The sequence below is a fragment of the Phascolarctos cinereus genome, unplaced genomic scaffold (assembly GCF_003287225.1).
Source record: "Phascolarctos cinereus isolate Bilbo 61053 unplaced genomic scaffold, phaCin_HiC Scaffold_4;HRSCAF=312, whole genome shotgun sequence".
Classification (NCBI taxonomy): Eukaryota; Metazoa; Chordata; class Mammalia; order Diprotodontia; family Phascolarctidae; genus Phascolarctos; species Phascolarctos cinereus.
In genome coordinates, this window is record NW_027555847.1 from 646,907,505 (window position 1) to 647,195,862 (window position 288,358).

The 288,358-nt window shown below is 41.3% G+C and overlaps 2 protein-coding genes, 1 long non-coding RNA gene and 1 pseudogene across 8 annotated transcripts; 3 read left to right on the forward strand and 1 right to left on the reverse strand.

Moving 5' to 3' along the window:
• Positions 1-719: 719 nt before the first annotated feature.
• Positions 720-125,498, reverse strand: LOC110214246 (maestro heat-like repeat family member 5). Its single transcript, XM_020995072.2, has 29 exons — positions 125,394-125,498; positions 101,899-102,089; positions 98,308-98,453; positions 95,207-95,335; positions 91,029-91,188; positions 86,724-86,776; positions 81,874-81,981; positions 78,246-78,362; positions 75,839-75,958; positions 74,435-74,581; positions 61,604-61,726; positions 59,953-60,032; positions 59,170-59,305; positions 58,574-58,669; positions 54,960-55,064; positions 51,450-51,585; positions 50,595-50,719; positions 40,713-40,867; positions 38,437-38,587; positions 37,164-37,348; positions 33,945-34,082; positions 29,723-29,837; positions 26,605-26,748; positions 25,541-25,717; positions 24,071-24,226; positions 19,033-19,155; positions 4,261-4,363; positions 3,250-3,324; positions 720-834 (listed from the first exon to the last, which is right to left on the reverse strand). The coding sequence occupies exons 2-29, from the start codon at positions 101,999-102,001 to the stop codon at positions 737-739; spliced, it is 3,504 nt and encodes a 1,167-aa protein (XP_020850731.1). The 5' UTR covers positions 102,002-102,089; positions 125,394-125,498; the 3' UTR covers positions 720-736.
• Positions 76,735-81,245, forward strand: LOC144457041 (uncharacterized). Its single transcript, XR_013486347.1, has 2 exons — positions 76,735-78,371; positions 80,961-81,245. It is a non-coding gene; the product is annotated as an uncharacterized LOC144457041 (long non-coding RNA).
• Positions 125,499-149,171: 23,673 nt separating the features above from the next.
• CUNH8orf90 (chromosome unknown C8orf90 homolog) lies at positions 149,172-158,627 on the forward strand. Of its 6 annotated transcripts, XR_013486349.1 has the most exons (4): positions 149,172-149,517; positions 149,842-149,969; positions 151,823-151,888; positions 154,663-154,716. XR_013486349.1 is itself a non-coding variant. In XM_020995076.2 (3 exons), exons 1-3 carry the CDS (start codon positions 149,464-149,466, stop codon positions 158,546-158,548), a joined length of 582 nt encoding a protein of 193 aa, XP_020850735.2. In that variant the 5' UTR covers positions 149,172-149,463; the 3' UTR covers positions 158,549-158,627. The 6 variants fall into 6 exon arrangements, 4 of the variants coding, with proteins under 4 accessions (XP_020850735.2, XP_078009905.1, XP_078009906.1 ...); XM_020995076.2 differs by lacking the exons at positions 149,842-149,969; positions 151,823-151,888 and adding an exon at positions 158,070-158,627 and having other exon boundaries at positions 154,663-154,711; XR_013486348.1 differs by lacking the exons at positions 149,172-149,517; positions 149,842-149,969; positions 151,823-151,888; positions 154,663-154,716 and adding exons at positions 156,363-156,860; positions 157,744-157,872; positions 158,070-158,151.
• A 51,798-nt stretch (positions 158,628-210,425) lies between these two features.
• On the forward strand, positions 210,426-210,818 carry LOC110214177 (protein FAM136A pseudogene; annotated as a pseudogene).
• The last annotated feature ends 77,540 nt before the right edge of the window (positions 210,819-288,358 follow it).

Consider the following 288,358-nt stretch of genomic DNA (forward strand, 5'->3'; position numbering starts at 1 on the left):
CTGTTTCATCTTTTGTTTTTGAATCTCTAGCATCTAGCCCTGGGTACCTGCTTATTAAGTATTTGTTGAGCAATTAAGTAATTGAGCCTGGAGTCTAGTGGAGAAAAGGGGAGGATGAGAGCAGCCATCTCACTAGCTGAAAGCTAAATTCAAGCCCATTGAGGGCAAGGGGGTACACTAGGGTATTCCAGCCCAAAGGGAGCCATGTTCTTGGCTGGGAAGCACTGGGACCAAGAGTTTGGAGGCAGGCACCCTTCCTACACCTACCTACAAAGGGGCTCTGGACTCTTAATTTGTAGGAGAACCATAAGGCACCAAGAGTGACTTCATGAATAGATATCTCTACAGCTCAGCTTAAGCATGGCCATTCACAGCCCCGTATAAGAGCATTTCAGAGTGGGCCCACGTCCATCCACGTGGACGAAGCAGAGCAGAATGAGCCAACTTGGGCTAGTCTGTTTTCCAGGACACCTTGCTTAGCTTAGTCCAGCAGGGTATCCACACCATGTCCTTCTTAGGAGGGAAAGGAGCATTGGGAAGGGAAGAGGAACAGAGTGGGGGACAAGCAAGAGGTCAGAGGCTCCTTTGAACCTAGTTTTTTCTTTTAAATCAAAAAAAAAAAAGCAGAGCAATTAAACAAAAACAATTTGGGAATAAGGAGAGTGCCCAAAAGGAATGGGAGACATCAGACATGGAGGAAGAAGGAGGGTGACGTGGGGATAGGCAAGGTATGAGGTCAGTGCATCATTTTGGATACTTCATCGAGGAAGACGATGTGCTTTGTGGCGAAGTCCCTGATGGCCTGTTCCGGGTCTTGCTTTAGTTCTTCCAAAGCTCAAAGAGAGGAAAGCCCAGTGAGAGTTTCCCTGCCTTTGCCTTTACCCAACCACCCAAGCCATTCCCACAATCTTGGGCCCTGGATCTGTTGCTCCATGGGGCTAAGGATGGGGTGGGGGTGGAATGCAATTGGCATTCAGAGAAAGAGCCGCTGTCCCCTCCCTCCCCACCCAAGTCTAGCCCATCTATATCTATATCTATATCTATATCTATATCTATATCTATATCTATATCTATATCTATATCTATATCTAATCTATATATCTATATCTATATATATATTCCCATATATATTTATATATGTATATATCCCCTCCACCCCCCTATTTTAGTCAAGGTAGTAGCTCCATCTCAGGGCCATTGATAGGCTGAAGCAGGGTCAAAGAGTAGAATGCAGAGGGAAAGGGAATAGTAGTCATACTTTAATAATTGGGGTAAGGCCATAATTTAATCACAGAATGTTAGAGCTGGAAGAGGTCACCAGTATAATTAGTATGACTTTAGGACCTTCCTTATATAGTATTTTTCGCACAAGGCAAGGAGGTTAGCCAGTTACAAGTGTGACTTTTCCCATTTTACCGGTTAGGCACACAGGCAGTGCTTAACAAATATGTGTTGAATTGAACAGAATTATAAAGTATAGCTCATATTTCTATGTTACTTTAAAGGTTTATAAAGTTTACAACTATCTCCTGAAGTAGTCAGTGCATAATTACTCCAATTTTATGGATGAGAAGACTGAGACTTGTAGAGGTAAAAAGACTAACCAACAGTCATACAGCTGAGCAGGTACTGGAGCCAAGATTTGAACCTAGGTGTCTAAACTCCAAATTCAGAACATTAAAAACTGAAAGGGACCTTAGAACATAGAATGTCAGAACACAGACTATTTGAGCTACTGGGGACCTTAGGACATAGGATGTTGGAACATAGAAAGAACACTAGAGATAGAAGAGAACTTAGAACTTAGAAAGTAAGAACACAGAATGTTTGAGCTGGCAGGGACTTTAGAAGATAGGATATTAGGATATAGAACAATAGAGATAGAAGTCTGAGAACTTACAATGTCAGAACCTAGAACAGTAGAGATGAAAGAGACCTTGGAACTTAGAACACAGAATGTTTTAGTTGTCAGGGACTTTAGAACATAGGATGTTAGAACATAGAATGCTAGAGATGGAAGAAGTCTTAGAACTTAGAATTTCAGAACATAGAAAAGTAGAGATGGAAGAGACCTTAGAACTTAGAACATATAATGTTCGAGTCAGCAGGGACCTTAGAACATAGACCACTAGAGATAGAAGAACACTTAGAACTTAGACAGTGAGAACACAGAATATTTGAGCTGGCAGGGACCTTAGAACATAGGATTCCAGAACACAGAACGCTATAGATAAAAGAAACCTTAGAACTTAGAAAGTGAGAACACAGAATGTTTGAGCGTGCAGGGACTTTAGAACATAGGGTGTTAGAACATAGAACACTAGAGATGGAAGACTGTTAGAATATAAAACGTTAGAACTTGAAGGAACTGTAGAACACAGAATGAAGAATGTTAAAGCTAGAGATTCCTTAGTAGTCATCTAGTTCGAATCCATCATTTTACAGAGAAAGAAATTAAGACTTAGAGAGGAGAAACATATTTTCCCAAGGTCATTTAGAGAGATTTAGTGCCAAAGTCATACCTGGAACTCAGGCTGAGTTGCTTTATATCTTTCAAAGCCTGTCTACTTCTCTTACCTTATCAGACCACACACCCCTATGAAGTAGCTAGGGTAGGGATTATAATCTGTATGAACAGATGAGTGAGGCCTTCAAGAGGGGCAAGGTGCCTCATCTGATGTTGCACAGCATACAAGTGGCAAAGCCCAGTGTAAAACTCAAGTTTTTTCTGATTCCCAGAGGTCTAGGCCCTGGCAGAAGAGCAAGAGCAAGGTGACAGGGAGGAGAGAATGGTCTCTATGAATGGCCTTGAGGTCCTGTGTAGGGATTGTTTTCTTAGGACTAGCTTCTTTTGGTTCTGCCTACCATTCCTGTCACCTTCCTCCCATCAGCCTTGGGATGTATATAGCTCTTCCTGCCTTTTTGTCCTTTGCTGGTGAGTTTGTCCTTTCCTGAAAGCTCAGTTTGTGATGAAGTGAAACCTGAGAGCCAGTGTGGATCAGGAGTCTAATGCTGGCCCGGTTTCTTTTTCTGGGTCTCAGTTTCCTCCTCCGTAAAATGAGGGAGGCTGCACTAGGTGACCACTAAGGCCCTTCCAGCTGTGGCATTCTGTGTTCTACAGGTTTAGATCCCCAGGACTAGTGGAAGCCCAGCTGCTAGAAGGAGAGAAGCAGGGAGGGAAGGTAGAATGGGATGGCGATTGAATGGGCAGTCAGAAAAGAAAGGAGTTGATCCCAGTCTGGGGCTTACTGGAATAGAACAAGGCCAAGTCAGAATCTCTTGCTTTCTGGAAGATAGCATCAGGGTAATAACAGATGATGTAGCCTGAAGAGACAAACAAACAAAAGGTTCATTGAGGCCTCGTTTCCCTGGAAGGGGATAGTGATAATGGGTGTGAGTGATAGCCATTGGCCATCTTTGGGACTCCGCTCAGGGTAGAGGTGAAATCAGGATATAGATGAGGCTAGGTGAGGGTGTGGTCGGGAGCTGGGTGAGGAGAGGGCTGCAGCAGGGTCTAGATTGGGAGTTTGGTCAGGGTTGGCATCATGGGCACTTTGGTGATTGGACGCTTGATGAGTGGCTGGGGTTTCAGAGACTAATTTTCTATTTCATTTATAGACCCTGGTGCTGAAAGGGAGAGGAAAGGAGAGTAGAGGAGCAGAGGAAAGGACAAAAGATGAATAGAAGAAAGGACTGAGACATAAAAAAGAAGAGAAGGGAGAGAGACAGGAGAGGAGGAGAGAAATGAGACAAGGAGGATTGGAGGAAAGGAAATCAAGAGAGAGTAGAACAGAAGAGAGGAAAGACACAGAAAGGGCAAGAGAAAGGAGAAGAAAGCTGAGGGAAGGAGAGGGGGAGGAGATAAGAAAGAGAAGTAAGGGAAAGAGAAGAGTAAAGCAGAAGAGGGGATAGAGACAAATAGGAGAGGAGGAAAACTGAAAGGGAGAGAGGAGAAAAGGGGAGAAAAGTTAGCTGAAGGAGGGAGGAGTAGAGAGGGAGGAGGGAGGAGAGAAAGAGAGAGAGAATAAATAATAAGGAGGAGGAGGGGAGGAGAGGAGAGAAGAGGAGAGAGGAGAGAGGAGAGGCAGAGATGGGGGAGAGAGAGAAATGAGAGAAAAACAGGAGAAAAGAGCTGGAAAAGGAGGGATAAGGGAGAAAATAAAGGAGAAGGAAGAGGGCAAAGAAGAGAAACAGGACAGGAGAAGAAAAGGTAGAAGGGAGGAGAGAAGGCTCAGCATATTCCAGCTTCCCCCTCCTTACCTATAAACAAGGCAGCTGAAATTTTGAGGTTTTGATGGTGACTGTGGAGATATCTGAGGGCCTGCGAGAGGTGGATCTGAAAGTCTTCATCGCTATTCTCCATCTGTGTCAGAGAGATGATGTTGGGGAGGCCTTCATTTTATAGGTTTGGCTGCCTTCTCCCCAAGGGTTATGGGTCTTATGTCCCAGGGGCACTGTGTGCTCTTTGCTGTTTGGGTCCCTCAGGTGGAAGAGGGATCAACTATGACCTGGGACCCTGGGCCTTTAGTCTATAACCTGGCCTCCCCAGGTATATTATTGTGTGCTTATTGTACATTGTCTCAATCATTTATTAATAATGCACATTTATAATAATAGCTCTCATTTTTGTAGGCTTTAAAAGTTTACAAAGCACTTTCCTTATAATAACCCATGAGATAGTGCAGGAATTATTAACTCCATTTTATAGATGTGTAAACTGAGGCTTAAGTGAGGTTAAAGGAGCTTGTTCATGGTCATCGCACAAATAGGGAGTCCCAGAAGTGGGACTCACACCTGTGCCTTCTGAAATTCAGTACTGCTTTCCATGGTCTTTACTGTGAACATCAGACATCAGACATTTACTCAACACCCACAGCATTCTCAATCCTGTAACATAGGCTCTTTGGGAGGGGAAGGAGAAGGTAAGAGACTGAATTGCCTGGCCTTCAAGGAACTTAATACAAGGTAGAGAGGGCCAGGGATCATCCCTTGTGATCTGGGGTTCTCTGAGGACAGGGACTGTGTCTTTCACCTACCCTTTCAATAATTCTGACTTTTTCTACCAATTTAGCTTACTTATAGCTCAAGAAAGGTGCACAGAATGAACCCAGCAACATGTTTTTAACATTAATAAAAAAATGACTGCCGATATTAAGAAAGCAAACTGAATAACCAAGGGCAGGAAGTAAAGAGAATGAAAGTTGGATCATAGACCCTTAGAACATCGAAGAAAAGAGACTGCTTGGATATGGAGCACTGAATGTTAGGATGACAACCAGGGGTTTGCTAGGGCCAGCTTGTAAGGACTCCTAAGAGCTGCCTGTTAATATTTCAGTGGGAGTACCGACACCTTGGAAATCAGCTACAAATCAGGGCTTGATTCATTGTTTTTTTTGGTTGTCTAGACTTTTAAAAGAGATAGGAGAAAATGTTAACGTAAAATAAACTTAAAAGCACGTCTGTACATTACCCCCCCCCCGCCCAGAGAACTGGTTGTTAAACACTTACTAGGATATCTTTTCTAGCTGGTCAGAGCTAGAAGCTGGAAGGGTCTGTAAAGCGCACCCCTTGGAAGCTGAGAGGTCAAGTGACTGGCCCAAGGTGACACAGTCAGCAAGTAGTAGTGATCTATCTGTCTGTCTGTCTGTCTGTCTATCTATCTGTATGTGTATACATATACACATATATGTATGTATGTGTGTGTGTGTGTGTGTATGTGTGTATATATATATATATATATATATATATATATATATATATATATATATATATATATATACGTGTGTGTATATCTATCACCACAGGCCACAGAATCATAAAATTGTAGAGTTGGAAGGGACCTCATCTAGGCTAATCCCTAGCTGATAAAGAATTCCTACTATGATATACCTGGTGTGTGTTCCTCCAGCCTCTTCTTGAAGGGGAACACATCACTTCCTGAGGAAGCCCAGTCAGCTTTCGGATGGTTATAATTGTTACTGATCTTTTTCCTGACATTTACATTAAATGAGTCTTTTCTGCCTCTTCTCCCTGCTCCTGGTTCTGCCCTCGGGGGCCAGAAGAAGCAAATTTGATCTCTCTTCCATATGACAGCCCTTTCAGTTATGTGATTACAGTTATCCTATCTCCCCTCCCCTACCCCCAGGTCTTCTTTTCTTCAGGATACCATTCCTAGTTTCTTCAACTATGGGCAGCTAGTTGGCACAGTGGGTAGAACGCTGGGCCTGGAGTCAGGAAGACCTGAGTTCAAATCCAATCTCAGATACTTTCTAGCCTATGTGACCCTGGGAAAGTCACTTACTGTTTGGCTCAGTTTCTCTAACTGCAAAATTGGGATAGTAACACCAACTACCTCACAAGGTTGTTGTGATGAGATAAATGTTTGCAAAATGTGTAGTATAGTGCCAGGCACATAGTAGGTGCTTCATAAATGCTTATTCCTAATTCCTCTTCCCATATAGCTTCAGCTGTATCATCCTGGTTTCTTTCCTCTGGATGCTCCCCAAGTGATAATTCTTTCCTAAAATGTGGTATGGAGAACTGAGCAAAAGACTCTGGAAGTCGTTTGGCCAGGGCAAAGGACAGAGGCAAGGTGACATCTCTGTCTCGAGAAGCCACATCTCTCTTAATCTAGCCCAAGTTCACATTACTTTCTTGATGGTCATATCATATTGCTGGCTCATTCCAAATTTGCTGCCCACTAAAACATCCATACCTTTTCCCTTTAAAAATGCTTTGCTGATGTCTTTTAGCATCAGTTATCTTTTTTGAACACCCCTACTCTCCAATGAATCTTTGCTTGTAACAAAGAAAATCAATAACCATCCCCACCACAACAAACCCTTAATACAGAAACAGCATCTGGCAATGTATACAACATTCTACCCTAGTAGTCCCCCACCCTTCTGCCATGTGGCCACACGTATGGTTACACTGTCTGTTCTCTGGGCCTTTCATTGACTTTTCAGCCACTCAAAGAACTAATGATGTTTTCATTCACCTTGTTGCTGTGCTGTGTATTTTATTCCTTTGATTATGTGCTCGATTCACCCAGTGCCAGTTTATATATGTTTCCCTACGAGATTTCCCTGAATTCTTGGTATTTTGTTACTTCTTAGTGCATGAAAATATCCATTATTTTTTTTTAATGGAAGGATGGGCCAATAAGGGGCTCAGTCCTTCAAGCCTGCCTTATGTTCATTTGGACGCTGGGTGAGCCTGCTTCCAGAAATGTGCCATGGAGGGGCCTTTGCTTCCTACTTCATAGTATGCCTAGGTATCCTCTGTTCCTGTTGGCTTAGTGTATGGTGATGAAAAAACCTTTTAACTGGCTGACAGGCCTGAACTGAGTACGCCTTTCTCCCACCCAGTCGCCGTCAGAGGCCTAATAATTGGAGATAGTAAAGGAACCTGCCAAGAGTAGCGATGGGGGGTCAGATAACAATCTCACCCTGAGGAGTGATTTGCTTGAGCCAGCCTAGTAGTGAGTTGACCTGGCAGCTAAGATACTGTGTCCTGAAAGCGAGGGAGTGACTGTTCATCACCTATGCCACACCTAGAAGTGAACTTGTTTGAGGGAGAGCATTTCGTAGCAATCATTTTGAGATCTGACTCACCCTCCCTAGGGCATACCTAGTAGAGGAGAGCGTGTTTCCAGTTTGAGATATTGTGCTTCAAACCTTGCTACCTTCTCAGTAAATATTCCTTTATAATATCTGATTGATGTTAATTGGTTAAATATTGGTAAGATATTAATTGATGATCAGTATTAGGGGGATGACAAACTAGGTGGGAGCTCATGAATAATAGTCCTAGAAATACCCTCTTCTCTCTCAGGGTGGCCCATAGAACCCTGCAGGGTGAGGTAGCCAGCCGTGCTCTGGAACTCATTCTGCTAGTCTGAGTATAGGTTGGAAGAGTGAGCCAAGGACTTAGGCAGTACACATTCACATACCATAATTTCTGAAGCCATTCCCCAGTTGATGGAACCCAGCTTTTTTTTCAGATCTTTTCTACTGTGATCAGTACTGCTCCAAATATGTTGGTATGTATTGGATCTTTGTGTCTGTCTTTGACTTACTTAGGGTATTCTGAGGGGTCACTGGGTCAAATGGTATTGACCAGGGGTGGGAACCTGTGGCCTCAAGGCTACATATGGCCCTCTAGGTCCTGAAGTGCGGCCCTTTGACTGATTCCAAACCAATCCATTTGTTCCCTAAAGTCTGGATTCAGTCAAAGGGCCTTACCTGAGGACCTAGAGGGCTGGGCCATGGCCCTTTCAAGACCACAGGTTCCCCACCCCTAATATTGACAATTGACAACTTGTCTTGCATAATTCCAAAATGACAACTCTACTTAGTCCATTGATTGTTCCAATTTGGAATAATTTGTGTGTGTGTGTGTGTGTTTGTGTGTGTGTGTGTGTGTGTTCGCGTGCATGCACGTGCGCCAATTTTCAGGGTGGGAGGTATTGTTTTCATTTGCATTTATTTTACTATTACTGATTTGAAGTATATTTTCAAAATACCATTTAAAGTTTCCAATTCTTCTTTTGGAAACTGTTTCTGTCCTTTGACTACCTATCTACTGGAGAATAGCTTCTCTTGGGATTCTATATTTGAATGAAGTCACTGTATCTTGGATGTCAGACTTTTGTTGTTGATATTTGATACATATGTTTTTCCTACTCTACTATTTCTCTTTTAATCCTGCCTTTGTTAATTTTATTTATGCAAAAGCCTTTTAATTTTATGTAGTTAAAAGCTGCTGTTATTTAGTCATTTCAATCATGTCTGACTCTTCCTGACCCCAGCTCATTTTCCAGATGAGGAAAACTGAGGCAAATGAGTTTAAGTGACTTACCCAGGGTCACACAACTAATTAAGTGTCTGAGGCCAAATTTGAACTCAGGTCTTCCTGACTCCAGGCCCGGGGACTCCATCCACTAACCCATGTAGCTGCCCTGTAGTTGAAAGTATTTATGATCATTTTCTCCCCCTCACTACTTTTTTTTTTTGATATAAATTTATTTTCAGTTTTTAATACTTCCACAAGATTTTGAGTTCCAAATTTTCACCCCATCTCACCCCTCCCCCATCCCAAGATGGCAGGCATTCTGAATATCCCTTCCCTTAGTCTGTCCTCTCTTCTATCTCTTCCCCCTTCTCTTATCCCCTTCCCCTTCTATTTTCCTGTAGGGCAGAACAGACTTCTGTACCCCATTTCCTGTATTTCTTATTTCCCAGTAGCATGTGAAATTTTTTTTTTAAACATATGTTTTTAAAACTTTAGGTTTCAATTTCTTCTCCCTTCTTCCCTCCCCACCACCCTCATTGAAAAGGCAAGCAACTCAATATAGGTTATACATGTGCAGTTATGCAAAACACTTCCATAGTAGACATGTTGTGAAAGACTAACTCTGTTTCCCTTAATCCTATCCTGCCCTCCCATTTACTCTGTTCTTTCTTTTGACTCTGTCTCTCCTCAGAAGTATTTGCTTCTGATTACCCCCTTTCCCAATCTGCCCTCCTTTCTATCATCCCCCTGCTCTCTTGTCCCCTTCTCCCTCTATTTTCCATAGGGTAAGACAGATTTCCTTACCCAACTGAATGTGTATGTTATTCCCTCCGTAAGCCAAATCCTATGAGAATAAGATTCACTCATTCCCTCTCACCTTCCCCCATTTCCCCTCCACTGTAAGAGCATTTTCCTTTCTGTTTTTTTTTGTGAGATAATTTACCCCATTCTACCTCTCCCTTTCTTCTTCTCTGAGTATAATCCTCTCTCATCCCTTAATTTTATTCTCCAGATATGCCCCTTAATCTTCAACTCACCCTGTACCCTCTATCTATCTATCTATCTATCTATCTATCTATCTATCTATCTATCTATCTATCTACCTACCTACCTATACATACATATAATTTCCTCCAACTACCCTAATACTGACAAAGGTCTCATGAGTTATAAATATCATCTTTCCATGCAGGAATGTAAACAGTTCAACCTTAATAAGTCTCTTATGATTTCTCTTTCCTGTTTACCTCTTCATGTTCCACTTGAGTCTTGTATTTGAAAGTCAAATTTTCTATTCAGCTCTGGTCTTTTCATCAAGAATGCTTGAAAGTCCTCTATTTCACTGAATGACCATTTTTCCCCCTGAAGTAATGCTGATTCTTGGTTGTAATCCTATCTCCTTTGCCCTCGGAATATTATATTCCATGCCCTGCAGTCCTTTAATGTAGAAGCTGCTAAATCTTGTGTTATCCTGATTGTGTTTCCACAGTACTTGAATTGTTTCTTTCTGGCAGCTTGTAATATTTTCTCCTTGACCTGGGAACTCTGGAATTTGGCTACAATATTCCTAGGAGTTTTCCTTTGGGGATCTCTTTCAGGAGAGGTGGATTCTTTCAATTTCTATTTTGCCCTCTGGTTCTACTATATCAGGGCAGTTTTCCTTGATAATTTCTTGAAAGATGATGTCTAGGCTCTTTTTGATCATGGCTTTCAGATAGTCCAATAATTTTTAAATTCTCTCTCCTGGATCTATTTTCCAGGTCAGTTGTTTTTCCAATGAGATATTTCACATTGTCTTCTATTTTTTCATTCTTTTGGATTTGTTTTACAGTGTCTTGATTTCTCATAAAGTCACTAGCTCTTAATTGCTCTATTCTAATTTTTAAGGAAGTATTTTCTTCAGTAATCTTTTGGACTTCCTTTTCCATTTGGCCAATTTTTCTTTTTAGGGCATTTTCTCCTCATTGGCTTTTTGGACCTCTTTTGCCATTTGGGTTAGGCTATTTTTTAAGGTGTTATTTTCTTCAGTATTTTTTTGGGTCTCCTTTAGCAAGCTGTTGACTTGTTTTTCATGATTTTCTTGCATCACTCTCATTTCTCTTCCCAGTTTTTCCTCTACTTCTACTTGCTTCTCAAAATCCCTTTTGAGCTCTTCCAAGGCCTGGGACTGATTTATTTTTCTTGGAGGCTTTGGATGTAGGAGCTCTGACTTTGTTGTCTTCTTCTGGTTGTATATTTTGATCTTCTTTTTCACCAAAGTAAGATAATATAGTCTGACTCTTTTTGTGCTTCTTGCTCATGATCCTGGCCAATTCCTTGAGTTTTAAACTCTTTGTTAAGGCAAGAGTCTGCTTCCAATGTGGAGAATGTACTGTCCCAAGCTTCAGGGGTATATATAGCTGTTTTCAGAGATACTTGTAGGGCCCTGTAAATTTTCAGTTCTTCCAAGGTGATATGATAAGGGATGAGGTGTTTACTCTTTTCCTGGCCTGTGCTGTGGTCTGTTAGTGACCACAACTACTGCTTTCTGTCCTGGAACTGTGAAGAAGGTTTCCTGTCCACAGCCACTAGAAGTTCCACCATGCCAGTGCTCCTCCTCACCCCAGGACCACCGTCCAGAATTGTGACCTAGAGCTAAGCGCGGGCAAAGCAAGAGATTCCTGCCTCAGCACCAGCAGAGAGATCCCTGAAATCCCCCTCTCATCAGCCACTCAATTCCCCCTCAGTCTGCGGGCTGAAGCTCAGGAAGCAGCTGCCCACCCCAGGGCTGCATTCTTGGGGAACTGGAGTTGAGACCCCGCCTTCCTCTCTCAGCACCGCAGAAACAGATTTTTCCCACTGACCTTCTAAGTTGTCTTTGGCGTTCCTGGATTGAGGAGTCTGGAAACCGCCATAGCTGCCTGAGATTCAGTCCTCTGAGGCCTGCTCCAGATTCCCCGCAGCCTGCGCGCCCACACTGCGCTGAGCTCCCAGCCCAGCACAATATACCTTTCTGATCAATCATCCAGCTTGTCTTGGGCTGGAAATTTGTTTCACTCTGTGTTTTTGTGGGTTCTGCTGCCTTAGAATTTGTTTAGAGCCATTTTTTATAGGTATTTGGAGGGGTTTGGGGGAGAGCTCAAGCAAGTTGTTGCTTTCACTCTGCCATCTTGGCTCTGCCCCCCTCACTACTTCTTAAAAAAAAGAATTCTCTCCTCAGCCATAGTTCTGAAAGGTACTACTTTCTCATTATTTTCTGTTTTTTTATTTTTATGATGTGACTTTTAAAATTCAAATTCATACAACCATGTTTAACTTATTGTGGTACGTGATGTAAGTCAATGGTATTGAACTCAAATGGAACCAGAGGCCACCAAACCTTTGATAAGGATCCCTGCCAACTGCACATTGACTTAGTTTTAAAATGTTTGATCTGGTTGGTCTGGTAGGACCTCTTCTTAATGAAGTCATATTCAACTCTTTGAAATCACTGTTTTCTTTTCTAGATGTCCACTAAATATCTCTTTAATGATTCATTCTAGAATTTTTCTAGGAATTGATGCCAAACCCGTTGGCTTGACAGTTTTCCAATTCTATTTTTCCTTACCACCTACCCCTTAAAAAATGGAGACATTTGCCATTCTCCAGGTCCGTGGTACCTCTCCTATTCTCTAGAATCTTTCAAGTATCACTGAGGGTAGCTCTGTAATTCCATTTACCAGTTTTTTCAGTACTCAGGTTTTTCTGTTTTTTTTTTTTCCCTAGTTCGGGAGGGTTGAATTTGTTAAGGGAAGTTGGGTGTTTTTTTGCCATCTCCTCCCCTATCTTTGTAACAACTCTCTATTAGCCACTTTTAGTTCATTTTCAATGCCAAAGTTTTCTGAGGAAATGGAAGCAAGAGAAGAATTGAGCAGCCCTGTCTTTTCTCATTGTGTTATCATTGTTCCATTCACCTTGAGAAGGGATGGTATTCCTTCTTCCCCTTTTGTACTTCCTTGGCTTTTCTTGCCGTCCTCCATTCAAAGTGAATTTTAGCCCTCCTGCCATTATTCTCACAGGACTATGCCATGCTCTTAGAATGATCCTTTGTGCTGCCTTTGCTTCCATTGTCCATACATATCTTTAAAAAAAATTAAGTTGATCATTGAGTTTGTGCCGTGTTCATATCAATCTCTCCAGCTTGTGTTTTTACCTTCTCGTTGGAATTGTTTCTCATTGTATCTTCAGTCTTTATTTCTCGAGCATCTTCCACCCCTCCTTTGTGGAATCTTAATTCATAGCATTCCATCCATCCTTCCCCTGAAATCTGTTTTCCCCTTTAAGTCTGCTTTTCCAAAATCTAAAGTGCATGTCAGACTATGCCTGGCTCTTCTCTACTGTATTATAAAATCTAGAATGGTGATGGTGATAATGATGATGGTGATGATGATAACTGGCATCCATATATTTATGTAGCACTTTGAGGTTAGCAAAACACTTTACAAATATTGTCCCATTGGACCCTCACAATCACCCCAGTGCTACTTTTATTCACATTTTACAGATGAGGAAACTGAGGCAGAAGGAGGTTAAGTGATTTGCCCAGAGTCACTTATCTAGTTTTTGAGGCTTGATTTGAACTCAGGTCTTCCTGACTCCAGGGCCAGTGTTCTAACCACTTTTGTCACCTAGTTGTTCCTCTTGGTATAGAGCAGTTGCTTCTCCTTAAAGTTCTCATAATTTCCACCCTGGAAAAACCACCTCCTTCTTATTAGTGAGACTCACATCCTCAGAGAGTATCTAGTTCAGGGGTTCTTAACATAGGGTCTTGTGAACTCTTTTTGGAAAAATATTTTGATAACTGTATTTCAATATAATTGGTTTTCTTTGTAACCCTATGTAATTTATTTTATTCATTTAAAAATATTATCCCAAGAAATAGTCCATAGTTCTTACCAGACTGCCAAAGGGCTGGGAGGATGTGTATGGAGAAGGGATCATGATATAAAAAAGGTTAAGAAGCTGTCCTAGTCCAATCCTCTCATTTTACAGATGAGAAAACTGAGGCCTGGAAAGGAGATAACTTATCCAACTAAGGTCACCCACCAGCTGATAGTAGAGCTGGTACTTCCACTCTAGTTTCCTAGTCCTGATTCAGTGCAAGACCTTTTTTCCTCTTTTACTCCAAGTTCACTTGCTATTCTAAAGATCTGAAGCTAAAATTCAAGTGAACTGACTTGGAGGCTTGGCTAGTGGAGCCCTCGTTATGAACATGAGGCCCTAAGGTTTTCCTGTGTACAGGCACAAGTCTTTGAAACACTGGAGCCTTGGCAGAGTTCACTGTTACCATTGCTTGAGTGATGGGAAACCTTCCTGTTTGCAATTAGAAACTCTCAGAGAAACAAAGATTCAGTGCATTCCGAGTTACCTTCATTTTAAATTGGTTCAGGATAAAAAGAAACCCCGAATTGCTGCTTCTTTTGAGTGGAAAATTTTGAGAAGGAACGTGGGTGTGAATTGAGAACATGGAAACATTTGCTCTACAACTTACTATTTTTTTAAAAAAGATGTTGAGAATGCAGGTGTGGGTGTGAAAGACAGGCTGGGTAAATAAAGACGGTGGTAGATTTACAGATTCAGAGACTGTCAAAGCTGGAAGGGAGCTTCCAGGAGATCACCCTCCTCCTAATTAACAGAGGATGGGACTGAGACTTGGAGAGGGGAAGGGACTCACCCAAGGTCATACTGTCAGTGATTGGCATTGACAGAATTTGAATTCAGATTTCTAAGTCCTGGTCAAATGCTCTTTCCATTGCTTTTCCAGTATTTAAGTACCTAAACTGAGACAGTACTAAACTACGTCATCTTGGAAATAGTCTCTTACAATATAGAGTGATGTGCCAGGGCTTAGCAAGTAGCTTTTGTTGAATTAAATGGAATCAAGAGTCTTTCTTTCTGTGATCTGGCCCCAGTCTGCCTTTTCTACTTAATAATAGTCATAGAATCCTAGACCAGAGGTATCAAATGTACAGCCTCATTCTGGTTACAGCACCCCCAAGAGTGGCTGAACAAGATTAAAATGTAATTGGGAAATATTAACAAAATAAATAAAATACAATAGAACATAGATGGTGTTAATGTTTGGTTTTTAAAGTCAGTATGCAGGCAGAGAGCCTTATGTATGGTTTAGAGACCATTTCTATTTGAAATAGACCCTGGGTCTAGATTATTACAGTTGGAAAGGACCTCAGATCATATCATATCGAATGGTAGAGTAGGAAGGAACCTTAGAACTGAAACTATCAAGAGGTGGAAGGAACCTGAGAAGCCATCTGTTCTAGTTCCATCAATCTGGTCTCAGTCTATCTTTTCCACTTAATAATACAGCCAGGCTGCTATTGGTGCAAATAATGAACTCTCCCCCAGTGGTGGCAGTGTTCAAATTCATATTGCATATTTCCATTGGGCTGGAATCAGTGACCATATTTTCTATAATTTCAAATAATGCAAATTCAGATAGATGTGACTACTTCAGGAGATTAATTATTTGTATTAATGGGGTCTAGGTATAAAGTCAGAGAATTCTAGACTATTATAGTTGGAAAGGACTTTAGAACATAAAATATGTTGACAGCATATGACAGCTAGACGGGATGGATTCCATCCATCCATCTATCTGTCCATCCATCCATCCATCCATCCATCCATCCATCCATCCATCCATCCATTTACAGAAACTAACTCTTTGTGGTGGCAAAAAAAGGAAACTAAAGGGATGTTTATCAATTGAGGAATGATTGAATAAGTTGTGTATGGTGTGTGAATGTGACGGAATGCATGAGGAAGTAGATGACTTCAGAGAGACATGGTAAGACTTAAATGAAGTGATGCAGACTGAAGAAAGTAGAACTGGAAGAATAATTTGTTACAACATCAGTATTATAAAAATGAACAATGTTGAAGACTTATAAACTAATGAAGAATGAAATGAGCAGAACCAGGAGAACAATATAGACAACAATAAAAGATCAATTAAAAATTGTAAGAACTGTGAGCAATACAATGATCCATGATCCATGATCCCAGAAGACTGCCGATGAAATATACTATCCACCTCCTGAGATAGAGTATAGGTAAAAGATTTAGGGTACAGAATTTGTGTGTATATATATATATATATACACACACACACACACACACATATATATATATATATATATATATACACATACACATACACACATATAGGTGTATGTGTATATATATACACATACCCACGTATATACATACATATACATACATAAACATCTCACGTATATAGGATACATGCATATATATATATATATATATATATGACATAGACATAAATATTTGTGTATAGTCAATGAGATAATTTGTTTTGAGTAACTATGCATACTTGTTACAAGGAAATTGTTTTTTCTTTTTTCTCCCCCCAATGGGGCAGGGGCAAGAAGGAGAGAAAATAGATTTGTTAATAAAAATATTAAAAATGAAGTGCTACAGCTATGGAACTTCACGTGCACTTTCAGATGAGGTCATTATAGCATTAGTTTTACTGATACACCTCTTGAGGAACGGAGGTGATCTAGAAATGAGATATAAAAACAAAACACATCAGTAAAACTTGTTTTTCAATGGAAAAACTGAGGCCCAGAGAGAAGGCACTTGTTCACAGTCAAAGTGAAAGTTAGTGGCAGAGATAGAAATGAAACCCAGGACTCCCGACTTCTTGCCATACAACGCTCTTTGTCCTATACAGTGTTCCTTTTGTTCCCCTCTACATATCTTACACTCTGGTCAGTCTGAGCTGTTAAACTCAGCTGTTCCATGCTTTCTAGCTTCTCACGTTACTCATGCTAGTCCCAACACTCTCCCTTAATATCTTTGTTGATGTTCTCCCCTTTCTAGAGTGGCCTGCTCAAATGGTGCCCCTCCCTGAAGCCTTCCGAGATCTCCAGGTCAAAAATCTTCTCTCCTTTCTGAACTGTTTCCTTCCTCCTGCTTCTCCATTCCCTTCCCCCCAGCATCTTTTGCCCATTTTATTATTCTTTCCTATTTCTCTTTGTCTTGATATTTGGGCGTCAGATGATCAATGTTTCTTTCTGCACCTCCTGTCAGGAGGTGAGGAACATATTTTATCTCTGGTCCTCTGGAGTTATGATTTTTGGCGTTCAGTCATTTCAGTCATTTCAGTCGTTTCAGACTCTTTGTGACCATTTGGGGTTTTCTTGGCAAAGATACCAGAGTGGTTTGCCATTTCCTTCTCCAGATCACTTTATAGATGAGGAAACTGAGGCAAAGAGGGTTCTGTGACTTGCCCAGGGTCACAAGCTAGTAAGTGTCTGAGGCCAGATTTGAACTCAGGTCTTCCTGACTCCAGGCCTTGTACTCTATCCACTGCACCACCTAGTAGCTCATAAGGGTTTCTAGACACTTAGGCATAAGATGTCTACACATAGACCCTATTGATTTATTATCACCTATATGTTATGACTCCATCTACCCATTTAGTTGTTCTCTTCCTTTTGATTAAGATGTCCTCTTCCCTAGCTATCTTCCAGTCACGAACACTGTCTTTCTCAGTCTCAGCGATACTGGTCAGGCTGAATTTTCCCACCTCAGGGTGACTGTTTTGGTTGCTATACAGTCATGCCCAATTCTTTGTGACCCCATGTGGGGTTTTCTTGGCAAAGATACCAGAGTGGTTTGCCATTTCCTTCTCCAGATCACTTTATAGATGGGGAAACTGAGGCAAACAGGGTTAAGTGACTTGCCTAGGGTCACATAGCTAGTAAGTATCTGAGACTAGATTTGAACTCAGGAAGATGAGTCTTCCTGACTCCAGGCCCAGCTCTCTATCTATTGAGTCACTTAGCTACCACCTGGGGGAATTGGTTACCACTTTAATTTTTTTTAATTGTTTTTCTTTACAATATTATCATATAAATTGTTCTCTAGGTTCTGCTCATCAGTTTATAAAAGTCTTTGCAGGTTTAGGAACTGTCCCTTTTGTCATTTCTTATGGTGCAATAATATTCCATTATATTCATATACCATAATTTGCTCAATTATTCCTCAGTTGATGAGCATATCTTTTGTTTCTAGTTAATGTACTACAACAAAAAAGAACTACTATAAATATTTTTGTTCATGTGAGTCTCTTTTTTCTTTTTCTTTGACTTCTTTTTGGTTATATGTATAGTAGCAGTATCACTGGGTAAAAGGGAATGTTTAGTGATTCTTTGCATGTAGTTCTAAATTGCTTTCCAGAATGGCTGGACCAATTTCACAACTTCACCAAAAATGTATTAATATGCCTGTTTTCCTACAGTCTCTCCAACAATGGTCTTTTTTTTTCTTTTTTAATTTTTTGTCATATTAGCCAATCTGAGGTGTCACTTCAGTTATTTTAAATTACTTTATTATTTCATTATTAGTGATTTTCTTACATTATTTTTTATGCTAATAGCTTAGATTTCCTCCCTTGAGGACTGCATGTTTTATTTCTTTTTATTGTATTTACCTCTCAGACAATGTCTCTTATTCTTATATAATTGAGTCGGTTCCTTATGTATCTTGGATATCAGACTTTTATTGAAGAAATGAGCTTCAAAGATCTCCTCCCCCTCCACCCAGTAAACTGCTTGTCTTCTAGTTTGAACTACATTACCTTTGTGTAAAACTTTTTTAGTTTTGTATAATCAAAATTATCTGTTTTATTTTCTGTGATCTTCTTCCCTTGTTTAGTTATATGCTCTTCCCCTATCCAAAGTTGTATTAGATGTTTCCTTTCTTCCTCCTCTATTTGGTTTGTGATATGACCTTTTATATCTAAGTCATGTATCCATTTGGAACTATACACACACACACACACACACATACCTCTCTCTCTCTCTATATATATATATGTATATATGTATATGTATACACACATATTACTACATATACATATATGTACATAAATATGTGTACACACATATATGAATAATATATATGTATATATGTAATGATTTCTTGATCTAATTTCTGCCAGACTGCTTTCCAGTTTTCCCAGATATTTTTGGTCAGATACTGAGTCTTTGCCCCAGTAACTGGGGTCTTTGGGTTTAACAAACATGATGCTACTGTATTTGATTTTGTCTGTTATATACCAGTTCTCTTTCACTGATTGACTCCTTTTTAGCCAGTACCAAATAGAAACTAAATCATTAAAAACATTTTTTTCTCTTCCTCCCACCTCAGCCCTGACTTACTCACCAGACAGGAAAAGAGAAAGTGGCGGGCACTGAGGCCTTCCTCCCAGGCCAGTGTACAGAACAGTGTGTGGCGGAGCTTCCAGTTCAAGAACACAGCACAACGGTAGAAAGTGAACTTGCTTTTCTGCAAGGTAGAGATAGAGCTGGTGGGTCTTCCTCCTCCTTAGCCCCCCAGGATCTCCCTCCTCCTCCCCTGCATGAAGAAAGCTGGCCTTCAAGAGCTGGAATGACCTTGAGGAAAGTCATCATGTCTAGTTGTGAATAGAGAGCCATTGACCCAGGGCCCATCAGATGAAATTATAATAATCATGATGTCTTCCAAGCTACAGATTTATGAAGTACTTTCCTTATAGCAGCCTCAAAGGCAAGAAATACTAGCATGAGTGATTGTAAGTCTTATATTGTTGTGTCCTCTTGACACAGTGGAGACTGAAGTTCTGAGAGATTAAGTAATTTGCTTAGGGTAACACAACTAGTAAATATTGAAGCCAGGATTTAAAGACAGGTCTCATTGTCCTGTACCACTCTGCCTCAGGCAGGGATCTGAATCAATCAACAAACATTTATTAAGAGCCTTATAGTACCATCCATTGTATAGCAGCTAAGCATATAAAGACAAAAATGAAACAGCTCTCAAAGTGCTTATATGCTATTGGGGGAAGCAAGGTGTAGATATAGGTATAAAATATATAAAAATTAATACAAGATAATTTTTTGTTGAAAGGTGGTACTAACATCTTCGTTGGGGGGTGGAGTATTAGGAATAGCCTCATGTAGAGAAGATGGTTGCACTTTAGCTAAGTTTTGAAGGAAATTAAGGATTCTATCAATCAATAAGCATTTATTAAGTGCCTGCTGTGTACTAGGTACTAAGCTAAGTAATAGAATACAAATATAAAGAATGAATCAGTCTCTTCTCATGAGAAGCTTACATTTGAATGGGGAAACGAGCAATGCATATGTAAGTGTACACAGAATAAATACCAACAGAATATAGATAAATATAAGGTAGTTGGAGAGAGAAAGGGAACTAGCAGGTGATGGGATCTGAGAAGACTTCATTTAGAGAAGGTGGTGATTGAGCTGGATCTTGGAGGAAGAGAGAGATTCTGGGAGGCAGAGGCGAGGAGAAAGTATATTCCAGGCTGAGGGATGGCCAATGCAAAGGCAGAGACAGAAGATGGAGTTGCCTGTGTGAGGATCAGAGAGAAGGCCAGGTTAGCAGAACTGTTGTTTGTCCTTTGTTTTCGAAGAAGGACCAGTAACATCACAGGGTGATGTCTTGACTCATGTGTGAATTGGATTTAAGTGATGCAGAGTTGTACAAAGTTGTCAGCCTCACTTTGTCTTCCAGGGTCACCAAAAGTCAAGAGAACTGGCAAAGGTCTGGGATGCAGTGGTTGACCTTGGAATCTTCGATGTCTGGCCAAGCTCGAAGGCTGCACAGCACCTGCTTCAGCCGCCTTCATGGATGTTGAAACAAATTGTTCTTATGTGCCTATTCTGCGGGGGGGGAAGTCTTCACATGCTCGGGGTAGACACCCCCCTAACTAACTGAGGGGTTTGAAGGCCGTTGGTTACCCTCAACTTGGTTTAGCTTGTCTGCCAAGATGGTTTACCAGGGTATGGCCACTGCACGTGCTACAGGAGCCACGAGTGAGAGTTAGGTGCCAGGTAGACACTCAGGGTGTGTGAGCATCCCTGAAAAGGGCTTGGCAAGCCCTCGTACCAGAGGCGCTAGTCCTTCCTGAGCACCCCAGAAACTCTTGAACGCCTTGTACACCCCAGAATTGTAGAGTGCAGAAGGATGAGCTGTTTGTAATGAAGATGGAAAGATAGGTTGATGCTAAGTTGTGAAGGGCTTTAAAAGCTAAAATCCTAGAGGAAATAGGGAGCCATTCAAGAGTAAAGGAGTGAAATGTTAAATCACCTCTTGAACATTCTGTTAGCTACTGTTTGTAGGATAGACTGGAGTGAAGAGAGAACCAAGGCTAGGAGACCAATTATAAAGCTGTTCCAATAATTTGAGGCCACCCTGTGAATGGAGGGATAATAAGGAGGGAGAAATGACAAGATTTGGCAAATGATTGGCTCTGTGGGGTGAGTACAACTGAGGAGTTGGGGATGACTTTAATGTTATTAATCTGAGGCACTAGAAAAATAGTAGTGCTTTCAAAAGAAATAGAAAAATTAGGAAGGCGGTGGGATTGGGGTTAAAGGGAAAGATAATGAGTTCTCTTTTGAATATGTTAAGTATAAGATATCTCCAGGACATGAAGTTTGAAATGGTTAAAAGATGATGATATGGGACTGAAGGGGAGAGACTAGGGCTGAATATATTGTATAGAATGGTGATTCATCAGTTTAGAGATGATAATTAAATCCATGGAGAGAAGAGGAGAAGAGGACCTAGAATAGAGTTTGGGGGAATGCTTATAGTTGGGAATGTGTAACTTATTGTTATAAAATATTACCAGTATTTTCTGAGTTACATATGGCTTATACTTTTAAAGCTTATAGTTATAAATTTGCAACTGAAATTTATTTTGCTGATTTTTTTTAATTAGCTAGATGGTGGATCTTATGAATGACAGGTGGGAGGAGAACCAGGTGAGAATAGTAGGTAGCATGAAGTCCCAGCAATGAGAGGCTTTGAGGAGGGGAGGGTAGTACTTAGTGTCAAATGCAGCAGAGAAGTCAAATAGGATAAAGACTGAGAGAAGATTTGTCAATTGAGATCATTGGTAGTTTGGAGAGAGCAGTTTCAGGTGAGTAAAGAGGTTAGAAGCCAGATTGCAAAAGGTTGCGAAACGAGTAAGAGGAGAGAGAACTAGATAATATATCTAGAGAGCTTTTTCAAGGAGTTTGGCTGAGAAAGGAAGAGTAATATAAGATGACAAATTTAAGGGGATAGGTCTAGTGAAGGTTTCTTAAGGGTAGGGGATGGATTGAGTATTTTTGAAGGCAGCAGGGAAGAACTAGAAAGGAGGCAGGGTTGAAATTTGGAGGAGCAGTAGATTGAGAGGACAATTTGCTGGAGAAGCTGGGAGAGGATGGATCATGAGCCCATGTAGAGGGGTTAGCCTTGGCCAAGATCCCCGGGGAAGCCTCATTATCAGAGACTATGGGAAAGGAGTAGAAAGTAGAAAATTATAACAAGGGATCCAACACTTTGCACAATACTTGGCACGGAGTAGGTACTTCGTGAATGCTTGTTAACTGTTGACAGAAGGTGAGAAGAGGGAATTTGAGATAAATAGTCTTAATTTTCCCATTAAAGTAAGAGGTGAGGTTCTCATCTGAGAGAATGGGAGAAAAGGAAATTATGGAAAGCTTGAGGAGACAAAAGGATTAGAATGGCTTTTGAGGGAGCAAGATAGGGAATTGATTAGGGAGGAATAAAGGACCTGCTTTGCTCCAGTGAGCACCCAGTTGAAGTTGGCTAACATGAATTTATAGTGTACTCAGTTTGCATGGCTGTGTGACTTCCTCTAGCTCTGAATGTACAGTTGAATGAGAGTAGAAACAGAAGAGATGAATGGTGACAGTAATCTGGGTTGAGATTTGACAAGGAATGAGCTGTGATAGGGGGTGAAGGAGTCAAGAGGGGATAAGAATGTGGAGCAAGGGTAATGGTCTGAAAGACAGAGGGCTAAAAGGATTGGAGGTCAAGATGAAGCCTTGAACCTGAATGGGTTCAGGAAGGGTGGGGCATGGGGTGAGATAGGATGATGGCAGGTTATGGTCAGGTAGAGGAATGTTAGAATTTTTGATTAAGGAAGTGGAGCACTTATAAGTAATGATGAGATCCAGAGTGTGACCATGCCTATATATAGCTGAGAGGAAGTAAAGGAGTATGTTGAGAGATTTAAGGAAATAGTATATTAGAGAGATTGAAGGAGCATCACTGTGGCTGTTGAAATCCTGTTTAAAAAAAAAAAAAGAGCTAGGGGAGGAAAGAAAGACAGTGAGCCAGGCAAATAAACTCTTTCAGATATGAGGGAGAAGGACCTGGGGGTTGGTAGGCAATAGTCACCATGATTTGAATAGGTTGAAACATTTTGATACCATGAATTCCAAAGTAGTTGAGGATACTGAGGACAGCAGAGACAGAATCTGGAAATGTCAGTGAGGAGCAAGGGGAGTATTCCAGTTTCTCCTCCTAAACCATTGAGCCTCTATAGTGGGATGTGAGTACAATGAAAGGGATAGAAAGGGATGCAGTGTTGTCTGGAGGAAGCCAGGTCTGAGCAAGGACAGAAGTGAGAAGAGAGTGTACTCCACGTGTGGACACAGCCTGTGCAAAGGCTTGGAGATAGGAGATGAGTTATCCTTGGGAGGAACAAGAAGGCCAGTTTGGCTGGATCGTAGTGTGTCTAAAGGGGAGTAATATATAATAATGATGAATTTCATAAAGCATCTATCCTAATGAAAACTGGGCACTAGGCCAAATGAAAATAATTGAGTTGGCTTCATGAAAATAGGGCATTGGATTGAATGAAAATGAAATAAGACTGTGGTTCTAAACAAAATCAGTCAGTGGATTTATAATGAAAATAAGACCAGTCTAATGTGGGGGAAGGGTGGTAGCCAGTGTGAATGTGCATTGCCTGGTTGTCTTTGTCCCCTGCCTAGCCAGAGTTAGAGGGAGAATTGTTTCTTCCTCTTTCCCTAGCTCCTCTGCTATACTCCCCATCTGCCTCTTTTTTCTCCCCCATCCTCCCACCTCCCCAGGGGCAAAGATTCAATGTCTTTTTACTAAGGGTAAAGGCAGAATCCCTTTCCCTAGAGATGGGCTTATTCCCACAGGGCAACACAGCTTTGAAGGATGGCTTGGCTGACTCCAGTGTTTGACTGACCCTTGACCGACTGGCCTTCTAACCCTTCTGTCTGTCTGAATGCTTATTGGATTGCCACTGGACCTGAGCAACTACCTGAGTGACTGCCTGTCTCTGTGACTACTTGTTATGATGACTGATGGGCTGGTTGTCTGATTATCTGACAGTCAGCCTCTCTGCTTGACCATTGGGTTGACTGACCGTTATAACTGCTGGGCACTCATCCTTCAGGTGCATGAGAAGGGGTATCAGGCTCTGGTGCACCTGGGGCTTCAGAGTGTAGTAATCCTTTCCCTCCATGGAAATCACTAGGTCTGCAAACAGGGAGATGGCTGATGCTCGGACCTTATCTCGATCCTGAGGATGACATGCCCAGAGAAGCCCCCACCCCCACCCCATCCCCAGCCATCATCAATGAATAAATCTAAAAGCACTTATTAAGTACCTACTGTATGCTAGGTGCTGTAACAGTCCCTGTCCTCAAGCAGCATTTTACCGCATTTTACCACTGTTTCTCAGCCTTGATATATGGCCCTAGGAATTCTTGGCAACAGTTGGCCCAATCTATGTCTTTACCTCAGACCAGGGTCTATTACTCTTCTTTTAGGCAAAAACTTTAGAAGGAGAGGATTTCTTTCTTTCTCAAATATGTTCTTGCTATGCACACATACATGCACACAAGTAGACACATAGGAAATCTCACATATACACAATCCTCCTTACACACAATGGCACACTTGTACCCACCTTGTCTCTCAACAAATTACCTCCAATATGTAATCCTGTTGTCAGGATCATGTGTTTTCTGAGCCAGGCACCCTGAGAAGGGGGCAAGGCTCAGAGGGTGCTGTGAGGATACAGCCGTGCCTGACATTGTGACCTGGGAATCATCCTATAGCTCTCAGGCCTCTGGTTCCCAAAGGATGCCAAGTTGGCATACAATACTTGCCCATTCACAACATACAACCTACAAGAACTGCCCTGCTCTTCCATGAAGGGCTCTCTTGCTTACCTTCCTGTCTATATACTCAGCTCCACAGCCAACATATAGGACATCAATTTTAGGGCCCATCACCTTGGGTTCTGGCTCTGACTGATCTTATCTATCACTTCTTGACAACTCCGGACAAAGAGAGAGGCAGTGGTGCCCTCTTTGGGGCTATTGGCAGCAAATAATATGATTCTCGATTGTAGGAACATGTATATACTTATAGGTCCCTAAGGAGGGACCTTAGAATCATATAATCCAAACAAATTTTACAGATGGGGAAACTGAGAGAAGTGACTTGCTTAAGGTCACACAGGGTATTGTCATAGACTCAAAATTCAAACCAATATATCCAGTGCTCTTTCCGTTCCTCCATACCAACTTGAGTGTTGAGATGGAAGAAGCTCTAGATTTGGGGTCAGAAACTCCTGACTCTGCCATTGGCTAGCTGTGTGACCATTGGTAGGTTTCTTTTTCTCCTCTCTGGGCCTCAGTTTTTCCTTCTGTAAAATGAGAAGGTCTGAGAAAGGACAGAAGTGAGAAAAGAGTACACTCCAGGCATAGACACAGCCTTAGAGCTCCCGACCCTCTAAGATCTCAGCTTGAACCCCTCCCAGGAATCTCATAGAAGGAGATGCACACATGGAGATATCCAGGGGCCATGCATTCACAGCCACACTCACATCATCAAAGAAATTGCGAAGATTGAGGGCAATCTCTTGGCACTGGTGGCCAGTCCCTTGCTGCCCCAGGCAGTATAGGACATCAGCCACTGTGCTCATTACCCTGATGACCACCTGCTCGTTTTCATGGTAGAAACCCTCCAGGAAGGCTGGCAGCTGGGCTCGGAGAAGGTTACCCTGGAGGACAGAAAAACAGTCTAGGCAGAGGGGTCAAATTGGAGGCCTGGCTCAACCCCACAAAACTACCAAGGGTCATCAGAACCAGATTAAAATGTAATTGGGAAATGTTGAATAAAATAAATAAAAATACAATACAAGACAGAACATATTAATGTGTGGTTTTCTAAGTCAATATGGGATCTCTTTCTATTTGAATTTGACACCTCTGGTAGTCACCAGCACTTTAGCCCCTTCCTATCCAGAATTACACACCCTCCAGGCTAGAAGAGACCTTGGAACAGGAATCCCCTCTGACAAATAATTACTCAGTTTTCCCAAGAGACCCTTCAGGAATGTGGAACCCACTTATGAGGTTGCCTGTTCCTCAGGGAATTTTGGAAAATTTTGTCCAGACTCATCTCACCAAATAGCACTTTCATCATGTCATTCCCCAGTGGGAGTTCATGGGAAAGGCTCTGGATTTGAAGTGTTCTTCCAGACTTGGTCAGGACACTTAGGTTAGAATCCTGGTTCTGTTATTGACTAACTTGTGGATTTGGACTAATAGGCTGTTCTCTGGTTTTCTTAGTTTCTCTGGACCTTAGTTTTCTCCTCTTTGAACCTTGAATACTGTGATCTTATGCTCAGAACAGAAGATGGCTCCCCATTTGTCTTCTTCAACAAGTCTAAATTCTGCCTAGCATTCAAAGCCATGAGGCTGTTATTCCTCCCCCCTTGCTCACTCCTATCTTCCCTTACCCCCTACCACATCTATAAATCCCCATCACACTCACTCCTCTCTGGTCAGGCTCTTCTTACCCACCCACGTACCCATTCAAGGATAAATATATGAGAATTGTAAATGGATAACTGAGTCAATGAATGGCCTCCTTGAGCCTTTTTACCTTCTCTGAGTCAAAGATGACATTCTTGAGGCCTTGCAGGCTTATCACTCGGATGGAAGGATTGGGGTCAGCCAGCCCTTGATGGAGGTGTGACAATATGGCCTGTTTAGGTAGTTCCTCCAGTATCACAGGGCTGTTGAGAAACTGAAGTGGGGGAGGGGGCACTGTCATCCCCAGTCCCCCTTTCTCCCCTCATGGGGATGTTTCTCTGATAATAAGGTGTGTGTAGATATGGTACTGCATACTTTGAATAAGGATGGCATAGGAGCGATCAGGGCTGATTTTTCTAGAGCTTTTATCTCAAGGCATGGTCTCTCTTGGGCTGATGAAGAACTAGAAATAATGATATGACAAGAGGGTAGTATGGACTCTACTCCTAGGGATTAGGGGATAGACAGGGCACAGAGACAGAAATGAAAACTATGGAATGTCAGGAATGGAAGGAACCTTAGAGGCAGCTGTAGAGCAAAGGATAAGCCCTGGACCTAGAATCAGGAAGACCTGAGTTCAAAATGTACCTCAGACATTTACTCACTGTGTGACCCTGGGCAAGTTGCTTAACCTCTATTTGCCTCACTTTCTTCAACCGTAAAATGGGGATAATAATAGCACCTACCTCACAAGGTTGGTTTGAGGATCAAGTGAATAAAGCAATTAGTGTAGTGCCTGGCACATAGTAGGAGCTATATAAATGTTTATTTCCTTCTTTTGCCTATCTAGTCTAGCCCTTAGGTAAATAAGAGACAGTGATGCGGCAGGGGATAGTATGGTCTCTACTTCTGGGGCTCAAGGGGATAGACGGGCATAGAGTCAGAAATTAAAATGAGTGTTTCAGAGGTGGAAGGAAGGTGGAAGAGAATAGCTAATTCAACCTTCTCATTCTATAGGGAAGGAAGCGGAAGGTCCATTGATGGGAAAGGGACTTGTCACTTGTCATGTAACAATTTGGCGACAGAATTATTGTTTTCCCATTTTGGAAAAAAAAAAGATTGGCTTTTCTGGCTTTGAAGATCTGAGACAGAGCATTCAGAGCAAGCAGGTTTAATGGGAGACTGCTGGGGTTAAGATGGAGAAGCTGACAGGAGTGCCTTCATCCTATAGGCAATGTGGAGCCATGGACACTTCTAGGACACTGATACGATGATCTTATTTCAGTTTTACCTCTGGGATTCTCAAGGGCCTCCTCCTCCCTTCTCAGGGCAGCCGTCACCTCTAAAATAAAAAAACTGAGACCCAGAGAAATGAAGTGATTTACCCATGGTCACACAGGTAGAGCTGTGATTGGAATCCAGATCTTATGAATTCAAATCAAGTGTTCTCTTTCCACCACACCACACTGCTTTCCCCCTACCCTCTATTTGTCTTCTCATTATTGTCTAACTCTTTCAGAAGGACTAGTTAAGCTTTTCATTGTTTTTTTCCTCATCTGACTTTAGGGTGCAGTTAACCCAAAATGACTATCCTTTCTTTCCTTGGGGTCTTTCTGCTTTCCTCCTTTGATTTTTGTATATTTAACCCAGTCCTGCCCAGCCCCAGGACTCTAGGCTTTAACAAAGTTTGAGAATCCAAGAACAACAAAACTTGAGGGGAAAGAGAATGCCCCCTGGATAAGGGACACAGGATGTCCTTACTGAAGGTCCTGATGTCACCTCCCTATTGTGCCCCTTCCCCTCACATTAGGCTGTTGCACGTGCTTGGAATATTCTCCTTCCTTATCTCTGCCTCTTGCCTCTCCTGGCTTCTTTCTGTTTTTAGCTAAAATCCTGCCTTCTTTTTCAGGAGTACTCATGTAATTTTGTATGTTGACTCCATGTGTCTCTAAAAGAATTACATTGTCCTGTGCCTTTAAAACTCATCCATGTAATCACGTTATACATACTTTATTTCTTATAATAGTTTTGTTACATGGGAGCTCTTGGTAAAAGCTTTCCCTATACCTCTTAATATTAAACTATCTCAGAGCATTACATAAATAATTTTGCCAGGTTTTCTCTATTTGTTAAATGTTAGAGATTTTTAGTCATTTAAAATGAGTTTAATACATTTTTTCCTTAACATTAAACTACATTTTGCAAAAAATAAAGGCTTTCCTGTTCCCTTTTAATTCTCCATTTTTATCCTGTATGTGGGCTGTTTGTACATAGTTGTTGTCATATTACCTCCCCCATTAAACTGCCTGGCGCATAACAGGTGCTTAATAAATGCTTGTTAACTGATTGACTGACTGTACTCATACAGCTACTGGTTCTGTAATTATATCGCCTCCCCTCCATCACTGAGCCTCCCCCTAGAGGTCCTGTCCTTGTTTTCTTCCCCCAGAGGAGCGCTGTCATTTGTCAGTGGCTCCTTATGGCCACTACCCCGGGGATAATTTCTCCACTCTGTGGCAGTGCCCTACTCAGATGAAGTCCTGGTGGTCTGCCTTAAGTTCTAGCTCTGCTTCTTGGGTCGGGGGAGGGAGTTTGAGGCGTAGCTACAGGCTGCTTTCTTCGGGTAGCAAAAGACTTTGTTCCTAGCCGATTGGGCCCTAGACTGGGCAGCGAAACAGGCTCTAGAAGAGATGGGGAAAGTAGAACTTGGAGAAGGGTTGTCTCAAGGGACAATGAGGGGTGCTCAAGGAGGATTAGGCTTTGCCTCTGTGCCGGAAGATTGGCTTATCCTTTCCCAAGCTTCTGGAGCTAGAGCATTTGGTTTATGCTCCGGGAATGTTTTAGATTTTTTTTTTTGGTCAAAAAGGGCATGAAAGATGCCTCCAAGTATTTCAAGGGCTGTCCTGTGGGGGATGGATTAGTGTTGTGTTGGAATCTAAAGGGCAAAACTAGAATGAATGAAGGTTGCAGAGAGGAAGACTTAGGCTCATTGTAAGGGAAAAAATGACTATTAAGGGTTGTCCTTAAATGGAATGAATGGGCTCCCCTCAGGCGGAGGTAGGGTGACTTATCAAGTCACTTGCCAAACATATTATTTACATGTGGATTGGACTAGATCTGGTCTTTGAGGTCTACTTTACCTCTGGGATTTTGGGATTCTCTCTCCTGGTTAATAATGGGATAGGAAAAGGAATATTCTTGAAGAAGATCCCCAGAGTTCTTCTCCCTGCCCTCAGCAAGTATCCTACCTCTGTGAAAAAGAGGCTGGCCACCTTCTTGTCACGTTCCAGTTTGGCCTCCACGTTGGAGATGGTCTGGTAAAGGAGTCCTTTGATTTGGCTGCAGGAATTATGCACCATAGCCCTGCAATGGGACAGGAGGGCATGAGACAGACTTACAACCAAGCTATCCTGTACCAACATTTGGTTTTGTGAGTGGGTGTTTGTTTCTCTGTGTATGGTATGTGTACAAGTAGTGCGTGCATTGCAGTTAGAAAAGCCTTGGGTTCTGGTCACTGTGGCACTAGGTATCCCAGGCAAGTTGCTTAAAAATTTCCCTCCCTGGCCATGAAACTTACTAATTATCCTGGGCAGGTCATTTAAACCCTCAAACCCTACCCATGGTACTTGGGCAGGTCACCCAAACCCTAGCAATGATATGTACTTGGGGAAGTCACTTTGACTCATTGGGTCTCAGTTTTCTCACCTGTAAAATGGGGTTAAATGTATTTGCTCTTTATATCTTATAGGGCTGTTGTGATGAAAGGGTTTTGGTAACCTTAAGGCACTACAAAAATGCAAGTATTTTTAGGACAAAGACTGAGACAAAGCCATTGGATGCAGAAGTTAAGAGATTATTATTGATACCCTTTGGAAGGAATAGCCCATCAGTTAAGTGATGGTATTCAAAGCCAGGTAGCCAGGAGTAAATGAGAGGCAGGGAGGCAAGTTGATGATTCCAGATGATATTTTCCAAGAGTCTAACTATGAAATGATATACTTCATAACACTCCATGCTTTGGTAGGTGATCTTGATGTATTTCTGTGGCCATAAAACAACAACAAAATCTGCATTCTCTGCTGATCAGTTCCTTAGCACTTCACGAGGCTTTTGTATGCACGTAGTCCATTGGAGGGCCTGCACTAAATCTCTTCCAGGTTAGTAGGGCCAGCCACAGCTTGGGCTACTGGCACTGCCTTGGAGAAGCCAGGATTGCTGACTCTTTTGGCATGATGAGGCATTGCAGGAGGATGTTGGCAGAGCTGTTTTTGTGATCATTATTATCATTCTGTTGTGAAGATGACACATGGTAGGTGTGAGTAGGCTGTGGCATAAATTGCCAAAAAAGAAATATGCAGAGGAAATGTCAGAAAACTATAGACTGGAAAGTAAGGTGGGTGGGTGAGGCAGGGAAAATAAGTGGTAACTAATAAGTGGCCTCTGTGCTCCATTGGCATCCATGCGATGTCAAGGTTTTCTAAAGAAAGGCCCTCCCTAGAGCGTTGGGTGAATTCCCTGGGCAGGATCTGTGAGGTAAAAATGGCTAGACTTGCAGTCAGGAGACCTGGGTTCAAATGTCACCTTAGATGCTCACTAGCTTTGTGGGCCTGTCACTTGAGTTTTTAGAGTTATCCATAGGATGGAGATCATCAGATGTGCATATACCTGTCTTATAGAGTCATTGCTATGAAAATTATGTATCAGATTTCTATATGAGTAAGAGTTATGCATGTGTATTCTATGTGTCTTCATGTATATACATATGTATGTGAGTGTCATATGCCTCCATGTGAATGTTTGCAAAGGATGAGGCTGGACAAGAAGAGTCCATGGAAGACTTAAACCACTTAGACTTTTAGAATCAGTCTATAAAGGGCTTTAGAGATAGGTTATTTAAAAAAAGAATCATTTGGAGGCCCAACATCAGGAGATCTAGAGGGAGACCCTAGCTTGTTGGGAGCTTACAAGGCAGGGCCTATGTGATAATGATTACAAGGACAAAAGGAGTTCAGGAGGGGAGATTTCTGGGAGCTGGAATACTCATGGAAGACTTCCTAGAGGGGGGGTAGAATTTGAAGGGATCCCCAAAGAAGTGCAGCATTCAAATAGGCTGAGAGGATGGAGAGGGCATTATAGGGGTATGTGTGTGAAAAGTACAAAACAAGGTCAAATCAGGTGTTAGATTGAGGCAGTTTTGTGGGGCAATGAATAAAACACTGGCCCTGAAGTCAGGAAGACCTGAGTGCATATCTGGGCTCAGACATTCTAGCTGTGTAACCCTGGGCAACCTCTAATGATAATGACAGTACCTACCTTCCTATGGTTGCTGTGAAGATAAAATGAGACATTATTTGCAAACCTTAAAATACTACCTAAATGCTAGCTTAATGTAATTGAGTGTCAAGGTGTCAAGTCATATCAGGAACCAAGAAGAGAGATTGGCATCAGTTAGAACAGTCAAAGAAATCTTCTTGATGGATATAGGTCTTAGAGGAGTGAGGCCCTGAAGGATGGAAGGATTTCTATAATAGATCAAAACATGAATGGTAATTGATCCTTCTCTGAGGTTCCTCTTTAACTTTTATAATGCCTGCCTCTATCTAGCCGTCTAATCCAGATGACTTGGTCTAGTGGAATGACCACTAGCTCTTGAGACAAAGGATCTGGGTTTGAATTCAGGCTCTTTCTTGTTATCTGACTGACCCTTGGGCAAAATGACACCACAGAATCTCCAAATTAGAAGGAACTTTTAAAAAAAGGCCGTTAAAAATATTTATAGCAACTTTTTTTTTTTGTGGTGGCTAAGAACTGGAAATCGAGGGAATGTCCATTAATTGGGGAATGGCTGAACAAGCTGTGGTATATGTTTGTGAGGGAGTATTACTGTGGTATAATAAATGACAAGCAGGATGATTTCTTTTTTTATTAATTTATTTTGACCTATAAACAATCACTTCCATAAGCTTTTGAGTTTTAAATTTTTCTCCCTCTCCCTCCCCACCTCCTTCCCCAAGACAGCACACAATCTGATATAGGCTATACATATACATTCCTATTAAACACATTTTCACATTAGTGATGTTGTAAGAAAGAATTAGAACCAATAGGAGGAACCACCAGAAAGAGGAAACAAAACACACCAGAAGAAAAAAAATAGCAAATGGTATGCTTCGATCTGCATTCAAACTCCATAGTTCTTTCTTTGGATGTGGATAGCATTTTCCATCGATGAGGCCTTTGGAGATGTCTTAGATCCTTGTATTGCTGGGAAGGGTTAAATTTATCAATATTAGTCATTACACAGTGTGGCTGTTACTGTGTACAACGTTCTCTTGGTTCTGCTCACTTCACTCAGCATCAGACCAAACAAGTCTTTCCAGGTTTTTCTGAAGTCAGCCTGTTCATCATTTCATATAGTGTAATAGTATTCAATTACATTCATATACCACAACTTGTTCAGCCATTCCCCAGTTGATAGACATCCTCTCAATTTCCAATTCTTTGCCACCACAAAAAGAGCTGCTATGAATATTTTTGTACACGTGGATCCTTTTCCCATTTGTGTGGTCTCTTTGGGTTACAGCCCTAGAAGTGCTATTGCTGGGTTAAAGGGTATGCACGTTTTTATAGCCTTTTGGGCATAGTTCCAAATAAGCAGGATGATTTTAAGAAACACCTGGAAAGACTTACATGAACTGACACAATGTGAAGTGAGCAGAACTAAGAGAGCATCATACACAGTAACAGCAACATTGTATGATAAAGAACTGTGAATGACTTAGCTATTCTCAGCAATACAATGATCCAAGACAATCCCAAAAAACTCATGATGAAACATGCTATCTGCCTCCAAAGAAAGAACCGATGTTGTCTGAATATACACTGAAACATACTATTTTTCACTTTCTTTTTCTTTTTTGTTTGAATCTTCTTGTACTAAATGAATAATATGGAAATATTTCATATGATTGCACATGTTTAAGCAATATCAGATTGCTTACCATCTCAGGGAGTGGGGAGAGGAGGGAAGGAAGGGAGAGAAGGATAGAAATTGAAACTCAAAACTTAAAAAAAAGAGTTAAAAAATTGTTTTAACATGTAATTGGGGAAAATAAAATATTATCTTTTTTAAAAAGGCCATTTTAGTCCAACCTGTACCTGACCAAAACATAGAATGTATAGAACATAGAATGTTAGAAATAAGTGACACTTCAAGAGATAGAATATAGAATGTCAGAACTGGGTGGGACCTTGGAAGATAGAACGTAGAATGCCAGAGTTGGAGAGGACCTTGGAACATTGAACCTGGAATGTCAGAGCTGTGGAACGTAGACCATCGGATGTCAGAAGCTGGAATGGGCTGCTGAGATGATATGGCTCAGATCTTTCATTCTACGTTGTTGAACTGAATAGTACTGTTCCCCTCTCCTCTCCCCTGCCCCACTTTCACAGCATTTCCCAGTCTAGTACCTGGCAATGAGGGTCACCCCCTGATTGTAGGTATCAAAGCTGGAGAAGAGATCCCAGGCTCCTTGTAGCTCTAACTGTGCAAAGTCCTTCCAGTGGCCACTGGTGTACAGAAGACTCTTCACAGAATCCAGAGAGGTTCTATGGCCAAGAGGAACCAGAGTCAGTTAAGCAATCCTAGGATTTTGGAGCTGGAATGGATCTTAGAGTCACCAAGGGTTAGAGCAGGCAGGGACTTTGGAGATTATTTGGTCCTCTTCTCATCTTAAATGGAGGCCCAGACACATTAAATTTCTTACTTAGGTTCCTAGTTGGTCAGTCAACAAACATCAATTAAGTGTCTACTGCTACATGCAGGCATTGTGCTAAGTGCAAGGGATACAGTGAAAGGCAAAAGATGGTCTAGGGATTGTCTTAAACAACCAAGTACAAGCAAGATGTATACACTGCAAATGGGAGATAATCAACAGAAGGGAAGCACTAACATTAAGGGGAATTGGGAAAGGCTTCTTGTAGAAGGTGGGATTTTAGCTGGGACCTGAAGGAAGACCAGGAGGTGGCGGTGAGGAAGGCAAGAATTCTAGGCATGTAGGACAGTCAGTGAAAATGCTTTGAGTCTGGAATTGGACTGTCTTGTTCAAAGAGCAGGATGGAGGTCAGTGTTGCTGGATAGAAGAGTTTGTGAGGTTGAATAAGGTGACTGGAAAGGTGAATGGGGGAAGGTTATGAAGAGTTTTGAACATCAAACAGAGGATTTAATATTTGACTCTGGAGGTGATAGGGAGCCATTGGGGTTTATTGAGTAGGGGGCGGGGAGTGACATGGTCACATGTGTGCTTTAGGTAGATCACTCTGACAGCTGAGTGGAGGGTGGGCTGGAGTGGCAGGAAGACCAACCAGCAGGCTGTTGCAATATTCCAGGCTTGAGATGATGAGGGCTAGTACCAGGGTGGTGGTGGTGTCAGATGAGAGAAGAGGTCATAAAATAGACACGGCCTTGGCAAAAGATTAGCTATGGGTAAGTGAGAGAGTGAGAAGTCAAGGATGCCACCTGGATTACCTGGAGCCTAGGAGACTCAGAGGATGGTGGTCCCCTCAAGTAGTAATACAGAAGCCTTACATATAGCAAGAGTTAGAGCTGAGATCTGAGTCCAGGGATTTCCACTTTAAGCCCCATGAAAGATCACTTGGTACAAACCGTTCATTTTACCATTGCAAGAATTGATGCAGAGAGTGGAAGAGACTTGGCCAAGATATATTACACAATGTGTCGCAGGATCATAGATTTAAATCTGGAGTTGACCTTAGAGCCATCTCATGCAGCCTCCTCATTTTTACAGGTCAGGTAACTACAGCCAAGAAAGGTAACGTAACTTGCCAAAGGTCACAAAAAGTCTGAATTTGAAACCAGGTCTTTTGACTCCTAATCCAGTATTCAATAAATCTACTGTGTATTTGCTGCCTCCGTAGGGTTTTCTGTCAATTCTGGGCTCTTAGTGCTTGGGTGGGGGGTGGGGTGGGGAGTTGAGGTATACAGACCATCTTTTTATACAGGACCTTCCCACCTCCAACCAATATTAGACTGATGAAAGTGATGCCATTTCACACTAAGGAGAGGGACATTTCTTCTACCTACCTCCACTTCAGTGCTGAACTAAAAGTTCTCCCTTATGTCTAATCCTAATCTTTCCCAATATAGTATAAGATTACTTCACTGGGATATTTCTTCAGAGTAGGGATGGTGACCACTTAACTTTGTTACAGATCTTTACTTGTATGATTTTACTATATTTGTAACTAACTATAAAGATTATGCCATACCCCCCTACCTCCAGATGGAGGAGCACCTCAATTGACCTAGCAATGTGGGGTCACCATATCTCAGCATTGGAAGGGATAAGGATCTCAGAGGTCATTCTAGTCTAACCCCTCCCTGGATAAGAATCCTTTGTTAAATCCCCAATGAGTGGTAATAAACATCCTCTATAAGATCTCCATGAAAGAAGAACTCACTATACCCTTATGGGCAAAGAGCCCCTTATATTTTTGTACAGTTCTCATTGTATCACAACATTTCAGAGTCAGAAGGACCCTAGGGACCATCTGGTTCAAATGCTACTTAAACAAAAATCCCCTCTATGATATGCCCTCACCTGGTTTGTTTTGTTTTTAATTTCAATGAACAAAAAAATCAATGATTTTCTCTGCTTCCACCTTGGACCCCTCCACTGGAAAAAACAAACTGTTGTGACAAATATGTATAGTCAAGTCAAACAAATTCCTCCCATTGTCCAAAAGTTATATTTTTCGATCTGCCAAAGACTGTGAAAAGTCTGGATTTATTCATCACCTCTTGGTTGTGATCTATGCTTGCTCTGCCATATATATATAGAGAGAGACAGAGAGAAAGAGACAGAGATAGAGAGACAGAGAGACAGAGACAGAGAGAGGGGAGGAGGGAAGGAAGATGTATGTATATGTGTGTGTGTGTGTGTTTGTGTGTATGTGTGTGTATGTGTGTGTGTGTATGTGTGTATATGCCTTGAATAAATTCCCACTGATTAGTTTACTCTTCAGGCTAACCAGCAGAGCTTTTGGGCCTGGGAAAGAGGGGAGCTAACAAGAAAACACAGGATCTACAGGTAGACAGTACTGTAGAGATCATCTAGTTTAACTCTCTCATTTAGCTGTTGAAGAAACTGAGGCCCACATGAAGAAGTGATTGGCCCAAATTCACACAAATGTAAGTATTATTTATAAATTTTTATTAATGAAATTTATTTATTTATAAAATTTTTATTAATAAAAATAAACTCCCATCTATCTTCAGCTTCTCTCCCTGCTCATCTCTCACGCTCATGTTTTCTCTTTACTCCCCACCAGCCTAAAATCCAATTCTAGAGGATCAATGACATCTGAGATCTGGAAGGCACCTTAGAACATAGCATATTCTGGTGAAAGAAGTCAATCAATCTATAGATCATAGAATACCAGAGCTCTGAGGAAATTTAGAACATAAAATCATAGACCTGGGAGGGGCTTTAGAACTTGGAAAATAGTGTCAGAATAGAGGTCATATAACCCATTGATGGTTTTATAAAAGAGGAAATTAAGTCTTGGAGGAAGGGACTTTCCCAAGGTTACCTTGAGAGTCGGTGGGAGAGCCAGGACATGACTCCTAGAGGTCATGGTTTCCACCAAACCACAAGCTGTGGCCCTTACCTCTGAGGGCTGGTCGTTGGTTCTGCCCCCTGTGACGTCTCATTCTTCTTTGGTGATTCAAGCAAGCCTAGCTCAAAGATGTAGTGCAGCTGAGTGAGGAGGCCCAGGAGGAGCTGTGGGTACCAGTTCTGCACAGCCTCTTTGTATTCACGGCAATACTGAATTTCATAGAGTGTATTCATAGCCTGCCAAGAAGAAGATGAGGGAGAATGGATCTTAGGGTGAAGATTTCCCAAGAAGAGAGGGCAGATCTTTCCTTCAGCTCTTCCAGTTTGTCCCTCCCTAGTCCTAGTCTTTGAGCTAAGACCCCACACTGGGCCACTGGGCACAGGATTAAGCTGGAGCCCATCAACTTATTTTTCTAATATTTTGATAACTCTATTTCAATTATAATTGATTTCCTTTGGATTTGATGCATTTCAAAGCATTATTCTGAGGAGGAGTTCATAGGCTTCCTTAGATATGGAGTCCATGACACAAAAAGGGTTAAGACCTCTTGCTAGAGAACTCTGATGGGACAATAATGAGTGTTCCTATGGTGCTTGTAAAGTTTCTGAAGCTCTTCTCTCAGAAAATTTTTCTAAGGTAGATAGCACGTGTATTATTATTCCCCTTTTACAGATGGAGAAACTGAGGCTTAGAGAAGTTAAGACATCTGCCCAATGATTCACCCAGAGCTAATAGAACCTCTGACTCTGAGGGCAGTGCTTTCCAATGCATCAGGCTGTTTTCCAACCATAAAGTTTGGAATGACTATGTTGGAAACACAGGGTGCTGGGTCATCACTAACTCCTAATCTGGCGATCTCCCTGATTCAGGAGGCCATCTAGTTCAATTCCCTCATTTTATAAGTGAGAAAACTGAGGCCCAAGAAAATTGCCAAGGCCATATAGGTAGTGTCAGAAGTGGGAGTTGAATGCAGGCCCTTTGGTTCTGACATTTTGTATGTATACCATACCTTCTCCCCCAAAGCCAGTTAATCCTGGATTGCCAAGCAAGGTGGTTACAAGCCTTGTCTTTCTTTGTGAAGATGATATGAGGGAGAGAAATTCCAAGTGGCTCCTTGCTTTGTATATATTTGTTTGCATGTATCTCCCCCATTAGATTGTAAAGTCTTTGAGGGCAGGGACTGTCTTTTGCCTCTCCAGTGCTTAGCACAGTGCCCGTCACATAGGAGGTGCTTAATGAATGTTTATTAATTGACTGATTGGTGTCTGTGAGAGAGAGAGAGAGAAGTTAAGGGCGTCGTGAAGATCCCTTGTTTACAACTTACAGCTAGTGAATCCAGGTAGAGTTCAGTCTCCTTGGTCTTGGTGACTTCCGCTGAACGTGGCCGCTCCTGTAGCTTGGTGAGCAGCACATGGAGCACCTTGGGGGCAGTCAGCTTCTCTAACCCCATGGCCCGCCAAATGTTGATGGTTTCACTGCCAAAAATTGCAAGAATTGGGAAGGTGGCAGTAAATTATTTGAGTTAGCTTGGTCCTTAACACATATTCCTAACCCCAGGTCCCTCACTGGGGCCTCAGGCAGGGACTTGTTCTAACTTTAAATTTATTCTGAACTCTGTACCCTTCCCTCCAGGTCAAGGGAAAGCTTTTGAAGTGTGGAACTTTTTCCTATATCCAATGCAAAGCTTTGAACTCAGATCTTTCTTATTCCAAGTCTAATCCTCTATACTCTGCTCCACTAAATCAATGGATCACAGTATTTCAAGCCAGAAGGGACATGGAAGGCATTTAATCCACTTCCTTCATTTGAGAGATAAGGAGCCCCAGAGCTCTGGGATGAGACCAGAACATTTCCTGAACTTGGCCAGTGTGGCCCTGGCTGTGGTCTGTTTCATGGCTCATAGATCAAAGACAGAAAACCGTAAGTGACCACGCAGATCCAGCCCCCTCATTTTATAGATAATAGAACTGAGGCTCAGAGAGGTCATGTGACTTATCCAAGGTCACACATCTTAAAAAATGGTATTTTGAACTCAGATCCTTTGATTTTAAATCCAGCATACTCTTTTCACTGCACTATGTTGCCTTCAAGGTATTTGACCTTAGCCTTGTAACCCTGCTCTGTTAAATTCTGGGTCTATAATAGGTCTATGACCTTAGGACTAATTGACCCTCCTTTCCTAAGAGATACTATAACTTTTAAAGATTTCCCAGTGCCTAGGGCAGGGGCCTCCCCAGCAATGGATTGAGGTCTGTTGTTCAAATGAAAAAGCTCAACATGGGACTCTGGGGGCTATCCCCTCAGTTATCCCCTCTGCCCACCATCCTCCACTGCCCAATGACAGCATGACTCCGAGATATAAATGGCAGCTTCTCACATTTATAGTCATAAATGTGTTTTATTTATTACACTTCCCCATTAAAGGACTGGAGAACTCTATCTTATAGGATAATGTCTGAACTCTTTAGCTTGGCATTCCAGGTTCTCCAGAACTGGTCACAATCTACCCTTCTGGCTTTAGTGGCTGCTACTTTCCAATACCAACCCATGGTGCCAGCTAGACCTGGTGTCCTTACCATCTCTTGAACATGTACAATTCAATTTAGGTCATTTAGGCCTAGACAGACCCTACCCCATAATGCCCGACTGAAATCAATGCTACATCCTCCAGGCAACTTTCCCTGACCCCTGAGTCCTTTATCTTCCCCTTCCTTTCACTCTTGTCCTGCCATGGTCTGATCTGTACATGCTACCTGGCTTTTGATCCTGAGTCTAACATTGGTGGTGTGATTTTGGGTAAGTCACTTATCCTCTTTGGGACTCAGTTTCCTCATCTGTAAATAAGGGTGATGGCCTAGATGAACTTTAAGATACCTTCCATATCTAGACCGATGACCCCTGGACCTATAGTATCAGTTTTCCCTGTCTTTCAAATGGGGGTAGTTATACCTACACTCCCTACTTCACAGAGCTCCTGAAAACCTGTGCTCTAAAAAATGGGAGGGATTATTAATATCAATATTATGACACTTAAAATAATAATTAATGTTATTATGGTACAACTGAAAAAATCCCATGTTACATTGCCTTAGACTATCCTGTTTTAAGTGAGTGAGTCTTGCTTTCCTCACTAGTCTGAAAGCTCTTTGAGAGTAGGAACTGTGTGTTATATTTCTCTGTGAATCCCCCTTAGCCTCTAGCAGAGGACTCTGGAAAGTGGGGTGGGAGGGAACATCACAGAACTAGGAAGGTGGGGTCTGGGAACACTAAAGAGAATGATACCTTACAACTGCTTTTCCATTCATTATATTAAAACCTCCTCTTCCTAGAGTTTTTAAGGTGTACAAAGCACTTTGCTTACAACAACAACAAACGGGATGGGGCTAGCACAAGGATTATTGCCCCCATTTTGCAGAAGGGGAAACTGAGGGATGAGAAGGGAAGTGCCTTGCCAGGTCATACAAGCATTCTGTTAGATAGCCAGGCATCTTGACAGGCTCTTGCTACAGATTTCTGAATACTGCTACCATGCAAACTTAGCTAGCTCCACAGCCCTGCTGAGGTCTGGCCAGGCTGGGATCCCTGACATGCCCCTTGTACCGGTCCAGTGGGAGAGAATACTTCAGGAAGGAGTTCACTAGTTCCTGGGTGTGGTATCTAGACAGCAAGGTGATGGCCTTCAGGATTTTTTTCTTGACATTCACTGAGTCAGTGGAGGTAAAGTGGCAATAGAGGATCTGGCTGATATCTGAAACCTGGGAGAAGGAAAAGAAAAGCAGAGGAAATGAGTAGGAGAGACATGGCAGAGACAGAATTGAAAAGACTTGGTGACTGGTTGGGTGGAGGGAGTTGAAGAGTCAAAAAGGAAGTTTTAAACATTGGTGGCTAGTGGCAATTGGAATGAACCAAATGAATGGTTGGGGAAGGGGAGTTGTTTCCAGTTGTGTCTGACTCTTTGTGACCCCATTTGGGATTTTCTTGGCAAAGACATTGGAATAGTTTGCTATTTCCTTCTCCAGCTCATTTTTTTTTCTTTTTGGTGAGGCAGTCAGGGTTAAGTGACTTGCCCAGGGTCACACAGCTAGGAAATATCCAGTGTCTGATGCTGGATTTGAACTCAGGTCCTTCTGACTCCAAGGCCAGGGCTCTGTCCACTGTGCCGCCTACCTGCCCCCTCCAGCTCATTTTTACAGAGGAGGAAAATGAGGCAAGCAGGGTTAAGTGACTTGCCCAGGGTCACATAGCTAGTAAGTGTCTGTGGCTGGTTTTAGAGAACTGGAGTCAGTTCTTCCTGACTCCAGGCCCAGTGTTCTATCCACTACACCACCTAGCTGCATTTATTAATAAGTGCTTACTGTGTGTCAGACACTATGCTCAGTGCTTTATAACTATTATCTCATTTGATGTTTACAACAACTCTGGGAGGTAGGTATTATTCTTTTTTTTTAAAAATTATTTTATTTTTAACTTAGGAAACAAAACAAGCATTTTTATAATGTAGTATAATAAAAAAAGATGATTGCACATGAAACTGCAAATCTGTTATGTACAATGGTGAAGGTAGGTAATACTCTTACCTTCATTTTACAGATGAGCAAACTAAGGGAGGCACAGATCAAGTGACTTGTATAGGGTCACACAGCTAACAATTATTTGAATATATTACCTAGCTGCCTCTGTGGTAGCCCCATTAGCAAAAGTAGGAAATTCAATTCAGCAAGTATTTCGCAAAATTACAGAATTTACGAGTTTGAAGGGATCTTAACTGCCATCTGGTCCAATCCAAATATTAAAGAAATTTGGACTGTAATGTACCAGTTGAGTGCTCATCTAGCGTTGCTTGAAAACCTCCTAAGAGGAAGAACCCAGCCACCCCTGGGGCAGCTCCTTCCACTTTTGGGCAGCTCTAATAATTACTAGGAAATGTTTCCTGACTTTGACCCTCAATTTGCCTCTCTGTAACCTCCACCATCACTCCTGGTTGTGCTCTTTGGGGTCAAACAGAACAAATCAAACCCCTCTTTCCCATAGCAGTCCTTCAGATGTTTAAAGGCAACTAACACATCCTCCCTAAGTATTCTCTTTCCAAAATAATCACCCCTAGTTCCTTTAGACAATCCTTACATGCCATGAACTGAAGGCCCTTCAGCATCCTGGTTTATCCAGAGCCTAGTGTTTGTCAGATTCTGTGCTAGCTAGGCTCTGGAGATGGAAACTAAAATGTAAGCAGTCTCTGCCCTCAGAGAACTTCCGTTCTATGTGGCATTAGGAATGAAGGGTGGGGAACTATTCATACATAGCTGTTGGCTAATAGAAAATACCTACAAAGTAAATGTGAAGTCATTTCCACGTTCTAAAAACACGAGATGGAGGTGTGAATCAGGAAAGGCCTCTTATGGGAGGTGGTACTCCGAGGAGCATTGAAAGAAGTTAAAGATTCCAAAAACATGGAGGTGAGAAGGAAAAATATTCCAGGAAAGGGAAAGAGTCCACTTGAAGGCATTATAGGACCACCATCTCTAGGGGCTAGAACATTGGATCTCCAACTTTTTCAACTATATGAGGGTCCCCTTTTTAATATAAAAAATTCGAGATAGGTCTCTCTCCCCACCCTTACCCCTAATCATTATCTTTGTACTCTTCTCATCTATTGATTGAGAAAACATGGAGCAGGAAACAAGGCAGTGATTGGTACTCAAGTTTGTGCTACGAGGGACTGATGAAAAGAACTGAGAATGGTTAGCAAAAGAGGAGAAGAGTTAGGGGAGACATGGGAGCTGACTTTAAATATTTCATGGGACCATAGGGTCATAGATTTAGAGTAGGAAGGGAACCTAAGAGATTTTGTCAGGTGGAAGAGGGTGGACATGTACTTCTTGGGCTCAGAGGACAGAATTAGGAGCAAAGACAGAAGTTACAAGGATGTGAATTTAGGTTTGATATAAAGGTAACCCTTCCCCTCAGGGGCATTGCTATGGAGATTGGGGGAGTGGGAATGTCTATGTGCAGGTACATCACGTTTCACTTAAGAGTTCCTCAGATTTCCAGGGGCCTTTGGCCTTGGGGATTGTCATTCTGCCAAGGAGCCACAGTGGGGTAGAAAGCAAGGAGAGAAGGGCTGTATTAAGAGACATAGTGTTTCTCTGTCCTTTGTCCCTGGATTGGAACACATCTGGAATATTGCCCACACATCTGGACTATTATGCCCAGATTTACGCACCACATCACATTGATAAGTTGGGGACAAGATAGAATGTAATGGGAGGTGGGCAAGCAGGCTGGCAATTGTGCCATCTCATGAGAGATCTGCAAGAACACTGGCAGGAACCAGTATAAGCTCCTTGAGAGTAGGGATATAATTTTTTAAAAATTCAATGCTTCTTAGCACCCAGTAGGCACTTAATAATTGCTTATTCCCCTTAATAGATCAGATGGGGACTGGGCCTGTGATCTTATTGATAATGGAAATTCCTGAGTGAGGAAACTCCCTCTACCAAAAACTTAAGTCAGCTGGCCAGAGCACTGAGAGATTTACTCAGTGAGACTCAAATCCAGATCTTCCTGACTTCCAGACCAGCTCTGTGTCCACTAAACCCTGCTGTCCTTTGACTTAATAGGTATTTGATGAATTGAATCGAATTGAAGGGCCTTGAAATCTGGCGTTGTGAGCTCAGGTAAAAGGAAATGGGGGTGTTTAGCATGGAGAAGACTTACAGAAGAGGCCTGCTCATTGTTTTCAGGCATTTGAAGGACTGTCATGTGGAAGAGGGATTCCACTCATTCTACTTGGCCCCAGAGAGAACTGGCACAGGAAGTACTTCCTAACGATTATCATGGTCCAAAAGGGAAGGGGCCTAGTCCTAGAAGGGCCGTGGGGTCCTCAGCAGAGGCTGAATGCCGCATGTCGGGGATGTTCCCAACTAAATAGGGGATTTTGAAAGTCCCTTCTAGCTTGGAGATTTCCTCTACATGATTCCCCTCCTGTTGCCTTATATCTGTGTCTGTATCTTGCTTCCTCTTGCATGTAGTGACCTCAACTTAGTAGGATCTTGGTAAATGTCTTTTCACTTAAGTTGAACTGAATTTATAAGGGATTTTTTTAGAGGACCTAAAGGGATACTGACTCATAGATTAAGAGTTAGAAAGGAAATTGGAAACTGAGGACCAGAGAATGAAAATGACTTATTCAGGGTTGTAACAGTAATTAGAAGTAAGCTTGGAGTGAAGCTGAGCTCCCTCTGGATTCAAATCTAGTGCTCCGTAGGCTCCACAGAGCTAATAAAGAGAGTTTTAAATTGAATTTCAGAACACAGGTATTTGCAAACCTTAAAGTGTTTTATAAATGCTAGCTATTATTATTATCATCTGGCTGGTGTCCTTCCTGCCAGGGGTCTGGTTTGCTCGAATCTGTAATCAGAGAAGTAATTATGCTCAACTGAAGTAATAAACATAGAGTATTACACTGAATTTCAGAGGATAAGTATTTTATCATAAAGTAATTTTAATTTAAAGAAAATGAAGAAAACCTGGGCACAGCTGGTGGAAGGGGGAGGGGGAGAAGGATTGAATCCAGGCAGGTAGGCAGCATAGTGAATAGCCCTCAGGACCTAGAGTTAGGAAGACCTGAATTCAAATTAGCTTCAGACACTTACAAGCTGTATGATCCTAGCCAAATCACTTAACCGCTCTATGCCTCGGTTTCCTCATCTGTAAAATAAAGGATAACCATAGCACCTACTGGGCAGGGTTGTTGTAAGATTAAATGAGTGGACATACATAAAGAGCTTTGCAAATCTGAAAGTACTGTATAAATGCTAGCTATTATTATGATCTGGGCTCATGTCCTTCCTGCCAGGGGTTCTAGTTTTCCCACATTTTCTCTGATTACTCCAGTCCATACTGATTTCTCTGTTCCTAGAGAGACCCTATAGCTCATAGTCTAACTCTTGAGCCTCTGTTGTTTTACATTGTTTCAACATTAGGCCTGTGCTTGGAATAGAGTGGCATGTAATAAATGCTAGTTAACTGTCTGTTCTCTCGTAGTTTTTTGATATTTGAGTGTGTTTTTTCCCTTGTTGGACTGGAACCCCCAAACTCTGCCAGACAGGACGTACTTTTCTGCCTCTTGTCTCCCTTTCACTGTAGCTGAGTGTGAGACTGAGCGCATGTAAGCTCCTTGAGGGAAGAGATTATTTAATTCTGGTCTTTGGAGTCTCCAATATCTAGCACATAGTAGGAACTCATAAAATTTTTACTAATTGATTGATACCAGGTCCAAAGTCAATGCTTAATTGGTTGGTAAATTATACTTTCTACTGGGGCAGCAGCAATTGACTTGAGCCTCTTGGAAAAACCAGTCTTGTGTCCTGGGACTTATTTTGGTGTATTCCTGTCCACTCCTGGAGATCCATCCAAAGGATGATAGCATTTATAATCAGATGGGACCTTAGAGACACAACTTCCTCATTTTGCAGAGGAAGCACAGAGGTGGAAAGTGATTCACCCAAGGTCACACAAGTAATAAGTAGCAGAGCTTGGAATTGAACCCAGGTCCTCGACTCTAAATCCAAATCCAGGGCTCTTTATGGTACCACCTCCTCCAATCCAACCCACCACGTTCATTTGAGTACTTTATTATTTAGGACATAGACTGTGCTCCCTTTCTTGGAGGAGGAAACTCTAGGCTCTGTGTCTCAGTCCTGCTCATCTCATTCAGTCCCTGCTCCTTTAAACATTCATACCTTCTCTACCCAAGGCCCAAAATCTTCTAGGATGACAATGAGCATATCTCCTGCAGTTTCCATTCGGAAATCCAGGTTACCCCTTAGACCATCCATCACTGTCTGGATGAGATCTTTCATCTGAGGCAAAGAGAAATGCCTCGAAAACTCCTACATCAGACAAAAAGAAACAAGTCACGCTGGCGTCAGTAACCCCCCGGCCCTTTGGGTGCTGATGCCCAGGCCCTCTAAAGTCTAACCTCTTTCCCTTTGGGTTTAACTCTGCCTCTTTTCACTAACTCCCTTATTTACCTAGCATCTGTAAATGGCCCCTGAAATCTCACCTTTTCCAGGATGGTTTTCTGGATTGATTAGAAAATGATCATGTTTTATATTTGCAGGGCATTTTAAAATCTAGAAGAGTTTTCATAGCCTTGTAGTTCTATAGCACTGTCTCATTTGATTCACAAGGAAAGTGGAATAGATAAGATTATTCTTATCTGAGGCCTAGAGAATTGAATGACTAACCTAAGGTAAAAAATCCTAGAAGACACTATTTAATAATAAAAGGGATAATACATTTATATTGTGCTATAAGGTTTGCAAAGTGATTTATAATTATTAACTTAGTATCCTCCCAACAGCTCTGGGAGGTAGATATTATTATTGTCCCCATTTTACAGATGAGGAACCTGAGGTTTAGAGAGGTTAAGTGATTTGCCCAGGGTCACTATCTGAGACTTGACTCAAACTAGTATATATTCACAGTGCCATGTAGCTGCCTTTGTCTACATCTGTATTTGATATTTCCAATTCTTCACCTCCTACTTGCTTCTCAATCTCTTGTATATCCAGCTTCTGACCCCACTGCTCAATTGGAAATGCTCTCTCAAAGTTCACCAATGACTTCTTAATGACCTCTTTTCAGTCCTGATCCTTCTTGGTCTTTGTGTAGTATTTGATACCAACAACTACCCCAAGATATTCTTCCTTCTCTGGGTTTTCATGACCCTGCCCTTTTTTGATTTTCCTACCTTTCTGACACAGCTTTCTCAGTCTTTTTGCTGAATTGACATTATTTTCTAGTACTTTCTACACACCTTCTTTAGGTGATCTTATCAGTACCCATGGGTTCAAGTATCATTTCTATGCAGGTAACACCCAAATCAACACATTCAGCCCTTTTTTCACTCCTGAGCTCAGGTCCGCCATCACCAAATGCCTGCCTGACATCTCCACTGGGTAGGTCTCATTGAAATCTTAAACTTCATTATCTTTGCCCTCAAACTCAACTTTCTCCTTAACTTTCTCCTATTTCTTTCAATGGTGCCATCATCCTTCCAGTCATCTAGATAGGAAACCTTGGAGCCATCCACAACCCTCCACTCTCCTTCCATATTCAACCAGTCGTCAAAGTCTTATTGAGTCTACTTTCATAGCATCTCTTCTATGTGTCCCCTTCTTTCTGTGTATACAGCCGCCACCATGGTTTAGTCCTTCTCATCATTTCTTAGCTGGACTATTAAAATGAATTCTTTGAAGGGAATCTTAATTGATCTCCTTGTGTCTGATAACTGAAGTATAGCCTCTCCTTTCAAATCCATTCTTCATGCAACTGCCAAATTGATATTTCTAAAGTGCACATCTGACCATGGTACTCCTCTATTTAATAGGTTTCAGGGGCTCCCTATTGCTTCTGAGAGAAAATACAAGCTCCTCTACGTGGAAATGAAAGGACTTTATAATCTGGCTCCAACTTCTGTTTTCAGGCTGATCTCACGTTATTCCCTTTCACAAAATGTGTCTTCCAGCCAAATTGGCTTGCTTGTTGCTTTCTGCACATAGTATTCCATTTCCTGTTTTTGTTCATTTGTACAGACTGTTCCCTGTGCTTGGATTGCTCCCTTTCTTCACCAGCATGCCATGGAATCCCCATCATCCTTCAAGGCTCAGCTCAAAGGCCACCTCTTACAAGAAGCCATTCCTGATGCTCCCAGTTGTTGCTTATTGCTCCCCAACAAATTACTGTGAATTTACTTTGAATAGATTTTCGTCTTTACTTATCTGGGTAGATTTTATTTCCCCCAGTAGAATGTAAATTCTCAGAGGGCCAGGGACTGTTTAATCTTTGCGTTTGCATCTCCAGTGGCCATCCAGAACAACCTAGTAGGTGCTCCTCAGAAACTTTTGGTGAATAGAGTCGAAGGTCTCATAGCAATTTGGTGTCAGAGCTGGAGTAAGGAACCAGTTCCCTTAACTCAGTGCAGGGATTGTTTTCCTGAGCTATGTCTTATGACTGGTTAACATTAAGGGCTTGTCTGGATGGTCAGATGGCAAGAGATTTGATGTCTGGACCCTCAGTGATTAGACACAGCAATTGTGTGTTCCAAAGCTAGGTTACATTATGGATAGAGCGCTGGGCCTGGAGTCAGGAAGATTTGAGTTCAGACTAGCTTCAGACAGTTCCTAGATGAGTAACCCTGGGGAGTCATTTAATTTCTTTCTTTTCAGTTTCCCCAACTGTAAAATGGGGATAATAATAGCATTCCTTTCAGGGTTGTTGTGAGGATGAAGTGAGATGTGCCTGGCACATTTTTGTTGAGTCATTTTTCAGTACTGTCAGACTGTTTGTAACCCCATTTGGGGTCAAAGGTACTGGAGTGGTTTACCATTTCTTGCACATAGTAGGTGCTTAATAAATGCTTGTTCCTTTCCCCTTTTCCCTAGTTCCTAGAACTGTTCATAGGGTCATAGAATCTAGAACTGTTAGGGACCTCAGGTATCATACTTCATTTGGACATATTTGGAAGTTTGGGGGCCCAGAGGGGTAGAACCACTTGCCCAGGGTCACATAGGTAGATAGCAGAGTTGAGATTTGAAGTCAGTTCTCTTGATTCCAAAAATTCAGTGCTTTTTCCACTATAAGATATAAAATAATAATGATGATAATACTACTATTAACAACAACTCTAAGCAGGCAACAGACCTTAAACTGAACCTGAGGCCTATCTAACCAGGCTTTTTCTCTACCCACTGATTGATCTGTACCCTAGATCTATCAAACCACTGGACCTGTTTGTTTTCTCTTAACTCAAGTGTTGGTCTTTACAATGATCCTTAATAAAAATGTACTTAATTGAGGGGCAGCTAGATGGCACAGTGAATAGAGCACCAGCCCTGAAGTCAGGAGGACCTGAGTTCAAATCCGGCCTCAGACCAAATGCTTGACACGTACTGGCTGTGTGACCCTGGGCAAGTCACTTAATTCCAATTGGCCTAAAAAAAATGTACCTAATTGGATTTGGCTCAGTGCTCAAGTTGGTGAAATCTTTTCGGATTCTGACTCTGGCATCCAATGTGTTATTGTAAGAAATATGCTGGTGTGGGGAGTTAGAGGGCCTGGATTCAAGTCCCCGCTCCATTACTTTTGACCTGTGTGACCCGGGGCACTTTGTTGTTCCTTTCTGGGTTTCAGTTTCTTAAACTGTAAAATGAGATCATTAGACTTGATGATAGTTTGAAATCTTCTCACTTCCTGCTCTAAATCCATGACACGAGGACCCCCTGAACTATTCTCCCCTTCCTCATTTTGTACTGTCTGCCAACTGGATAAGCATACACCTTATTGTTATGATTTTTTTTGTTTAGTCACTTTCAGTCATGTCTGACTCTTTGGGACCCCATTTGGGGTTTTCTTGGTGAAGATACCAGAGTGGTTTGCCATTTCCTTCTCCAGATCATTTTATAGATGAGGAAACGGAGGCAAACAAAATTAAGTGACTCGTCCAAGGTCACAGAGCCAGCGAAGTGTCTGAGGCTGTACTTGAGCTCAGGAAGATGAATCTTCCTGACTCCAGGCCTGGCTCTATCTACTGGGCCACCTAGCTGCTCTTGTACCTTATCCCTTAATCCAAATCATTGAGAAAGAGTTAAACAGATCTCAAGCTCTCCACTGAAACCTCCTGCCAAACTTGTCATCTCTCCATTAATGACTACTTTTTAGGTTCGGTCATAAACAGTTTCAAAGCGTACCTAGCTGTCAACCATCCAACCTACATCTTTACCCATTTTTGTTCTCAAGGATAATGTAGCTGTCAAATGCTTTGCTGAAATCTGGGCACACGATATTGTGTCTATAGAATTCCACTCTTTTACCAGGCTAGTAACCCCATCACCAAAGACCATGACTTGTAGGTTAACTTTAGAAAATGACTTTTTTTTTAATATAAAGCACAGTGTATCTGTGCCCATCAAAGAATTGATGGCATTTTACAGATGAGGAAACTGAAGCCCAGGGAAGTTAAGTGATTTCCCTAAGGTTACATAGGTAGTAAGTGATAAGAGTGAAGTGGCATTTGAACCCAAATCCTGTCAGGAAGACTCATCTTCCTGAGTTCAAATCTGACTTCAGACACTTACGTACTATGTGACCCTGGGCAGGTCACTTAACCCTGATTGCCTCAGTTTCCTCATCTGTAAAATGAGCTGGAGAAGGAAATAGCAAACCACTCCATTACCTTTGCCAAGAAAACCCCAAATGGGGTCACAAAGAGTTGGACATGACAGAAATGACTGAACAACAACAATAATGGCCACTTCTGATTTTAAATCCAATATTCTTTCTGTGTTACCCTTCACCATTGTCTCTTCAGTAAAGGCTGGGAGGCAAGGCCTCTAGCTGACCTAGAAGAGATATGAATATCCCAGAAGATCCAAGCCAACCCCTCCTATTTTGCCCTGCTGGTCCCTTGAGAGCTTTGACCTTAATAATGTGGGAGCTGGGGTTGAGAGGAATCTCCGGCATGGGTATTGGTTCCTGCTCTGACAGACTCAGACAGGTTTCTTCACTCTGCCCCATGTTTCTGAAAAGGTCAGGTGCATTCAAGCCTGGTGAAGAGAGATGATTATCAATGGCTGCTGTTTCTTTAAAAAACAACTCTAGTTGGCTCTATTTCTACTTCAGAGTTGGCAGTAGAGTTAAGTGTCAAGGTTGGGGCATAGCCAATGAGGGGCCAAGTCTGGGGATGCAGTTGGTATTAGGGTATGGCGGGAGATGGGTGTATATAGGGCTAGGTATGAGGTCAGAGTTGGAATCAGGTTTGGATCAGGTTAGGTCAGGATGGGGATATATGCAAAGGTGGGATGTGGTCAAGCTTGGGTGTTTGGTCAAGGTCAGTGGACATGATCATGAATGAATTAATGTTAGAGCTGGACTGTGGTCAGCTTATAGTGAGTTCAAGGTTGGTTATTTGGTAAGGGCCATGGTATGGTCAAAGTTGGGGATGAAGTCAGGGCTGAGATGGCATGGTCAGGAGTTAGTTTTATCAAGCCTGAGAGATATGGCTGGTATGGAGGATGAGGTCAGGGATACTGGAGGTGGGTCAGTGATAGAAATGTATTTAGACTGTGGGTGAGATTAGGGTAGGTAGGTATTCTAGGATGAGATCATGGTCACATAGTGTGTTGTCACAGAGATTACTACCATGGTTGGAGTAAGGTCATTGGTCAGGGCATGCTCAATGTTCGGAGGTGAGTTTAGGACTGATGGTAATTCTGTAGGAGGAGGCATAGAGATAGAAAGGTGAGTCAGTAAATGAGGGGTCCTGCCAGGTATCACCTTTCTGATGGAGGAGGATTTGGTAGAGATAGTTAATTGCTTCAAGCACCAGTTGTTGTATGTCTTTGTCTGGATCCTGACATAACATGCCCAGCATGCCCACAATGTGCCCAATTCTTCCAAATTCCTCTGTTGTCTGGCAAGGGAAAATAAAGAAGAGAAACATAACGGGGGACCTAAGAGCTCATCTAACTCATCCTTTTCATTTTATAGGTGAGGTTCAGAATTTGAATCCAGGCTTTCTGATTCCTAAATTATTGCTCTTTCCACAATTGACCTACTACTTTCTGGGTAGGGAACACCTAGAGATATTTATTTGTTCTAGTTTTCCACCCCTAAAATGCACCTAAGCACCCCCCCCAAGACAAATCTAAGTGTTTCCTGTGTGGCAGGCATTGTGCCAAAGGCTGGGAATCCAAGTACAAGCAAAAAGACAGTGTCTGTCCCCAGGAGCTTGTGTTCTAGTGGGGGGAGACAACACATGAAAGGGATTTGGAAAGCGCAGAATGAGGGAATGGAGGGAAGAACTATCTGAGCAAGGGCATGGAGGCAGAAGCAGACCTTGGAGAGGAAAGAAGGGTGGCTGGCCTGAGCCTCCCTCAAAATGGAGGTCGTGGGAGGAATTCATCCACGAGAGAAAGGGGCTACAGGGGTGGAGGGGTGTTCTTGGCTAAGAAGGCAGCTGAGGCATGGCAGAGAAGTCTAGAAAGCAAGCAGAGCCAGGAAAGGAATGAAGGTTGCCTGGCCTGTACCACTCCTTAAAATGGAGGTCCTCAGAAGAACTCACCAGTGGGAGATGGTGGCTGCGTGGAGAGAGGAGTATTCCAGAATCCTTGCAAGGTGAGTTCCTACGGAGACCTCTGTTTTTAATGTCACACAATTGACTGAAAGGTCATTACAAGTTTCTCCTACGTTTGATGATTACCAAAAATGGAAAGAAAGGAAGATATTTGCTTATGTAGAAAGAACAAAATGCAGCTTTCCCCCCGCCAAAGTTCTACTCTAACAAGGTGTCTTTCATATAGATATTAGAGTCAGACAAATATCGTTGAGAGAAGCAAACCCAGAAATGACTTTAATGATTTTGATTATGAATATTCAAGTCACTTTAATTCAATGAGCAATTATTAAGCATCTACATATATGGTAGATGCTGGGGGTATAGAAAGGTAAAAATAGATAATCTTTTTCCACAGGAGTTTACATTCTACTGTGGGGGTCAGGATGAGAACTTACATTTTATAGCATATAAATAGTTATATGTCTACATGCATAATATATAGCTATATGTCTATTTGTGTATATATATATGTGTGAATGTATGTAGTGAATACAAAGTAATTTCAGGGAGTGAAGTAACATACCAACAAGTGGGAAGATATCAATTGGGGTATAAAACAGGGAGATTTAAGGTGTTGGCTTTGCTGTAAAGTGCAAAAGGAAGAGGGAAGCCCTGTAGACAGATGGTAATATTCTTCTGAGGGCTTCTGCTTAAGGTTGATATTGTGCTGGTTACATTAATTCTTGATCTATTACAGAGCCTCCTGAATGAGGCTCATAACTACTCAAGAATTTGGCCTAATTCTTCCCATAAGAAAAACCAAGTGAATGAAGAATAATTGTCCAACATATGTTATAAAATGAGATGGACAAGTTATAAAGCTTCTGAGAAATGTGTTTATATGTACCCACATGTATGCATAAACACACACAAACATGTTTACATGCCACATACATTTACATACAAACATACATATATCTATATATGTGTATATATGTATACATGTATGCGTATAATGTACTTGGGCAGTTAACTGGAGAATTAAATAGGAAGCTGAGACTGGGATGAAATACCTATGGGGAAATTGCCATATTCTTTTAATGATTCCAAATTTCTCCTTGAAACAAAGACCTATCTCTTTAATACCAGTATTCTCCTGGTATTATCTTATAGTTATGAGTCATGGAATTTAACAATCTCCAAACAATTAAATGTGATTATCACTAAGAGAACAACAGAGAAGACCATGACTAGTGGAAGTAGTCTATGAAATAATACAAAGAAGGGATTAAGGAGAACAGAGTAAAAGATGTCATTTAAAAATGTTCAGTATTAAAAAGCCCATGTGGTAAGATCAAGAGCTCACATGGACAACCTGAATGCTCCATTGATATCCTTCTGATGTTATGGAAAAGTAAGAGAGGCTTTCAAGATTTTTTGTGAATTTATTAGGACTTGTTCAAGAATCATCCAAGTTGGGCAGGCATAGATAGATCAAAATCTGTAGAATTTTGATAAGATGATAAGATTAGAGAGCCATTGGAGTCATCTCTATGTTCAAATCTATCTTTGGGCTTAACCAAAGTATACTTATAACACTGATACTTATTTTCAGTGTTTCAAGAGGTAGTATTATGCACTCTTTCCTCCAAGATGGTATCCAAAGTCAGAGAAGGAAGTGGTTGTACCTCCCAAGACAGAAGCCAAGTCAAAAGTTCTCTAAGGCCAAGAAGGCAGTGATGAAGGATGCTCATAGCTCTGCTCCCAAAAGATGAAAATCCAAATGTCTTTCACATTCTGGCAATCCAAGACATTTTAGGTTTAAAAACAGTCCAAATACCCTCAGAAAAGTCCCCCTAGACAAGCTTGGTTACCATGCCAACATTAAGTTTCCCTTGACCACAGAGTCTCTTGTGAAGAAGTTCGAATGCCCCTTCCCCCTGGTGTTCTTTGCAAATGTTAAAGCCAAAAAACATCAGATCAAACTGGCTATAGAGAAGTGGTACAAAATCAGTTTGACCAAGGTCAACACAGCGATCTGGCCTGATGGAGAGGAGACCTAAGTCTGACGTGCCCCAAACTTTGGACATTACCAACAAAATTGGAATCATCCAAACTTTTCAACTAACCTGCTCCACATACAATAACAGTTTTCCATTATATATATGTATTTATGTATGTAAATATATATATATATATGTATATATATATATATATATGTATGTATATATACATAGATAGATATATGGAGAGGGAGAGAGAGAGAGAGGGGAAAGAGAGAGAGAGAGAGAGAGAAGAGAGAGAGAGAGAGAGAGAGAGAGAGAGAGAGAGAGAGAGAGAGAGAGAGAAGGGTCGAGAGTATGGCATAGTGGAAAGAACGATTAATTTGGTGTTAGAGGACCTGAGATTGGAAGCCTAGTTCTGCAATAGTAGTTCCCCCCATTTCTCCCCCCAGCATGGCATCATGTAATAGTGCTAATGAAAGTTATAATGCTTGTGCAGTGTAGGTATTAAATCTCCCTCCTTAGGTATAATTACGGGCTGACCTACCCCCTCCTTCAAATGTAGTCCTGACAGGAGATAGAAATTAGGATTGCCTTATTTTCTGGGGCTCCTTTTACACCTACAATCTGTAATGTGGAAGAACTCACTTATACATCACCATGAGCAATAGGGAGGGATGCAGTAAAGAAGGGTTGGGGAAGGGGTCAGGTGATGGTGGTACTCACATCCAGGAAGGCTTTCTGGGCCAGAAACTTGAGGAGAACCATGCAGCTCCTAACTGCCCGCTGACGCTCATGAACCTTCTCCGAGGCCAGCCAGCTGTACATGTGCTAGGGGAGAACAAAGGGGAAGATGGGACAGAGCCATTGGGACCAATGAAACATCTGTGAAGGTACACTAGCATCTACTCTCCTACTCCCATCACTCCCAGTGGGAGCTATCTCCCTTCTCTTTCTCCCTACTTATCCAAATTATATCCTCCATTAGACCCCAGATCAAACATTGTCTTCTTTAGGAAGCTCTCCTTGGCTCCTCTAAGTAATAGAGATGTCTTCTTTTCTCTGGATTGCTGTCACACTATACCATATAGCCTGCTTTGTATTTCTACTTGTTTTATGAGTCTCTTGTCTCCTGTAGAAAAATGTAGAACTATGTGAGAGGAGAGGGAATTTTCTTATTTTCTTCTATTCCTTATGTTACTTGGGGCACAGAATGGGGCAAATGATAGGTGCTATATATATGTATGTGTATGTATATATATATATACACACACTATACACACACACATATACACATACACACATATATATATATATATATATATACTTATATTCTGTGTTTTAAGGTTTCTGTTAGAGCTATCTTTTTATGTTCTACATTTTAAGTTCATTTTGGCTTTTACTAATATTTGGGTAGGTGCAACTGACACTTCGTTAGGGACCTTGACAAAAGGATTTCTGATGTTGAGGGAATATCATGTGGTGCTGTATGATTGAAATGCACTGACTGGGCATCAGAAGGCCTGGGATCACTTCCTATCTCTAATATTTACTTACTGTGAGACCCTGGGCAAGTCACTTAACTTATTTGAGCCTCAGTCTCCTCCTCTATGAAATAGGGGTAATAGCACCTATCTCATAGGGAGCACTTCGTAAACTTTTTTTTGTAAATTTTTAAAGAACATAGAGATATGAGGAAAATCTCTTTACTTCTCTGGGCCTCAGTATCCTCATCTGTAGTGTAGAGATGATAACCCCTTGCCTTACCTCTGAGAACACTCAAGTGAGAAAATGGTTAGAAAAGTAACATATCAGTTCAAATATAGGTGTCAACTCCTAAAATAAAAGCCACTTGAAGGGACCTTAGAGATCATCTAGTCTAGCCCCCTAGTTTTATTGATGAGAAATCTGAAGTTTAGAGAGAGGGAGTGACTTGCCCAAGGTCACATAAGTGGTAAGAAGCAGAACTGAGATTAGGAGTCAGATTTTTTTTTAGGGCTAACTCCAGAGTTCTTCCTACCATTATACTCTCATGCTTTTGGATCTATGTGAAAGAAAAAAAAGTTATAGATATGTGCTGTAACAGCACAAACTATGGGCTGCACTTGGGTTTTATACAAACAATAATTGGAGGAAAAAATGCAGCCTACATGGGGCTAATGTGGAAGAAACTGCTGTATATATAGACATAAAAGATGTTCTTATTCCCAATCCTGTTTTATCTGTGTTCTTAGTCCTAGGAATTGGAGTAGGCTTTATGACCCTAGAGATCAACACAAGACAGATTGTAATCAAGGGAAAGATCAGGTGATTTAGATTGTAAGAGTTCTGTCATATTTAGGGAAAGCAGTGATCCCTCCCAATTAGAGGAGTCAAGGAAAGCTTCCTGCCAGAAGTGAGATTAGTGCTAGACTTTGAAAGACGGGTGGTATCTAGGTAAATGGAGAAGAGGAGAGATCATTTGACATGTTTTATCACTGGGAATTGTTGGTGCACTGAAGATGCTGAACCCGAGGTTGGATTCTGAAGGTGTACCCTTGACTCTTGTGTGGTGTGAGCCTAGCCCTTAGGAGGACAGTGTTGGTAAAATTGTTAGAGATGGGCCATAAGGCCAGAGACCTTCAGGCTTAGTTCTTCTGGGCCATACCAACTTCCCTTCCAGTTTTATCTTATCATTCATTATAGCAACAAACTCAACACTATATTTAATTATGGGTTAATAAATATAGTCTTGTGTAAGTGATAATAGTAACTATGATGAATAAAATTGTGATTTTGATGATGGTGATGAGGATGATGAGAATGATAGTAATGGCGAATGAAGTCATGGGGATGGTGATAGTAATGATTGTGACAATGATGCTGATGAAGTTGATGGGAATACGATAGTGATCGTGATACTGGTGGTGATGGGATTACAATGGTAAAAGTAATGGCAACGGTGATGCTAATGATGGTGATGGAAATACAGTGATGGTGGTGATTGGAATATAATAGTAATGATGGTGATTATAATGATGGTGATGGGAATACAGTAATGGCAATGGAAATATTGATGGTGATGATGGGAATACAATGGTAATGATAGTGATTCTGTTGGAGGTGATGGGAATACAATGGCAATGACAATAATGCTGCTGATGGTGACAGTGATGATTCAGGTGACAATGGTGATGTTGATTAGAGGGTGATAGTAATGATGAGAAATACAATGATCATTGGTGGGTGTTTATTGATAGTGATGATGATGGTGGTGATAATTCAGAATTTCCAGTGTATCCTTGAAATGATAATTTCCTCATACTTATACCTCCCACATAATTTTCTTAGTCCCCACCATTTTGGTCTCTTCTGTAGCATTTGGCTCCCACTCCTGGATATTTTCATCTTGTACTGGAACTGTACCATGCCAGCTTCTCTTTCCATCTCCCTGACACCTCCTTCTTTTTTCCTCCTCCTAAAAAAAATAGACTTCCCACAGACTATAGATCTCAGCCCTCTTCTCTATCTCCATTGTTCTTTGGAACTCTTATCTACTAAAGGTGATAACTTCAATGATCACCTTTATGTATATGACTACCAAATACGTGTCTGCAACCATGACCTCAGTCCTAAATTCCACACCCGTATTTGACTGTGCGCTAGAAATTTATATCTGCATTTGCTAGTGGCACATCAAATTCACCAAGTATGACACAGAGTAAATCCCTTTACTACTTAAACCCGATCTTCTTCCTGACCTTAGGACCTGAGTCAATGTCCAGGTTTTACCATGTGACTGTAGTCATGCTCAGCCATTTTACCTAACTAGGCTTCAGGTTCCTTCTCTGAAAACAAGTGATTGAACTAGATGGAATGTAAGGGTCCTTCCAGCATGCACATTAGTGTTCTGTATTTCAGGATCTTTCTAGTTCTGACATTCCATGTTCTAAAGTCCTTTTGTACTCATATTCTGTTTTAAGGTTCCTATTAGAGCTATCTTTTTATGTTCTATATTTTAAGTTCATTTTGGCTTTTACTAAATATGTTCTGCATTCTATTTTTCCTTTCAGCTCTGACTTTTAAAAAGCTAAAACATCTATTTTTCTCTGACTTTACATCCTACCAAATCACAATGGTAATGGAACCTAGAATAAACTTTGTGTCCTGATCTTCAGTCACACTATCATCCCACAAATGAATGAAAAAATGTCTAATAAGCATTTAATATGTGCCAAGAACAGATGATACAATGTGTGGTAACTTAAAAGATCAGATATAGTCTCCTATCCTCCTGGGTTCAGTGGATGGTATCCCACATAAACCTGTTTCCCTCCACCCCCCACCAAAACCTGGGTTACCCCTAGCATGCAGTGAAGTTCTTCTGGTTTGGGATTCTCTGTGATTAAGCTCTGGAGAAGCTCATCTAAGGTGGTCATGGTGTCCATGTAGAGTTTCTAGAAGGGGAGAAACTAAAGTCAGAAGGGTGAGGGAGTCTTGGGTTGTACCAAAGGTAGCCTTGATCAGGGTCTCATTTGGACAAGGACTAAGAGGTCGGGGTTGACTTGAGCCAAATAAAGGCATTTCCGTTTGTTTTGCTACTTCGTGTTTTGGCCATATATTTATGGTCTAGTGTCTCCTATTTGTATATCACCCTTCCTGGCCTTCACTTAGGGGCCATTTTCAGGATATACAATGAGGACAGTTAGAAGAGATCATTGGTAATGTTTCTTTTAGGTCTGATATTGTATAACTTGTGTTTTATGTCACAAGGTCAGTGATAGCTTTGTTTTTGAGAGCACAAGCACAATCTTTCCCTCTTTCTTAGGGTGTTTTTGTTCTAAAAATGCTTGGAGCCTGATGATGGGAGGTGAAGATAAATCTTCTAATGCTAGATAGTTGGCCATCCACCTCTGCTGAACACCCCCCCCCAATGGAGAACAGCTGGTGCGATCACCTGTATGTCAGGAGGGTCTGCGAGGAGACAGGTGTGCTTCTCCAGAGCCTCCACCAAGGGGAGTTTAAACACACTTTGGAAGCAAGTGAAGAGAATCTTGGATTTCCTTTTAAAGTCCAACACTGGCCTCAGTTTGCTGTGAGGTTATCAGAAAAACAAAAGAATGTGAGTACAATTTGAGTTGCAGTAAAAAAAAAATCAAATTTGGACCAAATAGAGAAGAAAAAGACAATGGAATTAGTGCCAAGTCTGAGAGCTTTGTGCTCCAGCCCTGAGCACACCAAAAGATGTGTTTTACCATACCATTATACCAATAACCATCAAAAGAAGAGTTAGAAAGTGTTGGGGAAACATAAAGATTTTGAGAGGGAGAAAATCCAATTAAAAACTTGGAACATAAACCAAGCAATAGAAGTTCCTAATAGAAGAGAGAATGAAATATTGGCCAGGAGTGGAGAACCTGCGGCCTTGAGGCCACATGTGGCCTCTCACTTGCACCTCTGAAATGCATCACCCCCCCCCAACCCCGACATAGTGTGCTATTCTTATCCCTGCTGATATCTTATCACGATACTAGCCATTCGTGCTCCATGAGGCCAGGAACTGTGCCTTAGCTAAACTTCACACACAGTAGGTACTTCATAAATGTCTGCGGGATATGAATTGGAATTCTCCCCTCTCTCCCATCCGCCATCTAATTGAGACCTGGCTTTTTCAGTTTGGTGGTCCCTGGACATGTTGGTTTCACTGGGAATCACTCTGAGGAGGACAGGATGAACCTACCAAAGTCCTGAAATGGCGCACATGACCTGCTGTCGAGTTGTGGTACAGAGAGTGTCCTGGGGTTCTTTCTTCATCAGCACCTGTGAGTCCCCGAAATAAAGAATTAGAAATAGGGTCAAGACTTCTAGGTCCCTGTACAGAGAAACTGGTGTGTCCTGCAGTGAACCAAGCCCTCGCCTAGCCTCAACCACAGATTTCCTCTTCCACTCCTTCTTCCCAACCCCACCAAAGTGGAGACTGTCCTCCCTCCTAAAAACCTCCCAGGGGAGTTCTGGACATTCCCTGTCTTGGTCAGGTGGACACGTCTATTCCCTACTGCTGTTCTCCATCCTCAAAATCTGTTCCTCCAAGTGTTCCTCAGAGTGATCCTCTGTGAAACAAACATGCCCAGGGACCAACAAACTGAAGAAGCCAGAGCTCAGTTAGGTAGAGAATAGGAGAGAGGGGAGAATTCAAGTTTATATACTACAGACATTTATGAAGTACCTACTGTGTGCAAAGTTTAGCTAAGGCACAATTCCTAGCCTCATGATTGTCAGCAATTAGGATATAGGATCACAGATCCTGGAACAGACCTTCAAGGCTATCTGGTCCTATCTCCCATTTTACAGATGAGGAGACTGAGACATCCTAGGGAGAATTCTCGTTTAGGTACCCTCTCAAATGGACTTCACAGAGAGGCTCCAAAATTTCCCCTTAGCAGCCTAATTACTACTGGATCGTCACTAGGGGCAGGACATCATTTCAGAAAAGGAAAGTGGTCCTAGAAAAGGGGCTGCTGAATCCGAGATGAGTGATGGGGAAAATGTGTGTGTGTGTGTGTGTGTGTGTGTGTGTGTGTGTTAGGTCCCAGGCTATTTTGACTGTATCTAGTAGGGTATTAAAAATCAGAGAGTAAGAAACAACCTCAGAGGGCATCTAGTCAAACCTATACCTGGAAAGAAATCCTCTTTACAACATTCTTGTCAAGTGGTCATTAAGAAATGCTAGCTGACTGCTTGATTGATTGGGCACCTAGCCTCTGATGAAGGCTTCCAGTGATAGGGAACTTACTGTTAGATGGCTGTCATTGTTAGGATGTTTTCCTTAATATATTAGGACTTCTAGTACAAGGCATCCCGTGGGTTACCAAGGAATGCTTTTTGATTCCATTCATGCTTCCTTGTGTTATCTGGACTTTTGAGGTGAAAGTTGTAGGGCTGGATGAATTCTGAGTTTGGGAACTGTGGTTGTCTAGGTGGGATATGTAGTCATTAGTTGAAAAGTGAAAAACAAAATGGTGGGGGTGGCAGCATAGGTGAGGAATGCTGGTGCATATTTAGAAAAACCAGCTTTTCATAGTTCTCATTCTTATTGGAAGCTAGCCCCTGTGGAAGACACAAATACCATAGGTTAGTGGTAAGGGTGCTAGATTTGGAATCAGAGAAGTTAAGTTCACATTTCAGCTGTCCTGCTTAGGCCATGGCTTTGTCATTTGTAAAATGAAGGGGTTGGATGCAATGTGTTGTATGGTCTCTTCCAGCCCTAAATACTATGATCCTTTGACACTGCCCACATTTATACAGGTTCAGGGGCCATTCCAGGGACTTGTATCCTAGTTTTCCCTGTCCCACTGTTGATCTTCTCTCTTTCTCCATACCCGTTCACTTACCAGTAGGCTGTTGATGAGCTCAGGCACCTGGGTGAACTCATAACTGTGGGCCCCCTCGTTCCTGCTGATGGCCCCCACCAGCAACAGGACTGCCTCTAGGAAGCTCTGCTTGAGGGTATCATCCTGGTAACCCCATAGGGAAGGAGACATGGAAAATCAAGTCAGAGAGTGTGTGGATATGAACAGGTATCCACTTGTTCCCTTTCAGAGCCATTCTTAGTGTGTGTCAGGGCAAGGGGTGGTGTCTCTGGGAGGCTTGGAGTCCCAGGGACTGTTTGGGCCCCAGGCCATTTCTAGTTAGTAGGAGGGTGTCTCAAGAGAGACCAATCCAAGAGGGTGGTCTGGGCCCTTTATAATGTGTGTCTTAGTTTAGTTTTCTGGAGATGAGCTTGACTAGACCTTGGGAGGGGTCTTGTCCTCTATTCATCTCCATTATATTGTTGCATTATGTTCACACAGGAATTCAAACATAGGCCACCTTCCTCCCTTCTTTCTACCCCCAGATTCTTTTACTGACACGAATCCTAGGAATGCTTTTGGGCTATAGCATTATCCACAGTTTGCCAAAATTTGATCTCTCTATCCCTTCCCAGAAACCATCTTTCCCTCCAGACTGACTAGTCCACTCAATATCCCCTAATATATGCCATCTTTACCACCAGATTGTTCCACCCAAAATCTTCCAACATCTTTCTCTTCAGCCAAGACTGATTTAGTTACTCTGTCTTTCCCATGAACCCTCTTCTGTTGCTAGACTGATTCTGTCATTGTACCCCCAAACACACCCTCTTCTCCAGTCCAAGTGTACCACTTAATGGTCCCCACCAATCCTTCCTCTTTTCCAGTCAGATTGTTTTATTCTCTGTCCCTGAATGTGCACCTTCCTGTCCAACCACTCCTTATCCCTTCTATGGATCCCCACAGCCAGATAGGTCTATTTACTGTTTCTCAGCTTTCACCACACCCATCAGCCAGAATGATCCACTCACTGTTCCCTAACATGTAGCTTCATCACCAGTCAGATTGTTCCCCCAAGTTTTCCCCAACCATCATGTAACTCTTCAGCTTGACTTGTCTACTCATTGTCTCCCAAAATACACCCTACTTTGCAGCCAGTTGGGTACATTAATGATGTCCCCGAACCTCTTCTCTGACCAGAGAATTACACTCACTGTCCCCCAGCAGTATATCTTCCTGTCTAGTCAGACTTGTCTAGTCTCTGTACCGCAACCATGCATCCTTCTATCCACCCAATCAATCAAATACTATATATTCAGTGCTAAATCTGTGCCAAGACTAGGAATACAAAGAAAGGTAAAAACAAAACAATGCCTATCCTCCCTCTCCCTTGTAAAAATCTCACGTTCTAATTGAGAAGACACCATGAAAATAAGTGGGAACACATAAGATAAATACAGATTAGATGAAGGAATCTCTAAGGAGAAGGCACCAAAAGCTAGGGTGGGGGAGGAGGGACTAGGAAAGACCAAACTGATTCAGTTACTCATTAACCTCCTATATGCATTCTCTTCTATATCTAGACTTTCCCATTATTCTAGGGTCCTTTTTTAGAACCCTTAATTCCTAAATCATCTCATAGATGCAAAATACTCTAAATACGAAATATTAGACAAAAGCCCCAAGTGAGTGTTAATGTTTCCTCCACCTACTGTATATGGCACTAACATGCTTTAAAGTTTGGAGATCGGCTCCAGAAAATTGAAATTAAGTAAAAAAAAAAATTCAGGCCAATAATGCATTTAATGGTGCTATGGTTTATTTGCCATTTGCTAAGCTTGCATTATCTCCTGAGCCTTGAGAAGTTTTTTCCCCAAACTTCCAAGGAGCTGTAGTTGTATAGACTATGTCCATCTGTGCAAAACCTTGGGTTCTTGGACTCTGGGAAATTTATAGATAAGAAGTATCACAGACCCCAACCAATACCCCCCAAACAGGTCCAATATATTTACAAAGTTAGCCAAGGGGTGAATCAGACCTTCCCACTTTCCTTTTCTCCCTCTTTCCCTTTTTCAATTAATTCTAATTCTCAAACATCCCAAAGGATAGATTTGAGAGCAGAAGCAACAGATAATACCTTGTTTCCTCACCAATCATTGCCTTAGAATCCCTGGAAAGCAATAAAACTGGTGAAACATCACCAGCCGTCATCAGAGAAGAAACATTGCAAGGAAATATGGGAAGCCCTTTCTTGCTGCTGCTTCTTACCAACTGATCTGAGGATGCTGACACTATGTGACATGGATAGTTGATATGAGACTTGATTTACAGCCTCACAGTGAGATGCAAACTTCCTAGAAATGCCTAGGAAAATTGTAGTGCCTTGCATCAAAGGCTTCTGTGGTCTCAGCTGACTTTAAAAAATAGCCTTCAATAAATCTCATGAGGATATCTAAGTTTTGTTCCAGGGCAGTCTTTGTGTGCTGGCAAATGGATGATCTAGATAACCATCCATTTAGAAGGCATTTGCTATTAAGTGGTGAGGGAAAGGCAGGATAGACTGATTACCTCTCCAAAATCCAAACGTTAAGTCCTCTGGACCTACAACATCTAATCGTTTGTTGCTTTATATGAACCTTCCTCTCTAGGCAAATCGGCCCACTCACTAACTGTCCCCTACTGGCACCTCATCTCTGGCCACACTATTCTATTCACTTCCTCCTAAATATGCACTCTTCTTTGTATTCAACATGTTTCATTCACTGTCCCCCAATATCCAAAACCTCCTTATCCAAACAGACTGGTCCATGAATTGTGTCCCAACACGTAACTTTTGTTTAAGTCCAACTGGACTGTTCATTGTCCCCCAATAATGCACTGTCCTATCTAGACAGCACAATGCACGCACTGTCTCCCAACTCTCAATAGTCCTTTCTAGTCAGACTGGCTTATCCTCCAACAAATAGCCTCCTCTTTAGCCAAACTGGTCTCCTCACCCTCCCTAAATACGTACCCTCCTCTAGAGCTGAGCTGGTCCACTCAGTTTCTCCCCAAATTCATACTCTCCAATCAAACACATCCACTCATTGTCCCCCAGCTTTGATACCCTTCTCTTGCCACACAAGTCCACTTATTGTTTTCCAAGATGTACCCTTTTCTTCAGACAGTGTTTCTATTATTACCCCACATACCCTTTCTTCAGCCAAGTCAGTCTATTCACTGTCTTCCTGAAGTAAATGCTTCTCTTCAGTCAGACTGGTCCACTCATTGTTTCCTAACACATATCTTTCTTTCTCTTTCCCTTAACCATACAACATCTCCTGTTACAGTGGTCCATTTACTGTCCTAACAAGCACCCTCTTTTCAATAGACTAGTACACTCGCTCATTTTCCCTTGAATGAATCTTCCTTTGCAACCTGACTCACTATTTGTCCTGGACTTATTGTTCTGACAGGCTTGTCCACTTACTCTCCACTAAAGGGTACCCTCCTTAGGGTCCACTTTCTGGTCCACTTCTTACACAACGTGTATCTTTTTAATTTTTTTATTTTTTTTATTTTTTAGGCAATTGGGGTTAAGTGACTTTGCCCAGGGTCACACAGCTAGTACGTGTCAAGTGTTTGAATTGAGGTCAGAATTTGAACTCAGGTCCTCCTTACTTCAGGGCTGGTGCTCTATCCACTGCGCCACCTAGCTGCCCCTAACATGTATCTTTTTTCAGATGGATGACATCCCTCATGAACCATCCCATGAGTCCCTAAGCAGACTGGTTCATTTGCTGTCTTCTACAGACCCAACCCTCCAGCCAGAGGTGTCCCTTTTCACATTCCTCCAACATGGCACACTCTTCTCTCTAATCAAAGAAGAATCCCTCATCCTCTAGTCTGATTTTGCCATTCAGTCATGTTCCCCAAATTTACATTTTTTTCTCCTCTCAAACTGTGTAACTCATTCACCATCCTAGACATGCATCCTTATCACAGCCAGATATATAGTCACTCCCTTCTGATATGCACCCACCATTACAGAAAGACTTGCCCACTTCCTGTACCTAACATTTACCCTCTTCTTCAGCCACATTGGTCCAATTACTGTCCCCTGTATGCTCTTACATTACACCCAGATGAGACCTCTCTTTTTCCATTCTCTCACATGTGTATCAGCAACACTAAAGTATTCCACTCAATGTCCCCCCAAGGCAATCCCCGCTCTGGGCAGATTGGCTTATAACTCACTGTTCTTTCACATGAAATAATGTGTCAGAGCAATGGATCCACTCATTGTCCTCCAATATGCCTCCCTGTCCAGCCATACTAGTCCATCTATTGTACTCCAGCACAGACATCCTCCTCTCTAGCCATCCTGAACGGACCAATAACAATCCCCCAACATGCACCAACCTTCTCCATCTACACAATTCCATTTTAAAAATTAATTAATATGGCCCCTGAGGTTCCTTCCAACTCTAATCTGTGATCCTGTGACCCCATCTCTTGCCAGTCAAACTGACTCAATCATGGTTCCTTCATGTACATCTTCTCTCTAGACAAACTGTTCCACTCATTGTCTCCCAGAATGCACTTACCTTCCTCTCCAGCCCAATGGTTCACATACTTTCTCACAATTTGCACCCTTCTATTTAGACTGGTCCATTCATTTTCTTCTAAAGTAGACTTTCTTATTTAGCAAAAACAGTCCACTTTGTCCCCCATAAACATGTCTGTCTGTCTTGTCAGATTGTTCATTCACTGTCTACTTTTCCAGGAAAACTCATGCTCCACCATATGCACCCAACCTTCCTGGGTCAACTGGTCACGCTAAGTATTCCCTAATATGCAATTATCCCCCTTTTCAGGCAGCATAGTTCCCTCACTCTTCAGCAACATTCTCCCTCCTGTTCTTTACTGTTCACCCACACTCACTGTCTTCTGCCTCACGAGAGGCACTGGTGGTGCAGTAGATAGAATGCTGGTCCTGGGCCTGGAGTTGAGAAGACTAAAGCTCAAATCTGGCCTTAGAAACTTAATAGCTGTATGAACCCTGGGCAAGTTACTTAACCTCGGTTTGCCTCAGTTTCCTCAAATGTAAAGTTGTTCTTAGGATCAAACGAGATAATATTTGTAAAAAGCATTTAGTACAGTGTCTCGCAAATAGCAGGTACTACTTAAATGCTTATGTCCCCCACCCTTCCCCTACAGGTCTAATTGGTCTACTTTTAGAGCCAGACTGGCCCATTCATTCACTCTCATCAACCATGCATTTTCTTCTCCAGTCAGCTATTTCTACTCATTGTCTCTCAAAATACACCATCCTCTTCACCTATATTGGTTTATTTACTGTTACCCAGCATTCAACCTCCTGTCCAACCAGAAGGATCCACTCATTTTCTTCCAATATGCATTACTCCTTTCCTGTCAAATTGGTCCACTTACTCTATTCTCTAGCCCAATGTGTATCTTCCTCACCAGTAGGATTGGTTCACTCGGTTTTCCTCAGCATGTAGAGTGTCCCCCAGACTTCTTCCTCTCCAAGGAGTCTTGTCAATCTATTCTCCTCTAACACTGTACTCCTCTCTCTAGCCAAACTGGTCTCCTCATTGGATCTAATATGGGTCCACCTCTAGCAATCAGATTGGTCCATTCCTTGTGTTCCATAATGTAACTGCCTCTACAGCCAGACCAGTCCACTCATACTTCTTCATTATTTTCCCCTGCTCTGTAGACAGGCTCATCAACTCTTTTTACTGTCCCTGAATGCAGCCTCTTCAGTGGCAAGAATATACTATTCCATTACTATCCTGTACATGTGCCCTTACTTGAGGGTATACCCACAGGTACCCATTTTCTTCACAGCTAAACTGATGCAGTTACAATGCCTTTTTTTCTAGCCACACTGATCATCTCACTTATTTTCCCTTAATGCATCCTCTTCTCTACTGAGACTGAGACAATCACTCAGTGTCTCCCAACATGTACCCTCTATTCGTATTAGTTTATACATAGACTATCCACAGACAGGTTTGTCATCTTACTGTCCAGAAATATGAACCCTCTTTTTCAACTGAATTGGTGTCCTCATGGCTACCCAAACATACACCATCATTTCCAACCTGCCTTGTCAATCCAAACTCTCTCAAACATACCTCCTCCTTTCTGTCCAGATTAGACCATTCACTTTACCCAAGCTACACATCTTCCTCTTCAGTCAGACTGACCCCAACATGCATTTTCCTCTCTCCAGTTTGCTCATTATGCCTTATATGTGCTCAAGTCTCCAGCCAGATTCCTTTGCTTAGCATACCCCCAAATTCACCATCTGCCTTTCCAGCCAGATTGAATCGCTGACAGTCCTATAACATCACATTTTCCTCTACAGCTCCTTTCACATACCATCCCTGGCATGCTTCCTCCTCCTCTTAAAATGAAATGAAAATTCACTGTCCTTGCTCATTCCTCTTCAATTGTCAGGTTAGTCAACCCCATTGTCTTCTAGAATGATTCCCCAACACTACACCTCCTCTCAAGGTTACACTTCTCCATCTGGAGCCTAGAAGGCTTTGGTTCAAATCTCGCTCCTGATATTTACTGTTTGACCCTGGGAAATATCACTTAACTTCTCTCAGCCTCACTTTTGTCATCTGTAAAATGGGCATAATGATGTCTGTTCATGCCCACCTCTTAGACTTGTTGTGAGGCTTAAATAAGTTCATGTATGTAAAACAATTTGCAAATTTTATCTAGCACTGTATAAATGTCAGTTATTATCAGTGTTATTATTATTATTATTGTTGAAAAATATCATGGTGTAGTAGATAGAAGGTTGGCCTTAGAGTCCAGAAGAACTAAATGGTTCTAACCTTGCCTCAGACCTGGCAGTGTGACCCAGTGCCTCAATCTTCTAAGACAAGGAGTTGCAGACCTATCTGCATTGTTAATGAGAGTTTAAGAGTTGCAGACCTATCTGCATTGTTAGTGAGAGTTTACTTATAAGAATTCTCTAGAAATCACTGTTCTGGACCAAAAATATATTATTATTATTATTATTATTATTATTATTATTATTAGCCGGGTCATGCATTCTGCTTTTATCCACTGTTTCCCAGTACACAGCCTACTATCTAGCCATGCCAGTTCACTCACCATGTCCAGCAGACAGACTAATCCATCTCCTTGTCCATTCACTGTCCCACAAATCACAGCCCCTTCATTGTCCCTCAATAAGTATCTTCCTCTTCAGTCTTATTCCTCTACTCACTGTCCCATTAAGCACTCTTCCCTAGGCAGAATGTTTCATTCATTCAATAAGAACTTCTGAAGCACCTACTATGGGTTCTCTGTGTGCTAAGCATTGGGAATACAAGAAAAACGCAAAGGATAATCCCTGCTCTCCTCAGTCCAATGAGGAAGACAGAATGCAAGCAGCTATATACAAACAAGCTATATACAGTATACATCAGAGATAATCAATAGAGGAAAGGCATTATGGAGAGCCAAGAAAGGCTTCTTCTAGAAGATAGGACCATTTACTTTCTCTGACTTTAACTTTCTCCGATCAGAGACTGATGTACTCACATTCCCTGGCATGTATTCTCCTCTGTAGCTAGACAGTCCACCCCCAACCCCCAGAAACGCACTTTCCCCTCTAGCTAGACTGAGCCATTGTTCCTTCTCTCCCACCACGCATCCCCTTCTTAACCCAAATTGGTTTACTTCCTCTCTCCCGTTGCTGTCCAGACAGTCTGGCTCACTTTTTATTCATGAAAGCAGATTTATGGAACTAGAAAGGAGCTCAGAGAGTATCTTGTTTAATCTCTTGCTCAACTCATAAATGCACTTTGGACAGCCTTCCTAATAATGACAATAGTGTTAGAGCAAGAAGAGACCTTAGAGGTCCTGGAGTTCAACCCTCTCATTTTGCCAAGAGGTTAAGTGCCTTACCTAAATCATCTGATGCCTTTATTTTCCCAATGAGGAAGTTGAAGCCAAAAGAGACGAAGTGACTTATCCAAAGTCACACAGGTTGTAAAGGATTGAGATGAGATTTGAAACCTGGTCTTCTAAATCCAATGTTCTTTCTACTGTACCATGTTGCCTCTTCTAAGGGGTCATTCAGCCATTTCCTGAAGACCTCCAGGGATGGGAAATGCTCTTTCTTAAGGCAAGCCCATTTCCCTTTTGTCCAGATTTGATTATTACATCAAGCCTAAATCAGCTTCTCTCTCTGCAATTTCTACCCACTATTCCTAATTTTTCTGAGGCCAAACAGAATAAATTTAATCTCTCTTTCACATGTTAGCCCTTTAAGTACTTGAAGTCATGGTTATGCCATCCCCCAACTGGTTCTAAGCTCAAAAATTCAAATTTTCTTTAACTATGGACTTAATTTCAAATCCCTTCAACACCTGCATTACTTTCCTTCTATACCTTCCTGATATCATCTGTTGAGGTCTTTCTCAACATGTGCCCAGACCTGAAAATACCATTCTGGATGGTGGGAGTTCTGACCAGGGTAGGGGATAATAGAGTGTTCCCTTATTTTGGCATTAGGTTTCCAGTCACATAGTCTAAAACCACTGTGTGTGTGTGTGTGTGTGTGTGTGTGTGTGTGTGTGTGTAGCTTTCCATGTCATACAGTTGGTTCATATTGAGCTTTCAGTACACTAAATCTCTCCAGCCTCACCCGCCATTATTTGACTCACAATATTAGTTTTCACAACTCACATTGTTTTCTAGCTGTGTCTCTTCCTTCCTATATTTGTCCTGTTTGTTTATTTATTTTTGTACCTAAGTGATGGATTTTAAGATAATACCTATTAATTTGCACCTTTCTGAGTCCCTATTCTTGACATCCAGTGAGTTAGATATGTTCCCTCCCAAACTGTATATAATCTACTAATTTGATGAACATGCTAGAATGACTTCATCTAAGTAACTCATAAAAAAGGAAGGAAAGAAGGAAGAAAATAAGCATTTGTTAAGCATCTATTATGTGTTAGGCACAGTGCTAAGTGCTTTATAATTATTATCTCATTTAATCCTCATGACAACCCTGGGAGGTGGGTACCATGATTATTCCCATTTTATAGCTGAAGAAACTGAGGCAGACAGCAGTAACTTGCGCAGGGTCACACATTTAGTAAGTGTATGAGACTAGATTTGAACTTGGATCTTCCTGATTCCATGCTCAGTACTTTAACTATTATATCACCGAGCTGTGTAAAACAAACAAACAAATACATACATACATAGGCTAGATAAATACATAAATATTAAAATGTTGAACAGACTTAAGACTCCAGACAGAACCCATTTGGCATTTCATTAAAGATCTCCATGTAGGATGTCATTCACCCATTAATTAACAGTCTGGGTCTGCTCATTCCACCACTTCTGAATCCTCCAAACTCTACGATCATCTAGGCCATATTTCTCCATCTTGTTCATGAGAATTCTGAGGGAGGTTCTGCCAAAGCTTTGCTAATTTCCAGGTAGACTAATTTTAAATAGTCTGCTAATTCAATAACTCTTTCAAAAAGGAAATGAGGTTGATTTGGAAAAAAATTTATTCTTTGGGGATCTTTTCTAGTTTCAAGTGAAGATCACTTCCCCTTCAAAGTTCTCAAAATCCATCTGTTTTATAATCCTTTGAGAACTTAGAGACTAGGCATCAAATTCAATGGTGACTACTTTGCAGAGTCCATTTTCTTTCTCTTTTTGCAAAATGGGACCACCCTTATCTGTTTCTAGGTATATGGCACCTCTTCTGTTCTCCACAAGCCCTTGCAAGTTTACAATAGGGGCTCAGTAATCACACCCACAAATTCATGTAGGTCTTTTATTTTGAATATATTTAAGGACAGTAGCAAGGAACTGGAAAAAGTTTGTGAACTGGAGTCAGAAAACATCTGGGTCCAGCTCCGTGCTCTGTCATTGACTAGCTATGTGACACCAAGGAAATCACTCAACCTGAGTCTCAGTTTCCTTCTCTCTAAGATGGGGATGATGATGTGAGCACCACATTTGAGGAAGGACAAAGCTGGAGAAGGGTTGGAATAGGCTCACTAGGATGATGAGGGGACTGTAAAACACCATGTACAGAGTGTGCCAAAAGTGTTAGTGTATTTTAAAGCTGTTAAAACTTTGAAGAAAAGGGGGAATGGAGAAGAGAAGACAAGAGAGATATGCCAGCTCCATCATCAACTATTTGAATGGTTGTCACATCAAGGAAGGATTATATTTATTCTGTTTATTCTAGGAGCAGTGGGAAGGAAGTTGCAAACAAATTTTGGCTTGAAGGAAGGAAAAACTTCCTTGGAAATTAGAGCTGACCCAAAGTGTAATGGTATGTTTTAGAGGTAATGAATTTTCTTGTCACTTTAGGCCTTCAAGAAGGAGGATGGATACTCATGTGTAGGGATGCTAAAGAAGGGATTTCCTACTCAGTGAGAAGTCAGGCTGAGGGTCTTCCCAACTCTGAGAAACTGGGCGGCCAGTTAGGAGGATTTCACAGTAATACATACATATGAGAGATAAGAGCCTAAGTTAGGGTGTTGTGTTTATCCCCTTTTTGCTACTCACACAAACAAGAGATGTTTTGGGGTTAGACTCAACAAAAACAAAAAGATTTGTCAAATGATTGGATATAGGAGGGAAGGAGGAGGAAAGAGTCCAGGATGACTCCATGGTCTTGAACCTAACTTGCACCTGCAACAGAAATATGAAAGTTTGGAGGACTGGAGATTTTAGTTGAAGAATACAGCAATACAACCTTTTTAACAAGTTGAGTTTGAAATGCCTGTAGGGCATCCAGGAAGAGAAATTCAACAGTAGTTGATGATACTGATAATTCTAGCCTAGAATTTAAGAGATGGACTAGATCAGGGCTAGACATAGAGATATGGGTACTGTCCATGGGAGTTGAAATTTCCAAGAGAGAACAGTAGAGAAGAGAAGAGGGGCTAGAAGTGATGAAAAATATCATGTTAATAGGGAGCACAATGGATGATTATCCAGCCAAAGGGATTTGAAAAGGATACGGACAGGGAAGATGAGAAATGAGGCAACCATTCCATGGAAGAAGGAGAGTACTTTTTGAATATCAAAAGTTGCAGAGAGTCAAGGAGGTTGAAGACTGAGAGATTAAAAGATCTTTGGTAACCAGTCAAGTGGTGGAGTTCAAGGCCAGATTGAAAGAGGGTGAGAAGTGAGGGGGGTAATGAAGAAGTAGAGCAAACATGTGCAACTCATTCTAGTCATTTGACTGTGCAAGGGAGAAGACTTACACAATGATAGCGTGAGGGGATAGCAGAGTCAAGTGAGGGCTTTTTCAGGTTGAGGTAGACCAGAGTACATTTGTAGGCAGGAAAAGAGCCAATAGAAAGACAAGAGATTGATTATGAGAGAAAGAGGGGCAATATTCAATGAGGCAAGCTCCTAGAAGAGATAGGAGGGAAAGGGATTGAAGGATAAAGGTTGAGAGGTTGCCTCAAAAACAAAAAAGGAGTAATGGAGATACATCTGGGTAAAGATATAGACAGATTTTGAGGTGTGGAATAGGAGGCAATGAGGGAATTCATAAAGGATGGACTCTATTTTCTTGGAAAAGAAGATAATGACATCTGTGGGGAGTGGGGTTAAGAGAGAGCAGATGATGGTGTGAGAGGCCTGAGGAAAGAAGAGAAAGAGGGCCTAGCTGAGATTAAATAATATGAATTTGAAATAGATTCAATTGGAACAGTGGGGTTGTATCCTCCAGAAGTATTTGGGGTTATGGAAAAGGCAGATGGTAGAAGTGACACAGGGTTGAAGATTAGCAAGGATGAATTGTGGTTAAGACCACAGGCAAGAGAGGTCAAGGGTGGAGAACAATGTTCTTGGCAACTATATGGTCCATGATATGAATAGGGTAGAGAAGCAGGGATGATCTGGGGCAGGGTTGAGGAACCTGTGGCCTCGAGGTCACATGTGGCCCTCTAGATCCTCAAGTGCAGCCCTTTGACTGAATTGAAACTTCACAGAACAAATCCTCTTAATAAAAGGATTTGTTCTGTGAAGTTTGAATACAGTTAAAGGGCTGCACTTAAAAAGGGAGGCTTGAGGATGTAAAGGGCTGAGAGGTGGTAGGGTGGACTTGAATTAGACAAGAGTACCGAGAAAGGGCAGTATGGAAAGGGATATTTATATGACTATATAGTCATAGGAACCAGTTGTTTGGGGCTTTTACCTTTCTGGGTTTTATGATATTAAAGGATGGCTCAGGCACAATGTTGCCTCTCTGAATACTATGATGTTGGCGGAGGCGGTAGCAGAAAGTTCAGCCTGGATGTCCAAGCCCCCAGAGATCAGAAAGAACTCTCTCATGTCACCAACTCATTAGTAATATCCCAAGATGGAGGAGTATGAAGCCAACACAGAAAATATCTCCCACGACAATAATTTTACCCATATGGGTGCTGCCCTTCATTAACACATACCCCTCCACAACTTATAAATGGTTTCCTAAGCACCTGTGACAAAACAGGAAATGCGTGTTTCTCCATTTAGCTAAGCAGGCCTTCAGCAAACTGAAAGAAATTTATCACCAGGCCTACACTCAAAAGACTTTCCTTTCCATCTTTGTAGGGCCTACAAGAGCTGGTTCTGTTGGTTTAGCCTTTGAGAAGGCAGAGTTCCCCCTAGTCTTTTCATGCTTCAATGAGACAAGGGAGGTTTTATAATTTTAAGACTCCATGTCTCCATTGTCCTATGATTCTGATTGTAATATTTTGTATGTAATTCTAAGATTCTATGTCTCTGTGCTTTTGAATTGGAGATTCGAAGAGAGTCTGTGATCTTAATTTCTGGTTCTCTATGAGCAGGCAGCATTTTTCATACCCAGTAGCTACTTTGGAAGTAGAAGACCATTCTCGAGGAGATGTTGTCCACCCAAGGGAGGATATTCTCTTTGGCCTTGGCTGCCATCTGCCCATAGGAGAGAAGGATGGTACTTCTGGCCCACCTCCACTTTGGGTCTTCTTCCTCCTGGGGAGATGGCAGAAGGAATGAACAATCAAACAGAGCCTTCAACATTGGGTTTGTCGACAGGCATCACTGTTTTCGGACAGTGGTGTCCTGAGGACAGGTATCACAGGATCATAGATTTAGAACTAGGAGGTTAGACCTTTAGAAGTCAGTGAGTATAATCCCATCATTTTACAGAGTGGGAAAATGAGTCCAGGAGAGGTTAAATATATTGCCCAATATCATGGATAGTAAATGGCAGAGCTGGGATTTGAACCCAGGTCCTCTGACTCCAAATCCATCAATTTTCCCTGAACAATATGCCTCTCTGGTAAGGAGCTTGGGTTCAGTTCCCTAATTCTTCCTGGAGAGGGAAGGGGAGGAAGTCAAGAGGTGGCAGCCCATGCTGGGGCCCTTGTTTTCCCCAATTTATAAAATGTATAGACTTGAAAAGGGTGGTTGGGTTCCAGGCCTGGAGAAGTTCATATCATGGGGAAAGTCAACGCATGGTAGCAAGAATCCAAGCCCTTCTTGCCTGGCTGGCCCTAAACAAATCTTGTTCATTGATCCACTTATTGACTGACCGATTCAACAAATATTTATTGAGCATATCCTAAGTATAGGGCCCTGAGCTCTATGTTGGGGAAGATATATGATGCCTTCATACAGCTTAGTCAGTCAAGGAAGAGAATTGATTTGGTGACTCATGTATTCACATATGCAAACGCCTCTTTCCTTTCTAATTTTCTTCTAGGTGTTTTCTCTTTGCTGTGTTGGTGTTAGTCCCTCTTCCTCTGCCCCACCCTGCCTATTTATTCCATGCAATATTTCTTTGTCCTTATAATCTCTTCAGGTTTCCAATTCTTTTCTCTACCACTTGGAATCTCTGCTGCCCATCCTCTGCTTCTTTCCACTTGTCCTCTTTTTTCTATGCTGTTCTAGGGAGCAGTGACTGTCATAGGTCCTTGCATGATGCTGATGGTGGGTGAACTGTAATTTGAGGAAGTATTCCTGTTTGGAAGGGGGAGGTGGGTGTTGCAGGGAATCCTGAAGGTGAGATTCTTTGATACAAGAGGCTTTAGAGATCAAAAGGACTTGGGAGAAGAGCTAACACAAATCCCCCATTTTATAGTTACTAAAACTGTGGCTCAGAGATGGAGAGATTGATGCTGAACATTAGACAGGTTATGTGTCATAGACCCCTTATTATTTAATGTCCCTGTGAAGAGGAGAGGGGGAGTGTGGCAGAGTTCCTTTGTGGCCACAGGATGCAAATACCTTAATGTTAAAGTTGTTAAGAATCTGCTTCAAAGGTCCTGTCCGGCCAAACTGGTCCAGGACTGCCCAAGCATCATCCAGATGTCGTGCTGCTGTTAACCCTATGGTGAGGGCAATTCCCTGTAAGGGGACAAGAGAAGTAGGGATGCTGGTAAACTGTGGGTTCCCAGTGCAAGGCAGATTGGTCCAAGGTTCATGGGACCTTAGAGGAGAAATGGCTTATCCCACAGGGACACTGAGCCCCAGAGAAGGGAAGGGACATCATTCCCCCTAGATAACACAGTGAGTCAGTGGTAAAGGCAGATCTAGAACTCAGGTGTCCTGAATTCCTGTCAAAATCAATAGCATTCATATATTGCTTTACATTTTACAATGCACTTCCTCCTCACAGAAGCCCTGTGAGATAGGGTATATCAATGTTAGTCTCTTTTTCTCTCTCTCTTTTTTTTTTAGGATCATTGATTTAAAGATGGGAGGGCTCTTAGAGGTAATCTAGTCCAATCCTACAGTTTTACAGATGAGGAAACTGACACCCAGGGAGGTGAAGTGAGGGACCGAAAAGCCAATGCATTTTCTGGGATTGAGGTAGCTAGGCAGAGCAATGAATAGAGTACTGTTCCTGGAGTCAGGAAGACCTGAGTTCAAATCTGGAATTAGACATTTGCTAGGTGTGTGACACTGAGTAAATCATTTGACCTTTGTCGGCCTCAGTTTCCTCAACTGTAAAATCAAGATAAATAATAGCACCTATCTACCAGGGTTGTTGTGAAGAAAGCATTTAATGCCTAGCACATAAGTGCTTAATAAATATGTGTTCTTTTCAACACCCTTCCTCCTTCCCTTCCCCTTTATTATGTTATAGATGAAGAAACTGAGGCTCTGAATGATAAGTGCTCTTCCCATAGTACTGTAGTTTTTGAAAAAAAAGTTTTTGGCAAGGCAATCAGGGCTAAGTGACTTGCCCAGGGTCACACAGCCAGCAAGTGTTAAGTGTCTGAAGCCACAATTTGAACTCAGGTCCTCCTGAGTCCAGGGCCAGTGCCTGACCCACTGCTCCACCTAGCTGCCCCATAGTACTGTGGTTTAAAAAAAAGACCAGGATATGAATGCACATATTTTGACTCCCAGTCTAGGGTTCTTTCCATCATACCATATCATACTAAATGAAACTCAGGACCTTACTGAATTTTAGGCTTTAATGATCAGATGGTATTCATGGGGACAGGGGGAATTTTGGAAGGGGACAGAGGCCAAACTTGGAATTCCTATAAAGAATAACAAGTTGTAGATAATAGATTTGCAGTTTTATGTCCAATTATCTTTGTTTTTTATTATACTATGTTATAAAAATGCTTATTTTATTCCATAAATTAAAAATAAAATAAAAAAATTATACTATGTGACTGGCCACTTTCTAAGGATTGGGCACTTACTATTTGGTTCCCCTATTACATTGGCGTATAGACAAAAATGGTAGAAAGGGCCCTGGATACAGAATCAGGAAGCCTGTCTAAGGTAGCAAAATGGAGACAATAGGACTTGTACCTCCTGCCTCATGGAATCACTGTGAGGAAAATGCTTTGTAAATCTTAAAGCACTACAGAGATATGAACAGTTACCCTTTAGGTATGAGAATATGCCAAGCCTGCTGGATTTCCCCTAAGGGCGGAAGTGGGTTAGTAAATGTTTGACAATTGGCTCTCTGGGGGAAAAAATGTAAGCAGGACACATTATTATGATTTTCTCTATCATTTTCTTATGTCTAGATAATCAACAAAAGAATAAATCAAGCCTCTGATTGTGGTTTGCCTATTTCTGAGGTATAAATGCTCACACTGAAAATTTAACAATTCACTCAGATGAGCTGGTAAGCGCTGGCACCAGGACACCCCTGCTTGAGAGCCACATGACTCTGCCTGCTACCTTACATCTAGGGAAGTTGTCTGTACCCAGAGGTAGCGGATATGGGATAATGAAGATGAAATTAGATGACAATGTATGCTTGGAATTAGGGTTTAGTTTCTAAGCTTAGACCAGTCTATAGACAGAAGCAGGCCTTACTCAGTCTGTGGCTATGGGGAGTTTAGTCTAGGGTTAGGGTTAGACTTCAGCCTGGGACCAGGGTTAGATCTTAGTCTGTGATGATGGTCAAGGCTGGTCATAGGGTCAGCACTCGGTCTGTAGTGGGAGTTAGGACCTAATCTGTGGTTGAGTTTAGGGCTCAGGCTGTGATGGGAGTTTGAGGAAGTCGTCTTTAGTTAGGGATAAGGTTCAGCCAGTGAATGGATTAGTGTTCAATTTATGACCAAGATATCAGGTATATTTGGAGAATGGATGAGTTCTTCACAGGCCTTACAGAGTCAGACATGCACTAGAACAGTCTGGGAATAGCTATTGATATGATCACCTCTCTCTGTTGCAGGGACTGATGGGATGTGTCCAGAAGTGACCTTAGGTGTTTCCTGACCATGGAGCTGTTGTTGGCTGCTCGGAGAATCATCCCATAGTAGATGAACAGGAAAGTCTGAGAAAGGTACAAGGTTAGAGTTATACAGGGAAGTACCACCTGATACCTGGGCCAGAGTGAGGAGAAGACCTAGGGGCTCTTTCAAGTATTAAGTGACTACTATAAACAAGGCAATGCTAGATGTTAGAGATTCAAAGGGAAAAAATGAAGCAGCCCTTGGCTTGAAGGGGCTTACATTCTCCAGAGGGATGTAACATTAAAAAAGATAAGGTAAACTGAGGAAAGGGAGAACACCAGGAGCTTAAGGGCTAGGGCTGGGAATGGCATTGTGGGGAGGTTATAGCTGAGCTGATCCTTGAAGGAAAATAGATATTCTGAAAAATAGAGATGAGGAAGGAGGTCCTTCCTGGCATGGGAAAAGTCTATACAAGTGCAGGGAGAAGGAAAATGGAATGTCAGATTTGGGGAATAGCTAGTAGCCCAGTTTGGCTGGAATGAAGAGTTCAGTGAAATAAGCCTGAAAGGAAGTAATCATTTATTATTAAGCACCTATTATATGCCAGACACTGTGTTAAGTACTCCACAAATATTATCATATTTGACCCTCACCAGGATCCTGAGAGGTAGGTATTATTATTATCTTCATTTTATAGTTGAGGAAATGGAGGCAGACAAAGGTTTAAGTGACTTGTCCAGGGTCATATAGTTAGCAATTGTTTGAGGCTGGATTTGAACTCATGTCTTCCTGACTATATACCTAACACTCTATTTACTGCACCACTTAACTGCTTGGAATGGTGGGTTAGAGCCCCTTCCAGTAAAGCCTTCCCTGAGATCCTAATGAATAATGATAACTAACATTTAAGTAATGTTTTAAGGTTTAGAAAGCTCTCAACATGCATCTTCTCATTTGAGCCCCACCATCACCTGGGGAGCAGACAGTATGTTTTTACAGATGACAAAAAGCCGCTGACATTTATATGGAGTTTGATGATATGAGGTAGAGGGTAGGTGTTAGTTCTCACCTCTGATGTGGGGCTGCAGGACAGAGTACCAAACTCCACCCAATGCCTTCCTTTATAGAGGGTAGAAAATGCCCCACATAAATACTCTGTTTATCTCTTAGTATTTATGTGGGGCAAGACAATGGTTTCATGCCGGTGAGAGAAGGGAGGGAGGCCAGAGAAGAGAGACAGGAGACAGAGAGAGAGTGGAGACACTGAAAGATCAAGACAGTAAAGAGAGAAATAAATTAAACAGTGATAATCAACAAGTATTTATTATGAGCTGACTATGTGCCAGGCACTGGGCTAGGTGCTGAGGATACAAATACAAAAAAGGGAAACAAACCCTAGTTGCAATGAACTTACATTCTAGTGGCAAAGAAAAAGAAAAATTATGTATACACACATATAAGGTTAATGAATACATACATACATATATGCATGCATACATACATACATATGTACATACACACAAAGTAGTTAAATATAAGGGCAGCTAGGTAGTGCAGTGGATAGAGCACTGGCCTGGAGTCAGAAGGACCTGAGTTCAAATTCAGCCTAAGATACTAGCTGTGTGACCCTGGGCAAGTCCCATTTCCTCAACTCAATCTACCTCAGTTTCTTCAACTATGAAATGAGCTGAAGAAGGAGATGGCAAACCACTCTAGTATCTTTGCCAAGAAAACCCCAAAGGGAGTCACAGAGAGTCGGACATGACTGAAACTACTCAACAACGCCACCTTCCTTCCCTAGCATAGTACTCTGCATATGGTAGGGCCTCAATAAATACTTGATTTGAAAATGCAGGACATGCTAAGTGACCACTGAATTACTATTGCTGATGCTTAAGAATTGTAGAAGGATTCCGAGAAGGAAGAGATGAAGGTGGCCTAGAGTGGCCAGGGAAGTTCCTGCCTTAAGGAGCAGGACTAAAGCTAGGCTTTGGAGGCTGGGTAGGATGCAAAGATGGAGAGGAAGGCAGAATGGCATTTGAGGCGATACAAAGGAAGGCAACATTGCTCATACCAAAGTTGTAGGCAAGGCCTTGTTTCTTTCTTCAGAGCCCCTCTCCTTCCCAACCTCCCACTCCAACTGAAACTCATGAGGGCAGTGTGGTGTAATGGAAAGTGTATTGGTCTAAGAACAAAAGATGGTTATTGAGGTATCTTTCTTGAAACATGAAAAGATAAAAACATGAAATATGCTGTCAATCTTCAGATGGAGAGCAGACAGACCCAGACGAGAGCATATTTTCTTTCTTTCTTTGTTTCCTTCTTTTTCTTTTTTTTGTTTCTATTACTTACTTTCTTTGTTTCTGTCTCTTTTTACTTTTTTCCTACCCTTCTCCCTTTCTTTTTCTTTCCTATTTCCCTTTCTTCCTTCTTTCTCTTTCCCTCCCTCCCTTTTTTCCTTTCCTTCCTCTCTCCCTCTCTCTTTTTCTTTCTTTTACTTTCTTCTTTCTTTGTTCCCCTTTCTTTCTCTTTCCCCTTTCCCTTCCTTCCTTTGTTCCCTCCCTCCCTTCTACTCTCTACTTCCTTCCTTTTCTTTTCTTTCTTCCTCTCTCTCTTTCTTTCTTTACTAATGCAGGAATTTGTTTAGCATGACCACGTTACATATGTATAATTTTTTTTTTGCCTTCTTAATTGGTTAGTGGAGGGGGAAGAAAGAGGAAGAGAATTCAGAACCAAGACCAAAATAAAATTGAATTTAAAAAATGAAGAGGAGAAAACACACAAGAAGGTCAAAAAGATGCACACAGATAAGGAGAGCTTTGAAAGTTACCAGTTGAACCTGCTATAAAATAAAACCAAGTTATACATTATAGGGAACTGCAGTTTCATGTATAATCCTTTATTTTGTTCTATTGTGTATATGGAAATGCACGTTTTATATGGTATTTGTTAAATCAGAATTTTAATAAAAGGGAAAAAGGGAAGGTCTATTATTCTTGTAGTCAAACAACTTGGATTCAAGCCTTGGCTCTGATAGTTATTAGTTGTGTGGCCCTGAGCAGGATGCTTTATGCTCCCCAGGTAGTTTGTTTCCTTAGCTATAAAATGTTGTTCCATCATTTCAGTCATGTTTGACTCTTTGTGACCCCATTTGGGGTTTTCTTGGCAAAGTGATTTGCCATTTCCTTCCCCACCTTATTTTATAAATGAAGAAATTGAAGCAAACAGGGTTAAGTAACTTGCCTGGGGTCACACAGCTAGTAAGTGTCTGAGGTCAGATTTGAACTCAGATTTTCCTGACTCCACACCCAGAGCTTTATTCACTGTGCCCATCTGTAAAGTGGGGGGCCATTATTTATATATTACCTACCCTACAGGGAAATTATGAGCAAAGTATTTTTGTAAAACCCCAAATGCTATATAGTTATGAACTGTAATGATATGTGATGGTTTCCCCAACAGAGGAGGTTAAGTTGGAGGGTGGTCAATTTACTTTCCTTCCCAGTGTGGATCATGGCATTAGGTGAACAGAGATGCCATGACCTCAGGTAGGGAAGTAGAAGAGGCAGTGAATGTTAGTGTGGAGGGAAGCGGAGATCTCTGAAAACAAACCTTTTCTGGATTTTGCTCCGCGTAAGTCCGGTCAGGTCTGGTGACAGCAAGCATTAGTGACTTTGCCCATCCATCTACTGTTAAGAACTGAACAGACCTGGCTCCTATCTGTGGGCAGATATTAAGAAGTCATTGAGATGGCATATTTGAATCTCTCCCTTTCAGAGCTGGGTAGGAGAGAATCAAGGGCCCCCCCTTTTTTTGCCTCAACTAGCACCCACACATCTCCCCAAGGTCAGGTTTTCAATGCCTTGAATTTTCATATTGCTCAGTCTCTTGTCTTTTTTTTTTTTGGTCGAGGCAACTGGGGTTGTGACTTGCCCAGGGTCACACAGCTAGTAAGTGTCAAGTATCTGGCCTGAGACTGGATTTGAACTCAGGACCTCCTAGCTGCCCCTCTCTTGTCTTCATACCCATAATTCTACCCTTACAGCTTTTAAATCCAAGTTTTTTCCTGTTTGACACATGGGACAAGGCTTTCTCAGTTTCTTCACATCCCAGTCACTATCACAGCTATCAAATCACACCTTCTAGATGTCTATGTAACTCTCTGCCAGTATAAAGACTTGAGGGTATTACTGAGGGGATAGCTTGCTTTCTATAAGAAATATAGGAGGGGCAGCTAGGTGGCACAGTGGATAGGGCACCGGCCCTGAAGTCAGGAGGACCTGAGTTCAAATCCAGCCTCAGACCAAACACTTGACACTTACTAGCTGTGTGACCCTGGCCAAGTCACTTAACCCCAATTGCCTAAAAAGCAAAAAAAAAAAAAACCAACAAAAAACCCCCCAAAGAAATATAGGGTAGGACTCCCTTCATCCAGAGATGCAGTGCCAAGGAGTCCTGTGGAGTAGATGGTGGTAGATTACTTTCTCTTCACATAATGGGGTCAGGCTACCTGTGTTCCAAACTAATTCCTGGATGGTACAACTTTTTTTTTTTAAAGCTAGCCATTCCCCAATTAAAAATACAAGCCATTCCCCAACTGATAAATGGTCAAAGGATATGAACGGTTTTCAGATGAAGAAATTAAAGCCACCTATAGTCACATGAAAAAATGCTCTAAATCACTATTGATTAGAGAAATGTAAATCAAAACAACTCTGAGGTACCACATCACACCTATCAGACTGGCCAACATGACAAAACAGGAAAATGATAAATGCTGGAGAAGATGTGGGAAAATTGGAACACAAATGCATTGTTGGTGGAGTTGTATAATGATCCAACCATTTTGGAGAGCAATTTGGAACTATGCCCAAAGGGCTATAAAAATGTGCATACCCTTTGACCCAGCAATAGCACTGCAAGGGCTATATCCCAAAGAGATCATACAAATGGGAAAAGGACCCCCATGTACAAAAGTGTTCATAGCAGCTCTTTTTGTGGAAATTGAGAGGATGCCCATCAGTTGGGGAAGGGCTGAGCAAGTTGTGGTATATGAATGTAATGGAATACTATTGTGCTATAAGAAATGATGAACAGGCTGACTTCAGAAAAACCTGGAAAGACTTGTATGGTCTGATGCTGAGTGAAGTGAGCAGAACCAAGAGAACTTTGTACACAATAACAGCTACATTGTGCAGTGACTAATATTGATAAACTTAACCTTTCCCAGCAATAGAAGGATCTAGGACATCTCCAGAGGCCTTGTGATGGAAAATGCTATCCACATCCAAAGAAAGAACTATGGAAGTTCAATTGCTGTTTTTTTTCTCTTCTGTTGAGTTTTGTTACCTCTTTCTGGTGTTCCCTTCTATTGGTTCTAATTCTTCCTTACAACATCACTAATGTGAAAATATGTTTAATAGGAATGTGTATGTATAGCCTATATCAGATTGCGTGCTGTCTTGGGAAGGGTGGTGGGGAGGAAGGGGGAGAAAAATTTTAAACTCAAAAGCATATGGAAGTGATTGTTGATAAATCAAAATAAATTAATAAAAAATAAAAAGAATAAAGCTAGAGGTTTATTGTTATTTTATGATCAATAAATTGTCAAATTGGCTATGACACTTTCCCAAACTAGATACCACCATTCACCAGCACAGAAGTTGGTAGTTAACCAGATTGAGGAACAAGGCAGAAAGAGCAGACATCTGAATATCATTGGTAACTCAACTTATACTCTTCGTGCCTGTGTATTGCACATTATTCTCACCATAAAGTGTCCAGATAGATTAGTGGGGCAATATGGGATGGCACAACTTTTTTTTTCTTTTTTAAGGCAATTGGGGTTAAGTGACTTGCCCTGGGTCACACAGCTAGTAAGTGTCAGATGTTTGGTCTGAGACTGGATTTGAACTCAGGTCCTCCTGACTTCAGGGCCAGTGCTCTATCCACTGCACCACCTAGCTGTTCCAGGATGGCACAACTTCTAATGAAGATAGGGATTGTCTTATTCTTTGGGAGAGAAGAGAGTTAAAGATACATGATAAAAGGTCCATGACCTCGTTTGAACGTAGTAGTAAGTGAGGCATCAGTCAGGTGTTAAGGGATATTTTCTCTTGATTTTTGCTTACTCTCTTCCCTTTTTGCTGGCAAACCAGGAAGTAGCCTCTTGGCTGTGTCCTCGGTCTTTCCCTTCTGTATGGCCATAAGAGAGAAATGTGGCCCAACCTTGCTAGCTATCTCAGATCTGCTTAAATTGAGTTAAGTTCAAGGAGAACAGGTCTGGTTGCAATTTTTTTTCTTCCTCTCTTCTTCTCCTAATTCCCTATCCTCCCCTTTCCCCTCCCCTTTTCTCTTTCTGTCTGTCTTTCCTTGTCTTCGTTTCTGTCTGTTGTTCTCATAGGTGATGAGAAGTCCATATGGCCTCATGTTCAGGCAGGCTTCGCTGCTTCTAGAATAGATATCATTACTAATCCTCTTTCCAGGAATAATTATGACATATTTCTAGGATTATTATTAATTATTCTATTTACATTATAAAGGAATCATTTTTGTAGACTGCATGCTTGTTTGTGAGCTAATCATCCATGGGCTGGGTGTTCCCATTACATTTTTCTCTTTCTTGAGCAAAATTGTGGATTTATTTTGTGGAGTTTAGTTTCCTGGTATTCTGTGTCTAAGCCTTAAGATTATAAGCCTTCAACAGTTTTGGGCATAGCAGACTCATAACATCTAGTACAAGTTTTTTTTTTTTTTGGAGGGGGGGTTTCCCCTCTTAAAGCAGACTTGTCAACACAGACCCAATGATTAGAAGCTCCCTAATGGGAAATGTTCCATAAGGGATTAGGCAAATACCTGCAGGGGGTAGGGAAGGGTGGGAAAGGGGCTGTAAAAGGGATGCCTATTTGGGATGGGAAGCTGGATTAGGTGACCGATAAGGTTCCTTCCAGTTGTGAGGTTCTAGCATTTGGTTATTGATCCCCAAACCTAAAAGGAATGAGAAATGTGATAGAAGGAGATCTGGGGGAATGCAGGTTTGAGAAGACAAGGTGGCTTGGCATCTTGGTGATTCATCTAGCCTGCTCAGGCTGTCGCTTTGGGGGGTTTGGTCAAAACCTCCTGGTTCCTACTTGTCTCCTATACATGCTTCACCCTCATTGGCTCCTAAGCTCCTGCACCTGCTGCCCACCCTGCCAGGAATGCTTCCTCCCTTCCTCATCCTCTACCAAATCTCACGTCAGGCTTCACAGGCTTTCGTGTTTAAAAGATAGAAAGCTGGAAGAGAGCTTGGAAGTTATCTAGTCCAACATCACTTTATAAATGGAGAAACTTGGGTCTAGAGAGAGGAAACTGACAGAGGGAGAGAGCCCCCAAGCCAAAATTTGAACTCAGCTCTTCTGGCCTCAAATCCATCATCCTTTCTATTGAACCACAGCTCCTTTCTCTTTCAAAGCTCTGCTCAGGACTTTCCTTGAACTCCAGGCCTTTTTATTCAGCTACTTCTTACTCTTGCAGGTTTTCTCCTCTACTCTCATGTCCCCATGTACCAATCTTGAAGGTTTGAAAAATGCTTTACATATTAACTCATTTGATCCTCACAAGCAGCCTGAGAGGCAGGTGCTGATATTGTTCCCTCATTTGGAAACTGAAGCACATTGGAGTTCAGTAATTTGCCTAAGGTCACATAGCTAACAAGTTTATGAGTAGGATTGGAACTCAGGTCTTCTTGATTCCAAGTTCAATGCTCTATCCACGGTGGCACCTAGCTGCCTCATATTCATAAAGCAGACTTTTGCACTGACCAAGTTCACCAGGATAGAGATCTGAAAGCATCACATGCTTCACAGTAGGTAATTTCTAGGTCCTTGGCCTCTGAAGGTCAGAAAATCGTCCTTTACCTTCCATAGACCCTCAAGGTCAATGCACAATTGCCATTTGTCTTTGACCCATGGAGCTTTCTAGGATGATGGGCTTTCTAGGAGACTATTTTCATCATGAAGTATCAGAAAAAGCTCTGGATTTGGTGTCAGAGAGACCAGGGTCCAAGTTTCATCTCTGAGGCAACTCAGTGGCACAGTAGATAGAGCAGAGCTCTTGAAGTCAGGAAGACTTGAGTAAAAATCAGTCATTTATAGCTGTGAGATCCTAAATCTCCCTCAGCCTTAGTTTCCACCTCTATAAAATAGAAGTTGTTTTGAGGATCAATCGAGATAATATTGTAAAATGGTCTGCAAACCTTAGCACTATATAAATGCTAGTTATTGTTGTTGTCTGTATGAGCATGTCACCACTCTGAGCCTCAGTTTCCTCCTCTGTAAAATGGCTATGATACATGCAACACTCTCGCAGGGTGTTGTGAGGAAAGTAGTTTGAGACACCATTAGAATGCTGAAGAAGTATTAATTATTATTATTATTGACATTATTACCCATTCAGCTTGATATGTGGCCAGCTTTTCTTACCTGAATCAGCTGTTCCTGCCAGTGATCTCTCTGTGTGGGAGTAAGTAGTTCATCTGTTGCAAAGAGACAGAAAAAATGCAGTGAGGACTGAGCCAGGGATTAGACCTGCCATGGATTGATCCCTGTTTTTCCTGATACTCATCCCTCCATCTGATTATGTATCCATCCCTCCCTGCATACAGTCAGTAACCAATTGTTAAGTACCTTCTGTACCATGTACCATCATGGTAGTAGCTAGTATTTCTATAGCACTCTAAGGTTTGCAAAGCACTTTACAGATATCTCATTTAATTCCCACAGTGATTTTCAGAGGTAGGTGCTATTATTATTCCCATTTTATAGATGAAGACATTGAGGTTGAGGTAGAGTAAGTGACTTGTTCAGAGCCACACAGCTATTAAGTGTCTGAGGCAAGATTTGAACTCAGATCTTCTTGAGTCCAAGTCTAGTATTCTATCCATAATATCACCTAACTGCCTGGTATACTGTGATTAACATTGAAAGAAGATAGCCAAAATAAAGAATATATGGTTCCTGCCCTCATGCAGCTTTCAGTCTAGCAGGGGAGCTAGATCATGTGGTTGATGGGGCAACAGATTCCATTGCCCAGTCTGTGCCCTGGAGTGTCTATTCTCTTTTTCCAATTTGACTCCAGCAGTAGACATGGTGCTTCGGTGGCAAAGATTCCACCCAAGGAGTCTGTACTTGCATGACAGTATGGGGAGATAGTCCAAAGGAGTGAATTCCTGGAGATTGGAAATAGTCAAATAGAGCTATAGATGTTTCTTGTAGAGGATGTCCATGCTTTAGGTAGGGGTTGGACTACATTTTATGAACTCATGGAAAATTATATTGCTTGTTCTGGGTGCCACATTTTTGCAGAGACAAACCAGAAGCTAATCTAGAGGATGGCAACTGTGCCTGATACTGGAGAGTCTGGGACAAAGGTCAAATGCCATCCTAACTAGGGCTTTAGGTATCAGATCAAATGCCAAAGGGACCAGGGTCACAGATGACAGGACTGCCAAAGAGCATGCTTCAAGTGGAAGATTTCTGTTGGGTGTACCTTCTGGCATGCTGACATATAGCTAGAGTGTGAGCCCAGTATGGTTCATGGGGACTCAGGCCTTTGGTACCAACGTCTTCCCCCAACCTCAAGCTCCCGTGTTAAAGGGAGGAAAACACTTGTACCACTGCTGTCCTCTAGCATCAAAGGATGCTGGAAGAAGACTCCGTCAGTTGCTATTTTTCCAGTTATGGTTATCAGAGTTTTATATTTCACTCCCTTCTAAATCCCTGCCCATCAGAGTTCCTATATCTACACAGGTAAAATTCTCCTAACCCTATCTACCTCTCCCCATAGTACTATTACTGTATCACCTTTGACCTCATCACACTCTAATCCCTCTCCTCTGCCTTCCTTGCACTGTATGCTTTGGAATCTGAGTTTCATCATTAATAAATAACAATAGCTACTGTTATATAGTGTTTTGAGGTTTCCATAAATTATGTATGGTTAAGTGCTACTATCATTATTCCCATTTTACAGAGGAAGAAAATGAGGCTGAATAAGGTAAAGTCACCTGCTCAAGGTCTTACAACTAGTATGGGTCCTAAAAAAGATCCAAACCTATGTTTTGCCCAGGGTCACATGAGTGGTTTGCATCCAAGAAGGGGTCCAAATCATAGTTTTCAGATTCCAAGTCCATTCCTCTAATATACTGTGCCACCTTGCCTCTCTCCTTCATTCTAGAGTTCTACACTCACCCTTCTAAATCTATCCTTTGTTGCCCAATCCTCCACTCCTCCAGTTTACCACATCTGTCTCTGGCCTCATTTATTCCCTTTGCAGCTTTGACTCTAGAGTTGACCAGTTCAACTTCACATTGTCCTGCAATCTTGACTCTATTTGTCCTCTTGTCCTCCCCACCATTCACCATCCCTCCTCACCTTTGCTGGTCACGAACCCTTAATCACCCTTAATAACCCTTAATGCTGCCACATCTGCTCCTTCATTGATTGCATCCATTATGCAACCAAGTTATTGAATCCAAATGGAACCCTCATTGATGCAAAGAAAATCATTGATATTTGTTTGCTTGCCCCACTCCTCTCAAAGCTGGTCCAAACCTCCTCCTTTTCTCTTTAAACCTCCAATGTCACTCTCACTTCTCTGCCTCTCAGCAGATGGCCTTGGCTTCTCACTTAAAGAAAATAGAGACCATCCATCATATATTTCCTCATCTCTACTCCATACTCTAAACCTCTCAACATTTTTATCCATCCTCTTCTCCCTCACCCCTCTAAGGAAAGAAGTGATCCTGTTTTCCAAGGCTAGCCCCTCTATTTGTATATCCTCAATTCTTTTGAGATATGAGATAATATTTATAAAGCACTTAGCACAGCACCTAGCAGCCTTCTTATTCTCCCATCTCCTCTCCTCTCCTCTCCTCTCCTCTCTCTCCTCTCTCTCCTCTCCTCTCCTCTCCTCTCCTCTCCTCTCCTCTCCTCTCCTCCTCCCTCTCCTCTCCTCCCCTCTCCTCTCCTCTCCTCCCTCCCTCCCCTCCCCTCCCTCCCCTCCTCCCCTCCCTCCCCTCCCTCCCCTCCCCTCCCCTCCCTCCCTCCCCTCCCCTCCCTCCCCTCTCCTCCCTCCCTCCTCTCCTCCCCTCCCCTTCCTCCCCTCCCCTCCCCTCCCTCACTTCCCTCCTCCCTCCCTCTCCTCCCCTCCCCTCCCTCCCTCCCCTCCCCTCCCTCCTCCCTCCCCCCTTCCCTCCCCTCCCTCCTCTCCCCCCTCCCTCCCTCACTTCCCTCCTCCCTCCCTCCCCTCCCCTCCCCTCCCTCCCTCCCCCCCTCACTTCCTCCCCTCCCCTCCCCTCCCCTCCCTCCCTCCCCTCCCTCCCTCCCCTCCCCTCCCCTCCCCTCCCCTCCCCTCCCTCCCCTCCCCTCCCTCCCTCCCTCCCTCCTCCCCTCCCTCCCTCCCCTCCCTCCTCTCCCTCCCTCCCCTCCTCCCCTCCTCTCCTCTCCTCTCCTCTCCTCTCCTCTCCTCTCTCCTCCCCTCCTCTTCTCTACCTCTCTCTCCATTTTCCTCATATATTTACTGGCTCCTTTCTTACTGCCTATGAACATTCTTAGGGCTATTCCATCCTTAAAAATACCCTTCACTTGACCCTGCCATCACCTTCCACTCTACCACTCTAAATCTCCCCCCTCCCTTTCAATGCCAGATTCTTACACTTCCAGCCCCCACTTCTCTACCACTCACTCACTCCTTAGTCCTTTTTTCAACCTGGTTTCTGCCTCCTATGTAATGAAACTGTTCTTCATTAAGGTTACTAGTGCTTTAACTGTTAAGCCCAATGGCCTTTTCTTAGTCATCCCCCCCTTCTTCACTTGCCTGTCTGTAGTCTGTGACACTGATGACTGTTCCCTTCCTTTGGACATTCTCTTCTCCCTTAGCTTGTAACACTACTTCCTCCTGGTCTTCCTACCTCCCTGAACATTTCTTCTCAATCTTCTACTTCTCTGATTCTTCACCCATTTCTTGCCATCTAAGTATGGTTGTTCCCCAGGATTCTGTCCTGAGCCTTCACTCCTTTATATTTATTCTCTTGAAGATTTTATTAGCTTCCAGAGTAGATGATTCCCAATCTATGTATCTAACCTTAATCATCCTCCTTAGCTCCAGCCTTCCACTGCTTGCCTTCCTGACCAACATCTCCTAATTAATGCTCCATCAACATCTCAAACTCAACAGGTCCAAAATGGAATTAATTAACTCCCTCCCCCCACAAACTTGCCCCTCCTCCAAACTTCTTTTATCTTTTCTGAGGTATCACCATCCTCCCGTTCACACAGGTTTGTCTTTGTCTCTTTCCTATTTATCACCACTCCTTTATCTAATCCACTAACAGCTACCATTTAAATAGCACTTACTCTGTGACAGGCACTATGACAAGCACTTTATAATTATCTCATTTGATCCTCAGGACAACCCTGGGAGGTAGGTATTATTATCCCATTTTACAGTTGAATAAATTGAGGCAGACAGCAGTTGTATGACTGGCTTAGGGTCACACAGTTAGTGAGGCCAGATTTGAACTCAGGTATTTCTGACTTCATGCCCAGTCTTCTATCCACTGTGCCACCTAGCTGCTATAATTGACTATAATTCTGCAGAGGGTAGTTGACAATGTGAACACAAAATAGGAAGGTTCTTGGTCCTGTCTTTTAGACCTGCCACCCTGTGGACTGAACACCAAACCCAATGTATTGGAGACTACTAAAGTCACATAGGAAGAACCAAACCATTGGTGGAGATGATGCCCAACACATAGAGAAGGCTGCGATGGGGGAAAATGCCAGTTAGAAAATCTTCCTCGATCTTGCTGAACACTAGATTACAAGAGTGTTTGCACATAGCCAAGAGCACGTTGCTGGCAGCATCCTGATAAATATCTTCTAGTTCCTAGGGCAGCAGAGGGGGAGGGGGAAAACCTGATTAGGACAAGCATGTGGGGGAGAAGTCTGATGAGTCAAATGCTGAGCATCTAACAGCATACACAGTATTTTATATGTGCTATCTGTATAGTACATACATCTCAGCAATCAATCAACAAATATTTATCAAGTGCCTACTATGTGCCAGGCCACTGGGCCAGGCTCTGGAAACACAAAGAGAAAAGTAAAAGAGTCCCTGCCCATGGGGAGTTTGCATTCTAAAGACAGAGACAACATGCACATATAGAAATATATATAGAACAAATGCAAAATAAATATAAAGTAAATATAATGGGTATAATGGGGGAACGAAGGCAGCACTGGCAGCTGCGGGAAACAGCTAAAACTTTGGGTAGAATAGGGTATTTGAGCAGCCTTTAAGGGTGCCATGAAGATAACCAGGAGACACAGTAGGCAGAAAGCCAGGCATGGAGTTAGGAAAACCTGAGTTCAGATTCAGCCTCAGGTACTTATTGGCTATGTGACCTTGACCTTAATTTCCGACTGCCTCAGTTTCCTCATCTATAAAGTGGAGATAATAACAGGACCTACCTCCCAGAGTTGCAAGGATCGAATGAGATTATATTTGTAAAGTACTTAGCACAATGCTTGACACATAGTAGGCTCTATATAAATGTTAGCTATTGTTATTATGATTATTCAAAAAGAGAGGAATTCTATGAGGTAGAAATGATACATTATCACTATGATATAATCCTTATCCAAAGAGACACTATGGCATAGACTTGGAGTCAGAGGAGCCAGTTGTGCATCTCACTTTTCTGACATATACTGGCTGTGTGACCATGGGCATGTCATTTAGAGTTTCAGTGTCATAACTACTTTTCTAAGATGATAAGTTGCAGAATAGATGTAGAGAGAATTCTGTCTTGTAGAGAGAATTTCCTCATCAGAAATTTCCCAGTGCTAATGCAAAGGTCTGGACAGTATATACATACATAACACACACACATGCTTTCATTACTATCATACAGATGGGAAAACTGAAGCCCATGAAGGTGAAATTCCTTCCTCAAGAATGCTTTCTGTGTGGGGCAGCTAGTTGGATAGAGTCCTGGCCCTGAAGTCAGGAGGACCTGAGTTCAAATCCAGCCTCAGACCAAACACTTGACACTTACTAGCTGTGTGACCCTGGCCAAGTCACTTAACCCCAATTGGCCCCCCCCAAAAAAAGAATGCTTCTTGTGGTACATTATTGGTATGAATGAAGTAGGTATTTGATCTCACTGCTTTCTAAGGCCAGCCATGGACAAAGGCTTCTCCATCATCTTAATTTGCATCCAAATTCAAGGAAGGTACTGAACTGTCTCAGTAGAGAGCTAGGGTGACATTGTGGGAAGAACACCAGCCAGGAAAGAGTTTCTTGCACAGGACTGGATTTGGAGTTCACTTACTTCTGGGATAGCTGCAGTGTAGTGGAAAGGACACTACATAGTGCCCTGGAATCAGAGAACATTCATTCATGTCTTTATTCTGACACATTTGTTGGTCATGGAATGATGTGGGAGTCATTTTACTTTTTACTTCTTTGAGACTCAGTCTCCTCTTCTGTAAAATAGTGATATTAATATTTGTCTTATATCCCTTATGTGATTATGGTATGAAAAATGTTTTATAAACCTTAAAAAAGTATCTAGAAATGTGAATGATTATAATTATTACTAATGTCACTGTTATTAGATAATACCATTATTACTAATTACTATTACTACTACTATTTCTTGTTCAGTCATTTCAGTTCTGTTTAACTCCTCATGGCCACATTTGGGGTTTTCTTGGCAAAGATACTGGAGTGGTTTGCCATTTCCTTCTCCACCTCACTTTACAGATGAGGAAACTGAGGCAAATCGTGTTAAGTGACTTGCTCAGGGTCACATATCTAGTAAGTGCCTGAGGCTAGATTTGAACTCAGGAAGATTGTCTTCTTGGCCTGGAACTCTGTTGACTACACTACCTAGCATACCTACTACTAATATTACTACTACTACTACTACTACTGCTGCTGCTGCTGCTGCTGCTGCTGCTGCTGCTGCTGCTGCTGCTGCTGCTGCTGCTGCTATTGTTACTCCTGGTACGTGACTTTAAACAAGTCTTTATCTTTGGACCCTCAATTTCTTCACTGGTAAAATAGGGGTAGTTATTTCTATGCTACCTAATTCACAGCACATTTGTGAGGGTTAATTGAGTGTGTGTGTGTGTGTGTGTGTGTGTAGGTCATTTGTAAGCTGCTGAGCACTTTTTCTCAATATAAGGAATAGTTAGAATTATTTAAGTAAAAAAATTTATTAAACTCCTACTGTGTACAGAGTAGTATGTTAGATACTACGGAGATACAAAGCTTAGACAGGACATATTCCTTCTTCTCATGGAGCTAACTGTATGATGGAGGGTATGACACTATATGTGCAGTATAGGATGGACTACAAATTAATATGACAGGTGCATCTGAAAGGTTCAAAGTGCTACCCAAACTCTGAGGGGGCAGAGGATGGTTGTTAACTAGCTAGAGAAGGCTTCCCTGAAGTTGGCATCTGCCCTGGGTTTTGATGCAGGGGTGGGATTTCAATAGGTGCAGAGAAGGGCAAATCCATTGCAAAGGCTGAGAATAATCTGAGCAAAGGTACAGAAATGAGAAAGTGCATTGCATTAGAGGCCAGAGGGTGTTCCAGTGAACTAGATCATAGGTATAGGGAAAGAAGAGGGTTATGACATCAGTCTGGAAAGGTAGGGCACCAGATTGTGGAAGGCCTTGAATGTCAGGCTAAAGTATGTTTGGGATTTCCTCTACAGCAAAAGGGGGTTACTGAAGGGTTTTGAGCAGATCAGTGACATGACCAATAAATTTAATCTGGCAGCATGTGAAGGACAAACTGGAAGTAAAGGAGGTAAAGGAGGTGGAGATGGGAAGGCCTGCGGGGAAGCTATTGTAGAACAGTCCATGCTTGTACCAGATGGTGATAAAGGGAATAAGGAGAAAGAATGGATATGGGAGAGAGAGATGGCAGAACTTGGTGACTAAATAGATATGGGAAATGAGGGAGTAGGGTCAATGATAGGATTTTTAGGATTTCTACTATGGTAGTCTGAGTAAACAGTGATGTCATTGAAAGAAATAGTGAAGTGAGAAAGATAAACTTTGGGGGCATATAAACTAGACATTTAATTTGACACAAGCCCTTTGAATATTGAAGGATTGTAACATAAAGAGGATTAGATTTGTTCTTGGCTTACAAAGGAAACAAACCCAGGGGCTAAGGTATGAAGTTATAGGAGGCTCAATAAAAGGAAGAACTTCCTAACAATATGAGCTGAAGTGGAATAGATTGGCCATTATTAATAACTGGGTATATGTAGCCATGGGCTTTTGTTGCAAGACTCCATTACCAATGTAGGGGGCAAGAAAAGAGAGAACATTTCCTTCTACCCCAACCTCCTTTGTTACAGTAACCCGCCCCTTCCTTGCCTAGGTTACTTCATATTTCTAAAAGGCTTTAAAGTTTACAGACCCATTCCCTCAAGTATCCTAATGAGGTATGTAGTGTAGGTCTCATGATCCCATTTTATTAGTTCTGGAAACTGAGGCTCAGAAAGGTGAGGTTAGTTGTTCAAAGTCATTTATAGGCCAAGAAGTTGAAAACCTTCCTTCACTGTTGCTCTTAGCCACAGTCTTCTTCTTAGGGCTTCGCTTAGAATATATTTATCACGTAATGGTGGGTATCATGGATTGTAGGCTACTTGGGAATAGACTGTTTCTTATTGAAACTTCACATCCCAAGAGCCATGTTAAATATATAGTAGGTGCTTAATAAATGAATTTGAGCCCAGGTCTACTGATTATGAGTCCAGTTGTGTGTATGTGTGTGTATGTGTATGTGAATGACAGTGTGTAAGCGTGTTTTAGATGGAGGGGAGGCTTTCTGCCTTCAAAGGTCACAGGTTAAACCTCTTACAGAAAAGGTCCTTACCGTTGTCTTGGTCATGTTTTCCAAAGCAAGCCCAATACATCTTTCTCCCCAGTCATCCTGGATTTCCGGAGCCTCGAGGATAATGCTCTCAAGGACCTGGAATAATCGGTATCTGTGCTTGGCAGAAAGCTGTGGGTGACACAGAGAAGAGTCACTAAGGAACAGAAATGTGACTTGACAAGGGGGAGATTGGAAATGACCCTAAACTTCAACAACTGCCTTCCTGGGTAAGATTTGAAGGGCTCTGGGGAAGGCTCCTCCTGCTCTAAACTTCTCTCCCACTGGTTAGACATGCCCGCCATTGTAATTTATTAAAGAGAGCACGGGATTTGATCAAGAGACATGGGTCTGAAATCTAGGTCTGATATTTGTGATTGAGATCTAAGTTTTTTCATCTGTAAACTTGGAATAATAAGTTTAAGATAATATGAAATAATTTGTTGTCAATAGTGGTCTGGACCTGTGGTTTCATTGGTAGAGGAAGCAAACCCTCTCTAGAGGGTTTAGAACATTAGAAATTTCTCTACAACTTGTAGTCTGTGCCTTCTCTAGTGAATCCAAGCAACAAATTCTTTTTGGGGAGTTCCAAACTCTTAAGAGTAATACTGGAGAGGGAAGGAGAATTATAATGACTTTGGGTTATTATGAATCCTTTAGTTTGCTGCTACATTTTCTGTAGTATGGAATTAAAAGTAGCCCTGTGGCTGAAATACATTGTTAGCTGGATGCTTGCACAGGGCCTGAATGACCTTTCACCCATTTTTGAGACCTACCCATGAGTTAATGAGATTTCTAGAGGCTACTCTGATTGGGGACAAATAAGGCAAAGAGTGCATTTTAAGAAGCTCCCAAGACAGAACAAGGTATGCATAAACCTAGAATATGAGGCACTGGGCCACAGGTTACACAAGATATGGGACACAGGCTAATCATACATGATGCTCATGTTGAGAGATAGAGACAGATTTTATATATATATGTAGAGAGAGAGGGAGAGAGAGAGGGAAAGGGAGAGGGAGAGGGAGAGGAGAGAGAGAGGGAGAGGGAGAGGGAGAGGGAGAGAGAGAGAGAGAGAGAGAGAGAGAGAGAGAGAGAGAGAGAGAGAGAGAGAGAGAGAGAGAGAGAGAGAGAAAGAAGTGCTGACAAGCCAACAGAATGAGCCAGAGTAAATGGTGAATCCATTAAGGAGCAACCCTAAGCATCAAATAAATTGAACCATCCTGGGTAGCTAATCTTCTCTGGCTTGCTTATGATTGATGCATCTATTAAGTACATCTGAATAGACTGTTTGCTCTTAAATATAATGCACCTTCAGGCATGAGGGAAGCAATAGACAACTCAAAACCAGACTTGTCCTAGCAGAGCTGACCATTTTCCATTTGAACTTACATGGGCATGGTATAAGGAGGAAGGTAACAAGCATTTATTAAGTATCTACTGTGTGCCAGCCACTATGCTAAGCACTTTACAAATATTGTTGCTTTGATTATCCCAACAACCCTACCTGCTATTGTTACCTTCATTTTACAGCTGAGGAAACTAAGGCAGACAGAGGTTAAGTGACTTGCCCAGAACCACACAGCTAGTAAGTGTCTGAGATATAGCCCAGGGTCGAGACAGAAGGCTAGAACCCAGAACAGCTAAATCACAGAAATGTACGTGTCCTCAATATATCCTTTGTTGGGTATCAATAGCAGACTTGTTAGATCAGTTCTCTGAGAATAAGCCATATGTATGTCTCTTCCTTGAACCCATAAACAAACTATTCCAAATTATATTGAATATTTACAAAACAGAGAGCTACATAGGGTCTGAGTGGGAAAGTTATTATCAAAGCAGGACATCAGGTAAATCTTCCTGGAGGAGGCAACCTTTGAGTTGTAATTTAAAGGATGAGTGAGAAGGAAACACTTTGCAGTTTGAGACAGGAGTATAGTTGAGACAGATTAAATGTTGGGTGATAGTGTGATAAACAGGCAGAAATGTATTTTTGTAGGCAAACAAAAGTGTGGGATCAGAGATACCAAGTGGAAGAAGAATAACAGACAGGCATTAGAGATCAAGCAATGATCAATAATCATTTATTAAGTACTTAAAATGTTGTCAGGCACTGTGCTAGGCTCTAGAGATACAGAGACAAAATGAGAAGCTGTCTCTACTCTCAAAGGACTTATAATTTAAGGTCAGGGAAATGATATATTCGTGTGTGTGTGTGTGTGTGTGTGTGTGTATGTGTGTGTAGATGTATATATGTTAGGTAAATGCAAAATATGTACAAGATAGTTTTGGGTGGAAAGTAGAAGTGGAATAGAAAAGACTTCAGGTAGGAGTCAACAACAAACATTAGAAGAATGTATCTGTGTTGAATCTTGAAGGAAATGAGGAATTCGAAGAGATGGAGGTGAAGGTGTGCCTCCCAGGCATGGGCTACCTCCAGTGTAGATGTACTGAGACAGGAGAGTTGTGACTCATGTACCTAGAGTAGGTAATGAAAGCTGGGGAAGTAAATAAGTTGCTAAGGAAGAAATAGAGAGAGAAAAATGCTAATATCAGAACCATGGACAGCACCAACATTAAGGACGTGGGAAGAGGAGCCCACTAAAAAGATGGGGGGAAAAAACCAAACCCTGAGACTTAAGAGAACTGAAATGAGCTTATGGTGACACAGCTAGTAAATGAGAAGCCAGGACTTGGTCCAGGCCTTCTGACTCAAAGGCTAATTAGCTCATTCCTTGAGTCACCATCTAGAGGTCCCTCATCTAGATGATAAACCATGTGAGAACAGGGACTAAGCCTGCTTTTGCCATGTACCACATAATGCCTTGCACATGGCTTCATTCCTAATGTGCAAATGCTGACATGAAACCAGATTAATGATTAGTTGGAAGAGGGCTTAAAGATTAAGTGGTGGGTCACCCCCTCATTTTTTAGAAACAGAATCCAAGGCTCTGCAAGGGGAAGAAATTTGCCCAAGGCCAAACAGTGAATCTATGGTTAAGGTATGAGTACTATCTAGGTCTCTCCTGATTTTCCAAGCCTGGAGCTCTTTCCTCTTGGCCAAGATGCATCTCTTAAAAATGACTCTTTTTCAATGTTCCTACCTCTAAGTTGTCCATGAAGTAATTGTTGATGGTCTCCAGTACCATATTCTGCTCTATCTTAGCCATGTTGTTGAGTTTCTTGGTTACCATTTTTACTCGGGGGATGTCAGAACTCCCCAAGTCCCGGAGAAGCTTAAAACAGATGGCTGAAGTGGAGAAGACAGGATGGAAAGGAACAGGGTTACCATGCAACATGGGTGGGGATAGCTAGCTTACTCTGAGCACTTGGTATCTTATGCTACATTAGGTGATCCTTCTTACACTCTGAGAAATGAGTTTGTGCCTCTCTCTAGAGATGTCCCTTTCTGCCCTGCCATTTTAAAAAATTATGTTTTGTTTTTTTTAAAAAATTAACAAGTGTTTATTTTCTCTCCCTTCTTCTCCCTTCTTCCCAAAAAGAAAGAAAAAAACCCCTCCTAACAAATATGCATAGCAAATCAAAACAAATTCCCACATTGGCCGTATCCAAAAATGCATGTCTCATTCTGCACCCTGAATCCACGCATTGTTTGGAGATCTTAAGTCTATCCATTTTACCCAGCTAAACCATTACTAGATTTATACCTCTTAAAGAAAGAGCAAAAGGACCCATAGGTACAAAAATATTTTTATAGGAGCACTTTTTTTGGTGACAAAGAACTGGAAAGTAAGGGAGTGCCCCTCAGTTAGGGAATGACTAAACAAATTATGGCCTATACCCATAATGGGATACTATGGTACCCTGTTTTACGGTTAGATTCTTAGGGCCAGCAAGGACCGTAGTTCAATGTTCTCTTCTCATAGATGAGGAAACTGATACACAGAGAAGTGACTTGCTTGAGGTCACATAGTGAGCTAGTGCTGAGACTAGAACCCAGATCTTCTAATCCTAGAATTAAGGGCCCCTTGAACTATACTTTCCTGATTTCCCAGTTCACCTCTAAGCTTAGAAGTTAAAACAGCTATTGTTCACTCAGAGCTGTCTGTCTGGTGTCCTCTCATTCTTCCATATTGTGAGTGATTGTTCAATCACTTACTATGCTTGGGCCTGTAGGAGGTGCTCACTGATGAATCGAATGACCATAGGAAAGAGGGTTGGGGAGCATGCTGGGGCCGGTGACCTACCCCAAAAGTAACTCAAAACTAGTTACCGACCAATATTCCAGGTAGCATGTCCTAAAGAAATCACTTTCCTCATTTGTAACATGGAATGTGATAAGGTTACATGACCTATTTCACCTTTCCTTAAAGATCAAATGACAAACCTGAAAATTAAGACCTTGCAAAAGGATTATGTATCCTCTGGCCTCTCCTCCTCCTCCCTCATGGGGGCCCTATGGATATAGACCTGTGTATTTGCAGTATATGAGTTCCATGGAGCATATAGAAATTTATTTATGGGAATAATGAAGAATGACCGTGATTTTAACACACACACACACACACACACACACACACACACACGCACGCACACACACACAGAGAAAGAATGAATGAGATATCCTATATCAACTGTCTTTTTGGCCTCAGAGGACAGAACTTTGATAGGTGGAAGATGTAAATTTAAACTCAATGTAGGGAACCACTTCTGAACAATGGGAGCTCTGCAAAAGTAGAGTAGACCATCTCTAGAAGTAGTGAGGTTCCTCAATAGTGGGAGTTTTTAAGCCAAGGCTAGGTGTGATCACTTGTCTGGAATAACATAGAGATAATGTAGAGAGGATTCTTGCTCAGGGGTGAGTTAGACCAGAGAGGTTCCCAAAGTGGGTGATACTGCCCCCTGGGGGGTGCTGGAATGATCGGGGGGGGGCAATAGCCTCAGGTATAATTGGAGAGCATTGAACAAAAATAAGGGGGAGAGGTGGGAACATAATGAAAGAAGAGAAGATAAAAAATTTGAAAAACCATTTGTACATGTTTCATTTGTTGTGTAACAGACTTAAACTCATAGTGATTACATTATTTTCCAATTAAACATGCAAAACACAAGTTATAGCCAATCATTGCTCAAGTCCACTGACAGGTCTTAACAAGCAAGTGTTGGTAGGCAAGGTGTATTGGGCACTGTAGGGAAATCTAGCATGCATTGGCAGGAATACGCGTGTGTAATGAATTATTTATAATATAATACTATATAGTTATGTGATGTCATCAAAATTTCGATGTAGGGAAAACCCCACAAATTTATAACAAATTATATTAAATTTAAGATGCATCATTTAAAATATATTTTATATATTTTTTGAAATGATGCAAATTTAAAAAAAAAACATTAAAAGGTTAAAGAAAGTAGATTTCCAAGGGGGTACTGAGTAAATTTTTTTGAAAATGTGGCAGTAGGCTATATAAGTTTGGGAACCTTTGGACTGCTAAGGTTCCCCCTAGTTCTAACATTCTGTGAAATGCATAATAGATGTCAGATATTTATTCTTGTTTTTGTTATTACTGTTATCATTATCTGTTTCATAATAATAATAACAGTAATTGCCAGGCATCATGCTAAGTGCTTTACAATTATTATCTCATTTGGTTCTTACAGCAACTCTGGGAGGTAGTTGTAACTCTGACACTGCACCACTTAGCTGCCCCTAACTTCAACTCTGGGAAGGAAATAAAAAGATGAGAAGTTACAGGACCCAGCCTGAGTCTCAGGTATACAGGCTAGGGATGACAGGCCCAGGTGCTGCTTTGGGTAGTGATTGCAGTTGGGGTAGATGAGGAAATAGATGAGGCTCAAATGTATAAGACCAATTTCTAGAGAAATACCAACACCACAACTCTCCTCTCTCCATGCTCCTCGGGCTACTTTTTTGGGATTTTTTCCCCCTCCTTTAAGAGTGCTCTGGATTTTCACCTGAATGGAATGGGGAATGGGTGGATATATGGTATCATTTTCCGTGGGTATCATTAACCTCTAGGATTAGCCATAGCTCTCACATCTAGCAGAGATATTCTGGGTACCTCATATTCCATAGGAAGGGCCCAGGCACCTCACTCCCCCTTGAGTGTCCTGGGGCCTTTCATAAATCCTAAGGAGCACTTGGACTCTTTACTAAAGCTGTAACTAGAAGGGGGTGACAGTGGCTTTGAAAGCACTGAAATTTTGAGAGAATAGTTTTTAGTAGGTAACCTTCCAATCACCCTTTGTTCCTTCTCAGGGGACAGCCTTCTGAATAACAGCTTCATGTGTATTGAGGTCCTGCCTTCCACTACTCCCCCAACCCTTCTTCTATAGGATCTTTGTATTTCTTGCCATGAGGTAACATCCCAGGTCTCTGCTTATAAAGCTAATGTGTAGGTCTTCCCTCCATCAGAGTTGATCTTAGGACCCATCTGCTTGCCCCTCAGTGCCACTTTACATTGCTTGCCACGAGGGGTTAAATTGCAAATTAGCTCTCTTCCTTTCATATCCCTGAGGTCCCTCACTCCCTGAGGATGACTTAGCACTGAGGTTGGTATAGTCTCTCCCACTCTGTTACTAGATCTCATTCAGCTTCAGAACTTTGGGCACTGGGTGTGTGTGTGTGTGTGTGTGTGTGTGTGTGTGTGTGTGTGTGTGTGTGTCTCGGGGGGAGGTGTGTGTGATAGAAGATATCAAGATATCAGGCTCACCCGAATTGTATGCATCCTCCATGAATATTTTGTGGTCTTGTGGTGCAAAAGCTGCCTGACTACTCTTGGACTTCTTCAGTAAGATGCCGGTGGCTTTGACCATACCTTCCCCACAGATGAAATCTTTATGAATGGGTTTACTGGGTTTTCTGGTGGATGTTTTCCACTTTGAAGGGAAGAGGGAAGATAATCTAAAGTAGAAGGCAGAGCATTGGGTATGTTAGCATCACAGACAGGGGTGGCAGAACACACCTAGGCTGGGCATCAATGACAGGCCATCAGGAACTTCTCCTGTTCCTATTTTAGGGAAAGCCATTCTTGAGAGGAAGCGACATGTAGCAGAAGCAGCATTACCCTTAGAACTGGTGGCCTGGGTATCCTGGAGATGCCACTGGTAGGCATATACCTCAAGAAGGTCAATGACAAAAAGAAAGACGCCCCCTCCCCTTTACTGCCCCTACCAAAATATTTCTAAAAATGCTTTTAGTGATAGTAAAGAACTGGAAACAAAGCAGACCCTGGTCCATTGGGTAATTACTAAACAAAGAAACAATGACTATGACAAATGCAGAGAAGCATGGGAATACTTATATAAACTGATACAAAGTAAAAGAAGCAAATCCAGGAAAACTATATAGATTATGACTAATTCCAAATAAATGGGAAGAGCAGCATAATCAGCCAAAGTGAAATGCAGCAAAATTGTAATGACTGAGCTTTGCCCCAAAGAGTTACAAGAAAGCGCCTCCCTCTGTTCCTTTGCAGAACTGGGCAATCGTGGATATGGAATAATGTAAATAATACAAGACTTTTAAAAAATATGTTGTTTTGTTTGCAGAACTCCTCCCTTCCCCCACCTATTCTTTCTTTCTTTATACATTTATTATGTGGGATGACACTTTGGGATAGGATGGGAGGAGAAAGATACATTAAAAAATACGTAAGAACAAATGTAATATAAGAACAAAAGCCATCAATAAAACTTTATTTAAAAAATAAACTATGTCCTGGATACAAATCCTAACTCTGACCCTTAGCAGCTGGGCAAGTTACTTAACTTTTTAGACTGAGTTTGATAATCAGTACTATGAAGATAATACTTGTCCTGCTAGCCTCATAGGGTTATTATGAGGAAAGCACTCTGCAAAACGTCAAGCATCATAGAACTGGTGTTCAGGGCCGGTATACTATATGTATGATGAAGCTGACTCAACTTGGTGAAATTCTGCCAGTTCAGTGTGTGACATCCAAAGAGGGCATGGCAAGCCCTGCAAAGCTCAGATACAATGTGAGGTGCTATCACTACAGTTCTGGACAATGGATTTTAGGAAGGGCATTGGCAAGTGAAGTCTGTTGGTTAGCCTTGAGAAGAGAGACTTAGGAGGGCTTGGTAGCTATCTCCAATCATTAGAAAAGCAGTTATGGAGAAGTATTTAACTTGTTCCACTTGGACCTGTCAGAGAGCAAAAGAGTGAGCAATAGAAGGTATGATTCAACTCAAAATGTGAGAAAACTTCCTAGCAGTAGAGGTATTCCAAAAGGGGACAACTTTCTTTGGGAGGTAGTGAGTTTCTTATCACTGAAAGTCTTCAGGTTAATACAAAATGACCACTTGTATATGCTGTAGAGATATTTCTATTCAGGTATGAGTTGGCCTTGACACTTGGTACAGTAGAAAGAGAAACTGGATATAGGGCCAAAGGACCTGGGTTCAAACTTCAACTTTCTCTCATTACCTTTTAGGATTCTGGGCAAATTGCTAATCTGTAAAATGAGGGGACTGGCATAAATGTCCTCTAAGGTCTGTCTAAGCTCCACACCTGTGATCGCATGATCCTCCTTCAAGGTCTCTTTCAGTGCTGAGATTGTGTGTGGGAAATGCCCGAGAAACTGATCCCGTCTTGGACTGTGGGTAGGTGGTCTGGGCTTTTCCTCGGTCTCTGGAGTTTGATATTGTGTGTGGCTTTGGCTGCTGTGTACACCTCGGGGGGCTTTCATGGCATGTAAGCATTCCCTTGAGGTTGGGAATTCTGGACCATAGCTCAAGGGCTAGTATTGCTAGGATGGAATCTGAGCAGCTGGGGGAAGGGGAGAGGACAAATATTTACTGCAGCACCGACTATTTGCCAGGCATGGTACTAAGCACTTTGCAAATATTATCACATTTGATAAAAATAACCCTGGAAAGTAGGTGCTACTATTATCCCCATGTTACAAATGAGGGAACTGAGGTTAAATGGCTTGCCTAGGGTCAGACAGCTAGTAAGTGTCTCAAGTGAGACGTGAATGCAGGTCTTCCTGATCTAGGCACAGTACTATATCTACTGTGCCACTAACACATACACCATCATGTATTCTATAGATTGGGTCAGAGGGTCACTTATGGGACCTCCATGACTGAGCTCAACTCCTTGTAGTTAGAAAGTATCGTCCCACGGTTTAGAATCTTCATGAGAGGAGAGACAGACAAAAGAAGAGGCCAGCACAGTGGCTGCCCTTTGGCTAAAGCTTTGGGAAAGGTCTCCCTTAACCTTTGCTCAGTGATAGTAATAATGACTTGAATTTGGTAGTACTTTGGTTTACAAAGTTCTTTTCCTTACAAGACTATTGTGAGGAGCGCGCTTGTGGCTAAGAGACACTGCTTAGCATAGTGCATAAAATGTTGTACCTGGAGTCAGGGTAATGTGGGTTTGAATCCTGCCTCTGATATCTACCAAATATTTGACATTAGACAAATCACTTAACCAACCTCTCTGGGCCTCAGTCTCCTTGTCTCTAAAATTAAGGGGTTGGACTCAGTGACCTCTAAGGTCCCTTGCAGCCCTGAATCTATAGACACGTGATTTGATTATTGTTCATTTAACAGAGAAGCCACCTGAGTCTCAGAGAAGTTAAGTGATTTGTTCAGGGCCACACAGCTAAGTCAGGTGCCAAAGCCAGATTCTGAACCAAGATATTTTGATGCTAAGTCCAGTGATCTTTGTGTGATACTGATTGGTCTGGTTGAGAAGTTGGCTGTCTCTTAGAAGGGATCCCTTCAATGATCTCCTAATTACAGGGACTGCTATGATGAAATTTATGGTCAGGCATGGAAGATTGGCAGCCTCTAAACCCTATAAATTATTAATGAAACATTCATGCTATTTAATCAATGGACTTGTGATATAGTGGGTTTCTTGACACTAGAGATAATAATGATGATGGTGATAATAATAATGACAGCTAGAAGTTGCATAACACTATAAAGTTTACAAAGATTATTTCATTTGATCTTTACAAAAAGATGAGGTAGGTGCTTTTATTATGCCTATTTTCCAGATGAGGAAACTGAGGCTGGAAGAGGTTAAGTGACTTGCCCAAAGGTCACATAGCTAGTAAATGCCTAAGGCAGGATTCCAGCTCAGTTCTTCCTGACTCTAAGTTTACCTGTCTATCCAATGGGCCACCTCGATGCCTGTGTTTAAATAGGTTAGTATATTAGACACCTAACCTAGACAGTTAGCAGTGCTTTAAAGGGCACTCTTTTGTTGAGGAGGATGGAGGGAAATTGACTGAGAGGTGTTGCTCTTGGTTCCCTTCTGGTTCTAAGATTCAGTGATTCTAAATTGTATTAGTTTAAGACACCCTGGAAAAGTCATTTAACCTTTGTTTGCCTTAATCCATTGGAGAAGGAAATGGTAATTCATATTCCAGTGTCTTTGCCAAGAAAACATCATACAGAGTATGGTCCATAGGGTCGCAACGAGTTGGGTATGACTGAATGATTGAATGACAGCAGCAACAATAAGTGACTCATATATCTTATGATCTTGGACCATATATACTTGGTCCTTTATAAACCTACTCTTCTCCAGGATAAACTTCCATAGGTCCCTCAGTTGATCTTCATAGGGTCTTTGGTCCTTTTATCATCTGTTTTCCTGCTCTGGAATGCTCCAGACACTCTGTCCTAAAATATGGCACCCAGAAATGGATGCAGCACTCCAAATGAGGTCAAACCAGGGCAAGGGAGAAGCACAGTAACTGTTTTTGACATATATAATACATCTATCTTTGTAATTAATACAACTGAAAAAATTCTTTACAGAAATAAAAGTAGACAAGATAATTAGAGAGACATTCACTGCTCATGGTTGATTATGCCAATGCAACAAAATTTAGGTGTTGCACACCCAAATTAATTAACATGTTTATTTTTATGATAAGCAAAGTACAAGAGTGCTACTTTTTAGAGAACTAGATAAAATTTATTTGGATAAACAAAGTGGTCAAGAACCTCAAAGGAAATAAGGGGAAAAAAGCATGAATTAAAAGTAGTAGTATATCATCAGACCGAAAATTATACTGTAAAATAGCACTTGTCAAATTGTACGTTTTCACCAGCCATTAAAACTGTATAGGGGCAGTGGATAGAGAACCAGCCCTGCAGTCAGGAGGACCTGAGTTCAAATCCAGCCTCAGACACTTAACACTTTACTAGCTGTGTGACCCTGGGCAAGTCACAATCCCAATTGCCCAGAACAAACAAACAAACAAAAAACAAAACAAAAACTGTATGGCATTAGTTGGACAATGGAACATATTATATAAGCAAGAACCAGAAGAAATCAAACACAAGAACACAACATTTGATAAATTCAACACCCCAAATATAGAGAAAGGGCTGTCTTATAATAGAGGAACTACTGGAAAAACAACAAAGCAATTTGGCACAATTTAGGTTTATACCACCATCTTACATCATATACCAGAATAAGCTCTGAAAGGATAAGTGATTGTAGTATAAATGGTCATAGCAAATAGCCTTATGGAACTATGGTTTGGGGGAACATTCATAATCAAATAGGTGAAAGTGAAGATCATAAAAGACAAAATAGATAATATTGATCATACAATATTTAACCAAATAAGAGAAACTGGGGAAAAATCTTTGCAGCAAATATCTCTGCTAAAAGCCTGATATCAAAGATAAATGTGAAGTAATAAAAATATTTTCCGATAGAGAGTACTTATAATATACAGTTTTCAAAAGAATTGAAAATTGTCATCAACTGCATGAAAAATGCTCCAAATCATTAGTAATGCAATGCGGTAATATAAATATAAGAGAAATATAAATTTACAAAGACTTTGAAGTTTTACTTCATAGGAATAAAAAACTGGCAAATACCAAAAAGCATAGAAATAGTCAATGGTGGAGAGGTTGTAGGAAGACAAGCCCATTAATAGGGAAGCTAGGTAGCCCAGTGAATAGAGTGCTAGGCCTGGAGTCAGGGAGACCCAAGTTCAAATTCAGCCTCAGACACTTACTAGCTTTATGGCCCTGGGCAAGTCACTTAACATCAGTTTCATCATCTGTAAAATGGGAGTGATAATAGCACCTACTTCCCAGGGTTGTTGTGAGGACCAAATCAGATAATATTTGTAAAGTGCTTTGCACTTTACCATGTGATGGGTACTATATTATAAATGTTACTTATTATTAATGTGCTGTTGTGGAACTGCAAAGTCTAACGATTCTTGAAAACAATTTGGAATTATGCTAGAAAAGTTACCAAACTATTCGTGCCCTCTGACTCAATGTTACCACTGTTGTATACCCCTTAAGGAGCAGGGAAGGTCTCACATATACCAAAATATTTATAGAAATCCTTTTTGTAATAGTAAGGAACTAAAAACAAAATGTGAATCCAACATTTGGGTAATAGTAGCTAAAGAAATTGTGGCTACTGTTCCCTCTTAGGGTTAGTGTGATGTTGCTTTTTCTCGGTTTATGTCCTACTTGTCTAGATGGCACAGTGGATGGAACAATGGACCTGGAATCAGAAGAGTCAAGTTCAAGTCTAGCCTCAGATACTTACTAGCTGCGTGACCCTTGGCCATGTTATTCAACTCTTGTTTGTATCAGTTTCCTTATCTGTAAAATGGAGATAATAATAGCACCTACCTCTCAGGGTTGTTGTAGGAGTCACATGAAAAAGTATTTGTAGGAATGGCATCTAAATTCTTAAAGAAAAAGTTAAAAGGATTATAGGAGGAAATAGTAAAACCATACTAATGGGGAACCTCAACTTATCCCTTTCAGAGCTATTCTAACTGAAAAATAAACAAACAGAAGTTAAGGAAATGAATAGAATCTTAGAAAAGTTAGCTATGATAAACCTCTGGAGAAAATTTAATGGGAATAGATAGGAATGTAGTTTTTTTTTTCTCAGTGATACATGACACATATACAAAAATTGACCATATATTAGGGCATAAAAATCTTGCAACCAAATACAGAAAAGCAAAATATTAAATGCATCTTTTTCAGATCATAATGCATTAAAATTACATTCAATAAAGGGCCATGGAAACATAGATTAGAATTTAATTGGAAACTAAATAATCTAATCCTAAAGAATGTGTCAAAGAACAAATCATAGAAATAATCAATAATTTCATTAAATAGAATGACAACAATAAGACAACATAGCAAAATTTATGGAATGTAGCCAAAACAGTACTTAGGGGAAAATTTATGTCTCTAAATGCTTATTTCAATAAAATAGAGAAAGAACAGATGATTGAATTGGGTATGCAATTAAAAAAAATAGAGCAAACTAAAAATCCCTAGTTAAACGCCAAATTGGAAGTCCTGAAAATCAAAGGAAAGATTAATAAAATTGAAAGTAAGGAAGCCATTGAACTAAAAAATAAAACTAGGAGCTATTGGTTTTATGGGGGGAAACCTCAGTAAAATAGATAAACCAATGGTTAATTTGGCTAAAAAAAAAGAAGAAAAACAAATTATCATTATCAAAAATGAAAAGGGCGAATTCACCACCAAATGAAGAGGAAATTGAAACAATTGTTAGGAACTATTTTGCTCAATATTTTGCCAATAAATCTAACAATCTAAGTGAAATGGATGCATATTTATAAAAGTACAAATTGCCCACATTAACAGAAGAGAAATAGAATACTTAAAATAGCCCTATCTTAAACAAAGAAATTGAGCAAGACATCAAAATGAGCTACCTAAGAAAAAAATCCCCAGGACCAGATGGATTAAGAAGTAAATTCTACCAAACATAGAAGGAACAATTAATTCCAATACTATATAAATTATTTGAAAAAATAGGCAAAGGAGTCTTTCCAAATTCCTTTTATGACACAAATACGGTGCTGATACCTAAACCAAGGAAGAGCAAAAACAGAGAAAGAAAACTATAAACCAATTTCCCTAATGGGTTGATGCAAAACTTTTAAATAAAATAATAGCAAGGAGATTACAGCAATATATCACAAAGATCATGCATGGGATTTATACTAGGAATGCAGGGCTAGTTCAATATTAGGAAAGCTGTCAGCATAACTGACCATGATAACAAAACCAACATAAATCATGTGATTATTTAAATAGGTACAGAAAAGCTTTTGACAAAATGCAACACTCATTCCTATAAAAAACACGGGAAAGCATAAGAAGTAAATGGAGCTTTATTTTTTTAGGCAATTGGGGGCAAGTGACTTATCAAGGGTTACACAGCTAGTAAGTGTCAAGTGTTTGGTCTGAGGCCAGATTTGAACTCAGGTCCTCCTGACTTCAGGGCCGATGCTGTATCCACTGCGCCGCCTAGCTGCTTTCCTTAAAATGATAAGTAGTTTCTATCTAAAACCATCAGCATGCATTTTCTCTAATGGGGATAAACTAGATTCCTTCCCACCAAAATTAAGGGTATAGCAAGGACATCCATTATCAACACTATTATTTTCAATATTGTATAGAAATTCTAGCTATAGGAATAAAAAAAGAAATTGAAGGAATTAGAATAAGCAATCAAGAGACAAAACTATTACTCTTTGTAGACGATATAATGGTATACTTACAGAACCCTAGAGAATCAATCAAAAAACTAGTTGAAATAATTAACAACTTGAGCGAAGTTGCAGGATACAAAATAAATTTACATGAATCATCAACATGTTTATATGTTATCAACAAAGTCCAGCAACAAGAGATAGAAAGAGAAATTCCATTTAAAATAATTGTAGAGAATACAAAATACTTGGGAGTCTGTTTGCCAAGATGAAGCCAGGAACCATATGAACACAATTACAATTTTTCACACATGTGGCCTTGAGGCTGCAGGTTCTCCATCTCTGCATTCACATCTGAACCACTAGAAGAATATTAATTGCTCATGGATAGGCTGAGTCAATATAATAAAAAAGACAATTCTCCCTAAATTAGTTTACTTATTCAGTGCCATACAAATAAAACTACCAAAAATTATTTTATAGAGCTAGAAAAAATAATAACAACATTCATGTGGAAGAACAAAAGATCAAGAATATCAAGGGAATCAATGAAGAAAATGTGAAGGAAGGTGGCTTAGCCATACTAGATCTCAGATTGTAGTACAAATTACTAATCATCAAAACAATCTGGTGCTGACTAAGAAATAAGAGCGGTAGATCAGTGGAATAGATTAAGTATACAATATGAAGTAGTAAATGACCGTATTAATCTAGTGTTTGACAAACCCAGAGATATAAGCTTTTGGGACAAGAACTTACTATTTAAAAAAAAAACCAAACTACTAGGAAAACTGGAAAACGGTTTGGCATAAACTAGGGTATAGACCAACATATTTCACACCATATACCAAAATAAGGCCAAAATGGGTACAGGATTTAGATATAAAGGGTGATACCATAAGCCAATTAGGGGAACATGGAATAGTTTACCTGTCAGATCTATCGATAAAGGAAGAATTTATGACCAAACAAGAGATAAAGAGCATTGTGAGATGTAAAATGGATAATTTTGATTAACGAAAAAGTTTTTACACAAATAAAACCAATGCAATTAGAAGGAAAACAGAATGCTGGGAGAATTTTTTATAGCAAATATCTTTGATAAAGGCCTAAATTTCTCAAATATATAGAAAACTAAGTCAAATTTATAAGAATACAGATCATTCCTCATTTGATAAATGGTCAAAGGATATGAACAAGGAGTTTTCAGATAAAGAAATAAAGCTATCTATAGTCATATGAAAAAAATATTCTATGATCTTGGGCAAGTCACTTAACCCTGATTACCTCTCCTCCCCCCTAAAAAGACTCAAACAAAAAAGAAAAAATGCTCTAAATCACTACTGATTAGAGAAATGCAAATTAAAACAACTTTGAGGTACCACTTCATACCTATCAGATTATCTAATATGAAAGAAAAGGAAAATGAGGTGTTGGAAGGGATGTGGGAAAATCGGGGACACTAATGACTATTGGCTGAATTGTGAACTGACCTGACTGGAAGGAAATTTGGAACTATGTCCAAGAAGGGCTATAAATCTATGAATACCTTTTGACACACAAATACCACTACTAGGTCTATATTGCAAAGAGATAAAAAAGGGAAAAGGACAAATTTGTATAAAAATATTTATAGTAACTCATATTGGAAAAGAATTGGAAATTTAGGGCATACTCATCAATCGGTGAATGACCGAACAAACTGTGGTATATGACTGTGATTGAATACTATTGTGCTATAAGAAATGACAAACAGAATACTTTCAGAAAAATCTGGAAAGACTTACATGGGCTAATACAAAGTGAAGAGGAGCAGAACCAGAGCATTGTACACAGTAACAGCAAAATTGCATGGTGATCAATTGTGAATGACTTAGCTATTCTCAGTAATACGATGATCCAAGACTCCAAAGGACTCATGATGAAAATGCTTTACACCTCTGGAGGAAGAACTGATGGAGTCTGAATGCAGATCGAAGTATATGATTTTTCACTTTCTTTTTGTGTGTGTGTGTTTTTTATCTGTGTTTTCTTTCACACCATGACTAATATGGAAATATATTTGCATGATTGAACATGTATAACCTATATCAAATTACTTGCCAACTTGGGGAGAGAGGAGGGGAGGGAGAGAGAGAATTTGGAACTCAAAATAAAAAGACAAATGTTAAAAATTATTTCTACATGTAATTGGAAAAAATGAAATATTGTTCAAAATTAAAAAAGGAAAAAATTTTAAACAGGCTTTGCCAACCTTTAAGGTGCTGTGTAAATGCTAGCTATTGTTATAATTTTAACTATTTATTATATATGTATATATTTATATATGCTGTACTTATGTTTATATGTATGTAGATGTGTGTGTGTGTGTGTGTGTGTGTGTGTGTGTGTGTGTGCTTGTGTAGGGCACTGGTTTAATTTTTAATACTTGTATCTCCAGAACAAAGGAATCTAGGCAGTTAAGTAGAACAATAGAGCTCTGGGCTGGAGTCAGGAAGGCCCAATGTACATCCTCCCTCCAGATACATACTAGTTGTGTTGACCCTGGCCAAGTCAGTTAACCTCTCCCAACCTCAGTTTCCTCACCTGTTAAGTGGGAATAATAATAACATAGTACCTATCTCTCAGGGTTATTGTGAGGGTCAAATGAGGGTATCTGTGAAGTCCTTACACAATGTTTATCATATAGTAAGTGCTTGATAAAAATGCTTGTTTCCTCCCTTCCTTCCTTTCCCTTCCTCTCTCCTTTCCTTCCTTCCTTCTTTTTCCTTCCTTCCTTCCTTCCTTCCTTCCTTCCTTCCTTCCTTCCTTCCTCCTTCCTTCCTTCCTTCCTTCCTTCCTTCCTTCCTTCCTTCCTTCCCCCTTCTTTTTCTTTCTTTCTTTTTCTTCCTTCCTTCCTTTTTCCCTCCTTCCCTCCCCCTGTACAGTGCCAGGCACCCTTTGTGGTCACTTAATATTTATTGATTATTAGAATATTATACCATAAGGAATTATGAATATAGGTAAAGCAGTGAGACTTGGGAAGACTTTTATGAATTGTTAGAAAGCAAAGTCAAAAGAACCAAGAGATATATACAATAACCAGCACAATGTAAAACAAAACAACATTAAAGGCATCAGAAATCAGTTCAATGTAATGGCCAATCAACTCTAGAGAATTCTTCATAGAAGACAGGTTCCTCCCTTCTATGCTCAGCCAAAAAGGTGAGAAAATCATAACCTTGAGCTGAAAGGAGCCTTAGAAAATATGCAAAAGTTAAGTAACTTACTTAAGGTCCCACAGGTAGTGTCTTAATGGTGGAGTACAGAATGAAATGAACATAAATTGTTAGACCTGGGAACCTCTGTTCTTCTCAGTTGGATATCTCTGTTACAAGGAAAAGTCTGTGGAGGTGACAATAGCACCCTGGCACATACTAGGTGTTTAATAAATTAGCATCTCCCCTGCCTTCCAGAGTTGTTGTGAGGATCCCATGATGTAATATTTGTAAAGTGCTTTGCAAACCTGTAAATGCTAACTATTACTATTAACAAATGCTTGTTGAATTGGAAAGAAAAGCAGTAATAAAACATGAATATAGAAAAAATGACTCTAAAAAATTGCACCTTGGTTCTATTCTCAGACAGTTGCCAACCACCATACTTTATATTAAAGGTGTCAGATACATGGCTCACAATGCAACCAAGTGCAATCCAAACCAGATTAAAATGCAATTGGGAAATATTTAAGAAAAGTAAATAAAAATACAGTAATACATAGGTAATATTAACATGTGGTTTTCCAAGTCAGTATGTGGCCCACAGGGATCCTTATATATGATTTAGTAACCCCCATTTCTATTTGACTGTGACACCATTGCGTTATATCAGGGGTGGTAACCTGCATCTTCATGGCCACATGTGGCCCTTTAGGTCCTTCGAAGTGGCCTTTTGACTGAGTCCAAGTTTTACAGAACAAATCCTTTTATTAAGGGGATTTGTTCTGTGAAGTTTGGATTCAGTCATAGGGCCACCCTTGAGGATGTAGAGGGCCACATGTGGCCTCGAGCCTGCAGGTTCCCCACCCCTATTATATGATCACAATCTCTTACCATATCTCTTGCCATTCCACCTTTCCCTCTGCCTTGAAAATCCTAGCCATGCTTCTTCATCCTCACTAGGACCCCAGTCTGTTCTTCTACCTTCAATTCCTTCCTAGACCTTCACCACTACACTGGCTTTCACTCTCATCCCTTCCCTGTCTTGACCAGGTAGTAAACCCAGTTCAACTCTACATGGTCCTTCTCTCAAGTTCCTTGCCTACTTATCCTGTCACCTGTCTTGTCCTTCCAAACAAGTTACCAATGATCTCTTAATCCCCCAATTCTTCTTGACTTCTTTGTAGCCTTTGATACTGTTAATTATCCTCTTCTCCTTGCTAATCTCTTCTAGGCTTTTGTGACACTCTCACTCTCTCCTGGTTCTCCTCCTACCTGTCTGACTGTTAGTCAGACACTGATGGGTTTTTATCCAAGACACATTTGATAATCATGAATATCTTCAAGGCTCTGTCCTAAGCCCTCTTATTCTCTCTTCATATTATGCCAGTTGGTGATTTCAACAGTTCTGATGGATTCAGTTGTCATCTCTATGCTGATTCTTAGAGCTATTTGCCCAGCCTTAACTTCTCTCTCGATGTTCCATTGGACATTTTGAACTGGGTGTTCCATAGACACTTTAAACTCAACATTTCTAAAACTGAGAGTGGGAAGAGGAGGGGGACAGAGCCAATGTGGCAGAGAAAAGGCAGGGACTCACCTGAGCTCTCCCAAATTTCCCTCCAAACAACTTTAAATAATGCATCAAAACAAATTCTGGATTGGCAGAACCCACAAAAAGATGGGGTGAATCAATTTTCTAGCCCAAGAAAACTTAGAAGATCGGCAGGAAAAATATATCACACCAGGGTGAGAGTGGACCATAGGCTGCTTCAGAGCAGGCCATGCACCAGAAAACAGCAGCAGGTCTTGGGAGTTACTGAATCAGTATCAACAGCAGCTGCTTCTGGAACTCTCAGCCCACAGATGTAAAGGGGTCAGAAGAAGATCACAAGGGTCCCTTTGCTAGGTACAGGATGATTGATGTTGTGTTGCCCATACTTGGATCTGGGTTGCAGTCCTGTGTCATAAGCCCATGGGAGGAGGAGCACCAGCACACCAGAGATTGTGGCCTTAGGGGAATGGAGACCCTGGTCATAGTTCCAGACAGAAAAGAGTGCTTGTGGTCACCCACAGACCAGAGCACAGGCCGGAAGAGTAGTAAACACACCTTTCCTTAGATCATACCACCTTTGAAAACTGAAAGGTTATAGGCTCCCAGAACTAGCTGCACAAAAGTCTTAAAGCCTGGAACATTGCCTACTTTATACTTGGAGCAGAGCCCAGCTTTAATATGGTTAAAAATCAAGAAATAGGCTGGAAAAACCAGCAAACAATAACAACAACAAAAGATTCTGACCTTAGAAAGTTATTATGGTAACAGGGAAGATCAAAACACAAAAGAAGAAAACAGAGTTAAAACTGCTACATTCAAAGCCTCAAAGAAAAATGTGAATTGGTCTCAGTCTCCAAAAGATTCCTGAAAGAGCTCAAAAGGGTTTGAAAATTAAATAAGAGAGGCAGAGGAAAAAAATTGGGGAAATAAATGAGAGTGAGGCAAGAAAACCATGAAAAAAGAGTCAACAGCTCGGTAAAGGAAGCACAAAAATATTTTTTAAAATGACATCTTAAAACACAAAATCGGCCAAATGGTCAAAAAAAAAAAAGGCACAAAAATCCAATGAAGGAAAGAACACCTTAAAAAGCAGAATTGGCCAAATGGAAAAGTAGGTACAAAAGCTCACTGAAAAAAAATAATTCCTTAAAAATCAGAATTGGGCGATTGGAAGCTAATGATCCAATGAGACATCAAGAAGCAATAAAACAAAATCTCAAAAGAATGAAATAGGAGAAAATGTGAAATATTTCACTGACCTAGAAAATAGATCAAGGAGAGATAATTTAAGAATTATTGGACTATCTGAAGGCCATGATAAGAAAAGACCTAGATATCATCTTTCAAGAAATTATCAAGGAAGGGCAGCTAGATGGCACAGTGGATAGAAAACCAGCCCTGAAGTCAGGAGGACATGAGTTCAAATCTGGCCTCAGACCAAACACTTGACACTTACTAGCTGTGTGACCCTGGGCAAGTCACTTAACCCTGATTGTCTAAAAAAAAAATTATCAAGGAAAGATGCTCTGATATTACTCTAGATCCAAAGAGTAAAATGGAAATTGAAAAAAAAATGCATGGATCACTTCCTGGAAGAGATCCCAACATTAAAACTCCCAGAAACATCATAGGCAAATCCTAGAGCTCCTAGGTCAAGGAAAAAATACTGCAAGTATCCAAAAAGAAACAATTAAAATATCAGTCAGAATAACACAAAATTTAGCAGTTTCTCCATTAAAGGATCAGAAGGCTTGGAATATGGTAGTCTGGAGGGCAAAGGAGCTAGGATTACAACCAGTAATCACTTACCCAACAAAACTGAGTATAATCCTTCAGGGGGAAAAATAGAAATTCAATGAAGTAGAGGACTTTCAAACATTCTTAATGAAAAGACTAGAGTTGCATAGAAAATTTGACTTTCAAATATGAGACTCAAGAGAAGCATAAAAGAGTGAATAGGAAAGAGAAATAATAAGGGATTCAATAAGGTTAAAATGTTTACATTCCTACTTGGGAAAATGATACTTCTAACTCCTAAGAACTTTCTCATTATTGGGGAAGTTAGAAAGAGCATACATAGATAGAGGGTATGGGTGTGAGTTGAATATTATGGGATGATCATAAAAAATAAAATTAAGGGGTAAGAAAAGAGGACTGCACTGGGAGAAGGGGAAAAGGAGAGGTAGAATGGGATAAATTATCTCACATAAAAGAGGTTCAAAAGAGGTTTTACAGTGAAGGGGAAGATGGGAGAACCTTTGAACCTTACTGGCATGGTAATTGGCTCAAAAAGGGAGTAACATACCAATTCAGTTGGATATAGAAATTTATATTAACCTACAGGAAAGTAGAGGAAGGGGATAAGAGAAGTGTCAGAGCTGAAACAAGAGAGGTTGGATTGGGGGAGGTGGTAGTCAGAAGCAAAACACTTTTGAGAATGGACAAGGTGAAAGGAGAATAGGATAAATAGGGGAAAATAGGATGGAGGGAAATACAGTTAGTAATCATAACTGTGAAAAAATTATAGCAAGTTTCTCTGATAAAGGCCTCATTTCCCAAATATGTAGATAACTGAGTCAAATTTATAAAAATAAGAGCCATTCCCCAATTGATAAATGGTCAAAGGATATGAACAGGCAGTTTTCAAGGTAATCAAAACTATCTATGGTATCTATAATCATATGAAATAATGCTCCAAATCACTATTGATTAGAGAAATGCAAATTAAAACAACTCTGAAGTTATCACCCCACACCTATTAGATTGGCTAATATGACAGAAGAAATGACAAATGTTGAAGGGATGTGGGAGAATTGAGACACTAATGCACTGTTAGTGAAGTGGTATACTGATTCAGCCATTCATAGAAGAATTTGGAACTCTTCTCAAAGGGCTATAAAATCATGCACACCTTTTGACCTAGCAATACCAATACTAGGTCTTTATTCCAAAGAGATAAAAAACAAAAAGGAAAAGGACTTATATGCACAAAAATATTTATAGCGGCTCTCTTTGTGGTAAAAAAGAGTTGGAAATTAAGGGGACAGACGTCAATTAGGGCATGGCTGAACAAATTGTGGTACATAATTGTGATGGAATACAATTGTGCTATGAGAAATGATGGGCAGGATGCTTTTAGAAAACTCTGGTAAAACCTGATGTTTTACCTGATTGATGCATGAACTGATGCAAAGTAAAATGAGCAGAACCAGGAGAATATTGTGCATGGTAGTATCAATATTATATGATGATCAACTGTGAATAATGACTTAGCTAGTCTCAGCCATACAATGATCCAAGACAATTCTGAAGGACTTATGATGAAAAATGCTATCCACCTCCAGAGAAAGAATTGATGAAGTCTAAATGCAGATTGAAGCATACTTTTTTTTTTTTTATCTTTGTTTTTCTTGGTTTTTCTTTTTTGGTCTGTGTTTTCTTTCACAACATGACTAATATATAAATATGTTTTGCATGACTGCAAATATATAACCTACATAAAATTGTTTGCCTTCTCAATGAGGGGGGAGGGGATAGAGGGAGGGAAAGAATTTTTAAAAATGAATGTTAAAAATGGTTCTTAATATGTAATTGGGGAAAAATAAAATAATAAATAATTTAAAAAGCCATATGCAAAACTGAACTCAATTACTCCCCCCCTAAGTTCTCCCCTTCCCCTCCCAATTTTCCTATTATTCTTGAGGGCAATACTATTTCAATCACTCAGGATTGCAACCTATGTTGCCTTTTCACATTCAACACATACCCCATGTACAAAGTCTTGTTGATTTTACCTTCATAACATCTTTCATATATGCCCCCCCCATTCTCTTTTCTGCCATCACCATCACACTTAGGTCTCACATCTGGACTACTGTAATTTTCTGTTAGTTGGTATCCCTGCTTCAAGTCTCTTCCCTTTCCAGTCCATACTCCACTCAATTATCACATTATTTTTCCTAAACTACAGGTCTGACCACGTCACCATCTTGTCCTCCTTAGTCAATAAATTCCAGTGGCTGTTTATTACCTCTCCAAGATCAAATAAATATAAAATATTATTTGGCATTCAAAGTCCTCTCCTAACTTGCCTCCCTCCTATGTTCCTAAGAAGAGTGGAAACTCTTCTTACAACTCCCTCTCTCCTGCACACTCTGTGAACCAGTGCCACTGAACTCTTGGTTATTTCCTTGTACAAAGGCACTCTATCTCTCAAATCCACTAGCTGTTTTCACTGGATGTACCCCATGCCTGGAATTCTATTCTTCCTCATCAATGTCCTCATCTCCTTGGCTTTCTTCAAGTCCTAGATGAAATCCCAGCTTCTACAAGAAATCTTTCATGATTCCCTCTTAGTTCTAGTGCCTTTCTTCTGTTCATCATCTCCAATTTATCTTGTATACATTTTTTTTTGTACATAGTTATTTTCATGTTATCTTTCTACTAGACTGTGAACTTGGGCAGGGGGAGAAAGGTCTGTTTTTGCTGTTTTTTTTTTTCCTTTTCTTTGTATACCCAGCTCTTAGCATAGTGCCTGGCACATTATAGCCCAATAAATGCTTATTATATGAGACTAATAATGACTTTTTTCTTTTGTTGATTCTTACAGGATTATCAGCTATCCTGAACTGGATTAGCATAATTTCTTGGAACACTAACAGCTTCTTCCTTCTCTCAGGGTCTGACTACACCTTTAAGCATAATATTCCTATTTGTTACCTACATCTAAGCTCTTTTTCCATTTTTCCTCTGCAGTATTCTTCTCTCCACCCAGCTAACACAGATAAAGATGCCCTTCTGATTTTTTCCCCCAGATCTTTTCTTCCTTTTTTTTTTTTACCTTGAAGACCCATTTACTTCATTTCCTTCTCAGCAAACATTTATTTTCCCCAACAGTGGAGAGGTGTTCTAGGAGCCCCTAGATTTTCCTCTAGAAGGGAAACCAAACCTGTATTTTGAGCACAGATACAAGTATAGCTTCAGAATCTACCCAGTTACACTATTAGGTTAACACACACACACACACACACACACACACACACATTTCCTCATCCCTGGATTTCCTTGTGTATTTATCTTCCTAAAAGATGACTACTTCTACTGCCCTTTTTATCTATTCTGTTCCCTCTGAATAAAGTATACAACATGCTATCAGAGCCACAGTTTTAAATCTATAGGGATAATATACTGTCCTTGGGATTCCATTAGTATAAAGAACTCCCAGGTGAAGATACATTTCTTTTTCTTTTTTTTAACCAATTCAGGTTAGTACTTTCTCTACCACTTTATAGTTTTGAAAGTTTCCTGGAATTCTGAGAGATTAAATGATTTGCCCAGGTCAAAGTCATATCTGTTGAAGGTGAGACTTGTAAACAAGTCTTCTTGAGTCCAAGGCATCCAGGGACTCTTCAGCCATTATGGTAGGCCACAGCTTCCGCTACTATGAGCCTAGTGCAGTCCTAAATCCTATGATCTCATGAACTTGCCACTTCAAACACTGATTCACACTGATAGCTAGTAAGTTTCTGTAGGAATGTTCTTTTCATAAAGTAGTTTGGATACTCTAGGGTGATGGAGAGTCAATCAGAAGTTTGTTGGAGAAAGTTCTAGAAATCAGAAGAGGCTGGGGCACTACAGATATTGATATGTGCCTCCCTTCACAATCTTGCAGGTTATACCATGTTTTCTGGGTCCTCAGTAGGATGGAGTGAGGGAAGAACTGATATCAGTTGGAGGAGGAGCATATCAATCAGAGGAGGATTTACCTTTTTTCCTTAGACATGGCTGGGGGAGGGGGGAGCTCTGTCCACACAGCAGGAGTCAAGAGAGAATGACACTCTCTTTGGGATGCCTTCTTGCCAATATCCAAGAGGATATATGAGAGGGCATTGAGAACCCCAACATATGGGTTCAACCAGTTAAGCCTGTCTTATTTAATAACACCTGTTCACTCAGAAGTTATGAAGACAGATTCACTTGGCTGCAGAGAGCTTCACCTTCCCCTTGAACCTGACTGCTATGACATTACTGATGAGGTCACAATGACCTTTCAGGCTGAAGGGAATCTTGCTTTCATTGAGACACATAATATCCCCATACTATGTTTTAGGCTGTGTGAGGAACCATGCCATTATGTACAAGGGTCACACTCCTCCACCCTTTTTTCTATTATTACTATTAAGTGAGGGTGCAGGTTGTGATTTCATAAGTTGTAGAATCAGAGGTCCTAGGCTTGAACACCAGGTTCTACTCAGCCTATCATCTATATGGCCTTGGGCAAATCATTCTTATTCTCTGAACCTCACTTGACAAATGAGAAAAATACAGATGATTTAGATAACTTCTGTGGTCACTTCTAGCTCAACGGCTTATGAATAAGTAGGTAGGAGCATGTGCAGTATATGATTTGAGCAAAAAACCTTGAACTCCCCATCCCCTGGCACCCAGACCCCAGCAGGTTCCATCTGTCCTTTTTTCCCTGTCCTGAAGCTTCCACTTTCCTTTAGATTAGGAAAAAAGAGGTAGGAGCTTCCTATCCAAAAAGTCTTTCTTAAAACACAAATAGGAGAACTATGGATGGTGGGGGGGGAGATAACAACAAGTTAGGTGAATTTTTCATAGACCACCATGCCATGTACATATCTATATGCATGTATGTATATACACACATATGATAATAGCTGTATATGTACATCTATATTTATATATATGAAATGTGTGTGTATGTATATATCTGTATCTATCTATATATCCATATATATATATATATTTATATATATCCTGTGTGCAGGCCTGAGAGACAACAATGAAAAATTACCTGGGTTAGGAGATACAACATGGATGAGTAACTACGTCCAATAGAAGTGAGAGTGACAGGAGCTAAAAAGGGATCCAGACAAAGTGCTATGACATGTTTGAGAATGGAGTGAAAGCTTTCAGCTGGGCATCTGGGAAGGCTTTATATCTGTTCAATATCCACAACATTTCTTCTTATCCTGCTTCCTTCTGAAACATCTGGTCCTATCGACTACCTAGATCTCTCTCCCCTCTTTGGATACACAGATACTCACCCTTTTCTTTCTTCAGCGGGTTTTCATGACACTGCTCTCAGATGTCAGTCCTCATCCTCTCTCTTACTGGGAGGGAAAGCGTGACCCTGTATGCCAGCAGAGCAGCCCAAGTTGCTTTCCCTAGGGCCTTTTCTCCATACTTTCTTGCTCATCCTGTATTATCAGCAAGTAGGCTGATTGGACATTTATTTGCAAGTGCATTTTCCATGGGTATCTTGAACTTAGTATGTCCCAGCTAGGTGGTGTCATATCTGAGTAATGAACTTGAAGTCAATAGGACCTGAGTTCTACAGAAACAATGTCACTCCATCTCTCACCCTCAGCTTCCCCATCTGTAAAAGGGGGATTATAAAACATCTACCTCCCTTGCAGGGTTGTTTTGCGGAGACCAAGAGATAATGTGTGAAGTGTTTTATAAGCCCTAAAGTTCTAAATATAAATGCTAGCTATTGTCTAAAACAGTGCTCATCATTTTTTCCCTTCAAACCTGCTGTTGTTGTTCATTTGTTTCAGATTGTCCAACTCTTTGTGATCCCACTTGGGGCTTTCTTGGCAAAGATACTGGAGTGGTTTGCCATTTCATTCTTCAGCTCATTTTACAGATGAGAAAACTGAGGCAAACAGAGCTAAATGATTTGCCCAGGGTCACACAGCTAGTAGGTCTGAAGCTGGATTTAAACTCAGGAAAGATGAGTCTTCCTGACTCCAGGCCCAACACTATCCACTGTGCTACCTTGCTGCCTGAAACCTCCAGACCAACCTCTTCCTAACTTCCTGTCTCTATTAATTGAATCACTACTTTCAACAGAAATGGTACCCTCAGATTTTTCTTCACTCTCCTCTCTCATAACTTTTCTCATCTGGCCACATTTTGCTGATTGTACCTTTACAACACCTCTCACATCTGTCCCACCTCTGTACCCAGCAAAGTTGTTATTGTTGTTCAGTCACTTTTCAATCATGTCTGCCTCTGTGACTCCTTTGGGATTTCTTGGCAAAGATAATGGAGTGGTTTCCTATTTCCTTCTTCAGCTCATTTTACAGTTGAGGAAACTAAGGCAAATGGGGTTAAAGTTCCTTGTCCCAGGATCACACAGCTAGTAAGTTTCTGAGGCTGGCTTTGAACTCAGTTCTTCCTGACTTCAAGACTAGGGCTCTATCCCATTGCACCACCTGGCTGCCCTCATATTTAGCTCTCAGCTGGACCTTTTGCAATAATCTCCCAATCGGTCTTCCAGCCTCCTTTCTTTCCTGTCTTCAGTCTCTCTTCTCCACACAGATGGCGAATTTTTCTGAAAATTAGCATACTTGAAGCTTACCCTACAATATTCTGCTTCTCCCTATTTTTTTCCCGTAGGATGATAATCCTTTTGTCTGGCATTTAAACCCATTCACAATCTATCCCCAACCTGTCTTTCCAGACTGATTGATTGTACATTATTTCCCCTTATGCACTCTATGTTTCAGCTCAACTTGAAACTATTCTCTATATATGATATTCAGTCTTTGTATAGGAGGTCAAATGCTTTCCCTTCATCTGTACAGCATTACCCAGCTTCCTTGAAATCATGGCTTAGATGCCACCATCCTCCAATGGAGATCTTTCCTGGTCCCTTTAGTGGCAAGGTTCTTAATCTTTTTGGTGTTCTGGACCCCTCCCCACTTAGTGAAACCCATAAACCCGTTCTCAGAATAATGTGTGTTGCCTATATTCATAATGGAAGGAAATGCAAAATTTCATTTAGAGGTTAGTGAAAGGAAAGATGTAATTTTTTCCCCACCCAGGTAACCAGAGCCTCTGAAATCTATACAGAGCCCCCAGGTTAAGAACCCCCTAAGTTACTAAAGCTCTCTTCCCATTAAAATTTTGAAGTACTTCTGGCCTCAAACACTTACTAGCTGTATGACCCTGGGCAAGTCACTTTATTTGCCTCTGTTTCAGCATCTTTAAAATGAGCTGGAGAAGGAAATGGCAAATTATTCTAGTATCTTTGCCAAGAAAATCCCAAAGGGGATCTACAAAGAGTTGGACATGATTAAATGACTGAACAACAACAGTGCCTGGGCATAGGTGAGTGAGAGAGGGCATCTGAGCCTTGAAGAACAAAGAATGTTGGGGATTCAAAGGTAGATATGAAGACACTAATGAGGAAACTGAGGCTCAGAGAAGGAGGAAGCATCTGATTCCAAAGGGAGTATAGTAGTCGAGCTGTAATTTAAACCCTGAGCCTTTGACTTAAAATTCAATGATCTTTTTGCGAAATCACACTCAGCTCCGGCCATGGAAGATGCTCCTGCCTTCCCATTTCAATCTCATAGAATACTCCTGCCCCTCTACTCTGGACTAACTGCTTTCACTGAAAACACACAGCACGCCATCCTATATGGTAATGATCCCTTTGTTTGGGCTGGTTTTATGAAGTTGAACTCCTCAGATCCAATACTTTAAAATCCAATTCAATATCATCTCCAGCAAGAATCCTTTCTTGAGAGCCTATGTCAGGAATGATCTGGATTCCCAGGTGGATACTGTAAAGGTATTGTGGTATCCGATGTCACAAACATCTAGCTCATGGCTAGAAATTGAACACAGGCTTGGAAAGTATGCAAAGTTCAGAGTTCTGTCCATTACCCTTTATTGCCACTGTCCAGATTAGCTGGGAGCTCTTTGTGTGGGCAGATGGCTTACCTTATCTAAAATCATATCCTCCCCCAGTACTTACACAGTAGGTTCACAGATCATAGATTTAGAACTGAAAGGGACCTTAGAAGTCATTGGATCTAACCCCCAATTTTGTATGTGAGGAAACTGAGGCACGTAGGGTTTGAATTAATTGCTCAGGATCACACAGCATAATCTATGAAGTAGGATTCAAACTTGGGTCTTTTTGAGCACTTTATCTACTTTCATCTGCTAGATGAAAAATTTGCTGACTGAATTGCATGAACTCCCTTAGGTGAAGCGAGACTTGTACCTTCTTCTTCTTCTTTCTCATGTTCTCCTTCTTCAATTTAACTAACACAGGGCTAGGTGCTCAGATGGTGCTCAATAAAAGTCAAGTTAAAATGAATGATTCATAAATCCAATAGAGATCAAAAAACTTCTTTGGAAGAGGAAATTTCAAGTCCAGCCAGCAGAGGGCAGCAAAAACACAGTAATAATGTTAGATGAGCACAGAGCCCCACAGTCTCCCCTAGAGCTGGCTCAGCTCTTTGGTACCACAGAGACAGGCTGCAGTTATCCAGCATTGTTGCATCAGAATGTCTGGAGTGTTAGATGCAGATGGTGGGCTTTAATTTTCATCTAATCCAGCTCACTTGTTTTTATCTTTCTAAGGCAAAGAAAAGGTTCTGTTGGCAGGGAGTCATCAGAGCACAACGGGAAAGGTGACTGGATTTAGGGTCATGGGGTCTGGATTCAAAACCCATCTCTGCCACTTACTACTAATGTGACTTCAGTTTTCCCATCTGTAGATGTGGGCAGTATCATGCAGTGGATAGATAGAGTGCTTGATCTGATATTCAAGAATTGGGCAAATCTTGCCTCCGCTGATTGTGTGAATCTGAGTACAGTCACAAACTGAGTCTCAGTTTCCTTACTTTTAAAATGAGGTAGTTGAATTAGATGGTGTCTAAGTTGGCTTCTGATGTTCGTCACAAGTTTATATGATCTTTCTAAACACTTTCATCTCCCCGCCCAAGGTGTCTTGGCCAGTATATGCTTTGGGGAGTCTTAAAAACAGAAAACTGACCAGGTGATAGCAGAGGTGATAATGACCTTGTATTTTACTACTCACAGAAAGGCAATAAACTTCAGGGGCAAGAATGAGTGGGAAGGGAAGAAGGGAAGTGGGGCCAATAATACATCACCCAGGTTATGCAGGCTCCTCTCTTCCTGGTTGCTCTTCCAGTTCTTCTGCGGGGACATCTAGGCAGTCCCACACAATATGGTCACACTGAAATGGGGAAGCTGAGTCCAGGTGTTTTATAGGAGAAGGCTGGGGATTCTCACCTAGGACTATCTGATTGGCTTCCTGTTTCTGAGGTCATAGGCAGGCTCGAACCAATAAATGAACTTGAGTGGAAGATAGAAGTTTCCAGCAAGAAAGATTCCAGACATGGAGGAGGGGGAATGGTCCTGAGAAGGGAAAGAAGGTGTCAGGCAAGAAAAGGGATTTATTCAGAGCACAGATAGCTTGTAGCATGAATGGACTGGGTCCCTTTCTAAGACAGAGATTTTTCAGGCTACGTCTAAAAGTTTATTTTTTTAAAGAATCGATATCATTATTTCTTTAATAGCATCAATGGATCCTGACACAGCAATGCAATTCCTGTGCTTTTTGGGCCTGGAGATGAGTTTGCTACAATTCCTCATCAAGATTTTGAAGGTCTTATTGCAGACATTGATTCTAAAGGGAGACAGTTTGCTCACCTGATTTCCATGTCTTAGGAAGGGTCAATTCTGAAGGGGATGCTAGTGGCGGTGGGTCCTCCAATATGAAGGATGGTTGGAGGTCCTTGGGATGGTTAGGCTGTAGAAGAGAACACTAACAGATGACAGAAGTTAGACCTGGAAAAGGGACCTTAGAAGTCTGCTAGCCCGGCCCCTTTATTTTACTGATGAAGAAACTGAGGCCCAGAGACAAATTCCTTGCCCAAGGTCACATAGGTAGTAAATGAAAAGCCTGGGATAGAACCCAGGTCTTCTGATTCCACATTTTTGGAACCAAACCATACTGCTTCCAATTCAAACAAATGTTGAATTAATGAATGAATAATGAACCTGCAGCCTCTTAGGAACTTGGGATGGAAGTGATAGGAAAACCAAATGCCTGAACGCTGATTGGGAATGGGATAGAGGCAGCCAGGGAAATCAGGAAACTGAGAGCACATCATTCAAGCAGCTCTGAAGGTGGGGGCAGGCTGGGATATGGAAATACAGGCAGCAAGAGAGAACACTAGGCTGTTAAAACTGGAAGGGACCACAGAGATCATTAAGTCCTAATCTGTCATTTTTACAAAGTGAGAGTAGAAATGATTTGCCCAAAATCACACAGCTAGTTTGTGAGTCAGGCCTTTGATTCCTAATACAGTTGAAGCCCCCTTTCAGCTCTGTCAATCTTTGGTCCTGTAAGAATGCTATAGGCTCCTAGCATCTCCGAGAAAGAAGGGACCCTTCAGGTCAGAGGGTCATAGATCTCGAGTCGGACGATAACTTTGAGGTCATCTAGTCCAATCCCTTCATTCTATGGATAAGAAAACAGAGGTCTAGGAATACTAAGTCACTTATTCACAGACTCCTTGATAGTAAGGGGCAGAGTTGGGATTGGAACTCAGATCCCAAGACTTCAAGTTTAGCACCCTTCCCCAAGACAGTATGCTGTCTTACATCATTAAGCCCAACTTACAAGGAGGCAGGACATCCCCGACAATTAGCTATATAGCCTTCACCTGAGTGCCTCCAGCTGGGGAATTCACCTCTTCTTCACAAGGCATCCCATTGCACTGTTGAATAATTCTTCGAGTCTGTTTGACCTAAAGCTGTTATGACCAATCTTCAAGTCTTATAGCATGTCAATCTCAGGTTACTCATCTGCAAAATGGGAATAATAATAGTGACTTTTCTGCCTTTGAATAAAGCTTACAGAGCACCATATGACATTTGGGAATATCTTCCCACCGCTCTTCACTTACTGAATTCTTACTCAATCGTTAAAGCCTAACTCAAAGGCTACTCCCTCCAGGAAGCCTTCCCTGACTCCTCTTGCTGGTAATGATCTCTAGGACCTTACATAATACTCAGTTTACCCTACTTTGATGCACTCAAAATGCAATATTGTATAATATAGTAATTATGTGATGTAGTGTATATGTCACCACATTATCCTCCATATTACATGTATTACATATCCCTCATGAGGCTGTAAGAGGGCAAGGATTGTGTCTTATCTAAACTTTGGATCTCACTCAGCACACTGAATAGTATTCTGCACACAACAGGTGCTCAATAAATGAATGGACTTGGAGCTGGGAAGACCTGAGTTCAAATCCTTCCTCAGACACTTACCAGTTGTGCAGCTATGGGCAAGTCACTTCCTTAGTTCTCTTATCTGTCAAACGAGGGAGTTGGACTCAGTGATCTACCTCTAAGGTCCTTTTGAGCTCTGTCTGTACGAGCCTATGAACATCAATGTAAGCTCTTGTCTATAATAATTTATATTATATTTGTATATAGTTATATAATAATATTATATAATAATTATATATAATATATAGTTATAATATATTATAACTATAATAACTTACCTATAATAACTACAACAATAATGATTTTTTTTCCTTTCTTTTTTGGGGTACTTGTGGAATGGTTTCAGAGTTTCAGAAACAAGGAAGGAAGGAGAGAAGCAAACTTTTTAAGCACCTAGTATGTGCCAAGCATTGTGCTGAATGCTTGACAAATCTTATTTGATCCTCACATTAGCCCTGAGAGTTAGATACCATTATTATCCCCACTGAGGAAACTGAGGTGAAGTTACTTGCCCAAAGGCACACAGCTAGGTAGGCAACTAAGGCTGGATTTGAACTCATCTTCCTCACTGAAGGCCCAGAGCCCCACCCGCTATGCTGCTTAGCTCCCTCAAAGAAAGGATAAGATGGGTGATACAGGAAGAATCAATATATAAGGAAAAAGGGAGGAGGGAGACTTCAAAGCAGTCTAATAATCATCCATTCTTGGCTAAGAAAAGAATTCCTAGTGAAATACTTCTTACCCTTTAGAGATGGAGACTGAACTCTGGGCCTGAGTTGATCCAGAGGTGATAGAAGACTGAGTTACATTTACAAATTCTACCAGCGTACACAGATTTCACTACTGATGGGCTCCTGTTTGGAGCCGTAATGAGAAAAAGTCAATTACACCACACAACGCCCTTGAGGTCACCTTGTAATTGCCAATCATGGCATTCCTATGAAAGAACCAGGAATGACTGGGCTGCTGGGAAACAAACCTGATGGTTCTCCCCTGCTCCTCCTCCCCCTCCCCATGCAAAGATCTTAGCTGATGTCTCCCATCACTGTTTGGCTTCCTCAATATTTAATAAAATGTTGAACTCAGAGGGCTGCATTCCAGATGTACAGAACTGCAGATGAATACTCTCTGAATGACATGGCTGTTTACTCCCTGAAGTCTAGCCGGGCTGGGGAGAAATCAGTTTGAAGCTGTCTCAGTCCAGAGTTAGGGGGGAGGCAAGGTCTGGGACAAAAGGATCAGACAGGGATTAGCAGCAGGATTGGGGAATGGAGACTGGAGGCCGCTTCTGTGCTCAAGAAACAAAGAAGCTCCAATAACTCTCTCACATGGGCAGAATTGCAGGGCCTCCTTGGAGAAATCCCAGAGTGAAAGAGTTTTGAGAAATGAATTACTTATTCTGCCTATCTCAGTCTTTCACTCTGGTTCAGGGAGAGGTATAGGAACTGGGACTGAATCTTTGTTTTCATTGACCTTGGGAACTGATGGACACAGGATCTCCCTCTACCAGCAAGCTGGCACCTTGTTAACTTAAGAGTCTTAGAGATTGGGGCAGCTAGGTGGATAGTGAATTGGTCCTGGAGTCAGGAGGACCTGAGTCCAAATCTGACCTCAGACTATTACTAGCTATATGACCCTGGGCAAGTCACTTAACCCTGATTGCTTCCAAAAAAAGAGTCTTAGAGATTTAATGGCTTGCCTAGGTTTTTTCCTCTTTCCTCCCCCCAGCATAGGGGGAGAGGAGGTAAACTCAGGTCTTCTTGGCTCTAAGGCTCACTCCCTTACTCCCTTACTCTAAGGCTCAATCCACTATACCACATTTCCTCTCAGTCAGAGGCTGATAACATCAAATTAAAGTCAGTTCTGCCTCCTCCAGAATCCAGCAGGACAGTCCTTGTCCAGGTGGGATTTCTGATTTTGGAATTGATGGCAGGTAGAAGTCAGAGGGAAGATGATTTCAGTTTGACGTAAGACAGAACTTTTCTTCCACATGTCGCCTCTCTTTCTGAAATTGCTTCAAGACCCAGCTTAGCTGCCACTTGAGCATGGGAGCCCTCCCTGATCACCTTCAGCTAATGGGAATCTCACCCTCATTATGGTTTTTTTGAGAGCTATTGGCTGGGATCTCTTCTTTACCCCTATCACATTTAACCTTTAATTATACTTGTGTTCATGTCTTATTCCTGCTTAGACCTTTAGCCAGAAGTAGTCATGCTTTCTTCTTTTCAGAGCTCCTGTGCTAGGCCCTGGGGATACAAAGAGGAAAAAACCAGCATAAATACCTGCCCCCAAGAAGTTTGCTTTCCACTTAGAGTAGGGGAGTAGTAAATACAACATGTAAACTCCATGTAAATATATATATATATATATATATATATATATATAAATATATTAATAATATATAATATATATATATATATATATATATATATATTTAATTAATTAATTTTGATTTATCAACAATCACTTCCATATGCTTTTGAATTTAAAATTTTTCTCCCACTTCCTCCCCACCACCCTCCCCAAGATGGCTCACAATCTGATATAGGCTATACGTATACATTCCTATTAAACATATTTTCACATTAGTGATGTTGTAAGTAAGAATTAGAACCAATAGAAGGGACCACCAGAAAGAGGAAACAAAATTCAACAGAAGAAAAAAAATAGCAAATAGTATGCTTCAATCTGCATTCAAACTCCATAGTTCTTTCTTTGGATGTGGATAGCATTTTTCATCAGGAGGCCTTCAGAGATGTCTTAGATCCTTGTATTGCTGGGAATGGTTAAGTTTATCAATATTAGTCATCATACAAAGTGGCTGTTTTGTGTGCAACATTCTCCTGGTTCTGCTCACTTCACTCAGCATCAGACCATACAAGTCTTTCCAGTTTTTTCTAAGTCAGCCTGTTTATCACATGTAAACGTATATTGAGAATACAGCATGTAAAGTCAATACAAAGATGGTTCAAGCCTTACACAAGAAGTGGAGTAACCACTTTGGGGTAGGGGTTAGAATAGGTGGTTGCTACAGTCCCTTTCATTTATTAAATGTTATGATTGTGGTTAAGTGACTAGCATCCTTTATAGGCTAGAGGGCTCACTGCCCACCCATCTACCCCTCCCTACCCTCCACCAGCCACTTTAAAGGAACAACAGGAATACTTACATCCAACAGGTCTTAGCCAAAACCAGACCCAGGCCCCAGATACCCACCAGTACCCTCTGCTAGCCAGGAGGATATCTGCCCACCATCCTCTAGCAGGCCATCTCTGAAGGAGCCCAGGCTAGCTGCCTCTGGGACACTCTTCAGTGAAAGTGAGCTTCTCTAATCATCTGCCATCTCTAATCTTCTTGGCAGTCAAGTCAAGTGAAGAAGCCTATATTAACTACTTACTATGTTCCAGGAGCTACCTGAAAGGCTCTCTGTGTGTATATGTTTATGTATATGTATATGTACCCCCCAACCCCCCCACGTGTGTGTACATATATATATATATAAAATAAAGTAGTTCCTACCTTCAAGGAGCTCATAGTCTAAAGGTGAAGGGGAGGCAACATGTAAATACCTATGTACATACAAGATATATACAGGAGAAATTGGAAGTGATCTCAGAGGGAAGGCACTAGCATGAAGTGGGACCTGGAAAGGCCTCTTGAAGAAGGCAGGATTTGAGCTGTGTCCTGAAGGAAGCCAGGAGGTGGATGTAAGGCGTTCCAGGCATGGGGGACAGCCAGTGTAAACGTGAGGAGTTGGGAGGTGAAAGAATAGCAAGAAGGCCAGTGTCGCTGGATTGTAGAGTGCATGTATGGGAGGAAAGACTGGAAAAATCAGAAAGGGCTGTTGTGAAGGGCTTTAAAAACCCAACAGAATGTTTGAAACAATTTGATGCTGGAGGTAATAGGGAGCCAGTGGAATTTATTGAGTGAGGGGTGCTTGTATGTGTGGCATGGTCAGACCTTAGCTTTTGGAAGAACATCTTATCTACTGAATGGAGAATGGGCAGAGAATTGAGGCAGGTGGAACAGCTAGAAAGCTATTTTAATAGTCCCGACATGCAGTGCTGAGGGCCTGTGCCAGTTTGGTGGCTGGGATAGAGAAGGGGAAGCATGTGAGTGGTATTACTGAGGTAGAAATGACAGGCCTTGGCAAAAGATTAGATATGGGCAGTGAGGATGACACCTGGGTTGCCAGCTAAGGTGACTGGGAGGACGGAGGTACCTTGGACAGCTACAGGGTGCTGCTCTTCCCACTCGTCCTCCTATAGCTTCTTTTGTTTCTCTCTCTAATTTGTTTCTTGTTTCACTCTAATCTGATACTCCCCCAAACCGTGGCACATTAGAAATACAGGTATTGTTATCCTTAATTGCTGTTGATGATAATAGAATCACCTATTCCGAGCTCAAAGGGACCTCAGAGACTATCTGTACTTATCTATCTCTGGCCATTTAAGAGAAAATTGTCCTAGCTCCCTCCTCCTGTTTTCTTATCCCCATCCCCCTCAACCTCACCCCACCCGAGTCCCACTCCAATCCTTCCCACCCCTTCTGGAATGCCTATTCCATAATTAACAATTCCCTGTTTAGAATGAGCAAACTTCCCCTCATCCTGGATTCTTTTTCTCATGCCTTTTCCATTTACTATTCTCTTACTAAGAACTGGCTTGTCTTTGATACCACTACCTCCCCAGATTTCCTCTCCAGCCCAAAGTGTACCTGCTCTTCCCAATCCTTCAGCCATGCTGGTTCTGACAGAGGAGTTAGAATACTCCTTGTTCCCCATCATCATTGTAAGACTCTCCTTTTACCTTTACTCAACAACCTTTCCTCTTAGGAAATGCACTCAAAAATTTCCCATGTATTCCGAATGATAGTAGCTGAGATATACCAGCCCCCAGGTCATTCTCCTTCCTCAAGTAGTTGAGTACCTGGCTCAGGATCTTCCTCTACTCCTCAGTTCCTGCCCTTCAGCTTGGGGGCTTTAATATTTACTTAGATCAGAGTTCTTTATCTGGAGATAGATTTAGGGGATTCATGACCTTGGATGGGAAAAATTACATCTTTATTTTCACTAATCTTTGATTTCCTTTGTAATTTAATGTTTTGGTTTGGTTTTTTTTTTTGCATTTAAAATATTATTCTGAGAAGGGGCTCATGCACTCCACTAGACTGGTATGAAGGGGGTCATGGCACAAAAAGATTAAGAACCACAGACTTAGTTACTCCCTCAAACTTCCTAGCCTCTTAATTCTTCAGCCTCCTTAAATACTGTAACCTTCCTTTATTCCACCTCAGCCATGAATAGGGATAGTTACACCCTAGATTTCACTAGTATCCATCCATGAATGTTCCACTTCTGTGATAAGAAACTCTGCCATTCCCCAATCTGACCATAGCCTCCTATCATTCTACCTCTCTTAAACCCATTTTTCTGCCTCATTCAGACCTCCAATCCCTCTAACTCTCAGGACTTTCTCAGATCATTATACCTGCCCTCATTTTACTTTCCTCCATCTTATTCTCAATCTTAGAGTTAGCCATTCCAATCCTACACTCTCCTTTGCTCTATGTAAATCTTAGCCCTGGATTAACCACTATCTATCTACTTCCACTTCTCCTACCCAATAGCTGCTGAACAAGTCAGGAGAAAGTCTCACAACTCTGCTAACTGGGTACATTGCAAATTCACATTATCAAAACTCAAATGGCTCTCACTGTAGTAAGATAGCTCTTTATATTCCTCCCTACCTCATTCCCTGCAGAAGCTATTTCAAACACTCTCTTCCCTCCTTCAACTTCACCTCTTTTTCCTGTGTGGACCCCTTAATCGAGGACCTTGCCTTGTTACTCAGAAACTGAAGCTATTTGATGTGAGCTCCCTCTCCTCCTCTCTTCCTCTTGAAAGCTTTTGACATTATCTCCTGCTCTTTCCTCCCTTCTCCAAATCTCTGACAAAGAGATGGTTATTATTCTTACTGAGGCCATCTCTTCTACAAGTGCATGTGATCATTCTCATTATTGTCTTTTCCAGCAGATTGCATCCACAATCATCCTCCCTCTCTCTTAAAATTTTTTAATCTTAAAATATTCAGCATTTTATTACTTTCAAACACATGCAGTAGTTAGAACTAGAGTTATAAAGTATAGCAAATTAGGTCCTTAGGGTAATTGATTTAACAAATAGATAAGAATGATTTGTATGTAGCATATTAATTCTTTTGTAAATAAATGGGTGCTTTTAATATATTTGAAAGTGCCTGAAAACTTATCTTAAATAATTAGGTTATTCCCTATAGGAACTTGTTTATGCTCTTAATTATATATTCTTTTTTTCAAATTTATTTTTAACTTACAGAAATATTGAGCTCCAAATTCCCTCCCTCCCTTCAGCCCTTCCCCCATCCACTGAGAAGGGAAACAATATGATATCAATTTCACTTGTGAAATCGTGCAAAACCTATTTCCATATTAGCTATGTTGCAAAAAAAGCAAGAAAAATAAAGAAAGTAAAAAAAAAATCACACTTCAATTTGCAGACAGAATTCATTATTCTTTCTCTGGAGATAGATAATATTTTTCATCATGAATCTTTTGGAATTGTCATTGTATTGATCAGAATAGCTAAATATTTCATAGTTGATCATTATTAAAGTATTGCTGTTACTGTGTTCAATGATCTCCTGGTTTTGCTTACTTTGGTCTGTGTCAGTTTACATAAGACTTCCTAGTTTTTTCTGAAACCATACCCCTCATCATTTCTTAGAGCACAATAGTACTCCATCGGAGTGATATACCACAATTTGCTCAGCCATTCCTCAATTGATGGACATCCCCTCAATTTACAATTGACACCACTAAAAGAGCTGCTATAAATTATTGTACATATAGTCCCTTCCTCCCCTCCCCTCCCCTTCCCTTCTGGATACAGACCTAATAATGATATTGCTGGGTCAAAGGGTATGCACAGTTTTATAGCCCATTGGGAATAGTTCCAGATTGTTCTCCAGAATGGTTGGACCAGTTCACCATTCCACCAATAGTGCATTAATTTATTTATTTTTCCACATCCCTTCCAGCAATAGTCATTTTCCTTCACTGTAATGTTAGCCAAAGGTGTGAGGGAGTATCTCAGAGTTGCTTTAATTTCATTTCTCTGATCAATAGTGATTTAGAGCATTTTTCATATATCTATAGATAGCTTTGATTTCTTCTTCTGAAAACTGCCTGTTCATATCCTTTGACCATTTATCATTTGGGGAATGGCTCTTATTTTTATGAATTTTACCCAGTTCTCTAAGTATTTGAGAAATGAAATCTTTATCGGAGAGACTTCCTATAAAATTTTTTGATATTTCTTCATTGTCTATGGTACCCCTTGGCAAAATGTAATTTCCCTAATTATCTCTTTTAATTAGGCCTATTGTTGCTTTTGCTCTGTCTGAGGTCATGATTACTACCCCTGCCTTTTTTTTTTTTAACTTCAGCTGATGTATAATAGATTCTGCTGTAGTCCCTTATTTTAACTCTGTGTGTTTGTGTCTTTCTGCTTCAGGTGTGTCTCTTGTAAACAATATGTTGTTGAATTCTGGTTTCTAATTCATTCTGCTATCTGCTTCTGTTTTATGAGTAAGTCCACCCCATTCCCATTCCCAATTATGATTATTGTATATTTCCCTCCATCTTATTTTTTCCATTTATCCTTCTCTCTTGTCCCTCCTCAAAAGTCTGTTTTGCTTCTGACCACTGCCTCCCTTAATTTGCCCTCCCTTTTATCATGCCCCCTTTCTGTTATCCACTCACTTCTCCTTGTATTTCTGTTGGGTAAAATCAATCTCTATACTGCACTGCTTTCTCTCTCTCTCTCTCTCTCTCTCTCTCTCATTTTCTGTCTTTGAACTAATTTTCATGAAAGTGAGGTTGAAGCATTGCCAGCCACCCTCCCATTTTCCATTGTAAAAGCTCTTTCTTGAATGCCTCTTTTATATGAGATGATTTTCCTCATTCTTCTCTCCCTTCCCTCTTTTCTTCTACATTGCTCTTTCTAACCCTTTTATTTTTTTTTTTGAGAATATAGTTGAGTCATACCCATGCCCTTTGTCTATGTAGACTCCTTCTAATAAAGCTGATAATAATAAAGTTCTTAGGAGTTACATGTATCATCTTCCCATATAGTAATATAAACAATTTAACCTTATTAATCCCCTCATAATTTCTCCCTCACATGGACCTTTTTATGCTTCTCTTGAGTCTTGTTTTTGAATGTAAAATTTTCTCTTTAGCTCTGGTGTTTTTGTCAGGAATGCTTGAAAATCCTGTATTTCACTAAATGTCAATTTTTTTCCCCTCTGAATGATTATATTCAGTTTTGTTGGGTAGGTTATTCTTGACTGTAATCCTAGCTCCTTTGCCTTCCAGAATATAATATTATAAGCCCTCTGTTCCTTTAATTTGGGAGCTGTTAAATTTTTGTATGATCGTGACTATGGTTCCACTACATTTGAATCATTTCTTCCTGGCTGTTTGCAATATTTTCTTGACCTGGGAGCTCTGGAATTTGGCTGTAATATCTCTTGGAGTTTTTATTTTGAGATTTCTCTCAGGAGGTGATTGGTAGATCCTTTCAATTTTTATTTTACCTTCTGGTTTTAGGAATCAGGGCAGTTTTCTTTTATAATTACTTAAAATATGAAGTCTTGGCCCTTTCTTTGATCATGCCTTTCAGGCAGTCCAATAATTCTTAAATTATCTTTCTTAGGGTGGCTAAGGTGGTGCAGTAGATGGATCACTGGCTCTGGAGTCAGGAGGACCTGAGTTTAAATCCAGCCTCAGACACTTACTAGCTATGGGACCCTGGACAAGGCAATTAACCCCAAAAACAAAAAAAAATTAACTCCAAAAAACAAAGCAAAACAGAATGATCTCTTCTTGACCTATTTTGCAGGTCAGTTGGTTTTCTGAAGAAGTATTTCACATTTTCTTCTTTGTTTCTTATTTTGACTTTGTTTTATTGTTTCTTGATGTCTTATGGAGTCTTTAGCTTCCAGTTATCCAATTCTAATTTTTAAGGAATTATTTTCTTCGGTGAGTTTTTGTACCTCTTTTTTTTTTTTTTCATTTGGCCAATTCAGCTTTTAAGCAGTTCTTTTCCTCAGTGAATTTTTGTGCCTCTTTTACCATTCGGATAATTCAGTTTTTTTAAGGTGTTATTTCTTCAGTATTTTTTTTGTACCTTTTTTACTAAGCTGTTAATTCTGTTTTCATAATTTTCTTGTATCACTCTCATTTCCTTTCCCAAATTTTTTCTCTACTACTCTTATCTCTTTTGTTAACCCTTCCAGGAATTCTTCTTGGGCTTATGTCTATTTTGCATTTTTTTTCACATTTTTGTTTACTTCTGATTTTGTGTCTTTGTCTTTCCTGCCACCAGAGTAGTTTTTAATGGTCGAAATTCTTTGTTGTTGTTATTGTTTGCTCATTTCCCCGGTCGATTTCTTGACTTTGAACCTTACACTAAGGTTTGCCTCTGCTCACCTGAGGGTGGGCAGGCACTGTGCTAAGCTTCAGGCTTTTTTTTTGTGCTACTGTTTTCCAAGCTACTTCTAGGAATCTGAAAGTTTTTGGTGCTTCCAACGTGGTATGATCTGGGGAGAGGAATAGTCACTGCTCTCCTGATTTGTGCTCTGGTCTTTACCCAGGAAGGGTCTTGTTTCCTGCAGAAACAAATGCTAGTGCTCCTCTTGGCCCTGGAACTGTACCCAGAGCACCTGCTCCTTGTGACTCACCACAAGCACTGCTTTCTGCCCTGGAAGTGGGACCCAGAACTGCATGTGGGCAATAGAACTGCCAAACAGTAACCAGTTCTGAGCCCAGTGCCAGCATGGGGTTCCCCGTAATCTCTTTCTGACCAGTTGTTGGACCCATTTACCTTTCTGGACTGAGAGCTCCCAAAGCTGCTGCTGCTGCTTTTGCTGCCACTTCTAAGGACTGCTATTGGTGCTGGGGCCATGTGTGAAGCAGGATGGCCCCTGGCTCCATGTCACATACCTCTCCTGCTGATTTCCAAAGTTGTCTCAGGATGGAAAAGTGTCTCATATCAACTTTTTCTTGGCTCTGCTGCCCCAGAATTGAATTTGAGGCATTGTTTGGACATTATTTGGAGGAGAATGTTGTTATGGGGAATGCTAGAACCGAAACTATTTTCCAGTGGTATACCAGAGAGCTGATCATTAAATTTTCAATGCATTCAATTACCCCTCAGAAATCAGCAAACACTGTAAGTTAGGACTTGATTTATTACTTTGTTGGCTGTCTAGACTTAAGACAGCATTACAGAAAATGTTATCATGTGGACTAAACTTACAAGTGCGCATATGTACATTCTTTGGGGGGAAGGAGGCGAGCTGGTTGTTGAGCACTTAGTACACAGCTGACCTTTTCTTAGTTCTCATCCTTCTTCACTTGTCTTCTGCATTTGACATTGCACCAGTTTGACATGGACCAATCTCTCCTGCACAGTCTTTCCTTTCTGGGATTTTGGGAAACTACTCTCTCCTGGTTTGCCCCCTACTTGTCTGACTGCTCTTTCTCATGGTTCCTAACTATGGGTGCTCCTTTGGGTTCTGTCCAAGGCTGTCTTCATCCTCTACATTCTTGGTAAACTCCTCAGTTCCTATGGACTTAACCATCATTTCGATCTAGATGACTGCTAGGTAAATTGGCTGGTTGGTTTTTAACTTGGTTCTCGAAGAGGACCCAAATGACGTCACTATGGTGGAGTCAAGGTAGAGTGTATCCAGCTCTGACTGGTTAGACCAGCATGTGCTTGGAAGGCTGTACCAGAGGTTGGGCAAAATTAGTGCAAATAAACATTTGGAGTGGAGAGATCTCTAAATTGGTGCATTTTGCATTTCTCTTGAACTCCTGCAATTCTGCTTTGCTCATAGAGCACAGTGCCTTCTTTGATACAGGCACATCATGCTGAGCAGTCCTTTGCCAGTGTCTCCCATCTCTCAGAATTGATTCCAAAATTCTTCAAAGAGACCTTGAAAGTGTCCTTGTATCACTTCTCCTGACCTCTATGTGAGGGCCTGCCTTGTGTGAGTTCTCTGTAAAATAGTCTTTCAGGCAAATGTATATCTGGTATTCAAACAACATGGCCAGCTCATTGTAGCTACACTCTCTGCAGCAGAGTTTGAATGCTTGGCAGTTCAGCTTGCAAAATGACCTTGGTGTCCAGTACCTTATTTTGACAGATGATCTTCAGAATATTCCTAAGACAATTCAAATGGAGGCAATTCAGTTTCCTGGCATGGCACAGCACGTATGCTGTCTAGGTTTCACAGGCATACAACAATGAGGTCTGCACAATAGCTCTATTGACCTTCAGTTTAGTAGTCAGTCTAATACCTCACCTCTCTCACACTTTGCTTTGGAGCCTCCAAACATATATTAACCTCATCATCTATGTGAAGGTCTCTGGAACGTATACTGCCAAAGTAAGTGAACTTATCCACGGTATTCAGAATGTCTCCTTTTGTTGTAGCTGATGGATCTCCATGTGGATGGTGTGGTGCTGGCTGGTGCAGAACGTGTGTTTTCTTGGTGTTAATTGTTAGGCCAAAATTAAGACAAGCAGCAGAGAATCGGTCCATACTTAGTTTCATCTCAGCCTCAGAGGTGGGATTGAGTGCTTGAGTATACAATCATCTGTGAACAAAAAAAATCATGCACCAACTGTCCCTCCAGTTAGTGAAAAGACATGACCTGGATACTCACACACACCCACCACACACACATGTGCGAGCAGACACACCAAGTCTCTCCCCTGAGCTTCAGTTCTGCATCACCAATTGCCTGTTGGACATTTCAAACTTGACATCCCAAAGATTCCTTAAACTCATATGCACAAAACTAAGCCCATTTCCTTTCCCCTATACCTTCTTCTAAACTTTCCTTTTTCTGTTGCAGTTACCACCATCTTTCCAGTCTCCCAAATTTGTAACCTCAGCATTATGCTGGCTTCGTCTTTTTTCCTCACCCCACATATCAAATAATTCCAAGTCTTGCCATTTCTACCTTCCCATTTCTAGCATTTGACCCCTACTCCACTTACATAGCTATCACCTCATTTCAGGTTCTCATCACTTCTAGTCTAGATTATTGTAAAAGCCTTTTAATTGGTCTCCCTGCCTCAAGCCTCTCATCATTCCTGTCTATCCTATACAATGGTGCCAAAGTAATTTTCCTTAAGGGTAAATCTGACCATATGAATCCCCTATTACCAACAAAACAAAACAAAACAAAAACCAAAAACTCTAGTAGCTTCCTATTATCTCTAGGATAAAATATAAATTTACCTGGTTAGCTTCTAAAATCCTATGCAATCTGTCCCAAACTTCATTTCATGTTCGCTGGACATTACTCCCTTTCTAACACTCTGCAGTCTAGCCACTGTTCCTCACATAAGATATTCCATCTCTGTGGCTTTGTACCGCTGGCCTGGAATGCACTCCTTTACCTCTGCCCCACAGAATCTCTCTTCCTTTAAGATACAGTTTAAACACCATCTTCTGCATGAAACCTTTATTGATCCACCAATTGATTTTCCCTTCCCTCCCAAACTCCCTATTTAACCAGGGATGTATGGGGTGTTAAGGGAGGACCAGCACCTTTGGTGTGAAGGCTTGCTGAGCCCTTTTCAGGGCTGCTCATCTACCTTTCTGGCACTCAGCTCTCGTCTGTGGCTCCAAGAAGCTGTAGCATGTTCAGAGGCCATACCCTAGTAAAACCATCTGGCAGATGGGCTAAACCAGCCTGAGGGTACCCAACAGGCCTTAAACCTGTTGGTGAGTTGGGGGGGCTGTCTGCCCCAAGCATATGAAGGCTTCTCCAAGTGAAATGGGTGAATGAGAACATTTTTTTCCAGCGGCCAGGAAGGCAGCTGAAGCAGGTGCTGTGGAGCATGTAGAGCTTGGTCAGATGTCAAAGACACCAAAGTCATCTACTGCATCCCAGGCCATGGCCAGTAGTCCTGACTTTTGTCCTGCCACCTGACTTCAATGACTCTGGAGGAGGGAGTGAGGCTGATGACTTTTTGTAACTCTGCCTCACTTAAATCCAATTCATGTGCAAGTCAAGACATCACCGCATGATGCCATTGGTTCTCTTTGAAAACAAAGGACAAACCACAGTATTTAACTACTTTGACAATTTATTTATTAAATAGATTTATACCATCTATATTTTTACGTGCTATCTATATTTTAACACAGTTAATTTACAAAATTAGAGTGTAATTGAGTAGGGATTGTTTCTTGTGTCCCCAGCCTCCCAGGTTCAACATCTGGTACATAGCTGTCGTTGTTGTTGTTTGGTACATACTAGATACTTAATAAATACTCAGGATTGCTTAACTGATTCCATCTCTTAAATACTGTTTGTAATTCTTCGAGGAGGAAAGAGGCCATTCATCACTGTGGGAATCAGAGAAGTCTCCAGGGAGGAGGTGGTCCTTGAGCTGAGTTTTGAAGGAAGAGAAACTTTCTACGAGGCGGTTATGAAGAGACAGTTTGTTCTTGTTATGGGGACAGTCTGTATAAATTATGGTGGCAGGAGATTGTAAAGTTCAAGAACAGTTTATAATCCTGTTTGCCTGGAACACTGTGTACATGAGGGGAAATAGCGTGAAGGAAGTCTGGAAAGGTAGGTTTCAAACAGACTGTGTAGTGCCTTCAGTGTCAGGCAGAAGAATTATATTTTATTCTAGTGGCAGAAGTGTGTGTGAGACAGCTTGAACTGCCTCTAGAGGGCTGATTGTTAAATTTCCAATGTGAGCATTTGCAACTTGAAAATCTGCAACTGCTGTAAGTTAAGACGATTTATTGCTTTGTTGATCATCTAGACTTAAGAAGGTGATGAAGAAAATGTTAATAATACAGATTAAACTTAAAAAAAATGTCATGTATATTCTTCTCACCCAAAAAGCTGCTTGTTAAATATTTACAGGAAACATCCCTGCCTAGAAGCAATAGGGAGCAACTGAAGGTTTTTGAATGGAGTGAGGGAAGTACTTGTGCTTTAGAAAGATTATTTTGGCTTCTGTGCAGAGGAAGATTGGAGATAGATTAGGTGATAAGGTCAATGAATTAGGTTTGGCAGCTGCATAGATGGAAAGGAAGGCACAAATAAGAGAAACATTATGAAGTTAAAAGAGACAATATGAAGTTAAATAAAAAAAAATAAAATGGCACTGAATTAATTGGCTTAGAGCTGTCCTTCAAGGGAAAGGACTTTTTCTCCAGGTATTTGCAGGTATAAGCAGAGAGGTCATTCACTTTTTGGAGGGCCATAAAGCACATTCACATGCTTCTGGTGGGATTTGAATCAGTCTCTGAAGTCCTTCCAATCCTGGGATTATATAATTTTACTTTGGTGTTTATAAACTCTAAGGGTCCTTATCTCAACTCCCACTCTCACTGGCAAGTTGGGTCCCTAAAGCAAGGCTACATTTTTTCCTCAGGGAACTAGGAGTACCCCTGAGAGGTTGGGGGTATCTTTCTAATGCTATCAGCTTTAATCCCCATTCTGGTGTGTTCTTCTCAATACTAATCACCAGTGATTAGAACTCCAATATCTTTTAGCCAATTCACTTTTAGAAAGGATTATTTACTGAGAAGATAAAACAAGAACATAAAAACAAACACTCCCTCCCATCCTTGCCGGGGACACACTCTCAATCCTTGTGTCATCTCAATCCCTAGGAAGCAGACTAAACTTAAAATGCTTCCTACAAAGAATTCCCTACACCAAGTTCACTTCCGAATACAGCCTAGCTGATAGACATCTCTGTGTGGATCCTTTGCTAGGCTGGGCCAGGGAGGCCATTTGGGGCTTTTTTCCTCAATGGAAAAAATGGAGATAGGCTCCTGCCTCCACACCAGACTTCTCTTTCTTGTCCACAGAACCAGTGCAATTCTTTGAACGACTATCTTTATTGCCCTGGCTTTCCAAACGATCAATTGGAAAATTCTCTGATGGGGCTGGGGTAACTTCTGTAAAGACCTCAGGAGGTGCTGTCCCCTCACTGTCATTCATGATTAAGACAGGTGGATTTTTAGTGCAATTTTTCTTATGTTCCAAGAATTCAGAAAGGCTGAAGAACTCTGCACAGCATTTCTCACAGATATTAGTTTCCTCAGTTCGACATCGTTTAACTCTTCCTCTTATTCCTTCTCCATCTCCAGGGCAATTTGGTGGACCACCGTGCTCTGCTGCGGCGGCAGACGGGGTCGTAGCTGAGGAGGAGTCATCCCAAAACTCTGGCACAGACTCTGTTCCTGGACCTCTCCTGACCTTTTGAAGTTAACAAATTCACAGCCCAGTATTTCCAATATTCCTTTACATAGGACAAGAAAGAACAGATGCAACCAGGACAGAAGCAACAACAGAAGCATACACTCATGGCTTCATGTCAACCTAGCTTGGGAAAATGGGCTACTCTCTCTCTCTCTCTCTCTCTCTCTCTCTCTCTCTCTCTCTCTCTCTCTCTCTCTCTCTCTCTCTCTCTCTTTCTCCCACTCTACCCAAAGGCTTATAGCAATTACAGCCCCCTCCTCACTTGAAAGCAACCAGGCAGGAAAGAGGCTGAGTTGCCTCTGTGTCGGAGGAGAGTAGTATTTGAAAGATTTTATGAAGGTAAAGACGACAAGATTTGGCAAATGAAGTGGAGTGAGAGGGTAAGGAAATGAGGATGGCACTGAGATTATAGGCCTGGTTCCCCAAAAGGATGGTAGTGCCCTTGACAATAATATAGAAAATCCAAAGAAGGGAGGGTTTGGGGAGAAAAGATGATGAGTTCTATTTTGGAAGTGTTGGGTTTGAGATACCAATGGGAAATCCAATTCAAATATCCAATCAACAGTTGGAGATGTAAGACTAGAGCAAAGGAGAGAATCTAAGGCTAATATCTCTATATCTGACAATCATTGGCATAGAGGAACTGATGAGATGACTGAATGAGAGGATAGAGATAAAAAAGAGAAGAGGGCCTGGGAAAGAGCCTTGGAAAATACATATAGTTAGAGTAAGAGCTGGAGGAAGATGAAGTAAAGGAACAGTCATATTGGTAGGAAAAAAAAAAACAGGAAAGACTAGTGTCATGAAAACTCCAAAAGGAGAGACTATCTTGGAGGAGAAAGTAGTCAACGGTGTCAAAAGCTATGGAGATGGCTCAAGGACAAGGACTGAGAAAAGGTCATTAGATTTGGTAACTGAGAGATCATTTGGATATTTAAATCCTAAGGTGAGAAGCCAGATTGCAGAGGGTTTAGAAGAGAGTGAGTCAACAGGAAGTAGAAGTCCCAAGTCTTTTTCCAGGCATTTAGCTCAGAAAAAGAGAAGAGATATAGGATGACATCTAGAATAGGAGGTAGGATACAATGAAGGCTACTTTTAAGGAGGGGATGAATCACATTTGCATGTGGGAAACAATGTCATTGTTTTGGAAGAACAAACCTGAAGTCAGAAGACCCAGGGCTCTAATCCTGACTGTCACTGTAAAGCCTTAGATGAGTCAATTTAATAATAATAATAATAATAATAATAATAATAATAATAATAGTGATAGCAATAACTCATATGTCTATAGTACTTTAAGTGTCTAAGGCCATAGATTCAGACCTAGAAAGGACTTTGGAGGTTTTCTAGTCCAATATCCTCTTTTTATAGGCAAGGAAACAGAGTGTCAGAGAAGTTAAGAGATTTGCCAAGGTTGCTCAAATCACATGTCGGAGCTGAAATCAACCCAGGACCTTGATCTTCTGAACTGGTGTTCTTTCTATGGATTCATACTGGCTTCCACATTTACAAAGTACTTTATTTATAACAGTTCTGTGAGGTAGGTAGCCCGAGGATTATCATTCCCATTTCACAGATGGAGAAACTGAGATTCTATACTTGAAAGTGGCTTCCTTGCTCAGGGTCATGACAGCTTGTGAGCAGCATAATCAGAGCGTGAATTCAGGTATCCTAATTTCAAGTCCAGTGACCTTTCTGTAAAATCACAGCACCTCTTCTTCATTTGTAAAACCCAGATAATCATTGACAGCCAATAAGCGTGGTAGATTAGGAAAGAAAAAAAAAACCTGGAGTGAAGAGATCTCTAAATTCCAATATTAGTTTAATAGGTGTGTAACCTGGGGCAAGTCCCTGTGTAAACCTTAAAGTATGATGGGAAGCATGAGCTATTTAATGTGTATATTTCAAAGCTTCCCTGATAGAAGCTTATTCAAAGCCTGTCTATTATTCATCTTTTTACTCTTTAGATTGCCAGGTCATTTTTGTAGAAGGTACTTAATAAATACACATTGATAGATTAATTACATTTTCTTCCGTGCTACTTAATAAATATTTATTAATCACTCATTTGCCCAGATTGATGCTACATGCCCTGGAGGTAACAGAAGGCACAGACAAACTCCTTGCTCTCAGAATATTACTAGTCTGGCTGAGGTGATAAATAATAATCATTATAATGACAACAATAATGATGATGATGATGATAATAATAATAATAGTGATAATGATAATAACTGGCATTTATATAGCATTAAGTTTCACAAAGCATACATATTATCTTATTTGATCCTCACAACAACTCTGGGAGATAGGTGCTGTTATTATGCCCATTTTACAGATTAGGAAACTGAGACAGACAGAGGTTAAATGACTTGCCCAGGTTCACATAGCTAGTCAGTGTTTGAAACAGAATTTGAACTCAGATCATCCTGGCTCCAGGTCCAATGAAATACAACTCACACAAAGTGAATTTGAGAACAAAGGTATCAGAGTGGGAAATCTGAGTCCAGGCTCTTGCACCAACTTGCATTGTGACCTTTGGGATGGTCCTTTTTTTCTTTGGGCCTCAATTTTCTCATCAACAGAATGGGAGAGTAGGAGTTGTGATTACAAGGACTTTTTCAGCTTGAATGCTCTATGGTGCTATGATATGAATGCCAAAGGAAATGTGTTTACAAGAGTAGGATTATGCAAATCGGCATGTGTACCTAAGTGCTGCTGGTAATTTCAGTAAAAAAAAAAATGTTCAGAGAAGAGTGGAATTTGTTGGAGAAAGCTTTTTGGAGGAGATGTGTTGAGATGTAAAATTCCTTTCTACCTACCTTTTTCCCTGGCCCTCTCCATTCCTTTTTTAAGCCTGACCTCCTCATCTAAAGGAAGCTAGGTTGAATAGAGCATTGGACCCAGAGTCAGGAAGACCTCAGTTCAGCCTCAGATACTTACAATGTGTGACCCTGGAAAAGCCACTTAACCTCTGTATGCCTCAGTTTTTTCACCTGTAAAATGGGGATAATAGTGGCATCTACCTTCCAGTGTTGTTGTGAAGATGACATGAAATAGCATGTGTAAAGTGCTTTGCAAACTTTAAACTGCTGTATAGAAATGCTAGCTATTATTATTATCATTTTTTTAGGCAATTGGGGTCAAGCGACTTGCCCAGGGTCACATAGCTAGTAAGTGTCAAGCATTTGGGCTGAGGCTGGATTTGAACTCAGGTCCTCCTGACTTCAGGGCTAGTGCTCTATCCACTGCACCACCTAGCTGCTCCCGTGTTAGCTATTATTACTAATATTATTATTATCTGTGATATGAGAAGGGTTTGCTTCTATGATCTTTAAATTCTCTTTCAATTATAACAATCATATAGGATTCAGAGTCAGAAAGCCGGGGTTCAAATTGCCCCAGATGTGATACTTCTATTAGAGTGGCCCTGTCTAGGTCACTTCCCACGTGTAAGATGGGGAGAGGGTTAGATCAGAAGGGCTCTTAAGTCTCTTCCAGATGTAAATTGTAGGCTCATGGCTTGGGCCCTAACTACATGTATTTTATACATTAGGTGTATTTTCTTGACTCTTACAAAGTCTTTATCCTAGACTTATTATGTTTGTGTACCTCTCATCTGAGTGTGTGTGTGTGTGTGTGTGTGTGTGTGTGTTGTGTGTGTGTGTGTATAACAGCCTGTTTGGTGCAAAGGAGTCAGTTCATGGTCACAAGAACTTTTTTTTTTAAACAGCCTTGTGGTTTCACTGGTATAGGGAATTACCTGTTCAAATGTAGACCTGCATTACCCCTGTTTTTCCCCCCTCAATTGCCAATTGTCACCACAAAAAGAATTGCTATATTGTACAAATGGGTCTTTTCCCCTTTTCTTTTCTTTCTTTGGGATACAGACCTAGTAGTGGTATTGCTGGAACCAAGGGCATACTCAGTTTTATAACCCTTTGGGTGTAGCAACAAGTTGTTCTCCAGAATGGTTGGATTAGTTCACAACTCCACTAACAGTGCGTTAGTGTCCCAATTTTTCCACAATCCCCTCCAACAAATGTCATTTTCCTTTTCTTTCATATTAGCCAATCTGATAGGTGTGAGGTGTTATCTCAGTTGGTTTAATTCCATTTCTCTAATCAGCAATTATTTAGAATGTTTTTTTCATGCGACTGTTGATAGTTTTGATTTCTTCTTCTAAAAATGGCCTGTCAACATCCTTTGACCATTTATCAACTGGGGGATGACTCTTATTTTTAGAAATTTGGCTCAGTCCCCTTATCAGAGAAACTTGCCGTAAATCCCTCCTCCCCCAGTTTTCTGTTTTCCTTCTAATTCTGTCTACATTAGTTTTGTTTGTGCAAAGGCTTTTTAATTTCATATAATCAAAATTATCCATTTTATTTCTTGTGATCTCTCTATCTCTTGTTTGGTCATAAATCCTTCCCTTATCTATAGATCTGATAGGTGCATTTTCCCATGCTCCCCTAATTTACTTATATAACCCTTTATGTCTAAATCATTTATCCATTTTGAACTTATCTTGGTATACTACGTGAGATGTTGCAGACCTGCAGTTTTTCTGCAATTTATAATCTTAGAGAGTTGAGTGGGGCACCCAGAAGTGATTTGCTCAGGATCTCACGACCAATATGTATCCTAGCCAGGACTTGAACTCAGGCCTTGCTGACTCCGTGGGTGGTCCTCTAGCTCCTCTGCAAGGCTGCTTCTTGTGGCATTAACCAGGCACGTCAAAGGAGGAGCATGGAAAAGCAAGCAGGTGCCTGAAAATGGAAAAAAAAAGAGAGAAACTGCCAAGGGTTTATGTGCAGTAATATGAAGGAGAAGGCGAGCTGGGATGCCTGAGTTCTAGGCTTAATTTTGATATGATCTGGGAGCCTGGGGTAAGCTGTGATCATTTCCCCATCTCTTGGTCTCAGTTTCCCTACCTGTGAAATGGAAACAAGGAACCCAGCCCTGCCTCTTTTCCAGGGGTCTGAGGGGATGCCTGAAAGTGCTCAAAGTATCAAGTGATATGCAGATGCCAGGGATGTTTGTTGGAAGCTTTACCCAAATCTTCTCTCCAAGGCCTTTTGCCATATATCTCAGTACTCCTCCCTGAAGAGGTAAGGGCGATACAGGGAAAACCGCCATTGGTCTCAGTCCCTGGGGGAATCCCATGGGATCTGACAGGGGTTGCATCTCTTTACTAAGGCAGGAGGAGACATAGAAAGCATTGCAGCGGGCACAGAGAAACCTGAGGGGAAAATCTCACTGTTGCTATGGTGATGGGACATCCTCAACAGGAGCAAATCCTTCAAAGAGATCCAGGTCCCCACTCCCCAGTATGAGCTCCTGGCGGAGTATCTAGAGGCTTGTGCTGTCCTGAGAATTACTGAGACAAACCCGACAGATTAGTAGACTAAGGGTATGGGGTGTGTATGTGTGTGTGTGTGTGTGTGTGTGTGTACCTGTGTGTTTGGGGGTGCTGGTAGTCCCTTAAAACTCTTTAATCTGGTCCCAGACTGAGCCTTGGTCCTGAGTCTGGTCTCAGGCTGAAACCCTGGCCCTGACCCTAGTCTAAGCATTCATTCCAGTCTTAGACAGAACCCTGACCCAGGATCCTTCCTGAACCCTGACCCTGCATTCAGACTGATCCCTAATTCTGGTCATAGATCAAACTCTAACCCTGCCCCCAGCCTGAGCCCTAACTATGGACCCAGCTCAAGGCCTCACCCTAGCCATAGACAGACTCCTAACTATGAACCTAGACCTAGCTCTAACCCTCAGGCCTAACCTTACAGACTTTTAGTGGATATGGTAGGATTCCATACTTGTCTCTTTCACCCATTTCTTGTCATTGAATTTTAATGAAAGACATAAACTCAAAGAAATGAATTTCTAATAGAATTTCAGGTACCCTGACAGGTCTTGGTGGCAGAGGAACATCCTTGGTTTCTTTTAAGCCACGGGTGGCAGCCAAGCCTGCACTTGCATGAAGACCTCTATTCTAATTCTGGATTGCTCATTGTTTTGCTGTGTGACCTTAAGCAAGTTAATGCCCATCTCTGGGCCCTGTTTTCTTAATCTCTAAAATTAGAGGAGTTGTATTAGAAGACGTCTAAGGTTGGACATTCTAGGTTCTAGGTCCTTTCCAGGTGTGATATTCTATAGTCTGTTTTAAGTTATTTTTTTCAGCTATAATATGCTACGTTCTATATTGTAAGGCCCCTTCAGCTCTGTCATTCTATCTTGTTTGTCTTCGTGTCTCTTTCCAGTTCTGACAGTCAGCGACTGCCGACAGCTCCAGCTTGGGAAGGAAGCTGCCTGGAGGCACGTCAACCGGGTTCATCTCCCCAGCCTCCAGTAGATGTCACTGGCAGCCTTCAGAGCGATCCCAGCCTGAGCAGATTAACCAGAGATGAGAGATCCTGGAGTGGGTGGGACAGTGCTGGGTGCATAAGCGAGGGATCAGACACTGCAGGTCTAGTCCTCTCTCTATCCCTAGGTGGTATTCGAGTCCTTTTCACACTCCTCTGGAAAGACAGAAGGAAAGGATGGCAGGGGGACAGGATGAGGAATGGGCTGCGGCTACAGCTTCACCGAGTGTGGAAACATATGGCTTTGGTAAGGAGAGAGTCCAGGCTTTGAGAAAGTCCTTGCCCCTCAGTCAGCCCTCAGGCAGCCCCCTCCCCCAACCCCAATAGGGATTAGGATAGAAAAGGGAATAGAACGGCATCCATTTGGTACAGTGGACGAGACTGCAGGCTAGTATCAAAGTACCAGGGTTCTAGTCCCATCCTGCCATTAACTTGCTATGTGACCTTGGGCAAAGTCATATGCTCTTTAGACCTTAATTTTCCCTTCTGTAAAAGGAGGGGATTAGCCTTCTGGGTAGCCAAGATCTCTTTCATTTCTCTTCTTGTTGTTTTTGTTTATATGGGTATCTAGGCTTTTTACCCGCTCTCCTACCCGACTTTTGATCCCAGCACGTGATCATTTCTCCTACAAGATGGGGTGCAACAAAGCAGTCCTTTTCTTCTAGAAGCTTGAATCTGAGGCTGAGGAAGGAGGCAGAGGTGTGTATGGGGAGGAAGGGGAGGTTGTCAGCTGGACTCCTTGAGGGGGGACATATAGAGGGTCCACGACAGAGCCCCAGTAATGAGAGGATGTGATCTGGATGAGGAACCAGCAAGGGAGACTGAGAAGCAGTCAGAAAGGTAGGAAGAGAACCAGGAGAGAGGGTGCCCCAAAAACCTAGAGGGGAGACAGTCTCAAGGAGGAGAGGGCAATCAACAGTAAACAACAGAAATTGGGATCGTGGGATATAGAGAAGGAACTTTAGAGGTCCTCTAACCTCAGTTTCTCATTTTATAGAAGAGGAAACTGGAGCCCAGAGAGGTCAAGAGGTTTTTCCTAGACCCCACAGCTGATAAATTACAGAGATGGGATTACAACTGCCATTTTTTGGGGGGGAGGAGGGGAAGAAAACAAACATTTATTAAGTGCTTACTATGTGCCAGGCACTGTGCTAAATACTTCATAAAAATTTTCTCATTTGATGGTCACAACAACCTTGGCAGGTAGGTGCTAATGGCATCCCATCAGCTGAGGTAGATGGAGTTTAAGTGACTTGTCCAAAGTCACTCAGCTAGTGAGTGTTTGAGGTCAAATTTGAATTCAGATTTTCCTGACTTCAGGGCAAGCCCTCAATCCACAGAGGCTACCTAGCAGTCTCTGAAATAGCAACAGCTTATTCTAATTTTGAAATAACACAATAACAGCTCACCTTTGAATCTTGGCTTTCCTTATAATAGTCCTATACAGGAGGAGGAATTGGTCTCTGACAAACTGATTTCTCTCAGCCAGCATGTATTTACAAATGATGGTTCATTAAAAGTGCTAATCTGTTAGCAAGGTGATCTCTGTACCAAGTAGAAACACCATGCTCTGATGGAATTAGAGAAGGCGTTACACCTTTTTTTCCCCTTACAGATGAACAAACTGAGACTTGCAGGTCCAGTGACTTACCTAAGATCACAAAGCTAGTACCACAGTCAGGATTGGAACCCAGATGTCTAGACTTCAAATCCCATGCTCTTTTAACCACCTCCTACATGAGTGGGTGTCCAATCTTTCTTTCTAGATTTTGAGTTTCCAGAGGTCAAGGACTAGTTCTTCTATCTGCCTTCATCGTTTTTCCTTCCCTGCCACCAGGACTGGATTCTGAGGCTGAGCCTAGAAGCCTCGATAAGAGTAAATGTGTGCTGAGTGGTTGATTGATGTCTAGACCTTGTGGTCAAAGCTCTTACCCTCTAATACACATATAATTATGATAGGAGGGGAGAGGGAGATAAATGCGAAGGAATCCGGGCAAAGTCTTAGGAGAATGCTGAGGAGGGAGAGATCTCTTTGACCTAGGTCATATCTGTCTTTGTTTCTCCAGCCTTGAGCATGGTGCTTTGGTTCCAACTTGACATTTAATGAGTGTTTGTTTAAGGGAATTGAAAAATGTCTTAACAATTAGAGCTGTCCTATAGTGATGGCTCCCTCAAGAGGTAGTGAGTTCCTGTCACCGCATTTCAGAGTTCACCGTCACTTGTCAAGGACCTTGGGAAGGGGAGTCCTGCTCAGGACTAGATGATGGGGTCCCTCTTAGCTCTGATATCTCATTAATCAATAAACCATCAATAAGTATCTATCTGTTAAGCACTTGCGACATGTCAGGCATTGTACTAAGTGTTGGGGATATAAAGAAAGGCTAAAAATCAGTCTCTGACCTTCAGAAGATTACACTCCAATGGGACAGACAACATGTAAATAAAAGGGGACATACAAGTATTTTGTTGTTCTATTGTGTACAACTCTTCTTGACCCCATTTGGGATTTTCTGGGCAAAGATACTTGAGCGGTTTGTTATTTCCCTCTCCAGCTCATTTTACAAATGAGGAAACTGAGGGAAACAGAGTGAAGTAACCTGCCCAGGGTCATACAGCTAGTAAGTATCTGAGGCCAAATTTGAACTCAGGAAGATGAGTATTCCTGATTCCAAGCTCTATCCACCATGGCACCTAGCTGTCTACATAGAGTATATGGGAGGTCATCCCAGAAGGGAAGGCAACTGAGGGGTTGGAAAGACCTTCTGAAAGTTGGATTTGAACGGAATCTTGAAGGAAGTCAGGGACGCCAAGATGTCAAAGTGAGGAGGGTGAGCATTTGAGACATGGGGGACAGTCAGTGCTAAGGCCCAAAGATGAAGGATGGAGTGTCATTATTCTAAGGACATCAGAGCATCTCGATCTGTTATGGATTCCACCTCCATGCTATCTTTCATTCATCCCTTACTCTCCACTTCTCCAGCTACCACTCTACTTCAGGGCATAAACACCTTTCATCTGGGCTATTGCATTGGCCTTCTGTTTGGTTTCCTAGGCTGATCTCCCCTTTCTCCAATCCACTCTCCAAAGAGCTATCAAACTGATTTTCCTAAATCACAGGTCTGACCACATCACTCCCTTGCTTAATAAATCTCTGTGATTCCCTATTGCCTCCAGAGTCAAGTATAACCTCCTTCATTTGGCTCCCATATTCCTTTTCAAACTTACTGTATGTTTTTCTCCTTCATGTACTCCATGATCCACCCAAGCTAGCATTCTTGCTATGTCTCCTATGTGACATTCCATCTTTTTTCTCCATAGCTTCAAATAGCTCCCTGGTCCCCATTTGGAGTACAGGCTTTTCTGCCTTGTGTAAGCCCAGGTTTCCTTCAAAGATCAGCTCAGACATTACCTTTTGCAGAAAGACTTCCAGATGCTCCCAGATACTATTGCTTTTACCCTCCAAATCTCCTTGTATTTACAGTATTAATACTTTATTGTTTATGTATATATAAATATACACATATGTGGATATATATTATATGCATAAATATACACTTTATATGTTTGTACTTTATTTTTTAAATTCATGTTGAATCCCCTGATAGAATACAAACTGTCTGAGGACAAAGGTCATTTTATTTTTATATTTGTATTCCCAGTGCTTAGCACAGTGCCTGGAACACAGTAGGCACTTATTAAGTGCTTGTTGATTGACTGATTGATCTATCAACTCTTTGCTTTTCACCTCAAAATATGTTTTGGTCTCCCTAATCCTTTCTTTTTTCTTTCTTTCTTTTTTTTTTAGCTAGGCGATGGGGTTAAGTGACTTGCCCAGGGTCACACAGCTAGTAAGTGTTATGTGTCTGAGGCCAGATTTGAACTCAGGTCCTCCTGACTTCAGGGCCGGTGCTCTATCCACCGTGCCACCTAGCTTCCCCTGGTCTCCCTAATCCTTGAAAAAAAAAGAAAGCTTTTTCTTCTGCTCTTGTCACATCTCTCTCCTCCCATTCATGGCTAAACTTCTTGAAAATGATGTCTGTAGTAGATACTACCAATCTTTCAATCACTCTCTCTGTTCTTCAGTTCCTGATAATCCCACTCCTGTCCCTACAGCGCTACTGACAGTGATCTCTCCAAGTTTACTTAATGAGGTAGAGCCATAGAATCCTAGGTTCCTAGATCTAGAAGGGACCTGAAAGGACCACCTAGTCCCACCTGTACCTGAACAAGAGTTCCCTCCATGCACTGTCTCAGACAAATGAAGACCTTAAGTGATGTCAAAGCCACCAATTCCCAAGGTTTCTCTTCCTCATCTCTATCACTGATTGTCTCCTGGGTATTAGTGAATGTTCTGTTTTTCCCTTCTCTTCCCTCTTACTTTCTATGGGTATCTGATTTGGAAGCTGTGTCTGGGGACCCTTCTTCCTCCTCATCTTGTAGTTTAAAGTTCTTTTAATCAGATAAGCGAGTTTGCAAGCAAATACATTCTTCCTTGGACCTCTTTTGGTGTACTCCACGCTGAGTCAAGAGCCTGACATTTCCGTCTTGGTCCTAGGTCTAGAAAGCCAATCTCATTCTCTGAAAACGTTTTAGTCAGTTGTCCCCTATTTGTTTTTTATTTTATTGATTTTTCTTTCTCTACCTCCCTTAGAATTCCACTCAAAGTCCTCCTGATCTGTTAGGTCATTGAGCTTCATGCCAATTTTATTTCTTCTCCACCTTGAGAGTTGTCCTCCATTCTTTGTAAGGAATTCATCTTTTTTTATTTGTCTTTTTCTTTTTTTTTTTAGGCAATGGGGGTTATGTGACTTGCCCAGGGTCACACAGCTAGTAAGTGACAAGTGTTTGGTCTGAGACCGGATTTGAACTCAGGTCCTCCTGACTTCAGGGCCGGTGCTCTATCCACTGCGCCACCTAGCTGCCCCAGGAATTCATCTTTCTGAAATTAAAAACCAGGATATAGGAATCAAACCCTTTTCCTTAAAACCATCTATGAAATTAATGATTCACTTCTTATGCTGTGTTTTTATTTTTCAAAATAAGGAAAAAGGGGCCCAGGCTAAAAGCTTCAGTTTCCTGACCTTCCAAATCAGTAAATTCAATGGGCTTTTCTCAGTTCTCATCCTCCACAAGACTGTTAGCTTCCTCCACTTAGTGATCATGCCTTATCTCTACTTTGTATTTGTCTACAATTCTGGGAACTGAGCTCTGTAAATATTGGACCCCCAAATAAATGTTTGTTGACTTAAATTGAACCAAACACCTTGGGTTTGGGTCCTGGCTTTGTAGCTAATTTATGTGTGATCTTAGTTCTCTATGAAAGGAGGGGATTGTACTTGATTAGCTCTTAGGTCTGTTTTATCCCTGAAATTCTCTTGATTTTCTTTCCTAGCTCTTCTGCAGTCTGTTTCCATCTTCCCAAATCAGGAGCAACCAGTCAGGTAAATAAGAAATGTCTTTAGAAATACTTATAAATGTCTGTTGGCTCCTTTTCTTCTTGGTGGGGGTCGGCAGGGGGCAAGATGTATAATCCTAGCATGACGGTAAATAAGAAATGTCTTTAGAAATACTTATAAATGTCTGTTGGCTCCTTTTCTTCTTGGTGGGGGTCGGCAGGGGGCAAGATGTATAATCCTAGCATGACTAATAGCCTTATCTACCTGAGAGAGATTGGCTCCTCTGAAAAGCTCTGAGACTCCTCCTTCCCCTTCCCAATGTTGTTTCGTAATTTTTCACCGCCAAAAAAATAATAATACAAGGCTTTTCTATTCCACTCTCTGGAAATGAGACTTTAAAAATAACTCAAAGGTGGTCAGCAGGCAAGACAAGGGATTATGAAGTGAGAATGCTGCCAGTGTAGCTGGGGAAGCATGGAACAATTAGCATGATTGGAGGCCTTGTGTTGTTTTGGAGGATCTGTACTTGGAGTCAGAAGACCTGAGTTTGAGTTTCAACAGTATGACCTTGGGCAAATCACTTCATTACTTTTATTTCCTCATAAAGGGTTTTCCTAAGTAAATTCCTTTCTAAACCATAAAGCTGTAGTGAAATGCGAGGTTTTGCTATTGTAATGTTAGTTGAACAGGAGAAGGGCTTAGTGTATGGAAAGCTTGGCTTGATGGTCAGTCCTGCCTCTGACATCTCCTTGGGCAGTCTCTTAAGCTCTCAATGCTTAAGGCAAGTCTCTGAAACCATAGAATACCAAGGTTATTGATTTGGAGCTGGAAGAGACCCTAGAGGTCATCTAGTCCAATCCGTTCATTGTAGATAAGGAAACTGAGGCCCAGGGAGAGAGGGGATGGGTCTTGCTTAAGGTCACATATATATTAAGTAACAGTTGGGGCTGGAACCCAAGTCCTATGCTTCCCAAAGTGGTGCTCTTCCCGTGGAAATGACATACCCACCCTCCTTGGAAGAGATTCTGGACTCTTGAAGATCATGTCAGCAGAGGAGAAGCCCTAACAGGTCCCACCAAGCTAGAAGGGCTTCTGGTCCAGGTCCAGGAATGGCCTGTGCTATTCTTATAGGACAGAATAGCAAGCAAAGGCCAGTGCTCTAGGCTCCTAGGGGTGGATCTGGAGTCGGAGGACAAGGGATTAAATCCTGCCCCAGATGTTCATTAGCTCTGTGACTCTAGACAAGTCAATTCACCTGCTGGGCTTCAGTTTTCTCATCTGTAAAATAAGGGGTTTAGACTTGTTGGTTTCTGAGTTCTGGCCCTAGATCTGATTCTTATCTAATTCCATGGGATTGGAGCAGGGGATGAAGTGAGAGGTCAGGGAAGGCTTCCTGGAGGAGCTGAGCCTTAAAGGATGGGAGGATTTGGAGAAGTAGTGAGGTGGGAGAGAGGCAGGTATTAGCTTTGTTTCTTAGCATGGTTAATGTCTCTTTAACTGTAGAGTTCTCTTTCAGCTTTGGCTCAGAATTCCCTTCCACCCTCGTCTCCAGGGTGCCCAGGTAAACAGGGCTTCCCCCCCAAGCACCCCACCCCCAAGAGGCTTCTGCCTGTCTACATGGCCTCTCCCTGTTCTGGAGACCCTGGCCCTGGCCGGCTGCCCCCACCTCCCACCACTTCGGGTGTGACAGGTCTTTAGGAAGGATGGGCACATTGGGAATGGGTGTGGGAGGGATAGAACCGTGGTGTTACAGATCATTTAATTGGGAAGGGACTTTAGAGACCAACTGGCCCAATTGGCTCATCTTACAGAGGACCTGGGAGGGCAGGTGCCTCATTGAAAATTACCCAGCCAGTCAGTGGAAGGAGAAATGAGGAAGGAGAGAGGAGGAAAGGAAAATAGGAAGCTGAGAAGCAGGACCACCTCTGGACAGCATTGTGCAGACAGCAAAGTCAGTATCTTATCTCCTAAAGACCAGGCTCCCAACTTGCCCTCCTTAGAGATACTGATCCACCCTGATGTGCTAACCGGGAGAGGACTAGAGTGGCTGCTTTAACTTCTCTCCCAGCTCAGGCCCTCCCTCCCCTTCCAAGGAACACACCTGCATTGTCAAGGGCCTTCTGGAGACAACACTGGATTTGGAATCAGAAGACAGGGGTTTGAATCCTGGCTCTGAATTCTTACTCCATGTGTAGTAAGTAACTCCACCTTTCCAGGATTCAGTTTCCTTGTTTCTAAAACGAAGGCCTTGGATGAGGTGACCTCTTCCTGATTCTCTCTGATCCCAGGCATGGTGGTGGCAGTGGCAGGTTAGAACAGCATTGGGGTGGGGGTGGCTGGGCAGTGGGGAGCATACATTGAAGTGGGGGGCCTAAGGGGTGGTCATGACCTCACATCAGATTGTGTAGGGTAATCACCCCCTGGGGGTGGAGCCGGGCTCTGGCTAGAAGAGTCTGAGGAACTGGCCTAGGAGAGCAGACTTGGGAGGCCTTGGGGTAGAGTTGAGGGCCGGGAAGAGAGAGGGGTTCTTGGAGAGTATGGAGATGGGATATGGGAGGTTAAAGCACAGCTAGACATTGGCATAGCTCTAGCAGCTATTGAAATGGAAGTGTAACAAAGTGGTTAGAGCCCTGGCCTTGGATTCAGGGGATCTCTGTTCAAGCTTAGGTTCTCACACTTCCTAGCCGGGAAGCCATGGGAAAAACATTTTGTCCTTTTCAGCCTCAGTTTCCTCATCTGTAAAACAGGGATGGCAATACTCCTTTCCTACTTCTTAGATGGTTCTGAGGAAAGCATTTTAAAAGAACGTGTAATAGAAATGTGGTGCTTTCCTTCAACCCAATTTCATCTGGGCAACATTCCCATGAAGTGATCGGAGAGCCATCATATTCCTCTGCCATTTTACAGAGGAAGAAACTAAGGTGGAGAGACTTGCCCAAGGTCATACAGCTGGTGGCAGAGTCTGGCTATGAACCCCAGTCTCTCAGCTCTTAGTTCAGTGATCTTTCCCCTGCACCACACTGCCTCTCCCTTCAGCCTACTGCTTCAGATGGGGATGATCATCTCTGTCCTTGCAGCAAGGATCACATGAAGTCCTGGATGAGAGAGCACTTAGATGGGGTAGTGAAAAGAGCCCTGAATGTGGAGTCAGAGGACCCACGTGTGAATCTTGGCTCTGTGTGAATCTACTAACTGTGTGACCTTGGGTAAGTCACTTTCCCTTTTTTGACCTCAGTTTCCTTTTCTGTAAAATGAGAGGGTTTAGCATGATGATCTCTAAAGGTTCCTTCCAGCTCTGAATCCTATGAAAGTGTAACATTCTGTAATGGGTATGAGGTTTTAGAAATCAATAGCTTTCCCCTTCCTGGCCGACCCTCAGCTCTCCACCCCATGCTTCCTTCAGGTCCTGCTGCCCCCCAAGAACCCCCGTTCCCGGATATTTATGGTGGTGATGCCCAGCTCTGGGAGGCTCACTTCCGTGGGATTGGTCGAGCCTACCGGGCACTGGGCAAGGAGGACGACTTTGCCATCCGGGTGCTGACTGAGGACTTTACACTCCCCTTCCCTTACGCCTGGCCACCTGGACCTGACCCTGCCCGGGGTCCTCTCTTCTATGACCCCCAAGACCGGACGGGCTTTGACTTCCTCCTGCGGCCTGGGGCACCCCCGCCTGCCTTGCTCCGTCCTCTCCATGCAACGGCCCAAGCCTTACTTCGAAAGCGGCGACTGGAACAGCTGGCTTTGAGCTATGCCAACTCAGGCAGTGGTGCCACCCCACACCCCGGAGTGGTCCTCCTGGCCCCAGCCCCAGGGCCCAGTAAATTCCCTACCCCAGGACTCCCAGACGGGAAAGGGGCCAGGCCTGGACCCCCACTGGTCTAAGTCAAAGCACCATGTAGCAAAGGCATTTCCTGACTTGCTGTAGTGTCTTCTGGAAAATGAATAAATATTTTGCCCTTCATACTGTGTCCTGGAGCTCTTCTTAGATTTCAGAACTTTAGGGGTATGTGAGAACAAAGATTATCAGAGGTGGCTGGGGCCTTGGAACATAGGGAAGCATAGAACTTAGAATGTCTGAGGTGGAAGGTAAGCAGAGAATGTTAGAGCTGGAAAACACCTTAGAGACCATCTCGTCTAACTTCCTCCTTTGACAGATAAGGAAACTGAGGACAGGCAAAGAGACTTGCCCACCCTCCACCAGGAAGCAAGCAGCAGAACCAGGATTCGAACCTAGGTTCTCTGACTCTAAACTACATCATTTTGCCTCTTAAGTGTTCCTTTGCTATTGAGATCACACGCTGGTCTGTCTGTCAGGCACCATATCTGCCGACTACATAAGTTGTTCCATGGCACCATAGACAGTTCATGGGGGCATAGCTGGTAAAGACTTTAGAAATCTTGTACACTAACCCCTCTCCCCCTCATCACCTTCCATCACAGCTACAGGAAACCCTAGATAGTATCTTCAGCATCTCCAGCATCTGCTCGATCACTTCCAGTGACAGGGAGGTCATTACCACTCGAGGTAGCCCATCTGGTTGAGGAACTGCTCTGAGTTTCACCAAGTTTTTCCTTATGTTGAAGCAAAATTTATTTTCCTGAACCCTATCTCTGTCCCTCTTCCTGCCTAACCTCCAAGAAGTAATTCTGCCCTTGAGCCTCAGCATCAATTTGGATCTAAGACTTTCTTGTGCCATACTCTGAGTCTCTGGAATAGTAGAAAGCATACTAGATTTGAAATGAACAGAGACCTGAGTTCAAATTCCAGTCCATATCCTTTTAGGATCATTCTATGTAGAGCTCAAAGCAACCTCAGAGATCGCAGAGTTAAAGAGCTAGAAGGACCTCAGAAGCCACCAAGTCCATCCCATATGTGAGGGAATCCTTGCTGTAATAAGTGGTCACTGAGCTTCTTCTTCCAGACCTCCAAGGAGGGGGAAGCCCCAACCCCCTGGAGGCAACCCATCCCACTCTGAGGCAGCTCTAACTGAGCAAGACTTCCCCTGATATCAAACTTACATTTACCTCATCACAACATCCAGTCACTGCCCCTGGCTCTGCCCTCCAGGGCCAAATGAGTCAGTCTAGTGCCTGCTCCATGTGACAGCCCTTCAAACACCAGACTGTTTAATAGGGTCTGCTTCTTCTACCAGGAAAGCCAGGTTTTAGCAAAGTGAATTGACTTGCCAAAGGTCTCCCAGATAGTTAAGTGGCAGAGACCTGACTGAGCCTCAGTCTACAAAATGGGAACAATAATATTTGCTCTATTCCCAGGTTCAACTTTGTAAAGCTTAAAAATAGGGGTTCTTTAATTCAACTCTGGCCCCTTGCCATCCAGGCTTAGCACAATGTCAATTTGGTTCCTTTTGTGCTCAGATTCCTCTGATTTCTCATTTTTTCCTTCTAAGGGCCCACACTGTTTCTATTTGTCTCTCCTAATTTAATTCTGTTAAGTCCCATTTCTATGTCACTCTCTTCAACAACACTGTGAGCCTTGAAGAGCAAATATTATGCCTATTTTTACAGATAAGAAAATTATACAGAGAAGTGGCTGTCCCTTGTTTTTTTTTAATATCTGTTGGACCATAAGGGAAATGATTGGAAAATGGCTCAATCATTGTAGCTTTTAAAAACTGTTCATTTCCCAGCAGACATAATCAGGTAAGGGGGTATAGAGGGAGAAAGAGGGATAAGTCCCACTCAAGGATCCATTGGTCTGAAGGGGAGACCACTTCCCTTGCCTTTGGGCATTTTGGGGTCTGAGGCATATGACTTGGTCCTCGATCTCAGGAAGTTCTGGAATCACAGGGGAGACAAAGTCTTTCCCTATAAGGCATCCCTGGTCTGAGGGAACACTTGCCTTTGGGGGTTGATGGGAGCATTAGGACTCATTCCAGAACCCTAACAATTCTGGTGCTATCCAATGTACCTCAAGTTAATTCTCAGATCAAGTTTTAAAGATATTCATTGGGGTAGAAAACCTTGAATATCAGGACACTATCAAGGGAAAAGACTCCAGGATCCTGACTATGGAGGGAGTGAGGAGGGGCAGAGGTAGAGACCCTGGGGCACCAAGAAGCCACTGTTTGGGAGGCTCCCACCAGGAGAGAGACTGAAGAGAAGCAGCTCTGGGAAGGAGCTAACCTGGGGCATGGTTTGTTGGGGCAAAGGTGGGTAAGAAAGCTGATGATCCAATTGATTCTTAATTGAACTAATTATTCTTGTTTTGATAGCAAGCTCTGTTATTTTTATCTATTGGCAAGGTCCTCTACATTCCAGTGGCTTAGGGTGGGACTCTAGTCACCCTCCCTAGTTTTGGCTCTGATTCACATAAACTAAAGTGAAAGGAAAACACCCTCCAATACCAACCCTACTGTCCAAAGACAAATATAATCATGCTGAGTAACCTGGGAGGTGGTTAGACTGTAGCATACCCATTAGTTCACTCAGATGCACTAATTGGAGCTAATGGGAGAGGAGTTAGAGACTAAACAGATTAAATTGTTACTCAATTATCTGCATATCTCAGTTCTCCATGGAGCTCTGCAGGAGTACCATCAACCCTCAGGGAAAGCAGCATTTAACCAGTGACCCATGAGAGGGCCCTGCTGGACTGACCATTTCCTGAGCAGGGAAGGAGCATTTTAGGGACATTGACAAACTGTTCAAGGTAGGGTCAGATGGATGGGGAAGAGGATTCTAAACCATGTCCTATGAGGTCCAGTGGAGGGAACATTGTCCTATGAGGTCCAGTGGAGGGAACATTGGGTATTGAACTTAGTGAACAAAAGACTCAGGGACCTTTGATTCGTGTCTTCAGATATTTGAAGGCCTATCATAGGGCAGAGTGGGTTGGTCTGTGCGTCCTCTAAAAGGGACAGCTGAGAGACGTTACGAGGAGACAGAATTTGGCTCAATATAAAGAACTTTCCGATAATCAAGAACTATTCTACAGAACAGTGAATTGTTTCAAAAGGTAGTGAGCTCCCCATTATTGGATATTTTCAAGACACCTGAGATCTTTGGCCAGTTTTGGATAGGCCTTCAAACTCTATTTCCACAGGGGAGATAGCTTCATATTTAAAAGGGAAAGAGGCATATTTATTTGTTCATTCATTTTTAGGCCTTTTTCTTTAGAAGAGAGTGATGAAGGCCTGGGTTATCCATAGATGGAATACAAGGATCCCTTGTGATGAAGTGTAATTCTTTGGTGGAATTTTTTTGATGACATTGGTAATAGAGCAGTGTATTCATCTTTGAATGATTTAAGAGGACTTAGTGATGACAAAGCATCATAGAGGCTAAGCAGTTGGACCAGGAAGGCACTGATTGATTGTATTGGGGTCACCCCTTGGATGGTACATATATCAAAGGAATACTGAGTGTTTTCCTTGCCCACAATGTGACCAAACTAAACCATTGGGTGGGGAACCAAAAGGCTATGAGACTGATAGATCACAGGAATGGCCCAAATATAGCATAATTGAGTGTCAGTATGCATTTGACAAAATTGCTCATGCCATTTTTGTGGACAAAATAGAGAGATTAGACATAGTGTATGCCCAATGTCCATGGTGATGGGGTGCTTGGGAAATGTTGGCTGAATTTCATGGTATTGATGATAGTATAGCTAAGTGGAGATAGAACTGGCCAAATAGATCCAAAGATTAGTACATGGTTGTCAACCAGGAAGGAAGATCTCCCCAGAGATTTACCTTTGGTCCTGCTAAATCCAAAGCATTTATCAGTGATTTGTCTAGTAGTGGTAAGTCACCGTGATGTTGTAATGTACTAGGGAGGAGGATTGTCACTCCTTTTTAAGCTTGATGCCACCCTGGTGTGGGTCAGGCTATTCCTCTCATCCACTTCTTTGGACCCAGGCTTGTCTTTCTCTTCAGACACTCCCTTGGCTCCTTCTTCTCACCCTAGAGGAGTGGTTTCCCTTCCAGACTGAGGAAAACAATGGGAAAGTAAGCAGCAAAGGCGCCATCTCTGTTACCAGCCATAGGTCACCTATCTAACATCTCAGCCAGACCCCTAACTCATTGCCTAGATAGAAATCATGGTATGTGTCCCTTCTGCCTTGGGAAATTGTAAAAAATGAATCAGTGATTCACTTTTCTTCAGTTCCAAGCCTCCAGGTAGAAAAAAACATATCATGCTCTGTCCAAATACTGCAGTTATTAAAATCTTTCTCTCCTCTACCAGAAAGTCCCTTTTGGCCCTTCTCAGCTGCATTTGAGTAATGAAACACATAGGTTAGCAAAGCAATGGTTAACCACATTTATCATAAAAGATTAAGTCAAAAAGAAGGTTAACAAATTTTTAAGAAGTAGAGGTAAGCCTCCTTTCCTCATTAGGAAGATATTAGATTTTGTCATCTCTGGAGAGCAAAAGAGAGAAAGAGAGAGAGAGAGAGAGAGAGAGAGAGAGAGAGAGAGAGAGAGAGAGACAGACAGACAGACAGAAAGAGACAGAGACACAGAGAGAGACAGAGACACACACAGAGAAACACAGAAACACAAATAAAGAGAGGCAGACACAGAGAGAGAGAGACAGAAAGAGAGATAGAGACAGACATATGGAGAGACATTGTGTCCAGAGCAAGGGAGGAGATGGTCCTGGCATCCTCTGCTCTGGTCTAACCACCTCTGGAGCATTGTTTTCGGTTCTGGACACCATATTTTGACAGATCATACTGAATCTGGAGTATGTCCAGCAGAGGAAAATAGAATGATGAGGGCACTGGAAGTTTTGCTATATCCAAGGAAGGACTTAGGAATGTTTAGCCTGGAGAAGCGAAGACTCAGAGAGAAGGCAATTACAAGATCATAAACCTCTGAAGGGCTGTCTTGGGATTGAGTTATTAGGTGAATTATATATGGCCCCAGGGACCAGAATAATGGGGGCAGGAAGGAAATACAGGGGAACTGATTTTAGCCCAGCACAAAGAAGAACTTCTTAATACTCAGAGCTCTCCTTCCATGGAATAATCAGTTGTCTCTGAGAAGCAATGTGTTCTCCATTGTGGGAGGACTTTAAAGCAGGGAAATGACCAACTGTGAGATATTAGGGACAGGATCCGGTAGAATATAAGCTCCCTGAGGATGATTTTTTTTTAACATTTTGTTTTTGTATCCCCATACTGTGCATAATAAAAGTTTTATTGTTTTGGCTCGACTCCCTGCTTTAGGACACAGTGACCCTTGAAGTTCCTTCCAGCTCTGGGATTCTAGGATGCAAGGTTTCTATTGAAATACTTCAGGGATCTATTATTTCATGAGTGTGGGAATTCCCTCCACTGGCACACATTTCAGCTCCCTCCAAACATCAGCAGATTGTCCTAGTAACTTACTGTGGCTGCAAAGCAAAGAGCATCACCTGCTGGCCAGCCCTCTGGAGATGAACCACTCTGAGCTTAGCTCTGCTGGTGCTTAGGCAACGGACAAATTCCTTTGCCATACTTGAAACTTTTGCGGCTTTGGAGGACCAGCCAGAGCTGGCATTCTGCTGATGTAATCTAAGAATCCAGGGTGCCCTCCATTTCACAATGAGGCATCAGAGGAGATCGGATTCTATGACTAGCCTTTTCCCAAGGTCCAGCCCTAACCTGCTGTCTCCTGTTTCCCAGGGAACTCTTCTCCCTAAAACCCCACCTCTATTATCTCCGAGGATCAGCTATTCTTAGCTTCCCCCAAAATTGCTCCCACATCTGGGCTCCCCCAAGCTTTGTTCATGCCTTCTCATCCTCTTAGAGAATGGCAGCTAGATGGTGCGGTGGACATCCATTGCTGCCGTTTTCTGAAAGAGTTAGCACAGATGAGTGGCTGGCCCCACTGGGGGGACTGTGAGATTAATGAACAGTCTCCCTTTCTCAGAAGCTTGGGCTCCTGGGCCCTTCTCCACTGGAGCTCTGAGCCCTTTCAGAAAAGAGAATAATTCTTTCTGTCCCTGTTGTGAGCCTGAGTGACCTGCCATGGACAAAATCAGTCCAATCAACAATTTCCATGAGTCATGACTGCTTGGGAGCTGACAGTATCTTTTCTTAGCAACAGAAAGCTAGGCTTTGCCAGAGGTAATCCAGCCCATGGCTCCGTAGCCAGGTTCGAAACCAGTAAACACAGAGATGGATATAGCTCTTTGGTGTGGGAAGGGGTATCAGTTTTTTGTTCAAGTGGCTTGAGGAAAGGTGTTTTTTTTTTTTAAACAAAGGAAGCTGTTGCTCAGGTTCAGACTTTGTGGGACCATACCTGCTCTCCTTTCAGGAAGGTGTCTGGATGTCCTTAGATAGTGAATAGGTTCTGAACAAATGCTGAACAGAGTTATCCACATTTTTCCTACCTGGTCCCTCATGTGAGTCATAATACATGTTTGTAAGACAATTTGTAAGGTTTGAGTTCAGTTTGAGATTGTAGTCAAGGCTGCTTGCTTAGGGTTTGCTTTGTAGCCTGGGTCAGGACTCAGAGTGGGTCCATATGAGATCAGGACTCATTTTGGAGTCAGGGCCAGACTTCAAACTGGGGCCATAGTCAAGGTTCAGAGAGGTGCCATAGTCAGGGCTCAGAGTGGGACCATGGCCAGGGCTCAGAGGGAGACTATAGTCAGGGCTCACACTGGGGCCAGGGTTAGGGGTTACACTGGGGCCGCAGTTAAGGCTCAGAGTGGGGTCCAGGGACAGGGCTCTCAGTCTAGGGTCCGGATAAGGGCTAACTGGGGCCTGGCCTAGGGAATTGGCCTATTACCAGTATCAGGGTGGAGGTTCTGACCTGAATTAGGAATTAGTTTCAAATCAAAGGCAACAGTCATGGAGTCCTAACTATTAAGGAACTTGAACTAGAAAGAGAATGAGAGTAACATGGTGGTGGTGAATGTTATGAGGAAGAGAATAGAATAGGCAGAATATTACTAATTGATATTGATGTATCACTTTACAGAAATTATCTCATTTGTTTCTCACAGTAACTGTGTCAGATACATGCTCAAAGGTTGGCTGAGTTGCTCAGAGCCACATAGCTAGTAAATATCTGAGGCGAGATTCAACCACAGAGCTTTCTGACTCAACATTCTGCCTTCTGTCGACTTTGCCATTCTGCCTCTGGATGGAACAGTGAGAGGGAGAAAAAATGATTCTGAAATAGGGGATGGAGATGGGGGTTGGGCAATATGGATTAAATGTGAGATAGGGCTGGAGTGTTGGTGAAATATAGGACAGACAGCTGGGTGGCTCAGAGGATGGAGCGCTGGGTCTGGAGTCAGGAGGACCTGAGTTAAAATATGACCTCAGGCACTCACTAGCTGTGCGACCCTAGGCAAACTGCTTCATCCCTGTTTTCCTCAATTTCCTCATCTGTAAATTAAGGGTGATAATAGTATCTATCTTCCACAGTTGTTGTGAGAATCACATGAGATAATTGTGAAGTGCTTAGCATAGTGCATGGTAAGCGCTATATAAAAGTCAGCTATTATTAATCATAATGGGTCATCTGACAAATGGCAATCTTGGTCCACAGTCAACAAATCAATTTCAATGCAGTTTCTGATTTGACTAGGATCACTCACTATTACAATGGTGCTGAACAGCTAACATTTCTGTCTTTAAGGTTAACAAAGCGCTTTGCATTCTTTATCCTGTTCAATCCTTAAAGGGCCTACTGTGTTTAAGGACTCCTGTTTAGTATTGTTGAGGGTGGGGGATGAGAAGATAAATGAAACATGGTTCCTGGCCCCCAGGAAATTTATTCTCTGATAAGGAGATAAGGCGGGCATAAATTAACTGTATATCAAGGCTGAAAGTGAGATTAATTAATAACAGATGAGATGTTTATATAGCTCACATTTATACAGGGATTTAAAATTTGCAAAGTCCTTGCCAACACAGTTGCTCATTTTATCTATACAATAATGCCATGAAGTAAGTACTTTGAGTATTCTTACAACCTCTGCTTTACAGATGAGGAAACTGAGGCCAAGACTAAATATGATTGATTAATAGGATTGATTAATTAAATATGATTAAGACAATACGATTAAGATAAGATTTCAATCCAGGTCTCTCCCATTGCACAATATGGCTACAAGATAACAAAGCAACATTACAAAACATGGAGTAAGTGCCTACTGTGAGCAGAGCACTATGCTAGGTTCTAGGAGGAATATAGACACAGTCTTGGCTCCATGGAACTAGTAGTTTAGAAATGCAGAAATGTGCTATTAAGAACTGATGAAGGGGCAGCTAGGTGACACAGTGGATAGAGCACTGGCCTTGAAGTCAGGAGGACCTGAGTTCAAATCCGGCCTCAGACCAAACACTTGACATGTACTAGCTGTGTGAACCTGGGCAAGTCACTTAACTCCAATTGCCTAAAAAACAACAACAGCAACAAAACGAACTATTGAAGGAGAAATCACTTCCAGTTAGGACATTGATTCATTAGTAAGGTTTCTTTCTTACATCTGACTGAACAACTAATCCTTCATCCACACAATAGCCCTTTCAATATGAAGATGATTTTTCCTCTTCTCTTCTCCAGGCTAGCAGATCCCTAGTTCCTTTAACTATTCTTTATAGAGCATGTTCTCCAGTCCGCATGCCATCCTGGTTGCCCTCCTCTGGACGCTCTCCAGCTTTCTTAAATATGGCAACTGGGACTGTACAGCATGCCCTAGTTTTGGCTTGACTAGGGCAGCATGCAGAAGCACTATCATCTCCCTAGCCCTAATGTAGCCTGAGATCAGTGGTTTTCTTGGTTGCCACATGACATTGTTAATTCCTATTAAGCTTAAAGTTCCCCAGTTATTTTTTAGACAAATGCCTTTCTAGCCATACTTTCTCCATAGTGTACTTTTGAAGCTGTTTTTATTTTTTACCTAAATGTAAGGTTTTATTGTATAGATAAGGACTATGCTAGTTATTTCATTGGCATAGATCCTATGCTACAGGGAACTCTCTGGTAAGTAGACTCTTTTTTTTTTTTATTTTTACCAATACTGCTTGGAACCTTTTCTCCAACTCATAATTTTATTTTATTTTTAAGATTCATTAATTTATTTATTTTTAGTTCTCAACATTCATATGCACAACATTTTGAGTTCCAAATTTTCACCCTATCTCATCCCTCCCCCCACACCAAGATGGCATGCATTCTGTATACCCCTTCCTCTAATCTGCCCTCCCTTCTATCTCCCCTCCCTCCTGTTACCCTCTTCCTCTTCTATTTTCCTGTAGGGCAGGATAGATTTCTATACCCCATTACCTGTATATCTTATTTCCCATCCAACTCATAATTTTAGGTAGGCTGCCTACAGTACTGGGAGGTCAATTGATTGCTCAGGATCACACAGCCAGTATATCAAGGGTGAGCTCTTACTGTCAGAAGACTTTTACTCTATGACCATTAAATTTCAGCTTGTTTGATTAGCAGAGTTCAAACCTGCTAAGATCTTTTTGGATCCAGGTTGTCAACTAATGTGTCAGCTGTCCCTCCTGGCTTTGTGTCATCTGAAAACTTCATAGATATGCCATCTATGTCTTTATCCAAGCCACTGATAAATTCAGACAAAAACACAAAGATTGACACATGGATATACTGAGGAAAAGAGAGAAAGTGAGAGACAGTAATGAGACAAGAACATGGAGTCAGAGACCTAGAGAAATGGGTATGTGTGGTTTTGTTAATAAAAACAGACAATGAGCTATTTGTTCAAAGATTTTCTTAGCAGGATCATAGGTAATTATAAAAATAACCCCTGGGAGATGACTTAAACGTCACACAGTAGGAGGATGTTTGAATAAATTGTGGTCCATTAAGGTAATGGAATATTGCCCACAAAGATGGACAAGTCTGAAGAAAACAAATCCAGAAAGATGTTTGTGAAATAAAGGAAAGTGAAAAAGGAAGAACTGAGTAGACAGAAACTATGAACATAAAAGTGGGAAAATGAATAAGAATGACTTGGACAAAGATTCCTAATGAGGACTTAAAGGGAGTGACAGAAAAAATTCTTATGATAATTTATGCATTGAAATTAATTAAAATGCAAATAGTTCTTACAGCAGTCTTGGTTGGTTGTGTTGATGTTCAATGTAAGGGTATTTTTTGTATTTAGTACAATCACTTCATTCCAGAGATAGAACAAAGACGCAACCAGACATAGACACAGGGAAATGGAGTGACCCTCACCAAAGTGAGGGATGGCGAAAGGGTGACTCCGTTAAAAAAATTGTCTTAGAGAAATCAAGGGACAAGCAGTTTTGCCTATGGGGACCTTGCTAGCCCCTCTACTCTTCCCTCTCAGCTAATAGGAGGGTGGCTCTCTACCTACCCCAGCATTACATATCCTTTATCATAGGAAATAAGAGCTCATTTCCCTTCCCAATCCCACCGATCTCTCCTTTGCTTTGGGAAAAGTAGCCAGTGTCCCTCTAACTCCCAGGGTGAGGCCAGACAGGACTGAGGGGTCTCAGGAAGGTCCTTAAGACAAAACCAAGCAGAGTACATAGAGGTGTGGAGGCAGGTGTCTTCAGGAGTGACTGGAAGAGTGAGGTAAGTGTGGCAGTGTGGATTTGATATACATAAAGGTAGAATAGAAATGGACACATGGTCTGGTTAGGGAAACGGTTTGGTGGGGGGCTGGGGTCAGTACTCACTAATGGTTTGGCTAGAAAATGTTTATAAACACAAGGGGTCAGGATATGGGGCCAAGGGGAAGAGTGGTATTAGCACTCCTCCCACCCAGACTAAACCAGATCTCTTGCCAAGGGATTAATGCAAAGGAAAATAGTTTCCCTCTCCTTCCCTATGACCTGGGAGTGTTCCTATCTTTAGGTGCTGGAGGTCAGTAACCTATTAGCTAACAGACAAGAGGATAGAGGGATCCTGGAAGTAGGTCCTAGGCCGGGGCAGAGGGTGGGGACCTGCAGTCTTGAAGCCACATGTGGCCCTCTGGACCCTCAAATATAGCCCTTTGACTGAATCCAAACTTCATGGAATAAATACTCTTAATAAAAGGATTTGTTCTGTAAAACTTGGACTAAGTCAAAAGGCCACAACCAAGGACCTAGAAGGCCACAGGTTCCCCACCCTTGGCCTAGGCTTTGGGCCTAGGGTAGAGAGCAGAAAAGAGCTAGCAGGTTAGGTCCCTAGAGGGAAGTTACTAGCTTCAGGATTCTAAGGAACCTGAAGAGATTGGTAGTGAGTGGGTTTCTATGTCATGAGCCCCCATTGGTGTGTTTCCCATTGATTATCATTAGTTGATATTAATCAGCCAGATTTAATTTGCTTTTAAAAACAAGTATTACTAAGGTGGTATAGATAGAACAGCTGAAACAAAATATTTCCCAAAACTGGGGGCAAATCCTTTCTTAAGTACCTATAGAGTCCAGGGGAAAATGGGCTCAAGCTTAGAGCATGTGAGTCCAAGGGAATAACTCCCACCTCCTGGAAGTCCTTAGCACCAGAAGTGTCAAACACACAATCCAGAATAATATTCCTGAATGCAACCTAAACCAGATTAAAATGTAATTGGGAAATATTTAACAAAACATTTTGTTAAAAATATGATTTTCTAAGTGAAAATGTTGCTGTCAGGAATCTTTATGTGGGATTTAGTGACCCCTCATTTCTATTTGGGTTTGACCCAGATGCTTTGTACCCCATTGTGGGGTCCTCATAAAGTTCCCCTTCAGCATGATCTAGTTTTCTGCTGGGCTTCTTGTAGAGTCCTTAAGTGGCCTTCCTCAGGATGTCATTTGGACTTAACCATGATGCAGACATTGCCGCCAGTCATTGTTCCAGGGACACTTCTAGGACCATGATGTGAAGGCCAAATCTTCATATCCTTAAGAAAATCACAAAGTTCTCCCTCCTCTGGTCAAAGCTGCTAGGGAAGGGACAGGGAAGAAAAGACCCTTCTCCTTCCCTCTTTATTCCTCTCCTCCCTTCAAGCAATTCTCTCTCTCTCTCTCTCTCTCTCTCTCTCTCTCTCTCTCTCTCTCTTTTTTAAGGCAATTGGGACCAAGTGACGTGCCCAGGGTCACACAGCTAAGTGTCAAGTGTTTGGTCTGAGGCCAGATTTGAACTCAGGTCCTTCTGACTTCAGAGCTGGTGCTCTATCCACTGCGCCATCTAGCTGCCCCCAAGCAATTCTCTTTCAAGCACTTTCTGGAACTGCTGCCTACTGATTCACCACTGGAATAATGTTGAATTCTGGTCTGGCTTGTTCTTTTATAGATGATCTAAAGGTCGTGATAAGATTTACATTAATTTAATACATTTGACTAATTCATTGATTCAATAGATATGTTTCTAGACCTGTTGGTAAGAGACATGGTTTAGTCTGGGCAGGGGAGAGCTGATAGTACTCTTCCCTTTGGCTCCATTTCCTGGCCCCTTGTGTTTATAGCCACTTTTTAGCTGACCACTAGTGAGTACTGACCCCCGCCTCCCAGTGAACCTAAGACTCCCTACCCTAGCCAGGCTCCAAGAAGCTGTAGCATGAACAGCAGCCACACCCTGGCAAAACATTTTGGCAGATGGGATAAACCAGGTTGGTGGTAACCAGGGAGCCTCCAACCCATCAGTGAGTTAGTGCGTTATCTACCCTAAGCAAGTGAAGGCTTCCCCTGGTGGAATGGGCAGATGAGAGCAATTTGCTGCAACAGCCATGAAGGCAGATGAAGAAAGTGCTGTGGATCGCTTAGAGCTTGGCTAGACATTGAAAATGCCAAGGTCATCCACTGCATCCCTGGGCAGTCATGTTGACTTTTGTCTTGCCACAGGACTCCAATGACTCTGGAAAAGAGTGAGGCTGATGAGTTTGCACAACTCTACCTCACTTAAATTCAACTTATGCACAAATAAAAAGACCAAACCCATACCATTTTACCATGTTAACCTACATCAAAGTCCTGTGGTGACAGACAAATGATGAAGGAACAAGTGTGAATACACTGGGAGCTGTAGTCACAACCCTGTGCACAGGTGGCCCAGGCCATAGGGTCGTCTGTTTACTGTACTGAAACAACAGTGGGATTTGGCAGCCTCTTGGGTGTCTGAGCAGTCTGTTTAAAGGACCACACTGCTCACCTCCTGGCATGAAAAAGAGGCTAGAAAAGGTGTCCTGAAATTGTCTGTTTGACCTAACCTATCCCTGGCTTGCTTACTGCAGCAGGTAGGGATGCTACCCTTTGGTCAACACACACACACACACACACACACAGTACAAAAACTTTTGTGAAAATGATTCCATTCACCACTGGTACATGGAATATGCACATAGTTATGGACAACATGAAATCTAGTAGATTTAAAAGACAAATAGCTCTTATGGTGAGAGAACTCAGTGGGTATCACATCCAAATAGCAGCCCTGAGTAAAACAAGGTTGACAAATGAAGGACAGTTTACTGAAGTTAGATCTGGATACACGTTTTTCTAGAGTGGCCACACTGATGGGGAGCACCATGAAGCTGGTGTAGTTTTCATAATCAAAACTAATTTAGTCAACAAACTTGTATGCTTCCCAAAAGGAGTAAATGACAGGCTCATGACAATGTGACTGCCACTTATAGGAAAGCACCATGCTACCATTATCAGTGTGTATGCTCCCACCATGACAAACACTGATGAAGTCAAAGAAAAACTTTATGAAGACTTAGAGACCTTCATCATCAATGTGCTGAAAGAGGACAAGCTTGTAATTCTGGTTACTTTAATGCCAGAGTAGGCAAACACCATTAGATGAAGCAGAGAGTCCTTGGGAGGAATGAAGTCAGAAACAGCAGCAGCAATGGTCACTTATTACTGAAGATTTGTGTGTCTCATGGCCTTTTCATCACCAACATTGTCTTCTATTTACCTAAATGCCACAAAACTTCATGGATGTACCCTCACAACAAACACTGGCATTTAATAGACTGTGTCATTGTAAGTAGAAGAGACAGACAGGATCTGGGAGTGATGAAAGTGGACTGATCATAGGCTTATCCTCTCCAAACTAAACATTCACATTTAACAAAAGCAACCACTCCAAGACAAGATGACTATCAGAAGACTTAATGTCAACAGATCAGAGTGTTTCTCTGAGTGTGAACAGTTCATTACTAACTTGGAGGGAAAGTTGAGTCAATACACTGTTGGCAACAGTGGAGCAGAAAAGGAGTGGGCAGCTTTCAGAGATTAGGTGTATAATACCACATTTACTCATTTGGGTCCAAACACTCACAAACCTTAAGATTGGTTTGATGAAAATGATGGAGAAATTCAGAAGGTGCCACACAAAAAATGAGAACTCCACAGGGTTTATCAGCAGGATAGTTCATTTGTCTCTAAGAAAGTAGCATTTAATTCCATCAAAAGTAAAGTGCAAGCTAAGCTTAGAGAGATGTAGGATTCTTGGCTTAGTTGGAAGGCAGGTGAAATTCAGTTTTACGCAGATGGTAACAATATAAAGCCCTTTTATGATACTCTGAAGCTATTTATGGGCCAAAGACATCTGAACTACTCAATGCTGATGGAGCCACATTGATTAATGATAAGGACGTGATCTTGGAGAAATGGCTGAACACTTCCATAGCATTCTCAACAGACCGTTATCAACCAATGCTGAAGCCCTTGACTATATCCCTCAGATTGAAGCCAATTCCTCTTTAGTGGAACTTCCAACTGAAGAAGAGATTTTGAATGCCATTAGGCTTCTCTTGTGTGGCAAAGTGCCTGGTGCTGATTATTCCAGCTGAGATTTACAAGGCAGGGGGTCCCCTGTTCATACAAAAGCCAACTGAAATCTTCTGGGTTGTATGGCAAGAGGAGGTTATCCCCCAATTCAAGGATGCCTCCATTGTCCATCTCTAAAAAGGAGAAACAGTGAGGTCTGTTTTTTAGGCATTGCTGTCAAGATTCTTAACAGAGTCCTCCTCAATAGGCTGATTCTTCACCCAGAAAATGGTCATATACTCAAGAGCCAATGTGGCTTCAGAAAGGATTGAGGAACAGTCAATATGGTGTTTGTAACCCAAAAACTCCAGGAGAAATGTCAGGAGCAGAACAGAGGTCTGTACACAACATTTATCAATCTGGCCAAGACATTTGGTACAGTCAATTATGAAGGCTTGTGGAAGATCGTGGCAAAACTTCATTGCCTGGAGATGTTCATCAATATTGTATATCAGTTTTATGATGGCATGCTTTCACAGATTCTGGATAGTGGACAATTCTTTTGTACTTTCCCAGTCACCAATGGAGTAAAGCAAGGCTGTGTACTTGTTCCTATGGCTTTTAGTATGTTGTTTTCAGTGATATTGTCAGATACCTTCAACGAGTTAAAAATGGCATTGAGGTCCAGCTACCACACTGATGGTAAATTATTTAACCTGAAAAGGCTACATGCCAAGACTAAAGTGAAGGGAGAGTTAGTATGCAATTTTTTTTGTTCACAGATGATTGTGCACTCAGTGCAGCCTCTGAGGCCAAGATACAAAAGAATATGGATAGATTCTCTGTTTCTTGTACTAATTTTGGCCTGACAATCAACATTAAGAAAACAGAGGTTCTCCACCAGTCAACACTGCATCATCCATAAGTGGAAAGTATGGAAAAGAAGAGGTCTTAGGCTGCCTACCAAACTGAAGGTCTGTACAGCTGTTGTGCTGACCTCATTGTTGTATGCCTATGAAACCTAGACAATATGCCAGTGTCCTGCCAGGAAACTGAATCACTTCCATTTGAATTGTCTTAGGAAGATTCTGAAGATCACCTGGCAAGATAAAGTACCAGACAATGAGGTCCTTTCTTGAGCTGAACTGCCAAGCATTCAAACTCTACTGCAGACATACAGTTCTGAAGGGCTGGCCACATTGTTCAAATGCCGAAAGACTATTTACAGAGAACTCATATAAGGCAAATGCTCACATGGAGGTCAGAAGAAGCTATACAAGAACAATCTCAAGGCCTCTTTGAAGAACTTTGGAACTGATTATGAGACATGGGAGACTTTGGTACAGGACCATCCAGCATGGCATGCCTGTATGAAAGGCACTGTGCTCTATGGGCAAAACAGAATTGTAGTAGCTCAAAGGAAATGTGAGATGTGCAAATATTTATATGGACTATTTGTGCCTGACCTGTAGTAGAGCTTTCTAAGCTCATATTGGCATAGTGCTATCATTTTGGCCAACAACAAAACCAACCAGATATGTTCCTACCTGATAAAGGTATTAGGGCTGGGATACTTTGTTAGTTGTGACAGGTAGGCTGTATAGTGAATAGAGTGCTGGATCTGGAATCAGGAAGATGAGTTCAAATCTTTTTTGAACATTTATTAGCAGTTTTACCTTGGTCAAGTCACTGAGGCTCTCTCAGCCTCAATTTCCCCATTTGTTAAATGGGGATAATAATAGCACTTAATTTATAGGATTAGGGCAGCTAGGTGATACAGTGGATAGAGGGCTGGGTGTGGGGTCAGGAAGATGTGAGTTCAAATTGAGACTCAGACATTTACTAGCTGTTTGACCCTGGGTCAATCACTTAACCTTGTTTGCCTCAGTTTCTTCATCTGGAAAATGAGCTGGAGAAGTAAATGGGGTCACGAAGAGTTAGATATGATTGAACAACAAAAACAAAAATTTATGGGGTTGTTGTGAAGAGCACATGAGAAGATGACATTTGTAAAGCAACTTTAAAATGTAATTATTGTCATGGCTATGGGCCAAGCAATTGCTCTCTTCACTCTGAAATGGAGTAACTTTCCTGGAAGGCTTCATCCTCTTGTATATACCAGGTCCTCAATAGTAGAGTGAGTTACAGGGTCATGTAATAGTCTATCCTTATTGTTATATTGACATCAATTCACTGGATGTTTCTTCCTCTTCTGGACTTAGCCTACCTGAGGCCAAAACTCGAAGAAATCTGGCAAATTTAGAACCTAAGAAAAGAAACTCCTGTGAAAGGAATTGTTTTCTCCTCTAGATTTCTTTCTCCTTTTTGGGGGAGGAGGTTTATTAATCACATTCAGAGGGTGGAGTGTTGAGAACTTATTCAATTGTGGAGAGTTTTTGGGGTCTATTCCAGAATTATTTATGGTTGTGGAGAGACAAGTTTCTTCTATGCCCTGTGATAGGAGGCTAACACCTCCTTTATTACTGTCTGTGATAGACAGCACACTATTAAGAGCTATGGGTAACAAATATGTAGGTGTTTGCTGCAGAACATTTTGCTGGTGGGGATCGCCTGGGGGCAGGAGTGCCAAAAAATTGTTTGACCTTCCATTTTTTCCTCCTTCAGGCAGCCTGATTATCCCAATGTGACCTTCTTCATGCTTCTAATGTGTCTTCCCTGCCCCATGCTTATAAAAATTCATAGAGTTACAGAAGGTCAGAACTGGAAGGTACCTAAGAGTATAGAATGTTACAATAGAGATCACAGAATGTTAGTGATGAAAGCGACCTTGAAATGTAAAATGTTAAGACTTGGAAAGGACCTTAGAGAATAATTAGTCTCTAAGTCCCTCACTTTACAAAAGAGGAAACCAAGGCCCAGAGAGTGGAAGTGACTTAATCAAGGAAACAAACTGAGTCAATAACAGAGCCAGGAGTAGTCCAAATCTCCTGATGCCCAGCCTTTTGGACTTGTAGATCAGAGGCCTTGCCAATATTCAGTGTTTATCCCCTGGATGCCCACAGGTGTATTGGGAGGCACCAAATCCACTTGTCTTCCTCAACTGTATGTGTCCCAGGTCTGTAGCTCTTCCTCCCCTTTCAGCCCATCCTGAATGACTACTCACCCATCACTCAGAAACATGTTGGGTGATCAAGGCTGAGAACAAATCCATTCACTGTGGTGTCAGTAATTGATATCTACTACATGTTTGTCTCTCCCAAAGTGCTGGGTATTTTCAACTGGGCAATTTGTGTGACCTTGGGCAAGTTACAACCTCTCTGGCCTTGGTTTTCTAATTTGTAAAATGAGGAAGTTGGATTAGTTTTCAAATTTTGTGTGCTGCTCCAGACTTTTCCATCATGGCCTCAGTGCACTGGGTACCTTTCTACCCACCATTGCCTCCCTTTTTATGTATTGGCTTCCCCATTAGAATGGAAGCTCCTTGAGGGCAGGGATTACTTTTCTTTTTGCTTATATTGGTATTCCCAGCATCCAATATAGTACCTCGTACATGGTGAGCACTTAATAAATGCTTATGGTTGAACTGATGATTCTATGGTTCCTGAGTGAAGGATTAGGTCTCTTGTGGCCCCAAGTTAGTACCATGTAAGCTGCCTCTTTGTAGGGCTGGCCCTGACTAGGAGCATCCCTGGCTGGGGCTCTCACTGCTTTACTCGTTAAAAAAAAAAGAAATAGTGTACAACAAATATTGATTTGTTTCAATAGCAACAGTGCAGGATTGTGAAGAGGTGACATTTAAGAGGACCACCGAATTACAGAATCCTACAAAATTTTATATTGAAAGGGATCTTAGGGGTTAACAAGCCCATTTCCCCAGTCTCAGATGAGCACATACGTAGATGTACAAACATACACATGTAGATAAATACAGAAACACGTATATGAACATCTATGGGCCTAGGAGAGGCAGTGTGACATAGTAGATGGGACACTGGACTTGGGTGTCCAATGACCAGAGTTTGAGATTTTGTTCAGTTGCTTATTAATTGTGCGACTACGGCAAGTCACTCCCCTCTATGATCCTCACTGTCTTCGTTTGACCCTCACCTCTGTCCAGCTGATAGTTTTACTACAGAGCCAAGTGGATACCCTGGGAAAGCCGATAACCTTTGAGAAGATTTATTAAGGCAAACACATTCCACTCCTGGTTTGTGCAAACCCAAAAGGTCTCTGATAATCCTTTCCAATATTAGGTAAATCAAATGGCACTGGCAGCTTCTGACTTCAAAGGCCAGGCCGCTATCCCAATGGCTGTTTGCTACTAGAGAAATGAACCAAAGCCTCATCCTGGAATCTCTGATGCCTAGCCAAGGGGTTACTGTCAACAGAGTGAATCAGAAACCTTAGATGTGACTGAGAGGAACCCAAATCCAGTCATCATGAAAGAGACAGAGGTTGCCGATTTGATCCTTAGGGTGTAGCCATTTCTGGATGGGTAAGACTGGGCCTTAGTCTAGCCTGAATTTAGACAGCTTCCCTTCTTATTCCCTACTCCTAGACTTTGCCATAGAGACTTGGTGGGCTGGGGAATGCATGCACTTGAGCGCATCTATACTCATTGCTCCAGTGTTCTCCAGGTATTTTTATCGTGTGTACACTTCTAGAAGTCTTATAGGGAAGCCACTTGAGAAAATGAAAGAAGAAGCGGGGCCATGTCTGACTCTATGCTTACACTACTAAGTGTAGCTGGGAGTTTGGGATGGGCAAATGACAGATTTGTTTTTGAGATAGAACCAGACTCAGTATGGGTTGGCAGGGTTCTTCCCCAGATACTGACATCCCAGAAGATGGCATTCATTCTCCCAGGGGGACTGTCTTCTTGCCTTTCCCTACAGCACTAGCTTTCCTCCTCATCATCCCCCTTGCTCAGCCTCAGATCCATGTTCCAGGGTGTGTGGCCATCACATTCTTCTTCCTGGCTGCTTTCCCATCAGGATCTGGGTGTCTTTGCAGCTCCAGTAGGCTGCCTAGTCTGTGGATTATTGCCTTGTGGGATGTCTTGGTGATGCAGTGGATAGAGCACTTAAGTCAGAAAGACATGAGTTCAAATCCAGCCTCAGACACTTGTGAGCTATGTGACTTTGGGCAAGTCACTTACCTTCATTTGCCTCAGTTTCCTCATCTACAAAATGGGGATAATAATGGCACCTATCTACCAGGGCTATTGTGAGGATCAAATGTGATATTTATAAAAATGCTTAGCACAGTGTAATAGGTGCTAGTGATGGTGATGATGATGATGATGATGATGGTGGTGGTGGTGGTGGTGAGGATGAGGATGTCTAGAATCAGTGCCAGGTATAGTTATACCTTCCTTTTCTTATCCCCAGTTGTAAACAGCCCTCATCTATCTCCCCCTACTCTCTGTTTCTGTAGCATCCTCTGGACACCTCTTTTATTGTGGTGAAGTGGAAAAGTGGATGGGTTTAGAATGAAGGGACCTGAGTTGGAGTCATTTGTTAATTGAGGCAAACATTAACCTTAGGCAAATCCCTTAACTTTTCTGTACTTCGGTTTCCTCCTTTGTGAAATGAGGAAGTTGAATTTGTCTCTAAGGTGACTTTAGGTTCTAAATCTATCATCCCAACCCTCTTTCTTACACATATGTTCCACCTTGTGGGGCTTGATTAATACCTAGAGACATGTCTCTCTTGAGGAAAGACATGTCTTTCCAAGGTTAACTGCTCTTTCTTTCATACTTTCTGACATCCAAAGCCAGGAGGAATTGATCCTTATTCCTTATTCCCCACTAATGCTTTCAAACCCCACTTGTGCGATTGTCACCCAGCAATCACCACATCTCTATCCTGCTCAGATCTTTGATTTGCTCATCTATGAACTTCCAGGTGCTTCACATCCTCTCCAATAAGTTTAGTCCCTGGTTCCAACTCCTGCTCCTTTTGAATAACTTGGGCATCCCAGGTTCTCAACTTCGTCGACTTCTATGACCTCTGTCTCTACTTCAACCACACACAATAATGGCCTTATTTTGTATTTTCTTTCCCTTCACTCACCCGAGTTCACCCTAGGAGCAAGAATTATGTATTATATGATGCTTGTTAGTTTGGCAGCTTTGTAGGCAATAGATAGGAGATGGCAGTAATTGGAAGCTTGCAGTCCAATTAGGAGGGCTGCATTATAGCCTAGAAAAGAGGTAATGAGGGACTGAACAAGAAACTAGACGATCTCTAAGTTCTGACATTCTCAGATTCTATAATTGGTAGAGGTTGAAATTAGATAGGAAGTAAACTGATGTTAGGAATGTAGATTTCCTCTCCATTGGACATCTATAAGATCCTCTTTCCCACCCTGTACTCTAAGTGAGGTGGGCTATGTTTCCTTAGTCCTTCATGGCTCACATGGGACATCCATCCCAACTGTCGGGGACCTCAAATTCCTCATCTGTCAAATGGATGTAATAAACCCTGTCTTGACTCTCTCACACAGGGACTTTCTGAGGCTAAAGTGAGAGAATGGTTGTTAAAATTTTTCGAAATTTATAAAGCCCTACATAGCTGGCAGGGGTTATTGTTCTTCATGAAGAATGAGTTGCTTTTGTAAATGTTGGAGGTGACCTCTGTGTCTAGGCAAAGAGTTTTTCTAATTGTGAGGTGATGGGAAATGTCAGATTTATTGATTCGCATTTTTTGTCTGATGGTGGGAGGCAATTTAGTGAAACCTCTAGTGAGTTAGGGATGACTCAACAAACCCAGCTGCCTGATTGGCTAGGAGTGAGTTGTGTATGGAAAAAAGAGGCTAATTGAGTTGGCTTAGAGAGACCAGTTGGATAGATCCCAAATCTGGCTGTAATGCATTTTGAGCAAAAGAGGGCAGAGGATATAGTAAGTGACATTCCTGGGCCCAGGGGCAATTAGGATGCCAAGCCTGGAGGAACTTCTTAACCTTGAAAGGGTCCAAATGGGAACAGGTTGCCTCTGAAGGCAATGAGTTCTCTTTCATTGGAAACCTTTGATTAGAGTTGGATGGCACTTCCCAGGTGTAAGTGTTAGTGAGTTGGCACTTAATAAATATTTGGTGATTGATTAAGAAAATGACCGTAAATCTTAAGTGTTTTCGAACGTGTATTCTGACCTAAGCCCGGCATACTGACTTTGCTTTGGTACAATTCTCCCCCATGCCTTTAATACTTTCTCCCTTCATCTCCATTCTATGAATCCTCAAGGCTCCTAAGAAGGACTCAGTGCAAGGGCCACTTTTTAAGGTGAAGGCTTTCTTGCACCCTCCGACAGGTGTGTTCTTCCTCTCCAAAAGTTTTGTGTGCATTTTGTATTTATCACATGGATGCTTGCAGTAGAAGGAGAGCTCCTTGAGGGCAGGGAAAATTTTGTTCTTGTCTCTATAACCCCAGAACCCAGCATAATTCCTGGCACGGAAATTATATGATTATTATTATATAATTTTGTTCAGTCATTTTTCATGACCAGCTCTTCATGACCCCATATGGGGTTTTCTTGGCAAAGATACTGGAGAGGTTTGCCATTTCCTTCTCCAGTTCATTTTGCAGATGGGGAAACTGAGGCAAACAGGGTTGAGCTAGTGCAGGGTCACATAGCTAGTAAGTGTCTGAGGCTGGATGTGAGCTCAGGAAGGTGAGTCTTGTTGACTCCAGGGCTGACACTCTATCTATCTAGCTGTCCTCTGGAACATAGTAGGCACTTAATAAGTATTTGCTGAATGAATGAATGAATGAATGAATGAATGAATGAATGAATGCACAGGAAACTGAAATCATCAACAGGTATCATTAGGTACTCACATTGTGCCAAGCACTGAGCTAAGCATTGGACATTAATATAATGCTTTAAGGTTTGCATTTTTAAAAGTAAAATGTATCACTTCAGCTTCATAACTTTGTGAGATAGGTGGTATGGGTATTATTGTTCCCATTTTACAGATGAGGAAGCTGAGCTTCAGAGGGATAATGTGACCTGCCCAGGTGATCAATTTCAGAAGTAGGGCTTAAATCAGGGTCTCCTGGTGCTCTTCCCATTGTACCACATTGATTGTAGGTGGGAAGAAAACACCACATGAGTTGACCTACAGGAAGTAATGGGCATTACTCATTGGCATGAGTCAGACTCCTCAGCCACTTGTCCAGGGATTGTATCTGAACTAACTGATGCCTTTCAAGTATTTTCTTTCACATCCTTAGGTTGACAACAAAGACATTTGCTGCTGGGCTAGCCTCTTCCTTACCCCACTTCCCTGACATAGGGCTGTGGGTGGCATCTGAGTTGCAGCAACAAATGAAACAGACTTGTGGGGAATGTGGGCCAGGTCTCTCTGGGAAGATGTGACCTTCACCTTGTCCATTTTCTGCCCTGCTGTTGCTCATCCATGTGTCCTTTCCCCCTCCTCCTTTCTCTCTCTCTCTTTCTCCTTTCTCTAACAACTATAACCAAATGGCTACCATTGCCTGTGAAATGCCTGTCAATACATTTCATAGCCCAACATCTTTTTTACTCACCAGACTGTAACTCCTTTCCCCTTGAACAATGCTTTCCTATATATGTTGTCTTCCTCAATAGCATATGAGCTTTTTGAGGACGAGGCTTGTCACACTTTTGTATTTGTACTACTAGTGCTTAGCACAATACTTGGCACATAGGAAGAGCTCAATAATGTCTTTCATTCTTTTAGCCATCTGTAATTTGAACCCCATTTACAGTGTTTGATCTCTAACTGGCCATCTGAGTCCTCTAGACTTTCACCTACCTGGCAAGAAGCTCCCAATGTTCTTGGCCCATTGAAAGTAATTCAATCCTGAAGGATTCCCCATGACTCCCCTCCCCCCCATTGGCCTTCAAGGTATATAATCTAGCAGGGTCAGCTGCCTATCAGGCCACCCTCTACCTTGCAGAAAATAAGTTCTCGGATAATGTTAAAGAATAGAAGAAGATTTTGGATATCTTCTTCCAATTTGAGATTGCCATCTAACAGATTAGCTGGCTCCAATGAAAGCTGGGGACCTTGGCAGAAGATATCAATTCCTTCTGGACCATGCATTAGTACTTAGCATGGACTATATTTCCTTGATGGATTATTTTTAGAAGATTTGGCACCACTCATTCATGAAGAATTGGCCCAAGTGGGCATGGCCACCCCATTACCTGAGCTTATCTGGCTGTGGATGCCCAGAGTTCTGGTCAATCAATCCATCAAGTATTTATTAAGTTCCAGACTCTATCTTAGGCAGTAAGGATGCCAGTACAAAGGATGAAACAATCCCTCCTTTCTCCCTGCCCCCCCCCCCCACCTTGTCAGGCAATGAGCTGATTCAATGAATGGAAAACTGAACCTAGTTGGGAAGACCTGAGTTCAAATATGGCAGAAGATACTTACTAGCTTTTTGACCCTGGGCAAGTCACTTTACCACCACTTGACACAGTTTTCCTCATCTGTAAACTGAGGATAATGATAGCACTTACTTTCCAGGGTTGTTGTGAGGATGAAATGAGATTGTGTTCATAAAGCACTTTGCAAGTACTTTACAACTTACAACACTGTGTAAGTGCTAGCTGTTTATTATTATTAAGGAGTTTATAGTCTAAGGGGAAGACAAGAAATATATCTATAGATGTAAATATGAAGTTAATAAGCACAAAGCAGTTAAACACCGGGTAGTTTGGGTAGGAGGGCTCAAGCAATTGAGGGGATTCTGATAGCAGGGTCATTGTGGTGTTGTTCCAGGGTACCACATATAGAGGGTTCTGGATTTAGAAGGCACCAATAGCATCTCTAGTCCTCAGGCAGCTCAGCAATAGAGATCAGCAATAAGCTGGCAAGAATAATGAGTTAAAAGAGGAAGCTACCAGATGGCAGGCTAAAGGGAGTTCATCCCAACCCCACTCTGCCTTTCCTGCACCCTATGGCCTTGTGCTGAAGTCTCTGCTTTGCTCACACTGGGCTGCGTCTTGCTCCTCTCCATCCTCCTCCAGCTCCCTGCCCCCCAGCCACTGAAGGGACATTCTGGGCCAATTGCCCCAGGAATGGTTTCAATTAAAAAAAATAAACAAGCATTAATTAATTAATGATAATTATAGTTTTATAGTATTATAGAAGAAATATATAATTAGTAAAGCAGAATACAGAAAACTATTAGCTAATATTAATTAATTAAGCATCTAGTGTCTGCCAGTTCCTGTGTTAAGTTCTGGTGATACAAAGATGAAAGGAAATAGTCTTCAGGAGAGTTTACATTCTACCTGAGGGGATATAATATGTATACTAAAAACCTCGAATCCTCAAATCGATGTGTATTCTCTGAGGTGGGTGAACCCATCACTTATGCAGATAGCTGCTCCTTCACGCTGACTAGCCTGCACAAATCGTTGCCATTGTTGCTGCTGTTTCGTTGTGTGTAACTCCCTCATGACCCTGTGGATCATACAGTCCATGGGGTTTTCTTAGCAAATATACTGGAGTGGTTTGCTACTTCTGTCTCCAGGCGATTAAGGCAGACAGAGGTTAAGTGACTTGTCTGGGGTCACACTGTTAGTGAGTGTTTGAGGCTGGATTTGAACTCAGATCTTCCTGACTCTGGGTCCAGTAGTTTATCCACTGAGCCATGTAGTTGACTAATAGTTGTTCATATCCTCCCCTAAATTTAAGGAAGGAAGCTCACCCAGGGTACTGGGGTGGGACTACCTTGATTTTTTCTGACACCCTGAGATTACCAGTGGCACAAACAGGATGTTTCCTCCATTCTCCCTTGCTCTTGCCTATCTTCTTTTTTGATCATATTTTGTCTTTGATGAGCTCCTTTCCTCGGGTTCTTCTTTGTACTTCCTTATTTGTCAAGTAACAAACTGTGAAACACATATACAGATAAGTGAATACAAAGTGTCAACAAATTTTGTGGTACTTATCCCAGGCAAAAAAAATAAAATAGTCCTTTAGGTTCTCATCATATCTTGCCTTTGTTCTTATTAAAGGTGTGGCAGTTCGTCCAGGCTTGATGGGGAGAGGGAAAGTAGTGAAGTTTGGGGGTACTGAATCTTATCCACATAAACAATGAGCTACCCAGGGGTCAGCCCTTCTGCTACGTGGATAATAATAGCAGCTGACATTTATAAATACTTACTGTGTGCCAGGCACTGTGCTAAGTGCTTTAAAATTATTATCTTATTTAATTCTCACAACAACCCTGGGAGACAGGTACTAACAATATCCTTATTTTACAAATGAGGAAATTGAGGCAAACAGGTTAAGTGGCTTGCCCAGAGTCACACAAAGAATAAGTGTCTGCGGCCAGATTTGAACTCAGTTCTTCTTGACTTCAGGCCAGGCACATCAGGTCATGAAGCTGCTAAAGGTCCCTATTCCCAAACCATTTCTAGAAGAGTCAACTTTCATGCATCCTACAGCCCACCTGTTCCTGATGTTCTGAGCTGTCAGGCCTCTGGGTCTTTTCCCATTCCTCAAATTATCTTGTTATGTACTTATCTAGTTACATGTTTCATCTTCCAGGAGAATAAGGTCCTTGATGACAGAGACTACTTTTCATTTCTACCATTGTGTCCCCAGCACTTCATCTAGTAACCTTGCACATACTAAGTGATTAACATGTTTGGTAAAGTTAATCAAATTGAATTGACTGACCACAAAACAAGCTGAAAAAATACATTCTTGATAGAAATCAAATTTGCCTAGAATTGGATGTTAAGTGTATAGCACTTATATTTCAGTTGGACATGTCCCATTTTACTTCTAATTAGATGGTGTTAGAAGAGAAGGAAATAAGTAGGGCTAAGAAAGGGTGCATTTAGGGTTGGCATTTAGTGGTGGCAGCAGAAGGGGTGGGTGAGTAATCAGGACCACTGAGTCTTTGAACTCAGAGACCCAAGCAGGATCAATGGCTGAGAAGGTTATAGGTCTCAGAACTTCAGTTTTGGAGTTCAAGGAAGCTTGGAAAATGAAATCTTGGTGTCCACTTGCAAAGTCCCTTAGTCTGTCTCCAAGAGTAGGAGACAATAGGCTCATCAATCTAGATCTTTGAGGGACTGCAGAAGCCATTTCTTCCAACCTCTTTATTTAACAGATGAGGAAATTAAGGCTCAGGACTAGCTCAAAGTCACACATAATTAGTATCAGAGGTGGGATTTGAACATAGGTTATTTGACTCCAGAGTCAGTGTACTTTTCATTCCACCATACTGGTTCTGCCCTGTGGGCCCTGATTGTGGAATGAGGCAGGACTGAGGACGAGGGCTGGTTCTTGTCATCTTTCCTCTGTTTGTCAACCATTGCCTTTTAATGTATGGGCATTCCCAAATCCCAGAACACTAGTGGTCAAATGGACCTCATTGTAGGGTTCCAAGACTTTGGAAAACTTTGTCCTTACATCTTAAAAGGATACAGTGATATACCAGAGAAAATAAAGTTCCTGCCCCAGGACTTAACCCAAAGAATATGCTCCCTGAGTGATTTCTGCAGGGATCTAAACTGGAGGTCAAACCCTGTTTCTTTCTTTACCTCCCTCCTCTTATCTCCAGTGTCTCATCCAATTTCCCCAATGAACATTGGGAAAGTTCAGAGCAGTGTTGCATGTTTAATTAATTGCTATTACAATCTTCAAAGGAAACGGTGAGATGAAAGTTGTTTCTAATTACCGTGTTATGATGTCAGCATCGTCGCGTGCCTATGCTCCAAATTGATTTTATTAGAGTGGTGGATGAAGAATTAATTGAGTTGCTGTATGGTTCTACTTTATTTCCCTCCCCTTTAAGCAAGAGCAGCATTCAGGGACAATGAAAGGAAAAGCCTTTTGGGCTAGAATAACAATGAGGGCTGGGGGGAAGGGTAGAGAGGTAGAACTGGGCTCTTTAATAAAGACCTCAAGAGCATGGCTGGTAGACTTGGATTCTTTCCCAGGTGAAATCCAATAGAATCATAGAAGTTTAGAATTTCCAAGCTGAAAAGAGACCTTAGGGGTCATTCTGCTCAAGCTCTTACTTTTACAGATGGGGAGACTATGAGCAAGGATATGAGCTGCCCAAGGATAACACAGTGGTAGAATGCCATGTCCCATGTCTGGAATGCCTGCCTTCCTAATTGCTACCAGTTGATATAGCTTATCCACTCTTAAAGGATGAATCAAATGCTTTTTTGTTTTTTAACCTTGAACTCTTCTCTGATCTTCATAGTTTTAAGTGACCTTATAACATTTTATACTCTTTTTGAACATTCAATGTATTTTACAGGGTTGACTGAATCAGAAAATGATTTGGTATCCATAGAACTATAACTAAGAATTCTAGCAACCAGAGATAAATCCCACAAAATGCTACTGTGCCAAAGAGTATGACAAGTTCCCTAAAATCAACTTTTCAAGCAAGTTCCCTATGCAATCACATCTCTCTGTTTAGAAAAATCCCTGTTTCTCTCCTCTTCAGAATTCCCTCCCCCATCTTTCATTATTGAGAGTCTGCAATCTCATTTTATAGAATTCTAGGTGATGGGGTCCTCCTTCCTATTCTTTCTCTAAACCCTCTGAAATCTATTCACCAAAATCTGGAATGAAGGTTATTCTATTCTTGGCTTTTTTTTTTTTTGGTGAGGCAATTGGGGCTAGATGACTTGCCCAAGTTCTCACAACTAGCAAGTATCATGTGTCTGAGGCAGGATTTGAACTCAGGTTCTCCTGACTCCAGGGTCAGTGCTCTATCCACTGTGCCACCCAGTTGCTCCTATTCTTGACTTTTCTTTCTTCCTCTATCAAAAACTCAAGGATAGAGTGTACACTTTCTCCCAAATTTCCCATTGTTTCTACCACATCATCCAATTTCTATTTATTGGTGAAAATCAGATTCAGAATTGAGTTTCCTGTTGTTTCTTCTTTTACCTTTTGAAGGATGAAGTTACCAAGTTAAGAAGCTATTCAATCAATGAACGAATGGCATACAGCAATCAATCAACAGTTAGTTGATCAGTCAATAAATAATACATTAAATGCTTACCATATGCTGGACACTTCCCAAAGTGCTGGAAGCACAAAGACAAAAGGAATACTTTTCCTGTTCTCAGGGAGCTCATATTTTGGCCCAGAAGATGTACACATATATACAGGTACAATATGTACATTAAAAAAAACAGATAAAAGGTTACCCTGAGTGGATGAAGGCACTAGTAGTTGGTGAGGGGAAGGGGAATCCAGGAAAGAATTCCTATGTAAGGTGATCTTAGTCTTGAAGGAAACCAGGGATTCCAAGAAAAGAGGGGAGGAGAAAGTGCATTCCAGGCCTGGGAGACATTTACTACAAAGGCTCAGTTACAAAAGAAGAAACATCACGTGTAATGAAAAGCAAGAAGTTCAATTTGGCTGTATTGTAGAATTTATATAAGGGAGTAACATACAATAACATTGGACTGATAGGAAGGAGCCAGATTGTGAAGAGTGTGCAATGCTAACAATGCAGTTTATACTTGGTCTGAGAAATAATATGGACCACCTGGAGTTTATTGAGTAGAAAGGTGATATAGTTAGATCTCTGCTTCTGGCAGCTATGTGGAAGATGAGATAGAAATGGAGAAGACTTGAAGCAGGGAGATTAATTAGTAGGCTATATCAGTAGACCAGGCAATAAGTGAACTAAGTTGGTGGCTATGTGAATTAAGAGGAGAGGTTATATATAAAATATTTAGAGGCAGAAATAATAAGATCTGGCAACTGTTTAGATGTGCAGGGAGAGTGAGACTGAGGAGATGAAGATGATACCAAAGTTATAACCTTTAGTGACAGGAACATGGTGGCCCTTATAGGGAGGTTTGCAAGAAGGGAGAGGAAAAAAAATCCATTTATTTTAAATATGTACTATGTGCCGGGCACTGTACAAAGTGCTTTATACATTTTACCTTATTTGAGTTTTTTAAAAAGTGCTTTATAAATATTTTGTTTGGATTTTGAGAAGAAGATAATAAATTATTTTTTTTGGGTGTGTTGAGCTCAAGATGCCTATTTGACATTCGGTTCAAAATTTCTAATACAGTTGTTGATATGATACAGAATTTTGGGAGAAGAGCTAGGGCTGGATATATCCCCAGCTTTCCCCAGCTTTTCTTTTCTTTTTTTCTTTTTTGGCTAGGCAATGGGGTTAAGTGACTTGCCCAGGGTCACACAGCTAGTAAGTGTTATGTGTCTGAGGTCAGATTTGAACTCAGGTCCTCCTGAATCCAGGGCCGGTGCTCTATCCACTTCACCACCTAGCTGCCCCTAGGGCTGGATATAGAGTTCTGGAAATTACCTGTGTAGAGATGGTAATTAAATGCAGGCTTGCTGAGTGACAGGGTGTAGAGACAAAAGAGAAGAGGGTCCAGAAGAGATCCTAGGCCTACAAGCTGTTAGAGGGTGACCTAGATAATAATACAATAAAACATATTCTGGAGGAGTAGTCAGAGAAGCAGAAGGAGAGCCAAGAATGCTGTATAAAGAATTAGGAGTATCCAGGAGGAAAGGAGAATTCACAGTGATAAATGTTATAGAGGTCAAGTAGTATGAGGATTGAGATCATTGGTAGCTTTGTAGAGAGCAGTTTCAGTTGAATGATGAGGTTGGAAGCTAGACTTCCAGATAAGAGGAGAGGATTAATGGAGGTAAAGAGTGAGATCAATCCAAGGTCAGAGTTGAAAGACAAGGGGAAAGTACAGTTGGATTAGCTAACTAAAAGGGAGAGGTTGGGAAGGGAGGAGAGTATAGTCAGAAGAAATTTCATGGGCTTGGGAAAGAACTGAGGGGTGGAGGGATTGGAGGTATAGTGAAAGGGAACAATAGGTTTAGAAGTAGCAAGGTTGAGGAAAAACAACAGGGTGATTAAAGATTATGATTGGATAAAGGAATTTCAGAGTTCTTCAGCATGAAAATGGAGTAATGTGATAGCAAGATCAAGGGAGTTACTATTCCTGTAGAAAGTTGAGGTAAGATGCAGAAGTAGGCCAAGTGAAATTAGTAGATTGAAGAACTGGGAAGTTATCAGTTTTGACAACATTTCACCATATATACTGATGTCCACCAGTATAAGGGCAGGAGTTGGGTTAGAGAGGAAGACTAAGTCAGACATTGACCTCATTTAGAAAGGAAGTAGAATGTTCTGTGGAACAGTAGATAATGGCCAGCAGGATCTGAATTGGAGAGTGAATGTGAATAGAGTGAACTTTAGAAAAGAGGCTACTGAGTAATGGTGATAGTGTGAGAATCTAGAAATGGCAATGGGAAATAAGAAATATTCCAATATTCTTTCTGGCACCAGCATCTTGTAGAGTATGCAACCAGTACTAGAAAGGATGGCGAGAGATAAGATGCTGGGTCTCTACAGTGCTTGAAAATGGAAGAACCATAAGAGGAAGAAATCTAAAATGAGTGGAAGTTTGTTTATTATAGGATATGAGTTCCAGAGGGCATGATAGAAAGGATATTAGATTTGGAGAAAGCCATTGAAAAAGTAGGCTCAAAATAGATGAAAATGAGAGAATGGGCATCAGGATTTGGAAGGCATTGAGGTTATGATTTACTCTTATGTATCCAGGGATTTAGTGTCACTAGGACTAGGAAAATAAGAGTGCTAATCATGGATAATGAGCCCAGCTATGATATCCATAGATAGACACAGCACTAGTGATGAAGGCAAATGAGTAGAAAGTTTCAGGTCATAGTCTTGGGGGGATGGTTGTAGTTTCTGTACATGGTCAGAGCTGTGGAACTCATTCTAGTGAAGAAATTATTCACTTCTCTCATTTTGGTAGAGAGAATTCTAGCATATATGCAGATAACTGAAGCCCCCCTATTATTAATCTCCCTATTTTGTGCCTCTGTGTTAGATTTGTCACCTGTTTCCTAGATTTACCTGTTTCTTCTTTCCTTCCAGGTACTATGCTGTATGTGCCAATGGTAATATTGCTTTTGCTTTTACCTTCAATAATCTTCCCTCAGATGTCCTTTACCTTGCTTCACCATTTTGGTTTCTGAATTTCCTCTCATGGCTATAATCTTAATAGACAATTCTTCCCTTCTTTTTGCCTATCATGTTTCTTTTAAAAAAGAATTATCCTTCTAGAGTCATATTTTAATCATTTGTCTTTTCTTACTGAGTCTAAATATGAGGTCAAATTTACCTTCTTGCATTTGGATTCTTAGGTCAGTTTGCTTGTTAACCATTCTTTGTGCATTGCTGTATAAATAACTGCAGTGCTACATTTGATGACTGATTCCCTTCTTGGATTTTGTTTCCTATGACCTTTAGGGTGTTTCTGTTGCTGTTGTTTGTTTCCCCTATGGTAACTACCACTGGTGGAATCTAAGGTATTCTTGATCCCTTTATCTTGTAATGTCAAGGTCTCTCTGGTTTTTGGTTCAGGCTTCTTCTCTTAGTCTTTTTGCTGAAGCAGTTATAGAAGAGAAGCCTCACAAAGCTCATAAACTAATACAGAGAGTAAAAGGATTTCAATGCCATTTTCCCAAGGCCCTCAGGGTCATGTTGCCTCCCAGAGCTCAGTATTTTATATATTCTTGGGAAGCAGGGTGATTTGGTGGAGTGGGGAGTCAGAAGACCTGGGCTTTAGGTCTAACCGACCTGACTAGCCAGGCAAGTCACTGAACTTCTCTGTTCCTGTGTGCACAGTGGAATAACTATACTTGTATCTCAGATGATTATTTTGAGGAAAGAATTTCAGAAACCTAAAAGTGCTAGAAAATGACAAATTACTGTCAAACACTAGAGCCTTTTGGAGACCATCTTACCATAAAGATGAGAATTTTAGGCTGAGCAAGTGAAAGGAGTTAATATGTACTAGGCCAATAAAGGAAGTATATTTTCAATGGAATGGTGCCCCTGACTTCATCAGTCAAGGAGCATTTACATGCCTATTGTGTGCCACACCGGGCTAGGTGCTAGGAATACATAGGAATGCTAAAGACCACACCTGCCCTCAAGGAGCTCACAGCTGAATGATTGTACTGTTTAGCTAGCTACAAAAGCCTCTGTTCCATCCCTCTCTTAATCTTTGCAGAGTTTTGTTATAAGAAAAGGTTGTGTGGAACAGTAGAAGGAGCACTGAGTCAGGAAGACCGGAGCTCAAATCTGGCCTTGGACACTTACTAATTGTGTGACCGTGGCCGGGTTACTTAACCCTGGTTGCCTCAGTTTCCTCATATGTAAAACGAGCTGTGGAAGGAAATGGCAAAATGCTGTAGTATCTCTGCCAAGAAAACCCCAAGTGGGGTCGAGAAGAGTCAGGCATGACTGAAATGACTAAACAAAAATGAAATGGGGCTTAGTCCTGGTGCTAAAAGCAGCCGGGGCAAAGTCATTTAGCTATGCCCTCTTCTACCTGGTTTTCAAATCAATAAAATGGGAATAGTGACTCTTCCACTTTGTCTACTTATTTGAAATTTTATCTAGTACTGCTTTATTCTTGAAAATGTTTGCATGCCATTCCTTCGGAATTCCAGGTGGCATAGTGGGAAGAGTGTCAGGCCTGGAATTGGGAAAACTTGAGTTTGAATCCAGCTTCAGACACTTACTAGCTCTGTGACCCTGGACAAGTCACTTAACCCTGTTTGCCTCAGTTTCCTCATCTATAAAAGGAGCTGGAGAAGGAAACAGTAAACCACTCCAGTATCTTGACCAAGAAAACCTCAAATGGAGTCACAAAGAGTTAGACACAACTGAAATGAATGAACAACAGTGAGAAAGCTAAACTAAAGATGGAGTTTTAAGACCCTTCCTGCTCCTGACTTTCTGAGTTTTCAGGCCTCTTCTAGCTCTGACATTTTAGGTCCTCAGGCCTCTTCTACTTCTGACATTCCATGGCTCTTAGATGCTGCCCTGTGGGGTAGTTAGGACCAGTAACTAGAAGAGGACCAAAGGATGAGTTTCAGACCCAAAAAGCTGAACTAATGTTGGTGAGGCTGAACAGCTTCTGGGTCTTTAATTACTAATCTGTAATGAACGCTGAAATTAAATTAAAATGTGGAACTGATACTAGGCATGTGCTTTCTTTTGTTGGAGCCTTTGGAAAAGGGGCTGAAAATTTGAGCGTTGATGGGAAGATAGGAGATTGAGCAGTCGTGAGACCCATGACTGTAGGGCTCCATAGACATAATGGAGGTAGCCAAGTAAGAGAAACGTCATGTCTGGCTTTCTGGCCTCCAGACTTTTCTCCCTCCCACCCTCCAAGTTTCTCCAATGCCTCCACAAATCCAGCAAACCATTCACTGATAAGTAATAATTACAAATGGCATTATTTAAATGATTTAAGGTTTGTACAATGTTTTATATACAATCTCATTTGATGCTCACAAACACTCTGACAGGTAGGCACAACAGGTCTTACATTCCAATTTTATAGATAAGGAAACTGAGGTTGAGTGTGGGTAAATGACACAGCTGTAACCGTCACAGATAGCATTTGAACAGTGATGTCGTGTTAGACACCCTCTCCACCATATTGCACTACCTCTCATTTCATTTAGTCCCACTGCTCTCTGTCTCTCTCTGTGCTCTGTGTGTGTGTGTGTGTGTGTGTGTTGTGTGTGTGTATGTATGTGTGTAACCTTATCTATCTGTAGGGGAGATGGTAGGAAAAGATACAGGTTCTGGACTGAAGGGATTCTTTTGTCTAGGGAGTCAAGACTTAGACATAGAACAATTTAATCAAATTCACATTTATGTATTAAGTGTCTGTGTGCAAAGCATTGTGCTGGTCCCAGTATAGAACATATGAGATTCTTGCCATTTGCCAATATAAAATGAGCCAAATCAATCTGATGTTCCCATGGGAAATCCTATGTGAGCACATGAACCAAAGAGAGGGATTTGTGAGATTTCCCTCCCAGACTGACGCCAGATCATGTAAGCCCTGAGAACTTCAGTTCTGGGCCAGAGGTTATGTCCTCATTAACTCTTCATACACTAGATGTTCCTGCAAAATTTGAACTCAGATTTCCATGTCCTGTCTTCATGCATTTGTACAAGCCAGTGTAGAAGCCAGCTTGGCTTAGGTGCCTATTTAAAAACTGCCCTTTTCATGAATCTCGAAATAAAGAAGTACGTATTTCAGCTCCACTCTAATGCCCTTTCTTCTACCTCCAGCTGTACCCTCCTGGGTTCAGAAAGATGTTATCTAGCTGTTGCTGAGCCCAGGAAGATGTTCAGCTGCTGAAGCCAGCCCAATCTAAGCAACACCTAAGCAAACACTCTGATATTTATGCCTTTAACTCCATAGCTATCTGTGTTTTTTTTTTTTTTACAAGATGTACATTGTAGAAAAATTTGTACCTAACAGATCTGGACCTAACTCCTATTCCTTGATGTATATAGGCCACTTTGATCAAATGAGATACTATTTGTAAAGTGCTTAGCACAATGCCTAGCACATAGTAGGTGTTATATAAACGCTTATTCCTTTCCCCCTATAGGAAGTGTGTGCCACTTCCTAAACAAATATGTACTCCAGCTTGGCTAATGTAAAATTGGAGCAATCCTGCCTGCTTTTTTGTTTCTTGACACCCTCCCCCTCCACCCCCACCCCCCACTTTGTCCTACTCTTTCCTCCACCTTTCAGAATTCTCCTCTCCTTTTAAGGCTCTATTCAGATATCACCTCCATAAAGCCTTCTGTGATTCCTTCAGTTATTTATTAATGCTCTCTCTCCTTCCTTAAATTACTATATTTTAGCATATATTTTGTTATTATCTTTAAAATTTATTTTGACACTAAAGATTGTTAAAATATGAAAGAGGAAAGAAAAAAATGATTATAAAGTATAAACAAAAAGACATTAGTACATTTAACTAACCGGAAATTGTAAGGCTCTTATATAGCTATAACTTTTACTCTATTATATGTTCTTAATTTTCTTGAAAATGGCAACTTTTGTATTGATTTTTTAAAAAAATATATTTTGGAAAGACACAACAACTACTCATCAGTAAATATCAGCCATCCTCGCTTATACTCTTCCTCATAAAATAGTTAGCAACATTTTCCATGACAATGATTGAGACTGACAGCACCTGGAACATTTGGATGAACATTTCTTAACAGAAAGTAGGAAGTATGCTTGACTCAGAATTTATCAGATCAACTTCCCTGGCCATTATATTAACCTTGAATTCTATTTATTTACTACTGTCTTTGTTTTCTTCTACCTTTTCTCTTTCTCTGTGTGTTGTGTGTGTGTGTATATACACATACATATATATATATATATATACATATTATATATGTATGTATGTATGTATATGCACACACACCTTCTTTCCCAGCCTCTCTTAATTCTTCTCTGACTTATTTTCTATTTATAAAAGCTATATATATAGCTTGTTTGTACATATTTGTCTGGATATTGTTTCCTCTATTAGATCGTAACCTCATTGAGGGCAAGGACTGTCTTTTGCCTCTCTTTGTATGCTGCTTAGTACAGTGATGGTATGTGCTTAGCTTAGCACAGCACCTGGTATGCAGTAAGCATTTAATAAATGTTTTTTTAATTAATTTTCATCATTGTAGTCAGTCATTATATATATATGTATATATATATATATATGTATATATACGTATGTATGTGTGTGTGTGTATATGTATGTATGTATGTATGTATATCTTATCCTTTTGGTTCTGCTATTTTAGTTCTGTGTCAGCAGCCAGGAAGCTGGTCAGAAGCTGGCCAGAGTATAGAGTGAAGCTCGGTTGGAACAGCCCAAGATACAATAGGCCACAGGTATCACTCACATTTCAGGACAGCAGGTGCCCCAGAAAGAGAGTTCCAGAGGTAAAAGGGTTATGTCTTCCAGGGTCTCTGGATCAAGCGGCAGGATCACTGGTTGTTGGTGTTGGTTGTCCTTTGTTCTTGAAGAGGACTGTGACATCAGGGAGGTCATGCCATAACCTGCAAGTGAATTGGATTTAAGTGAGGGAGGGCTGTGCAAAGTCATCAGCGTCATTTTCTCCTCTGGGTCCAGTGGCAAGATATAGACTAGGATGACTGGAGATGGCCCCCCAGTGACTGGTAAGAAGCTTGTTGGAATACAGTGGAATTTCTGGATCAAAGGATATAAGTAGTTTAGTGACTTTTCTCTTATAAATGCAAATTGTTTTCCAAAGAGTTTGACCTTTTCCAAATTCCGCCAACAATGCTTCATTGCATAGTGGCAGGTGCGCCTGTATTCTCACAGCCCCTCTAGCAATGCCCATTTCTATCTTCTACCATCTTTGTCAGTTTGATGAGTATGAGGTGAAAACACTTGTTTTGATTTATATTTTTCTCTTTTTTAATGACGTGGAACTTTTTTCATGTAGCTGTTGACAGTTTTTATCCTTTTTCTTTTTTAACTGCCTATTCATATACTTTGACCACTGGTCCATTGGGAAATGACTCAGTAATATATTTGGGTCAATTCTTCATGGATTTTGGATCTCAGAATTTCACCAGAGATATATGATGCAAAGGTTTTTTTTCAATCAATAACTTTTCTTCTTATTCTGACAGTATTGATTCTTGTGCATAAAAAGCTTAAACATATTTTTTAGACTTTTGAATGTCTTTGATTTCACAGACTTAAGATTTTGTGAGTTTAGCACTGGCCTAGTTGGTATGGAATATATAAAACACAGTCCTTGCTTTCAAAGAGCATGAAATCTCAGAGTTAGAAGGAAACTCAGATGTTATTTTTTTGAACAGCTTCAGTGAGGGAAACTCACTACTTTATTGGATAGCCCATTCTATTTGAAGGGCAGCTCTAAATATTGAGAAATGTTCCCTCATGCAAAGATAAAATCTACTTCTCTGTGGCAAGTAGGATCATGGGATTGTGAACTTTTGTTAAGTCGTTTTTCAGTCATGTCTCACTCTCCATGGCCCCATTTGGGGTTTTCTTGGCAGAGACACTACAGTGGTTTATCATTTTCTTCTCTAGCTCATTGTACAGATGAGGAAACTGAGGCAAACAGAGTTAAGTGACTTGTCCAGGGTCACACAGCTAGTGTCTGAGGACAGATTTGAACTGAGGATGATGAGAGTTCCTGCCTTCAGGTCTGGAACTCTGAACACTGTGCCACCTAGCTGCCCTGGATTGTGAGCTATAAGGGACTAAAGAATTTATCCAGTCCTCCTTTTCACTGATGTAAAAAAGAGGCAACTAGGTAGATACTGGATAGAGATTGGACTGGGAGTCAGGAAGATCTGAGTCCAAATCTACCCTGAGATATTTAATACCCGTGCAATCCTTGGCAAGTCATTTAATCTCTCCCTGCCTCCCTTTTCCCATCTGTAAAAAAATGGGAATAATAATAATAACACCTATCAGGGGTGGCTAGGTGGCACAGTGGATAGAGCACCGGTCCAGCAGTCAGGAGGACCTGAGTTCAAATCCAGCCTCAGACATATAACACTCACTAGCTGTGTGACTCTGGGCAAATCACTTAACCCCAATTTCCTCACCAGAAAAAACAAAACAAACAAACAAAAAATAATAGTACCTACCTCCCAAGGTTGTTGTGAGGATGAGATAATCTATGGATAGCACTTTGCCAACTTAAAGTGTTGTGTAAATGCTTCTTCCTTTTCCTCCTCCTCCTCCTCCAAAAAAACCCCTCACGATAAAACGAAAACCTGACCAGGGCACCTTCAGATCGGAGGGAGGAGATGAATGGCTAAACTGGCTGCCTATCAGAATCCACAGGACACCAAGAAGCGGATATTCTGGGGGCATTAAAGAATTATTACTGTGTCTGTGTCTGCCTGATTCCCCAAAGCTTTGGAATCTTTATATTTCAGTGACTTTCGTGGGGCTCTAATACATAGAAAGGGGAGGCTGTGCCTGAGAGACATCCATGCACCAGGCTGTGGTCTTCTGTCTCATCTCCTGTTCAGTTCATTCCTGTCCGCTTGGCCACTACATTTCTGGTTTCATTGATCTGGGCAACATTTTGGCCTATCTCCCTGGGATCTAGTACCTTGGTCCAGCTCACTTATGGGCTATTGTTAAAGCACTGATCAACTCAGTTAGGGCTGTACTTAGCAATACTAACTTCAGGGTTCCCCAACACATTATTTGGCCCCTTCACTTTTTGTATTCCTTTGTTTATAAATAGCACTTTACCATGCTCTATGGGAATTAAACAAAACATCATTTAATTGGAAGAGCACAGGATTTGGAGTTAAAGGCCTAGGTTCAGGTCCTTGCTCTTTCGTTCACTAGCTATATGACCTTGGATAAGTCACTTCAGCTCTATGGGCCTCAGCTTCCCTCCTCCACTAAAGAGGGATTTGATTAGATAATCTTTAAAGTCCCTTTCAGCTCAAAATCTGTGATTCTGTTTTTCTCTAATTTAGACTACTTAGTGTAGCCTATGTAATGTAGCCCACACAAGCTCTGAGGAGCCTTATGGCAGCTTCCACTCTAACAGAGGAGTCTCAGGTCCTAGAGCAAGGTCATACTTCCCCCAAGTATTCTAGACATTCCTTGGAAGAGCAGGAAGGGGTTCTCTAATGACATTCACTTGAGCCCTCATTAGTATGGTTTTCCCCCAGATTGTCATTTGAGAATCATTTTAATTATTCTGCCATAATTAGCTTTTAGAAAGGGAGTATTTACTAAGGTGGTATGTAAGAGCAGTTGGTACAAAACAATGCAGCAAAAGTCTGTGATAAACTCATCCACAATTATATACAAGATCTAGGGGAAAATGGGTTTGAGCTTAAGGACACATGTAGCAAACTTTGTGGTGTCAGGAAGTTCTTTTCCCCAATTCCTGAAGTGCTAAAGAAGTTCCCTTTATGGGTGATGTAGTTTCTTTGTTGGGTTCCTTGATGACCTGTCAACCTACTTCCACTCTGTCCTGGTCTCCTTAATGTATGCACTGCTATTAGCTGATTGAGGGATGATGCTAGGAAATGAATGGGAAGATGGGAAGTCCAGCATCCTCCAGACCCTTCTGGATCTTCTGGATACAAGAGAGGAGAGGAGATGCAGGCAAAGGCAGAGACCTCTTCTTTTCCCCAACTTGGTTCCTTCTCAGGGGTTTTTACAGGAATTACTTCAACCCTTCAAATGACTTTGGTCCAAACTAACTTAATAATTTATTGGTGACCCTTAGGATGTGACCTGGTTTCCTCAGCCTATCCTCTTCATACTTAGTCTAAAGCCTGTGATTGATTGTAACAAGAGCCTGGGATTGAAACAGATTTTTTTTTCACATCATGAAGGCAGTAGGGCATCTTATCAATTAATGTAAGTGTAATGGGGTGACTGGGTTGAGTAAATCAAACAACCTCCCCCCATATTTCAAAATCACATTAGAGGCATACCTCATTTTACTGTGCTTTGCTTTGTTATGTTTTGCAAATATTGTGTGTGGTTTTTTCTTTCTCTTTTTGTTTTGGTTTTTACAAATTGAAGGTTTGTGGCAACTCTGGGTCAAGCAAGTGTATTGGCAGCATTTTTTGAACAGCATATGCTCACATCATGTCTCTGTGTGACATTTTGGTAATTCTCGCAAATGTTCATTTTTATTTCAAACTTTCATTATTATTATACGTGTTACGGAGATCTGTGATCAGTGATCTTTGAAGTTACTGTTGTAATTGTTTTGGGGCTCCATGAACTGAGCCCATATAAGATGATGAACTTAATTGATAAATGTTGTGTGCGTTCTGACTGCTGCACTGATAGGCTGCATTTCATCTCTCTCCCTCTCCTCTTTTTTTGTTGTTGTTCAGTAATTTCAGTTGTGTGCAGGACAATATTGAAAGTAGGCCAAATGATAACCATAGAATGGCCTCTAAGTGTTCAAATGAAAGGAAGAGTCAAATCAATGTGGCAAACTTCACTGTTGTCTTGTTTTAAGGAATTGCTACAGTCACCCCAACCTTTAGCAACCACCACCCTGATAAGTTAGCAGCCGATTGAGGCAAGACTTCCATCAGCAAAAAAAAAAAAATTATGACTTGCTGAAGGCTCAGATGAAAGTATTTTTAGTAATAAAGTATTTTTAATTAAAGTATGTACGTTGTTTTTAGGCATGTACTGTTGCACGCCTAATAGACTATAGTGTAGTATAAACATAAGGAACTAGGAAACCAAAAAAATTGTGTGACATTTTATTATGATATTTGTTTTATTGTGATGGTCTGGAACCAAACCTGCAATATCTCTGAGATATGCCTGTATCCAACAGGTTAAGTCATGTGCCCAGGTTCCCCCAAAGTTAGGGGAAACTGCATCTGAGGCATTTTTAGCCATTACATTTGAGTCTTGAAAAACTGATGCCTCCTAGCAATCCTTGGGCAAAAAAAATTCTCACCAAATAAGAGGCAAGCCAAAGATGACTCTGAGATGCATAGTTCACTAGACTCTGAGTTCTGGGTTTGAGTTCCAATTCTGGAGTAATAGATGTGTGACCATCTAATTCATGTAAGCTCTCTGGCTCTGTTTCCTTATCTGTAAAATGAGTTTAACCCTGTCACACTTGGTTGCTGTGAAGAACATGCTATATAAACACTAAGCCACTGTATAATAATATATTATTATTATTATTTTGTTTTAGTAGTAGTAATGTGAGGCAGTCCAGGCATAGGGGTTAGAGAACTGGCTCGTAAGGCAAGAAGTCCTGGGTTGAATCCAGAGATGGGGAGAGGAGTGAGCAGCAAGAAGACTGGAAAGGCAGGAAGGGCCTTGGCTATGGAAGCTTTAAAAGACAGAGGATTTTACATTTGACCCTGGAGGCAATGGACATTGGAGCTGATTGATGGGGGTGGGGGATGAGATGGTCAGAACTTTGCTTTAGGAAGATCACTTTGACATCTGAGTGAAGGATGGGCTGGAGTTGGGAGGGACTTGATGTAGGGAAACTAATCTGTACCAGTAATATCTTCAATGCTTCTTTAACTTTTAGGGGGCAATTTGGTTGATGTCCCAGTCTGATCCCCCTCTTGGCACTTCATATATATATATATATTTGTGTTTGTTATGTGGCCCAGAGAATGTCCCAGGGTGGAATTTGTAAGGTCCTATTTTAAATTCCTCCTAGGAAGTCCTCCTTCGCCTTCCTCCTTGGTGGTATCTAGACCGTGGCTGGTGAATTGCCTGCTTGGACCAAGAATGGAGGTGTCCTACCCTGTCTTACCACAAATTTGTAGCTAAACCTGGGCTGGGCCTTGGAAAAACCATTCATCTCAATCTCTTTCCTCCAAGGCAGGAGAAATTTACGGAGTCCCTGAGGAAGGTAGAAACCAGTGTTCACTCCTTTACCCACCCTACCAGAAACCCAGACCCACCCCATCACTGAGAAGGAATTGACTAATACAGGTCCAGAAGGTGAAAATAGACAAGGGCTAGGATCCATTTGCATTACTCACAAAGGCCAGGATGAGGAGGAATATGGTAGAGATGGGCAAACAGGAACATTCCTTTGAAATAACTAATGGAAATAATAGTTTATGTATTATTTACTTCTCAGGGTTGTTAGGAAAGTACTTTTTAAAACTTAGGGAAATGGGAGCTAAGAGTCATTCCTACTGCACCCAACCCCCACCATAAAGCATTCAAATATCTTTAAAATTTTAAAATCAAAATAAAAAGTTAGAGATAGAATGATAAATTGTATTGCCTGTATTTTTTTTAAGAGAAGAGAATGTCAGAGTTAGAAGAGAACTTTAGAACATAGAACATAGCTATCAGAGCTTGAAAAGGAAGAGAAGAGGAAGAGGAAAGAAAGGGAATAAGCCCTACAATGTGCCAGGCACTGTGCTACTCACTTTAAAATATTGTTCTCATTTGATCCTCCCAATAGCTCTCCAGGATAGGTGCTATTATTCTCTCCATTTTACAGTTGAGGAAACTGAGGCAAATAGAAATCAAGTTGCTTGCCCAGTGTCACACAGCTAGTTGGTGTGTGAGGATGGATTTGAACTCAGGTCTTCTATACTCCAGGCCCAGCATTGCCACTTGGCTGCCTCTGAAAAGACTATAGTGAACAGAATGTTAGACTATAAAATGTCAGAGCTGGGAGAGGATTTAGGACACAGACCGTTGAATACCTGATTTGGAAAGGGCCTTAGAACGGAGAATATGAGAGCTAGAGGGTACTTTAGAACATACAGTGCAGATTGTCAGAGTTGGGAGGGTCTTAGAACATAGAATATCAGATCTGGAAGGGACATTAGAGCATTGAGTGTCAGAACTGGGAAGGCTTTTAGAATTTAGAATGTCAGAGCTGGAAAGGAATTTAGAAATCAGCGCATTTAATCCTCTTACTTGACAGAGGAAGAAACTAAGTCTTGGAATCAGTAAGTAACCTACCCAAGGTCAGAGAGTGAGTTAATGGAAGCCCTGAGACTTGAATCCAAGCTCACTCGTCCTTAGTCTTATGCTCTCTTTAATACACCCTACTGCCTTCTCCATTAGCGCTGAGAAATTTCTACCCTGAGGAGCAGTGTGATTGAAGAGAGTCATCCCCCCTGAATCCTGAGGTCAGGGGAGATCTGTGCCATTTATAACCAGCAGGCCTTTCCAGCCAACTTCCATATCCATCCAACCAGAGATTAGCACACACCTGCTGAGTGAAGGCATTGCTGACTGTTAGAAACCAATTTCCAGGCCGAAAAGGCACCTAGTCAACAATGAGATCTTCTTCCATTAGAGGCACACTCATTCCAAATAACTAAAAATGCTCTTGTGTCCAAGCTTCTTGTGAACAGAACATCTTCCACTTCTGAAATAGGTTTTTACGTTAATCGCAGCTAATCAGTAGGGTGGGACTGTTTATATCAAAAACCATTTATTCCTGGGAGTAAAGAGAAGGAAAAAGCTTATTTTTTTTTTTTGGTTTCAGCCTGGCATCCTCAAAAGAGGCTAGGATTTAGAGGCATAGGCCCTGAGTTCAAACCCTGACTCTGACATTTACCAGCTGTGTGACCTTGGACAACATTTCTCACATCCGTTCTCTTCATTCATATAGTCACCACCCTAGAACAATCCTTCATCAGCCCTTTCCTCCAGACTATTGCAATAGCCTTCTAATTCATCTCTCCCCATTAATCTATTCCCCACTCAGCTGCCAAAGTGATTTCCCTAAAACACAGCTCTGCCTATATCAAACCATGATCCATGTCCATGATCAAATAGATATAAAGTCCTCTGTTTGGCTCTTAAAGTTCTTCCCAGGGCCTCTTCCTACCTTTCCAGTCTCCTTCACCTTCCTCCCCTCCTTGTATTCTCTGATGCACTGGACTACTCCTGCTACTCCCTCCACTTCTCATCTCCATACATTTTCATTGCTATCCTCCATGCCTGGGGTTCCCGTTCCCTTTCCCTTCTCATTACTGCCTCTTAGTTTCTGTGGCTTCCTTCAAGAGTAGGCTCAAATATCACCTCTTCTGCAGGAAGCCTTTCCCAGTCTTTCCTCCAACCCCAAGTCGTGGTTAGCACTTTCCCTCTGAGATGATCTTCCATTTACACTGTATACATCATGTAGGTACCTAGTTATATACATATTCTCTTCCCCCATTAGACTGTGAGCTCCTTCAGGAAGGGAACTGAGTTTTGCCTTTCTTTGTCTCCGCCGAACTTAGCACTGTATCTGGCATACGTGATTAATAAGTAATTGTTGACTGACTGATTCTGATTGAGTAAAATCACAACAATCTATACCCGATAGATAGTAACTTGGCACTCTTCACAAAGAAAGAAATGGATCTGAGGGATGACAGTTCGCCTTCTGTCTCTACTATAGAGAGCTTGGTATTTACTCGGCATTTCCATCCAACAGGGTACATTTACATAATTATCAGGCCAAGCATGGGACCGCTCAACTTGGGATTGTTGTTATTGAATGGGATCATGATAGTACCTCTTAGTGCCAATTAGCAGTTGGAATATCGATATTTCTTTCCCCTTCACCTCTACTTAGGGAAGAGAGACTGGTGAAGTAGGTAACTGTAAACTCTTGGTGAAGTGCCAGTGCTGTAGGAAGGTCATTATCTATCTTTCCCCACCATTCTGCCTGCCCTTATGACCAGGCTAATCTCTGCCTGAAGCAGAGAAACTCAGATGCATTGGATAGAAGCTCATCATCTAAACTTTCATAACGGCTCAGGCAGCTAGGTGGGCCAGTGGATAGGGTGCCTGGCCTGAAGTCAGCAAGGCTCATCTTTGTGAGTTCAAATCTGGCCTCTAGCTGTGTGACCCTGGGCAAGTCACTTAAGCCTGTTTGCCTCAGTTTCCTCATCTGAAAAATGAGCTGGAGAAGGAAATAGCAAACCACTGCAGTATCTTTGCCAAGAAAACCCCAGGTGGGGTCATGAAGAGTCAGACATGACTGAAATAGCTCAGTCCACCCTGTTATGCTGAGCTTTTCTGGAGACCACTGGTGCCAGTGACCAAGTCGTTCATAGTCGTCCTCTAGTTCCCATTCTCTATCTCACACTCATTCCCAGGACACTGCCTCTGATCTTAAGCCAAGTCAAAAATGAATTTTCATGGCTCCCTGACTCCACCCATCCTAAATCTTCCCCTCTAATCTTCTACAAATGTATTTTTTAATTTTGCTTGGATGCACACCCAGAACAGCCTGTCACTGTGGTTATTGACTCTTTCCTGCTCACAGCTTCCTGACTGGTCTCCTAAACCATGAATCAACATTTACCAGCCCCAAGGTTAATTTCCCCCCTCCTAAATGCTGTTATGTAAATACAAATACTTGTTATCTCTTACAGTTGCCCCCCCTCCAAAGATGAGAGGTAGAGAGTTGTTGACCGTGAAGGGCACACTGTTTCCCTTCCCCCGACTCTAAACCCCTCAGCATCTCAAGCTGTTTCCACTCACTGCTGGTGAACTTGGGAAAGATACTTCTCTTTTGTAGAACTCCATCGCCTTATCTATATAATGAAGAAGTTGGGTTAGAGGCTCTTTATATTCCCATTCAATTACAAATCTTATGAGGGCCAGCTTAGACTTACGGAAAAATAGTTAAAGATTACATTAGAAGGCTTAGGTCCTATTATGTCCAAGGTAGTTCCTAATCAGAGGAGGAGACGATAGAGGTGGAGGCCTTGCCAGAGTGATGAATGGCTGCTGGGGAGGATGCATAAAAAGGGGGTCCTGGGAGTCATGCGCTGACCCAGACTTGGTATGTTCTCTTTTATTTTGTGAGTAACATTTAGAAGATGACCACTTAGGATCTGCAGAGTGTATGGAAAAAAAAAAGAAGGATGGGAAGAAGAGAGAGGATGTAGGATTCAGATGTTTTATTATAGTGGTAACTGATGCAGTGGTAATGCTTCTGTCCTTATGTGGATAAGCCAGGCCTCAGGGCCTGGGGCAAGCTTTCTCATGGGAGCCTCTCAGAGGATTAGCAGAGTGGGCCTCAGTTCTGGCAATCAGTGTGTAACAGAATGTATAGCTGCATTTGGCCGTGAACTTTGAGACAGGGATGAGCAATTTCTTAAGGGGCAGAGAAGGCTCTGGGCTCAGATCTCTCCTAGAGAGAAAGAATCATTGAGTGCAGAAGCAAAAAAACCCCCAAACAAACATTGGGGTTGTCAACTAATCTAACTCTCTCACTTATCAGAAGTAAAGTGTGTAAGTGATTGACAAATGGCTATGGCTGAGATGGGACATGGGCCCAGGTCTCCTGACTCCTGGTTGAACATTCATTCTATTCCACCAATGTAAACACAGTGAAAAGACTTGAATTTGGAGTCAGAAGGTGTGGGTTCAAATTCTGGTCCTGTTAACAACTTGTGTGACCTTGTGAAAATCACTCTTTATGGGCCTGTATTTTGGATTAGAAGACCCTACTAATTCCAAGTTTATGATCCAATTATTTCTTACAGGGAGCCAAGGAGATAAGGTGAAGAAGGGAAGGGATGAGATGGGTGGAAAAGGATGGATGAAGAGCGACAAGACAGCCGGGGCCTGCTCCCTTGGGAGCCTGGAAGCTGGCTGTGTTTGGGATCTGATTTTAGCTGAACATCTCATGAATTCCTCAAAGCGTGGGAGGACTCGTGTCAAAAACTGAGCTGTGTGGGAATTGTGATTTCATCGAGTATCCTGGCAACATCATCCGCCCCCGGAGCAGGAGCTAAGAGACGCCATAAGAAAAGCACATGCATGTAACTAACCCCTGCCTCCAGACGGCCTCACGGGGTCCCCCTCAGCGGGAGTCACTCAGGGAAGACTCCTTCCTGCATCACGGCTCCCCAGCACAGACGGGGCCCTGATGCTCTGGCAGATTCTCCTGTGAGGGGGGTTACCCTTCCCAGGATCCCTCTGCAGGCAGACTCCAGGGTGGTGGCTCCCCTGGAGAAGGTGGGCGGGAGACAGAGGGGATCTTAGAAACATGGCATCTCAGGGCTGGAAACAATCTCAAAAGTCATCGGGTTTGACCCAAAGCGTGAATTTTGCATGCTGTAAAGGGGATTGGGGGGACATCAGTACAGTGACAAAGAGTACCAGCTTTAGTATTTAGAGGCTCTGGGCTCCCATCTGAGCTATGCTGTTTACTAGCCATGTGACCTAGAGCAAGCTATTGGATGAATGAATGAATGAATGAGTGAATGAATGAATGATATAAAGCATTTTTAGGGGCTTCTTATGTGCACACAGAAAGAGAAACAAGACAGTTCCTGCTTTCCAGGAGCTCACATTATATATTACAGTGACAGATGATACATATATAGGAGGTTTCAACTGCAAATCAGGTAGCAAGGCCCCATTGTCCAACTCTTCGTGACTCCATTTGGGATAAATATAGTGGATAATATATATTTGGGACAAAGATACTGGAGAGGTTTTGTCATTTCCTTTTCCAGCTTATTTTATAGATGAGGAAACTGAGGCAAACAGGGTAAGTGTCTTGCCCAGGGTCAACAAGCTAGTGTCTGAGGCCAGATTTGAACTTAGGAAGATGAGTCTTCCTGACTCCAGGCCCAGCACGCTATCCACTGTACCACCTAACCTCCCAACAGCAAGGTAGATAGATGGTAATGAATCTTCTTTAGCCTCTTCAGGGCTCAATTTCTTCATCCTTAAAACATCAGACAAGGTAACTTCTGGGGCCCTTTCTATCTCTAAATTTATAGTTCTATGACCTCTAAGATCCTTTAATACAAAAAGTATTGGATATGAAGCCAGAAAAATTGGGTTTGACCCCCATCTGTGTGTCTTACTAATGGTGTGACTTTGAGGAAGTTGAAGAATAAGATGTGTGAGCTTACTGATCTCTTAAGTTCTCTTCCAGCTTTTAATCCTATGGTTCTGTGCTGGGAATACAGATTATTATTATTCAAATTTTTATGTATTTATTTTTAATATTTATTTGTGAGCTCCAAATTCTGTCCCTCCCTCTAGTTCCTCCCCCACCTATTGTAAGGGCAAGCAATATGACATCAATTATACATATGAAGTCATGTAAAACATATTAGTGGCATAGATTATTCAGAGTTCTAGGGTTTTCTCCTCCTGCTCATCCAAACAGTAAGTACCCATTGAAATCCTTTGGTATACTTGTCCCTGTAAATCTGAGTCTCTATCATGTTTTCTTTCTCAGTGTCCCAGATTCTTCTAGACTGAGGTCTTTCCTTGTGTTCTATAAGGGACTGGAAGTCCTGTCGCTGAACCCTAGTTTTTGGGGCCTCCCACCAGCTTTGAGTCATTCCCATGATGGCCACTTGCCTACCTGGCTCTTTGCCTGCCTGGCTCTCTGCTCTATCTCCTTACCCAGACATCTCTTACTTAGTCCTACCAATGCTAGCCACCTGGCAGCCTCTTGCCAGCCTCCTTGCTGCTTCCCCCCGCCCCAGGCTAGGCACTGTTCTACTGCTTTCCTATTGACATCATTTACATATGGTGACTAAAAACTTGGGTTTGGAGCCAGAAGACCTGATTCTATTCTGGTTCTGCCACTTTTAAGCTATTTGGTAAGTCATTGTTAAAAAATCTTTGGATCTCCCTTGCCTCATCTGTAAAGTACAGGTAATGGTCCCTGGCCCCCTCTGCCTCATAGGGCTCTCCAGAGCCTCGTGACAATGTCCTTGGAGCACTGTTAACTGGAGAGCACTGCATACATGAAAGCAAATGGTTTTCATGATTTCATCACCAAGATTCCTCATGGTGGTGTGGAGGTGATCCCTGGCTTTCAAAGGCTGCAATAGAACAAGTCAGCCTTGGGCAGGTCCTGTCAAACTAAAAACCTCCATTGAGGGGCCCAGAGAAAGACTGCTTTGTCTATCTTGCTTTGGGGCACCAGCCTGGAAAACTGGTCACCGGAGGATGGATCATTATGATTTTTTTTTTCTGCTCATAGCAATTCAGGAATACCATCTTCTGAGAGGTGTAGCTGTTGAGACCTGTATTGGAGGAAGAAGTGTCTTACTGCATACCTCAGACTCAACACTCAGTTAATCTAAATACAGGGTTTGTCAATAGTGCACACACTACTACCAGCAGAGGAATCAATGAAGCATAGTTGGACCTGAAGTCAGGAAGACATGGGTTCACATCCTCCTTCTGATATTTACTTATTAGCTGTGCAATCAGGAGAAAGACATTTAACCTCAGTTTCCTCATCTATAAAACGGGGATAATGATAGTATTAACTTCATAGGTAGGATACAAAAAGACATGTTGATTCTACATTGTTACCACTTACTACATATTTCCATTTATGTTGCTGTTTAGTCCTATCAGTCATGTGCAACTCTTCGTGACCCCATTTGGAGTTTCTTGGCAAAGATATAGGAGTGGCTTGCCATTTCCTTCTCCAGCTCATTTTACAGATGAGGAAACTGAGGCAAACAGGTTAAATGACTTGTTTGAGGTCACTCAGCTAGTAGGTGTCTGAGCCACATTCGAGGCCACATTTGAGTCTTCCTGACTTCAGGCCTGTCACCCCATCCACCGCACTACCTAGCTGCCCCATTTCCATCTATAGCTCATGGAAATTAAGCCACACATATGCTTGCTCCTGGGGAGCGAGCTCTGTCCAGACATTGCCCTGCTCACATATAGCTTACTATAATTAGGGTCTATGAGGTTTTATACATATATGTTAAACCGATGAACTGGAGTTTCTTGTAGATGCATTACAGTAGGCAAACTTCCCTTAACTTGGAATATACCCATAATGCATAGGTTAGATCAGCCTAAACTTAGAAGCTTATAGAATTCCTTTGGTGTGAGGCTCTTTACTTATAGTTCCTGATCGGCCTAGATGTCCCTATCTAACCATCTTTTCTCCTTCCACTGGAGGAAGGGGCCCAGGCTAAGCAGCCTGAACCATTTGTAAATAATAAAAAACAATGTTAGCCATACTGAGGTAGGCAGAAGCTTGAATATTGGTGAATTATTATTACTATTATAGAAATAAAACAAATATTAAATATCGAAAAGCTTCAGCACCCTGTGCTAGACACTGGGAAGACATGAAGTTTAGACACTAAAAGAATAACAGACTTAGAGCTGGAATTGGCTTTGAAGGCCAATTAGTCCAAATTCCTCATTTTGTAGAGGAGGAAACTGAAGCTTGGAGAGGTTAAGGGATTTTAGTAAACAACAGGAGTAGGATTTTAACCTAGGTCTTCTGGGTCCAGATCCAGCATTCTTTTCCACCATACCACATTGCCTCTCTCTAATAAGAGATCCCAGTTTAGTTTAATAGCAGTTTAAGGTGAACAGAATACCTCCCTGCCTGAAAAGAACCTTGAGTTGTAGCTAATAATATTATCCCCATTTTACGTGTAGGGGATTGATCAAAGGAGTTCTCTGATTATCCTGATGAGTTTGCTGGGTACAGAGTCTTTGGGCCTTTTGAGAGCATTTTCCAAAAAAAAAAAAAAAGGGTCATTGAGACATCTTTTTGAAAAAAAAAGCAGAAAATAGTGGCTAGAAAAGAGCACAGATAAGTAGGACAGCTTGAAAGCTACCAGTTGAACTTACTACACACGTAGAAAAAAAGCTAACTGTGCATTACAGTTAGGTAGTTTCATGTTCAATTCTTTTTTGTTCTAATATGTATATTATATGTAATATCCATTTTATTTGCTGCTTGTCAAGTTCACAATAAAATGAATGCATAAACAAAATAAAAAAAAAAGACAGCACATTCTTGTGGAGGGTGTGGATTTTTCCACTGACATCTTGTTGAGAGGCATAAAACCACCTGGTGTTTAAATCTCAGTTACTTGGCTGCCCTAAGAATGAATTGGATGGTTTAGAGCCACCCTTCGGTGCTTCCCAGAGGACAGATTTTACTGATGTGGTCTGTTCCTAAGATGCAGTCTTCATCTTGGACCATTATGAGGATGGTTTTCTATTGGAGGAATCATCGCTTTGTGCTGACCCTATACAAGGATGCTGACAGAATGCTTTGTCCCTTTATATCTTTGGTGGAACCAGTGGCTAGAGCTTTGGACTTGGAATCAGGAAGACCTGAGTTCAAATCCTGCCATAGGCATTTATTGAGATGTGGTATATGGGATGTTCAGGGAGAACTAGTCCTGCTTGCCAAGCCCTTTTCAGGGCGGCTCATTTACCTGTCACCCAGCTCTCCCTGGCGGGTCCAAGAAGCTGTAGCATGTGCAGTGGCTACACCCTGGCAAACCATCTCAGCAGACAGACCCAAACTAGGTTTAGGGTAACCAACAGTCCTCAAACCCTTTGATGAATTAGGGGGATGTCTACCACAAATACGTGAAGACTTTCCATAGAGGAATAGGCAGATGAAAACAGTTTATTCCGCCAGCCATGAAGGTGACTGAAGTAGGCTCTGTGGAGTGCTTAGAGCTTGGTCAGACATCAAAGATGCCATGGTCATCCACTGCATCCTGGGCCATTACCAGCTATTTGATTTTGGGTTGCCACTGGACTTAGATGACTCTGGAAGAGAGAGTGAGGCTGATGACTTTGTGCAACCCTACCTCACTTAAATGTAATTCATTTGCAAGTCAAGATATCACCTATGATATCATTAGTCCTTTTTAAAAAGGAAGGCTGAGGCTGCTCTGAGGGCTCCATTTGGACTGGGGCTTGTGCTGAGCAGGGCAGGGCATAGGGCTGGAGGTGGGGGTGTAAGCCATGGCAGAGTCAGAGGAGCTGAAGGTGTAGGAGGCGGTCAAAGGGCTGGAGTGGGAGAATATCTGCAAGATGCAGGGTACCAATGCCAGCTACTGTGAAGATACCCAGGCTTCCATGCAGCAAGTTCATCAGTGCATTGCACACTGCCATGCTTCCTTGACCCAGGCACAGGCCCTTGTGACCCGTGAACTGGAGAAATTGTAGGGCCGTCAGGCTTGATGCACCATGCAATGCAATGGCAAAGCCAAAGACTTGATGGATGCTCAGAGCAAGGAGCAGCAGGTGAAGAGGCAGCTAGAGTCCTGTGTGGCCAAATGTGTTGATGACCACATGCACCTCATCCCCACCATGACCAAGAAAATGAAGGATTCCCTGGCATTTATTGCAAAATAGAGTCATTGTCAGTAGTCATCTGGGGTGAAAGAAGGGGTCTACTTGTAAAAATGTATAGAAAATTTACCTTTCAGTAAAAATTTAAGAATGAAGAAATTGAGTCTGATAGCAAGTTTAAGAATACTTTTATTGGAATTTTGCACCCGCCTCTGTACTCTGTTGGTTCCATTATATGCTTTGGCCTATAGATGAAGAAATGGAGGAAACTGGTGCTCAGATCTGGATTAGAGGTAGTGTGGAAGGCTAATAGTACCCAGGCCCATCCCCTCAAAGAAGATGACTGCTATTCTATCTGGTGGAGCCCTTGACAGCTTTCAGCTGGTTCAGAGGTAGTCCATTCCTAGAAGCTGGAATGACCCATTGGGTTTATAGGTATTAGGCGTTCTCCTCCCCACCTACCTCCCATCTGGTATGAATCCCCGAGGTAGCCTTTTGTTTGGTGCCAACTTCACATCCACCTGATGGAACCATTTCCCAAAGACCAGAAAGCAGCAGCCATGAGTTCACTGCATGAGTGACACATTTGTGCTTTTCTCCCCAATACAAGAACCTGGCATTTAGAGGGGAGTCTGGGGAAAGAGGGTTGCTTGGATTAGAGCACTAAGCAGCTCCCAGGTGATCTTTCCTTTGATGAAGACAGTGCTCACACCAGCTTTCAGCTGGGACCCCAAGCAAGATCATCAAAGGGAAAGCTCCCACCAGGCTTGTGAGGCTCAGGTTCCTTCACATTGGCTTTTGTAGGACTGCTGCTCACGTTACTTTTTCTTGCCCTTCTGGAAGGTACTACAGGGGCAACACTTCAGTTAAAGTGGTTTTTGAGACTAACATGAAATGGTTTTGAGTTAAGGCCAACGAAAGCCTCTTTTTGCTTGCAGAACAATCTGAAGCCTTTTGCTTAATGGAATGGTAGATGACTGGTTTGGAGGAAAGTTAGTTTTCCCTAAAGCAGAAAAACATGTGATACCTGACCCTCGTCCTGCTCATTTGCCCTCTTCAAGAGAAACAACTTGTTGAGAGGACCCTCTTAGGACAGGAAAGGGTAGGAAGACAACTTAAACTTCTAAGCAGGTTGCAAGGGAGAGCTTTTTTCTACCCCAGAGCACAGAAGGCAGCTAGCACCAATTATCAAGTTATCACCAATGGTTAAAACTTTGAGTGACATGTTAGTACCAGGCATTGTGCTGGAAAAGATCTTGTTTTCTTTATACCAGCTTCTTACTGAATGCAATTAACATAGCCTTCCTGTTCAGTATCATATTTTCCTAGTGGTTTGATTAAAAAATAGTTTGATTTTTTTTTACTTCCCCCTCAAAAAAAAAAAAAAAGGAAAATGAAGGATGAACAACAGCTATGTGACTCTGGGCACATCACTTAAAATCCCTCAACTTTGGTTTCCTCATATGTAAAATGGTGATAATAGTATCTATTTCCTGCCTTATTATAAGGATCCAAAGTGATAATGTACGTGAAGTGCTTTGTAAGCCTTAAAGTACCCATATAAATGCTAGTGATGTTGTTGTTGATGATGATGATGATGATGATGATGATGATGATGATGATGATGATGATGGTATCCTGAGAGGTGGGCTCTCTGCTTTTTTCCCATCTTTCTCCAACAGCCTTTAATGACTACTTTGTAGCAAAATCCCAGGATAATCTGCAGGTGCTCATCCATATACCCCAAGAAGAAAGCTTAGGTACCTCTCATTCCTGAGTCATTTTTCTATTTTTCTCTTCTCTGAACACAGGTCAGAGAATAAAGACCTGAGAACAGGCTTTCTTGGTCCAAAAGAAGACAGTGTCTGGGGCAACAGATGTATGTATTAAGTTCTTACAGGGGCACATGATAGAGACAGGCAAACGTGTTCCCTCAACACACAGGGGACAGTTCCTGGGATCACCCGCCTAGAGAGTTCAGGAACTTCTACCTAAAGAAGGAAATTTCTTGAGCTGCTTGTCTCTTGTTGAGACAAGAGGATCATGGACAATGCCCTTGAAAATGGGAGGAAGAATGAGAAGGAACATAAACCCACGAGAGGGACCTGGACTTTGCACTCTGAGATTTGGGTAAGTTATTCCAATGGTACAGGCACAATGGGAAGTGAGGTTACTGGTCTAGCAGCCACAAGTTTGTTTTCCTTCTGGAGGAGTCCAAACCCATGTAGCAGTACCATAAGGTCCCCATGGGTTTTTATTGAGTGAAAGAAGGACTCTCTGGAATGCTGAGGCATTGATCAGTTAGAAGCTCCATGTTCTTTTCCAATCCAAGTGGAGTCCAAAATATGAAGTGTTACTGAGTATGAAGAATTTTAAAACCATGTTGGAAATTAGAGCTCACCAGGGAGGAGAATTGTATTGATTGTTTATGGGCTATTGTGAATCCTTTGTGTATTTTCTGCTTTTGTTTATGGAGTCCTATGAGTCCTTTGTGTTTTCTTCATTTTTCTGTGGGGTGGAATAAAGGCTATCGTGTACTTAATATTTGCATTGTTACCTTGAGTGCCTGTAGAGGAGTTGGGAACCCTGTTATGCCATCTGTGGAAACCCCAGCATGTTCTAAGGCAGACCAGGCCAAACTCAGGGAGGGGGCAGGAATAACAAGCCAAACAAAAAATTCTGTTTTTTTGAGTGGCTTCCAGGATTGAATACTGTCCATATAAGTCCAGAGCTTGGAGTGATAGGCCATGAGTTAACACATAGTTGAGGAAATGGAGCCTCATAAAGGTGAAGTGGTTTGCCCAAGGTCATGCAGGGAGTAACTGTCAGGGATAGAATTTAGATGCAACTCTCCTGATTTCCAGTCAAATGTGATTTCCATGCATTCATTCTATGGTTGATACAAATCCTGTCCACAATTAGCTCATGGTCTAGTTCAGTGATATGACATATTTCAGTATCTCTTTCCCCAATCTGGTCACTCTGCTTCATTTGTGACAAGGCTGGTCCTTGCCCTGGTTATGACCTAGATGGACACTCTCGGGGAACCCATTGCTGGATGTGATGGCTAAGTCCTATAGTCCTTCACCTGTAACCACATTCCCTCTGCTTCCTGGCACTCCTAGGGAATCCTCCCAAGGGGAATTGGGACACAGCCCGGGAAATCCGATCCCGCCACCTCCCCGGGAATTTCCAATCCCCTGAGGAGCGGTGAGTCACCAGCACCTTCTCAGGGATGGGGGAGGTAGGAGGCGAGAATTTGCAGAACTTTGGCTAAGGACCAGATGGTGTTTTGAACATTTTCATAAGAGCTATTTGCAGTGTTGCTGCCAGAAAAAAATTTCCTGCTTAAGAGGAAACGCACGTTGGTATCGAATTAAATCGGCTCCGATGTTTTAAATATTGCGTCCGGAATGTTCATGTTAACAAACCTGATTGTTAATTACATCTTCTCCTGCTGCCTGGTGGGGCTCTGAAAGGAGGGAGAATTGGAGGAGGTGAAACGAATTTCATTCCTCCTGGATACTTCTCCAGAAAAGACGGTGGGAGGCAGCATGGCTCTGTAGAGAAAGAGCTCTGGGACTGGAAGCAAAGGCATCTGGGCTCAAGACTGCTCTGCCACTGTGTGACCTTGGGCTAGTTCCTCAACCTCTCTGGTCTTTTGTTTCTTTATTTGCAAACTGAAGAACCTGGAATCAAACCTACATAGTTAAAAAAAATCCAAACAAAAAACCCCACAAAAATACTGGCTCTGGAGTCTGAGGATCTGGGTTAAATCCCACCTCCAAAGCTTATTGTTTTGGACCAAGGTCACAGAGGTCTTCCTTGGGTCTTACTTTCCTCCACTGTAGGGTGGATTGAGCTACATTGCTTCTAAGATCCCTTCTAGCTCTGGAACTATAATTCTATGAATCCATTCTTTGGCAAAAATCTGTACTGGCCTCATCTTCTTTGTGGCCTCGAGATAGGGTGGGGGTGGAGAGGGGGAGATTTCTGCCACTGACCAAGACTTGGACAATCAGGGCAGAAAAAAAGCAAATCAGAGACAGAAGTCTTTGAACTATGGACAAGGCTACTTCTCTTTTTCTCTGTGGTAGGAAGTGATGAGAGTAAAGTAGACAGTCAAAGTGATCTAGGAAAATTAGAGGAAAGAGAAACAACTTTCAGTTGAAGGCATCATAGAAGGCTTCATAGAGGAGGTGTCATCTAATATGAGGCTTGAAGGGAGATAAGGATTTCAGAAGTAAAGATAAGGAAGGAGTGCATACCTGACAGGGAATGGCCTGCACAAATGCACAGAGGTAGGAGAAGACATGCCGAGTTCAGAATGCATAGACCTTGGCAATTGATTGATATGAGGAGTTACTCTGATGTTTTGAACCTGGGTGGCTAGAAGAATAATTATGTCATCAACGGAAACAAGGATGTGTGCATCAGGGCAAATTTGTCAGGAGATGGTGAATCTAGTTTTAGACATGGTGAGTATCAGGTGCCAACAAGACATCTGTCAGGGAATGGCCAATAGGAAATTAGAGATGTAGGCAACTGCTCAGGAGAGAGAGTTGAAGTAAGTATATAGATTTGGCAGTCACTTACATAAGAGTGATAACTGAACATGAAGTCACCAAGTGAGAGTGTAGAGAGGAGACTTTCCCCCACTCCTGTTGTTAATGCTCATATATTTTGTGTTTACTTGTATGTAAACATGTTCTATCCCTAGTAGAATGTAAGCTTCTTGAAGGCAGGGCCATTTTGTTTTTCTCTTGTATCCCCAGCACCAAGCACAATGCCTCATGCTTAGTAGTACATATGTAGTATGTAGTAGTACATAAAAAATATTTATTGAGTTGGTGCTAGTTGGAGCTTGGTTAGTGGATATGAGGAAGTTGATGAATGATCAGTGGAGACAGAGAAGGATCGATGAAACATATCTCTTCATTTACCAACTGGTTACACTCATTTTGGACTCATTTGGCTTCTCCACCATGCTACACTTGGTACCTTCCCTCTCTCCTTTTTTCAGCTTTCTTTTATATATTATCTTCCTCCATTAGGTTGTAAGCTCCTTGAGGGATGGGGCTATTTTTCTTCTTATTTGTATCCCCAGTGCTTACCACGTGCCTGGCACTTAATAAAGGCTTATTGAATAACTAAAGGTCTAAGAGAGAGGAACCTAAAAATAGGTCAAGGAAGGAGAAGGTATGTAGGGGGAGGAGGTGGTTAATAGTGTGGAATTCGTCAGAGTGTTCAAGAATAATATGGTCTGAGAAATGGCCATCAGTTTTGGGAATTAAGATATAACTAGTAATTTTGTAGAGAACATTTTGAGTAGGATGGTCAAGTCAGAAGCCAGATTGCAAAAAGGTTGAGAAGTGAGTGGGTAGTGAGGAGATGGAGGCAAGAGAGTACAGAATATTCTCTCTAGGGATTTGGTAGTGAAGTAAAGAAGAGATATTGTTTGATGGCTGGATAAGATATGGAGAGGATCAGTGCAAGGCTTTGTTGAGATCAAGGAGCTCTGGGCATGTTGGTATGCAGGAGGGAAAAAGACAAACAGAGCGTGATTGAAGAAAAGGAGGGGAGGGAAAGCGCAAGTAAGAGGAATAGTAACAAGGAGAAGGAGAAGGATAGGGAGAAGAAGCTCCAAGGGGAGAGCACAGATCTAGAGCTTCTAACTCTACTAGCTATCTACTAGTAGAAGTCATCTATTAGTAGAAGCCCCTCTTTTTAGAGAGAAGGCCTTTAAAGTCTGGATGGGAATTGATTTGCTCAAGGGAACACAGACTCCTGAGATTTTATTTCTTCAACATGGATGCTTCTTCATAACTATTTAATACGATGGTGTTATGAATAAGAAGTAGTTATGAACTACTTCCTATGGCTCCACTTTCACAGATAGTGTTTACTAATGTATATAGCAGAGTATAATTCAAATAATTGAATGCATAGGATTGTAGAGCTGACACAGGCCTAGAGAGGTAGTCCAATTCAATCCCCTCATTTGACAGATAAGAAAACTAATGCCCTGAGAGGTTAAGCAACTTGTTAAAGTCACCCAGGTAGTGACAGAGCTAGGGTTGGAACCCAGGTTCCCTGATTCTAAATCCAATACTCTTTCCAACTGCACCATGCTACAGACCTACTATGGGCTAACTGAGTGACCTTTGGTGAGTCATTTAATTTTTATAACTTTCACTTTCCTCAATTGAAAAATTGGAATGGATAATATTTGCGTCATCTATCTCCCAAGGTTGTTTTGAGGAAAGTACTTTGTAAATTTTAAAATGAAGTATAAATAAAATAGAATTAAAGTCTCAGATATTCTGATTCCAAACCAAATATATTTTGCATTGATGTCATGGAATCACAGAAGGTTAGAACTCTAAGTAAATACAGAACATAGCCAAAGCAATTCTTGTCTTACTGATGAGGAAACGGAGCCCCTGAGTTGAAATGACTGCCTAAAGTCACAAAGAAAGTATGAAGTAGAGCTCAGAGTTAAAACCAGGATTTTTTAAAAAGATCTTGATAAGCTAGAGAACTGGGCTGAAATCACTCAACAAACATTATTAAGGGCTTACTATATGCCTTGCTGTTCTCTCATAAGACTCTTTGTCTCCCAACTCAGCATTTTTTCTAGCTGTCCTTCATGCCTGGAGTGTTCTCTATCCTCATCTCAAACTTCTGGCTTCTTTGTCTTCCTTCAAATTCCAGCTAAAATCCCTGTATATATAAGAAGGCTTTCATGATTCCCCCACCCCCCAATGCTAGTACCTTCCCTCTACTTGATTATCTCCAATTTATCTTGTATGTAGATTATTTGCATATAATTGTTTGCATGTTGTCTTCCTCATCAGACTAGCAGCTCCTTGAGGGTAGGAACTGCCTTTTGACATATCCTCAGCATTTAGCATGGTGCTTGGCACATAGTAAGCTTTGAATAAATTCTTATTAACTAACAGGGTATACAAATACAAAGACAGAAACAATTCCTACTTGCAAAGAACTTGTATTCCAACTAATAACATGAAATCCAATTGGACTAAAGAAAAAATCATTTCAGTAGTGCAGGATGGGTAAGGTGTTGCTGGAGAGCAGATTGTCTGAAAAAAATTGGGGGAGTGGGGAGGTTAATGACCTAAAAGCTAAATATGAGTTGACATTATTGGTCATATCGACAGGCAACCCCCCCCCCAAACCTAATTCAATCTTAGTAAAAGGGATATATAGTGTTCAAGACTAGAGGCAATAGTCCCACTGTGTTCTGCTTTAGTTGGGTCGTATCTGGTGTATTGTGTTCAATTCTGGGTCCAATATCCTTGGAAGCACATTAACATGTTCGAAAACATCCAGAGGATACAAACTCAGGTGTGAAAATCTTGGAGATCATGGAATATGAAGAGTATTTTAAGGAACTGGAGATGTTTACCTGGGGGAAGATAAGACTCATCTATCTTCCTGTACCTGAAAGACTGTCCTACGGAACAGGGATTAGACTTCTTTATTTGGCCTCAGAAGACAGAACAAGGAGCAATGAGTAGACATCTCAATGGGGACATTTTAGTCGTGGTGTAAGGAAGAGCATCCTAATGATTAGGGTTTCCTAAAAGAGGAATGGGCAACCTCAGATGGACTTGGGTCTGCCCCACTACTATCATTGAACAAAAACTCGACGGCCTCTGCCTGGCAATGTTGTAGCGGGAGGTTTTTTTGTTCAGACATGGACAGCTCCCAAGAACCCTTCTTAATTTTTATTCATTGTGAAATGGTGGAGCCTAGACTAGAAGGAAGTTTTCTGATTCTCTGTCCAGGGTTCTATTTCAGTAACTTTCAAAAGCTGAAAGAGCTGTGCCTAGAACCCAGGTTAGTGACCATACCTGACATTTATTGTGAATGGAAAGGGCACTGAATTTGAAATCAAGAGAATCAGGGTCTAAAGCCCAGCAATGCTATTATGTGACCTTAGGCAAGTCACTTAAATTCCATTCAATTCAACAAATATTACATGCTTATCATACATCAGGCAAAAAAATAAAATATGTTCTTGTCTTCAAGGACTTTATATTCTACCGTAATGCAACTTTTCTTAATCTCAATTTCCTTATTGGTAAAATGAAAAGATTAGCTTAGTTTATAAGGGCTTCCAGGTGGCAAGGTGAGTAGGGGGCCAAGCCTACAGTTAAAAAGACCTGAGTTCAAATTCAGCCTCAGACACTTACTATTTCTGTGACCCAGGGCAAGTCCCTTAACCTCTGTTTGCCTCAGTTTTCTCATCTGTAAAACGGAGATAATAAAAACTATTATCTCACAGGGTCATCGTGAGGATCAAATGAGACAGTATTTGTAAGAGTTTAGTACAGTGCCTGACACATAGTAAGCACTATAGAAATTTAGCTATTATTATCTCTAAATTCCCTTTCAACTCTAAATCTTATGATCGTGTTGTTGTCGTAACAACAACAACAATAAATGTTATTGTTCAGTCAGTTTTTTCAGTCATATCTGACTCTTCTTGGCCCCATTTGGGGTTTTCTTGGCAGAGATACCAGAGTGGTTTTCCATTTCTTTCTCTAGCTCATTTTACAGATTAGGAAACTGAGGCAAACAAGGTTAAGTGATTTTCCCAGGGTCACTTACCTAGTAAATGTCTGAGGTTGGATTTGAATGCAGGTCTTCCTGACTCCAGGCTTACAAAGTACTTTACATATTAAGTGAATTGACCTTCATAAAAATGCTGGGAGATAGTTGCTGTTATTATCCACATTTTACAAATAAGGAGAGCATATAGAAGATAAGTGATTTGCCCAGGGCCACATAGCTCGTCATTGTTTGAGGCAGAATTCGAACTAAGGTCTTTCTGACTCTTCAGTTCTGTGCTCTATTTACTGTGCTACCTACATGCCTAGTACTATATTAGTACTGTACCCTATATCCTGTGGGTCTGAGAAAATACTTAGTGACTGGCCTGACTATACAAGTTAAGTCACTTGCTAGGAGATAAATAGAATGTAGATTTCAGAAGTCTAGTTTCTATCTGCTTCTGAATCTGTACATTATGATTTAATGGAAAGAGTGGTGGATCCCACAGTCAAGAGATATAGTTTCTAGTCTCAAATCTAATGTCCGATTTACTTAACAATGCCTGAGCCTCATCTTCCCTATCTGTAAAATAATCATAATAACACTTGTATTACTTGTGTTATGTGGTTGCTATGAGGAATGTTTCAAGCACTGTAAAAATGGGAGTTAGTCTTATTTGAATTGTAATGTTTCCTACTATAATTTGATTTGGGCCATGATGATAAACTCACAAAAAGCTATGAAAGGGGCAACTAGAGAGACAGTAGGCTGAGACTCTGGGATTGGGAATTAGAGACTTTCTTTCTAGTCCTGGATCTGTAGACTGATTAGCTCTGTGATATTGAGCAGATCACTTCATCTGGGCCTCAGTTTCCTTTTCTGCAAAATGGGGCTAATAATTCTCATCATCTTTTCCTCCTAGAGCTATTGTTGGGGAGTGTAGCTAGAGGGAGTGCTATATTCAGTATATGTTTACCTGAACAAACACACCAGTTTCCACCTCTCACTGCTACTGTCTCGATTCCTCAATAATCTCTCTTTGTGTTCTGAAGCAGTATGAGGTATGGTTATCACAGCAATTACCATTATTACAGCAATCTCTCTATCTAATCAGCTCACTCCCAAACTCAGTCTGACCTGAGCAAAATCTCTCCTTTTTATGTTGGTTTCCTCTCTCTCAATTCCCAAATTTCATAGTTACATGCTTGGGCACAAATTACTGTTGTGTCTATATACTTTAATAGCAATTAAAAAGTAGCATAAGAGAACAAATGAGAATTTCAAGTAACAAGGTATCAGATTTCCATTTGTAGGCTCTGATGGCTAGGCAACCAACCAGGCACCCAAACCTCTTTACTTCTTCTTCCCCTTTCTTCCCCTAAATGGTCAGAGGGTAAATAGGAAGAGAAATACTTGGGCAGAGAAATAGAGGGTGACTTCCCTGGGCAGTGCTCCTGGGGAGCCCAGGGGAACGTAGGTGCTAAGCACCAGCTTTCAGTCATCTTGCCATTGCTGCAATTGCTGGTTCATAGTCAGCTCTCTACTTTAGTATGCTTATGCTATGCTTGGGCTGGTTTGCCCAATCCTATCTTACCCTGCCTTCTTGTATTATAGGAGGTCTCAATCCTGCTTGCCTTTCCTCACTTTTTCTTGCAGAAGTGATGCCCAGTACCCCAGTTCCCATGCAGTTTGCCCAGTATGCTAGTTACCATTCAATTAGGCATGAAAAACTTGGAATGATTGGTACAACTCACAGTTCTTCTATGTCTCTCCCAGCTCCACTGAATGGCTTCTCTAAGAAGGAAGCTTCTTACTAGAGTTAAAAGCCCTGGGAATTCTGGGTAAGGTCTATGGTCCTAGCATTCCTACTCTAATAAGTCTTCATGGCAATATTCCCAAAGAAAGAGTTACATTAAAAGCAAATTGGCATGAGGGAACTTTGAGAAATTCTGGACTCTAATCCTGACCCTAAATGTGTGCTGGTAGTATATTAGGAAACCTAAGACATTGTCATTTGTGCTGAACAAGTTTTCTCCAAAGGTGGGATGGGTTCAGGGCACAAACTGTTTTATATCTTTTCTTAAACTGTATTGCTGAGGCATGAAATGTCCAAGAAGGGTTTTAGGATCCATTGCTACAGGAAGATTGTTTTTTCTCCCCTACCACTTACCAGAAGAGCTATGGTGAAGTGTATACTGCATTTTTTCACATTAGCAATTAGTTTTCAAGAATCATAGAGTCTGGAACGCATCTTCAAACACAGAGTATTCAAATCAGAATTGCCTTTAGAACACAGAATGTCAGAACCTGAAGTTGCCTTAAAACAAAGAACACAGAAGTTGGAAAGCATCTTACAAACAGTCTAGCCCCAACTCCCTTATTTTGCAGAGAAGGAAACCGAGTTCTAAATAATGGAAATGACTTTTCCAAAGTAACAGAGTTAAAAGGGGAACTGAAACTCAAACCCAGGTCTCAAAGTTCCCAGCCCCAGCCTTTTTCTATTTCCCTAAAGGGACCTCTCAGTTTCCTTTTAGCTTTGATATTCTGTAACTCTGATCCATTTTGCTTATTTGTCTGAAAATCCCAAAAAGATCGTGGGGACTCGGGGGTGGGGAGGTGGGTAGTGTTTCACATGCTTGTGTCCTTCAGACTTGGAGACAGGTTCTAAGTAAGAGAAGGAGAAGCAACAGAAAGACAAAGAAGAAGAAGGGAAGGAGGGGTAGGAGAAGGAGAACAAAGATTCCTCTAATCTCTGAAGTTTCCAAGTGTCCTTAAGAATGCAACTCAGTGTTGATTTTTGGTGGAAAAAACCTTTCCTCATATGACACCCAGGAACTGTCTTTCTTTCTCTTTCCTCTGCCCTGATAGCAGTTAATTTTGTACGAGTTGTAGTGCATTCAATCCAGTGTATATGCCTAAATGACTTCCGGCTCGAATGCCTCATTAGAATGCTGGCTGTGAGTGTCTCTGCTCTGCTCTCAGTCAGCTCAAGAGGCCTAAGGAGGATCATAGAATGACAGAATCATAGAATCTTAGAGATGAATCACAGAATATAAGAATCACATAATTATAAAATCTGAGGGACCTGAAAACATCTTCTAGTCTCTCTCTCTCTCTCTCTCTCTCTCTCTCTCTCTCTCTCTCTCTCTCTCTCTCTCTCTCTCTCTCTGTTTTACAGAGAAGGAAGCTGAGTCCTACAGATGCAAATGATTTCCCCAAGGTCACCCAACAAGTCAGTGGTACAGTTGGGACAAGAGCCCAGGTCTCCTGCTTCCCACTTTGTTGTGGCTTCTCCCGTATCACAATGCAGTTGCTTACCGTGGCTGGCCACAGGCTATTGTTGGGGGCTAATATTTCTACAAGAGATTTTTATTTGTCCTTTCCATAATGAACTCATCAGTTCAACTTTCTTTCTCATGTATCCATGAGCCCTCCACCCTCACACCCCCATCTATCTATCCACCCATCCTTCTCTCACCATCTACCCATCTATGTACTCTGTACTCCTTTCAATCAACCCATTCATCTATACCCCCCATCCACCCTTTCCTCTCCATTTATCCAGCCCTCCCTATTCCTCTGTGCTTCCTTTCTATCTCTCTGCATTAAGTTTCAGCCTGTTCAAAAAGCAGTTCCCCTTCACTATTTCCTTAATCCTTAATCTAGTCCTTCTTTGCTTTCTCTGGATGTCTTTGACCTTCTAGCCATCAGTTTCTATCCTGTGCATGTGGGCTTTTGATAAAATGGTTCCCATGACGACTCAAAAAAAAAGTCACACAGATTGGCCTTTGCAAAGGGGAGAGGGGGAGGGAAACTGCAAGATCAATTCAATGAAATCTTGTCACTGAGTAGCCTGGAGGTGTAGAGTATGAGGGAAGAGCCCAGACGCCCTAATCCATGATCTTTTGGGAGAGGAGAGTGAGAAGCATGGAAAGAACACTGGATTTGGAGTTATTTGGATATTGGATTTGAACATGGATTCAATTTTTGGCTCTGCTGAAGACTATCTCATATTTTTGTCTCTGGATCCTCACACCTAGCTCAGTGCCTGGCATGTAAAAGCAACTATCTTTTAAGTTGAATTACCTTTGTGACCTGAAGCAAATCACATCATCTTCCTGAGCTTCACTTTCTTCATCTATAAAATGAAGGAAAACCAAAAACCAAGGGAAATGCACATATGAAAACCAATGAGTATGTGGGGAAAACATAGAGGACAGGCCATAGGGTTATTGTGGGCTAGAGAGTTTAAAGATCTTCTCCAGGGTTTGGGGTTCTGGGATCCAGGGCTCACAGAATGAAGAAGTTGAACATGATGACCTCTAGGACCCCTTTCTATTTTAAAATATATTGGCCTATGATCTTCAGAGTGGAAATAAATGATGGCTCAGGAATATGGAGGGCACAGGATAGCGTGAGTACCTGCTCCATGGGCTCTGGTCTGTACTGCCCCTAGTTTTCTCCAATTCCTTTCCTCCCAGCTCCAATTGAACACTTCTATGTTCACCCTCTCTTTGCCTGAAATCCCCCCTCCCCATTAGAGTCTTTCTTCTTGAAATAGTAGAGACTCAGGGTATTATCTCTAAAATGTCCTGGTTAAAAAAAAAAGATCTGGGTGTATGTTGGGGGGTCAGGGTTTCCCTTAGCTTTTAACCATTAGCACACTTGTCTAGGCTGGCTGATTAGATAAACTAATTCAATTCAATATAATTCAGCAACTATTATTAAGAACCTGCTAAATGTAGAGAACTCTGCTTGGCACTGGGCATACAAAGGCGCAGAACTCCTGCCCTCGTGGAACTTACATTCTACTTGGGAGATAAAACATGTACATGGATAAATATACATAAATACAAAGTATTTGCAAATTCATTCGAATTAATTTCAAGAGGGAAAGAATGGTAATGGCTGGTAGTGACTGAGAAAAGCTTCAGGGACATCAATCAATCAATATTAAGTACTACTAAGCGCAGGTACTGTGGATATAAAAAGAGGTAAAGGACAGTCCCTCCCCTCAAGGAGCTTACAGTCTAACAGGGGAGACAAACATGCAAACAAATATATACAAAGTAAGCTATGTACATGCCAAATAGGAAATAAGTAAAAGAGGGAAGGTATTGGAATTAAGACAGATTAGGGAAGGATTCCTGTAGAAGATGGGATTTTAAAGTTAGGATTTAAAGCCAAGGAAGTCAGTAGGCAGAGTATAGATTTGTATAGGTCCAGGATGGGATGAATGTGTTAGGTACAGCAGCATTGTTGTTATAGGAACAAATGTGGCCTGTTTTGGAGGCAGAAATTGACCTGCATGGACCTCAAGGGTTCTCTTGTAGCAGAGTATGAGACAGAAAGGGGTAATTGAGTGGGACGGAGTCTGCTCCTTGTGGAACATGTCCTTGAGTGTCTGGTATTTCACAGTTCCTGGCACATAGTATGCACTTAACAAATGTTTATTGATTTGAATTGAATTGGTATTTGGGTATAGTATAAGGGTAGCCAGAAAGGCTTCCATCATGAACTTCAACAATCTGTGGCCTGGAGTAGGAAAGCCACTTGTTCTAGGACACAGAAGTAGCTAGGGAGGAAGGTCCACAAAAGAAAGGATTAGTTCCAGGCACTAAAACTAACTGTGTGACTTTGAGCAAGTCAATTCACTTCTTGAAGCCTCAGTTTCCTCATCTGTAAAATGGACCTAATAATACTTGCCTTGCCCTCTTTACTCACTCATGAGAAAAAAAGCACTTTATAAACTTTTTAGAGTCTATGGAAATGAGACTGATTATCATTATTAATAATATTAATAATACTAATATGAATGCAAATTCACAGCTCTTCATCTTTCTTCTGCATGGCTCATTAGGTCCTTCTAGGACATTTAAACACAAAACATATTAATAATCTTATTTATTTATTTAGGAAGCTCATCTCTAGTTCATCATTAAGGAGTTTCTTCCTTTCTTTAAGGAGCAACCCTATCTACTAGGACCACACACTGATAAGCCTTGAAGCCTCAGGCTAACTCAGGCTCCCCTTTACTTGGATGTTCAAAGAATTGATAGAGAAGGGGTGAGATTATGAAATGAAAAGAGCTCAAGATATGGTGTCAATGAAACTCTAGTTCTAACCCTGGCTCTGACACTTGCTACTTGCATGCTGTTATAAGTCATTTCACTTGCCTGACCTTCATTTTTCCATTTGTAAAATGAAGTGACACTACTTACTCTGTTTATCTCACTGTTCTTTGTAAGCATTTTCTCTCTAGAATTAATTGGAAGCCATTCTTATGATTCAGGCAGGACTATAATCTGGGCCTAGAGAGCCAAGTGCCAGCAGTGGCCTAGACAGAGAGGACCAGAGTCTTGTGGGCTACTCTGGTCCATAGATGTTAGGGACTTTTTCTTGTATCAAGTATTTCAATGTTTGGCTGAATGAATTCACTGAAGCAAAGGGGGAAGGGCAGAGTGACAGGCATAGTGCCTCCAGGAAATCTGGGTCTGAGGCCTTAATTCTAACAATCTTTGTGACCTGGGACAAGTCACTTAATTTAGCAACAATAATACTTGAAGCAGGAAGTCCTGGACATGATGAACACCAAATACCATCACAAAATGAAATCATTTCATTTTAACATATGAGAAATGACTTTTTACTGATGTGGGAGTTATTCCCAATCATCTGTCTCTATGTTCAGTTAGACCACTGACTTCTTAGAGCAAAGGTCAAAATTAATACAGTTCTGGAAGAGACAATACAAATGAGTAAAAGATATTGCGTGCAACACATAAAACTGTAGTTTGACCTGTTTTTAAAAAGTTATCAATGCCAAAGATTGAGAAATAACTGGAGAAATAGAAATTGACAGTGTGATAGCATTTTCATAAGGAAATTCCACTGATGTAAATCAGATGCTATAAGGAGGAGTCCGAATGAACTTAAAAGCTACCTTAAGTTAGCAAACACTTATTCGTCTTGACAAGTAAGGTTATGTGGCAACCAAGAGCAGGGTGGGCTTAGAGTATAAATCCACTTACAACCTCTTAAAGAGAAAGATGGTTGAAGATTATGAGCAATTCTGCTGAACAAAACAAGGAAGAGAAGAAAAAACAGGTTTAAGAATATCTTGGTATAATTAGGCAAAGTCATCTCAAGGATATTTAGGGTTAAAAATGGAAAGAGGGTAACAGACAGGTAAAAAAAGGAAAAGATCTATGAAGATTTTTTTTTATAGCATTCTTCTCATCATCAGTGACAGTAGAACCACCACTCATTTGAACATCAACATCATAATCTTTGATGTGCTTTTGGTAGAAAAGGAAATGATATCATAGAAAACAAAGACAGAAAAATTAATGGGAGTAGATAGAGTAGATGCAGAGGAGGTCCATATATATATAGGAGGTGATACAATTTGAAGGCAATGAGGTATCAATTCTCAAGGCATATAAAGGCATGGAAAATATAAAAAGCTGGAATAAAACTTTGGATTTAATTTGTACTAAAATAAGAGTGACAGAATGTCAGTGACTACCAGTCCATATGCTTGCTTTCTCATCTGTAAAAAAAAAATTGTTTGAATAACTACATATGCATAGAGGGCATCCTTGATTAGAATATTAGAAGGAAAAGTTAGGTTTTTGAAAGTACTATTCCACAGTAGACCACATCTTTACCATCATTCATTTCCAATTAGATGTCTCCTGCACATATGTTGAAACTGTACAAGTTTCCTCATGAGATATGATAACAGAAATATCTTTGTTCCATGACTCTCTGATTATTATCAAGCAAAGCATAAAACAGAGACATTCATGCTCTACAAAGTTGTTCACCATTGTCCTGGATGAGGTCTAGTTCACGTACATATGGTGAGTTCCTCCAACTACGCCTGCTTGCCATGACTTTGGTGTTTTGTTTTGTTTTGTTTTTTGTTTTTTGTTTTTAAAGGCAGTTGGGGTTAAGTGACTTGCCCAAGGTCACACAGCTAGTAAGTGTCAAGGGTTTGGTCTCAGGCCAGACCTGAACTCAGGTCTTCCTGCTCTATCCACTGTGCCACCTAGCTGCCCCCTTGCCATGACTTTGTAATCATGCATGAAGTTCCAGGATATTGAAGAGCCTCCTAAATGAGATCCATCATCATTATAACTATCCATCTAGGAAAATATAAGTGGATGAAAAATGCTTACTGTCCAGAATATGAAATGAATTTGGATGTATAATATATAGAGTATACTCATCAGTATATAATTTAGATAGACCATGCCAACTGGCAATGTTGTGGCCCCAGAATTGTCAAGGAGGATGAGAACAGACTATATTTTCTTTAGGAAATGCAACATTCCTTTCAGAACTTCATGTTCTTCTCTGGAACAAAAATCCATCTTTTAGCACCAATAAAAACTAGTAATGATAGCTATCATTTATGTAGCACTCTAAAGTTGGCAAAGTATTCTACGTATATTATCTTACTTGATCACAGATATTCTTCTGGTGATACACACCTACGATACATGGAACAACACAGTCTCCAAATATTACCCAAAGGGCAATAATAGAGAAGCAAATGGTGGCCATGAACAGGTGGTTACTGCTGTTAAGCTGTATCCGATTCTTTGTGACCATTTTTGGGGTTTTCTTGGCAAAGATACTACAGTGCCTTGCCATTTCCTTCTCCAGCTCATTTTACGGATGAAGAAACTGAGGCCAACAGGATTTAGTGACTTGCTAGTAAGTCATACAGCTAGTAAGTGTCTGAGGCTGACTTTGAACTCAAGTCCTCCTGACTCCAGGGCCGTGCTACCAAGTTACCCCAAACAGGTGGTAATATGGTATAAACAATGATATATTGTTTGGAGTGGAGAAGTGATAAAAATGCTCCAACAAAGAAAGGTATGACTAGAAAAGAAAATGGATGGACTCATCCCAAAGGGAAAATTATGACAGATAACTAAGCCAACCAGTGTACACCATTAGTATCTACGCAATTTAAAGAGAGTGGGAGGAAGGTGTCCCTGAAAGTTGGTTGGATGCTTTGTGGTCATCTTATGGGAAGACAGGATGAGAGTTTCACAGGACAAGCCAGCATGGATAGATTGAGATCTATATTTTTCAAATAAATGTTTACATTGATATGAGATCATGGCTCCATTGGAGTATAAGAATATAATATATCATTATTCCTCTTCTTCACACAATGGCTGTGAGGAAAATATTTTAAACCTTAAAATTATGTATAAATATAAGTTGCTTATAGACTCACAGGGTGGTAGAATATTAGAGTTGGAGGTGACCTCAAAGAGGTCATCTAAAGCAACCACTCAGCCCAAACAGGAATTCCCTCTATAGCATCTGTGACTTTTCTTAATCTTCTCTAATGATAGGGAGCTCACTATCTTTCAAGAAAGATTCTTTCACTGGGATTACTACTCTGATTCTTAAAATTCTTCCTAATATTGAGCCAGAATCTAACATCCTACAACTTTCATACATTGCTGATACCACCACCACCACTATTACTATTACTATTACTACTACTACTACTACTACTACTACTACTACTACTACTACTACTACTACTACTACTACTACTACTAGCATATTTATATAGTGCCTACTATGTGCCAGGGACTGCATTAAAAGCTTCATAAATACTGTCTTACTTGGTTACCACAACAGTGTTGGGAGGTAGTTGTTGTTATCATCCTTATTTTATAGTTGAGGAAGTTGAGGTGAAGAGAAGTGAATTAACTTGCCTGAAGGTGCGCAACTAATAAATGTCTGAAACTGGATTTGAACTCAGGTCTTGTGGCATAGTGAATAGAGTGCCAGGCCTGGAGTCAGGAAGACTTATCTTCCTGAGTTCAAATCTGGTCTCACATACTCACTAGTTATGTGACCCTGGACAAGTCACTTAACCCTGTTTGCCTCAGTTTCCTCATCTGTAAAATGAGCTAGAGAAGGAAATGACAAACCGCTCCAGTATCTTGGCCAAAAAAGCCACATGTGGGGTCACAAAGAGTCAGACATGGCTGAAACACTGAAATGATTGAAAAACAACTTTGAGACTTTAGAGGCTGAACATTCTATGCCATCTAAGTACGTGCTTGTACTCACGCCCCTTGTTCCCTGGTGTTCCATGTTGTCATGTTCTAGGTTCTTTCCATTTCTGAAATTCTTTGTTATTAATAATAACAATGGATTCATTTGCAGGTTTACAAAACACCTTCCTCTCAAAAAATTTGTAGGATAAGTAGAAACAACATGGTAAATGGATTGCTTGACTCAGAACTAAGAAGACATGGGTTCAAGTCTTACCTCAGATACTTACAAATTGTGCTACCCTGGGCAAATTGCTTAACCTTTCTTAACCAGTTTTCTTATCTGTAAAATGAAGGGGTTGGCCTCTGAGGCCCCTTCTAGCTCTATGATTCTAAGTATTTTAGTCTCCATTTTATAGATGAGGAAACAGAGGTTCAAAGTTTTTGTAACTACTATTGTTGATATACTTTCTCATGAAATCCCTTTACTAAAAGGTAATGGAGATTGATAATGGAGACCTCAAAGGATGGGGGCTTATGAGTGACAATACTAGCAACCTCAGTAAAACATAGAGTTATCTCTAGACTTCTGAGGGGTTAAATAATCAACCACACTCTGTGCAAGTTGGGGTTGGGAGACTGAGCCCAGAGGGGATGCTGCAGATTAAATGATTTTCTCAGGAGTACAGAGAATTGGGAAATGTCAGAACCAGATTTAGAGCCCAGGCTTCCAATTGCTCTATTATACTTCATTGCCTCTACATTGGAAGGTCCTTTCCCATTTTTAACATTTTCAAGTCCAGGTTCTATGTTTCCTTCTTGTTGTAACATTTTATGTTCAATGTTTAAACTCCCTCCCAGCTGGGACATTCTAGACCTATCAGATTAACAATCTGGGATTACCCTCTATATTCATTGCTGAGTCAGCAGAACTTTTGGAAAATGTAAATGCCTGTTAAAGAGTTAATAGTGCTTATTACTGCAGCTCGTCTTTGGGTAGAACTAATAAACATGACATTTAAAATATATAATTAGCATAATGTTTTCATTAATTCATTCCTTTCATTACAGCAGCCGAGTGAAAGTGACAGATTACAACAATAAAGACAACAATTGTGCTAATACCCGCAGTCATTACACTGTTACCCAGAACGATGTGTCAGTGTTTATTATTGGTAGATTATTATTTATATCGCATCCACCCAGATCTCGGGGCACTTCCCAGCTAAGGTTGCATAACTGCCTCCTGGCAAGTTAGAAAGGAGGCTCCATAGGGCTGACCCTTACTTCCTGTAAGTGACCAGCCTGGGAGCAGGGGTGGCTTTAGAAAGAGTAAGAGCCATTAGCTCCACCATTCAGTATGCTGTAGGGGTCCTGATGGCTAAGCACAGCCTGATCCCAGAGGGCATGAGGCTCCCACTTTGTCATGCATGGGGACATACAAAGATGACAGGGAAGATCATTCCCTGTTAGGGGGACAAAATGAGCTTGATGCTAGGGGAGAGTGCCTTGGGTTAGGTACCCTGGGAAGGCCACCGTTCTGACAAGAAATGTGGCTACTTTCATCCAAACTGAGGGGTTCTTAACCCTCAAGGAGGTTGAGGATAGATTTCAGGAAGTCTGTGAAATTTCTTTTTTCTATCTTGATGACTGTATTTCAGTATAATTGGTTTCCTTTGCACCCTGATGTATTTTCTTTCATGCATTTGAAAACATGATTCTGAGAAGGAGATTGCCAAAGGGGCCCAGATACAAAAGTAAGGTTAAGAACCCCTGTCCTGGGTGTCCTTTCGCTTTGAGTTGTGTCTCCACTGGGGAGGGAGGAAGATGGGCTGCACTGAGACATCTACATTCTTTCAACTGGCACCATTTTGACCTACAATATAAGTCTGTGAGGCAGCTAGGTAGCTCAATGGATAGAGGGTGGGCCTGGAAATTAAGAAGACCTGACTTCAAATCTGACTTCAGACACTTACTAGCTGTGTGACCTTGGGTAAGTCACTTAACCTCTGTTTGCTTTAATCCAACGGTGAAGGAAATGGCAAACCACTCCAATATCTTTGCCAAGAAAATCCTAAGGGGTTGTGGAGAGTTGAACATGACTAAATGTCTGAACAACAATTGGTAGAGTAAGAATGTACTCTGCCACCTGGGTTGATTCTTGGTCTAAGACTAGAGTAGAAAGTAAGTCTTTGGACAAGTTTAGGGCTCAGCTGATACCAGTGGGGTAGATGATATTGTGACTAGGGTCAGGGCTCAGTGTAGGACATCACAGCGAGTCAGAAGTTAGTCTGTTACCAGAGTTATAGGTATGTCTGTAGTCAGGATTAATACTCATTCTATGTCCAGAATCAGGGCTCAGTTGGTGACCAAGGGTCAAAACTGAATCTGCTCAGTGTTGAACCAGATAGGTTCAGAAAGACCTAAAGAAGAGACTTTTTCTCAGTACCAATTTAATGACCATGATGAGCACTAGACTGGCAACTCTGATCTCATTAACCCAACAACTTAATCATGTGCTTTAGGCAATCCAGGGCAAGGTTAAGTTCCAGGACCCTATGGTGAGGAAGGTCTGCTTTTTCCCTAGCCTTTCAAATCTGGCCTAAGACATTTTCCGACTGTGTGACTTTAGGTAAAGTTACTTAGCTGCTGTTTGCCTCAGTTTCCTCAATTGTAAAACAGGGATAATAACAGCTCCTACCTCTCAGGGGCGTTGTTTGAATCAAAGGAGATAGTATTTGTAAAGCACTTAGCCCAGTGTTTGGCACTTAGAAGACACTATACAAATGCTTATTCCCTTCTTCCTGCTCTCATATCCTCTTTGGCTTTATCCAAGATGCAGAAAGCAGTGTTTGGGAGGCAGGAGAGTCCTGATGTCAAACAGTCCAGAAGAAGAAGCTAAAGATTTCTTATCAAGCATCTGGGAGACAATTTTCTCTCTGGGAAAACAGCTAGCCAGGAAGCCCCCCTGGTCAGTCCAGCTGTGGGTACAGAAGCAGCCAAATTCCTCTAATAGAGGAGCTGAAGTCTTCAGAAACCACCGACAGGAACTTTCATCTGCATAATTGTGAGGAGGTTTTTTTTTTTTTTGTTCTTTTATTATTGTGAGCGGATTAGGAGGGGTGAGTGACAGAATAATTTTTTTCCTTTTTAATTTCATTTGAAGGTTATTCTCTTGTAGGGGAGGAAATGTACAAAGGACATTCTTTTCTGTCTTTATAATTAGTAAAAGAACAACAAAAAAAAGAAAAACCCCAGTAACCTCCTTCTCAGTTTGGGACAAAAATCTTGGCCATGATTTAACCATAGTCAGGAGAGAGAATCACAGGGAAGCCTAGAATTTTACTTGTGGAAGAAACCTTTGGAACACAGTATTAAAAGCAGCTGAGATCTTAGAATCTAGAATATCAGGCAAACAGTCAATGGGAATTTAGTAAGTGCCTACTATGTGCCAGGCATTGTACTAAGTGTTGCTGTTATAGAGTCCCTGCTCTTGGGGATCATACATTCTAACATGAAACAACCAGGTACATCCAAGTCATTTGCTGAGTAGATGGAAGGTAATTTGAAAAGGGGGTAATGAGAGAGGTGGCACAGAGGACAGAGGGCTGGGCCTGAAATCAAGAAGACCTATCTTCCTGAGTTCAAATCTGACCTCAGACACTTATTAGTTGTGTGACCCTGGGCAAGTCATTTAACCCTGTTTTTCTCAGTTTACTCATCCATGAAATGAGCTGGAGAAGGAAATGGCAAACCACTCTAGAATCTCTGCCACAAAAACCCCAAATGGAGTCAGGAAGAGTAGGAATGACTGAAATAACAAATGAGGCATTGGTGGTTAGAAAAGGCCTCCTGTAGAACATATGCTTTGAGTTGAGTCTTGAAGAAAGCCAAGAAAACTAAGATATGGAAGCGGGAGGGTAGAGAATTCTGGACATGAGGGATGGCCAGTGCAAAAACATGGAGATGGACAGTGGAGTGCCATGTGCAAGGAACAGCAAATAGACCAGTGTTGCTGTTACTTAGAGTTTGTGGAAGGAAAGGAGCTCTAAGAAAACTGGAAGGATAGGAAGGGGCCAGGTTATGAAGAACTTGAAATGTCAAACAGAATACTTCATATTCATTCCTGAAAGTAATATGGAATTACACTGATCAAGGGGTGGCATGGTCAGACCTGCTCTTTAGAAAAATGACCTTGCCAAGTGAGTGGAGTTTGGACTGTAGTGGGGAAGACATGAAGAAAGGAGACAATTTAAAAGGGTATTTCAATATTCCAGGAGAGTTGACTTTAAGGTCCAGAGTGAGGGTTGTGGCTGTGTAAGTGGAGAGAAGAGAAAGGTATAAAGGTGAAAATGACAAGATTTAGCAACAGGATTTGGCAAGAGATTGGACATGTGGGGTAAGTGAAAATGAGATGAAGATGACACTCAGAGGGCACCCCAAGTAGGATGATAGTGGTGCCCTCCGTAGTAATAAGAAAGTTCAGAAGTAGATAGGGTTTGAGGGAAAAGATAATGAGGTCGCTGTTGGATATATTGAGGTTAAGGTGTCCGTGAGTCGTATAATTGGGAATGTTCCAGAGGTAGTTGGAGACATATGATTCTAGTTCAGGAGAGAAACTAAAGCTGGGTGTAATGAGAATCATCTCCTTAGATATGATAATTGTGCCCGTGGTTGTTGATAAAATCATCAAGTGAAATAACATGGCACAAAATGAGAAAGGGACCTAGCACAGAGCCTTGGGGTCACCAGTATCAAAGCTATTAGAGACCTTAGAGATCAGGCAATATACCCACTTCATTTGACAGATGAGGAAACTGAGGCTCTGGGAAAGGCTATCACTACCCAAGTCACATAACTAGTAAGCAATAGACCTAAGGGTATAATCTAGGTATCTTGTTTTCCATACTAGTTTCTCACTGCCCACCTTCATTTGCATTTTCTCATTGACACCTTTTGCTTTGGGTCAAGAGAAAGCAGACATGATACAATTTTGCAGCCAGATTTGGGGGATGAAAAAATCACTCTGCTTTGTCCTGGTCAGAACACAGGTGTAGAATTGTGTCCTGCTTGGGGTGCCATATTTTAAAGATGGATATTAACAAATAAGAGTATTTCCAGAGAAAGGTGACTGGGATGGTAAGAGGATTCTATGCTGATCACTCCAAATTCTGTGTATTTAGCTCCAGTTTTTCTCCTGAGATTCAGTCACTTCAAACTTCCTATTCCATAGGCATCTCAAACTCAGGTTGTCCAAAACAGAAGTCATTGGCTTTTCTCCATACTACCTGTTCCCACCCCCCCAAAAAAAAATTCCCTTTCTCTCTTGAGGAGACCACTATGCTTCCAGCCACCTTGGTTTACAAGTTTAGGGTCATCCTCAGCTCTTCCCTCTCAATCACTTCACCTATCAGTAGACAAATCTTGTCATTTCTACCTCCGCAACATCTCTTGCAGCTGTATTCTTTTCTCTACTCTCACAACCACCACCCTAGTTCAGGCTTCTATCACCTCTTCCCTAGATTATTCCAATAACCTTCTAACTGACCTCTCTACCTTTAACAATCTTCACTCATTCCAATTAGGGCCATCTCCAATCATCCTGATCTGTATCTTGCCACTAGTCCGAGATGGCTCCAGAGGAGAAAGTGAGGCTGGTGACTCTATATAGCCCTCCCTCACTTAAATCCAATTCCCTGGCATGTCATGGCATCACCTCCCTGATGTCATGGTCCTCTTTGAGAATGAAGGACAAACAGCAACACCCCATTCTAATCCATCCAAATCACTGCCAAAGTGATTTTCCTAAAGTATAGGTCAAACCATATCATGCCCCTACTGAATCAACTCCAGTGGTTCCCTGTTTCAAGGATGAAACATAAACTCTGTTGTTGGAAATTAGCCCCATCCTATTTGTCCAGCCTTATTACACATTATTCCTTTATGTACATTTGGCTCCCTTTGGTCTAGCCAAACAACGGTCTTCAAATTCTCTTCCTTGTGTCTTTGCACTGGCTGTCTGTCATCTCATAAATCCATTCCATCCTCACTTCTTCCTCTTGAATCTATAGCTTTTTGCAAGGTTCAGCCCACACACGACTTTCATAATCTTTTCTGCTGCCTCTGCTCCAAAATTATCTTATATTCATTTTCTACATATCCCTGTACATACATATGTTGCTCTGACTAGATTGTATACTTCTTGAGGGCAGGGATCATTTCACTTTGTTTTTGTATCCCCAGGAATTATCACAGTGACTAGTATTTGTAAGTTAAGTTTAGTAAATGCTTGCTTTACTGATTGATTTATTGGTTTACTAGAGGTAGTGTAATACAGAACATTATTTTGCCATTTAGGTAGTAGGGCCCTTTAAGCCATGGAAAGCAAAAGTTGGTGCTTAATCTTGCCCCAGACCTCTTTCCTCCTAAATCTAAACAGTAGTGAAATGTACTCTTGCATAGCTCAGCATAGCCCATACCTCCAATGCAAATGGATAAGAAAGCTTGCAATATAATTGCTTTAGATAATTATGTTTATACCAGAGACCAGGACACCTGGTCTGGTTTGTGTGATCTCTGATCTGTAATAATGGGGTGCTTGGGTGCTTGTGCTTGTACTTGTGCCCCAATTTCTCCCTAGTCTCAGAAACACTGTCTCTAACAACCACTCCCCAGCTCAAGGACACTGTGCCTAGCAGTTATTCATGCATAGGCCTCAGCATGACCCTTATCTCTCCCTGGTACAGCTAAACAGAGCTGGGCTGCTCAGGCCCCAGCCCTCAGATCATGTCCTCTGGAAGCCTCCCAATTCCTCAGTAAGTTCCTGTGTTGTGAGAAAGCTTTCCCTTGTTGCAGAGCATTCTCTCATCAAGACAGAGGGAGAGGGGTGTCCTTGACCAGCCCAAGAACTCTTCCTCTTGCCAGACTTCAAAGGTCCATCCCCCTCCCTGTCCTGTATACTCCCTATATAAACCCTACCTCAACCCGTGATGGGGGCTGCTTGATTTGGATGTGAATATCCCTGGCAGCCACGCGCTAATATAATAAAGTCCACAATATAAAATTAGTCTGGGTGGTCAACTCGCTAATTTCTCGGTATAACAGTAGGGCCATACAAATATCAGTTCCATAAATTGGAACTATTCATATTGGTGAAACCAAACCTTGGGGGACATAATCATGGTCTTACGGTACTTAAGGGTTGTCACAGGGAAGGAGGAGTAGACTTATTCTGCTTGGCTATAGAAGGAAGAACCAGGTGCAATGAGGCTGAAGTTAGGGAGAAAATCATTTCAGCTCACTATAAAAAATAATTTCCTAACAATCGTAGCAGTCTAAAAATGGAATGGACTGTCTTGAAAGATAATGAGCTCCACATTGCTGAAGGTGCTGAGGTCTAGATGAACACCTATTACACTGAGGTTCTATTCAGTTGATTCTTACTTTAAGTATGAGCAGGGCAAGGTGATCTCTGAGGTCACTTAATTCTATGATTCTGTTAAACATAGTCCCTACTTATAGAGGAACTCATATTTCAGGGGGATGTCAGATGATGATGATGATGATGATGATAGCAGGCATTTATAAAATGCTTTAAACTTTCAAAAGTGCTTTATAAATATAATTTCATTTTATCTTCACAATCATCATGGAAGGTAGATGGTGTCATTATCTCCATTTTGCAATTGAGGAAACTGTACACAAGTCCTTTGATTCTAATCCAAGGCTCTCCCCACAAAAAAAATGTGAATGGAGAATTTATATGTCATTTACCCAATGAGCTCATTCTGTATTGAGAGAGGATGAATAGCTTGCCTAGGGTACACAGCTAGTAAGGGAGGTCAGATTGGAAATCAGGTCTTTCTGATTTCAGCTTCATTGCTCTTCCTACTACACTACCTTGCTGAATAAAATGAAAATAAATGCTGCAAGAATGTATGTAACTATGGAATGATAATTGCTTTAAGGACTGGAAGAGAAAGATGGTTTAGTAAGGGGAGTTCTCATGAAGGAGATGGGATTTGAATACTGAAGTAAGATAAACTTTGAATTGGTTCTGAGAGTATTTTAGGCAATGGGGCATAGATGCATGAGGACAAAATGTGGATAATATTTATGTCTCATGGCCCAGAAAAAAAAATCCCATTTGGAACACAGAATGGGCAACTGTTTGTTGGATTGCATTGGACATGTAGATTCTCCATTCACATTTTTTCCTTTGTGGGAAGAGCCTTGGATTTGGTCAGAAGTCTTGTGTCTGGTTTCAGCTCTGACATTTACTGCCTGCACTAACTTTGTTAAATTATATAACCTTTTGGGGCCTCAGTTTCCTCATCTGTAAATTGTGAGACTAGATGGTCTCTGAGATTCCTTCCAGCTCTAAATCTATCGTTTTAAATATATTTTCTTCCATTTTAAATGCATTTCCCTCTCTGAGTTCCTTCTTGTGTATATTTAATTTTTTTCCTTGAGTTTCATTTCTTGTAAAAGTGACTTCTTCCTGGGTTCCTGGAGGAAGTACCTTGAAGGCAGCAATTATCTAACTTTTGTCTTTCTATTCACAACACCTAGCAGAGTATCTGGTACATAGCAGGGCACTTAAGTAATATGTTTTGATTGATTAATTGATTCATTCCTCTGTAAATGTATCTTCTCCCTTTGTAAATGTATCCTTTCTCTGAGTTTCTTTTTTTTTCAATGACTTTTCACTCCAGGTTCCTTTTGTTGAAATGGAAATTCTTTCCAGGGACTGCTTTTATCTCTATCCCTACTCTACTCCAGCCCAGTTTAACTTAAGTATAGTGTAATATTATTCACTATCTCCAGACTTTTCTAAATACCCACCACCATCAGTAAAATATTTTTGAAAACACACTCCCAAACAGGTGAATCATTTTTTAGAAATTATGTACAATGCACTACTGTCCTGGGGCAGCTAGGTGGCATAATATATAGAGCACCAGGCTTGATGTCAGTCAGACTCATCTTTGTGAGTTCAAATCTGGCCTCATGCTTACTAGCCGGGTGATGCTGAGCAAATCACTTAACCCTGTTTGCCTCATTTTTCTCATCTGTAAAATGAGCTGGAGAAGGAAATGGCAAACCACTCCTGTATCCCTGCCAAGAAAACCCCAAATGAGGTCATGAAGAGTTAGACATGACTGAGATGACTGAAAAACAGTTACTATCTTTTTTTTTTTTAGGCAATTGGGGTTAAGTGACTTGCCCAGGGTCACACAGCTAGTAAGTGTCAAGTGTTTGGTCTGCATCAGGATTTGAACTCAGGTCCTCCTGACTTCAGGGCTGGTGCTCTTTCCACTGCGCTGCCTAGCTGCCCCCAACAATTACTATCCTGATACTTATGCATACCATAAACGTTAAACAAAATAGAAATAAAAAGGATGAGATAAAGATGACGTACTATTTAAACCTAAAGTTAACAGGAAACTATTGTTTGTTGAGTAGGAGACTGATGTTGTCCAACTGGTGCTTTGGGAAAACCACGTTGGCAGGTGAAGGAAAGATAGGTTGGAATGGAGAGAGACTTGAGCAAGAGCAGCTAATTAGGAAGCTATTGCAATAGTCCAGATGAGAGCGGTGAAAGTCTGAAATAGAATGGTGGTTGTATGAGTAGAGAGGAAGGGGCAACTATAAAAGATGTGGAGATAGAAAGAGCAAGATTTGGTAACTGATTGAATGGAGAATGAGGCATTGAAGGTGATGCTTAGGTTACGAAGCCAGGTGACTGGAAGGGTGGTGAAATTTTTGAAAGCAATAGAGAAACTTGGAAGAAGGTGGGTAAAATAATATAAAGAGCTGTGTGATGAAGACCACTATCCATCTATATCTACTCATCCTTTGTGTTTTCTTCTATTCCTCCCCTTCCCAAATGATGAATGGGTAGGCAGGCCTCTTGTTCATTGGTCAGTATCCTGGAGCACAGGACACCTGATATATCCGTGATATAATCTGAGGGGATAAAAGGTGAGTGTACCTGGGGGCCAGTTTTTCCAATGGTATGTGCACAGCTGCTGTTGTGGATACCTGAGTAGCAATTAGATTGTAATTGCCCTGGACGGACTGATGCCAGACTCATAAAGGTGAAGCTGCAGCTTGTATAGCAGAGGAAAGGGGCAGAGTGGGGGAGTATCCAGGGGTGGTAGAATGTGGTTGTTCGGGAAACAAATTGCATGAATGGCTATCTCACGGAGTATGGGGTGGGACTCTTCTTACTATCTAATTGATTGATTATAGTAGCAATGGAGTCAAGCCACAGTCCTGGCTTTGGAGACCACAGATGTAGAAGAAAGAGCCCTTGTTTTGTCATCAGAAGATACAGATTTGAATCCTGGCTCTGCCTTGTACTAACTGCATGACCTGGGCAAGTCTCTTCATCTCTCTGATTTTCAGGTTTCCCAGTTGTCAAGTGGTTACTGTAGAATGTCACCCAGGCCAAAGCACAGAACAGCAAGAATCTTTTCTGTGAGATTCTCTGCTAGGGGTCATCAAGACCACTGCTTTTCAAGGCAGCACATTTTACTGTTGGACAGCTCCTAACTGGTGGTTCACTTTTCCTTCGGAGCCAAACTCAATTTCTAGACAACTTCTATACCCATTGCTACGAATTCTAGCTTCTGATGTAAACATTATTATTATCAGAATCTGAGAATTTTTCCTCCTGGGTGAAATACCAATCAGTCAACTAGCATTTATTAAGTGCCTACCATGTGCCAGGCACTGTTCTAAACTTGGGGATACCAAGACAGGCAAAACCCAAATAGCCCCTGCTCTCAAGGAGCTCACAATATAGGAAGGGAGAAAACATGTAAACAACTATATGCAAACAAGATGCATGCAGGAGAAGTTGAGGATGGTCTCATAGGGAAGGGATATGATGGCCACAAACTCCTTTTCAGTACAAGTGGAATAAAACGCATTCTTAGCCGGGGGTAGTAAGGTAGACTGTGAGAGAAGCTTCCCCAGAAGTCCATATAGCAGCTTCCTATTTTAACTAATTATTTCTGGTGACTGAGTACTAAGCTCTAGGGTTTCTAAGATGCTGAAGGATTGCAAGAACAGTCACCACCCTTCAGATCCGGTGCCTTTTGACCTCATCAGCCCCAGTCAAATCAAAGCCCCAGTCACTTCTTCCTAGTTATGGCTCTGATATGTAGTGGAAGCAATGAATGTGAGCTTGGACAGACTTCAGGAGACAGTAGAAGGGTAGAAAGGTCTGGTGTGCTGTGGTCCATGGGGTCATGAAGAGCTGGACACAACTGAACAACAATAGCTCTGATAATTATCATCCCCTGGGACTGGTAATATTTGCAGTACCTGCCTCACTGGGTTCTCATGAGGAAAGCACTTTATAAACCTTAAAGTGCTATAAAATGGAAGTTGTTATCATTATTTATGTTCCCTCTCCACCCCCACCCTCCATTCTGGTTCACTCAGTTGGATTTTCAGGTAGGTGGACGGGCTCCTGACCCAGCAAGTATCAGGATACAACAGACTTCCTGGATTAGGCAGAATTTGCTTCCGTTTCTAAGTCTATTTGTTGCTGGTATCTCATGTCTGCTGCTCATTCTGCTTGCTTGTTTCCTCACAATCTGCTCTTCTCTGTCATCCATTCCTTGTGTTTTCCCCAACTCTGGCCTGATGCTTCACTCACTTGGATCTCTAGCATTCATGTGTTCCTTGGGTTCTCCCTTCTTGCCTTGGTTGTCACTGTTGACCTCATATAATAATGATAACAATCACAAAGCTATCATTATCATTAAAGCATTTCAAGGTTTACAAAGCACTTTCCATATAGTATCTCATTTGATATTCACAGCAACCCTGGGAGGTAGCTGCTATTATCAACCCAATTTTGCAGGTGAGGAAACTGAGGTGGCCAGACGTTAAGTGGCTTGCCCATGATCACAAAGCTAGGGAGTGTCTGAAGCAGGATTTGAACTCAGATCTAGTCTGACTCTTGGCCTAGTCCTCACACTACTGAACCAGGTAGAATTCATAGAATTCAGATTTGGAAGACATCAGAGACAACATCTAATCTAGTGGTTCTCAAAGTGTACTTCCAGGACAGACCTTTCAGGAGGTGCACAAGGTAAAACTTTTCATCATAATAATTTTTTTTCATAATAATGTTTTAATTTCTAAAATGATAAATATTGGTGCATGTAATCCACACAAACAAAACCATTTTGGGAAGGCATTCCTTAATAACTTTGAAGAGTATAAATGGGTCCTGATGCTAAAAAGATGAGAACTTCTGTATTAGTGGGACAATGTCATCAAACAGATGAGGAAATCTGGGTGTATTTTCCCAAGGTCACCCAGTTAACTGCAGAGCCATGATTCAAATCTAGGTCTTCCAACTTCAGAGCCAATGATCAGAATTCTGCTGCCTATTCCCCAGGTCCAGTTAGGTCCTGTGCATTACTCTGACTTATTCCCAGCTTCTTGCCTAGAGGAAGGTAAATATTGTGGGGAAAAAACTGGACTGAGATTCACAAGTCCTGGCTTTGATACTTACTAACTGCATATCTCTTTTGGACCTCAGTTTCCTCATCGTTCAAATGAGAACATTTGACTAGACTACATATGAAAGAGAAAGGTCTGCAGAGGTTCCTCCTGGCTCTGACATTTTTAACATTCTATATTCTAACATTCTGTCTTAAAGTCCTATTAAGTGCTAAAATTCTATGTTCTATAACCATTTGCCCCTTTCAACTCCTCAATTTTGGGATCCCATGATTCCCTCAAGGGAGGCATTGTGATATGGTGGTTGAGTGCCAGATGGCATCAGGAAGATGTGGGTTCAAATTTTTTTTCTCTGAGATTCACCTTATATGACTTATATGAACCTGGGCAAATAGCTTAGATACTCTGAGCCTGAGGTAACCCTTTAAGAGTGTTAATTATAGATACTTTGATCTGCATATCTGCCTTGGTAGATGGCAAGACTTATGATCAACTGCTCCCCATAGTCTTGATGGGACACCTACCTCTCTGAGTTCCTTTCTATATAAATGAGCCTATTGTTTCTGCAAGGCTTTTCTTTTGTAAATGTCTCCTCTATCTACTTCCTTGCCATATATAGGGTTCTGGTCTTGACGCAATGATTCCTATACATTTTGCAAACATTCAGTGTTTAATCTCTTTTGTTTTAGCTTCCTTAGTAAATTTCCTCCCCCCTCCTCCTCTTTCATCTGTCCTCATCCATTTCTCTCTCTCTCTCTCTCTCTCTCTCTCCCCTCCCCCCTCTACATTCCTGTTTGCTATTTATCTCTCTCCCTCCCTCCCTCTTTTACACACACACACACACACACACACACACATCTTCTATGGGCATTACAACACCTTATAATAAAATGTCACATTTTCCCAGGAAAAAGCAACTTCAGGTGCCCTACATCACCATACATATTCATCCCTTGAAGCTGGCCTGCTGAATGCCAACACACTTAATATGATTTATTAATCCACTGGGAACTTTTTCAGGGTCTTAATGTGGCATTTATCGTCTCTTTAACTGGATAACAAAAACATTCAAAGCCGGGCATGGTAAATAATTATCTAATCCATCAAGACTTTCATGTAAGAACTATTAAATTCTTTTTCTTCCGAGATACTCAAAAGCAATTTTCAACTTTCTCTCTCCTCACCCCCCTTTCAAAGAAGCACCCTGTTCATCAAAGGAAATACCTTCAACAGACTTAGGAAACATGGTCATGGGAACCCTGCAAGCCTGTGATTAGAATACAGGAGACAGGATCAGGGTAATTATTTTTTTTTCAAACTTAAAAAAAGAAGAAGCGTTCCCCATCAACCCAAGCAGAGCAGCCTGAATTATATCTGCTTATGTAAATAGAACTAATCGCCGATAACATTAATTAGCAGCAGAAAACTGGGGCTCCTCAGGCTGGAGATAGCAGGTAGTCATTGGGTGAGGATTAATTTCTCTTTTAATTAGAAATGTACATTTTTGGCAGCTTTGCCCCAAGCAATTAGCAATTTGGGAGCCTGGTGAAGTATTTCCAATTCCATTTGAATGGGGTGGTTTTGGAGGGTCAGTCTCCAGCAGTCAGTCACATCTGCCTGAGTGAATGAACCTGTTCCTGCCACCCCCTCCCCCATTCCCTCCCGGCCAACCTGGATGTGTTTGATAATAATAACAATAAAAATGGTTTGGAAAGACATGTGCTGAGGCTTATTGACTCCATGCTCTGGTACCTCCTTGCCATCTTAGTTTTATTTTTCAGAGCTCCCCTTTATGTATTCTATGCTCTGGCCAACCGGGACTAATCACTTCCATCCACCCGAGTCACTCTCTGCTTTTCCACTATAGTACCTTTGCTCATGCTGGTCCCTCTCCCTGGAATGCCTTTCCTGCCTATTGGATTTCTACCTGCTTCAAAAAGCTCAACTCAAATATGAAAAAGAAGTCTGCCCTGATGTATCCCATTGATGATGACCTTCCTTTCTCAAACTTGTCATGGAATAATAAACCAACTCCTACTAATATGCCCCTACTATGTGTCAAGCACATTATATACTATAGTTAAATGTGTTAATGTCATACTATGCTTCTAGATTATGAGCTCTATGAGGGAAGAGATTTGGACTTATCTTCAATTGACAAATTTACATTTATAAAGTATTGATTTTGTACTAGGCCTTTTGTGTTTGGCACTGGGGATTATAAAACAGATAGGAAAGAGTGCTGGACTTGTAGTCAGGAACAATGAAGTTAAAATCCTACTTACACTTACTAGCTGTGTAATCCCTTAACCTAACTCAGCCTCAATTTCCTCATCTATAAAATGGGGATAATGGTTACAGCACCTACCTTACAGGGTTGTTATGAAGATCAAATGAGATAATGTTTGTAAAGTGCTCTTTAAAAGTTAAATGCTTACTAGCTATTATACTAGGTCCTGGCTTCAAGGAATTTACAGGCTGATACATTAATATGCAAACATGCAAACAATAACAATGATTTTGGGGATGGATAGCCTAACAGTTGATATCAGTTGTTATCCCCACATCTCCAGGAAGAAACTGAGGCCCAGAGTCATAGGCTGGTATTAATGTGCTTGAAGTTGTTAGGAGAATTCCTCCTTCCATCCTACTCCCTTTCCTGGGGAGCACACCAGATAGGCCATCAGGAGCGTCTGAGGCACAGAGTGCTGGAGAGTTATATATAACTTTAAAAATCCAATTGACATTCATCAGGGATATGCACTAAAAAGTTAAAGTCATTGCTTAGCTTGGACTTAAAGTCAGGAAGACCTGGGTTCAAATCTCACTCCTGACACTTACTAGATATGTGACCATGGGCAAGTCACTTAATTTCTCTAATTCAGACAACTCTTTAAGAATTATGAAGGCTGATGGGGTTCCTACACAAACAAAATAATCATCCTGAGATCTAGATATTCTCAGTGTAGAAGTCCAGGGAAAGCAACATGGGAAATGTGAAGAAGAAGAATTTTCATTTACTTGGATGGGTAGTAGGAGAAGAGACCAGGGAAGGCTTCATGGATGAGATGGCACCTAGTATGACTTTGAAGGGAGGATGGAGAAAGCCATTAGCAGACATTAGCAGTGTGGAGGCAGTCCATTCCAGGCAGAGAAGTTGGAGAGATCTAAACAAGACTGGAAGTTGGAGAGTTGTCCAGTTTGGCTGGTGCATACTGTTAAAAGGAGAATAGTATAGGTTAAGGATAGAAAGGTAGGTAGAAGCCAGATTATTGGTGATCTTTGAGCCTCTTTAAAAATTAGTTCCAGCATTGAATACAGTGCTATGAAAAGTAGAGGTGCTCATAAAAGTTACAGCTAATACTTATGTAGCACTTGGAGGTTTTCAAAGCCTTATACATGCATTCTCATTTGATCCACACAACCACCCTGTAAAGTAGGTGCCATTATTATCATTCCCATTTTACAGATGAGGAAATTTGAGGTGGAGAAAGGTTAAGTGATTTCCTCATGGTCACAGAGGTACTAAGTATCTGAGGCAGCATTTGAACTCAGAATCTATAACACTCTATCCACTGTGACACAGTTACCTCCTGAGCTGCTAATAAATGCATCTTATGTTATATTGACTTCTAGTTACCTTTTCCTTTGTACTCCCCCATGGTGCTACCATGAAACTCTTCTTAGGTGGACAGCAGTTTTGTTGAGTCACCACTGGATACAGCAAGGTGTAGTAAAAATAATCTTGGGCTGGGATTCAGGAGATTTGGAGTGATAGGATCATAGGTTTTTGGTCTGAAAGACCTCAGAAAACCTTCCCTCTCTTTCCTCCTGTCTTCTCCTTTCATTTCTCCTTTCCTCTCATTTCTCCTCTCCTCTCTTAACATGTAGTATTTAGTACTACTTAATCATTTTAGAGATGGAGAAACTGAGGCTGAGAGAAAAATAGTTTCCTTTAGGTCACACAGGGAGCAAATGCAGAATTGTGATCTGAACCCAGGTCCTCTAACTGAAAACCAAGCGCTCTTTCAATCAATATATCAGTTGACAAACACTGAGGTACATACCTACTTTGTGTCAGATACCATAGCAAGTGCTGCGTTGTGTAATACAACTAAACCAAGCCAAAGAGTGCCTTCCTTCAAAGAACTGAAGTTCTTATTGGAGGTAAGTGATGTGTACAATGATACAAAATGGAAATACAAAAATATATACAAAAATAAACACAAAATATTTACAAATGGTCAGGTGCTAGTGGTTGAGGGGGGTGGCCATTGGGAGGCCATCAGCTAGGAAATGGTACTTGAGCTGAGCTTTGAAGGAAGGTAGAGATTCTAATAAGTAGAGGTGAGGAGGGAGAGAATTCCAGGGCTGGGAGACAGACTTAGATATGGGAGATGAAATTTGTTTTAGATGATCTGCAAGAAGGCCAGTTTGGCTGGACTATAAAATGCATGAAGTGGAGTAAAAGGAATTTTTGGGAAGGAAAATGGTGCTAGATAGTGATAGGCTAGAAATGCCAAATAGGGAGTTTGTATGTTATCCAAGAGGCAATATGGAGACCCTTGAGTATTTTGTACATGACAGTGTCATGGTCGGATTTGCACTTTCAGAAAATTCTTCGGCAGCTGAGTAAAGAATGGACTAAAGATAGAGAGAGACTTGAGGCAGAATGATTAATTAGGAGGCTAATTAATTAATGAAGCAGTGGGTGATGTGGTTCTGAACTAGGGTAGTGGCTGTGTAAGTGGAGAGAATGGGTAGTGTCTAGGTGATGTCTATATAGAAAGGGTGAGGTTTAGCAACTGATTGGATATTTGGAATGAGAGAGAGTGAGGAGTTGAGGATAACATTGAGGTTTTGAATTGGATTTTGGAAGGGGAATTGTGTTTTTGTTAGAAATAAGGAAGTTAAGGAGAGGGTTGAGTGTTTGGGAAATGGTAATGACATATTGATTTTGAGATACCCATGCAACATCTAATTACAGACATGTATTAGGCAGTTGGTGATATGGGACTGGAACTCAGGACAGAGACTGAAGCTAGATATTTGGATCTGGAAGTCATCTGTATAGAGATGATAATAGAACCCTTGGCATCTGAAGAGATCCCTGTCAGGGAATACCTATCTATATCTATATGTCTATCTATCTATCTATCTATCTATCTATCTATCTATCTATCTATCTATCTATCTATCTATCTATCTGTTTATCTATCTGAAAAGAGGGTCTAGGTCTAGGTCTAGAGATCTAGGTACTTAACAACCTAGTTGGGAAATACAATACAATCCAAGATGGAACAAGATAAGTGCACAAGAAAAATCCAAAATGTTTGTGTCCCACAACTTTTGACACTATGTCAAAATCCTCTATTTCTAGTTCTACTGCTGGCTTGTTTAATAATCTTAGACAAGTAATTTCTTATCTCTGGGCTTTGGTTTCCTGATCTGTAAAATGAAGGGCTATCATCAATTGGGGGATGGCTAAACAAATTGTGGCAAAGAATGTGATGAAATATTATTGTGTTGTAAGAAACTATGATGCTGATGGTTTCAAAGAAACCTGGGAAGACTTGTATGAACTGATACAGAATAAAGTGAGCAGAGCCAAGAAAATAGTCTATACAAAAATAACAACATTGCAAAAATGAACTATTTGGAAAGTCTCAAGAACAATGTCCAACCATGATCCCAGAGGGCCAATGATGAAATATGCTACCTTTTTACAGAGTGGGAAAAGACTGAATGTGTAGAATGAGATATGTTTTTGGACATGGCCAATGTAGGCATTTGTTTTGCTTGTCCACATATATTTGTTACAAGGATTGTTTTTCCTTTTCCTCTCCTCCCACCTTCTCTTCCTATACCTTTCTAGGGCATGAATGAAAGATCTTGTTAGTTAAAAAAAAGTAGTTAAGATACAATTAAGGGCTAGGGCTAATGATTTCTGAGGTCCTTTCCACCTCTGATATTTCATATTCTATCTTTTCAGATTCCTCTTAGCTGACATTCTATGTTCTGTGTTCTCATCCAGCTTTAACATTGTTTTCTGTGCTTATACATCTGAGCAACAAGGCAGAATGTGGATTAAAGGATGAGGGAGGCAAGGAACTTGGGCCCACCACAAACTGTCTCAGTCCTTGATGGAGCCCAGGCCATCTGTCTGAATGAATTTGCCTTTAATTAACTTTCAGTCAGCTGAGTGAGTAGGAGGTTATATGGGTCAAATAGTTTTTCAATGACAATGGAAGTGAATTGTATTGTTGCTGTGCATGTGACATAGTGTGAAAAGTAAAGTAGGCTGGATTAGATCATTACTAGGTCTCCTTTCTAACTTTAATACTATCTATTCTCTGTTCTGATATCCTGGGTTTGAAGATTCTAACAAACATTAACTCTCTGTAACTCTACTATGGTACAGTGGCTCAGGATAGAATGATTTCCATTTTATATAGAAGGTAAGGCCCATGGATGCTTCATGATTGCCCCAAGGTCATACAACACTTTAGAGATAGAGTCCAGATCTTTTGATTTCTCACCTAGTACTCTTCATGTCATCCTAATTCTTCCACTTACTACTTGTGGCACCTTGATTAAGTCACTTCTATCTGGTCCTCAGTTTCCTCATCTGTAAAATGGAATGCCTGGGCAAGATAGGTAACCATAAGGTCTCTTTTAGCTCCCAATCTATGATCCCATAATCTTGTTGCCTTCTTGAATATTTCTAGCTGTAATTCTGAAATTTCAAGGAGGAAAAAGATTCTAACATCTGTTGACATATTTCTTTTCCCAGGACATCTTCAAACTGATCTTCATTCCCCTCCCTCATATGTTCTGCCTGTCAATTCAATCAAATTCAATTTAACAAACATTCATTGAATGTTTACTATATACAGAGCTTTGTACTAGTTGCTGGGGGATTTGTTTAGTCCCTGACTTCTGGAACTTACAGCCTAGTAAGGAGATAAGGTGTAAACACAGGTCAATAAATATAGGATGAATTATTACATGAGTACATTAGAAAATCATAAGGACACACATACACACACTCTTTTCTTATTACACTGGTCTTAGAGTCAGGAAGTCCTGGGTTAAAATCCTACCTAAGGATGTTTATCTGTTCTGTGACTCTGCATGCCACTTTTCTTCTGTTTCTTCATTAAAAGCTTCTGTTTCGTCATCTGGAAAATGGAAACAGTGCCTCATGGGGTTGTTGGTATCATCAACTGAAATAGTGCTTTGCAAACCTTAAATGGCTATCCAAATATCAGTTATTCGGTTATTTTGTATTATATAATTCTTTTTATCTTGGTTCATGGAGTTCATATTGAAATAATTCAGGGAGTAGTTGGTATCTTGCCATTATTCTTTAATTATGTATTTGGCCTTTGACATATCTTGGCTGTGTGAACCTGGGTAAGTCATGTAACTACTCAGTGCCCTCAGCAACCCTCTAAGACTATAAATTGCAGAGCAGGTGCCAATATACACTGACAGAGGTGGTTTCCTCAATTGGGAGTTCCTTATTCCAATTAATTCCAGGTAAGTCCCTATCCCTACCATTGCAGAGTAGATAAAATAGTACTTTTTTTGGTAATTGAATTAAAGTGTTATCTTATAAGTTGGGCATCTTTGGCACAATTTCAGAAGTAGGCAGGATGATGGGAATGATACGGACCTCATATTATTCTTATATGGTTTTTATTTCCTCCACTACGTCTTTCAAGTGAAAAATTTTCATTCCACATTGCTCTTAGGTTATGTGTATTTGGGATGGCATTCTTAAATGACTGTAGATCAACGTTCTTTCCTAGTAATTATGGGCCACAGTTTGATAGGTCATGAACAGGATAATGAGGATGATGACAATGCTTTGAAACCAGACCTCTAATATCTTATTATAGTGTAAAGGTGAGCGACTTGGGCTCTTGAAACCTAGGCCAGCTGAATGCAAACCATGATAGGTTCCATCTATCCAGAAAGACTTTAAGTTGGGCTTGGCAATAAATTGTGTATCTGTCACTCAAAGACTAACCTAGCCAAGTACAGAGAAGCTCACTACCAAAGGGGTGACCCTGGAGGTATGTGTTTTTTCAGCCACAGAAGTTCAAGTAACCATTGTTGGAGGGGTTGGCACCAGCACTGATAGAAGGAGGATCCATGCTAGTGAGGTCATGGATCCTTGTAGAACTAGACTGACAGAGTAAACAGGGCAGTGGATATAGAGTTAGTGGAGACTCAAGTTCAAATCCCATGTCTGACATTTACTAGCTGTCTGACAAGTAGATTAGTTACTTAATTGTTTTGAATCCCAAGCATTTAAGTGCCTACTATGTGCCAGGCACTGTACTAAGCACCAAAGAAAGGCAGAAAACTGGCCTTGCTCTCAAGAAGCTCATAGTTTAGTGGGTGAGACAATATGAAAACAGCTATGCGTAGACAAGTTATGCACAGGATAAATTGGAGCTAACCTAAGTGGGAAGGAACAAGCATTAGGGGGGCCTGGGAAAGTTCTTTTTTTCAGTAGGTAGAATTTTAGCTGTGACCTGAAGGAAGACAGGGAAGTATGGGAGAGACCTAGTAAAGATGTAGAGAGTCAGGAAATGGAGTCCTATGTAAGGAACAGTAAGCAAACTGTTGTTACTGATCACAGAGTACGTGGGAAGAGGGAGGAGTAAAATAAGGATAAAAATAGAATCTACATCACAAGGTTGTTTTGAAGATTAAATGAGACAGTGTATATAAAACTCTCTAAAAATAATATTTAACAATAACTCATATTCAGTGCTTAAAGGTTTGCAAAACTGTACACAATCTCATTTGATCCTCACAACAGTCCTATGAGGTAGGTGCAATCATTATCCCCATATTACAGAAAAGGAAACTGAGGCCCAGAGAGGTAAGCTTTTAATGATAAACTTGAACTTTATTTTGTTAGCAGGAAACTACCCCCCCCCCATGCTCTGGGCTCATTTGTAATAAGCATGTGCACTGGATATTCGACTAGGAATGTCAGAGGCACTGCATGCTGGAGCGTTACATGAAGCTTTAAAAATCCAAGTTGACATTCATCAAGGATGTGCTCACCAGCACTTTGCAAGAAAAACCAAAATAACTCAAGTCATTTCTAGGCTTAAGAATAGAGCATGAGTACCAGGAAGCCTTGCCAACTCTCTTTGATCTCTTCTGTCCCACCCATCCCCCAGTGTCATGCTTACTTTCAGAATCTCCATAGTCTTAAGTCTGTGCTTCTTTTATGGTCTTAAAGTGGTAAATACATCCAAATCTTCTTTGCCCTTCCAGACTGAGAGCTCTCCAAGGGCAGGGATTGTGCCTTGTTTCAGGCTTAGACATCATGAAGAGGTCTAATATCCAGAATGAGGTGGATAACATCTCACTGTACTCTGTCAAGGTCACCATGGATATGGAACCATCATCAGATCCAGGAAGACCTGGGTTCACATGCAGCTTCTGACATGGGCTATGTGACCTTGCCAATACAATTAACCTCTTAGTGCCCTATGTAGCTATATGAGGCTATTAATGATAGTGAAGATTGGTAGAAAGAATTTCCTCACCTGGAAGTCCCCTATACCAACAAACTGGGTTCTAGTACCTATTCCTACATGTTAGAAGTATATTGGTAGACTGGATCATATTTGTAAGAAAGTGATCAGGATAGTAAGATTGGACCATGTGAAGAACTGTTGAAGGAATTGGCAGTATTTAGCCTAGAGGAGAGGACCTGCTATCAAGGAGAATAATAATTATCCCCTAGTATTTGTATAGCTGTCATGAGTCAGAGGGCTTCATCTTGCTCAGCTTGGCCCTAGAGGACAGAGTTAGGAGCAGTGGGTAAGGAGAGAGACAGACCAGCTCAGTATAAGGAAAAACTTCCTAACCATTACAACTATTCACAAGTGGGACAGGATGCTTTGGGAAGTAGTGAGCTGAGGGGATACCGTCAAGGACGTGATTGTTCAGAAGCAGCTTGGACTAAGTGAATCCTGAGGGTCATTCTTACTCTCAGAGTTTGTGCTTTGGTGATATGCCATCTCTGCCCTTTGCTTCCAGTGTGGATAGGACAAGGCCTGTCATGTTGAAGGTGTTAATGAATGTTCCTTGGGTCACCCAGAGCCCTCTAAGACTCTAGACTCAAAAGGACTGGGTTCAGTCCTGGGACTGAAGATGGTGATTTTCTATTCTTGGCTCATTCCCCCTAGCTGGAATACTCCAGGAAAATCTCTAAATACACTATACTCATGGTACAACTTAATCTAGATGTCTACAATGAGGTAACATATTAATCAACTCCCACACAGGCACTCAGTCAATCAATCACTAAACATTTATTAAGCACCTACTATGTACCAGGCACTATACTAGGTGCTGGAGATAGAAGAAAAGCCAAAGATAGTGTCTGCCCTTGAGGTGTTTACAATACCTCAGTGTACACTCAGTGTTCAATATGGATATCAGGTAGTGGGACAGTCTTAATTTTAAGACTTAACAGAAAATGTGTAAGATGACAAAGATTCATAGGAGTCCAGAAGCAGATATAGAAACACATCAAGTAATCCAAGTCTGATTGATTCCCCCTGGAAGGTCAATACACCTTGGGGGCTGCCAGACAACCATTCCCCTTACCATGGACCTGAACATATATAGCAAATTGGGGCTAGCAAGGTCCTGAGACTGAGCTCCTCTTCCCCTGACCATTCCCCAAATCATGTTAATCCTTTAGTTTTAGGTCAACCCTCTATCGAGAATACTCTTCAAATGGAGAGTGGTTTACGAGATGACTTCTAAAGCTGTCCAGATGTTGTTGCCTAGGAAATCTTCCTTTTCTGGCTGGAAGTCCAGATTCTAGATCAAACTGCCTAGAGAACTAAAAAAACCTCCCTCCCTCATAGAAGAGTTTGGGATTCATGAAGATCATGGTCAGACTGAGTAAGCACAAATATGCCTGCCCCTGCCAAGTGCTTCAGCTGCTCCTAGGGGGAGGGGGAGGAGGAGGGAAAAGAGAGAAATCCTTCTCCTGCTTCCTCCCCTCCTCCCAGCCTTGCTTTACTCTAAAGGAAAAGGGAAAAGGCAAAGAAGACATGTTATGAGCATCTCTGAGTTGGTTTCACAGCTCACTTTCTATAAATTGTGAAGGGGGTGGGGTGAATCCTTTGTGAGTCCCTGTAATTCTCAGTTGTCAGTCATCTTGAAGCAGCCTTGCTCACTGAGAACCAATAAGAGGAATTTCTGGAGTCTTTTTAGAGAAGTTCCAGTATGTGCCTATCTCCTTGGGATGCCCTGTCATACATGTTTGGGCAGGGGTCAGTACCCTGTAAGCTCACTAAGTTGATAAGTGAATCCTGAGGGTCATTCTTACTCTCAGAGTCTGTGCTTTGGTGATTGTCCATCTCTATCCCCTTGCTTCTAGTGTGGATAAGACAAGGCCTAACAAATTGATCAAGGACACCTTTGATCAACCTCCCCTTATACCTGAATGGAGTGGGAAGCTCACTTCAGCGGAAAGAAGTGGACTGAAGATCTGGGTTCAAGTCTCAGTTCTGTCAGGAACTCTGTGTACTACTTTTCATCTCTGGGCTTTAGTGGCCTCATCTCTCTAATGGGACTGATAACTCATGCATGCCCTGCCTCCCTCATAGGGCTGAGGTGAGTTTCTAAGGAAACAGTAAATATGAAAGTCAGTAGAAAAGGATTAAAATGGATAGACATGCATGGGACCTTTGTCAGTTCAGAACACTCACTGTAGCTGGGGATGGGGAGTGGGAAAAAAAAAAACCTAGTAGAGAATAAACTTGGTGGAACTTTTAAGAGTTCCCTATCTTTTCTGATCCCCTCCTCAGCCTTCTCTGTCCCCTGCAGGGAGCAGCTGTGCCAATCCTGAAAAAAAGAACAAAAAATAGAAGAAAAAAAAGGATGCGGGTGTATTTTCCCCCCTACTTGAATGAAGGAAAGAAATGACGCTGAGTGGGGAATAATTACTCAAATTGAGACGGAAATCAAATATGAAAGGGAAAGAAATGAGGAGAATCAACCAGGAAATGTGTCTTCTTCCCTCCCTCCCTCCCTCCCTCTAGCCCAATCTCTCCTCTCCACCTGGCTTTCCCTAGTGATCTGGTCCTCCCCCTCCCCTTTTAATTAATTGGCTGTCCTTTTGCAGAGATGCTCTTGGGTCCTTGTGGACTAAGGACTACATAAATAAGACCAAGATGCCCCCAAAGGAGCTGACAATCCCTCTACTTTGTCAGTTCTCTGAAACAGCATTTTCCCAAATGCTGCTCTGGAATTGACTGAAAGTTACTGAATCTTAGAATCATTGAATGTTAAAGCCATAGAAACTTAAAATTGTGGGATCTAAGAGATGTAGAACTGCAGAATCATAGAATCTTAGATTCTTAGAGTCATGGAATCAATTATAGGATATTGGATAATAGCAGCATAGAATCTTGGAATCATAGAATGTCAGTCATAAAATCATGGCTCTTGGAATCGATAATATTAAGAGGCAGGGTGTACATTGGAATGGGCATTGGACTTAGATCCAAGGGTCCTGGTGAAGACCTGGGTTCTAGAAGAAGGCATTCTGATGCTTACAGTTGCCTTTATCCTGCAAATCTTCATGAATTTGTGATTTTGTGAACACGGCTCATCCTTCTGCTGATCAACATTATTCTACTAGTAGATGATCTTTAAGAGTTAGTTACTGTGTCTGAGAGCTTGTGGTGGCTAACCTGGTGATTCCTGGGCTCAGAGATATGACTAGCAATGTATGTCTTCAGACCAAGTACTATAAAAGGCTGTGACTTTGGAAAACTTCCAGAGCTCAGGACATCATGAAGCAGCCACTGGAGAGGCTAACATGGGGGAGGAAACACAGGACAGGTTTGTATAGGGGATGCAGAAAAGCCTTGAAATCACACCTTAGCCAATGCCATGGATAGGGTGGTATGGGGAGACTTTCATATGAACCCTTGGTAAACAACCTAAATAACATCTGGATACCACCATTCCCCACAACCCACAACTTTGGGTGGAGAAAAAGGCTAGAAGCATCATGCAGAGGGGATGGTGGTGGAGGAAGGTGGTCATCTCCATTGATTCTAGATTGGCAAGAGTGTCCCAGCAGTGACTTGAGTTAAGTGGGTCACTAGATCTTATAGTGAGGTACAGGAGTTCTATGTCAGTGGGATGGGGATGGGGTACAGTATCCGGAGAAAAGGAAAAGGACCAGGTGTTGATGTGCTTTTGGAAATGCAGGGGACAGTGGTATGGATCTGGTAGAGAAGCAAGAGGCATGGAACTGGTAGGCAGGTGCACTGGCAGGGGAGAAAGCATGTCCCTGTGAGTTCTAATGCTCTGGGGCAAGGTCCCAGTCACTATTCCCTAGTTACAACTCTGCTTGTGTCTATACTTGAAATCTTTCTACCTTTATAGAATATGCCAAAGCTGGTACCTGAATAGATTTTCAGTTCCCAATATCACCTCTATGTCTTAATGAAGCAATAGAGAAGGACTTGAGTAGAGAAACTAAGAAATGCTGAATTATAGGCTACTAGAGCTCAAAGGCACCTCAGACATTATCAGGTCCAACTATCTTATTTCAAAGATAAACTGAGATCCAGAGAATTAGAGTGACTTCACAAAGATCACTTAGCCAGCTGGAACAAAGATTTGAATCCAGGTTCTAGAATCTTAGGGCAGCTAGGCAGTGCAGTGGATAGAGTACTGGACTTGGATTCAGAAAATACTACTCTCCCTGACCTCAAATCTGGCCTCAGATGCTTACTAGCTGTGTGACCCTGGGCAAGTCACTTAACCTTGTTTGCCTCAGTTTTCTCATCTGTAAAATGAGCTGGAGAAGGAAATGACAAAACCTCTCCGCTATCTTTGCCAAGAAAACTCCAAAGGGATGAGACTGAAAATGACTAAACAACAACCCTAGCATCTATGATCGATGCTTTTCCTACCATGCCATCCAATGTGGGCAAGTCTACTTGATTCCAGCCCTCCCTGATTTGCTCTTTCTCCAAATGTCCAAAGGGCTTACAGACTGACCACACAATCCAGCACATTATCCTAAATAATCTTCAATCAACCACTTAATCAGCAAACATTTATTAAGAGCCTACCATTGGCCAGGCACTGTGAAAGTGCTAGGCATACAAATACAGAAGTATCCACCCTCCAAGAGCCTACATTCTACAGGTTGACATGTTCAGTAAGACTTGTTTACAGATAAGTGAACACAGAATATGTAAAAAAATAAGTGATTTCAGTGTGTGCAAACATTAATAGCTGAGGGAATCAGGAAAGATCTCTGAAGGGAGGTATGTTTTTCTTAATGGTACATGAATCCTATTTCCCAGCCTGCTTGGATCCCATCATTCTTCTTTCTGTCCACCACAGTGTATCTGATGACGCACGAGACTGGTCACACAGGACACCCAGGCTGAGATCCTATATAACCCTGGATTTGGAATCAGAAGACTTGGGTTCAAATCCTCATTATGCTGTTGACTACCTGTGCAACTCTAGGCAAACCACTTTCCCTCTCTGAGACTCAGTTTCCTCATCTGTAAAATATAACTATGAGAACTTAACTCTCTCATGGAGCTGTTGCAAAGAATGCACTTTATAGGACATGTAACACTATAGAAATAGAAATATAGAATTGTTATGTGTCTTAGGTCTGAGAATGGCCATGGGCAAGCTGTCCTTCCTTTTCTTGCCTCAGTTCCTTTATCTGTAACATGAGGGTGTTGGCCTATATAGTTCCTAAGGTCTTAGTTCTAACATTCTGTATTCTAAGGTTCTGTCCAGCTTGAACGCTGTGTTCTGTGTTCCAAGGTCCATTGCAGCTAAGTTCTAAGGGCCATTCTAACTCAGAAAAGCTATGATTCTATGAGGCTTTTTTGTCTATTCCCCCTCCTCATGTCTGGCTGCCCTCAATCACAGTCCCTTCTTCCCCAGGCATCCTTTTGCCTGACGCCATTAATTTTTATAGCGCTACAGTGTTCAGCTTTTACAGCTTGTCTGTGTTGGATTCCTCTTTAATGAGGGTTTGTGCTCCCACCCTGTGCCCACTATTTTGTTTTATTTTTTTATTCCATTATCCTGAAAGAAGGTGTCTGCTTGTTGAGCTGCCAATAGACACCCTGTAATCTCAGCAATGGTGCTTTCCAGTGAGGGGAGCCCTGAGCTGGGAGTCAAGAGAACTGGGTTTAGCATTTTTACTCTGTGTTTTTGACCAAGTCACTACCTCTCTGTGTCTTGAATGCCTCCTCTACAAAATGACGGCATTGAGCTAGATAATCTCTAAGGTCCTTTCCAACTCTAACATTCTATAATTCCATAAATTTCAGCTGTCCATAAGTGAGGGGAGGAAGCCAAGTTTATTGGGGAGTGAATTTTCTCTCACTTGGTCTATCTAAGCAGAGGCTGGCTAGGTGTGTGCCAAGGACGCTGCAGCAAGGATTCTTGCATTAGTCCCTTCCCAGTTCTAAAGTTCTGGGAGTCTGGTACCTCTATTTGATAACCAAAAACACCCCAACAACTAAGGACCAGCAGAGAAGAGTGACTTACCTGTGGTAACACAATGAATTCATGGTAGAGCCTAGGCTAGAAGGCAGATCTTTTGACTTCGAGTCCAGTGCTCAAATTTGTATTATATCACACTGCTTCCCTATGACCAAGGAGCACTTTTGGAACTCAAGGCATGACTTAGCCTGGAGTAGGTGACCATTTTCTCTGTCTGCTGCACTCTTGAGGTCTACAACCACTGGCCTGTTTTATGCCTGGCCTTAACTCCCACCCCCCACAAACTCAACCATCCATTTAATGTGGAAGGGAAGAGAATGAGACAAAAGTGAGTTTGATGGCAGGCGGTTTGGTTGATTAGGCGAAGCTGTTCCCCCAGTGAACCCACTGAGAGGTGGGCAGTCCATGTAGGAAGCAGAGCTTGAGTGGCCCTAGGAAAGAAAAGGAGAGAAATGTTGGGCTTCCTACAAGATCATAGGAACCTCAGAGATCATCTAGAGTGACCCCTGGTTTCACAGAATGTTGACAGCTTAGCACGCACTAAAGTTTTCCTTGGGCGCTTTGGGGAGAAGCAGCAGGGTGTAATTGAAAGAAAGGAGAGGTCAGCCTGGGTTCTTTAGGGCTGTGCTATCAGAGTGAAAACTCTGGAAGGTCCTACCAAGCTAGAAAAGCTTTGAGTATGGTCCTAGTGATGGATCTTCTGCCTGGTATCCAAGGACCAGACTCTCTAAGGTTGAATTGGTTCATTGTCTATTACATCATAGTGTGTAGGTCTGATACATCCACAAAAAGGCTAGGAGTTGCAAAGGAGGGCTGATCTGCATTGGTAGAGGGCTTCCTTCCACTAAGACCTCCTTTTCTTGATGAAATCATAGGAATCATAGGTTCAGCCCTCTCCCCTACACATGCATGCAAATATACACACACATGCTCGTGCACGTGTGCACGTGCACACACACACACACACACACACACACACACACACACGGAACATAGGCAGTCAGCACCATAGAAATTCATAGGTAGCCTGGAATGGTGAAAAGAGCTTTGTCAACTCGAGGAGCTGTCTATCCATAAAGCGTGGAGAAGCTCTTCTGCAGAAGGACAATCTACTCCAGTAGATACAGCAGAGGCAGATAAGTGGTACAGTAGCTAGAGCATTGGGCTTGGAGTCAGGAAGACCTGAGTTCTGAACCCAGCCTCAGATTCTTCCTAGCTATGTGATCCTGGCCAACTCACTTAACCTTAGTTTCCTCAACTACAAAAAGGAGGTAACAGCATCTACCTTCCAGGGTTGTGAGGATTAAATGAGATAATATTTGTAAAGTAATTAGCATTGTGCTTGGCACATAATAGGTACAATACATTTTTCCCTTCCCTTCCCTTCATGGGAGGAAATTAAAACCAGATGAGAAGGCATGGAAGGGTGGCCATCTGTGGAACTGGAGAAATGCCTGTATATGGACCCATTAGAATATTGAAATAAGTGTCAGAAGATACACAAACCTTTGCGATTGGAGAGTCAGCGTTCATCTATTCATGTGGTGTTGCTTCCTGATTGAGTGGTAGAATGTAAAGTCCCAGCCCTCAAGCACAGAGTTCCTTATCGTAAAATTATTTTTTATAAATGTTTGTTGGATGTCTACTGGGTGAATTAATGTGTATCAATGATCTTTATAGTCATCTGAAAGAGACAGGTTTAACTATCCCCTTGGAAGAAAACAAGTGGATGAAGGATACCTATAGTCAATCCAGACTATGGCATGCTCTTGGTTGAGCAACCCACTGAGTTGGTTCATCAGGATGAATATCTTGGATAAACCATGAAGATGGACAGTAAGTCAGGACCAGAAATGATTTAGAGATAGAGAATGTGGATCTCATTTAAGAAATAGAGCAGCTTTCAGTGGGCACTGCCACACACACACAAAAATCTAATGCCAATATCCTCTTTGTGAACTATAGAACAACCATGGCCTCATAAATGCCAACATTGGAGGTGAACCAAACGAGAGTTGTATGACTCGTGTCAGCTGGCCATAGCATATTTCCAGTAATGACTTGCATCTGAGAAGTGGTGTAAAAGGCAGCATCAAGGACTTGTAGTGAGGGTGAGGGATGGGTAGGCAGAGGGTTACATTATAATGCACAAAAAATTAAGACATCAAAGATTACCTCCAATTCATGGGGAGGAACTTCTGTGGGGGAATCATGGGAGGATATGGACAAAGACCTCACAGGTAGGGAAGGTGGAAGATCCAGTCCCAATGAGATCATAAGAGTTGTATTGCTTACCATCAGTCATCAGCAGTCTAATCAGGAGTATTTGCCAACACACCCTTTTCCTCTGCCTTTCATCCTTTCCCCTGGAGTGACATTGCACTCTCCCAGGCAGGAATCAATCAATCAGTCTATTATTTATTGAGTAGCCCATAGGTCAGAATGTTGCTTTTTTTTTTTTTTTGGCCAAAGGCCATTGCAAAGACTTGTAGATGAACGAGTAGCTACAGTGTGACCTTTGGAATAAGTAATAAGGAATATGATGCTGTGAAGAAAGTCCCTGGGTGTGGTGGTGAAGGTTTATGATCCCTGCTTAAGGGTATGTGGATACCATGAATTCATGTGTTTTGAGCTAAAATAAAGCTAAAACCAATCAAGTGCCTGCACGAAATCTGGCACCAATATGGTGAGCCCCTGAGATTGGGGGTTGGGGTATTAGGGCTGCCTAAGGAGGAGGGTACCATCTCAAGTCAGAATTGGAATAGGTCAAAGCTCCTGTGCCCATTAGCAGTGGGTTCAGGCTGTAACACGGCCCATGCACTACCAACATGGGTGAGAGAGGCGGACAATTATAAAAAAAAAAAATTATGAACTGGGAGTTGGTCAGGAAACTGGCTCTGGTTCTGGCTCTACCGTGGACCGACTGTATGACCTTGGGCAAGTCAGTTTTATGGGCCTCAGTTTCCTCATCTGTAGAATATGAACATTGTACTAAATAATTTCCAGGTTGACATGACTAGAACCTAGAACACAGACTACCAGCACTAGAATGAACTTTAGAATGTAGAATTTTAGCCCTGGAAGGAAGCTTATAATGCAGAATATTTAGAAATTGAATGCTAGAGCCCAAAAGGACTTCTGAGATCATCCAAGACTATCATATTCTAGATAAATATTATTGTTATATAAATTGAGACCCAGAGAAAGGAAGTAACTTGACCAAGATCACACAGTGAAATTTCTTGACTCCAAGTCCAGCAGTCTTTCCTTTCTATATTATTGTCTAACCCAGACATGTCAAACTCAAAGTGAAATGGGCACCACTAATTCATAAGGATCCCTGAAGATGATGTATTGACTTTGTTGTAAAATGTAATGTTATCTACATTTTGTGTATATTTATTTCTTTATTTTGTTAAATATTTCCAATTACATTTTAATCTGCTTCAGACACTCAGGAGTATTGTGGTGGCATGTGGTCAGTAGTTAGCTGGTGTGTGCCACCTGGCACAATTCATCTCTAAATTAGTCAGCCTGGCCAGGCCTGGTATTCTGGTAGCACATTAGTACCACCTGGAGGATTGTCCTTTCTGTTACTTAGGATGCAGTAGAGTTGAAGCTAGTTGTGGGATTTATTGAAGCTTCACATATACCCTGCTTGTCCTTTCTGGAAAATGATAATACTGTAGGGTACTTGAGTGAGCAAGGACTTTACACATTGTCCAGCTGAACCCCATCATTTCATAAATCAGGAAACTGAACCCCACGTAGGGGAAAGTGACTTTGCCTAAGGGCACACAGCTAGTAAACAGGAGAGCCAGAATTCAAATGCAAGTTCACAGGCTCCTAAATTCTAAATTGAAAGGATCCCTGGAAAATATTTAATCGAACACCCTTATTAACAGCTGAGGAAACTAAGACTGAATGAGCTAAAGTGACTTTGGAGAGTAAGTATTCCTTGGGTATCATAGCAGAAGTTTCTAAACTCCTGTGAATGAATACCCTGCTCTGTTCCAGGTTGTGGGGTCAGTCCACCGGCCTTAAGGAAGAAGCTGAGACTGAAAGCACTGGAGTTTGGCAACAGAGACGTAACTAACTGACACTACAGCTGGGGCAGGTGTGTGTATATGTGTGTGTGTGTGTGTGTGTGTGTGTATGTGTGTGTGTGTGTGTGATAGAGAATCAGTGTGATGTTGGAGGATGAGGCAGCACAGAGGACAGAATATGGGTAATTATGTAGGGAAGGAGTGTTTTGTCCCCCAGAGAGTCCTTTGCCCTCTGTGCCTGTGGAGGAGGTGAGCCACAGGAGTGGTAATTGCCATTAAAGACAATGTACACCCTAGGCTCCCTTGGCAAAGCCCCATTCATCCTAGGCTAGTTAGGAGTCTGCTCAGTAATAAAACTTCCTGGATACTGTCTTCTCTTTCCTTGAGCCCCATTCCAGTTTCTGGTTGCTTGCTTTGCTTCTCAAGACCAGCTTCGTGGCTAAGTGGAAATGGTGTTGCATTTGGTGACAGAGGATCTGGGTTTATATCCTGACTCTGGACTAAATTTCATCTATGGCCCCTTCCAACTCAAAATTCATAATCCTCTGAACCTGGCTTTGAATTCTGGCTGGGCAACCTACTAGCTGTGTGACTTTGGGATACTTTCCCTTCTTTGGGACTCAGTTTCTTCATCTGTAAAATGAAAGGGTTGGGCTAGATGATTTCTAAAGTCCTTGGTGACTTTGGCATTCTATGATTTTGTGATTCTCTGACTGTCTCAGGGAGTTGGGGCTTACCTCTGGACCCCAGACCTCATAGTCCCTGATGCCTCTGCTTTAGTCCTCCATGACACCTTAGATGGCATCAGGGAGATCCTCTCCTGTGTCTGTTTTCTGATGCCAGAGTCCCTTGACAGGTTCCCTCTGCCTCGATCTCCTTTCCCCCCATGGTGACTGTAAGCCTGGATGTCTGCTTCCAGCATGCATAGCATGGCTGAGACTTTCTCCAATTACTTGTTTCACTTGAGTGGGTCTTTGCAGGAACTGGTTTTGACCTATTCTGCCATGGACATAGCCCTTGTTCTAAAACTAGCATGGTGAAAGACTGGAGTTGGTGTGTGTTAGGTGGCCTGAACCACCAATTCACCTCAGCCACTACCTCCTGTCAGACACCAGCAGAGGCAGTTCAGGATTCTGTATCTAAGATCCCTGCAAATAGCAAATAGCAAATAGATTCCCCCGTGACCCCCACTATCCCTTGCACCCCAGGACACAGGTCCTGCTTCCAGCCTAGTTCCTTCCTACATTTTTCCAGAAGAGCACTCCTATAGAGATATTACCTGGCAACTGCTTCTGCAGGTGCTGTGACCTCTCCTCCTCAACAGCAACCACTAAAGACTTGGAAAAGAAAGTTCTCATCACCAGTGTCCTTGGAATTGCCAAAAATTTCAGCATCAGAAATGGATATGAATTTATCGATAGACACAATCCTATTTTCTTCCTTCCCTCCCTCCCACCTTCCTTCCCTCCCTCCCACCTTCCTTCCTTCCTTCCTTCCTTCCTTCCTTCCTTCCTTCCTTCCTTCCTTCCTTCCTTCCTTCCTTCCTTCCTTCCTTCCTCCTCTCTGTAGGATCTGTAATCTTTCCTTCATCTGGACTGCTGTGTGAATCTCTGTCTCCCTTTGGCATAGATAAAAGGGAGATGTCTTTCTGGGACATCAGCAAAGCCAGGGAGGGGCCTCTGATGGTCTACCTCCCTTTGGTAAAGGAACTAGAGAAATGGTTTTCAATAGGCAGGTAGATGGCACAGTGGATGGAGTGTTGGACTTGGAATCAGGAAGACCAGAGTTCAAATCTTGCCTGAGACACTTACTGGTCATTACCTTGGGCAAGTCACTTAATTTGACAAGCTGGAGGCAAGAAACTTGCCTGTTTCCTCATCTGTAAAGCAGAGATAATAATAGCACCTACCTCTCAGAGTTCTTGTGAGGACAAAATGACATAATATTTGTACAGTACTATACAGATGCTATTACAAGAAGAATGGTGGGTAGGGGACAGGATTGGGGGAGAGATGAGGTGGCCACTGGTGAGAAAATACTTTAGAAGAGGTCAGATAGTTTACCTTATAACAATGCTGAGAGGCAGGTTGTACAAATATTATCCACATTTTACAAATGATGAAACAGTTCAAAAAGAATCTTCTCAGAGTCACATAATTAGTAACTTCACACAATTATTAACAATTAGTAACGATAACTTATGAGGTCAAGAATACTTTCTTCTATACTGTGAATCAGGGAATATTCTTAAGCTTGGATCTGTGAATTTATTTACAAAAAATTTACATATCTGATACTTTTATTGAAAAATATTTTGTTTCACTTTTAATCATGTGTATTAATGCATTTAAAAAGCATTAGTCAGAGAAGGAATTCATATACATCCCTAGTCTGTCAAAGAAATCTATGCCACGAAAAAAGATTAAGAACCTCTGAAGTGAACTCTCAGAAAAATTCACTTCACTTCAAGCAAACATTTATTAAGTTCTTATTATGTTGGGTGCTGGGCATATATAGACAAAATGAGGCATTCCTTGCCCTCAGGTAGCTTAAATTCTACTGTGGGAAAACAACATATAGACATGTAAGTACAAAGTATATATACCTGTTCTATTATTAATAAACTGCCCTTCCTAATAGACCTGTGCCTTCCCCTATAGATTAATCTCCATATACATGTGAAAGGTGGGACTGATATGGATGAGTATGAAGGAATGTGATGATGGTAATTAGGGTGTGGAGCATCTGCTTAGGTAGCTTACAATTCAGAAACAGGGATACTGAGCAGAACCATAAAACAAAGAGTAGATTTTTTTGCCTTTCTTTGTAGCAAAGGTAATAATAATTTGATGGTAATTCCCTGGGAAACAAATGGAACGTAGTGGGGATGAGGGTGGAAGATCTGATATCTATTCTGTGGTCTTGCCTGAGAGTTCAGGCTTGAGACCTGGGGCCAGGCTGGTTTTAGAGGCATATTTGAATTATTCACCCTCAGTTAGGTCATCTCTGACTCAGAATTTACTCCTTTGTCAAGTAGATTTTTTTTTCCTCAAGATGAATGGAGGAATGCTCTTCAAATGATTTCCATTGTGGTCAGTGATAATAATAACAATAACAACAACAATAATGATAGAAATAATAACATCTAACATTTATATAGCTCCTACTATGTGCCAGGCACTGTGCTAGGTACTTTAACTCATTTGATGCTTACAACAACCCTGAAAGGTAGGTGCTATCATTCTTCCCATTGTTTTTGTCGAGTTGTTTCAATTAAGTCCAACTCTTTGTGACCCCATTTGGGTTTTCTTGGCAAAGCTGCTAGAGTAGTTTGCCATTTTCTTCTCCAGCTCATTTTTACAGATGAAGAAATGGAGGCAAACAGGATTAAGTGACTTGCCGAGGGTCACATAGCTAGTCAGTGTCAGACCAGATTTGAACTCACAAAGATGAATCTTCTTGACTCCAGGGCTGGTACCACTTAATAGTTATTTTTTGGGTCCTCCTGGCTCAGAGTGAATGTAGTATATAGTAATTGTTTCTCTTTTGGCCAGAAGCCCTGAGGATCTTCCCCTTCCAGTTTGATTTTTTATTTTTGATTAAAGGGACCATCCCTTGACTCACTGCTTAAGAAGCCTATTCCCTGAATGGGCATTGCCTCACTTGAAGTGAGAACCTGAAAAGACTTTAGCTTAAAAAGGCCAAGGTCTCCCACTGCTTCCTGTGCCATCTCTAGTTGTTCTGATTGATATCTGGCCACTGGACCCAGAGGAGGAGAAAGTGAGGCTGGTAACCTTGCACAGCCCTCCCTCACTCAAATCAAAGTCAACTGTAAGCCATGTCATCATCTCCCTGATGTGATGGTCCTCTTCAAGAATGAAGGACAAACCATACAACCTATCCACTGTGCTGCCTAGCTGCCCTATTATTCCCACATAGCTGAGGAAACTGGGGCAAACTGAGATTAAGCAATTTCCCCGGGGTCACAAAGTTAATTGGTATCTGAGGCCAGATTTGGACTCAGATCTTCCTGACTCCAGGTCCAGTGCTCTATCCATTGTGCCACTTAACTGCAGGGCAGATATATGGTCCCTGGCTTTGCTTGATGGCCAAGGCAGGAGTTTGTAGAGTTCAGAGGCCAGGCTGCTTATAGAAGTAAATAATAATAGATTACAATTGCATAATACCTTGTGGTTACAAATAAAATTTATATCAATTATTTCATTTAATCTTCATAGTAGTGCTGTGAAGTAGGCAGAAAGACAATTATGTTCATTTTACAGATGAAGAAACTGAGGCCCATGGGAGTAAAGTGACTTGTCGAGGTTTGGTAGAGATTCAGGGGCAGAACTGGGCCTTGAACCTAGGTCACATTATTTCAAACTCAGTGCTGTTTCTCCCTCTGTTGCCCACAATCCACCAAGGCTGACTCTCTAATTATAATTAATATGAGTAGGACAGAAAGCTATTTTAGGAAAGCAAGGCCTTACAGGCCAGGTTGATATCGGGAGGGACCTGAAGCCACCGCCATTCCTCAGCTCAGCTCTTGGGAATGACATTTTGAAGGCAAGCCGTGGGCTCACTTAACATTTGTGCTGACTTGGTGAGTTGGTCCCCAGGGGCCATCCAGTCCTATTTCCACTGACATTAGCTGGCTGGGGAAGTAGGCACAGAATTTGCAACTAGGATTTAGTGGCACCAAAGGTGTAGTTAATGCCAATTCTGATTGTCTCTGGCCCAGTGGTGGAACTGAGCTGTGGGGAGGAGAGAGGGAGGGAGGGAGGACGAAGTGAAATTATCTGTGAAAAAACTTGTGAAGCAGTTGGGTAGGCCAAGATGAATGGAATCCAAAGCTATCTCCTCCATGAAGTCCTCCTTGACACTCCTAATTGAACGCAACCACCCCCTCTTCCAAATCTCCATGGCACTTTGTTTGTAACTGTCATTCACAGAGCAGAGTAGTCAAGTGAGTACTAGGCATGGAATACTAATACCTGGTACAGAGGAAAGGGTCCTGTTTCTTTGAAGTCAGATGACCTGAATTCAAGTCCCCCCAACCTTTACTACCTGTGTGACTTTGCGCATGTCCTAGCATACCTGTACACCACACTAATGACTCAGTGGTTGGACTAGAGAACCTCTGAGATCACTTTCTGCTCTTCATCTATGATCCCAAGACATCCTTGGTTTTCCTAGCTCTCTAAGCTTCAATTTTCTCCCACTGAAACATGGACATAGAAAGCTGGCATCATCATCAGAAAGGCCTGGAATCAAATACTCATAGATGTAGAGCTGGAAGGGACCTTCAAAGTCACCTAATCCAACCTTCTCCTTTTACAGATGTGGAAACTGAGGCACAGAGAGGTTAAATAACTTGCCTAAGGTCACACAGGTTGTAAATGTCAGAGGTGGGATTTGAATGTGGGTCCTATGACTCCACATCCATTTGCCTTTTGCATGTACCATGTACATCTGAGACATATGGGAAAGTCGCTTAACATCATAGTTAACCCAGGCAAGTCTCTAAGGCTCATGGTTTCACAATAGCTTTCAGATCTGCATCCAGAGAGGTGCCTTTCTTGTGGAAACCATTCCCTTAGGTCAAAGAAATCACAGATGTGGTAAGATAAATGTCCTTAATGACACTGGCACCACCTCCCTACCCAGATTATTGTAAGAAACCTCTAAGTGCTAAAGGAACACAAGCTCTAAAGACCTAGAGCCCATCTGGTCGTGTTTTACTTGTATTGTACATCCATCTATCTTTCATGCTAGATTGTAGGCCTAACAAAGACAAGTAGGCTTTGGATCTCCTGCAGGATCCAGCAATGGACAGTGAAAATACCAAATACTCACTAAATACCTGTTAAATTGAATTGCATTGAACAAGATTTAAAGACCCATTGTATGTCAATTTTGGGAGGGACCTAAGAATATGGAATGTTAGAGCTGGGAAGGGGTTTTCAAACACAGACTCTTAGAAATGGAAGGGGTGTTAAAACAGAATGTTAGAACTGAAAGTGGTTTTAAAAGAGAGTTTCAGAAGTGGAAGGGATTTAAAAACATAAAATTTTAAAGCTTGAAGGGACCTTAGAACATAGAATGTTAGAACTAAAAGGGGCTTTAGAGCACAGAGTCTCAGAACTGGAGGAGACCTTAGAACGTATTATGTTAGAGTTGGAAGGAGGCTTAGAACATAGAATGTTAGAAGCAGGAAAGGTTTTAAAACGCAGATTTTCAGAACTGGAAGGAATCTTAGAACATAGACTATCAGAGCTAGATGGAACCTTAGAACATGAAATAATAGGTTTTAGAAGATAAACTTTCAGAACTGTAAGGGGCCTTAGAGCATAGAATGTAAGAATTGGAAGAGACATAAGACCATGGAACACCAGGTACCTTAAATATCATCTTATGCAACACTCTCCATTTTATGCTGAGAGAAACTGAGGACCAAAGAGAGGAAAGTAATGCTGACTAATGGTCACATTAGTTACCCTAATCAAGATCTGTCATCTCCTGGGAGATCCACTTATTGATCTAAAGAAATATACCAGTAATACTGGAATTTTAGAAAGAGTTTTAGGTACCATGTGGACAGCTTCATGTCCATGGACAAGGTCAACTTCTCTGTGTCACTGTCAATCAGGGAGGCATTTGTGTTGGAGCCGATTAGTCTCTCCTTGATCACCTTGTCCATTTAGCACTAGTGGTTAAAAACAAAGAAAAGAGCTGTTGCTTCCAGCCTTGCTCTGTCCTTGGTCTTTCCCCCTCAGTCCCCCCACCCCAACCCAGTAGGCATTCGGCAGAAGCCACAAAGTCATCCTGCCAGCCCTAAGACAGAAGCTGCCTTCTGTTAGTACTCACATCAGCTGCCTCTTAATGAGCATCCTGCTGGGAGACACTCTGAAGCCTATTACCAGCTTTCAGAGCTATCCCTGGCCCCAGCAGGAGGCCCCTTCCATAAAATCTCCCCCTTTTCTCCCCTTGGCCCTCTCTCCCAACTTTGCCACTCACTCTGGCTCATCTACATGCTGCCAACCACCACCCACTCCAGCCCAGTGAACATGTTGGGGAAGGCCAGTGTGGTGTCAAGAACATTGACCCAAGAGACTTCATATCTGAGTTCTAGCCAGCTTTGCCCCAGACTCACTATGATATTGTAACCAAGTCATTTCCCCTCTCTGGGACTCAGTTTCCTCATTTGTAGCATCAGAGGGTTGGATTATATCATGCCTGAAGTCCTCTTTAACCCTGTCATTCTGCATTCTATGTCCTATGTTCTAACATCTTGTATTCTAAGGTCCCTTCCAGGCCTAACATTCTATGCTGTATATTTTAAGAATCCTTCCTTTATGATCATTCCTAAGTCCTTCTGCCTCTGCCTGCTGTGTTCACAGTCTATATTCTAATGTCCCTTTCAGTTCTGGCATCTTTATGTTTTAGACTATCACTTCTTAAACTGTGGGTCGCAACCCCATATGGATCATGAAAATTTTGGCAACAGTGAAAGGTTTCTGAATGCACAATGATCAACAATTAATTCAAAATCAAAAGTGTAGTGAATCTGAGGTATTTCTGGCAATGTTTGCCCATATTGCATCGCATAACTTCACTGCAGCCTTGGTTCTGAAGACAAAGCATGTGTACTTTGCACTGCATGTGCAATGCCAATGAGTTGCCCAAATGCAAAAAGAAATCTCGAATGCAAAAACAGTTTAAGAAGCCCTGTTCTGGACTACAATGCCTTCTCCAGCTCTGTTAGCATACATTTTAAGTCCTAAGGTTCTCTTGATGCCTAACATTCTTATATGCTCTAATATCTCTCCTGGCTCTAAAATTACATGTTCTTGGGTCTCTTCTAGGCATAGAGTTTTGTATTCTAAGTTCTGAAGTCTTTTTCATTTCTGCCACTATATATTGTGTGATCTAAGGCTCATTTCAGTTCTAAAATTGTTTTATGTTAAAGGCTCTTCCATCTCTATGTTTTATTTTCTAAGGTCATTACCAATTATGAAATTCTATGTTTTAAGTTTCTTTCCAGTTCTGACATGTTAGAACTGTTTAACTTCAGATTAAAAATAGCTGCAGAAATGGTTGTTGCATCCTATTTTTGAGTCTCTCATTTGGAAAGAACCAGATAAAATGACCTTGTCGTTTAGATTCTGCGAGGTCAATGCTTTTTTGTTTCTTTAAGTTGTGCCTGGAAAGTCATGCTCCCACCTGGGGCTTCCACACATCTTATCCCTCCTTCAAGTCCTGGGTGGAAACAAAACCTTTGCCCTAGAACCAATGCTCCGCATCATTTCCCAACAGTAAGCTTGAAACCTTGTTATTGCTTCCTCCCCTTTCTAGCTTTTACTATGTATTATTTTCCCCTACCAGAATGTAAGTTTTTGGCAGCAGGAATTATCTTGTTTTTCATGCCCTCAGTGCTTAGCACAATGCCTGGCACACAGTGCATACTTAATAGAGAAGTAGCTGGTGGCTCAATGGACTGAGTTCTGGGCTTCAGGGCCTGAAGTCAGGAAGACCTGAGTTCAAATGCCTTCTTGGATATTTTCTAGCTGTGTGACCCTGGCCATTTTCATTTAACCTCTGTCTACATCAGCTTCTTCCTTTCTTAAATGGGAATAATTATAATACCTATCTTCTAGGGTTGTTGTGAAGTTAAAATGAGATAATTTTTATAAAGTTCTTTGTGGACCTTAAAGTGTTATAGAAATGCTAGCTAGATATTATATTATTAAAGATACCTAGGTAACCAGGCTCCTTTGAGATACATTGCTCTACCACAAAGTAGTCTCGTCTGGCCTTCTTATTCTCTCTGCTTTCAATTCAATCAACTTTATAGTCATGGAATATGGTCCAGTTTGGGGAATATTAACATAGAGGTCTAGGCTTTCTTTGCTTTTTCATGCTGCTTACAAATAGACTTGGAGTAAAGGAGCATTTAGGCTTCTGACAGCATCTGTTGCCTCCCTGTTCTTAAAGTTCAATTGTCTTGTCTCCCCAGTCATAAAAACAAATGGACATCTCTGTCTCTGGCATGCTTCGGAGGGTTGTAGAATGTGAGACTTTTATTACCATGTGAGAAAACAGAACCTTGTATGGACTGTAATATGCATTTATGATCGTTGATTACTGTGTGGGTGTACAAAGAAATGGAATATTCCAGTTGAATCTCAGTTTTTCATTCTTTTAATTTCTAAAACCTGAAACTTTCATACCACTTAAGAATTGGTTATATGGTCATTATTCCTAGCTCTTTTCTACTCCTTCTGGGGAAGGTTGCATTTTCCCGGCACTCCGCTTTGGCAAAGGAGGCACCCTACTCTCTACCCTCTATTATAGTACTAAGAAAAGATAGATTGTGTTGTAGAGGTGGGGAAAAGGTAAGCTGAGTGAAAGAAGAAATAACAGGAAACAAAGCCTTGCTACAAAGATTGACAAAAGGCAGAATCTTATTTGTTCCAATTCTATAGATCATCTACTTTAGTTTACTCACATTATACAACTATGGTCTAGAAAAGGGAAATGATTTTCCCAGAGCCACACCCATAAACAATCACGATTTGTACCCGAGTCTCTTAGTGTCCAATTCATTCTTTCCCCCTTTTCTAAAGAGTAACTTCAAAGTCTAAAGAATGTGAAAAGCATCCAAATCCTTCAGTGGGGAAACATATAGACCATGAATACCCAAAATAACATGCAAAAGCTACTGAAAAATTACTTCTTATAGAAGGAGATTGGTAGGGGGAGGGATAGTTGGGGCTACAGCCTATTACTTCTTATAGGTGTGGTGAATTATGAGTAAAGGCACTGAGAAAAGAAAGTTTGGGGACACGTATGGGCAAAAGTGACTAGTTTCATTTGTCTATAGCATGAAGTACATGATGGGAAGAGAGGTAACATAAGCTAAGGCCATAAAACTAAGTTGGAACCAGATCGTAGGAAATCTACCAGATTGAAGCATTTGTTCTTGATCCTGTATTCAATAGGGACCCATTGAATGATATTGAGCAAGGGAATGACTTGATGAGAGTGGTGATATGGGAGAGAGATATATAAGTAGGGGAGACTTCATAAAGTGGATGTAGCTGGAGAAGGATCTTGAAGGATGAGAACAACAGGGAGGTATACTATCTGGACATGACAGAGAGTCTAACAAGAATTATCAAATGTCATGAACACTGTACACTTCTGGTAATTCATATGAAGAGGCACCTGGCAAGTATTGCTAAGGATTATTAGGTCCTGGGCAGAAAACTGAAGACCTATATTCACAGGTAGTATTTGAAACATCATTCCTTTCATTTTAAGGTATTGGATTTAGAAGATAATGGTAGTTACGGCAAGTGAAAAGCTGGAAGAGAATATGGTATCTGAGAACTGGATTTTGATTTCCTGCCATGGCTTAAATATGAGAATAACATAATGGACTCACAGATAGGAAGAAAGTGCACCCAACAGAGGTTGGTAAAAATATTTGCCTGGAATTTCCAATCTAATTTCAAGAGTTTTAAAATGAAAAAAAAAATTGGAAAAGGAGATTTCAAGAAGGAAGGCAGAACACTATGACCAATAATTCTATAGGGGGAAGTTAGCCCAAGAAGGATGGGAGACATTTGATTCTAATGAGGAAAAAAGAAAGCTACTTAAAGAATCCAGCCTGGAAAAATATTGACAAACTCAGAATTTTTTTAAAAAAGTGTAGAAGATGTAAGCATAGGTAAGTAGTTGAATATGGACATAAAAGGGTGGTGTGGTTCTACAACTAGGTTGGGCAGTTAGGTGGTGAAAAGTAGATAGAGTGTCAGGCCTGAAGTCAGGAAGACTCATTTTTCTGAGTACAAATCTGGCCTCAGAAATGCGCTAGCTATGTGACCCTGGGCAAGTCGTTTAACACTGTTTGTCTCAGTTTCCTAATCTGTAAAATGAGTTGGAGAAGGAAATGGCAAACTACTCCAGTATCTTTGCCAAGAAAACCCCAAATGAGGTCACGAAGAGTTGGGAATGATTGAAATGGCTAACAATGACAAATGGTCCTGCAGGAATTGAATAAAGGATGGTAAAACTTAGCCTACCACAAAGACCCTGGAGAACAGGACAGATTCAGGAAGACTAGAGAAGGACAAATGTTTCAATTTTCAAAAAAAGCAAAAAGTCGGTAAACTGTAGAGTAAGAAAATTAACTTCTATTCCCAGCAAATTTCTAGAAAACATTATTAAGGAAATTGTTTGTGAGAACTTAGAAAGGGAAGCTAAATCACTAAAAGCCAGCATGGCTTCAACAAATACGGGTTATATGAGATTAATCTCATTTCCTTTGACAGAGTGAATAGATGGTAGATCAAAGGAATGCTGTAGCTATAGTATGCTTAAATTTCAGTAAAGCTTTTAACAATTTTTTTTACTCTATCATTGTGCACAAGGTGGAGAGGTATGAGTTTTGGCAATAGTATAGTGTAAGTGAAAGGACACAAACCTATTGATGAGTTAGGGGGATGTCTACCTTAAGAATGGGAAGACTTCCCCCAGTGGAATGGGCAGATGGGAACAATTTGTTTCAACAGCCATGAAAATGGCTGAAACAGGTGCCTTAGAACACTTAGAGCTTGCTCAGACATGTAACTCTGACTCATTTAAATCCTATTCACACATGAGTCAAGATATCACCCTATAATATCATTGGTCCTCTTTGAAAATGAAGGTCAAACAACAATGGTTAGTAATGTGTATTCACAAATAATTGCATGGTTAGGACTCAAAGAATATTCACTAATTGTTTCACGTCAACTTAGGAGGTCTGTGGTGGAGTGCCCCAGGAACCAGTCCTTGGTCCTATGCTATTTAACTTTTTTTTTTTAATGGCACAGATAAAAGCTTGCTTATCAGTGACATAAAACTGAGAGGGATAGCTAGCACAGTGGATGACATGAGGCAGCTTTTGGCTCAGTGGATAGAGCTCTGGGCCTAGAGTCAGAAAGACCTGAGTTCAAATCTGGTCTCAGCCACTTATTAGCTATATGACTCTGGGCAGTCACTTATCTTTTGCCTGCCTCAGTTTCCTCATCTGTAAAATGGGTGTAATAATAGAACCTACCTTGCAGGGTTGTTGTGATGAGCAAATGAGACAGCATTTGTAAAAACATGCTTAGTAGAGCACCTGGCTCATATTTGATGCTATGTAAATGCTTATTCCCTTCTTCCCAGGATCCTCCTAAAATCTTGACAGACTTGAACATAGGTATTAATTGAATCAGAAAAATTTAGTAATGTGAAACATAAAGTCTTAAATTTAGCTTCACAATGATGTGGGAACCATGATTAGAGAGTAGATTTTTTTTTCTGAAAAAAGGTCAAGGATTTTAGTGTATTTCAAACTCAATATGGAGTGCCATGGCAGTCCCAAATACTGATGAGTCTGTGGGTTTCATTAATAGAGGAATAGCCTCTAGAAGTAAGATATGCGCTATTTTCCTTTGTTGGCTGATCAACCAGCTCATACCCCTTAACTATGGATGTTCCATTAAGGCTCTGTCTTAGGTTTCCTACACGTCTCTCTCTAAGCTGTCTCTCTCACTCTCTTATTCTCTCTCATTGGTCTCATCAGCACTAATGGATTTAATTCTCATCTCTATCCTAATACTACAATGTAGTCCTAGTCTTTCTTATGAGCATCAATCCCCAACTGGATGTCCTACAGAAATCTCAAATTCAACATGTCTAAAACAGAACTTATTATCTACCCCCTCCCAACCCACCCTTCTTCCAAAGTGCCTAATCTCTGTTGAAGAAATCACCATTTCTTCAGTATCCCAGCTTCATGACTTTGGTGTTGTCCTCCATTCCTTACTCTCCCTTACCTAAAATATCCAATAAGCTGCTAAATCTGGCCACTTCTGCCTTTATTATATCTCTTGCATCCAACAGTTTTCCTCAACTTAAATAGCTACTGCTTTAGTTCATCATCTCTCACCTAGACTGTTGCCATGACATCCTAAGTGGTTTCCCTGCTTTGCTTCTCCCCACGCCATCCCATTCTAAACATTACTTCTAAAATGCAGATCTGACCATACCATCTCCTACTCATACAACTCCAGTGGCTCCCTCTTTCCTCCAGATAACATATAAGTTCCTTTGTTATAACATATATAACATATATTATATGTTTATTTAAAACCCTTGACAATCTGGACCCAACCTATCTTTCCATCCTCATTGTATGTTACTCTCCTCCTACACTCAGAAGTACAGCAAAACTTGCCTTCTCTCTTCTCCACACATGACATTCCATCTACCAATTCTTGTACCTTTATATGGGCCCCTCCATATGCCGAGAATGTATTCCTTTCTCACTTCTGCTTCACAGAATCCGTCTCTGTTATTAAGGCACAGCTTAAGTATTATCCAGGTCCCCCAACTGCTAGCACACTGCTTTCTAAACAGCCTTGTATTTAACTAATTTGCATTTGTTTTACTTATATTTATTCTGATTAGATTTATATATACCCTTGCTGCCCTTGTTAGAATATAAGCTTCTTTCAAATAACAATTGTTTCACTGTATTTGTACAATCAGTCTCTAGCACATAATAGGAGCTTACTAAATACTTACTGATTGATTGAATAAGAAAGTGACAGTTTCTCTGTGATCTGCCATGATCAGATCCCATCTAGGACCCTGTGTTCAGTTCATCAAAGTTTAGGAATCAATCAACTAGCATTGATTAAGCCCCTACTATGGACCAGATGTTATGCTGGGTGCTGGGAATACAAAGAAAAGCAAAACAAAGAGGAAAGCCTGGTCCCTGTTCTGAAGGAAGGAGACAAGTTGTAAACAATGATGTACAAACGAGTTATAGACAGAATAAATTGCCTCAGAAGGAAGCCACTGAGATTAAGGAAGACTGGAAAAGGCTTCCTGTAGAAAGCATAACTTTAGCTGGGACTTGAAGGAATCCAGGAAAGCCAGGAAGTGGAGATGAGGAAGGAGAGTATTCTGTGCATAAGGGACAACTAGAGAAAATGCTTTTAGTTGGGAGATGGAATGTTATGGGTGAGGAACAGGAAGGAGCCCAGTGTCACTGGATTGGAGGGTACCTGGAGGGGAGTAACATGTAAGAAGACTGGAAATGTGGGAACGGGCCAGGTTGTAAAGGGCTTTAAAAGCCAAAGAGAGGATTTCGTATTTGATCCTGCAAGTAATAGGGAACGATTGGAGTTTATTGAGTAGGGATGAAGGGAGTCACATGATCAGATCTGCTTTTAAGAAGATCAATTTGGCAGCAGGCTAGAAAGATTGGAGGAAGGTCATTGCTAAACTGGAGAATACCCTTAAGAAGTCAACCAGAATGGTGAAGAGCCCTGAATCCATGTCTCATAAAGCATAGGTTAAAGGAACTAGGAATGTTTATCCTAGAGAAGAGAAGACTCAGAGATGTGGGGCACAAGAACTGTCTTCAAATATCTGAAGAGGTTTTATTTTTTTTTTGGGTAGAAGGCGACTTATTCTGCTTGACCCTAGAGGGAAGGCCCAGGAGCAATGAATGAAGTTATTGAAGCAAATTTAGACTTGATATCAGGAAAGACTTCCTAGCAATAGGAGTTATACAAAAGTAGAACTGGCCACCTTGGGAGGTAGTGGCTTCTTCCACAATAAAGACTTCAAGTAAAGGCTGTTAGTGGCAGGGAGGTGGTCCAATAGATAGAGAGCTGGACCTGGGGTCAGAAAGATCTGAGTTCAAATCCATCTTCAGACTTATTAGCTAGGTAAGTCACTTAAGTTTAGACCTCAGTTTTTTCATCTGTAAAATGGGGATAATAATAGTGTCTACTTCCCAGATTTGTTGTGAGGATAAAATGAGATAAATGTATAAAGTGCTTTGAAAACTTTAAAGCACTATATAAATACAGCTATTATTCTTTTTATTTTTATTGTTGTTGTAGTTATGCCAATGACAACTTGTCAAGTTTGTCATTATAAAGATTCTTTGTTGGGTATGGATTAGACTAGATGGTTTTACTCTTTACAGATCTGAAATTCTTTACAGGTCTAGATTCTTCATCTAGAAAGAGGGATGTTATGTATGTCCTAGTCTAGTCACATCTGGAATATTATGTTTAATTCTAGGCAACACTAAAGTGCGTCATATCTACATAGCTACACACACATATAGATGCACACATATATGCATGTATGTACATGTGTGTACACACACATATATTCCCTCAAGGAGTTACATCCTCTTAGGGGAAGCAACACACACATACGAATACATACTAGACACATACAAAGCACAATCAAGGTAACCTTCAATGAGAAGACACTAGAAGCTGAGAGGACCATCAAAAGCCTCCTGCAGAAGATGGCTTTTGAGATTAGTTTTGAAAAAAGACAATAATGGCGCAGCGAGGTGGCACAGTGGATAGAGCACTGGCTCTGTAGTCAGAAGGACCTGAGTTCAAATTCGGCATCAGACACATAAAACTCACTAGCTGTGTGACTCTGGGCAGGTCACTTAACCCCAATTGCCTTATTAAAAAAAGCCAATAATCAAAAAGGAGAGCATTCTAGGCATGGGGGATAACCCTTGCAAAATCATGGAGACACGAGATAGAGTAATACGTGAAGAACAGCAACTAGATCAGCACAAGTAGAATATGGAATCAAACCATAGAATTATAATCCAAAATTCTAAAATCAGAAATTCTCTACTTTGTAAAATCTTGGAACTTTAGAAATTTAGATTCTTAGACTCTTAGAACTGTAGAATTCTTAATTCTTAGAAGTTCTGAACCATAGATTCCTTTTAAAAATGTCTTTTCTTCATTCTCATCCTTCTTTATTTAAAAAATAGATTTTTACTAATAACTTTTGTTTTTATAGCACCTAGATTTAGTTCCTGTATCCTTTCCCATATCTTTCTCAGAGAACTTTCCCCATCATAAAGATTAACAAAAAAATAAAAAGAGATTGAAGAGAAAATAATCTAGCAAATGCAATCAATACATCAAAAAATAAATCTGACATTATATGCAAAGTTCCATACCCACAGAACCCCCTCCCTTACTTCTGCAAAGGATCAGGAGAAGATGGAAATATATTTTCCTATCTTTTTGGAGGGTTAATGTTGCTATTTATAATTCTTTAAAACATCCATTTCTTATTTTTTGATAGTTGTTATTTCTATTTACATTGTTGTAGTCATTGTATCTATTGTTTTCCTAGAATTTCACTTTGGATCAGTTACTATTAGGTCTTTTCATTTTTCTCTGTCTTCATCATGTTTGTTAATTTTTATAGCACAAGATTTCATTACGTTCATATGCCATCATTTATTTAATCATTCTCCAATTGGTTGGCATCTATTTGGTTTCTAGTTGTTTGCAACTAAAAAAAGAGTTGATACAAATATTTTGAGACATGGAAAGCCTTTATCTTGATATATAGGAAGCCTTTGTTATAGGCTCTTAAAATATGATAGCTAGAAATTGCAAAATTATCTAGTACAAATACTAATTTTACAGATGAGAAAACAAGCTCAGAGAGAGAAATGTCCTTGCTTAAGGTCATGCAATGACTTAGTGGCAGATCCAAGATTAGAACAGTGTAGTTCCCTACTATTGCTAATTTTTGTCTTCATTGTTGTCTGTCTGGTTACATGACAGAAGGTCTGGTTAAGCCAGATTGGATGAAAATCTTTTTCTGCAAATCTGTCATCCAAGATAGATCAGACTGCTATCGGTGGGGTTGAATGAATTCATTCTGGGAGCACTGCAGCAGAGCCCACAAGAGATGCCAGAATCCCAAACATCTCTCTTTCTTCTCCCATTTTTGGCCCTTGATGGAGGCAGTAAATTTAGAGAAATGCCATTTGTTTTCTCCCTCACTGTTTGATAACTAACAATGATGAACGTAATGGGCACTCAAAGGAACAGGAATGGTATACGAAATACCATAACATACATTCCCATGGCAGCTTTTTGTGCAGTTATGGGGTAGAACTGTAAAATACTGGAGTGTATGTGAGAACTGGAAGGCACCTTAGAATTTGGAACATAGAGTGTCAGTGATGGAAGTGATTTTACAGATCATCAAATCCTTCATTTTTTTTTCAGAAGAGGAAAGTAAAACCCAGAAAAGGGGGTGGGGTTGACTTGCTCAAAGTCATACAACTCCTTGTAAAAAAAATAGCTAATAATGCAATAGTTCAATAGCATACTTTGAAGTACCAATACCAAGAAGATTTCCAGATGGGAAGAACACCTTACATATAAGGAAGATTAGGTCAAGGAAGTTTCATCCTTGTGCCTAAGATTTTTGTATTTACTTGTATTTTTCCCTTTGTATTTATCACATTATGACTTGTAAGACTCACTCTAGGCTTACTTTCCCACTCTACCCTGGCCTTATCAGGTTTGGTCTGCAGATGGATAGTCACTATTGCTTTCGGGGTTCTAAGGATGACACCTTGGGTGGAACACAGGCTCACTAGCCCCCAAAATGTGCATTTCCTCCATAATCAGCCATTAGTTTTTGTTTACTTGTTTTATTGTTTGTTTTTGAGCAAAGGAATATATTCAAATATCTAGCAAGTACAAGGGTTCAAAGTGTTTTCCCTATATCTTGAGGGTGTATTTTCCACAAATAGATACAAAGTCCATGGTGGGGGAGGACTAGTAAGCTTGAATTTAAAATCTGGGAGGCACATGTGTAGGCAACATACATGTAGGCTAATGCAACTCACAATTCTGGACCTGTAAATTCTCTGACCCTCAGCGGTCCTCACAAAGTTTGCTGATGGGGCATAATGTCAGTCATGGAATAGTTGCTCTTTGGCTCAGCTGGCCTTGCTTCTCACAGGGCATAGCATCTTGCTTAGTTACTAGGCCCAACTTCAGGGATGACCGAGGATTAAAATTAAGCTGGGGGAGATCACTCTGAAATTTTTACCTGATAATAGTGTAGTATCAAAAAACAGTTTGCAGACCATTGGGTTAGAGAGTTTCTTCTTATATTTAGCCCCAAATATGTTTCCCTATAATTTTTCCCCAGTTAGTTCTAGCTCTCCTATCTAGAGCCAAGCAGAACAAATAGAATCCCTCTTTCCCCTGAACAACCATGTTCGCACTTGAAGACAGCTATCATGATCCCCCTTAAGTCCTTCCTTTTCCTGCTTCAGCCATCTTGGTTCCTTTGCTCTATATCCATGTGGCATTGTTTCCAGTCCTCTTTACCACCCTTAATCACTCTCTGATGTTCTCTGGTTTGTGAATGACCTTCTTATAATGTGACATCCAGCTTCAAACCCAGTACTTCATATACAGTTTGCCCTTCCTTGCTCTGGCCATTGGACTTCTATTAAGGTCATCTAGAATGGCTAACACATCAAATTGCTGACTCATTATGGAGAGATATTCCGGTTTGGTGATTCATGGGCAAAGCTGGGAGTTCTTTCCACCTCCCCTACCCCCTTAAGGAAATATGTCATAAAAGACTCCCTTAAACCTTTATCTGCTGCAATTGTACTCAGCTAACCTTTATTAAGTAGCTACCCTGTACCAGGATAATAATTCATATTTATATAAATTTTTAAGGTTACAAAGTGTTTCCCATTTGATTCTTCCATTCCATCCTGACACCAACTCTGTGAGAGAGGCAGGGCAAGGATTCTGCTTTCTCTTTTACAGATAAGAACATCTCTGAGGCCTAAAAAGATGGTATGATTTCCCCATAGTCATAGAGCTAGTATGTGGCAAAATCAAAATTCAAATCTAAGTATTTTCCCCCAAGTTTTCTATTCTTTCCGCTATAATGCATTGCAAAACAAACTGGTCTCTAACATCCATTTTATACATCAATAATTTGAAGCAGACCAAGGTTAATTTTAGCCAGGGTCCCACAGCTAGGAAGCATCTGAGCCTGGTTTTGAATTCTGGTCTTTCTGACTCCAAGTCTGGTGCTCTCTTCACTGTGCCACTTAGCTGCCTGACCACCTATTTAGCAGAAAAATCACCCACCTGTGAGGACAGTGGGGGCTCAGAATTGATTTCCCAACACAAAGGGTTAAATACTCCAGGGTTTAGATTCTTGTCTGAACAGCATGGCAGTTGGTAAAATCATAAGCTATGCACTTCAACTCAATGCAACAAATATTGCTTGAACTCTATTCTGGGTAAGGTAATTTTTTGGCCTCATAAGGAAGTTAGAAATGAATAAAACTTCGTTCTTGTCTTCAAGGAGCTTAGAGTCTGGTAAAAGTGGACCACAGATAGACAACATTATTGTAGTTGTAGTTGTATTGTAGTTTAAGGAAGGATGTGGTTAAATGAGGTATTCCAGTTAATTCTTTCTCTGTCTCTGTCTCTGTGTTTTGCTCCATCTCTTCTCTTTTTCCCCTGATATAAAACTAAGTAAAAACTTTGTTGAAGGCACACTTACCGGAGTGGGAAAAGGCTCTATAGGGATTTCTGATTTTCCTAGCAAAGTGGCTCAAGTTTATCTCCAGTGGGGGGAGAGAAGCAGGAACCTTGGATTCATTCTTCTTCCCTGCTTCTACTAGGGAATCATTTATTAAGTATCTATTGTGTGCCAGTCATTCTGCTAAATGGTTTACAAATATGAGCTAATTTGATTCTCATAATAACCCTGGGAGGTAAGTACTCTTATTATACCCATTTTACAATCTGTGGAACTGAGATAGACAGTGGTTAAGTAATTCAATGACTTGCTCAGTATCATACCTATTAAGTGTCCCAGATTGAATTTAAACTTAGGTCTTCCTGACTCTAGGTCCAATACTCTTTCCACTGTGCCACCAAGTTGCCTACTAGAAGGAGACAGAGATTACTTCCCTTTGGAGGTAGGTGTGAAATAGGGGAATGCTCTGAAAGTGGCAGTATTGGAACAGAAAAGAATACATTCTGGCTTTTGAGACAGAGGATCTGGGTTCAAATCCTGATTTTACTACATCCCATCCGTTTGATCTTGAACACATTCCCTACATTTCTAGGCTTCAGTTTCCTCAACCAATAAGGGGATTGGAATAGATCATGGAATCAAACTAAAGTAAAAATGGGGTCCACTAATTCATATATAAGAATCCCAGTGGGGCACATATTGACTTAGTTTTAAAATGTCATATCATATATGGTTTTTTTTGGTATTTTTAAATTTCTTTAAATATTTTCCAATTATATTTTAATCTGGTTTGGACCACACTTGAGAGTTTTGTGTGCTGCATGTGACCCATGGGCTACGTGTTTGACACCTGTGCAGCAGATTATCTCCAATGTCCTTTCTATGTCTAACCCTATGATGGATGGAGAAGATTTTGACAGGAACAGATTAATACTCACAGGGCAAGAAAAGACACATTATAGGCAAGGAGAATGGTAGAAACAAAAGTGCAGAGGCAGCAATGCATGGGCAGCATCACTTGGTTTGCCTGGAATGGATTGTATCTGAAGAAAGGTATACCAGATAAAGATGAAAAGACTGGTTAAAGTTAGAACCTGGGGAACCTTGAAGGCAAGATGGAGAAGAGAAAATGAGATTTTATCCTATAGACAACAGGGAGACGTTGAAAATTTTTGAGTGGGGGAGGGATATATGATCATAACTGTGCATTAGAAAGATAACTCTGACCACACGTAAAGGGTGAATTGGAGGAAGAGAGATTGGAGGCAGGGAGACCAGTCAGAAGGCTATTTCAAGCTTAGTTGGAAAATTTAAAGAGATTAGCTGAAGCAGGTTCACGTAAGGCAAGGGTTTTTGGTGTTCTGGACAAAGTGTATCTTTTTTTTCATTAAAATACACTAATTTTGGTGCCCTAGATCACCTCCTTGTTTGCTAGGCCTGCCTTTAAGTAGGACTAAGGATTGAAAGCAGACTATGAAGGACTTCCAAAGGAAGGAGCAGGAGAGAAACATTGTACCTCTGGGGCACCCTCCAAGCTAATTTTCCCTGCGTTTCTGTTTTTCACCATCTCCCCATTTTCTCTGATGTAAAACTGCCTAAATTCCTCTGTATTGAAGTGTCTGATATTTAGTGAAGATTGGAAAAGGCCCTTTTGGAATCTCCAGTTTTGCTCACAATGTCACCAAAGTTTATTCCTAGTAAAACCATTCTACCTAGTCTTTCTCTTTCTTTCCCCACCCTCATGATACCTCTCTAGTGTGGGCTAGTAGGCTAGTAGAATGGAAGAGACCCACACTCCTTCAACACCAATCTCTATTGTGAGCCAAAATACCATGAAGCAGACCTAGAGCAATTGAGTTTACTTTGTCCTAAGTGGATTGATTTGGGGGAAGGAATAAAGGGAAGGAAACAATCATTCATTAAGTACCTATTATATGTCAGGCACTGTGCTAAGCATTTAAAAACATTATCTCATTTGATCCTCACAACAACCTGGGGAGGTAGGTGCTATTTTCATCCTCATTTTACAGTTGAGGAAACTAGGGGAAACAGAGGTTAAATGACTAGCCCAACATCACACAGCTAGTAGGTATCTGAGGTTGAATTTGAATGCAGGTCTTCCTGATTCCAGATCCTATAGTCCTTCCACTGTGCTACCTCTTAGGACCCATCAATGAGGTCTTCCGGCAAGGAGCATATTAAAAAAAATAGTTTTAGGACTTTGGAGAGCTCCTGGGATTACAGAGAACTTTCTCACTGGCTACTTTTAGTTACTTTGCTGACTTTACATTCCCATACTACCTTTTATGGTCTTGTACATTACTTTTTATTTGGGGGCTCTTGGATGTTTTTATTAAAGAGATTATTTATCTGAATCTCAGGCTCTGAGTGGTCCATTCTATCAGTTATGGTGGGAATACTCCCCCATTCAGATACCCACTACCCATTCATTACTTAAGTCATTTACATATTAACTCATTTACTTATTCATTCGTTCATACATTATATTTTCACATAACTTATTTGTTCATTGATTCATTTATTACTCATTAATATATGTATGCTCTCATTCATTCACTTACTCAGCTATTCATCCATTTATTCCTTCATTCACCTCACAGGATTTTCATGAGGGAATCATTTTTAAAAACTTACAACACAATAGAAATCTTAAATATTGTGAAGCATTACTTCCTATTTCTCTCGGGAAGGGTGAGGGTTGATTGAGTTAATCAATAAATTACCCCAGCCTAATTAAAGTAACAAAATACCCTAGCTCTGATACTTTCATCAGATGAGTACATTTCTATTGAATCAACTAGCCAAAGACATTAAACTAATGTTTATCCTGACATGTCCTTTAGGTCTTTTTATAAAATAGCAAGACAATTCAGAACCAGCATTCCAGTGTCTGGCCAATGAATGGTTGAAGCAGGAAAGAGAGCACCCCTATCTATCCCCTTATTCTTCCTTCCTCCCCTCGACCAGAACATGATTTTGTGATGGAGGTTTAGAGGATTTAGGCTTCTTATTTCTGTCCTGGCAGAATACTCTTGGACTGCAGTATCTATATCAGGAGCTGGTACAAAGTGTTCCTCTCTGAGGAAGGCAGATTCAGGGCTCTACAAGAAGCCCAGTGGAAAACTATATCATACCTACCTCAAACCTCTTGAGAACCCCAGTCAAAGGACTTCCAGGAGTTCTGAGTTACCCTCACTTTGTCATACATACAATAAATGTGAGCGCATACTTCCCCAAACTCTAGTTGAAGAGTATGTTAGAGACTTTTGGTGTGCTGCTTTGTATCAGCTATGCTTACCATGCCATCTTAGTAAATATTCTTTTCTAGGAGCTGATTAAGGCTGACTGACTGATTGACATCAATTGATAATCAATTGGAAGGAAGCGTACTGTTGAGGGCTGATGAACTATAGCATTAGGACTCCAGCACCACTTCAAGGTCCCTTAGAACCATAATGTGAGATGTAGCCATCCTCTCAAAACCCTACTTGCCATTATTAGGATATGTGCTATGTACTTCATTCATTTGTTCTTTTAACTAGTCACTTGTTCAATGCTCTCATTTATTCAAGGGACACTTTTAAGTGCTTACTATGTATAAGACCCTTTGCTGGGTACATGAAGAAGTAAGATGTGGTCCCTGTCCTCAAAGAGTCCCCCATTCTACCCAATACAAACCTGTTGCAATAAGAATTGTTTCCTCAAAGTGCTCCAAATCCATGCAGCCTCATGCTCACCTCTGATCTTCTATTTAACCTGTTCCCTTCACCAGGAATGTGTTTTCATTTTCCCTTAGCTGATATAAATCCTCCTCATCCTGCCTTCAAGGCCCTGCCAAAGAACAACTCTGCCATTGAGCACAGAGCTCTGCTATTGAGGGGTCCCCTGACCACTCTATCCACAGTGATTTCTCCCTTCTCTGAGCTCAAACAGCTCTGGTGAAGTGAGTGAGTAAAAGAATGTGAGAGTGGATGAATGAATGAATGGGTAAATGAATGAGTGAGCAAAGGTGTGTCAACCTGTTGAACATCCCATGCTGCCTGGAGATGTCTGTTGTGTTACTGAAGTGTTCTGTGTTTTCAGTCAATCAATCAACCCACAAGCATTGCAGCACCTCATTTAAACCAGAGAAAAAAAGTTATGCTATGATGGCAGAAAACAAAAGAGCTGTCACAAGGCCCGTAGTGGTGACTTTCTGAAGAAAAGGTGGGAAGTCTGCTTGGTACAAAAGTGAGAAAAATGTCATACAAGTTCTGGTTAGTGGAAACAACTCCAGCCTGGGGATCAGGACACGTGGGTGGGGTTCTTCACCTGGATGACCTCACTTAAGCATGTCATTTCTCAGTTTCCCAATGTGTACAATGGAGATAATATTACTTGGCCTAAGTATATCAGCGGACGAGAGGAAGAAAAGGTTTTGTGAAACCTTAACCCATGATCAACGTCCAAGCTAGTATCATGCCCCCCGATTGCAGGGGCCTCACTGAGCTTAGGAATTGCCATAGTGGGTCAGTCACCTAGCTCTATTTTCCTCTGTGGCAACAATGGACACATTACTAGGGTGGGAGACATTGTTGCTTTCTTTTTGACATCATCCCTCAGAAGTTTGAAACTACTCCAAATGAGAGGCACTTTGATGGAAGGTAATGAGCACTGGCCTAGGATTTAGGAGGCCTGAGTCCTGGTCCTGCCAGATACGTGACTTTCCCTCTCTGGGCCTTAGTGGGTTTCTAGTTGTGACATTCTATGCTTGATGTTTGAAGGCCTCATTAATCCAACAATCTATGATTAAATGACTACAATCCAGATCTCCTGATGTCTCGGCCTGTGCTGTCTCCCCTACTTCTAAAAGACTCTATCTGGGTAAAGTTTCTCTCTGGTCATTTATTTGAGTTATCCTTCACCTTGGCATTGATTTGTGAAAGTCTAAGAACAGCCAAACAAGATTTAATACTGGCTCCAATGCCTAAAGACCACCTACTTCCTTTCCTCTTTCAATTCAATTCAATTCAATTCAATTCAATTCAATACAATTCATTTCCAATTCTATTCCATTCTAATTCAATTCAATTCCAATTTTTATACAATTCAATTCAGTTCCAATTCAATTACAGTTGGATTAAATTCATATTAATAGTGTCAGAGAAGCACTCAGAACCGCACAACCAGAGATTCAGTGCCAGAAGGGACCTTAGAAACAATCTAGTCCAGTCTTCTTAGGTTACACTAGCAGAGCTGGAATTCAAGCCCAGGTCCTGACTCCAAATCCAGAGCTCTTTTAGTGGTTCCATATCGACAGTTTGTGTCACAGTTGGAAGTGACCTTGGTGGCTGTTTAGTCCAATCTATACCTGAACAAGATTCTTGTACAATATATTTAACAAGTGGCTGTCCAGCCTTTTTTCAAAAACTTGTAGTAAGGAATAACTGACCACCTGTCGAGGTAGCCTATTCCATTTTGGGACAACTGAGATTCCTCAACAGTTTGTTTTTAATTTTTGGAGCAAGACTGAAGTTGCCTCTTTTCTGCTTGTGCCCAAATAGAACAAGTCAAATACCTCTACTATGAGACAGCCCTTCAAATATTGAAGACAGCAATCATGCTTCCCCAAAGGCAGGGGCTCTGTTGTTTGTTTGTTTGTTTTATTGACTTTTTTTCTTTTCCAACTTCCACATTTTTTAACTTAGTATTTTATTTTTCCTCAGTTGCATGCAAAAACAATTTTTAACATTTGTTTTTTAAAACTTTGAGTTCCAAATTCTCCCCCTTCCTTCCTTCCCACCCCCCTCATTGAGAAGGAAAGCAATTCAATATAGGTTATACATGTGTAATCATGCAAAACATATCCATAATAGTCATGTTGTAAAAGAAAACATAGACTAAAAAAACCCCAAAAAAATAAAGGAAAAAAAAGGTATGCTTCAATCTTTATTCAGACATCATCAGTTTTTTCTCTGGGGATGGATAGCATTTTTCATCATAAGCTCTTCAGAATTATCTAGCATCATTGTATTGCTGAGAATAGCTAAGTCATTCAAAGCTGATCATCTTACAATATTGCTATTGCTTTGTACACCGTACATTTCACTTTGCATCAGCTCATGCAAGTCTTTCCAGGTTTTTATGAGAGTATCCTGCTCATCATTTCTTATAGTAAAATAGTATTCTGTCATAATCACATATCACAGCTTGTTCAGCCATTGACCAATTGTTGGACATCCTTTTGATTTCTAATTCTTTACCCCCAGAAAAGAACTGCTATAAATATTTTTGTATATATAGCTCCTTTTCCTTTCTGGTTTTTTTTAAATCTCTTTTGGGATACATAAGTAAGAGCAGTGTCACTAGGTCAAAGGGTATGCATGGTTTTATAGCCCCTTGGGCATAGTTCCAAACTGCTCTACAGAATGGTTGAATCAGTTCACAACTCCATCAACAATGCATTAACGTCTCTTTTTTCCCACATCCCCTACAGTATTTGTCATTTACCTTCTCTATCTGATTAGTCAAGCTAATAGGTATGAGGTAGTAACTCAGAATTGTTTTAATTTGTATTTCTTCAATCAGTAGTGAGTTAAGGTATTTTTTCATATGACTGTAAATAATTTTGATTACTTCATCTGAAAACTGTTCATATCTTTTGATCATTTATCAATTGGGGAATGGCTTTTATTTTTATAAATTTGACTCAGTTTTCTATATGTTTGAGAAATTAAGTCTCTATTGGAGAAACTTGCTTAAAATTTTTTCACAGTTGCTTTTGCTAACTGTATTTCTCTCTATCCTATTTGCCTCCATTTATTCTATTCTCTCTCTTTTCATCATATCCCTCCTCAAAAGTGTTTTACTTCTCACTAGCCCCATCTCCAATCTAACCTCCTTTCCATCACTCCCCTCTTCTCTTATCCCTTTCCTCTCCTACTTTCCTGTAGGGTAATACAGATTTCTATACCCAATTGAGTGTATATGTTATTCCCTCTTTGAGCCAATTCCAATGAGAGCAAAGTTCAGTTACTTCCCCTCACCTTCTCCCTCTTCCTCTCCACTGTAAAAGTTTTTGCTTGTCTCTTTTATGGAAGATAATTTACCCCATTCTACCTCTCCCTTTCTCTTTCTCCCAGTACATTCTTCTCTCACCCCTTAATTTTATTTTTTAGATATCATCTCTTCATATTCAATTCACACCTATGCCCTCAGTCTATATATACTCCTTCTAACTACCCTAATAATGACAAAGGTCTTATGAGTTACAAATATCATCTTCCCATATAGGAAGGTAAACAGTTTAAACTTATTAAATCCCTTATGATTTTCCTTTTTTGTTTACCTCTTATGCTTCTCCTGAGTCTTGTATTTGAAAGTCAAATTTTCTATTTAGCTTTGGTCTTTTCATCAAGAATGCTTGAAAGTCCTCTATATTATTGAATATCCATTTTACACAAAGGATTATACTCAG

Coding starts and splice junctions, on each gene's coding strand:
- LOC110214246 (XM_020995072.2), bottom strand. CDS start 102,001: ATGGTCAAAGCCACCGGCATCTTACTGAAGAAGTCCAAGAGTAGTCAG. Junction 98,454..101,898: donor GGAGGATGCATACAATTCGG/GTGAGCCTGATA, acceptor TCTCCACTTCAG/CCATCTGTTTTAAGCTTCTC. Junction 25,718..26,604: donor TCATCTTTGACTCAGAGAAG/GTAAAAAGGCTC, acceptor TCTGTCCTCCAG/GGTAACCTTCTCCGAGCCCA.
- CUNH8orf90 (XM_020995076.2), top strand. CDS start 149,464: ATGAGGAATGGGCTGCGGCTACAGCTTCACCGAGTGTGGAAACATATG. Junction 149,518..154,662: donor TGTGGAAACATATGGCTTTG/GTAAGGAGAGAG, acceptor TTTCTTTCCTAG/CTCTTCTGCAGTCTGTTTCC. Junction 154,712..158,069: donor AATCAGGAGCAACCAGTCAG/GTAAATAAGAAA, acceptor TGCTTCCTTCAG/GTCCTGCTGCCCCCCAAGAA.